Raw genomic sequence first — 288,358 nt, 5'->3', positions numbered from 1 at the left:
TGCTTTGTAAAATATATACGTTCCTTTAACTCAAACATTTTGTTTTATGTTGACAATGTTGTTATTGTGTCTTATTAAAGTCACTATGACATTCTTTGATGGGGCGAGGTAAGAAAATAGAGAACTGCACACTCAAAGTCCAAAGCTGTTAAGTTGTTTATTTGTTCTAGAGAGCAGAATAGTGTTTGGCGCAGCTATCCCCTGAATTGTAGAGAACCGTTTAGCTTGAAAATAAAGACATCTGACAGAAACCAGGTGGGCACGGTTGCATCCTGTATTACCTGCTGCTTTTTGCGCTTCTGTTCAATGGCTAATTTCACGCTCAACATGCATGCCCTTGAATTGGACCAAACTAAAATGTTGGCATTCAGGTTTTGATACATGAGAGAATAGAATGTCTGGGATTATAGCAAATAGAGAACAGGGGGGATGCCGAGTGGGAGAGACGGACAGAGCTTGCAAATTGTGTAAGCATATCTACAGAAGTAAATATGCAGGGCCCTGGTTTACTGGCATATACAAGCGGCGCTGCAACAAAACATTACTTCCTTCTCTTAAAATGCACTTTGTCAGTCTGTTTGGTGGATATGGGCTTAGCCATTTCTTTTTTATATTGCAAGTCTGTTACGGTCTCCTTTGTTTAAGACAGAGTAGCACTCTCTGTACCAAAAATCAGGGAGGATGCCTTTGTGATTCTTCTTGGATGTAACTTTCAGGTCAAATCATGTTTTTACACATTTTATATTATGAGTATGTTGTTCTCAGCATTAATTACCCTTCCACATACGGTGGCTTTTGCTAAATTGGACAAGACAGTGGTGAAAGTGCCAAATGAAATGTCTTGTTTTGCTAAATCACATTTAGGAGAATCTCTACGTCTTTGTCCTTGAAGTAATTGCTTCCTTTTACAACAGGAAATAGAGTGCTAAATGTAGCTTTCTCTTGCCTTTTATAAGCATATTGGGAGTAACCATGGTGAAATGGGGTACTTTTTTTTTGTAAATGAGCATGTTTGTGCTTTAGCAGATGTGGAGCAGGTGGGATTTACTATTGTTCATGGCAGACAGTCATGTTTATGCGTGTGTGATGAATACCATTGTATTGTTATTACTGGCAGCACATATTTGCAAATTGATCCGTGCATACTTACGCTTTCCAGACATGAACATCACGTGTATCTTGTTGTTCAACCCAGGATTACACGGGTCGGTATTTTTTTCATATAAACTAAATAAATACGAGACGGGGCTATCAGAAGCAGCCACACCATTACACCCACCTGCCCTCAGCAGCCTCATCCTCACGGAGCACGAGGTGAGACGTACACTGAAGGCAGTGAACCCGAGGAAAGCAGCGGGGCCGGACGGAGTCTTGGGACGGGTGCTGAGAGACTGCGCTGACCAGCTGGCGGGGATCTTCACCAAGATCTTCAACCAGTCCCTGTCCCAGGCCATCGTCCCATCCTGCCTGAAAACATCCACAATCATCCCGGTGCCGAAAAAAGAACAACATCGGCTGTCTAAATGACTACCGTCCAGTGGCACTCACCTCCACCCCCGCTAAAGTTTCTGAGAAGTTGGTCCGTCCCCACATCGTCTCATCCCTCCTTCCCGGTCTGGACCCCCACCAGTTCGCCTACAGGGCCAACAGATCCACGGAGGACGCCATCACCACAGCTCTCCACTCTACCCTGTCTCACCTGGAGAGTAGGGGGAGCTTCAGCTCGTCATTTAATACCATCCTCCCTGACAGACTGGTGACCAGGCTATCAGTCCTGGGAGTATCCCATTCCTTGTGTCTATGGATTAAGGACTTCCTGTCTGATCGCCCCCAGAGAGTGAGGATAGGCACCCACACCTCCACGTCCCTCAGTCTCAGCACAGGGTCACCACAGGGCTGCGTGCTGAGCCCCCTACTATACGCCCTCTACACCTATGATCTCGTCCCCGCCCACACCAGCAACTCCATCATAAAGTTTGCTGATGATACCACCGTGGTGGGCTGCATCTCAGGGGGTGACGAGACCGCGTACATGGAAGAGGTGGAGCAACTGCTAGCGGTGTGCAAAGTAAACAACCTGCAGCTGAACAAGCTGAAAACCCAGGAAATGATCATTGACTTTAGGAGGAAGAAGACCGACATGCAGCCCCTGTACATTGATGGAGGCTGTGTGGAGAGAGTCTCAGTGATCAAATTCCTGGGCGTTCACCTGGCGGAGGACCTGTCCTGGAGAACCAACACCACGGCAACCGTCAAGAAGGCACAGCAGAGACTCTACTTCCTGAGAATACTCAGGAATTACCACCTCAGACAGGACCTGCTTGTGTCCTTCTATCGCTGCGCCGTGGAAAGCATCCTCACCTACTGCATATGCGTGTGGTTCCTCAGCTGCACAGCCGCAGAGAGGGGTGCACTCCAAAGGGTCATCAACAGATTCAAATTCAGTTTTTTTCCCAGGGCCATATGTGCACTAAACGCTGCTAATATTTAAATGATATAAGCCTTCCGTGCAATACGAGGGGAATCGTGCAATTTAATTTATTATTATTGTACATATTCCATATCCTGTCTATTTAAGTCCCATTTCTTGTTGTTATAGTGTCTTGTTCTTGTTATAGTGTCTTGTTGTTGCGTGTTGGCACCTTGAGTTCATTGTTATTGCGTTGTACCTGTACAATGACAAATTAAAGATCTATCTATCTATAAATGTTTTGTTTCCTAAAAAAATTGCAACCACAGTCCTGTTAGGGGAAGACTGCAAATTCTAGAGGTTCCTTTATTCATTGTAAAATATGCAGTATTTTCCTTGGCTGGATTATCTGCTTCACTCAGCTGATAATTTGGTGATCAAGCTCAAACTGAATACTTTTTTATAAAAACACACGATTGCAAATAAATGTAGGCTTGAAGTCTTTGTTATCAAAGCGATAAAAGAGTAGAACACTTTGTTCCTCCCTGAACAAAGAGGATATTTAAGCCCATTATCTGTCATCTACAGCTGACTCTAAACTGCATGAAAGCCTGTCACTTTAAATGAATGAACACTCAAGCAACCTTTAGGTTACAGGAAAGATCCTCCAATTAAAAATGTAATGACGCAGAGCCATTACACACAATAGCATCAGGGGTTATTCACTGTCAGTGTTACTGATGTTGTTGGATGGTTAATAACGGCTTAACATGTATGTGGAATACTTGCATTGATAATTGTCAATCCTTATCTGTGTGGCCCTTAATTGCAGCCCGATACAAATCCATACATCTAGCAGGTTTAATGATGTCGAAAAACCATGTTTCACAATATTATCTTGATTAAAGTTTCCAATAGTTGGTTCATGTTTATATAAAAACCGTTTTGATATTAATTGGTGATTAATATTGCAAAGATTTCACTTCTCACATAATGAATAACTACATGGATTGAGAAAGAGCCTGTGGCGCTGTCTTCTTCTCTTTCCCTTCTCAATGCGGTTGCATAATGCGCAAAGCTAAACAACCCCCCCATAATTACCCTTGCGCTCTCTCGTTTTTTTTCTTCTTTGATGTTTAAAATTAGAGTTGAAAGCAAGGTCAGTGTTTTTTATAACATGTTCATCAGAGATGTATTATTTTTGAGGAATAAAAAAAACAAGCCAAATAAAAGATAATTAGTTGGAAAGGAAATTCAGTTTTCTGGTTGGGTGAATACTGCCAAACTGTGGATGAATAAAGCCACCTGTATACAGTAGCAGGTTATATTTGGCTATACACGGAAATTAATTTCACTTTTGGGAGTGTATGAGAACATTTAAATCAAAATAGAATAAATAAGGAAACAAAAACATAAAGTCAGAGAGTACATAGGAAGTGTGCAGCATTGATTTGTACAGAATGTGATGTTCAAAATGTGGTATAGTAAAACACATGTGTGAAGAATGACGTGAATCTCCATTGAATTCATCCATCCTGTAGTTGCAGAGGTAAAGTGCTCTCAAGGAGATGACCTTTCCAACATTGTACCTTGAAGGTTGACCTATTACTAATATCACAATTCACTCTTTACTTGTCCCCACATTCTTGACAGCTGGACATCGGGCGCTATATGGCTCTGATTGATTTCTTTCAGCTTCTCTCCTTTTCCACTTCCCTCTCCATCTTACAGCTCCCCTCACATCCTATTCATAGAGGTGGCAGGGTTATCAGAATGTGAGCAGTTGTTTCTTCCCCGAATCATTTTTATATGCTTGGAAGGTTTAATCCTCCAGTCACATATCCTAACTAACCAATCAACTTTCCCACCCTTTCCCTTGCCACTTTGGTTGTTTTTCACGTGGAAAAAAGGCAATTTGATTCTTTGTCACCTCAATCGAGTGTCTACGCCCCTCCCGCTCAATCTTCCCGTATCTTGAAAAGACATCTTCATTTTGGCACGGTCATTTGACTACAGCAATAACTCTGTATGACTTCATTTAAAATGCTGTTTGGCACGATTGTGAAAGTCTTGTCAGATGGTATTAGAGAGATGGGTTACTGTGGAGAGAGAGAGAGAGAGAGAGAGAGAGAGAGAGAGAGAGAGAGAGAGAGAGAGAGAGAGAGAGAGAGAGAGAGAGAGAGGCCTTGCTGGAGAAACAATCTGAAAGAGACCAACGCTGATATATTGTTTCTTAGAAAACAATCGATATAGAGACACGGGGCTGCTTTATTTCAATTCAAGACGACAACTCAGATCAGATTTTGATAGCATATGAATTCCCACATGATGCCGCTCTCACACATGTGTTCACAACCTGGGAAATGTTAAAGGCAATCGGTATGAATTTTCCATATTGGTTTTTGTTAGTTTCACAGTCAGCTTGGTGAACACAATAACCTTTTCTTTCATTAAATCCAGATAAGACTGTAAAGCAGCTGTATAAAAGCACAATAATCTACTTTGCCAGACTGCAAGAAAAGGACGATGGTTGTAATAAAGGGGGTGGAATGATATAGTTAAGTATCACAAAATTAAGTTTGTGATACTGTTCTGTTCTCAAAAATGATATAGATTTTTAGACAGATAGTGGCTCAGATTGCAAGACGTTGTGCTATGTTTTAAATCCACAACATACTGTATACTATCAGTCTAATTATTGCCCATAGACAGCCCATAGCAAGGCTACAGTGCAGTCTCAATTGAACAGCCACTGAGTAACTTTTAATGGAGCAGTTGGCGTTTAAGTGCCCTCTTTATGGCCAAATTGACAACAGTTGTTGAGAGTTGGCAGAATCTGTCCCTTTATACACTAGCTTTTTACAACAAATGGTGCTGCTGTTGACACTTGAAAGCAGGTAGTCTTTAGGCTTTAATTGCTTGCCTCCCAACTGTGCTTTTTATAACAGAATTATTTGGATGGAGGAATAGATATAAATGCATATACTGTTATTTTAGTCATGGCAATTAAGGTTTAATGCACTACCTTGGTTGTGCAGGTCGAGGCCACAGACTCTGAGGCAATTGTTTTATTCAAACATTGACATTTAACAAATATTTCTACCTCCTGATTTAACACCTTAATTGAAATGCAAATGCAATATAAAGTTGACATGCACTGGAAACAGCCTCGGGCACCGAAATGAAAAAGGCAAGAGAGCCAGAAACAGCATGCTCTGGAAAGGAGTTGTTTGAACTTCTTTCATTTTTAAGAAAGACCTCTAAATGATTACATCCCAATTTGAATAACAAACATTGAACACAAACTCTATATTTTGATGTACATAACAAAAACAAAATAGTGTATGTGTATACTGTAGGTAAAGGTCCAGTAAATAATATTGTCGTTAAAGTCTTCATTGTTGGACCTCCTCTTTTGGTTGTACAAGCATTAAACAAATACTAAAATGAAACATGGTTGTGTTTAATGTTCTCCTCTGGGTTAGTTTAGCACAATGACAGGTTCACATTGCATTAAGGGGAAAGGAACATGATTTAGCAAGTTTTTCTTTTCTTTTTAAAGAGACAGAGAGTGGAAATAACTGCATGTTGTTAAAGTGTTTGACCTCTGACACAAAAATATAAACAAGCTAGAAGATCTCTGAGTGGACCCTCAAAAAGGGTGAAGTCCTTCGAGCAAGGACGCTGGTCAAAGTGCTTTTTCTCAAGGTGTTTGCATGCAACTGTATACACTCTCTCCTCTTGAACAAATGTCCCTTACGATCAGAAAGAGACAATTTACTGACAAAGGTTTTAACTGTATAACCGTTTAAAAGAACACTAATCTGTTTAAAGGTAACCTATCATGCAAAATGCACTTTTGTACGTCTTTTATAAATGAATATGTGTCCCCGGTGTTCCAGGGAACTCACCAAGTGTCAGAAAACACAACCCTCTCTATTTTCCCCCATATCCAAATCTCTTAAAAAGGGGCTGCAACGGATCTGATACAGACTGATCCAGATTTGAACACTTCTATGACGTCACAGAAGTGGCGCTACGGCTATTGGGCCAACTCCACCAATCAGGAGGAGACAGCCACGGACATTGCCGTTCGAAAGCGCTGGAGACGCTGTAGTACATATGCCAGGCCTGTAGATGGTGCTGTTCTCACAGAATCAGCCCATGCAAAGACAGTGTTAAATTGAGCAAAATGAAGAATGGCTAAAATGCACGATCTGTTTGGTATTTTGAAAAATAAAAAGTATAAATATGCCTTATATAGGTATGGTCCTACACTATATTATTCAAATATAGCATGATAGGTCCACTTTAAACAATGACATTGTTTTTGATGTCACAGAGCAAATTTAGGCTTACAACAGGATGGAGCCAAACCAAGAACATTAGTAGGTTCATGTGTAAGATTAAACATTGGACGTATTTATGCTGGGAGTGATGGGGTTAAATTAAAAGACACACAACCCTTAGTGTTTCCTGTCCAGACAAATGTAGACCTGATAAAAAAACTGCTTATCAAGTTAAAAGTTGCTCTTCAACATTTGCCCGCATTATGGATGCTCCAACATTTATCATATTCAAAAGTCATTCATCATTATTTGTATTTCTGACTACTTATCTGTTAATGTGAACCTTATTCAAACCACTTCACCCACAGTTTGTGGAAACAGTGATGTATGCCCTCTACATCCTGTATGATTGATTGCATCTTTGCTGCTGACTCGCTTTAAAACAGTGTATTCACCACAGTTGAAATTTCCCCCTCCCTCTCGCTCTCTAGGTTTGTTGTGTTGGAGTGAGAGCAGTAGGATTTTGGGGTTGATAGTGTTTAACAAGCAGGATGATCATTAAACACTCTGTCTAGATGAGAAAGCTCTGTGTTGCTTTGAACACAAGTGTCACATAAACACACATTAAAAGTTTCTTCATTTCACCTCCATATATTAAAGCTTGTTCTTAAGGTCTGTGTCTGAACTCAGAATCAGAGCCAAGCCTCTGGTGGGTCCCCATATGACAAGAGAAGCAATCTGTTTCCATGAGCTTAGGTCCTGTGGCAGCGAATAAATTGCTTATTTGGATCCTGGGTTGAAAAGTTTGCTGTAAGTACTTCTGGGTCGATAGCAGCAAGGAAACAAAGGTTCTCCAAAGCTTTTATAAACTCTTCCTTTTACTAAGATCATAGAGTTCAGCTTGTTTACATGTGATGTCTTTTAAAGGTCCCATGTCATGCTTTTCCGGTTATTACCCGTCCCCTTGTGTGTTATGAAGGTTTGTATGCATGTAAACGGTCTGCAAAGTCACAAACCCTCAAAGTACACCCTGTAGGGAGTAAAACTCTAACACAGAAAAGACCTGTCTATGCTGCCCCAGAACGCCTCGTTGGAGATTTCTCTTTTTCTTCCTGGGTACAGTGACGTGCCCATACCCAAATGGACCAATCCGTGGAGCTGTTACGTTACGTCCGCGGAGCCGTCACACACACACACTCAATCTTTTCTCAGCTGCAGCTCCGGCGATTTCTCCTCCCTGAGACGGCGGGACGCAGCAAGGCTGGGAGTCGGGTTGTGAGCACACACACAAACTCCCAGCCAGGCTGCGGTTGTGTGTGTGTGTTCGGGCTGGGATTCGCTTTGTCTCACTGTCTCGCAGACGGCCACTGTGCTCATAGGGAGGGGGGGGGGGGGGGGGGCAGGAGCTCCAACAAGCCGTTTAGGACAGAGAGTGAATACACATACTTTACAGAGATGCTGTTAGAGAAACCAATGTGATTTTGGAAAATTGCACAATATAAATCTATTCTAGTAGACCTCAACAATGGAATTATGATCAGTAGAAATGGCCAAGACATGGGACCTTTAAGCCAATACTTGCTGTGAATGGGAGCTGTGTGGCGCAGTGGATAGAGCCTTGGTGTTGGGATCAGAGGGTCACAGGTTCAAACCCCACTGCATGTCAGCATGTCGTTGTGTCCCTGGGCAAGACGCTTCAACCCAAATTGCTCCTGTGGGGATTGTCCACAGTATTGAGTCTAACAAGTGACATATAATGAAATGAATACACATTAATAAATGTCACGGGAAAAAAGCAGCTGGCTTGGTTATTCGAAAATATGTTTTAAAGAAAGATGAGTACAACTCTATTGATTTTTAAGGGGGAAAATGTCAGTTAACTACTTGGAAAAAATAAGAACTTTCTGTGAGCTAAGTTTAGATGTCTAGTGGGATATAACAAACTTTGCCCTTCTCAATATAATGTAATATGAAACAGAATAAGATAAGAAAGAACATTATTGATCCAACAACTACTGTAACACGAGCTCAAGAGTAAGGGCAGCAAAATAAAACATGGTTTTATGATAAATAAAGATCATACAGGATAAAAAACCAAGACAGAAAATATAACACATATAGCTGTATTCATATATACTCAATATACATATTCTATTTGACAGATGAAACGGATAATTGCACAGTATTGAAAAACAGGATTAATAAATTGCACAGTATATTACATACTATAAAAAGTAGCAACGTTATTAACCCTGATGTCATTTCTCTTGTGTGTCCAGTTCCAGCAGACATCTACAAAGTGTCAGAAGACATCACGGTGAACGAGGGCAGTAACTTGACGCTCAGCTGTTTGGCCAGCGGCCGGCCGGACCCTGCAATCAACTGGCGACTGCTCAACCCCTCAGGTGAGAATTGTTATTTTTTATCATTTTTGTGATTCTTAAAGGTCACTCATTATGCAAAATCCACTTTGTCATGTATGTTTTATAAACATGTGTCTACTCTGTGTAAAGAGATTCTGAAAATTTCAGGAAAAAAGATTCGCTCTCTTTTTGTCCTGATCCATTTATATTAAAACTTGTCTGAAAATGAGCTGATCAGATTCTGGCCACTTTATGATGTCATAACGATGTTTTGGCTTGTGTAACCATTAGCCAATCACCAACCAAGGTAACCCCCCCCCCCCCCACCTTATCACCTGAATCTCCTCCTAGAGCACCATCACGCGCTTTCACACCGGAGTACTTTTACCCGTACTTTTCCCGTTTAATTCCGTTAGTGCCTGGAATTTTGCGTTCATACCAAAAAGAGAACTTAGTTCAGAGAACCTTTACCCCCTTTTTAGTGCCTGTTATAGAGGTGGTACTATCCTGGGGAGAAAAAAGTACCAATTTCTGATTGGCTGGGTGAATTGCAAACCACGCCCCGTAAAAAGACAAGTCTTTTGAAGCCGCCATTGAATTTGCTGGCATTAGCATTATTAGCATTAGCATTAGCATTAGCCCCACGCACCAACAGAGAGAGAATAACTTATGGCAACACAAAAAAAATGGGAGAGGTGGAGATGAGGAGGTGTCGGCATTCTGGCGATTTACTCGGAAGCTGGGAGTCCCAGCAGCTTCTACTGAAGCCAGTCCCCAACTCCGGGGACTTCCGGCCAGGAACTTTGGGTGGCACTATACGGCGTGAAGTTGTTTGCGGCCTGCCAGTAAACCCAAAGCAGAAGAAGTAGAAGTGACGTCAGCGGCTTCATTTGCGTAATCTTCCCTCTGGGAACTTATTCCGGTGTGAACGCGATCGGCTCTTAGTTCCATGGGGGTACTAAGTGCTGGGAACTAAGAGCTGGGAACTAAGTACGGCAAAGTACTTGGTGTGAAAGCGGCTATTGTGTTTATTTTAACCAAATATATAGCAGAGTGAGTGACTCCTTTTTTTCATCAAAAGTAACTAACACAGAATCAGCCCTTTTGAAACAGGGCTGAAACAGAGGGGATTATGGGATGCTAATGCACAAACTGTTTGGTATTTAGAGCCAAACACTTCAGAGACATGTTTTGTATATCTGAGACCTATAATATATTGATGAAAAACAGTATTATAGGGGTCCTTTAATGTCTGGGTAATGGTGTGACAGTGTTTTTAATCATCTACCTTAAGTATGTGGTAGATATTGTATTTTTTGAAGCACCCCTTACTCTCTCTTAAAACATTAGCTCTGGGGCCTGCTGCTAAAGAGGAAAGATTTATTTATTTATTTATTTTTATTAATTTGCCTGCTGGTTTCTTATTTGTTTCCATCCTTACGATTATTATAACTATACGTTTGCATTAGCAAGGCTGTGTTTATCTAACCATGGGGTGAGTCTCCTACATTCGCTTCATGTGATAACCATGTTGCTGTTTGTAGATGCTATCAAAGTGTGTACAGGCTGCGTGTCGGTCCGTACATCTCTCTGTATATGTGTGTTCAGATAAGGGTGATACTGTTGCTTTGGGATTTAATCCAATTTCAGTGAAAAGAATAACCCTCCCACTATAGTATGATGGATGGAGATGTTCATGTCCACAACATCTCCATTTGATATACATTTTTCGCTGATTGAAAACCATTCTAGTCGCATGTCTTCATCAATTACTGCATCAGTTTGTCAACCCTCCAGACATCTTTCATCAAATCCGTTACCTGTACCTGGAAGCTGAATAACTTGGGCGGGTGTATTTGCTTCTTTTGTCTGTTTGCATTAAGGAGAGTGTTCTGTTCAGCTTCATCCTGGGAGCCATATAGATCAGACTGGCTGCGTAGTGGGGTGAAAACAAAAAAGCTCCCCATATTGGTCTCCCAGTGAAGCTGAAATCAAACCCTCGAAGTTCAGATGCCTCACTGTAGGTTAAGCTCATTTGCAGGTTTCAACAGCTTGAAGTACTGTTCCAAGAATATGGATGGAGATGTGGATAGAGAGGGAAGGAAAAAGCAATATCGATATTAGATTGTTCAAGCTGCAATGTACTGGGCCTTACTAAATACTGTACACCTGGAGTTATATTCAATTTCTTCAATAAGGTAACTTCCTATTCAATAGTCCTTTCCCTATGTTTTGTTGAGGACGTAGTGGGCAGACTACCACCGACATGTCTTTGTTTTTTACTGAAACAGTGTGACATAAGAACAATCCTGTCAGCCTCCTGGCAGGATTGAATGCGGTAAATCTACAAAGGCACATCCCCCACACTATTTGCAAATTTGAGCACTGTTATTATTTTTGTTTTTGTTTAGCGAGGGACTGCTGAGAGAGATAATAATGTCTGGCAACCTGTGGTCTCACTCCTTCGCCGGCCTGGGCGGTAACGCTGCTTTGCTGAGCTAGGGAGTCTCTTAAAGTCCATGTAATGTCCAAAATAAATGTTATTCTGTGTTAATAAACTCGCTTCATCACTTTCCACTGTTTCATTTGACATATCAACATCAATGATTCTTTCCATAAATACCCCCCAAATAACATGAAATGTGTGCCACTTTCCCGTGTTATTCCGCTCCGGTAGCGAAAAGCTTGCCAGCCATTAACCCAGCTGTGTGACGTCACACGTGGCAAACACCAGCCTCGTCTGGATTGTTTGTTTTGTATCCTTCCGCTATTTTCGCTCAACGTGTAACCGGACCTCGCTAAACTTTTTTTATCTAACAATTCATGATGGGGAAGCGATGTGTAGTTGTGAGCTGTGAATGTTTCCTGATTGCTATAAACATTGATCATGGGTGCTGGAAGATTGTGCACAAAACTCGGGTCAGAATTAAGTTACTACAGGTGTTATGCCAGCTTGAGCTAAATGTCACCAGAGTACAGTGAACTTGCCTAGTGACTGAAATATATAAAAGTTGAAGTGAAATAAGTAAGGCCAAAAATGAATTACGTCTGAATATCTTTATTATTTTTACCACTTTTAATTATTTGTGGGCTCGCACATATACCAAAAAGACTAATGTACACTGCAATAAAGATAAAATGTTACAAGTGAAAAATTAACAAAAGAACCCTTTTTTATTTATCAAACAGTAAATTAATACAATCTTACAAACTTGTGATTTGGAAAATGTTGATATATTTACATACACAAATAATATTGTAAATGATGTACTTTGTAAATTATTTACATCATGCGAAACCATTTTAACCAGTTCAGCTGCATGACTTATGTCAAATTACAGATTGACCATTGAAATCCCTGATAGCGGCCTCCCGGTTCAGGGTAAGTCTTCCGTATCTCGGTTACAGCACATGCAGGCAGCGGGACTCTGATTTTTGGGCCGAGTACACCCCAGCACCAACGTACAAACTGTCGATAAGCTGTATATCGATACTTCCTAATGAAAAAAAAGTATACAGATTATAAATATATTTGGAGAAAAATAAAATGTTATGTAGTACTATTATGTAGCAATGGTTACAAATTGGCTTATAACATGATATTTGTATTTTACTTGTACAAAATAAATATGAGGTTATACATGACTTCTTGACAAAATCATAGACCTCTTATATATTTCCTCACATGTGTAGTTGTTTCTTTTCTCAAGCATACATTGAACTTGCATACTCAGAAAACATAAAAGCCAAGCTGTTTTTGACTGCTTGAAAGAGTTTAATGGTATCTTTAAAAGTGTACCATATCTGTAGCGACTAAAAGTATTATATGAAAGCAAAGCTGCAATAGGCAGTTGGGTCAATCAATATTTACTTACTGGTGTAGTGGGCCATCAACTGCTCTGTGTTGTTGTTTGTATTGAAGATACGCTATTTTCAGTGTCCAAACACTGAGACAGCCTTCTCTAAAGCCTGGGTGGCTAATAATGCACCTTGGTTTCTCGTCGGTGTCTTCTATCTGGCAGAGTCCTGCACGGGTCTGATTTTCAAGACCCGCTCCCGCCCCGCACCCGTGACGTGCAGTACCGAACCCGCCCCGCTACCCGCACATATTGCCAATTAGTTCCGCAACCCGACCCGACCCGCCGGCACATGATCCGCAACCCGACCCGAACCCGCATATATATAAGCAGTGACAACGTGCAATTATTAACACACGCAGTTGCATATTTGGCTCAAAAAGCCTGGGATGTTGTTTATTTTCTCCATCTAGGTTGACACCAAAAGCCTCCCAGACGTTGGATTTCGCTCTTGAGGAAGAGTTATTGAAAATGCTGTATTCTCCGCTATAGAGAGCTTCACCTCAGCCATTTTGAATGTGGTGCGCTCAGCAGCAGATAGATGCACTGCAGAGTTTATGAATATACTCGGTACCGCGGAGGAGAGGTCTGAGGATTTAAACATTAAACTAAATTATTATTGTTTAAATATATTTATTATGCAACACCCGCAACCGGACCCGCATCATCTTTGTTTTACCCAGAAGCGAACCCGGAAAAAAGCGTTTGAAAAAATACCACCCGCAAATCACCTTTTTTGCGGGTCACCCATCGTTACCCGCGGATACCCGACCCGATGCAGGACTCTGCTATCTGGTCAGTAGGTTGCAAACTGTCTATTTGTTCCATCACCTGCCAGATCTCTCTGCAGCATACACATTCATCTGCAGTGGGCATGCTTTCACAGCATTGACATGTACACCTGAATATTGTACATAACATTAAAAAACAAAACAATATCTGCCGGACGTGTGAAGAACAGATGACAAATTAAGATCGACATTTAGTGCAGGTCAAATTAAATAAAACTGAATTTACCATTCAGTATTGCCGACTCGAGTCTCGCCGGCTGCGGAATCCGCTTCTCTTTCACAAGTTTCTGCCTCGTTGTTCGATTGCTGGGCAAGAGGCTCGTACTGATAAGGCAAGATGCCTTGAAGTGAAAGGCTAGCTGGTTCACTCTCTACTTCTGTAACTGAATCCAGATAACCCACCGAATCTGAGCTTGAATGATCGCTGTCGCTGTCGCTGACTGAAGTTATCGCGTTGCTTGCCATTTGGACTGATTTGATCAAATGGCAATGTTTGCCACGTGTGACGTCACCGCTCGTTCGGGAGTGATCGGGGGCGTACTCGGCAAACTTCGGAACCAACATCGGTTTTTAACGTCTATGTCATTTAATTATGACGAAACTTTAAACATTTTTATTTATTTTTATTCTGGTGATATCTAAACTACATGTTAAAAAACACCTGTGTTAGATGCATTACATGGCCTTTAAGTATTCACTGGGACTACAATAGCCACATTCACACCGCAGGACTTTCCCTGGTACTTTGGTTCTTTAGTTCCATTAATACCAATAATGTCGCGTTCACACCGCCGGGACTACTCAGTGCCGGGAACTCTTTTGGCCATTGCTAGAGAGGTGGTACGAACCTGGTGATAAAAGAGTGCCAATTTCTATTCTATTTCTATTGGCTGGGCGAATTGCAAACCACGCCCCGTTAGACTGATTCCGAACCAGCATTGCACTTACAGCATCCGACGAGTGGGTCAAATCCCTAGTTGGCTGCAATAACCCAGTTACAAAGCTGTATAACATGAGCACAAAGACAACAAGCTCAGTGAACTCCATCATGTCTGAGGTCGGAAAGTAAACAAACGCCTCATGTACAGCGGGTGGGCTTTATACCCCCTCCCCCGTGCAGTTCTTCTTCTCTCTTTTTTTTTGTACTCGCCGTGAAGTGGTTTTGCGGCCTGCCAGTAAACCCAGAGAAGAAGAAGACGAAGCGACGTCAGCGTAATCTTGCCTCAGGGAAAGTACTGCGTTGTGAATGCGATTGGCACTAGCCCCCTGGCGGATTCAGTGTCGTGGCACTAAAGTACGGCAAGTCCTGCGGTGTGAAAGCGGCTTATGAGTAACAAAAGGCTGGTCCATGTCAACATTTCAGCCTTTCTTCAGGAAGAAGGTATTTCTACAGTTAGGGGATCCACCTGAAGTCTCAATAAAGGCTAAAACTAACAGTTTGGCTATTTCCTAAAATGTCAGGATGCATAGTCCAGCAAAAGGCAACCCTTTATTAATTTGGAAATGTTTACAGTAATATGTTTCCTATCTATATTGGAAAAAAACATGTCTTATCTCGTCCTCTATAACAGTTGCAGAGACCCTCTCCAGAAATTCAATAATGAAGGCAGCACTGTTGTTTTTGTCTTGAAAAAGGTATAAAAAATAAGTATTTGAAAGTCTACTGAAATCCTATAGTGACGCTTTGCATTTCCCAGACCATGTACAAGCCCAACTAAGACTGCAAAGATGATTAATTTGTAATTAGATCTGACAGTATTTTCCTTATCTTTAAAGTAAGATCCGACAAGAATTATAAAAATGTTTTTATAATGAGGCCCCTGGCCTGATTCAAAATCCCAGTCTAGCCCTAAAGACAACCGCAAAGGTCTCACAGGCGATACACGTTTGTCTATTTAACTTTAATAAAATGTCATTGCCTTCACAGAAGAAAAAACACTTTTTGTTTTTGACACTTTTCACATTTTGACACTTTTCACATTTGGAAAAACCCCATAGGAAAGGTTAATTATTCGCAGCTATGAAAAGTTTAAAACCCCCTCTCATCATAGTGCTTTTTTTTATGCTGTACTGTTACGCTCATCTCCGATCTGTTATTGTGGACATTAACTTTAAAGTAAAGTAAGACCAACTTTTTCTTCACGGAAAAAAATAGTGAATTGCTTGATATGTTAATTAGATAACTTATTGTTTGTATTCAATTCTGCTAATTTAGAGCTACAAGTGCTCTGAGTAGTAGAAGCAATTGAGTATTTGATTGACAGCAATACAAATTGGGAACTTTCTCAATATCCAGTTCATTGCTCTATTTTTAGGAAAACAGCCAAAATGTGCTTCCAGCTTCTTAAATGATAATGTTTTCTGGATGTTCTAGTCTTCTATGATCATACTGAATATTTTAGTTTTTTCGGAATGTAAAACAAAACCAGTCATTTTGGCTCTCAGAAATTCTGATGGGAAATGTTAACCATTCAGTCAATGTGCAATGGTTTATTTATATTTTTAAAATGTTGTCAAACTAAAAAATAAGTTGCTTTAAATGTGCTTTAAAATAAACAGGCAAACCTTTAAAACAAATAACTGGCTAACCAAACTGACAATAACCACCCAGTCTTCAAACTGTAACAAGTCAGACCACGTATATAGAAAGGTTTTCCCTGTAATACTTATTTTCCTAGGGGCTCTGAAGTAGAACCTGAAGCAATCTTATACAATTTATATGTGACAAATGATACCCCCAACTTTTAAATAGAAGTTTTCAGCTATCTGTCTAAATCTGTATTCCATCCTAGGATTTATTATGAGATAGTTAATAGTAGGGTTTCTCTTGGTGTCAACGTTGATTACAGCTGTCATCTGTTTCTACGGGGCCATCCAAGCTGAACCGACTCCTTCTTAGCTCCGTGCAATCTTATTTGTCTGCTATTGTTTCCTCCATCCCTCGGTTATCACAACGCTAATTATATTATAACTGACGTGTTAGGATTTTTAATGACAAAGTGACATGTTGGATTGAATGAAAGAGACACAGAAAGAACATTTGCATTGCTGTGGATATGTATATTATGTATAATTAGAGTGCAGCAAAGATGCTGTTTGTGTCATTGAGACAAGAGGTCAGGCTGGTTATTGCTTACACATCACTGAGCTACATATGTACTTAAGGGATTGTGGGACTAAATTGAATTCATTTTTCCTAAGGTCTCATAATAAATTGCCAGAGTAGGTCTGAGGCAGAGGTTTTTGGACCTGCTGTGTCGAGACTGCAGAGAACCATCAGATGAAATTGCCTAATACTCTGACTTGGTAAATATTACAACCCTTTGAGCGTGATAAAAGATGACAATGAGCCGGGGATACTTCATTATGAGTTACACTGTGGACTCCTGCAGGCTAAGCAAACAAGGTGCTCATTAAAGTGGTACATGCACCAGTTACCCCAAAGGGTTTTATTTGTTATTGGCTTACAGTGCCTAAGCAGATAACAAGCAAAGTGTTACAATTACCACAATCACAAACAGTCCGAATGAAATGTGATATTTGTTTTTATTGTCAAAAAAATAGCGGCAACCATGAATTTGAACAGTATCTATTATTTCCCTACCTCAAAGTGCTTTTTCCAAAATGATATTGATTTTGTACTTAATAATTATAAAGCGCATACAGGACAATAAAGCTTAGCAGCTGAGTGCAATTTTCCCCTTTTATTGGAAATTATCTAATTAATTTTTGCTATATTGTAGCAGAGTGAAAATGATGCCTAAACAGAAAAAAAGGTAAAAGCTTAGCTTTTTGTGATCATGGCCCTCAATGTGAAAAATAATGACTGGGCTATATCTCGAGTTTTTCTTTAATTGTTTTTAAACTGTCCTCTCCAAAAATAAACAACCATATCAGTTGTTAAAGCAAGTGACATGTGTTCACATGGAAGTGACAAAGCCCTCTAGTGGTTGTGGCAAATATGACACAGCAAAGAAGGAAGAGAGGGAACATTATTTTTGGATGATTCACAATTAAATGAGGCAACCGTTTTGTTCCCCATTTTTAACCAATATTGGTTCCTTTTAAACTAAAATGCTGTCGCCAAAAGGGGCATCGCATCAGGGAACACTAATATCTCTAAGTGGCAATCCATTATATATCAATACACTGTCCATTGATATACCAATCATTTCATTTCCATCTTTATTTCGAACAGATTTAAAAAAAACAAATAAAAAATAATAAATGTGAAAAACAGAATACCGTATTGTTAGAATACAGTATTTATCAATATTCATAATAATATTTATATGTTCAACAAAAATATTCATAATAATAATAATCAATAAGCATTATGGTTTTAATCTAGATTCCCCTTATCAGTGTCATTCATTACGAGATGACATGTTGCTATTAACTTCACACTTTCACCGTATGCATAGCATGTGTAAATACATCTACTGATATCTGCCCTATTCAATTACTAGTGAAAATCAGAACAAACAAAATCACCACATTCATGTCTCATTAAATGGCTACCTCATTAAATAGGATCCTTTGACAACCCTTGAAAGTAGCGAAGGAGACTTTGAAGATGTGAGGCAGCGACAGTCATTACAGATTGTGTTCGCAGAGGCAGTGAGAGACTGTTCTACCTGTGTGAGAGAGTTGGCAACGCTTTGAGCACATTATCCAGTGTGCCTTTAATCAAAACACTGTTTGTCCACCTTCTGTATGGGCACTGCTGTGAATGTTGACTGTAAAGCTCATATTGCATGGACTTGTGAGGCAAATGATCAATAGAGCATGCCGGGCAAAGACGAGGGGAGAGGTGAAGGGATATTCAGCGGGATGGGGAGAAGAAAATAGATCAAATATAACTGTAAAAAAAATGCAGATTGTGAGCGTGAAAGAACATAATGGTAAAGTATGTGTGCACAAAACCTCTAGTGACTGTGCGACATGTATGTGCAAACTGCAAGCGTGTTGATGTTGATCTCTTTAGCTGGCTGATTCCCAGCTTGAGACCACTTCAGTTTTTTTGAAGTGGAGCGTTTAGGTGGTGGGAGGTTGGGAGAATTGTAGCGCCCCATCGTGCATGATGAGGGGGGGAAACAGAGCCGCTGGTCAAACAAGGGAACACTGTCAGTCAGACCACCAAAATAGCGTTCAGACAAGTATGAAAAATACATGGCTGCCTCTGGTTTTTCATGACACATTGAGTAACCATGCAGGGCTAAAAACAGGGGAAGAACTGCCCTCAGGGAAGGGAGCAGAGAGAGGAAAAGAAAAAAGTGAAATGACAGCAGAGGCAGGTAGGAGAGGAGAGAAAGAACAGAACAGTGTTTAAGCATGCAAATGGACAGTTTCATTGGATGTTCAATCATTCTTATCATTCATTTTTGAAACTCCAGCAGTTAATTAATGTTCAATTATGCATTCAAGATCCTTTCACCTCTCTGGTGTAATAGGCTTTGGCAGTCATTTAGCATTGCACGAAGGGGAACAGTAGCGAACCCGAGATCCACTCAAGCAAAGACACACACATCTGGACTTCTGAGGAGCCTGCTATAAAATTATTAGGACGCTAATAATTGAAATGTTAGGCAGACAATGTCCTTGTATTTATGAAGCAGCACACTGGTGGCTGAATGGACACACTGATGCAAATTGTGTACTAAACTTTCTCAACACCTATTACCTATAAGAACAGAAGTCATGTTTACTGTCACAGTGTCCTTGAGCCTGAACACCCTGAAGGTGTTCTGGATAATAGCTTCAGCCAACTGTAAATGGCAGGCTATGAATCCATCACAACGGCTTCATTGCAACAAAGACATCTGTCCAAACGAATTGATTTGGAACGCAGCCGACACTCCTGTGCTATATGATCCGGCTGAATATTGAACTCATAACCCTTTTATAATAGTGCTTGGCATGGCAGCCATTAAGAGGTTTGATGCTGAGTGCCCTTAACATCACTCTTCGGCTCTGTGACGTCCCTTACTCCAAGTCCGAGCTTGAGAAAGTCTTTCCAGCACTGTCTGGAAAACTCTCTCACTGTTCCTCTCTGCCACTCTTTGTCCATCCATCTTCAGCTGTCACTTTCCTTCTTCCTCTCCCCCATTTTCACTCTCATTGTCTCCTCCTCTTTCCATCATCCTCCCATCTCTTCCTTCGGCAGAGTATGACAGTCACTTCAATTGTCCTTCTGCACCTCATCTCGCTGTCTAGGGGGAGGCAGGTAGCTAAAAAGTACAATATGTCCCCACACACACATATATATTTGACCCCCAGGAGGTAGTGGAGCCAGAAAGAGTGCAGATACATAGGGGCCTCAGTACTGATACTCCAGTGCAGTAGCAGTGTGTGAGAAGATTAGGCTGGAGCTATCACACACATGTACACACACACATATACACAAATCATTGAGTGCAAGCTTGACAGCGAGTAGCTGACAAGCCTGCTGATTATGGGAAGGAAGTGTAAGGTAGTGACAGGGCCTTCTCAGAGCAACACAGGTCAACCTACGTGTCTCCAGCTGTGTGCATGTGTGCATGTGTGCATGTGTGTGTGTGTGTGTGTGTGTGTGTGTGTGTGTGTGTGTGTGTGTGTGTGTGTGTGTGTGTGTGTGTGTGTGTGTGTGTGTGTGTGTGTGTGTGTGTGTGTGTGTGTGTGTGTGTGTGTGTGTGTGTGTGTGTGTGTGTGTGTGTGTGGGTGTGTATTCACAATCACTTGATTACCAGCACATTGGGAAACAGGAGAAGACAGCTGCTCATCCGTCTCTCAGCAGGTCTCAGATCTGCTGACTGTCACTGTTCCCTCGTTTGTTTACAATCAGCATCATCAGCAGCTGCTCTGAAATCAGTCCACTGTCACACCGTGCACAGAGCATCATGAGCACAGCTTTCCCTGTGTCTGCCCAGACTCATTAGGTGCAGCCACCGCTGGGCTGGCTGAACGCTGGAGCCCACACTTGTTTAAAGCCAGAACTGTACAGAAACTCAGCACTTTTTTGTTCAGTCCGTAAGCTCTTTTTCTGGGCCCCGCGTCACAGCCCTTCAGGGAGGCAGTAGCCTGAAAGAGAAGTCTACTCTTGATTTGACACTTTATGTATTGAGGTATTAAATAATTTGGTCGTATACTGAGCAGCTCCATTGTACTGACAGGTGACAGAGAATAAATGAGTAGATAGATTTAACAAACGCTTATAAACAAAGTTTAAATATGCTATGGTCTCATTAGAGCTTAACCTAAGAGATCACAGTGAGATTGATGTGTTAGACTGCAAATATATGCCATATTCCAGTAGTGTTGTACAATCTACTCAAATAAAGCATGTCTTAAGCTGTTCTGAAAGCTCCTGATGAAAAGGCTTTGACACATCTCATTAGAATATAAAAAGTATAATAGAAAGAAACTACATTAATGCAAATTGCTAATTGCCATGACATTTGGCTTACAACACATTTTTTTCTCGTTTCATTTTAAACATATGTGTGTGGGAGCTTTAACCCATGGAGTGTAACAAGAGGATCTTGTTAAGTTAAATGTCTCATCTGTCAGTTAGAGTGCAGAAAAATGGAGATATCTTTTTACAAGTAGCAAGCGAAGTAGAGGTGATTATGCAGGTGATACATTCAGTAACTATATTAAAATGATAGTGTCATGGTCGTATGGAGTGATGAGTGCACATGACGAGCGTCGAGCCTTGGCCCTACTGGCCTCACATTTCTTCAATCATATTCAAACACCAAACACACACACACACACACTAAGATCTTCTATCTGTATGCGCACTGTCTGACAACATTAATCCCAAATGCCTTACAGTTCAAGGCCTACAAAATGATACGTTTATTCCATGAAGATCGCATGAATAATGCTATTAGTTTGTCTTTGCATGCACACATGTGTTGGTGTGTGATTGACAGAGAAAGTAATGGAGAAAAACAGGGAATAAGAGGTAAACAGGGATAGTCTATGACCGACCTTGTTATCATTGCTTAACACAAAGCCTCTTCTCCCATGGCAAACACAAGCCCATTGAATCCATCCAGACAGTAATGAGAAGTCTTTGCACAACAATAGGCTGGATCTGTTTATCAGCCAAGTGGACAACCAAACCCCTTCATGGGAATTCAATCACTAAACCCTATTCTGTTTTTATCGGCAATTAATCTTCTTTGAAGGCCTCAGACTCAGATTGGACAAACAATGATATACAGCGCCGCACAATGTGTGGCCACACTGGGAGAAACCACACAGAAGTAGCCTCAAAGAACAACAAAGGCATGTGTGTAGTCGAACAAGAAAAAGTACATCGTGGGAAAATGAGATAGAGAGAGGACTGACAGCGTTGAGAAAAACAGACGGCTGCACTGCTCCACTGTGCGTATCATTTCTTCGGCTCAAGAAGCGGCAAATAAACAGCCTTCTTGTTTTTGGCTCCAACACCTGTGTTATTTCTGCATCGACAGCAGCAGTGGCGGCAAATGGCTTGTGAATAGAAGTGGAAGTTCTCCTTATGTCCTCAGACTACCGACAAAAAATATTGTTAATGTGGGATTCCTTTTCAGATAAAGAGAATTGCTGCCAAGTGTAATAAGACCTTGCAATGGAGCCAATAAAAGAGCACATTAACCTGAGTAGTCTCACAAGGATACTGTTGGTGCTTTCATAACACAGTATTCATGACATTTTGGGTTGTAAAGGGATTTAATGATTATTGTTGCAAAATGAATGTGTCATTTATAATATATTCCTGACACATTGTAATAACATGCATTTTAACTTTGAGTCTGGCATTCCTTTAAAGAGGCCCTGTTATTCATGTTGGGGTTTTTCCCTCCTCCCCCCCTTTCCCGAAGAGCCTCAATTGGACTCCTTTGTTTACTTACGTAACATAGTGACATCACTATGTTAAACTCACGCCTCTTTTAGCTATAGCTCCAACACATTGTACATGACAGGCTATACATCTATAAGCGATGGACCAATCATAACGGTGCCGGCCAGTTAACCAATCGGAGCAGACTGGTCAGAGAGTGAAAATAGGTGCTGCTTTTTGGCAGTATGAGAGAAATAAAGACCTTTTAGAACTTTAAAGCATGGAAATTTAGAGTAAAGGCATAAAATACAAATATGAACCTGAAAAGGGCACATATTATGCTCTTTTTCAGTTGAATTCTTTTTTTATACTTTCTTTCTCACAAAGTTCCGTCTGCTCTAATTGGCTAGGTAGTTTTCAAGACTTAAGTTGAGATTCCCGAGGCGATGTAACATACGTATGTGCCAGACTGTAAGAACGGGAGCCTAATTGGAATTGCTTTGTTAATTCTGATTTGCAAAAGTATCTCCCAAAGCATTAGAAAAGTGAGGTGTTCCTTATATATTACCCTTAAGATATCTACTGTTTTCTGAGCCCTGTAGATGGTTTTTGGTTTGGGAACACACAGAATCATGAGTGGGTTTACAAGTATATAAATCAATAATATTGATTTTCTAAGCTCAGCCATCTTTCCATTCTCTCCATATCTCCAGGAGGAATTTGTTTATGAATATAGTTACTCTGAGTATTTTAACATAAAAAAGTTTGATTGTGTTAAATTGAAGCCCAAAAATGCAGCGGGTCCACCAGACCCACAAACACTGGCTGAGTAACAAAAATATGAACACCACACAAGGCTGTAAATAGATGTTGACCCATTATTTAACCCAGTGTTTGTGGGTCTGGTGGACCCGCTGCATTTTTGGGCTTCAATTTAACACAATCAAACTTTTTTATGTTAAAATACTCAACAGATGTTTACTTCATCTCAATTACAAGCAATATAAACAGCATACATGGTTAATATGTGCCTTTTACATTTGTTAGATCACATTAATGAATAAAAGTGCTACTTGTGTTTTTGCCCGCTGACCGGCTGGTCCTGTGGCTTGTCTTTAGCTGATGCTCAATCTCATCCTCTTCTTCAAAGTCACTGTCAGACTCAGAATTCTCAGAAATGTGAACCTCACATTCTGAAGCCTCTTCCTCTTCCTTTACATCATCATCTGGTTCTCTCTCTTCCAGAATCATTTGCAAGGCCCTCTGAGCAGAGAATCTTTTGGCCATCTTGATCAGTTAGGATAAGGACCCAAACTGGCGAAGTTTTAATTTATTGTGTCCTGCCAGTCTATGGGCCTGCCCCAAATTTGCAGCTGGGGTAGAGTGTGAAACAAATAAAGATTGGTTCCCGCAAAACATAATGCGGGAAGGTGAGAGCAGACAGGTGTGGGTGCTTGACTTTATCAACAATGTTGCAACCATGTGCGGGAATGGCAGGGGCAGAAACACAAAAGTCTCACACACACACACACACACACACACACACACACACACACACACACACACACACACACACACACACACACACACACACACACAGAAGGCCCAGACAGGTGCATAGGAACCGAACACCCTGTATGTAAATGTGTAGGGGGGTGTACAGTGGGTGGTCATTGAAAATGTGTTCTGATACATGTTCTTCACAGAAAATGAGCCAAGGCCATTGAGTGTGGGTTTGAAAAAATAATTTATCATATCATTTTTCTTTAGCTAATTAATGAAAACGGATCCCAAAGACCCGAATACCATACAATTGTTAGATAAAGCCAATACCAACTATCCAAACAAATACATACAGACTCAAACTCAAACACACACACACACACACACACACACACACACACACACACATACACACACACACACACACACACACACACACACACACACACACACACACACACACACACAAAGTTAAAGGTGCTGGGTGTGCTGGGTGTGTCCACGCATACAGACACCGGTAAACATACTGTCACACTCAAAGAAAAATAAATGTCGCAGGGTCTTTAATGCTACTAAACTCTGAAGTTTCTCAAATCAACTGCTTAACATAAATTAACATTTGCAAAATAAATGTAATGTTTTGCACTGTGGAAAAGTGATGCTGATGAATGATGCATGAGGATATGCAAATGAGCGCCATCCAGTTGGCAGCTGAAGTTGCTGTTTTTAGATTCACATCCCTCTGCACCTCCCTCTCTCTCTCTTTCTCATAGTTGTTCTCTGGGGGTTGGGGGCGTTTGTGCAAGCTCGGACCCAAACAATGTGTGTTGGTACTTCCATCCCATTTGTGTCCCTCACTCCTATAGTGTATTTTTAATTTACATGGAAAACTTGTTGTTCACACAATCGTACAATTGCCAGTGCAATGCAAATCACTATCCAGAAGGCATTTGTAGAAGTGTACTTCTTCCAGGCCCCTTAACTTTTCCCAACTTGCTTACAAAAGCTTGCTCATGCATATCCCAAAGGCCGTAGGGCTTTCAACACTGCAGTATAATCTTTTGGAAAAGACTGCAATTATATGCACTGTCTTTCCATCATGGAAAGTGCCAGGCTGCTTGGCAAATCAGTGAATGGCACTTTGGGTGTGTTGGTGTCCAAGAAGGTGTGAAAGGTGCGTTAAAAGGGAATTATTTTCATTTATTCATTTTTTTGTATTGACATGCCGCCAATGCCCATGTGCTATTCACTATATTTCTTTTATAGACTTTGTTTTCTTGTTTTGCAACTCCTTTTACGAGCTTTCAAATGTGAATGAAAACAGAGACAAGCTGGCTGACGTGCTTCATTTAGCTGAAAACAGCTGTAATGTAGCTTAGTGTATAATTTGTTCGCAAATGTTTTCCTGTAAGTCATACTTTTCCATTTATTTTTCCATTCACAGCATTTCAATCACAAACATTGAAGGTATAACTTTTCAACACAAAAACAATTACTTTTTTTATAACAAAAAATCCCCTGTAATCATAGCAAAGGTTATTTCGTTTATGCGGTTTTGTGGTTTTGGTAAACATTTGTCTGAATACCTCCATTCTAAAAAGGAGATATTCAGCCAAAATGTGGATACCTCTTGAAATAAAAATATCACAGGCACAAAATTGGAACAAATGATGACTCTTCATTGCCTAAGGATAGCTGCATCCCAGTGGTGGCACACAGTGAAGCATTCATACTCAGAGGGAAGAGCTTGTATCCATATTTTTTCATGGGGTCGCTTTGTCTAATAAAACTCCACAGAGGTCCAGAACCATTTCTGCGGCCACAAATGTCTTTCTATCCCAGTAAATGTTTTTCATTTAGATTAGAAAATCCACGTTCTGCCAACTATTCCCTCTGAGCACCTCATTCGGAAACCCATTGATGCTTCTGACAGTTGCCCCCCTCCCCACACTCCTACAAATATACATGAACAAAAAATACATGCAACATATAATCAAAAAGTGTGCCACAAACATACTTCTGTTTGGCAGGGACTCGAACTCTGATCTGCATGCAGGTGATGACTTTAATGTGGTCCCAGAGGATGAAACCTGCTGACTTTTAATTTGTCTAAGATTGTTTAGTAACAAAGTACATTCAAAATGTGTATCAGCTGTACTTTATGTTTAATGTTAAACATGAAAACTGAGAAAGCTTGCACAGGTGATATCTGCTCAACATCTTCAACTCAGACATTCAATGTGTCTAAAGAAATGACACTCACTCCTTGTCCGTCCCTTACTTAATCTACTATTTCCTTTCTGTCTCCCACTCTCCCTCTCTTTCCAGATTGCCATATAATTGTGATGATAAAGTAAACTGTAATGCCAGGATATATGGAACTTTTCTAACACATTTTGAACTAGTCACCCTGCTTTCAGTTCTTCCTGAATTCCTTTAAATTAATTGTGTCTTCATCCCAGTTCATGCATGCACATGTCATACTACTCACCATAGAGACATTGTGTCTCCTCACACATACAATCACACATAATAACGTGATCACTCTAATAAATTCCCTCGAGACTAGATTAACCAATCTATCGTCATTACGCTTCATTTAACAGATAACGTGAAGCACACACTTCAAGTGCAGGAAGCTGTGGGCACAGACAAAGATGCATGAAATGTAATTAATTGTTTCTTTAGACAATACATTATGTTCCATTTATCCTTTATAATTGAGCTGCTCTCTAAACACACCAGGTGAGATTACTGACAGTTAATTGCTTTGAGTTTCCTCTCATCTCTCATTTGAATTCTCCTCTCTTCTCTCTTCTCTATTCTTTGATCTTCGCCGTCACCTAATTTTCTCTCTCTATGTATTCTGCGAAAAAAAACAAGAGGAGATTGAGCTTCAATAGAATTTCCATGGCAACAGATTTTCTATCATATCACTTTACTCTGGCAGTTTGTCCAGGGAGAGCTGGATATGATCTTCTTTAGACTTTGATCATGATCCCACTGATCATCCAATCAAAGTGAAATAATACTGTATGAGCTGACCTCTATCTCCATTATGCACTTGATTTGGATCATTAAGGTTTTCTCTTTCTTTTTCAAACGCCGGACTCAGGTCTGTAGGTAGTTTGGCTTTGATACAGGATAGAAACCCTGTATCAAAGCCAGGCTGATGTTTTGTTGCTACTTGCAGTTTTTGTGGGCTTTACGGCTTGGAACGGCACTGTTTTTTAAATATTTTTGTCTTCATAATAGCCCAGCTTTTATTTGACTCACCTCCTGCTGTATGTCAGAGTCTCTGAAGTTGGTGGTTCATTTCTCAGGTCGCGGCGCTTGGGTTTCACAAAGCTTGCAGCCTTCTCTCAGAACATGAACTTGCACATAATTGAGACTACTGACATTTAATGTTGTTTCAAACCCTGAGTTTTTCCCCTTTCAGCCCAGAGATCCGCCAGGGTTCCATATTTTTTAGATTAAGGGAAGAAACAGTTTATTTTATTGATAGTTATTACATTTGCTTTGTCCTAGGGCAGCAGTTCTCAAACTATGGTCTGCGGACCACTGGTCCGCGAGGGTACTGCAGGTGGACCACCTCACATGCAAACTGTAAAAATAAGTACATATATAAACGTAGTGTTAAAACGCAGATATTTGTTATTGTTAATTATGGACAACACTTCATTTCACCAATGGTTACCCATGGTTACGTGTGCGCGTGAAAAACCATAAACATGGATTGGTGGCTAGCATCAGGTTCTCTGAAGAGAAAAGAGGTTAACCTTACCGTTAATAAAGATAATGAGAGTGAGTCGGAGGCATCTACAAGCCAGATTCCGCAGAAAAAAAGAAAGAAAGGGAAGATTGAGAGAAAATACAATGGGAACTACTTGTAACTGGGATTTACCTACACAGGCACTGAAGATGAGCATTTGCCAGTATGCGTTCTCTGCTGCGAGACACTGGCTAACGAGAGCCTAAAACCAGCTAATCTTCGCCGTCAATCTTGGAATCTGGCACTACGTTTATATATGTACTTATTTTTACGGTTTGCATATGAGGTGGTCCGCGAAAATCTTTGATAATAAAAAGTGGTCCGCAGTGGGGGGCATGTGGCGCAGTGGATAGAGCCTTGGTGTTGAGATCAGGGGGTCACAGGTTCAAACTCCACTGCAGTCAGCATGTCGTTGTGTCCCTGGGTAAGACACTTCACCCCAAATTGCTCCTGTGGGGATTGCCCACAGTATTGAGTATGTGAGTCGCTTTGGATAAAAGCGTCTCACAAGTGACATGTAATAAACCAAAAGTTTGAGAACCCCTGCCCGAGGGGACTCCCTCCTACATTCAGGGCAGATCATTGTATCTTTCATAGAAATATCATGATATTTGCACTGTTGGCATTTACTGGATACAAGTAAATGATTCCATATTATGTAATTACAATTTTCATCAGGTCAAAATGTACGTAGGATGTTTGATTGTATTGTGTGCATTATTGTATTGTGTATCAACGCGTGGTATTATCATATACAGCATTCATTATAACAAAGATTTCCAATAATGTCACACATCTACCAAATAAATGATGTGTCGTATTACAAATAATGATATCTCAAGGTCTTTCCACCATAGCTTTCAGTTGCATCAAAGAGATTAGGTGGAATAAATATAATAAATATGGCAGCAACTAAAAATAATGCTATTTTCCAGTCCTGGCTCACTCATATATCTTTAATAGTCGTTGCAGGTATTTCCTAATGAGACACCCGGACGCTGTGTTCTTTACATGGCTAATTAGCTGGATTGCTCATTAAAGAATTAGTCTGATAGTCTCTGTGTTTTTTTTTCCATTAAGTTCAGATGATTTGTCTGACATTTGCAGATACCTCTGTTAATTGAAACTCTCAGATAAACAACTTTTAAAAGTCAGCTTAACAAATTGTTGAATATTAAATGGGCTCTCAGTTTTGGAGCTATTGAAGTCATTCAGTCTCAGTCCCAGCATGACCTGACTATGAGTTTGAATTAATGTGGGTAATATGAGTATGGAAGGACGATGTAGTTCAAATTGCTGCCTTTTTTTATTTAGCCCTTAATTAAAAGAAAGACTCAATGGGCTTAAAAGCTTCAGACATTTTCAAACCGACTGCTTTGTTGAACAGCGTCTGATTGTATGCCTAGTTTAAAAGGCGTAAAAATAGAAAAGCATATATTCTTATTTGTCATTTCCTGAATGCAATTAAATGAATGATCAGTTTCTATAGCAGAAGGAGTGATATTAAACATACATCTGTCAAAATATAAAACATCTGAAAGATAAATGTGAACAACTAATTCTTAATAAACATAGAATACAGCAGAGTATTCTCATGTATACTGCTTAGTGATTTGAATTAGGAAATGTTGCTGTGCGCTGCTATTTCAAGTAATAGATAATGGTGGTTAAGAGTCAGTGGGATAAATATAAGGACATTTTTGTCCATTTGTCTTTATCCCACTTCCTTTCCTTTCCTCTCTCCTTTTTACCAACTGTTTTCCTTTTCCTTTTGTCTCTCTCTAACCCTTCTTCTCTTCTCTTCCCAACCCTCTGCAGCAGAGCCATTGGATGGAGAAGAATACCTGGACATTATAGGTATCATGCGAAACCAAGCGGGTCGTTATGAATGCAAGGCCAGCAATGACGTTGCCACACCTGATGTCAAATACGTCAATGTGGTTGTCAACTGTAAGTAACCGCACACACTGCATCGATTTCTGTTGGCAATACCGAACAATGATTATTATGCTCTCCACGTTTCATGTCAGAATTTTCACAAGATCATAAAGTTAACAGATAAAACCATATTGAGGTCAAAGCTGGATTTATTCAATGAAAAGATGGGGAGTAGAGTGTGGCGGAGAGGTGATGGCTCTATCTTGAAAGTTTTGGAGCGCCCTTCACTCTTCTCAAGATGAATGTAAGTTGAAGGGAAAAGATCTCCAGCTTTGATTGCAACTGCCGTGTTCATGGTGATTCTCACATACCTTCATCATTCAAGAGACACTTAGCCTTTCAAAACAAGATCACCTAACTGCATCGTGTCAGGGGTCCATGTTAGATCTGACGGGTGTAATGCATGCGTTGGATTGATAAACACCTTATGAGATACAAACCAATATATAGAATTTTCTTTGATCCGAACAAATCACGTCTGCCTTGCTGCCCAATTTGTTCCTGAAAAAATTATATATTGTAGATGTATATAAATATTTCATATTTCATCCTAAATGTAAAACAGATATATATCCACATCGACTTATTTATGGTTGTTCTTTTTTAGTGTTTATATAAATCATCAACAATTATGATAATTATAGCAGTAATGTTAATTATATAACATTCTAAAATTGTAACTTTACATTAAAATATCGTTGATAAACATTCTAGATTGTAATGTTATTTAATAAAGTGAGATTTGCACTGTTGGCATCTAACAGGCATCTGAAGTAGATTTTTTTATCATGATTTTAAGACCTATGACATGAAAATACAAAATAAAAATGTGCAGGCAGATTTAACTTTTCCAACTTTTCTATGGGCTCTGATGAGGAGAGAAAATAAACTAATGACAAAATGTGCCGTTACAACTGTTTGACTGGGACTTTTAATTAAATCTGCAGGAATTGAAGGAAACAGAAAATGCTGTAATCACGTCTCATTGAAATGCATTTTAGAAGAAGGAAACGTCCTAGCTCCTCGAATACTGTGGGAGTTTTACAAGGGAAGATATTACGTTTCTAGGGAGCTGTGAATAACTTTGATTAAAGTTTAAACACCCAGATGACATGAATCCAAAAGTGAGGGCACAGTGAGTTGCTGTTGAGTGTTGTCTCTTTGAGATCCGCTGGCAAGAAAACTGATCAGTTAACAGATCATCAACGCTTAAAGAACTGTGTCATATTAATCTTATTTACAACACAACAGCTCCAGTGTATTTACTGGAAATGTAAATGGTGAGAAGGTACAGAAAATGGAAGTTGATGTGGGAACATGATGTTGATTTTGGTTTTAAAATGAAACCCAACTTTGTGTGGCTCTGCAGACCCTCCAACAATAAAGAAAACCCAGAGCTCAGAGACTCCAGTGGGTCGTATGGGGACGCTGCAATGTGACGCCACGGCTGTGCCCACGCCAGAATTCGAATGGTACAGAGACGAAAAAAGGTAAAACTTTACACACCTTCGAACACCCCACATCAATGTAATCATTATGTACACAGAGCTGCATGCATGATACATGGTCGTATCTAAATACTTTATTTAACAGTGTGGGACTTTTCAAGATCTGATTAGCATGAAAACAAAAACACACAGCATTTTTCTTTGGTGAAAGCGAGGCTTGTAGTGAACCAATTTAAATGTCAACATCATTCTATGGCCATTACATTGAGCGATAAACATGCTTTCGTTACAGATAAAAAAATTAGGCTAAATAACCAGAATGTTAGGCATGACCATGACGTAAGAGGATGCTGTGAGCACAATGAATGGCTTTCTAAATCAAAAACTGTATTCAGCATTGTTCCCTTTGCAAGTATTTGGTGATTAATGTACTGTCTAGTATAAAACTTACATTACCTGGGTCCAGATGTAAACTAAACGTTGAATAGAGTACTTTTCTCCTCATCTCCCAAATGATGTCATCACTTTATAATATGTATATACTGTATGTGCCAGGCATGCTCCGTATCATTCTACTCGGTTGTTTTTAATGGATGGCTTTGATCCCTTTGGCAAATCTGTCTTCCCAATGGTCCCTTTGTCACATCCCAATGATAATTTGATGAGATCATCTGTGTGGTTTGATAATGAATAATCACCCACTTAATCACTCGCTACGCTGTTATTCCATCGCTAATTAAACATAACTGCATGAGACAGCAGTGGAATCTGTGATTCTGTTTCTGAGAAGAGAATTATATGAACATTTTCACGAGATTTTGATACTGGAGTCACTGAAAATCGCCATAACCCTTTTCTCGTTCCACAAGTAATTCAACCGAATTGGAAATCAGCCTCCCCTCGTTGTCTCCTGATATATCACAAATGGTGTGCCGAGACACAGTTGTTCATTGGGAAGTGGAGCATTTAAGTGCCATGCATGTGTCTGGAACACTCTTGAAGACTGAAATGAGATTTAGAGGCATTGATAACCCAGCCCCTCCATTTCATCCCTTATCATTTTGTAAACCAAAATAATGTATCCTCTGCAGCAAACTCGCCACCTGAGTCAGGTGTGAACAGAGGTGCATGAATAGGAAATAACAGCCAATGATAAGGAAATTGCCCATGAGAGCATCATGATCTGCAATTTCACTCCTCAACTTACTTCAGCAAGTGAAAGTCTCCTGAAGATCAGGGGGAGAATATTGGAGGCATGTCAGCAGTGTGATCACAGATACAGGTCTCTAAAGTAATGGGCCTATCACACCACTGCTTGCAAAGAAAGATTTATTGTCGTTGAATTATTTTTGCATTATCTGTTGTTTCCAACTGCCATCTATCTCAGTTGTTTTTTCCCCTTGAGGATTTTGGCTATGCGCCTGTTTACAGCTCGCCCTTCTTCTGCTGCTCCAGTGGAAAGTGTTATTGCACTTTCTCCTTGGATGATGCTGTTAATGCAGCATAATAATATCATTTATCCTTGCTTGGCTAGTTAATTTCATAGTCTCTTCCCGAGAATCGAAGCTAATGCATTGCAGCGTGTTGTATCTTATTTACCTGACTGTTGAGGTCTTGCTCCTGCGATGTGTTCCCTTTTAATCAGTTTAACCTCATCAACACACAGGTTATCAATGGACACCCTGACAACTGCATGGGTTATCACACATGTAGGCAGTGAAGGAATCTAAACAATTTACCGTTTTCTTCTCGCCGTGCTCACACATGAGAAGTGAGGACACAGGGAATTTCTTTAGAGCTGATGTATTTGGATGTTCCCCTCTTTCATTATTTCAGCACGCACATTGTACTTTGATGATTTCTATATTTGTCTACAGGCTTCCTGATTAGCTTTGGTACCATGTTGAATTAATCCTTCTTTTATCCCTTTCTTTAATAGCAAAACAAACTAGACTGTCATGTTGCTTTTAATTACCCATACCCTTCAGATGCAGGATTTCCCTCTGCACAGTGTCATTGTGTCAATCCCCCATTATGTATTTTGTTTTTTTCATGTTGGCAAGTATATTAGTATTAAAACTGTTCTACACACCAAGTAGAGTAGAGTTCATTTTAAATGTATAGTGTGACAATTAGGGCTTCTTGATTATGGCAAAAATCATAATCTCGATTATTTAGGTCAATAATTGATATCACGATTATTAAAAACGATTATCCATTTAGTTTGAAAACATCAATTCATTGGAAAAAAGTTGATTAACCTGAACTTTAAGTATAATTCAACTGAAAAACAAAAACAAAACAAAAATCATTTAAAAAAAAAAAATTAATAATAATAATAAAAAAATATTTGTTTAATTTCGATTACATTGTTTTCGTAATCGTTGCAAGCCATAATCGTAATTGCGGTTAAAATACGATTAATTGATCAGCCCTAGTGACAACCCTACACATTTGAAATCAAACCCTACATCGAGACTTTCCTCTTGGTTGTTGCTTCAAACAATTTACACATCAGCTCTCTTGGAGTGAAGCACACGTTTTTTTGCTCTAGTAATCTAGTGCCAAGTTTGAAAGGCATCGCTATCACCTGCCCAAACAAACCAAACTGAAGGAGTAAACAATCCAGAGCTCAAACAAAATGCTTGGCAGCAATTGAACACATCCTGGGCTGTACAGCTTGCTTCTCTCTCCGTCTCTGACAAGTGTTGAGTCACCAAACCTTCAGAATATCCATCCTCTGTCAGTATCAATATCCTCGTGACAACATGGACGTCCTCAGCTGATGAAGCGTAACTCATCCACTTAAAGATAAATGATTCATTGCTTCACAACATCTCCGGCTTCACCTTAATCTGAGAGTCTCCGTGGCGCTAGACACCCAATTAGCCGCAGTGGAAACTGATACATCATAATCTGAAAGAAGCTGGCCAAAAGTTCATAAAAGAAAAGTATCAATACCTGGCTGTCATGACCCTACCTGCTCAATTTGTCTCTTCTCACTGCTGGTCCATCAAGGAATTAAGATCAAACGGTAAATTACCTCCCCCTTCAATCTTCTTTCAAATGGTTCTGTACTGGTAAACCTAAAGAAGAAGCTACAAATCTGATGGATCCCAGAGGAAATAGTGTCCCGTTTCATTAAGTATGTTCCTAAATCTTTGGTATTGTGTTTGTAGAATGCTGCCCTTTCTATCTACTTAAGCATCTTTTGACGTAGGCTGCCCTTGCTCTTGGTGCAGCCATGTTTATAACATGAGAAAATCCGACGTGAGATGTTAGCTCACATGATAGACAGATATGTGTGTTGTTTTGTCAGCTGATACAGAGCTGTCACAGACACCAAACCACTTTCAATCATCTCTGGGCGACAAGTCTCAGCAGGAGCTTCTACTTGATTTCATTTATCATTGGCCTTGAATCATAACAGGCCTGTCACTTTCTGTGGCAGTGATAACCTACTTTAGATGCTCCCACACGCTACAGAATCAAATCTGTCCATCTTATGATTTGCTCTGGTCTCTCTTCTCTACCGGCCCTGCGAACAACAGCTCTGCGCACACACTGCCTCCTGCCAAATAGAGAGGTCAAATCATTTCAATCTAGGGTTTAATGTAAGTGACTCCGCGCATCAAGAAGTGATCACTGGAGATATCCACCAGAGCACTGCTGCCCTCTGCCTGCGAGGATAAACATCAACATCTATACAGTTATGATGAAAACATCACTCCAAAAAAGTTGGAAGTGCACGAGTCTGCCAATTTGAATAGGTAATGTGTTCCAGTCTATTGTGCCAGGTGAAGCTGGCAGGGACACAGGCATATTTCAGGATAAACATGATATCAAAGTGTGAGAGAAGTTGCCGGCTGCAGATATGTGTGTGCCAAACGCGTTAAAAGTTGAAATTGGGTCTCAGGAATGATGAGTTCAAAAAATAGAATCGAAAAAGAGACACTTTTATGGCCAGAGATCCATTTTCCTGTTATTTCCACTGCACTTCTCTGCTGCTGGGTATTTTAACTAGCAGCATGTGTGCAAAGAAAACCAAACAAGCCTGCAACCTTCACTGTGGAAACAGAGGAGTTTGACCTGTGCAGGGCGATTTATTCCCCGGCTGCTGCGTAACAATCATTCGCTGTAATCTTGAGTAAAAATAGGTGTTTGCTTTCAGCGCTGTGTGTGCTGTGTAATATCTGGATCTTTCAGCATGCTCTGCGGGCAGCCAGACCTTTTTAATAGTTCAGTCACCTCTCATGAAGACAGGCTGGAGAATATATCTGCAGCTGGCCTTATCGTGGGAGGGGCGATTGCCTTAAGATGAAGTGGAGACACTGCTGCTGCACTTGCCCTTCCTTAGCTCTCGCTGTGTTGCTCTCTCACACACACACACACACACACACACACACACACACACACACACACACACACACACACACACACACACACACACACACCGTCCCCAAGATGTCCCTATGGAAAGGACCTCAACACATTTATCAAGTCCAAACTCCCCACTGAGCCAAATTGTGCTGTGCCATGATGTGCATTTTGCTGTTTATGTTAATACTTCCTATCAGCCAAGCGTGTGTCAGCACAAACTTCCAGCTCCCCCGCTCCAATTCCGATTACTACATTATCCAGACTTAAGCAGGATTAAGTTGATGCGCCTTAAATGAACTTCACCTCCTTCATGATACGAAAGGCCTCAATCAGCCCAGTACAAGCAGAATCCATTAAATGCACCGTCTTATTAAAAGAGTTGTATTTGCCCATGATGGTGTAGGGAGCAGTTCATCAACGAGGTAAACCGTCTGAGTCAGCACATTCTATTGATTAATTTGTGCTGAAAGGGGTTCAAGGAGGACATCATTAATTGGCAGAAGTTTGGTGGTCATAAAGACTCTTAAAAGTGCATGAAAAGACTTCGGCAGCATACTAATCGTTCATCAAAACAGTGATCCTGTTTGTTTGATGGCAACAATAAACATTATAGAAATAAAACTGTTAATATCCACACCGACACGTTTCCCCGGTTACATTTTTGCAAACTCAATATTAAGAGAACATCTTTGCTAAACACATACAGTATTTGAAAGGTCGAGGATCAAATGTCAACAATTTAATGAAAGATGTTTCTCTGACAATCTCAACGCCTACTCTAAGATAGTTCAGTGACACTGCTATTGCAAAGTGATTGCTAGCACTAAAGTCAAACTACTCTTAATAATATAATTTCATATAAAATTGAAATTGTTACAAAAATAGATTTAATGTAAAAGGTCTTCTGTAAGCGTTGATGTAGCTATTTTAAACGTGTACTTCACAGTATTGTCGGAAACTGTGAGATTAAAATGTAATAAACTACATCAGGTTTACAATAAAAAATTATAATAAATGTGTTGACACAATGAAAGTGTCATTAACTGATTTGAACAGATTCAAATAAATATATTTAATGTGTGCGTACGGTGTAAGACCCCAGTCAGAAAACAGCTGAACCATGTCAGCCAGGTCATACAAAGTGCTTTGTTGCTGAAGGGCTAATTCCCCATCGTTAGGTGGAACCAAACATGAACACATAGCAGGAAGTCAATGAAGTTTCATTGAAGGAGTTACTGAAGCAGTAGATGAATTAGGTGAGTGAATGGCTGGAGAACGGCAGGAAGCGGCGGGGGGGTGGAGAGAGGCAGGTCAGGGCAGCAGAAGAGGAAGCAGAGGGAACGAGATGGCAAGCAGGCAGGCGAGAGAAGAGGACTCCTGAAGCAAAGGAACAAGCGAGCATTATGTGAGGTAACAAAAACACAACATTCTGCAAGTAAGGTTAGAGAAAGGTTAGAGTAGGGTTAGAAAGGTTAGGCCGTGGGTTGTTAGCTGATTGTAGCCATGTGCTCCGTCAAGGTTAATAGTGTTGACAGAAGTTTGGCGGGCATTAAGACTCCTGAAATGACATGAAAACATACACCAGCATAATAATCTTTCCTACGGGATAACAATGATCCTGCTTTTGGCTTCACTTTTTAGACCTGGAGGTTGCTGCTTTGAAGAGAACACAAGGGACAGACACTGCAGTGGCTGTGACATCTCGTTTATTTTTAAGCCAGCAGGATTTTTGTTCTAAATTCAAAGTGTGTATTCAAAGTGTGTATTCAAAGTAGAAAAAATATCTGCATATTTTATTGGTTAATTAAGCTCTAATGAAGTCTCACGGCTCCTTCCCTTGCACAGACACTGCAGACTCTAATATTTTGTCCAAAATGTCACCAACTCCCATCTGGCCTTAAGTCCTCTGATTTTCATTAATTTGTAATTTACTTGAAATGTCCTCACTGCTGTTTGTCTCTCCCCTCCAGGCTGTCCAATGCCCAAGGCATTAATATCCAGATTCTTGGCACGACTACTATTCTCATGATTGCCAACGTCACTGAAGAGGATTATGGGAACTATACCTGTGTGGCCTCGAATCGGCTGGGCGTCCAGAATGCCAGTCTCTTCCTCTATAGTGAGTATAAATACTAATGTGAATTGATATAGCCTAAAACCTGAATACAAAAAAGGAGATTCTTGTTTCTTTAGTGGTAAATACATTTACAAATTCAATCATGGCACATCCTGGAATTGTATAATTAGCCTATTGAGCAGAAATAAACACAACTGCAGTATAATCTCTTCACCAAACCAAATGTTAATCATTGTGGGTTTCAAGGTGAGATTGAATAACTTTAAAATGTAAATTATATTAACTTCCCCATTAAATTATTGAAAATCAGCAGGGAGAAAAACTCACCTTGGTTTTCGGTACTTTTATTCAAGCTTCTCTGCATGAGCTGAACAATTGGAAGCGTGTATGAGCCAAAATGTAAATAATTCTGCATAGTAATTTTTCGGCACTTGGCAAACAGGGTAAGCTGAGAGGGAATGTGACATTTACTTTGGGTCAAAGTAAGGCAACGTCCAAAGAATATAAGCAAACTCGAAGTAGTAAATACTCAGACAAACCAAATCTATGTTCCCCAAAATGGTTCACAAAGGTTTTTGTATATCTTCATAACTGTTGGTTCAGCTGGAAAATAACTCAAAATGAACCTTTGCTTTGCGGAGTGGAGAAAACGTTCCACTAGAGGGTCTTTATATTGTTCCATAGTCGCTAATGTTAGTGTGCTATTGTATTAGTTTAAATCAAAATGTCAATAGATAAAAGAACAAAAGTACAAATGCAGATTTAACTGCTGTAATCAGGTACATTTTAGAAATATTTATGAAGCATTGCAGTTGCTTTTTGCCCTTTGGATGGCTCTGCTGGATATTGGAATATGTTCACCAGTCAGCCAGTAGCTCTATTGTTGCTGGGAGTTTATCCGAGCTATTCTGATTGAAATCAGTACTAAATGAATTACTATGTTGGAGGAGCTCAGACTAAACAATTGATGCCAAAAAATCTCAATAGAGCTAGAGAGTCAAGTGATTATCCTTCATGATTTGGCACCAAGACCTGACCATTATAAAACGGTATTTTCCATGCTGTTTTTTGAAATGCAGAACTATTTGTTCAACACACCTTGAACACATATTTCAGGTTTTTGCTCCACAGGATCAAGCTTTGAGGCATGTTTGAGTTCTGGCTACATCGCCCAATCAGGGCTGTTGCAGCAGGTGTTTCACCAGCAAAGCTCTGGTTTGAGTTAGTTGGACATGTTTTCCTCTTCATTTGTCACACTAACGGCTGCAGCATAAACATTCTGGAAACATCGCCATATATTTCATGTGGCTTGTGGCTTGAAAGCAGAGAAACTATGAAATATACGTTTTCCTGCAGCATCTGCAATACCTGCTGCTGTTTTATAATCTTCTGATGGCTACTGCACTCCGCTAAGCCGCTGTGTCCCAGCCCTCAGAGGCAGGCCAGATGACACAGAGCTTTTAAATCCAAAACATCTGCTGCGACATAACTGATTGGCTTTTGACCAGGAGTGCAACATGCTGAAAGGGTGGCTTTAAGGATCAGTTCAACCACAGTTTGACTTTCAACAATGCAATTTGAAATGTTATATTCAAAGAAAGACTAATAGAAAGACATACAATTTGATATAATTGACAATAGACAACCTTGAATAAAAAGGGAGCACTGCAAATAAAGATATCAAACTCAAATAACCAAACAAACCACGCACATAATGTGCTTTGTGTTTTTGGAGCATGCTTCCTCATTTGCCAATCTTTTGTCTCTTCGTATGTGTTTTTCTAAGTGGGAGTGTGTTGAGCTTTTATGGCCACCTTAAACGTTCCCTCCGCCTCTTCTGCTCTGCTGTCTGTGGCATAAGTTGGGCTTCAGTGATTTTTACAGCAAAGGAGGCAATAGCACACAATGACCACAAGATGTCACCAAACACCTCTCAAAGTAGTGAGAGGTCCTCAGTAGTCCCTGGGTCAGAAGAAGTGCACATTTGAATATGTATGTATGTACTTTATTAAAGCATCAGAATCATTAATTTGGGTGTGATATTACTCAGTTGTTTGACTCCAAAAGTAGTTTCTGGGAGTCTCTTCTACAGTGCCCTCAAAAATATCTATATGTAAAAACTCTATAGATATCCATTCAAATAAGCTTTATCGGCATAACCATTTTGCAAACACAGTATTGCCAAAGCACATTGAACAAGGTAATGAAACAGTAACAATCATATTAACTATATTATGTCATTTAAAGTGAAGGAAAAGAAAGAATACAACTTACCTGATGGATATTATCGACCCAATATCAATTATGATGGCAATAGAAACAAGATCAATGTGATGATAACAGTATGTATGTATGTTAAATGATCTCTGTCTCTCTCTCTCTCTCTCGCTCGCTCTCTCTCTCTCTCTCTCTCTCTCTCTCTCTCTCTCTCTCTCTCTCTCTCTCTCTCTCTCTCTTTCTCTTCAGGACCCGGGACAGGTCGCGATATCAACGGCTCTGCCTCTGTATCTAAATCACTGTGGCTCCTGTTGGCCTGCTTCGCCTGCCTTTTCTTCAAGTGTTAATACCGCTACCCTCCTCTTCCTCTTGTGCCCCCTACTGGCCTTCCTTCGTCCTCTTCCTCCTCGTCTCCAACTCACCGACATCCTTATTGCTACCTTATTACCTACTTTTACGCCCCCTCCCCCCCCCCCCCCCCCCCCCAGACTGTTTGCATTATGATACAAAAACCTTACGTGCTCCCGAGCACTGCTTACAGATAAAACAAAAAACAATGGGTTATGAATAAAATGTTAGAAGAACAACAAAAAAAACGATGAAATGAAGGGCAGAACAAGCAAACAGTGCTCTTTTAAATAATTGCTTTGTTGTTTTTAAATAGTATGTCCTTTCTTTTCTGCTATATCTTGTCTTTAGGGTCTGGCCAGGTTTGAGATTAGTTTTTTTTTTTTCAAGCAGAGGCACCCGCTCACAGGGATGCTAACAATCATTTGTCTCGAGAAGTACTGAAGACAAAAGGTATATTCCTCCTTAGTCCCATAGATGAATTATGTTAACTTAAATTGTAGATTTAACCGAGTGTTTAACCAGTGCATTAATGAACAACATGCAAAGTACCTGCCAAATATCCATAAACTATATAGATTTGAAACTAACACATACAGAATCTAAAAGAGAATACTGCAGCTGATTCTGTTCTGGCGTTAGAGCTTGAGATTAAAGTCTGTATGCGTAGAAATAGACAGAGCATCAGCCTGTTGACCCCCCCCAATGACGTTGTTTCTAGACGCAGCTGTCACTTGGGTCGAGGATGCAGTGAATAGAATTGTCTTGATCCTACTGAGCTAAACAATGTGAGGTACAAAACGGAGGAAACTCGTTTATAATAGTAACCTACATCTTCATTCAGTGTTTTTTGCAACTCCTCGCCTTTATTCCAAAAGTATTTCTCTTGTCTTTTGCAGCAAGAAAAGAAACACAGTAGGTTATAATGATGCGTACTGTACATAGTACAATTTTGTATTTCTCTATGATAGACAACTTAGTGCACCACTGTAACAATAGAACAAAAAAACAACATTGTTTTTTGACCGCCAACCTTCTTCTGCAGTTTCTCTCAGCTCCTCAGCAGGCTGCATGCTGTACCACACACAATGATTTCGTTTAGCTTACAAGTTTTAGGATCATTCTTCTATACTGCTGAGATTTGGATAGTAATGTATGACACCAATGAATGACTTACGTTTTCGTTTTTCTCTTTCAAAGAAGTATGCGTGTTTTAATATGAAATGATACAGAAAAAATGCATAATATATTGATATTGAGATTATTTTTTCTGTCTTTACCTCATTCATTTTAGTTGTGTATATATATATATACTTGAATCCAATGTCCTTATATTATATGAAAAGGCTAATTCTATGTGTCCATGTTTCTGAATAGGGAAGCAGTTTGTTGAGGATAAATAACTTCTAGGCAACCCTGTTCTTTCATGTGAACTGAAGCCAATTATAAAAAGATCAGGTTTTTTTTTTTTAAAAGCATAAAAAGAAGATAGTTTTGTGCAGTTATTATTGTACCTACCTTGAGATGAAACAAGTGCTGGCTAAAAGGAAATGGATCACCAAGTATTGAGAATCAGAAAACAAATGCTTATCAAGCTCAATGGCCACCAAGGTCACTGTGATGATGGGCATCTTTAACAAAATAACAACATTATATCACATGTCCTACAATACGTTTTGTCATCACACCTCGCCACTGACTTTATTTCTTAATGAACACAAATTGATAAATGTATCAATATTTTATAAAAGAAGAAGACCTTTCAAGCAGTGTGATTATTTTAGGGGAGACAAGAAAAAGCTGAAAATGGCGCACTATTAGCTGCCTTCTTTTTGCCATTTATTTTTGCCCTACTGCGAGGTGACATGAAGCTTATGAACTCCAGCTCCTCTCCGCTCTTCTAACAACCAAGCCGAGATAGCACTAGTACTGTAAAACACACATGTAATTAATGTCATTCTTGTCATACATTAAAGAAATTGTCCCCATTGTTTTTGATTGTAAATGCTTCTGAAGCCATGGCTGTGTGACTGTGTAGTGTTGGTAATGCCATCTGATCCAGTCTGATTTTCATGTGGGCTGAACAGAAACTGATAAAGGCCACATCTCAAATCAAAGTTGAAGCATTTATAAGTATAACAAAATGTCTTCACCTCTATCAGTCAAAACACAAACAATCTTACAATCAGATGTGTCAGTCTAGGAAGTGATTAGAAAGCTGTTTTTTTTCTGTCATCATCCGACATGTTTTTTTTATTGATTTTCTATGACTGAACAACTCTGGTGTTTCCACTTTTAAGTGGATTCACTTTTCTACTACAGTGGTATTTCTGCAGACTCTTACTACTTGTTGACTTGAGGATGCAAGTTTGTCAGCCACAGCTTTGTCTTAACTGAAGTAAGAAGTGGATGATCTGGAAGCTGTGGTGAAAATAGATTATCATGATCAGCTTGCACGAGAGTGGTCTGTGCTACATGTCTATATCTGTCTTGCTATGTGTCATATAAAGACAAACCTCAGGGCAGAGCAAGGATGGCCTTTGGCAGAATCTCAGACAAACTGAAATGTGATTATTTTTGATGGATGAGAGCCTGACAGACTACCAGAGCAAGGTCAAGTTTCTTAAAATTATGCTTGGCATTTATTTTTAACCTGCTTGGAATTCATGATGGGACGAGAAATCTTATTTTAAAAGACGAAACAGCATATTAACAGTCATTTTTAAAACGTTTTCCCCATTCAGGTGATTTTCAAGTGTGTCCAATGCAGGTTAAAAGCAGCCAATAAGCACTAACTGATACTAAGACCAAGCATGTAAAAGCCATGAAGCTCTGTCTTATCCGTAAATCAGAAAGGAAAAAGTAATAATTATCTTCTGTTGCTCGTAGAAACCAACAGCCAGCCTATGGACACAGCACCAACCCCATGTAGACAGACCTGGATATCTACTGAAGATACAGCTATACTTTACTATTGAGCATTGCCTCTAAACATTGCCTTCGCTTCACTGTACAAAACTGGCTTGTGTTTGTGCGCGTGTGTGCTATGATTCTGATTCTGGTTAATATTATAAACTTACTAAATGAGGCATGAGATACATGACGAGTGTGCTCAACAGCTAACGCTCTACTTTCCGTTGAGCTATGGTTACAGTAGTGACCTTCTATTATAATTTATATTTTATTTTATTATCCTCCTCTGTGTTTATATACAGTGTGATGTTTCTACACCAGAATGTTGTACAATCAGCAAATCCATCAGATGGTGTTTATACAACCTAGCATTTAAAGATTTAAAAAGCCAATGTCACTATTACATTTGTACCTCCCTTCTCCCCTGTCGTGGGAAATGAAGATTCAATCATGGATTATGACACACCAATGTCCCATTTGTTTTGTTGTTTCCGTTTTACCTTACTTTATTATGGCATAAGGTGATTGCAGTGAGTTTCTTAAAAAAAAGACATGTAATAAAAGGTATAATTATGAGAAAAATGTTCATAACACAAAATAAAGTTGTTTGAATTTAATGTTCTGTATTTGAATGTGACTTGACATGTCGGGGCAAGTAACCTTTTTTTGGGAGATAGCTTGAGACACCCAGAATCTTAACGGTACAATTGTGTTTATCACCATGTAACATGCAAATAAAATAATATATGTATTATGGTATTCTCTCTTGAAGACATTTTATCCTCAGAAAGTGTGAGAATTGAGACGCAGCTCGTCAGCAAGAGGTTTTCCACTTTCAGTTTGTTGTGCAATAGATGAACGGTAAGAGGAATGCACTACAAAAACTTGAAATCTTGTCTAATATCTAGTCAGAATATGTCGTTACACTTTCTATAAGACATAATAACTTCAGCGGTAACACTGCAGTGAGATATCGGGTCTTGTTTTTAGACAATGCATTATCTTGCTAAGTCAATGAATCTTATTTTGAGCTGGATCTCAGATGAAGCACATCTTTGTTTACATATTTGTTAGATATTAACCAACTAAAATCAGAAAACAGAAAACTTTTGCGGTTTATATTGTAACACAATATTTCCTGATTCGGGTCAAATATAGTTCAAAATAAGTTCTCCCAGCTAATTAAAGGATCTGATGTATCTAAATATCCCATCTTATTTCAAGAAATCTTACCAAGCAAACTTTCACTTGTTCTATTGGCCGATTTTTGTACTTATTTCAAGTAAAAACTGCTTGTTTTAATTATTGTTTAACTTATTTTTGGAACAGCATTTTTTCCAGTGTGCTATCAACACCATTATAGACTTAAAGTAATGTCAACATGGCACAGGCTCTTTATATACGTCACTGCGTAGTGTTCTGTAATGAAGCTCAGCGCAACTTCTTTCAGGAAGACTGGATATATCTATGGTATATATATATTCACTCCGCAGCTGCATATAATCAGCTCATCACGGGCGTTGTCTATAACCTATTACATTCACCTCATTCTTATTCACAGCTCTGTTGCATTTAAATGTGATATAGAAATAAAATGGATTGGATTGGATTCTCCAGCAGCCAATCACCGTGCTGCAGCCAAACTTCAAAATGGTTCTCCTCTCTCCTGCAGTCAGCTGTGATTCCAGGTTTTCATGCTGCCGCCCTCCTCCTCCCCATCCACCTCCTTTCATCACATCCAGAGCCAGGAGAGTTAATCCAAAGAACTCATCACACCTCCTCTTCATCCCATCTCCTCATCAAATCCAGATCTTCAGCATCATCACCAGTGTCTAGACCCCGGGGTTTATGCTCACGGCTGCATTTCCGCCTTTAGATATAAGATTTCAGGATCGGGGTCTAATCGCCAAAGACTTAACATTTATCAAATGACATGTGTCAATAAAATGTTCTTTAAACAAAATGAAGTCTCTCCTGATTGAAATGGGAGCTGCTGCAGTAAAATGTTTCACCACGAGATGTCAGGACAAACCAAATGATGCCATTGCTGTCTTTTGGGATTTGGCACAATGAGAAGAAAAATGAGAAATGAGAAGAAAAATCACATTATTCTAGATCATCATTAGCCTTTTCTCTGGGTTTAGAGATGAGGATTGAAAAATCTATCCTGGAGCACACATTTTCTAGGATTAACCCCCACACTTTGAGAAAAACTCATTAGTTCAATGAGGTTATTGGTTGAAAAATATTTGATAACTATCACTGTTTTAGGCCATAAATACTATGTGTAAAAAAATTACAATTTTTCTGGCATTATATACAATGACTTGCTTTAATGCAAAAAAGCATACTGTACTGTGATTTTTTTTTTCACTTACTTTGAAATTTGTATTACTTTTTTTATGCCATACTAAACTATAACTTTGTTTTGACACACTATCCTATAACTACTTTTATGACATACTATACTACGCCATTATTTAGTTGTTCTCATTTATAATACTCCGTTCGATGTCTCACTATGGGATGCGCATCAACGCGTATGCAAACAGAAGCATCAATCTCATTACGCCAATCCTGATTGGTTGGTGATCTTGACATCTACGTCAGGGAATCCACCCACCCTATAAGTAGCTTGCGCTACGACGCAGCGTCATTCAAACACCTCTTCTCGCTTCAGAGCACATCTCGAATTATCAGTAGCCGGGCTAGCTTAACGGTCCACAGACTGAACCCAAAGCTTACATTCGGTCGACGGGCGCTAGCCGGTTACTTTTTTGCTTTGCAAGAAGACTGAACAATATTAACATACCAGTTAATATTGTAATCTGCCTCGCCGTTTCTTTCTTTCGAAATTACGGTAAGGTTAGATTTTTTCTTCAAGCTAGTAACATACCTGTTGCTAGATTTTCTTCCCTCCACAACAACACCACGGTAGTGTTAAATATGTTCTTTATTCTCACGTCCAGGAGAGAAGCTTTAAAATGAGACTAAATGGAGTCTCTGAAAAGATTCAAATGGGATACTTTAATTAAAAAAGGCGCGGTAGTGTTACAGACAGAATATTGTTCCGGCAGAAAACAGCTGTGATCTGGCTCTCCTGAGCAAGAAGAGAAGAGAATGGATCTCTCCTCCGGCGCTGTTATATATCCTCTGCTGGCTCCTCCCCGCCAGCCGGCTCACCTCGTCTCCAATGTCCGTTATTGCATTTAAACAGAGGATAGGTTCTTTTCACATTCAATATATGCTTAACACGCCGTTTCTCCTCATATTCTCTTTCATCACTTTTCATTTAACACATTCTAAACGCTGTAATCAATACTCTAAACAATACTTCTAGGCTCGTTTGGTTTCCGGTCATTCCGGATGTTGTCACATGCTACTCTCGTCTGTAAACAATAATGTATTCAAATAAACTGTACTTTCATTTAATATTCAACATGGTAGTATCTCGACATCTATCGTTGTAGTGTTAAATCAGTAGGTTTCGGTTTTCACCACTCCATGTCATTTCGCTTCTCAATTCACCTCTTTAGGAATTCGTATATTAGCCACATGCTAAATGCTAACCGTAGATGAAGGATTTTCAGAATAAAAGCTTAACTGCTTGTGCACAAGAATTTCTGGTTTTTCAGTATAAAAGAGCGTTTAAACTGACGGTATGTTTAAGCTACAATACCATCAAAACATTGATTTTAATTTCTAACAGTAGCGAGGACGTTCTCTTTTCTCTCTCACACCAGAGGAGACGGAGATAAAAACAAAAGGTATTAACACACCAGTTAATCCAGTTTCAATCCTCATCTCTAAACCTTTGAAGAATAAAATCTACGCCGTCGCTTTTTCCTTTCGGATTAACGACAAGGTTGGATTTTTTTCTCAGTAACGTACCTGTTACTAGCGTGTCCACTCCACGCCGACACCCCGGCGAGCAAAGATGGACCCTTCTCTCCCTCACACCAGAGGAGTCAGGGACTCGGAGGCTCTGCTATGCGGCTGCGGGTTTAAGATCTCAGGCACAGACTCACACCAGGTTTGCTCGTCCTGCCTCGGGCTGGAACACGCCCAGGAGGCTATCGATAACCCCGGCTCGTGCGGGCATTGTGCCCGCTTCACCATTAAGAGCCTCCGCCGATGGCTAGCACGCTAAGCTAGCTTGTCGGGACAGGACCCCCTCATGTCCGCTGATTCGCCGGCCGGCAATCAAGACATGGTGGCGTCCGCCGCAGAGATTGAGCCCTGCGCTGTGTCAGGTTGGGGCTCAATAACAGCGGCAGCCGCTGAACCGGAGCCCCGCGCCGTGTCAGGCTGGGGTCCGGTGGCGACAAGAGCCGCAAGAGCGGAGCCCCCAACTGGACCTCACGATGGTTCCACCCACGGAGGATGTCCTGGAGTTGGACTATATGGAGGAAGAAGAGGATGCCTCTGAGTTCCTCCTGTACGAGGATGAGCACGAGAATGACATCTTCGTTTCATCGGCTCAGGCTGCAAAGCCGGGAGCGATGTCCGCTCTCCCGGGCGAAAGCCCTGCCTAAGTATGGACTTGCAGGCCGTGTGTCAACGCGCTGCTTCCAGGCTGGACATAAAGTGGCCAAGGAGATGGCCTGAAGTGGCCAAGGAGACCTCCAGATCTCGCTACGAGGAGAAGCAATTGCCCCAAGCAGCGAGGACGAAGAGGCAGCTCCTTCCAGTCTTTCCTGAGATGCTGGACGAGGTGTCGGTCTCGTGGAGAGACCGCCCTTTCAGCAACAAGGCCCCAATCCAGGGTGCCTCCTCCCTGGACTGTGACGGTATGGAGAGCTCGGCCTGCTCCGCAGGCCGCCCATGGAACCGCTGGTGGCAGCCCACCTCCAACTGAGGCTGGCTTCGACACCGAGCAGGAACCCCACGCTACCGGCAAAGGCGGACCGTTTTCAGTCAGCGATGACCGAACGGGCCTATAAAGCCGCAGCTTTGTCCGCCAGGGCACTCAATGTCTCCTCGCTGCTGACCGCCTACCAGGCGGAGCTCTGCAAAGACTTTTCGAGCAAACCTGAGCCTGCCGTGTGGGACGAGATCGCAGCGATCCCGGACATTTGCCTCTGTTTGCAGCGCTGTGCAGTCCAAGCCACGGGCAAAGCACTGGGAATTATGGTGGTACAGGAGGGAGCCAGGTGGCTCAACCTGACGAACCTTCCAGACCGGGAAAAAGATGATGTTCTGGACATGCCTATTGTTACCGAGGGCATATTTGGCTCTGCTCTAGCTTCGATGCAGCTGAGATGCAAATCAAAAAAGAAGGAAGACAAGGCTCTACAGCTCTGTCTCCCCCGAAAGGTCCAGCCGCCACCTTCAACGGTCCCGCGGCAGGCCTTCACTCAAGCTGCCTCACGTCCTGCCCGGTTCAAGATACTGAAGCAGCAGAGACCACAGCCCGTCCCGGGTCCCCAGCCCAGGCACGAGGCGAGAATGAGCTGGCCAAGAAGATCTCCGGTTCCGGCAGCTGACCCAGGTTTTCAGCCACCAGGCGAGGAAGAAGAAGCGGGCGCACTGACAGCCTCCTCTCCTCGACGACGACGAGAGAGCTGGAAGTTCCCTGTTCCCCAGCTCCAGAACACGTTCCAGTGTTAGAAGCTCATGTGTTTTCGGGGTGCCATCATGCCCCCATCTTCCCGCCGCCTCGAGTGATGCCAGAACGTCATCCTCAAGTTTGCGCCATAAGGGAAATGGACTTAACATCAAAGACAGCAAGTTCCGCTGCCTGTTTAAGTCACACAAACACATGTCATCATTATTGTTTCCTAATAAATCATTTTCCACTGTCGTTTCCAGGCTTGAAGCCAAGGGCGCGGTCAATAAAAATGAAAATAAAAACAATAAACAGTCTGTCGTCTACCCCTCTTTTGAGAGCGTCTACGGTCTCTCTCAAAAGGCGGACATTAGACGGGATTGTGAAGGCACCACCGCCACGCGCATGTGCAGTGTCGGCCGGGGTTGTCAACCTGGGGTACCACCGTGTTCAGACAATAGAGGGCCCCTTAACACAACAAATAAACACACAGAGGGCAGACGACAGAGATATGACATCTCCGCTCGCTTTAAGAAGCGAAAAGTGGAAGATGCTCACAGATTCTGCTTGGGTTTTCAAGACAGTAACACAGGGCTACAGGCTCCAATTCGCTGTCACCCCCCCCCTCGCTTCTCGGGCATTCTGTATTCACAAGCCCGGGGAGAGTCGGCCCATATTCTAGAGCAAGGGTCGGCAACCCGCGGCCCTCGAGCCGCATGCGGCCCTTTAAGCCCTCTGCTCTGGCTCCCTTGAGCTTAGACAAAAATAAGAAGGAAATAAAATAAAAGTATTTGTAGGACTATTTATATTTTGTTGCATGGTTGAAAATGTTTCGTATCTTGTATTTTGAGGTGATACTGTGACACATAAATAAAAAACAAAACTGTTTTAATTAGGTCAACTAAAATATGCGTCACATCCTGCTATGGTCCCGCGCCAGCACCTTTTCCTGCGGGTGAATAACCTGACCCCGGCTCGATGAGTGAACTATGGATAAATCAAAGAAAAGTACCGGAGGAACACAGGATTTAATTCTGTGTGGACAGAGTTATATGCTTTCACAGCAAACGATGCTGGTTTACCGGTATGTTTGATATGTAGAGAGAAGTTGTCAAAGGTGCTGCAGCCTTTACGAGGAACAACACGGAAGAGGAAGACAGCTGACGATCTTCAGTCATAATTCAATGGGGTATGTAATTTATTTCAGAAAACACTTTTTGTTATATTCCATGGAAAGCTTCCTAACATCCCGATAGCAATGAATAGATTAAATGCTTTAACAATAAAAAACATACACAAATTAATCTCTGGAAGCCGTAGCGCTGTAAAAAGCACGACCAATCATCTGAGCCGGCCCGGCTAAAATAACTGGATGGCCTACCTGCCTGTCAGCCTTCCATCTGTGCACAAACTTATCTCGTGCCCGCATTGGTCATGTGCGCGTTCGTTTGTGTTGCAGGAGGGGCTCTGTAAGGAAGTCTGAAGGAAGAGGCAGATTTTTCCCGGTTGTGTATTTTCAAATTCTATCGCACTCGAGCTGGTTTCTCCATTCTTACCTACCCCACCGTTAACTCTTTTTAGGGTGCAGCTATATGTTTTATTTATTTCAAAGTGGGCACATTTTAATTATATATTTGTTTCCTTCAAATGTGCAGAGGACTCCCCAAGTGCTGTGTTTAATTTATTTTAAAGTAGGCCTGTGTATTATTTTTAATTCTCCTTATAGGAGTTCTTTGTTTCTTATTAGAGGTTAACAGTTTTATACTTAATAGTTTTATATAACATAATAAATAGCCTAATAAATGCAAAAAAATTGTAGTTTTTGTCTGATATAACAATAAATACAACTTTATTAGCTATCAAGCTATGAAATATGTTTTGCGGCTCCAGACAATTTTTTGGGGGGGAAAAAGAGCAAAATGGCTCTTTTGATCAAAAAGGTTGCAGACCCCTGTTCTAGAGCAAGAGATTTTCTCGCTACTAGAAAAAGAAGGCTATATCGATAATACCCGCCGAACAGAGTCAAATGCGGCTTTTATTCCAAGTATTTCCTCGTTCCCAAACGGGGAGGGAACGGAATTCGGCCAATACTAGATTTGAGAGCTCTGAACAAATATCTCAAAAGATACAAATTCAGAATGCTCACTCACACATCTCTGTTGCGTCTCGTGCGCCAGAACGACTGGTTCACATCAGTCGACCTGAAAGATGCGTATTTCCACATCCCAGTATATTACCCACACAGGAAATATCTGGGGTTCGCCTTTCAGGGTGTCTTTTACGAGTACAGGGTACTTCCCTTCGGTCTGTCTCCTTCCCTTCGGTCTGTCTCTCAGCCCGCGAGTGTTTGTACGGTGTCCGCGATAGCCCCGTTAAGACAACAGGGTATTCGCTTGGCAACTTATCTGGACGACTGGCTGCATCTCGCACAGTCGGAGCAAGAGGCTATTACGCAGACGAATGTCCTCGTAAAACACCTGCTCGATCTGGGTCTCGTAATAAACACAGAAAAAAGCATGTTGTCCCCAGCCCAGACTGTACTCTTCCTGGGCCTACACCTGAATTCGGTGCCCTTTAAAGCGCGCCTGTCAGCAGAAAGAGTGAAAGCCTTCAGAGCTTGCCTCGCTCATTTCCGGCTACTCAAATCTTCAGATCATGTCTGCGGTTACTGGGCCTCATGGCGTCAGCCATCCTGGTGGTACTGGGACGCTTACACATGAGGGAGTTTCAGCGCTGGGTAGCTGCCCTCAGACTGGACCCCGCGCGTCATGGCGCGCGGAGAGTGATGGTCACTATGAAATGCGTAATGGCACTGCGCCACTGGCTACACCCGACTATTCTAGTACGGGGCGTGCCTATGGGTGCTGTCCTATCGCGGAAGGTGGTCACCACAGACGCATGTCTGACGGGCTGGGGGGTATATACGAAGGTCGACCTGTGAGGGGTCTCTGGAGCAGAGACATCCAACGGTCACACATAAATTATCTGAAGAAAATGCTCACTGTCAGCTGTTCTTTTCAATGCACGATTTAAACGCACCGTTAGGCGTGGACGCGCTCGCGCACGTTTGGCCTCCGGTCCTTTTGTACGCGTTCCCAACCCTGGCTCTGATACCCCCAACTCTGGCCAGAGTGAGAGAACGCCACACACTGATCCTGATAGCTCCGCACTGGCCTGCAATGTACTGGCTGGCGGAGATATATTAGCTGCTGTGCGGGCAGCCGTGGCAGCTCCCACTACGCAGGGACATACTGTCTCAGGCGGGGGGGACGATCTTTCACCCACACCCAGAGCGCTTGGCACTATGGGCCTGGCCTGTGAGTGGTACAATCTGAATACAGTGGGGCTCCCTCAGAAGGTGATAAACACGATTCAGAGAGCAAGAGCTTCCTCCACTAGGTCTCTCTATGACTGTAAGTGGAGGGTGTTTGAGGAGTGGTGCCTTCAAAAAGGACACACCTCTTTTCAATGTCCTGTCGGGGTGATTTTATCATTTCTACAGGACCTAATTGATAAACACAGAGCTTTCTCTACGATCAAAGTGTAGCTGGCTGCTATTGCTGCATGCCATGTGGGCTTTGAGGGAAAGACGGCTAGCCAACATCCTTTGGTCTGCCGTTTTATGAAAGGGGCTCGCAGGCTCCTCCCTGTTTCCAGGTCACTGGTGCCCTTATGGGACTTGGCAGTGATTTTAGATGGGCTCACTCGACCTCCATTTGAACCCGTGGAAGAAGCTGACATGAAACATCTGTCACTGAAGACAGTGTTGTTACTGGCTCTGGCATCTGCCAAGCGAGTCAGTGACATCCATGCGCTCTCTGTACATCCTTCATGCACTCAGTTTGCCCCGGGGCAAACGAGAGTGTTGCTGAAGCCCAACCCTGGCTTTATACCTAAGGTGGTTGGCTCATGTACCCCCATTGACATTGTGGCATTTCCTCCACCGCTGTGTTCCTCTGAGGAACAGCGGCCAAATTTTCTGTGCCCAGTCCGTGCTTTACGCACCTATATGGACAGGTCAAAAGAGTTTCGTTGCAATGACCAACTCTTTATATCCTGGGCTAACCCTCAGAAGGGCAAGCCCGTTACCAGGCAACGGCTCTCCCACTGGATTATGGAAGCAATTGCTCTGGCTTATACGAGTCAGGGTTTGCAGGCACCAACAGGCCTGCATGCTCATTCTACTCGTGGACTGGCTACATCCTGGGCTTTGTTCAAGGGTGTTTCCATCCAAGAAATTTGTGCAGCAGCAAGCTGGTCCTCACCGCTCACTTTTGTTCGCTTTTACAGGCTAGATGTCTCTGCTCCAAGTGTGGCCCGCGCAGTGCTGGACCCCGTGTTGAGACAGGGTTCTACCTGTTATGTTCTGGTTGTTTTGGTGATTTTCGAGATAAGCATGTCTAGCAATACGGGAGTTTCAATATCCCATAGTGAGACATCGAACGGAGTGTTATGAATGAGAACTATAGGTTACTTACGTAACCCCAGTTCTCAGAGTAACATGAAGTGAGATGTCTCACCAGACGGCCCTTCTTGCTAAGACGAAGCGAGAAGAGGTGCTTATTTTGAATGACGCTGCGTCGTAGCGCAAGCTACTTATAGGGTGGGTGGATTCTCTGACGTAGACGTCAAGATCACCAGCCAATCAGGATTGGTGTAATGAGATTGATGCTTCTGTTTGCATATACATTGAGGCGCATCCCATAGTGAGACATCTCACTTCATGTTACTCTGAGAACTGGGGTTACGTAAGTAACCTATGGTTACTATGACTTCTTTATTTACTTTTTAATGTGACATTTAACATTTTAATGACACTGACTTTGACACTACTACACTGTAAACTAGTTTAGTTTATTAATTTACTATGGCAGCTAGATATTTCTCAAAGATACAACACACCATTCACCTTGACAACCATTAGTAGTTCTTCACAGTTCCATAAGGTTCTTCAAGCTTCTTCTCTGGGCTTACGTTGTGCAGTGGTGAGCATCACAAACACATCCTGTTGAAGGTGATTGGACAAACCTTTGAGAAAATATATAACTCTTCCTTCTTCATCAAATCAGTTTTATTAGTGTAAATGTCACACAAGTTCTCCTGAGTCTAAGGTTGGTAATCATGACCTTTAACTCCATGCTATTAGGAGTCACTTTAAACTTGAAAGTGCATGTGCTCTTGCATAAATCTTTGCAAAAAGACCTCTCTTTGATAATAAGACGAACAATTTGAAATCATCTAATTGAAAGTGCAGTAATATTTGGTTTTTGATCATGTATTTGAAATATTGCATCTAAAACATTTCAGAAACAACTTGTATTGGACCTTATAACATATATTTATATATATTAAAACAATGTGATGGTTAAAGGTCCCCTATTATACTCTTTTTCATCAATATATTATAGGTCATATACAAAACATGTCTCTGAAGTGTTTGGCTCGAAATACCAAACATCCCATAATCCCCTCTGTTTCAGTCCGGTTTCAAAAGGGCTGGTTCTGGATCTGTTACTTTAGATGAAAAATAAGGAGCCACTCCCCACGCCCCTCTGAGAGATATTTGGTTAAAAAGAACACAATGGTGCTCTAGGGGGAGATGCAGGTGATAAGGTATGGGGGGTGGGGGGGTTACCTTGGTTGGTTATTGGCTAATGGTTACACAATCCAACAAAACATTATGACATCATAAAGTGGCCAACATCTGATCAGCTCATTTTCAGACAGGATTATATATATATATGGATCATTTTTTCCTGAAACTTTCAGAATCTCTTAATGCAGAGGGGACACATATTTATGTATAAAAGACATGAAAAAGTGGATTTTTAATAATAAGTGACCTTTAAGTACTCTGCTAGACATCCTGTATTCTGCTCTCTGGTAGATAAGCCTTAGATTTGGCAGAATCAAGACACACCTGAATACAGGTGATTAGAAACCTGGATTATTATCCTAGGATAGCCAAGAAGCTTAAACCCAGGATAAGACTCAGAAGCAGAATATTGTGCTCGTTGCATGTCAGGTGTTGCCTCTGCTAATTAAATATGTCTAAAATAGTGGTAACTAATGTATAGCCAAATATTTGCTAATATTCATGATTGACTAGCTAAAGTCTCAAGACTTAAATTAAGTTTTAGTGCATGAAACCAAGTGTGATATGAGAAGATTTAAAGCACTCTGTAAAGTGTGTTGCAGATGTTCTTATAAAAATGTTGGCTTGAAAATGGATTAAACATGCCAGATAGTGAGTCAGTCTTGCCTCTAGATATATTCCACCCTCTGAAGTGACACAACATTTGAACATGGCTTTAAACAAACTCCACAGTTTATGATGGTAATTGGCACATTTGCTTTATTTTGAAAACAGACATTGAAACCATTTGTTTTTTTTTCATATTTTTTCTCACAAGTTTGAACTCCTTGATGAGGTTGAAACTGGACATTGCACTCACTGGAACATGGGAAAAGTATTTTTGTTTGCTCATTTGTTTGATATTTATTTTTACGTTTTTTTGCGTAACATCAGTGCAAGAGTATTTTTCCAATTCATATAAACTGTCATAACAACACCAAAGACATCAAAAAGAAGCTGCCACACCTCTTAAGTTTCTGTGACTGCGAAAAAGTTCCTCTCAGAGGGAGAGTTCCCATCATGCATCTGGTTCGATGGTTCATGCTACTGTTCTTACTTTTGGTTGGCAGAACACAATTTGTCATGTAAAAGTCAGTTACACCAGTACTATAGCTGACACCTATATTTTATTATATGCTTATATCATTTAAATGGCAACAGGTCCTTTACTGTAAATGTGAGTAGAAAGGGAGTCTGAAAAAGGGGTGTAAACCAAGCTTGAATGACTCAAGCAGAAGAGAGAGTGAGTAATATTCTTGTCCTATATGTGTTTTTTGGGAAAAGGATAAAGCTGCCCAACTGGAAATGTCACATATTTAATAACACATTCTATTCTCCATTTGATGTGTCAGTACATTACCTATTTGCTGTGTTCTCAATTCACTTGTACTGTCTTGAAAACTAGAGTTGCATTTTAAACCGGCTTGTTTTTGTGCGTGCATTTGCAGAATTACAGATCTTTTTTTGCAAAGTGTGTTTAAAGAAAGTGCATTGCAATGCATTTGAAATGTGTAAATATCCAGTTGGGAGCAATCGTTTTACCATTGATTCACTGACATTAGATAGTGAAAATCAAATCTGATCCTCCTCCTCTTCATCAACATCATCATCATCAAGTTAACAATCATTTTTTCATTATCAACAACATCATTCTCCTCTCCACCTTCTCATAAAATTAGCTTGAGCCAAAAAACGTAACGCTGGAAACTCCCCCAACATGAGAAAATCATTGCCACACAAAAAATGACAAACAAATAGAAACGGACTGCCTTCACATTGGGAAGGCAAAGAGCAACCTTTTTAGATTTTGTTTTTTGTGTTATTCTTCATATTCTTAATTCTGCTTTCTTAAGGTTTGCCTTAGTCATCCTTGGACTCGGTGCCCTCCGCCACTGCATCTGCCGGGGCGGCCTCCTCTGCTTTAGACTCCTCTGCAGCATCTGGTTGGAGGAAGGGAAGCAAAGGCAAAGCAAGAGGAAAGGGAGATTTTAGGGTGGAGAGAAGGGGACAATAGATGTGGGTTGGGGAGAAGAGAGAGAAGGTTAGATTAGCTTGTGGAGAGGAGGTTTTACATTACACAATGTCTGAGATTGGTTGGAATAATAAAGCTCTTCTGTATGCAGGTCTTCTGAGATGAATATTTCACATACAGTACCAGCTGCTACGTTTGATGTTTTCAATATTTCACCTCTAAAGGATCTCTGTATAAAAGAGCATACGGTAACTTAAAACCATTTTAAGAATGTGGATAAAAAATACTAAGAAGAAACTGTAATTCCATGTGGCACACAAAATGTAGACACTACTCAAACTGAGAGCATGTTTGACAGAGATATGCAACTTAATGTCTGAAATCCCACATTGCCTAAGTAAATACTAAAGGAAGAGAGTGCTCCTAATGGACCAGTGAAGCATTTGAACTGACATAACAATGCTAACAGAAGCATCTTTGGCTGTCACATCGAATACTGTGAGAGGCATAGTGTTTCGTTGTCACACAAATCCATTGGTGGGAGAGTACTGCTGAATAAGGATTCATGATACATTACTCAGCCATAAGTATTAGAGTGTTTTGACTGATACTGGCCCAATGCTCCTGTACCGAGTAATATTTTGAAGCTTCAAACATATTTTTATTGTTTGTCAACTGTGTACAAAATAATTTAAAAAAATGTCCTAACATGTTTATATTGTAATATCGTCATGAAATTCATGGGCTACAAAGGTTTTAGGACCTGTATTGTATTGTGTTGGACTAGTGCCCTGAGAGCAATGATCTCATACCATGGGCATCTCTCTTAATAGAATGAGGAGACATCAGAGAATGACATCATTGCATTGGAGATTGGGGTGATGGAGTGCCTGTGTGCGTGTGCGTGTGCGTGTGAGCGTGTGTGTGCGTGTGTGTGTGTGTGTGTGTGTGTGTGTGTGTGTGTGTGTGTGTGTGTGTGTGTGTGTGTGTGTGTGTGTGTGTGTGGGCAGGGCAGGGCAGGGCAGAGAGAAAGGAGTGAGGTAATCTTGTTTGTGTTAGCACTCACTAATGTGTGTGAGTGTGACTCAAGACAGTAAGATCATTCAGGTAAGAGGTGATTATCTTGTTAGTATGAAAGACTTAAGTGTGTGTTTTTTACAGTCACTGAACTGCGTGATGCAAATGCAATTTCACCCAATTCGGAGTGCCAAAGCAAATCAGTTCTGGTATTCTGACAATAGTGTCACCTCACCTCTAATTTTAATCTACACTCATGTTACAATTAGTTTGTATCAATATAAAGACAAGCTATTCAATATGAATATGAAGTACTGCAAGGCTTTGTCCTTGGTCATTTTCTTTGTCTTTGCTACCGCTAGTGGTCAGAACAGTAGAAAAGGAAGCAAATTATATCCAACTTTTCCCTCAAACTACTGTATTACAAAAACAGAGGTCCTCTAATTTAATATAAAAGAACAAAGAACAAAAGGTGCTCTTCACTGCACTTTAAACCACTGGCTGCTGCATATTCATTTCAAACATAGAAGCATGTAAATGCTTTTATTTAAAGTAGACTCATACAATATATTACTGTTTGATTGAGTTTTTACTATCTAAAAAATATATTTCAACACCACTGTTTTTTTTCCACTTTTATTGTTACAGGTACTATGTAACGAAATGGTTTCTCTGCATTTGACCCATCCTAGTGTTAGGAGCAGCGGGCTGCCATTATGAACGGCGCCCGGGGAGCAGTGTAGGGAACGGTGCCTTGCTCAGGGACACCTCGGTAGCACTTGGTCTAGCCGGGGCTTGAACTGGTGGCCTTCCAGTTGCCAAGCCAAGTCCCTATGTACTTTGCCACCACCGCCTTGTTCTTAGTTTCTGCACTTGATCCCACTTCGATCCCTGTGATAACAGTCTTCTTGCTGCTCGCTCAGCATACGAAAGACAAAAACATATTGGGAAGCTGCCTCTTCTGTTTTTGGATCCAAACTGAGGTATTTTCTCCATTTTTGAGGACTTGCTTTTTAAGCCTTGCTTTTACATAAACGTATTGTCTCTACAATTTGTATTTATTGAATAATTACACTACAGCTTAATCTAAGAAGTTCAAATGTTGATGGATGATGGTGGAGGCGGTCATGGACAACATCACTGATGTGTTTTATGTCCTTGGTATTAAATACTTCATGTTCCATGTAGTCCTTTTTTGACTGCTATTTCTATTGTCTGCATTTTGAGCTATATGTCCTGTATGAAAGTGATATATTATGCAGTGCACTATGGCACTGTGACATGCTATGACAGTTAACAACTTGGTCAGATGTAACTAAATAAAGGCACGCGGACTATCCTAGGTGAAGAATATGGATTATATCCTTCTTAAATAATTCACATCATCGCTCCACAAATCTAAACCAAGTGATTTAAATATTGAATATAAATGTTGTAAAGCAGACTGTGGCCAGCAGTGGATTCTTAATTAGCACTTCTTTGTCATGTAGTGTTTGTTTATGACAGGCTTCCCCAGTGCGGATCGTGACCAGTAGGCTTCATTAATCATTCATTGAAATCAGAGCACCTGTTATCCCGCTCTGCTCCATGCAGGGCAGCTATCCCATCGAGGTAGTAACTATGACAACCAGGAGACAGTGCTGCCTAGGTGACCTAGTTTCCATGTAGTTCTCCAGTTGTGTGTGTGTGTGTGTGTGTGTGTGTGTGTGTGTGTGTGTGTGTGTGTGTGTGTGTGTGTGTGTGTGTGTGTGTGTGTGTGTGTGTGTGTGTGTGTGTGTGTGTGTGTGTGTGTGTGTGTGTGTGTGTGTGTCCCTCCTTACATCCCCATCTACTCCAGACTGAGCATGCTCCATTAACTACCTGTCTGACCCAGTCTGAGAGTCCTTGGACCAGAAATATTAATGTCAAGATGTTGTTTTTATCAATCTTATAATGTAATTTCATGGCCTTCAAGTTTCTTTTTTGGGTATACACTTCCACTATGATCGGACGTCAAAGGCTGGATCACTTAACAAAGATATAAACTGGTATCAGAGGTGCAGAATGAGATTATTTAATTGGGTCATCCTTTTTCACCACTATTTATGTTTTACCTGAAATAAATGGCTGTAGGAGTCACGTCAATATCTTGGTCTTGGTAACGTTATGACTCATAAAATCCATGATGCTTTCTCAATAAGCACGGCCTTGCTTCTTAACAATAACTCTGATACAATCCTATAACTAGCCCATTGTATAACATAATTCTTATCTTAGCTTCATCCTTTCCAACCCTGCATTTCTCTCCCATTCGTCACCTCATCAGTATGGGGCTTCCATCTTGCAAAGGCTGAGATACAAGGCGGCCTAATCTAATATTGAGCTGTCTCTGTGTTAACCATGAATGCTGGGTCACTGCCAAAGATCTTTAAATTCTACAGACTCAACAAACAGTTATTTCCTGCAGTGCCTGCCAAGCAGACTACGGAAAGGCTTACCTATACCCCGTCGTCTGATCTTTTACAGTAAGTAATTGCTTCATGATTGGTGATTGTGTCTGGAAATATCTTTGTCTCTGAACTCGGTGGCCTCCAAACACGGACACACCTAAGTGTTTGATTCAGAGGTTGTGAGAACCTTATTGTTGGTCCAATGTTTTGCATGTTTTTTATTTTGTAATAAATCCTACAGTATGAATCAAAGTTTAAATAGTTTTTATAATCTGCATACCTTGTTTATCGTTTGTTTGGTTAGGCTCCTCCTTCTCAGCGATAGGGCTGACAGCAGCAGGCACATCGGCTTGTCTGGCCTCCTCCTTTTTCTCTTCACTTGGTTCCTCGTCCTTCTTCTCCTCAGCTGTGGTTGTGGTGGGGCTCTTGGCGGCCACCACTGAGGCCTCCACCTCTTTGGGCTTCTCCTCGACTTTCTCTTCTGCTTTTGGCTCCTCTTTCTGGGGCTCAGAGGGCGCTGTGGCAGCCGTAGTAGAGGGAACAGCAGCAGCTGGTGCCGCCGCGACAGGAGACGTGGCTGCTCCTACAGGAGAAGCAGCAGCAGCTGCAGGAGTAGATGGCTTCTCTGCCACTGGGCTTTTGGCATGGCTCGTCTCCTCCTTCTTGGCCTCCTCTCCTGCAGCTTCCTCCTCCTTAGCAGGTGCCTCCTCTCCCTCCACTTTCTTTTTCTCCTCTCCTCCCTCTGTCGCCTCCTCTGCAGCTGCAGGACTGTCTTCCTCCTTCTCTTCCTCTCCGTCTTTCATCTTTTTCCTAGTTATGTGTCCGCGGAAGCTAGCCTGTATTTTGGTGGCAGCCTTGTGGGCCTTGTCCTCGGGTTTATTGGTGGTGCCATCCTGTTCAATCTTCTGGTCCGCATCCTCGTTCTTCTCCACCTGCTAGCCAAGAGAAATAAAAACGGTAAACATCTACTCTAAGCCAGTCCACTGGAAACCAGGAAGAACATATATTAGATTGTAACACTAAAGATTTGCAGAGAATCAATCTACTGTTGGGTTTTTATCTTGAGATGATCATCCTTAAATATCATGCTGGCAAAGAAAGGTAGGACATGGCATGAGTGGAAGGGTCAGAAGTCAGATAGAGAAAAGGATATGCTGAGAGAGGGTTTATTAGTGAATGTACAAAGTGTTGTATTTAAAGTAATTACTGGAGAATTTTAGACTAGGAAAAGTTGGGGTAGGGTTTTAGGACTGGTTTAGAATCAAACTGGATGAGGAACAGGGTTAGGAATAGGAAAGTACACAATGTAATATTGAAAGTTGTTCCATGATATTACCTTCTGTTACTGGATCCATAGCTGTCCATCAAATAGTGGGTTGTGCTATGAGTCATATAAATCTAATGAAAAGAAATCAAATCAAATAAAGGAATGAATGATGAGCACTGAAAGTGGCAAACAAAATGAAACAGTACATTCAAAATGAATAAGAAAACAAATCAAAGTAAAATATTCTTTAGCAGAAGTCCAACCAATAAAAAGCTTAAAAGGTGCACTTTAAATGAATGTGATTAAGCAACATGAAGCAAATCAAACGTTTCAAAGGTCATGCGAGCAGAGCAGCGTCAGTCAGCAAAATGATAAAGATGTGAAAACTGTGAAATCAGTTTTTAAGTCCTCCCAGTTATCAAGTCTTTGTCAGGATCAAGTGATTTATTTGACTAAAGAATGGATCTACAGAACTTTATCATCTCATATACTGTAAAGATTAGATTTAGTGCCATTGTGAATCATGGGAGTAATGTGTGTGCGGGTCGATTGTCTGCACGTAATAAATTGGATACACTGGGATTTGGAGCGTGACAAATGACTCTAGGCATTCATTGTGGTTATTCAATCCAGGCACGAGCTTGATATTGTCCTCTTGATAATGGTTCTGAAATGGATTTAGTGAATAAATAAACTTACACGTAGAACCCTCTCCAAGGCATTCATTAATATCCCCTGTTTCACTTCTAATGATACCTTCAAAATTGTCTACAGCAAAATGTGAGCGTTCCAAATTGATGTTTTTTCTCCAAAATAATGAGCCAATCTCTATTCTCTAGGTACAGTAGCTTTCTGCGGCTTCGTCTCATGCTGCCAGGGAACGAGCTGCCTGCGAGAATCTCCTCAGCATTCACTGCCATACCCCTCCCAACCATCAAAGGTTACCTTGACAACCAGAGTGCTAACTCATCACGACGCTGTCTGCTGGTTGGTGCTATGAAAGGCTATATGTCACCCTGATTGGCAGTGCACCTGACCCCTCAGGGGAGCGTGCCAATAGGAACTCGTAAATCAAACGTAGCAATCAGGATGCTTAAGGAGGGGCCGTGTGTGTGATGCAGCAGCAGGGTGCGGTGCCGGTGGAGGGGGGACGGGGGGGTTGAGGGGTTATATGTGTCGATGCTGGCGTGACTGTGGCATCTTCTTTAAGGTTAGTGAATGTAAACGGAAATGGTTTTCAAGATGTGACTCAGTGGCTATATCCATCAGTCTATCTCCTGGTACCTACTGTCTCTAATAGCGTGATTATGTTGGATATGAGGTTGGACTTGGATAGCTGCCTGGGTGAGCAATCACATCTGTGTGACATGATTTAAGAGCCATAGGCCCTCAACCAACATGTCTTCTTCAGGATCAGTGTGTCAGTCCAATATTGGAGTAGAGAGGCCAAGGTGCAGCTGTGTTGGTATATTCACCTCCTCCACCCTCGTCCCCAGGGTTCAGGACGTAAATCCTGCCTTAGGCCTTCCTGCAATTCTTAATATACAACCTCTTCCTGAAGCAATTTTGCGCAATGTAGTATTAAAAAACAGCTTGGTACCGCTGGCTGCGAGAGGGATAGCAGAGGCTATAAACTGCGCCCTAAACATTTTTGATTTATGTTTAAAAGATGAACTGAAGCGGTTTACCTTACATTCACCTACTATGTGTTGAAATAAATGTTTGCAAGTGTCCTGCTATTGGAACAGATAGACAATGTGGAGACAAATCACTAGCGGCACACCCTCTGCTCTTGATATTATGCATGCAGGTCTCTGGTAACTGAGTGGGCTTTGACAATGTCTGATGTAATGGGTGCTTACAATTGCCGAAAGATTGACCCAGGCACTTAATTTTAAATATAATTACTTACTGGCTTCATACAGTGAGTCAGACACAAAGAAAGTGATGGATGAGGGTGTTTGGGAATATGGGAAATGACATCACTTTTGGAACAGAGGGTATGTCATCCACTTTAGAGATCTGGGTGTGTACGAGACTAAATGTAATAAAATACCAGCAGAGTGCCAGGTGATCTCATATCAGTGTAAGATCACGGGGGAAAAGATCACCATCCTGGATTAGCCAAAATCATAGCATGGTCATTTAAATTTGAATGCACCATGATTTTCTGACTGCTGTAGTCTTTCTTCGTTAAGCATAACATTCAGTATTTGGCCTGTCATATCACACTTATTATAATGTAAAGTGGTTAATGATTGAGTTAGTTGCTAAATTCAAATCTTGTATTATCTTAACAGAACATTATTGAAAATCTTTTCAGAATTCCTCATTAACTGTTCACTGAACCCTGGTCACGTACCCTCCTGCAGGCTCTTTTCCACTCGGTGTCTGTGCGGCACACATTTTCATTCATAAATACAGCGGCACCTCCCAAAGGTACTGCACACCACAAGGTACACTCATTTAAGTCTTCACAGCACAACTGTTTCAACTCTACCTTGAACAATTAGCAGTGAGGCAACATATTTGCATTATCAGGTTAATCAAATAAATTATTATAATTAGCCTGCAGAGTTTTTCTCTTGGAATATGGTCTTTCTGGTAACCATAGATACGCTTCATTAACCACTCAAAACTGTTTTATTACACAGCTAAAAGAGGAATGTTTGCAGTACAAAAGTGCTTTTTTGTTGCATGATTATGCAATACAGCAATTATAAGAGCTACAGTATGATGTAGCAACATTAATAGCTTGCTGTGGGACAGTCTGTAGGTGACAAATAATGAGTTGCATCTCCATGTTCGGAATTTAAATGTACATAGGCCTAACAAAACTCTTCTGTCTTTCCCGTCTTTAAAAGGTAAAAAATTCTGTTGACACAAAATGTTTAATACAATCTGATCTGACAGCTGAATGTGTTAATTTTAGCTTTATGTATCAGCTGCAGTGTGTGCGCTCGCTCTGTCTGTCTCTGTCCTTGGGTGGGCACCGGCTGTCGTGAGAACCACACCCGAGTCGATGGCCTTACCGACAAATCCATAACCACACACACACTCACACACACACACCATCCCCCAATGGTGACACACAGTAAAATTCCGCCACCTTCCCAATGCCTCATTGCCGGTGTCATTAGGGACTTATTTTCACGAGGGGGGAGGAGGCAAAGGGAGGGGAAACTGGGGAAGACACGATGGAGTGGTGTGGTTTATGCTGGTTGAATGACCTCAGAACCACATCACACGCTAATGCACACACCAGGCGAATATATATTCATGTTTTCGTGTTTGTTCTATTATCCATTCAAGAAAGAGACACGCTTTTCACCTCGCAGCTCTGCCTGCCATGTACTGAATGTTGGCAGCAAGAGGGGAGAGACATATTAAAGGTAATATTTGTATTTATAATGGGGAAGCTTTGCAAAGGCTCTTTTATCCCTAACCCAACAGGTGCAGCTTCTGAATCATATCACTATAAATGGTTATCTTTTAAGATTTATGTAAATTAATCCTGATATTTTAAGTAATAATATAAATTGTAATTGTCTGATTTTAATAAAATGTAAAACACCCAAAACCTTTGTCATAAAACCAGAATTTTCAGCAGTCAGTGATATATTAGCTAGCGGGTGGCACTCGAGTTCCTGCAATGACAACTCTCTCCTGAAAATCCCAGCATGATTTCAATGGATGTCTGCTTTTCTGCAGGAACACACTCCAGACACCAAAGGGCTAAGACTAGCTGCTGTCTGCAAATGCTGAATATCTCCCTCTCCTTCTTTCTCTCGCTGCCGTCTTTCACTCTCTCTCTCTCTCACTGAGCAAACTGCTACCCACTCATTCTTTCACACATCGACACACACACACACACACACACACACACACACACACACACACACACACACACACACACACACACACACACACACACACACACACACACACACACACACACACACACACACACACACACACACACACACACACACACACACACACACACACACACACACACACACACACACTCAGCGTAGCACCACACCCTTTTAGCCGGCTATCTCCTGCAGATGAGGAGAGGGGGGCTCAGGTGGTGACTGCCAGAGCCCCCGCTCACCATCTCTCTCTCCCTCTCTCTCTTCTTTGACGGTGACTTGATGAGCGTTGTTAAGATCTTTTACGATAGACCTGCAAAAGATGCTCCATGGCAACTAATAAGCGGCCATATGCCGGCGTCATTATGTCCTCTGGAGCAGCCTTTAATTCAATTACAATGACTCTGCCTGAACAAAGGCTCTACAAATGCCACTGATCTCATAGGGGATGGGGCAGTTGGGCTGAGGAGAGCTAGTGGGCAAGTGGGAGTAAGGGTTGGACATAGCGCTGAGGGAATATTAAAATATGGGCTGTGGCCGCTACCACGGCTGAAGCTAGGCTCTGGGAGAAAGGGATTGGAGTGCATGGGGAGAGAGAATGAGCAGAGAGAATCATATTTGAGATAGCAGACTTGGTCTTTATTATGGTCTAGAATTATTTAAGCGTAAGTCAAAAGAGGGGTCACGAGGGTTCGGTCCTAGTGCTAGAAAGAGGACTAGGGATGGATTTGGGGCGGAGTTGGAGAAAAGCAGATCTGGGTGGGATTTGAAGTAGTGGTTTACATTAGGAATGACAATTTTGGGGAGGTAGTAAGATCTGAGACAAGATGGGCCTCGAAGAACTTGATCCTTGATCTTCCCTGAGGAGAGGAGACGTAGCCTCTTCTGGGGTGTTGAATTCTGCTCTAAAACGGCATAAAACTAGACATAGCTAGCAGCAAGGGCTACTAAATCAAGCGCTAGTGGCCACTCCCATGGTGGAGATGTTACAACAGCACTTAACACTCCACAATGGCAGCACCCACAGCAATACTGCCACATTAAAAAAAAACTGAACCATGCTCTTTGCTCATCCATCCATGAAGATATCGGAGTGTGTCTCGATTAATGTATGCCTCTGCTCCTCAAAAGCAGAAGGCAGGAGGATAAGTGCTCGTAGGCCGGGAGGATATTTTCTCCTTTGAGGCGCACGCTCGATGCAGTGACATTGCTCTGTGGGAAAGCCGGTGCCTCACCCACATGGCTGCAGCGCGCCGGCTTCCTTTCTTCTGATCTTCCTCACCTTTGCGCTCGCTACCCTTCTCTAACATCATCCCCCGCTCTGTCACCACCACATTTCTTGACGGTTGTAGCTACCATCCAGCTCCCTCGTTGCCTTGCTGCTGTGCTGCATGCCTGCCTCTCCCCACCTTCCCCCATACCGTACAACCTCCCTCCCTGATTCGGATCCTTTTTTTTTTTTTCACTTCTGCTTCTTTACCCACCAGGTTTCCTTCGATCACCACCTCCCTTCCACCCCCCCTCCATGTGCACCAGCTACACTCCACCCTGCCGCTCGTTCTCTCCCTGCCAGACCTGCCTCTCTGCAGCCTGCTCCTCCTGCATGTCTTTCGACTGGCAAGCCTTGCTTCCTTTTCTCTCTCTCTCTTCCCTCCTTGCCAAAGCTTATATGACTCATCCCAGATAACATTTAAGAAGCAATCAAGTGGCATCAGCATCCACCGTGATATGAGTCCGATAAAATCAAAGAGATAATAGCAGGAAACCGGCGCTGAAGAAATAATAATTACAGCTACTGAATTACAGAGTGAGTACCTTCTTCTCCACTCACCTGCTTCCATGCAACACCTTCTTTTTTTAATATTCTCCTCTTCCACTGAGAATAGCCATGGATTATTATAAACTCCCAAACAGCAGCCTTTCACACCCTTTAAATGAGAGCACACTTCATAGTACCCTCAATTGACAACATCCACTTATACAGCTGGAGGGCTGTGATAATCCATTTAGACTCATTTATTCCCATTGTATCCCCCTGAGGCCACTGACATGATGGTGCTGCTCACTCAATCCGTACCCCACCCTTTTTTTCCTCTCTGTGGAAATGTACTTTCCTGTGTCACCCATTTCTGCTCAAAATAACAGAAGTACAAACGTTACATTTTAGGCATCAATTAGTACAGGCTGCTCTAATTAATATGAATGATCATTAAGAAAGGTATATTAGTTAGAGTTCCTGTAAAGCTCCTGAAGATATAAGCGAGCATTTCAGAGACGATACAGAATCTATCAAGTGCTTTTCAATTATCTTTCACTTTTGTCAAGTGCATGATCAATACAAGGGAATGCCGGGTTGCCCAAGATCGAGTTACAGTCTTGTGCCTCGCTCTTCAAGTACAGTGTGAGGTCTGGGAGGCATTGTAGCAACATCCATTCATGCGGGATAATCACATTAACTAGGCGTGTCTGGGCTCTGTGGATAGACTCCTATGAAGACAAGCTAGGCCAAAGCAAATTACACCAACATTTCCTATAATCCCTCCTCAAGCACACTGACTCCAAGCCAACAGTCACAAAGTTCAGAGTTGAGATTCATCATTTAGTCATTAAGAAACAGAAGGAAAATATTGATCAAAACAATTTGTAGCAGTTTTACCGGTTTGGTTCTTCTTATGCAGCACAGCATAGTTGTAGTTGTTGTATCCTCCCTTTTTTCTTCTCTGCTTCTTTCTTCCCTTTTCACTTCTTCTCTCTCGCCCTCTCTCTCGCTTTCGTGCACACACACTCTCTCTCTCTCTCTCTTTCTGGCTGTATTAACAGCTAAGTCGCCGAGTGCATTTACACATCCCAGTTTGCACACACACGCTCTTCAGTCGGTCTGCCTGGGCACACCTCTCTCTCTCTCTCTCTCTCTCTCTCTCTTACTCGCAGCCTGACAATGACTACAAGCCCACCCTTTAAACCCCTCCCTTCCCCTCTCCCTCCATCCCTCTCTCCTCCCCTCTTCCCTTCACACTATCCCCCCTCCTCTTCCTTTTTCTCCTCCTCCTCCTCTTCTTGCACAGTGATGAACCCCCCCACCTCTTTTAGATCAGCACTCCTCTCTTCTACATCTTCTCACCCTCCTCCTCTCTTTCAGCCTAGCTCTAGCAAAAGCTGCGGCCCCACCCTAAAAAGGCTCTGGCTCACTGACTGACTGGATACCTCCAATTCCTGCTCTGATGCATCCTTGTTTTAATGTCTTTATTTGTGTTTCTCCCAGCACTATGCCTTTGTTTCATCCCCTCCCATTTCTCACACATAAAAGAGGTGCCTTTTTTTTTCTGTAAAAAAAGAACAATAAGTCCCCTCCTCTTATTGCTGAGGCTCTCCAGACTACTGTGTGATACACTCTCTGGATCTCTGTGCAGTCTGTGTGCTCTGAGCCCAAATTGCCACCAACATGCCAGAAGCATGTTTTCTGGCTCAGCCGGCAGCATCTCTAGCCAGGAAGTACGTGTGAAAGAGAGCAGTGATGATTGCAAGGCGAATGCACGCACGCACACACAAAAACACTCACTCTGTGCTCTTAGGACACGTCACCCGCAACCCCCCGCATACCCAGCGCGCTCTGTTCTCATGGAAACACCAGCAGATAGACTAGAAGAGCAGAGGAGGAGTATGCGAGAGAGAGAAAGATAGAGAGGAGAGAGGAAGGGATGAAGGTAGGAGGAGAAGCATGAGGGCCGGGTGTGGCAGGCAAAGCAAACTGCCTCTCTTTCTGTCTTCCCCCTTTTTCTCCCTTTATGCCCACAGTGTAATTTAATGAGAGGGCATGCATAATCCCCACAGCTACATTTAAAACCATTACTGTACAGTGAGGCTTGGAGGCGCATGCTCATGCAAACACCCACACGCTGCATGTGTCTTTCATAATACACACTCACACACTCATTGTGGCGACAGAAAAGTCCCCCCACCCCCGCTCTGACACCGGCGAGCTACAGACACAATGAGGATGGAGGGAGGGGTGGAGAGCAGGAGCATAGACAGAGAGAGGGATGGATGGAGGGGAGAGGAAGGGGGCAGCGTCCTGAGGGGTTGTGCTCTGCTATTCTTCTCTCTTACAGGATTATTCCACATCAGGTTCACTGAGGGAGAAATCATTAACCTGCACCGCTGAGCCTTCCCGGTGGTCGCTGCTGCTGCTGCCACACAGGAACATCTAGCAGTGTTCCTTGGCTGTGCTTCATCATCACTATGTGTCATCATGTTCAATAGCAGACTGTATGACACAGAGGCTGTAATCATAAAGGGTTCTGCTGAGTATGCATAGTCTTTCTCAGCACTGCCCCGCTTTACTCCAGCTATGCACATTCATACAGCTGCCAGCTCACTGTCCCCCACCAGATCACTTTACTGGAATCAATAGCAGGAATAAGTGTCTGGCTCAAGTGGACCGACTGACTTGTTCCCAAGATTTGTCTCCGAATTACAAATAGGTGAAGAATTCAAAGGTAAAAGATGAATAAATGATGAGTGTGAACATTTTGTGAAACATATGGTATGGCTCAGTCACCTGATAAGAGCGGTAATTATAAGTTCATTAAATTGCTGATTAGCAGAATAAGAGACAATGACAAGAGTTTTAATAATCTGATTGATGTAGGTCTTGTTCTAAAAAAAAGCCATTAATTTACCTTTTGCTCTTTTTTGTGTAATTTTTATTCAGGGGAACAAGCAAATAAGTGACGTAGATAGTGAGTCACTGTATTCTGGTCCATTGATATAGAATCCATACTGGAGGAGCATTAGCTGTTCTTCTGAGTCATGTTTTCCCCCAAAACGTTCCTTTACTGTTTGTGACCCATCTTCATTTGATTATTTATTTTGTTTCAACAAATTATGTTTCTAATATAAAAAGGTTCTTGTCATTAACATTTAAACATCAAGGGGGAAATCACTTAAAATCAAATCCCCACACTGGAAACAAAAAGTCCTTTAAGAGAGAAATACAACAACGTGTGTGCAACAAATAATTGGGGTTGTCCAAAGGAAAAATAAAGCAAACACTTAAATCCCCCAGAGCAAAATCAAGCTGATGCCTGGGCGGTGGTAGCTAAAGAAACAGAGCGAGAGTGCGTGGGATGGTCTTTGAAAACAATCCATCTGCAAATGCAGCAGGTTGGCCAGCAACCTGACCCAGGCTAAAAGAGCTGCTCATCATCTCGCCACCTTAATATGCTAATCTATGTTCAGTTATGTGATTGCTGTGCAGCTGAGTCTGCTGCTGCACTGACCACAGGGATCAATAATGTCACACTGTCTTGTCATTATCGAGAAGCAGTCAGGAGGTATGTTCTAGCAACGCAATACTGTGGTTACAAATGCATGTATGTGATTAAAGTGTAGTTTATTAATAAACATTAATTCAATTCAATTATACGCACAAGTCGTTGTCACATCATCGGGTAAGGCCAGGTTTTTTGTTTCTGAGGATTTGTTCATCCCTTTGGAGAAGTGTTGGTTGTCCTACTTTGTGTAAACTATTTTAAAAGCATAGTGTTGCATAGCTGCACCAGCAACACAACTGTGCCTCCTCACAGTTGGCAAAAGAACAGCCTGTAGGATTAATACACTAATGCTCACATTGCTCATTTTGTTCTCCATTAGTTTAAGTGGTAAAGTATATAAGACAAGTCTATCTTGTATCAAGTCTCTCCTTGTGCACCTGTGTATCATGCTGTTGTTAGCTGCATTGAACTTCAACAATGCAGTGTGTCCTTTCAGATGACAGTGATTAAGCTCCTCATTTGCAGCGTGAAAGGTCACTGTATGAAAAACAATGAGATTAACATGCAATCTACAAACAGCAAATTATCTTGAAAAATGATGGGAAAAGCTAAATACAAAGTGTGCTATCCATCACCATTATATGATAGAAAGAACAACATGCTTTAGATCTGGAAAATATTGAATAGCTTAAATCTACATTCAAATCAAACATAGTGGCGTTGCATGCATCTTTCAATAATATCTCCCCCTTAAAAAGACTTCCCTACAAAATTGTATAAAATATTCATAAATGCATTCATGCATGTACTCCTGCCTAAAATAATGTTGAGAACAACAGCAAGTTGTTATTTATTTAATAAGAACGGTCAGCTCCCTAATGCTCACTGCTTTTTGTACAGCCATAAACAACTTTTAAAATCACTTTGGTTACTCACCACCTTTCCTTCCTCTCGCCCCTCCGTATGATCTGATACAGCAGAGGACAATGACCCAGGGGATGGAAATCAAAGGTTTTCCCATCTGCTGTCATGAAACAAAAGTGCACCAGGTGTCCAATCCTTCGCTGGGACGTGACTCCTGAATCTGACACAGCAGCACTCACAAAATGTTACACAGGTGTTCTTGAAGAGACAATACACTGACTCGGAGTAAAGTATGCTGGCTAAGAACTTTCCTCTTATATCTTTTTTTGAAAGAACATTATGGCATAAACAGAACATAATTAGAATCACAAACAGTGTAAGGTAAGTTGGTTTCATAATAGATTGTGTTTTTTTTATTTATAATCAACTAATACATAAATAAATAAGCTCAAACGTGTGATTTAAATGGCAATTTTCTCCAGTATGTTTTTAGAACTAGGGATTTTGTTTCGTTAGGGCGTTTTTGGCTCAAATCCCTTTTAAAAAAAAAAGCATTCCTGTAAAAGATGATCCATTTCACTGTGGAGTAAGTAAGACAAATTGGGAACTAGTGGGCTATGTAAGAAATTGGTTCATACTGGCAACCACTAATGTGTTGCCTTAAAAACAAGCAAACTCAATGACCAGTACAAAATCAACTTATGAAACTTGATGTCCTTTAATAGAAATATAACTTACCTAGGTATTATGCAGACGTTGACATCCTTTATCAGCAGACCTTAAATGGTCATTATTGCTGGGTCTGGCCTCCTCCTGCTGCAGTGTAATAGAGTTTGAGACGAGAGTGCACCAATATTTCCTGTAAACCAAGACTTCGGCCATAACAAATCCAGACAACTGAAATAAATGTGGATAAATGTGGCAACTCTACAGCAATTCACCAACAGTAGCATTTGATCATCCTCTCTGCTTAACAGAGAGATACTGTATACTAGGTTGATAAAGAAAAATGTTTCACAAAATGATGGCTTAATAAAAGGCTAAAATAAATGAAGTAGATTTCAGTTGGAATAGTAAATCTATAAATGTGACTCATGCTAATTGGCAGTGATGATATTAGGCTATCCTAATTTTTCCTTGGCTAACATGAGTAAGCTGTTGCCATGGTAGTTCAGATGAAGCAGGAATGATAATTGTTTCGCCATAGCAGTGTGTGAATTATTGAAACCTAGAGGGCATGAATGGAGCTGAATGAGAAATGGGAAAAATAAGAGACAGATTGAGGACTCAACATTTTCTGTATTTTTCATTGGCTTGTTTTTATTAGGTATTTTTATAACCCTCGAGTCCCACGACTTTGTGGATGAAACAGATGCTGCCGCAATTTGTGAGTGAAGCTCTGACACTCAATCCTGTCCTTAGAGTTTTTGAAGGAATATACAAGAAACATTCATGAATACTGCAACAGACAAAACAAAGAGAGAAGAGGAAAACACGATGGCCTTATGCTCTAAGCTTTACTAACAAAGTATGTTAGCAAACGGCGATACATATACTCCAATAATCAGATTATTATTAATTTGCTAGAAAAAAAAATAAAAATGTTTTTAAGTCATTTTCATCCCCTCACAAAGCCAGTTCCTAAAATATTTATTTTTAGGCGAATATTGTTTAAAAAAAAAAAATTGACAAAGCAAAGCGGTGCATCTAAAACAAAAACTGTTACATCATAATGACCACATCCAAACTCAGACGTCCCGTAAAATAAACTGAGAAGTACAGTGGCGGACTGGCCATTGAGAATACCGGGAGTTTTCCCGGTGGGTCGGTGCTGTTTGTGGGCCGGAGGGCCAACAAAACAAAACAAAAACAAAAATTCTACCGGCCCACATTTGTAAGTGTTCCGACCACTAACTTTGTTGTTGTTGATTTGCGTACCTAAATCGGGGTTCAGGGGGAGTGGCTGCACCCGTAGGATAGAAAAGGGGGTACTGACGTCTGACTCAGCGGTCGCGCGGCTGTGGAGAAGATCCTGTTGCCCACATTCTGTTACTGAGTTTAGGCTAGTTAGCTAGCTAGCTAGCAGGTTTATTGTTTTGGGCACAGTCACTTTTGCCTCCACTTGCTGTTCAAATGAATGTTGAAAGAAAAAGTAAATCTGTTTACAGTTCTGTTTCATATGGGTGATGAGAGATGTAGATTTAGTCCCTAAATTTGCTCTCAAAGTGCACCAGATTGATGCATTTAACTTCAACATTTCAAAAAAAAATCTTCCCGAGGGAGCTTGCCCCCGGACCCCCCTAAAGGAGGTGAGGTCCACCACCTGCCCACACCCCCTGACAAATTGTCCCACCCACATTGAGGATGCTTCCTACGCCCATGTTTTATTCCATGTGTCAAGTCAGGCAAATTGGGTCTAAATGTTATTGCATCTGATCTGTTAACATTAAAATCACTAAATATATGCTGTAACTTTTTTGCTCTAGGCGACTCAAGGGCTCAAGAAATGTGATTACTATGTGAATAATGGTCCAAAATAACATTAAATGCATAGGGTTTTTTGTTAAGTAACATACTTTCGTCGCCAGCCGGCCGATACATGCCGCGCATTAAATGGGCCTGTCTGTCAATTAATCCCCGGGACACTTTTTCCCCCCAGTCCGCCCCTGAGTACAGTGACAAACATTAACTGCTGTTTTGAAATTAGAATGTTGGACAGTAATGTACAGACACTGATAATATAGGAAATATACTGTATATACAATATACTGCATAAATATGATTAGATGGTCGCAGTTTACACAAATCAAACCATTTATTTTCTGTCCAAATATTAAAGATATATCAGAAATGTTCCACTACAGCTCAACAAAGACATTGACAGACGTCATACAGCTGCTCTGACGGACAATAAATTACAAAAATAAATGCATCTAGCTCCTTCACAATAAGAAAGTGACTCATATTAAGACATACAAATACACATAGTGCTCCCTTGTGTGTTTGTGTTTGCATAGACAGGGTCGGTTGGTATAGCTAATACCATAAGAAACAAATAATATGTCATCAAGACTACAAGCCCTACAATTAGAAAGTAAGACCTCTTGAATGGCCTTGAAAAATGTAGAAACTTGTAGGCAACAGGTCAATGAAATTAATGGCATCATGTCTAGTCTTAATGTGATGCTGGAGATGCATCGTTAAGACAAAAATACAAGTACTATTTCAAAGGGGTCACCACAAACAGTCACCAAACGACTGGGTAAGGATTTAACTGTGGCAAAGGAAATCCAGCATTTATTTCTCTTCAGTGTTTCCCATATGTAAGGCACCAGAAGGTTTAGATGTTACAGTAACATCGCCCAGCCTGCAGGGTTGTCTAGCACTGAGACTCAGCATAGCCTTCATCCGTAGGAGGCCTCTTTTTTAGCTCGTAATAGCCTTCTTCATCCTCCGAGTCCTGGACAGACCAGAAAAAACACAGACAGTCAGATGAAGCTTCACACAGACCCAGACAGAAAACAACTCCATTGGAAAGATCAATATTTCATAAACCCTCAAGTCCCGTAGACAGAACATGGAGGGCATGTAAAATTAAACATGAAATGGATCTTGCAGACATGTCTCATTTAGTTATTTATGGGTTGCAAGACAGTGTCGTATAGTGGAATGTTCTCTACTGTACCATCATATATAGGTCACAGCATGAGGCCTTCTTTTCTCTGGGTGGCGGGTGGACGCCATACTCCTCTCTGATGAATGCAGAATGGACAGCAAAGATGGTTAGTCATTACAATTATACAGTGGGGAACCGTCAGGGCCTTCAAGGTATTCAGAGAATACCCTGGAACACTCAGATAAAACAAACAAAAAAATCGATTTAATTATATAAATAAAATGTATATAAAATGAATAAATGAGAATCGTATCTGTGTTGTTCATCTATAATATTACAGTGTTACGTTTATTTGTTTGTCCTTCTCGGACCATGCACTACGCATTTCAGTGGTTTTGTGTTAGAAAAGAAAGCAACCAATCAGATCTTGTCCTTCAACCAAGGTATTCTACATCCTTGATCGAATGTCCTGGCCGTTGCACTGAATGAGAGCGTACGTTTGGACTGACAGTTTGATCAACCAATCATATATTGATTTGTAGCCAATGGGCGTATTCTTTCAGAGTTTCCTTCGGTTCCAGGGTACTCTAGAAGGCCCGGTAGTTAACTGGCTCGAGACAGAGGATCTATGAATACGACGAAGCAATTCATGCCGTTTTATTGTTTTTAACGTTGAAATGACAAGTGCAACAGGTGAAGATGAAGGTGTTGCGGAATTGTTGTGAGTACCCTTTTCAAGACGACAATTCAGTGAGAAGACGGACATTATAATGCCGCGGAGGGGGGGTCTGTGTGTCTACAGAAGGTCCAGTTGTGATAGACACGGTTCGCCACTGCATTTATAACACCTTTTTAAGAGTGTACTCTACATATGATCAAACGTATCAGATTACAGCTCATCGTTTATTTATTTAAATGTTTTTTACTCCGAAATGTTAGATATTTTCGGAATAGTGTCATCTAACTCTTGACAGGACAGACAGTACAATGATACTGCTTCATTTAAGGACATTTCACTATAAAAAGGGTCTTCTTATTGTACATTTGGGGACTCCCAAATAAAGAGAACAATGGTAAGGAGAAATGATTTTGGTGGTTCTGCAGACAAGACATAAAGCAAGGCCACAATTCACTAATTCGTACACACTAGATTGAACTACTATCCTTATTTTATTAAATAACTTCCCACGGTTTAGTTAATTTGTTTGCTCAAGGTGAGTGGATATGCAGAGAGCTCACCCTGCTGCAGTCTCTAAGTGGAGTGATCCAGGAGTGCGCTGTCAAGGCAATTACCCATGGCAGATCTGCTAGTTAAATATTGTGTAACCACCACAGTGTAAAATAGCTACAGAATCACCCTGGGCTTGCACACAAACATGTCATGTCTTTATGCCTTCTGCACATCAACAGGCGTGACATCAGTAACACGTCTCGGTCTATCTACTACTCTCTCGGGACCATATATGCCTGCCATTCTTTTACTGGTTGTCTCCACCTTAAAACACAAGGTAACAGATGCGCATGAGTAATTTTTTTTTAAACAATGCCGGCAAAAATGTACCCCGGAGCTCCACATTTCACATTTTAATACAGGTAGATGTGTGGCTGTAACGAGCCGGAGGGCCGGGTGGGAATGATCGTATTCCTCTCAGGAAAAGTGTATACAGGTTTCCAAAAGTGCGAGTGTGTCCTGACGAACCGTTATTTAGGATGGAGACAGCCTGGCAGGAATAGACAGTCATGAGAGAATCATAACAAGAGCGAGGGGTTTAAAGTAAGTATACACCTGTTGATGGATTTCAAATAATTAATCAACACAGCACTTTTATAAGCATATGGGGTTCTGTATTGTTTTTACAATACTCTGACGCTGGTCTCTCTATAGCTAATATCTGCTGTGTGTAATTGGGACCCGACAGCGCACAACATCAGTCAGAGACTGCAGCAGAGTGTGCCGTGCCATCTTTCTTTATTAACATGAATTGTGTGCGCATAAATTAACTAAAACATTGGAACGATTTCATTATTGCGATCCCTCAAATCACTATCTTGGATGCAGATATTAATAACAAACATGGAAATTATTTAATTCAGTTGAGGAAAGAAATTACATATCCTCCGCACAAATTAGTTTCTGGCATTTTTTTTCTGTCTGCTCCATAATCAATACACAATTAATAATTAATGTACAGAGAAAAATGATACAGCCTTTTATGTATTATCAAAAACAAAGACACTGGAGTTGTCCCTGAGTGTTTACATAATGTCCATGTCATGTTATGCAATCTGTTAAACATGTATGTACAGAGTAGCACATGCACGTCTTCCTGTATTCCCTCTGATTAAAGCTGCTATTTAAACTGACTGCAAACCGTTGGGGGAGCAACACTTCTACAAAACAAAAACTGTAGAACCCTAACGTAACCCTAACCCTGTTTTCTACAACCAAAATCCAACCGTTAACTTAAAAGGAAATGATTGTTTAACCTTCATTAAATTAGCAATTCAGCAGCATATTTATAACCATGAAATCCTGCAGTAACCATCATTACCCCCAGGGGACCCACAGCAGTGATTGGTTAAATAAATCCACTCACCCCTCTGTGACCTCTATGGGCGATCTGTAGGCCTTCGATTGGTTGTGCTTTTTCTTGGGACACAGCATCCGAGCAATCAGAATGAGGGTGACGATGATGGAGGGGAGGAGGACAAAAGTAAGGAGGACCGCAACATCAGAGAAGCGAATGCTGGCCGCTGTGGAGGAGGAGGGGAGGTCTTTAGAAACGCATTAACAAGTTGTTTGCATGACCACACATACACGTGACGTCATGCAAAACCCACTTAGAAAAGCAGTATTGTAAAGACATGCACTGCCCATGTACACCATATATAGCACATAGAATGAAGTAGTTCTACATGTGTCCCTCTGCACTTATAAGTAGTACCAAACTAAAACTATCATCAGTTTAAAATTCTCCTGATATGAATAGGTTAGCATTTGGGGAAAAATGGGTTTTCCCTTTTTTGGAGGGAGTTTGATGAGAATGTTGGGACCACTCTCACGTCGGTTAATTGTAGCTGAAGTCAGCATCTTATTAGCATAGCTTAGCATAAACAGTGAAACCAGAGGGCACCTCTAAAGCCCATTAGATATTGGGCTTTATCCTGAATGTTAAGTTGTACAAAAACAAACGATTGCTTCAAACAATCCATGTGGTCATGTATCTTTGAATAGCTTAATGGTTCTGAGTGTAATTATAGCCACAATTTGAGGTGGAAAACAGCAAGATCAGTCGATAATAGTCAGGAACTTAGATCTGTTGAATTCAGTCCCTCCACTATAACATCCCTGACTCTAACAATCTCCAGTCTGTTGACAGCAGAGGCTAACATGCGTGAGCCAATATAGCTAACATCATGACAGCTAACACAAACACCAACGAGATGTTTGGATGAGGCTGCCATCTAAATACTATGTGCTGGGCAGTGGAAAATTAAACATCCTCTCCTCAGCCACATCTCTGCATATACACACTATATGATTTATGTGAGAAAAGTCAAATCCAGATGCCTGAGGTGAAGCAAGGATAAGCAGCAAAAAGGATTTAAAATTAAACATCTGAGAAGAGAAAAAGTTGATTACACATGGAAAAATCTAGATGGAGTCATAAGAGTCCATATTTTCTTAATGATATGTTACATGGATTTAATCAGTGTAATAGAAAAGCGTTAGGGAATAATTATCCTAGATATCCACCTGCCCTTTGACGTTTATGACCAACCCTGACGTCTGTTACCTCCCTTAAGGAAGGGGCTGCTTCAGCCATATGTTGTTGTTACCAGTTTATGATCGGGCAACTCTCGGTCACAAATGGTTTATTGTTGTGGGTACGCTGGAACACTTCCTTCTTGGTGCTTGTGGACTCCAAGGTGTGAAATCTTCGAGGCCATAAGTGTCAGACGCAAGTAATTCAGTGTTCCCAGCTGTTTAGTCTATCTCCTCAAATATGTTGATTACTCTCTGTGAACCAGTTAAATGGTATAACGAGAGAGAGGCTCTTCCGAATTGACGTGGCAACTCTACCGTGAAGTCAGAACCTCTGGCTCTGTGACATGTGATGTGAAGTCCTCCGGCCGAAGCTCCTAAATAAACCATCAGTGTTTGAAATCGAAGCTCCAGCTCTCCCCCTTTCTCCTTCCTGAGTCGGTGACTCCCACTGCATTGCTACACAGACGTTTCTCCCACAAAAAGTATTTTACTTATTTTAATATTATCCTTGTTTGATTCTTACTTTCGAATGTCTTTGCTAATCTTGAGAAAAGTCCTTATTAAGAAGATATGTAGCGATGTTGTTAGTTACAATCTATGTGCACCACCAGTAGGACCTTCATCTTTGAACTTTGATGATGAACTGAGAACTTCCTGATACTGCCTCCCTAACTTCCAGAATGCTCGCTTCATTATCGCTGAGCTTAACTTCCCCCTTTCTCCTCTCTGTGTTTAAATATGCAACGCAAACTCTATTGGAGGAAGTCTAACAGTACAAAGCTAAATATGCAGTTAAAGAATTCTGACATTGTGTGAAGAAATGGGCCCGTTATTTGTTTGTGTAAATGCACACTCTTACCTTTTGGTGTTACAGTGAGTACTGTGTATGAAGTAGGAGACCCGTGGACATCAGGAGGGTTTCTAACGGAGCACGTGTAGGTCCCATTATCCTTTAACGTAGCGTTGATCAGAGAGATGGAGGCTTCCCCACGCGCTGGGGTTCCCTCCCACTGGATGCGTCCGCCAAACTGACCATCAGGCGGAAGAAACGCCCGTGAGGAGAAGTGGAAAAACTAGGGGGGGGGGGTCAAAGAAAAAAAAGTTTTATTGTGTGGTCAAATAGAGTGTGTTAAAAATGTAAGTCTATAATTTGCCAGGAGGAAAAAGAAAGAGAAGAGTTGTTTGGATAAGTACCATTAATTATTCATATTTTATCCATAGTCTCCTCTCATACATTAATAGCAGCCTCACCTGAATGGCTCATAAACCGTTACTCAAAGATCACTTATTTTCTCCAGCACATAATAAGGACCATCACTCATCAATCTAACTTATAATTTTCCCTCCTAAGGGAAAGTATCTGCAGCAACAGGTGGTTGGACAGATGGTGGAGGGGACATTTTCTTTCCGCAATATTGTTGATAGCAGAGTGAAGAGGGCTGCCTGTTCAGTCTTAGAAACGAGAATAATAATCCCATCAAGCATAAGACCGGGAAAATAATGTATGTGCACAAGTCTTGTTGAGATACAAATCTGAACTTGTGTGTGGCCTCTCCAAAACTGATTTACCTTTTAGTTTAACATTAACTACATATTCTGTTTACAACAGAAACGCCATCTTGTGGCAACGCCCACGTGAAGCTGACCCAGACCTCTCCACAACATGACATCCGGAGAGTGAGTGTGTGGGTGGAGAAGGGGGGATGATGAACATGTGGAAATGCTACAGTTTATGTTTGTCACCAAGTAAACTAAGAGAGAAGAGCTTTTGTGCAATAAGCTAATTGACGACGTTAGTCACCAGTAACCAGAGACTTGGACAGAAGAAATCTCAAAGTGAAAAGTATCGGCTCAAACAGGAAATTGACAAGTGATTTGGGGAAGGTGCAAGAGACAGAAGGGTTGATGGGGAATACATGCATCATTTGCATTTCGAACCATGCCGCTGCAGTGAACATGTGGATCCTTTAGAAAGATACGTTAGTTACCTCAAGCAGGTCCCACCTTTACGGATGGTAATTTGTTTATTTAAAAAGTGCCTTGAGGGGTCTAAAGACAGGAAAAGTGCCATCTAAAATGCAGTCAATGTACCATATGGACAATAAAATAGACTCTCACATTGAGTTGAAGGAAAGTAACGTAATGTGAGTGGCCAGTCATTACTCTACCCACTTTGTCTTGTCCATGCTTTTATCTTCAGTAGACTGGACTACTATAATGGTGTCTTTACATGTTTCACTAAAAAATCCATTAGAAAGCTTCAGCTGATTCAGAACGCTGCTGCTCGAGTCCTCACTAACACTAAGAAAGTGGATCACATCACTCCTGTTCTGAGGTCTTTACACTGGCTTCCTGTGTGTCAAATAATATATTTCAAAATACTGCTGCTGGTTTATAAAGCTTTGAATGGTTTAGGCCCAAAATACATTTCTGACCTCCTGCTAAATTATGAACCATCCAGATCTCTCAGGTCTTCAGGGACTGGTCAGCTTTCTGTCCCCAGAGTCAGAACTAAACATGGAGAAGCAGCGTTCATTTATTATGCTCCGAATATCTGGAACAAACTCCCAGAAACCTGCAGGTCCGCTGCAACTCTTACTACTTTTAAATCCAGGCTGAAGACTCTTCTTTTTGCCACTGCTTTTAATTGAACTATTCACATCTTAAACTGCACTGTAACTTTTATCCATGTATTTTTTTCTTTTAATGTTGATTTTATTATCTTTGCTTTTTAATGACTGATTTTAAATGCCATTTTGTTAATGTCTTTCATTTTTTGTAAAGCACTTGGAATTGCCTTGTGTTGAAAGGTGCTATATAAATAAACTTGCCTTGCCTTGCCTTGCCTTGCCTTGCCTTGCCTTGCCTTGCCTTGCCTTGCCTTGCCTTGCAGTGAGCTGGTTGACTGATAAGGAACATGAAGACTTTAAGAGGCTTTCAGATTATGTGCAGGATAAGATCAGAGCTACATAGCTTTCATCTGTGTTCTCAAAGCCCAGCAGAGAGCGAGTTATTGATTTCCTCTACGAACACTGCAGGGGCCGTATTCACAAAGGATCTTAGGGCTAAAAGTAGCTCCTAACTGGCGAATTTAGGAGAAACTCCTAAACATAATGGGCGTGTCAGTCTTACATTTAGGACTCCTAATTGTATTCACTAAGAGCAATTCACAAAGTATGTTAGGCCTAAAAGTAGCTCCTAAGTTTAGGAGAGCTTAAAAGTCCTCGAGAGGACTCCTAACTCAGTAAGACCTATTCACAAAGAATCTGAAAATGGCTGCGAGACGAAATGTTTTGGAGACAATGGAAGACTGTGAATTGATCAAGAGATATAGGCTAAATCGTGAGGGTATCAAACTTGTTGTGGAATTAGTGCGGGATGCAATAACATCCCCGACTAACAGGAATAACCCGATTAGTCCGGAAATAAAATGTTTGGCAACACTACGATATTTAGCAACAGGGAAAATGCAGCTTTGCAATGCCGACGATTTAGGAATATCGCAACCATTAGTCAGCCGTGCCATAAACCAAACCATCAACGCGCTCTCTAGACCACATATCATCCAACAGTTTATCCGGTTTCCTTTGGACAATCAACAACTACACAGGATCAAAGCCAACTGCATGGCAATTGCAGGTATGCCCGGTGCGGTCGGTGCTATTGACGGGACGCACATAAAAATAATTGCGCCCTCAAAAGATGAGGACGTGTTCGTCAATAGAAAGAAAGTACATTCCATCAACATCAGCAGATTGTTTCCATTCATCATTATAGGGGGGCTTTAACGGCGGTATGGGCTGTTATTGAAAGTGTTTAAGTGCTGGAAATATGCTCATTGGATAATAGTTTGCGGGGTGCTTTTAATTGCCTCCTTGATTTAATGCAATTTACGTATTTTTATTGTTTGCTCTCTCTCTTTAACGTGCACAACGTCATTATCGTGGTCTGCACAAACTTGTCATCATGCGTGTATTCTGCTAACTGCACTGTCCATAACTATTTGATAGGAATACATTTCTAGCCTAGGCTATTTCCTTGTTTTAGTGGGCTCGTTTGTGGGATGTTGCGGGTGAGTTTCACCGAGACCGCCTGCTCTGAACAACCAATCACCGCACTGACCGCTTCTAAACTCATGCACGAGAATCGACGTAATCCATAGCAACGGCGCGTCACTCTTAGTTCACTCTTAGTGATTTATCCTTAGTATGAGTAGGTCTCAGCGGCTTTGTGAATAACTTTTAAGAAAAAACTCCTACATAAAATGTTTTAGCGCGAGTTAGGAGCACTCCTAGCGGTAAGATAAAATGCTTTGTGAATACGGCCCCAGATGTTTTTGCATCCAGCCATTTCATGCAGCTCCTTTCAAATTAGGGGATGCAGACACAAAAAAAACATTCGGTTGGGCATCTTTCTGGTAAATAAAAGGACCCAAATTCTTCTTTAAATGCACAATGACGGTCACATTTGATTGGCCTTGAACCTCTTCCCAACTGCTTCAATGTCTACATCTATACATGGTAGTTCCTGGATATTGAATTGTGGGCAACATAATCACCAGGTTTTTGCTAAACTTGCTATGTTTCAACATTTCAAGACATCGCACATGAGGATATTTATTTTATATCTAAATAAACAGTAATATAAAGTACTTTGTGAGCTGAGCCTTTTGAGATTTTATTCAAATATTTGAAAAAAAATTCTCGGCCCAACTTTAAAAAAAAAGAATGTCTGACATGTTGCAATGAACACAATGTTATTTAGTATGTTCGTAATTAATATTACATGGCACTCTCAGGATGAATATCTATATCAACACCATTCCGAGTGATCGACTCCTCCTCAACAACTGCCAAGTTAATCACATTTTTCTACTCCCTATAAAAAGCGTTCCAAGTCTCGTGCAATTAACTGCAGCCAATATGAAATGCCAAAATCTGCTCAATATTGGCAAGTATTTCTAAATATCAAGAATGAGATCAACGATACAAACTTCCATAAAGTCCCCAATGTACAAGAAAGTTCCCTTTTGTATAGGTTGCTGGAATATTGTAACTCTATATATAATTATGTATTATACATAGTGTGCCTTAAACATAAGCGGAGCATACTGAGACAAAGAAATAGACAATTAAATTAAAGATAATGTAAATATAGACATCTAGGTTTGTATGTTATATACTGGGTATTGGCCTTGCTAAGCACCTTGAGATGAAGTTGTTTTTAAAAGTGTGCTATATAAATGAAATGTATTATTATTATTAATAAACTATCTGTACATTAAAATATGGAAGGAGGATGGAAATAATAATTATTTAATCCTGTAGAATCTGTGTTTGTATTATCAGGTCTCCACATAGGAATACAGTGTGTGAAGGATCTTAGTGTTAAAACCCTTTACAACTGTTTACCATGTAACGGTGCAGCCCTAAATCAAGATCATCCAACAAATGCATGCCTAGTTTGAAGAGGGTATTTTACAGCCTACTATCTAGGAACAATGTCAACATGGATAAGTGTGTATGGCCTTTTAATAAACTGAAGCAAAAAAGCAAACACAGAATCACCTTAACAATCACTGATAGCTTTATTGTTTTACGACAGAGTGTCTGTGAGCTGCATTTCTCTGACTGACTGACTGTAGACCTGGCTGATCATTTGATGACTTGGCAGAGCTCAGCCTACACAAAAGCAGATTGAAGTCACCTATTTCTCAACAGTGAGTTCAGTCTGGAAAACAAAGATCCTTTTAAGCCCATGACAGATGCGGCAACACAGCCAAGGATATTGGACTATTAAACTGAGCCCAATTATTCTACCAATCTATATGATGATTTGGACAGAAGCCTCCACTTACTTGACAGATCAAAAAGTAGCAGATCATCTTAACTGATATATTTGTAGCATTATTCAGCAGAATTCAACTCCTCTAATTACCATAAGCTTTCACAATTATTTGACTGAACATTCAACCTCTCTTCTCCAATCTACTAAATTAATTCTCATCAGGTCTGAGGTAATTATGCAAGTCACTGAAGCACTGCAGTTCAGATTGACAATAAAGCTTTGGCAGCAAAATTATATTTTCTGATGGCGCCTTTTACATGCTTATTCATGGTCTTTCCCAGTGTGATATACGATTGGGGACACACAGGCCAATCAAGCAGCCAAAAAGCCTAATGAAATTGGATGGAAAGTAAATGAAGGCCAAGGAATAGAAATGAAAAACTTCCAGACTTGGTTCCTTCTATGGGCCATGTCAGAAATAATGCCACACAATATTTATCTGTGATAAAGTGAACAGACTTGTTGGGCTTGGTCCAAGAAAATATGGGTTTGTATTACGTAGCAGTTGGCACAGCTTTTAACCAATACCTGTGCATCGTGCTGACTGCCAAACACAAACACACAACAACAACCTCTCAATGTGTACTATGTACTTTTTTCTTCTTCTCCCCCTCCTACACACTTTTAGGCCAGACAACAGCATCTTAATGACTAAACCAACAGCACTCCATATCAGCGGAGCCACAAAACATTAGCCTCCACTTAACTCTGAGTGCTCCTATAGGAAATGATGGCATATAGGGTTGCAGCTACCACACTATGGATTCCCATGGTCCAAATGCAATTACATAGAACCACACTGGATGGCAATCTTCAAGTTACAATGGAACTCCTTAAATTATGTGGTGGATTTTTAGTGGATTGGTCACAGGGTGCAGGGTTAGAGGACTGAGTGCAATTATGGGTTGAGATGGATACATCTGAAAGCATTTCGAACAAGACCACGAGACCAACACATAGGAAGTTGGAGGTATTATGGTAACTGACCAGCTGGGCTTTCACAGAGAGGCAGTTAAAAGAGACAAAGGCTGTGTGGAAAGATATGACTTGGACCTTGACAGTGATCTTGATAAATCAAACAAATTGGTACATACGGTATTTACATAGAAACCGAGACTAACCGGGGTTTTCTGGAGGATGCAGGTGGAGAAGGTCGCAAATCAATGTTGACTCAAACACAGCTGGTCAAGAATGCAAATTATGCAGTCAGATATTCAAACAAGTCATGTTTGTACAGAAAGCGCATTTTAAAGACACATACAAGTACAATGAACATGGTCTGTGATGATCAAATAGTATACATATCAGGTCAAACTGATAAGGGCTTTATATAGTAAACAAAAATGGTCAGAACTTTTTTGTTCACTGATACAAGTTTTAACAATCAATACCAACAATATGGTTAATCTCACTGTGCATTACTTCATGAAGCTTTTAAGTTACATGACAGTCTGTTGCATTACATGAAGAAATAAAAAAATGGGACATGATGAAAGTATTTTAAACGGAAATTCCATTTATCAAGGTTTTTTGGAAGAAAGTGGTATAATTGGTTTTCTTTTTAATACAATTTCCCTTTGTGCCTCAAGTTAAGGTTTTTAAAAACTGTACACGATCAGTTTCCCTTTATGTGTTTAATTCATCTAGTGTAATTTGCTGCCTTTTCTTTGCTGTTATGCAATCTAACAGAATGGAACCAGTTTTAATTGTTTTGCTTAAAAATGAACAAAACAATAGATTGACTATAATCATATTATCGAATTCCTAAAAAAAATTACTAATCGTTTCAGCTCTTTTTTAGACAGTATTGTATCCAGTATAGCCACAGAAAGAAAGAAACATATATAAATATTATAAAATTAAAATATACTCACTGTCAGTGGCGGCCCTCCACTCTGGGGCCTATAAGACCAGTCCACAGTCATCTTACTGGTGGGCCTACTGGTGGAGGTGAAAGTGCAGGACAACGTGACGGTATCCCCTTTAGATGCATGGAGCTCTGCTGGTGTACTCACTGAGATGGAGGAGACTAGAGAAGGGGCTGGAGGTGAAATGTCAGAAAAAGGAGAAGAAACATATGATGTTAGAGTGACACAGTGGACAAACATGACAACATTAAAAGAGAATATACTTTAAAATGGCCGATTCCGAGGATTCCAAAAAAATGAGAAGAAGGGGATTGGAAGCGCAAAAGACAGAGAAAGATGGAAACATTGTGTGTGACATTTACAAACTTACCATGGTCTAAATAGCTAATACAAATCCTGACAGCATCTACAACTATGCAGAAATTGTGGTGGCATAAAAGTGTCAGCGCAGCAAATTCCTCGTGATAGACACTGAACTGAAACAGATTCTCACCAGCCTCTCTTTTTGTATCTGTCAGATTTGCTACACATCTGTCTACATTGTTTAAATAAAGTTATACCCTGTGGCTGTATGCGTTTCATTGGCATCACATCATACAAAGGTTGAAAATAACCATGCAACAGTTCCAAAGTTTAAATGCCAACATTAAAGAAAAATAACAAAAAGCAGTTGCAATTACCTGCAGCCAAAGCAATGTCTGCAACAAATTATACTCTCAACTTTCTCCATGGACACAAAGCTAAATACTGACAGCTTCTTTTCAGGGAAAACTTGAAATGTTTTGCAATGCTGAGTCATTAATCAGTTGTTTTCATGGTTAAATGTTGGGTTCATTTGTATATTGCATAAAAACTCTAATACGGTGTTGAATCTGAACATGCCAGGATCGCTTTTCTAGTACAAATTCCCCAAAAATTTACGAAGTAATTCAATCATCCCCCTCTACCTCATAAATGGCAGCCTTTATGGCCGCAGTGCACATGTTGATGAATCAGTTATTTATGCCATGATCCACTAGTCCAGTTTAACATTTGGAAACACCGTGGTTAACAGCCATGCAAGCGGGTATGTTCGTATCTGCTGTGCTTAGAGCTAAATGTCAGCATATTGACATTGACAATGCTGACATGCTGATTTTTAGCAGATAATGTGTGTCACACCAATGGCAGCACTATGAGGAGATCATCACTTAAATGTATCATCATGGGAACTTCACAATGTGTAGCAAAGGTAATTGCAATTCATCCAAAACCACACTCAAACCCAGAACCGGTCACCCATATAGCGGGCATTAAAGGCCAAGCCAGTGGAGCATCATTTTGGTTCCCCTCTGAAATCAATGAATGTGTGTGTACTAAATAGAATGCCAATCTTCCCTAATAGGTATTACGCTTTTCACTGAATCAATGAAAACTGACCTGCCGTTGTAGCTGGAGAAACATTTGGTGAATCAACAAAGTAAATCAAATGTATTCTCTCTTCTAATATTATTATGTAGCAATGTCTACAGCAATCCATCCAACATTTATTGAGACATTTCAGTCTGGGCCAACTCATAATGCCATCTCTATAGCCACACTGCTAGCTGAATGAAAACAAATAACCATTAAAAAACCATCACTGTTCCTTTGGCCTTTATCAAGAAAACATCATGGAAAACCTGGCTTTATATCTGCATGGCAACACTCCATTTGTGACATTAATACACAGTTGTTTTGGGGCATAATACATAAAACAGGGCTATATTTGAAAGCATTTTGCCTTTTCTCCAAGGAGCATCTATCAGCTGATCTGTCTGATCTTAGACTGACACCACTGTTTACATCTGATACTGCAAACGCCTTGATAGGGACAAAGTTCATTTTATACTAAATAATCTGCAAGATATCAGGTTTTCAGCCTGATTGATCTACAAAGGGTTGGCCACAGGAACAAAGCTATCTCTTCATAAAAGTGAAAATCCAGCAGATTATCCTTCAAAGCTGAAAAATTCTGGAATCAAAGAGGAGATAGAATTCATCTCAAAATCAGTGATGGGATAGAAAGGTGGTAGCTCATCAGTATTTGTGATGATGATGATGGCACCTAGTTTCTGCAAGACGCCTGGACATTTAATCGAGAAAAAATGTAAAAAGTCGAAAGGAAGAGACAATGTTGTGATACACCCCTACAGTAGTTGTGGCCCTGGCAGGAAGAACTGGCAACATGAGTATTTCCTGAGCTGGCAGACACTGTGCTCTGGGCACACATGTAGCCAAAAGTACAAGTATATCAGATATCAGAAGACAAACCATAATGACACCACACTGCTGCGACATGCCTACATCCTGATAAAGTTACAGCAGCTTTTGCAGTATTTCTTCCATTTTTATTCCCTGAAAAACATGAGATAAGTTAGGAGTGACCTAACAACTATACCCAAAGTTTAGAACCATGTTTGTAATATAATTGGCACAAAGACAATGCACTTAACTTACTGCATACCAGTTGTCAGGATCCCTCTGAGCCTGGTTTTTACAATGGCCTGTTTCTGTATTTATAGTGGCAGCTATCCTAACATTTATAATTAAGATTTAAATTGGCAATTTGGATCCACTTCCCCCAGAAAAACAGACAAACGTTTATGACTTGACATTTGAGGAAGAGATCACTACTGCAACTTCATGTTAAGCTAATACAAACGACAAGTTCCTGGTAAATCAATCTGCTCTGTGTCCATTTAAAATTAACATGATTTAGCTTTGGGCTGTGTCTGATGTATTCATGAATCAAGCAGTGGAATTGCCATAACCACCTACAAATAAAGCGTTGGCAGGCTGTGTGTTGTTTGATAGTGTTTACGGAGCTGACGAGTTGTGTTAACTTAGGCCTTACAATTAAACGTGTAAGCAACTATTAATTGTGTTAAGGTTACAGGGTAGTCAAACAGTACAAATGCCTTATTTCGACAAATAAAACAGCTACTAGCAGAACAAACAGTAAGCCAAACGTAGATAAAAAGACAAGAGCTTCTCTGTGTTGTAACTAGTGTTCAAACACAGCGACATGAAAGCTGAGCCCTGGCCTGTTTACTCACCGTAAAAAACGACCAAATACAGCAACAAAATAACGTTCAGAGCGGTATTCCCTTGGCGAGGTCGACGCATTTTAATATGTGAAAACGGGCTCACTTGCATGACGATGAAAAAAAAGTCCAAGTTGCGTCAAACCCTCGGACAAATTCCGTCCATTATCTATCTTGGCGTGAGTCAGAGTCTCCGTCGCGGCTGCACACTACGAGCTCACGTACCTGACAAACAGGTGTATCAGGAAGTGAATAATCGGGAGTGAAACCACACCAAGCCTATTTTTATGCTTACTCTGAGGGAGGATACAAGTTGACATGTCGTAATACAATTTTCGAAGTGACTGACCAAGGTGTTGGTGAATAATCTTTCGACTACTTTAATACCCCATTGAAATAAAATACGCTTAAAGGGAACAGCCATAAATGTGTCAAATCAATGTGTGTAGAAATACGCTTCCTTTTTGAAAAAAAAGTTCTTATCTTAACCTATGTCACCTGACAAATATATAGTGAATATGATAAGTCCCAAAGGAGCAAGTGGGGCGGGGGGGGGGGGGGGGGGGTATAATACAAAATAACAACAAAAAAGTACTAACTCAGCCCTTCAGGAAATGTAAAGTCCCTACATGTAATTGGATTTTCGAGGAACTGTATATGTTTGATTTAAATGGGGTATTGGGGGTGGGGTTTATTAAAGTTGTGTGTGATTTTTGAAATAAAAAACTAAACTAATTCTGAAAATAATATTTGTGAGTTGGTTAGTTTGCATGGCCTGATGATCATGAGAATGAGAGCATTAGCATGGGACTGTAGATTAAACACAATCTTTGAAATGCATGCTGTCAACCCAAAAATGAAATCATATTGAAACCTGAACCATATTCTCTGCTCACATGTCAATTCTCTCTTATAACCCTTTGAGTTGAGGCCCGGTCTTCAGTCTTATCTCCCAGGCCAGCTATTCCATCAAGCCACCAAAGCTCTTATGGGACTCTCCTGCTATTTTTAGGCATATTACTCCTCTATCCCAGTCCAATCTCCTGTCTTTACTGTTGTGATTATCTCTAATGGGAGAAGTTATTTGTTTTTCTAGCCTTTGCCGGTTCAGTTTTACTCTGGTGTAATGCTTTATCTCTCAAATTCATGTTTATACAGAGTCCTTTTGAAGTTGAATTTGCCTTTTTTTGGTCTGGATTTGTACTTACATCTTTACTTCCCTATGGTCTGCCAGGAGTGTTTCCTCCATCCTGACAACTGAGAAGTTGTAGTTGTCTTGTGTAACCTAATTTAATTGCAGGGCACATCAGAGAATATAGGCTGAGGATCATCAGCTACTCTGCGCCCTCAAATGCACTGTGTAGGCCAGGGCTATTCAATTGGCGACCCGCAAATAATACTGTATTCTCTGAAAGAAATCTAATTGGATAGCAAAATAGTTTCACGTATTGTTGATGAGTATTAGAAAAATGCATAATGTTCATGGTAAACATTGCACCCTAACTTGATTACCAACACATTTCCAAAGGCTCTGCAATAAGGGAATGTGAAAGAAAAATGGGTTCTCACGAAATGGATATTAATAACTTTATGTGAATAACTGCCTGACTAACTTCTAGTTTACTGCAGACCATGTACATCATTACGGTGAGAAAGGGCACGAACAGATGGAAACAGGCATAATAAAGAGGAAATTATGGTCAAATCCATGTTTTATTACCTCTTACAGACATTCAGCAATTTCTTAATAGAAGGGTGAAGCAATGTGCAAAGCTTTGTTGCTTCATCCTCTTACCTGGCTGTACTTTGTGTTTATGTTCGGCAACATTTATTGCAATTCTCTTTGGATGCTGGGAATTTAAAGGGAGTTGGCACAGGCTAGCTCCTCCCTGCATCCATTCACACAGCACAGTGTGTGTAATGTATCTGTTAACAATATTATGTAACATTTCCCACACTCAGGAAGGGATACCACTTCCTTTTTTGAAAACATGCTGAGTCAAAGGACTTACCTTACACGGGAGTGTTCCGATTCTGCATTTAGCAGTGTTGTATTGTGTGTAACTATAGTATATAATCTGCTGGAGTTTGATAGAGACTACCCATCCCATATTGGAAGATAACATGTAATGCCTCTTACCTGGGTACTTTCACACGCCCACACACATTGTGTTATGTACTGTGTGTGTGAATACAGGGGCTCTCTGTCTGGTTACAGTAGAGATGTCTCAGTTTCAGCTGAAATCATCTCAGTCACAATGAAGGCTCACCCCACTTTATCTGGTCAACAATAGCCCTGTTCTTCTGTTGTCAACACTGGAGGGGACTAATACAGGTGATTTAAATTGTTGGGGCCAGAAGGTGAATATAAACATTATCCTTCAGCCAAATTGAATATGAGAGTATTTTTATTAATTTAAATACACACTTTGCACTGAATAGTTGATGAACAGTTGTATCTTCAACTCTCCAATACACAGGGGGTATTTTAAAGGTTTCACATACAAATACACTTTTCTCATGGCTGTCACAGACAAGTATGACAGCCTAACACTTGAGCCACTATCTATAGGAAGCCCTAATCTATTCAATACACTAGGGAAAATACCTTTAGATGTTATGGATCATGCGTATAGGTGTGTGTGTGTGAAGATGGGAGGACATCTGACAAGTCACAGTGTGACATTCCATCCTTTACTTACATGCTTGTAAGGTAATTAGTTTTGAAGCAACCTGTCATGCCAAGTCTGTGCGTTTCTGTGTGAGCAAACAAGTGAGTGTTTGTTAGTTTGTGTAAAGGTATTTAGTGCCTCTCCACAACACTGTGCCAGGTACAACCCATCCCAAGGTGTGGAATGCTGACTGAAAAGAGAGAGAGATTAAGCAAGACAGAAACTGAGTCTGAGAGGGAGTAAGAAAGACAGACTTCATTTCCTCATTAGTGAAGACTGCTCACAAGCTTTACTTCCTTTATCAAACAAACCCAGTATTAGTCTATTCTTTAAAAAAAATGATTAATGTGAGTTGCAGTAAAAAACTTGTTTGTGGTAGAGAATGGCTTATTAAGTGAGTCATGCACAAGGAATGGTTGAGAACACCTTGCCTAGAGCATGGTTCGCAAAGAACTGGTATTATCATTAGATTTAACAGCAAGATAGATGGATATTGATGCTAAAAAGTATGTCCAAATTAAAAGGTTTCAGGCCATTGTATAAGCAGAAGGAATGTGATGTGTTGGGAACAAGAGGTAATATCTGCCTGTTGTTCCAGATGATCGCTAAGCTGTGTCAAATGTTTATTTTCTCTTTATTTTCTACTTAGCCACCTATTCATTTTGGAAACCCCCAATGTTCTGTGTGCTGTACTGCATTCATCATGCAAAGATCTGAAGATTAGATTACTCTATTTCTAGGCAGTGCTTCACATTTATTTGTCACATAAGTATCAGTTTTCCATATACTGTATGTTACTGTGTCGTAATGTTTTTAAGCTTAAGAAACTTGAATAATCCCTCACAAAATAAGCCCTTCACATATGTATGTCCTCACACCACAATTGATTGCTAGGGTGCCACATTAATTTGAGGCCAATGTCTAGGCTCTGCCAGAGTAATTAACAGCCAATTTGTTGATACAAACAAGATTATATAGAGACCCTACTGTTGTTTTATCTGTTCAATATTAGTGGCCTTTCTCTAAGACAAAATGTAATTATTTAGCTTGGGTAAACAGACTTGGTTTTCCGCCCAGTCTGTCTCTCTTTTTTCAAACGTTAGTCAACCATGCTCTGTCCCTACTCTCTCTCACACTGACACACACACACACACACACACACACACACACACACACACACACACACACACACACACACACACACACACACACACACACACACACACACACACACACACACACACACACACACACACACACACACACACACACACACACACACACACTCACTCACTCACTCACTCACTCACTCACACACACACACACACACACACTTTAGGTCTGTCAGTCAGTAACTAAAGCTGCACCCACAGGAATAGACTTTGATCAATGCACACAAATAGACCCACACTCACACTCACACAAAGACATAGGCTAACATATTCATAGTCATGAACAATCCCAACCAACAAACAAGCAAACCCAGACTGCAGTCACAGAAGCATTTTGGACCTGAAACTAATTAAATGATTCAGTGCATTAGTGCTTACAGGTAAAAAAGGGAAGGGCTCTGCAGAAAGACCGACTATAAAACACTTACTGAATGCAGTGCATCAAAGATAATGCTGCATAATAAATGATGGATCATAAGATTCCTCTCTTACATAATGGATGAGTTATATCAAATCTATTCACGTTATGTGCGATTATTTGTCCCATGAGCCAGCTAGAGTCAGCCAGGATCACCTTTGAGTGGGAACATTTTACTTGACCCAATAAAAAATGTAAAGGCATTTTAATTAGAAAATCGTTTTTATATATAAAAGCTCTATAACACACATACAGTGACATTTAAACATTATAAAATACTTATGGCATTATCTAAAAATAATAAAAACATTGCTCAGTATAACAATATAACATTTTGTCATAAAAATAAAGAAATACAAGTGTTACTTTAATTTGTTAGTAGATGTGATGCATTCACAGATGTAAGGAGAAAAAACAGGCTCTCAAGGACACTTTGCAATCAAAGGGTTTTCAGATCTGACTGTGCACTCGCATAAACACCAAGAACAGGTGCTATGTTATCTGATCTTTCAGACCTGAAAGCAACATCACAGTTATGCTCTTTTATCCAAGTAGTCTAATAGGCCTACTGTTGGCAGATAAAACTACTTTTAACAAGTTATCTGGAACTGGCAGGTACGAGGATGGGTGTGGTTAACAGACTTTAATGAAAGACTTATTGTGTTTTGTGACTATTTTACATTGTCTTTTAAAGGGGCCATTGTGTAGGATACGGGGGGATTTATTATTAAGTATTTATAACCATGATTTTGATGGTGAAGAAGGAGAATGAGTGCTTCATATGTTGCACTGCCAGTTTTCAACAAACTAAACACTGACTCTAGAGAGGACCTTTTGCATTTTTACTTGTCCTAACAAGAACGTAGTTTTTCTGAAACGCTTGGAAACGGATTCGTGAGCAGAGGGGTATCAATTAGATGCAATCGACAACCTCGCCACTAGATGGCACTAAATTCTTCACACTGGTCTCCAAAGACTTAAAAGTCATATCCAAAAATAGTGTGCAAAATGGCACCTTCAAAAATGTAAAGGTCTTTATGTGACTCATTGTGGCAGAAAAACATCATTCTTACTTCCTCCAGTTGCATGCTGCAGCTTATTTTGCTAGTGACTTCCTAAACTTAGCACCAGCCATGAAAGAAACAACAGGGAGTCGTTTGCCTGTTTTCCCTTCAGGACAGTTGCCAAGCCAGCTTCATGATTTCTGGACTCTCTTAAAAGTGAAGCTACTCTACTTTGGATCCTCTTTCAAAGCTTTGATCTTTATCGCTCTAATTTCTTTGTTTTTATTCAGAAACTTTCAAACATAACTTTCTTTCCGTTTTCCTTCCATACTTGAACAACTGGCTCATTTTCGACTCAGCAGAAGCGCTCTCTCCATCTATTCTCCAATCAGCAGAACCATGGTACGTAATCCATGGGTGCCATCTGGACATCCAACCAGCGAGCCTCCTGGATAGTTGAAGTGTTTCTGTCGCACTGTTTTTCCCCACATCCTCAGTCGGAGTCGTCATCATCTTCCTCTTCGTCTGAGCTTGGGCCCTCGCTCTCTGAGGAGCTGGGGTCTTTGGTGCTGGCTTCTGAAATCATGCCATCTGAACTGTCAATCTCCATGGACGTCTCTGATAGGTAGAGGTGGATGGCCCTCCCTGGATGGCTGGTGCACAAACGCAGATACAGCGGAAATAGAGGGAGACATGCACCACATACACAGAGCAAGATATTAATTCATGCATGACACATCCATGAATTATTTATGGCAATGCATGTGCATAAGTCACAGAATGGGGACAGGACAAAGACAACACAAACACAGCACCAGGGACAATGGGTTAGGGGTCACACAGGGTTAGGTTGTTCTCATTTGGGAGAAAAGTCTGGATCTAAATCTTTGTTTACCCATCTGCATCTGATTGGGGTAAAACTATTTCCTTCCTTTGCCAAGTTTTTCAATGGAGGACTCGGTTTGAAGTCTGAACAGATCTGATCGACCAAGATGAGAGCAAAGTTGAACATTTTTCTTTGAGGAGCTTGGCATTTCAAGTCTGGTTGAATCCAGTGAGTTTCAAAACAGTAACACAGTTTTGAAAGTGATAGTTGGGATGCCTATTACAGAGAGATCTGAAAACCCAAGAGAAACAAAGAAGTCCCACATGCCCAGAACAAAATAGACAAATAGACTCATATCAGCTCATGTTTAAAACAGACACTTGTCCACAAGAGAGGTTTCTGCCCAATAAAAAACATTTGCCACTTAACAAAATAAAAAATTGATATTGGATTTAACTATGTTCTGGTAGGATTTGTTATAAAGGCACTTTGTGAAATGTCTGTTTCCAACAAGGGCTTTTCATTAGGTTTTGGTTATTTGATAGCACCATAATAATTTATCAGGGCAACACAACAGATCACAGAAAACAGAGCAATGTAACTTCAGTGAAACAGAACACAATGTATACCTGCATCCTTCTGTTGATTCAGAAAACCGCAGTCAAGTGGATCGGATTAACTGATACAAATCTTAGAAATGTATGACGTTTCAAAAGGTTTCTCAAAATCTTGTAATAAAAATTCAATTTCACTTGAGGTAAGAAAGCTGCATTGTTCCACATTGTTCCACAGTTTCTATTGTTTCTTGAAACAATATATCAAACATGCAGCTTGTAAGGCATAATATGTTGGGGTTTGAAATGTATTAGTAGGGAAGTTAACAGCAGGAATAGACCATTGTTCGACCTCTACATCATCAAAACATTTACTCTAAACAGGAAATGTGTTAGGAAGCCCATTTAGCTGAGCAGAAAAACATGATAAAGAATGTGTTTCTTTTCAGAAATGAAAGGCACATGGTGATATCATAAAAGCTACACAGGTCTGGCTAAAGCTCTGTATCTACAGTAGTGCTTCCTACACAAAGGCACATTCTCAATGTATCTCTGGTTTTTTTAAGCTGTTCATAAGCTAGTCCAGGTTTGGGATCCAAAGACTGGGGTTGCAGAGGAAGAAGGAAGTGAAACGTCCAGTAGGAAAAGAGCCCCGGGCCCTAAGAAGGAGCACCACACAACCTGATCCCCAGATTTAGATGGAGAGTGAGAGAGGAAGTGGATGATTCTTCTGTTCCTCTCTCTATCCCCTCATTCTCTCCCTCTGTCTTTCTCATGGTCTTACCACACAGTGGGGTCTTTTCTCACTTTACGAGGAGCCTCCTCATTCCCTTCCAGCTGTCTCAGTGATTTCTTCTTGCACCGCCTGCAGGACACAAAGATGATGAGGAGGATGACCACAGCCGCGATACCGCCCCCGATGGCTAACGCCAGAAGGAGAAGCTCGGAAAAAGACGCTGGGGGTGAGAAGGAATAACAGGAGTACAAACTGAGTCATTCTTGTTTGATAAGGCAGAAAGAAACAACACTGCATAAAGGTATTGTGCATTTGTAACGGTGTGTAAGCTGTTGCTAACCCAAAAGTGTATTTTCCTTTCAGACTTCATGTTGTGGCTCTTAGGATGGTGAGTCACTCTGTCTTTCAGTGGGCAGACATTCAAGAATTGTGACTTTGGTGACCACCTGACCTTAACTTTAGTTCCACCATGGGATACATTATGGTAAAAATATAAAAAAAGAATTGAAGGGATTGCCAATCAATTTTGTACAAACATTGAGGGTCCCCAGAGGATGAATCCTAGCCATGTTGCTCTCCCTGAGGTTTCTCCCATTTTCCCCTTTAAACTGTGGGGTTTTTTCTCTGGAAGTTTCTCCTTGTACGATGTGAGGGTCTAAGGACAGAGGGGGTTGGTTTCTCATACTGATATTCTGTACAAACTGTGCTGTTGTATTGGTTGTAAAGTGTCTTTATTGTAAAGTATTTTTATTGTATGTACAGCACTTTGGCTCGACCAAAAATCGTTTTAAAAATGTGTTATATAAATAAAACTTGATTTGATTTGATTTAATATCCCTTCAGGGCCGGCAACAGGTCAAAGTAGATTTTTGGTGCTTAATATACTTGTTTCTCCAAGTATCTATCCTACCGTATGAGGACAGGGGTTGTGAACAAAATGACTCATCAACTATTGGATGACTTGTAACCAAACGGTAAAAAGAGTCATGTCCCCCCCAGAGGATTGTTTGCAACAACTCTCCTGTCTTTTCCTATAGTGCCATCATCAGGTCAAAATAACAAAAGTCCCTTGAATTATTTGGTTCATGACTCACTATTAGTGAGATGATTACATTCCCTTTAGCCTCAGATGCACGTTGGGCTTAGCCCTAATTTGGAAACATAGCACTCTAAAACTCTGATCAATGGTGAACACGATATAACTGCTAAACATCAGCATGATATCACTGACATGTTGAGCATATTACAATGTCAATTTTAACATTTTCATTTAGCTCACAGCATCACTTGGCCTACACACTAGCTTCACAAAGTTGTTAGACTGTAGACTTTGTCTTGTTTCCATGTTGTGTCTGCATCAATATTGATACATAAGAAAGGACAATGTATAATATTGTTATCTAGTCAATAGTTATAAATCTCTGGGTATTGTGCTGTCGTCTCTTTTTTGGCTTAAATCCGTGAGAGCTGAAATGATGTTTTCAGACACATCATTATAATTATGTTTTTCATGTAAAAATGTTCTTTTCTGAAAAAAGTGCTGACCTGTGGCGACGACACGAAATTTAATCTCTCCGACCGTGCCGTGGACATCCGGCGGATTCTTAACCTGGCAGATGTAAGTACCATTGTAGGTGAACTTGACCTGTTGAAGTATGATGGAGGCGTCTCGGCCCATGACATCACCGGCCCAGCTGACATGCTTCCTGAAAATGCCCTCTAATGGAGGATATGGTTTCTGCTGGTAGTGGAACACCTACAAATGGAAATGGATTAGTAGAGAGACAGAGAGAGAAGGATGTAATCCCAGACCTGCTGTATCTTTTTTATATTTTCTCAATATTCATACACACATAGCACACACAGGCTGGCTTGGACGCTCTAGAGACTCGGATGACTCACAGATTCCTTTTTCAGTTAGCTGAGGGGGTGGATGTTCCCTGACACAACGACGAAAGTTCAATCTGACTTTTTCACACAAACACAAACATACATGCACTCACCGACTGTTCTCTGCCTGGTTTCAGGGGTCTGAAGCTCCAGGAGATGACAATGGAATTGGGGTTGATGGAGGCGCTACTCTGAAATGTGCATTTTAGACGGACATCCGTCCCGTTAACTGCCTCCACATCCCCAGATGTGTATACATGCATCCCGCTGACCTGCAGGACGCCTGCAACACACAAACATATGGCACAGCAGCAAAGTTTACTTCAGAAGCAGAATGCAGTGCGCACAGAGAAAATCAATACATAGATAAATGGTTTGTGAAAGAAACACATACAACAACAAAAAAACTCAACAGACTGAGAATAAATTCCCTCTCATCAGAAAATTCCTGCATACAATGAACCCAGCGACCCTACCTCTGCCTACGCAGTGCTGCTGCAAGAATATCACTGACTCTAAGTTGTCACTACAACTTAATCAGACACTGATATCTCACAGATTGGTCCGAATGTTGAAAGTGCAAAATTAGATCCTGGGGTGATTGAGTAAGTGAACTCCTTTCAAACACCTGCTCCATTACATCCTGAAAAATCCAAAATGATTTCATATCAGCAGACCACATCTGTGACATTTAATGAATAATGGCCACTTCACCTACACTACAGCAGCTGAGCCACGGCTGAAATTGAAGGTCTGCTGTATGTTATATGGATGTGGACTATATCAATCTTTACAGTGGACCTATAAGATGGAAAATGAATGGACTGGAAGAGTGGAGAGGCCTATTGGCAACGATTTGGCTCTTCCACATAATGATGGATGGAGCTCCCCGGGATGGAGTTAGTGCTGATACACACATACACTGCACCAGCATACACATGCACTGTCTAGGAAAGAGACATGCTTAATGCTTAGTTCCTGTCTGGGAACTAGTCACATCAGGAACTAGCCGCTCATGCGTCTATCTCCAGGAGATTGCAGGGTCTTGTTTATTTCGAGGTAAGTCTAACCTTTTTCTAAATCAATCCAGTGAGTTTATATATAAGTCCCTGTGGAAGCATCTGTGCAGGCTGTCTGGTTCCAAAATCACCTGGTCTATTTATAGAGAGAGCTCCATATACCTTTAATAATATGAGGAGCCATGTCTAGCCATATTAAAGTCTATGCCCACGCACACAGCAGAATATCTGTCTGCACAGCACAGGGTAGCCGAGACCTGTCTTAACGTCATTAGCTCATTCAAGGACCCTGCAGGACGAGCCAAACACCATCAGAGACACTTCAATCGGAAAGAAAAGCTGTATGTGGCCCCATGGATCACCTGAGTGCAAACATCATCCCAGATCTCAGTTTATTATACAAGATCATTCATTTTTTGCGGATGCAATTAGCAACATCATAAAGGGTTACGCTGTAGTCTGATTTAAAATAAGGGAGATGTGACCTCCAGCTGTCTAGCATACTTGCAGCAATTTCACAGTGATTAATATGATTAAGTTATATTTTAGGATTTTTTTATATTTTTAACACTTAAAGGTGGGGTAGGTAAGTTTGAGAACCGGCTCGAGATACATTTTTTTTTACATTCCATGGAATGCTCTTAACATCCCGATAGCAATATCTGAAGTGCTTTGACAAAAAATCCATTAAAAAAATGTCATCTGTGGAAGCCGTGGTACTGTAAAAAGCACGACCAATCATCTGAGCTGGCCCGGCTAAAATAACTGGATGGCCTACCTGCCTGTCAGCCTTCCATCTGTGCACAAACTTATCTCGTGCCCTCATTGGTCATGTGTGCGTTGGTGTGTGTTGGAGGAGGGGCTCTGTAAGGAAGTTGCAGATTTTTTCCGGTTGTGTATTTTCAAATTCTAGCGCACTCGAGCTGGTTTCTCCAAAATTACATACCCCACTTTAAATGTGGATTTGGCTTAAAATGTGATTTTAGGTAGGTTGGCCCTATGATGAATGGTAGAATACTGTAAATCTCCAGGCATAGACATAAGAAGGAAGGTACATTGAGACCAGACTGTAGCTTGCATTAGAATCACAGGGACCGTTTATGCAGTAGCTAGCTTGGAAAATGTCAGCAGGAGCTTTGCACATGGAACAGCATGTTCTGTTCCTTATCAGGCTGGAGAGGGTTTCCTGATGGCTGGGATGAGAGAGTGTGACGACCAGACGGCCCCCGCACAGCACTAAAAGCCGACAGGCTTCTCTCTCATCGCCAGGCCAGCGCTCCAACAGCCTAATGTGTTTTAAATGTGCTCGATGAAACCTGCTGGGAGGAGTGAACAATACACTCAGCGTACACACAGTAAGGGATGTCCGTCTTTGTCCGTGTGTTTGTTCACCAGACATGTAGGCCTAATTGTGTTTTAATTGAAATATAAAGAAAAATACGAATGTAGAAAGGATTTATAAAAGAAAGCACACACATACATTAATAACAGTTTTAAATGCATAATAATGCTTTGATGTACAGACTTTAAAGGGAACACGCTTTCTCTGAACCTTTCTCTTTCTTCCTAAGCTACTGTACATGGCATAGTGTATGGAAATACTGCAGCCAGAGGATTAACCTGCCTGTGTCTAGAATAATCATTAGGCAGATAACACCAACGCTGACTGCATTAATACAGCCAGTAATAACCTCAGATAACGTACTGACTTTGGCAATCTTCTGACTTTTTATTTAGTACCACGAGGTTGACATACTGAACTTAATGACCAAAAAACAATGAAATTCCCATCATCTGTATCTCTTATTAGATATCACATCTTAAATGCTGAATTAAGACAGGGCACTTTTAATATACCTGCAAAAACAACTACATGTTGACATTAGCATTTTGGCGATAGTACCGCTCATAGAGCCACAAGCTATAGCTGAAGCTGGGTTAGATTAGAGGGCAGGAAACCTCTTCAAAAAACATTATTCGTCTTCAAAAAGATCAAATCCATCTATTTCTACCACCTTATTTCAGAGGGTATAGTGCACAGAAGATTAGCTGAGCAATAAAAAAAACGATGCTGAAATGATTCATCATTCTTCACAGAGAGGAACCTCATTTTCAAATGTCTTCTCTTAACCAATCTATTTACAGTACATGAATTTAAATAAGCGTCGCTAATCTCCTTTCAACAACAAAGGGGTAAAACGTTCTCGACTACGACGTCCTTTGATGCGAGCTGAGCTGATTAAGAATTAAGGTTAATTAGGTTTTTTTAAAGGCAGGATGCGTGTTAACAGAATGACAGAACACTTAGGGGTATGTACAGTGCCTCAATTACAGTACTAATGTCCCTAAGGCTAAAAGTACATGATCACTGTTTCATCGTTCATTAGCAAGCTCTAATTGCCGAGGAGGATGCTTGCATTTTACATGACTGAAGTGCACACTTTTACTCAGCTAGGGAAGTATAGAAGAGGGCTAAACACGCAGAAATGAAAGAGTGAGCCTAAGTGATGAACAAGAGCAGAGCGATTTAGTAGATGAAGGAGTAAGTGCTTTATGGAAGGAGCTAGAGGATAACAAGATGATGGAAAATGTATTTCTTTACATAATTGCAGTCTGTCCGAAGGAGATAAGATAACAGTTGTGGTTTATTGTTTGTCTATCCATTCTTCTAATCCAACATCTCTCTCAAAGTCAAAGTAGCTCACTTGTTTATATCTGAACATCCTGCCCAGCCAATGCTGACCCCACCCAGCATCCAGGGACACAGAGAGAGGGCATTCACGGCTTACTAAGACGGAGCTATGTAGGACGGAAGGGCCAAAGTGCAGACAAGTATATATCCCAATTATGTTTCAATTTCTATGTTGACATTGTCTGGCATGGCATCGCTTGTTTAGATATAAATTCCAGATGTTGTTATTTATGAACAGATATGGCATCAGTATAACTGGAAAATGTCGTAAAGTATTACCTCCCATTGTTATGCGTGTGTATCGTGTGTGTAGGTGTTTGTTTGTTTGTTTGTTTGTTTGTATGTTTGGCTTTTCTCATGGATCTCTCTGCTGTTGGCACAAGTCCACACACAAATGTTCCATTAGATTTACCGGTGTTGGCATTAGTCCATAATATCTGTCAATATGTCCAATATATCACAGTAAAATGAACTTGCCAAACCTGTAATGCAGGTGATTCCGCCTGTCAACACTACTTGGTACAATCTGCACGGGTCCAGTGGATGTCCGAAGCCAAAGAGGGCTCATACTTTCATCTACCGTATAATAATCAGCAGGACCCACTTGAGTGAGATTAGGTCTGCTTGGTTTGGCAATCATCCCAAGATTGTAAAAAAGCTTTCAAAAGAAAGAAATATCAAGTAGTCTTTGCCCTGCCCATATAATATTTCATCCAATGTCAAAGAGGGAAGGCAGGTTTACAACTGCATAACCTCTACCATGCTTTATGGTGTCTTTAGACTGACTCTTTCAGTGGGTTATAGACTCTACTGAATGCATGAGTAGTGAATGTAATGTTAATCAGAATGAACTGTGTAAAAAGCCCCACCCTTTTCTGTCACCTATTCTTATGATAATGGTGGCTTTGAATCTTGTTTGAATAGTGGTTCCTTGATTCAAAACAAAGGTAGACAAAAGCATGCTTTGCTAAAAGAAACTGTCACTAGCAAATGTTATTAATTGTTGCTAGGCAGCTACCTAATTAAGCTAGTGATAGCTCCCAAAGATACGTAGAACACTGTCGGCTAATTTCCTGTTTTATTCAAACCAAAACCCTGAACAAAGGTCTTAATCAGACAAATCATAACATGCAAAACGGCTAAGCTAACTGGTCCCAGGTAAACAATGCAACCTACCCGATTAATGACCGATTGTTGAAGAAGTAATACAGCAATGTTCTTATTTTGAGGTGTAAAGCTAGTTGGAACAATTGTGTATCATATAATGCAAACCAAAGGAAATAGTTTACCTTCTAACTTCAAAAGAAAATACTTTGACTACCATATCTTAAGTTTCTCAGGATTTTTAAACTGTGTTTTTGACCTTAAAAGTAGGAAGCTAGTTAGCCACTTAGCAGGGCATGTTAGACCAGATAAATGCACTAATGCAATCTTAAGAGTTTTGCCTTTGTTTTTCTTTTGCTTTAACTTTCTCATTGGATGAATTATTCTACTGAGTTAACTGTTGCCATAAGGTGCTTTTCAAAAAACGTAGCCTTTTCAGTGTGGTCTGGGTGTGTTTCACACTGTAGAGAGGCATGCTCGGTGCATTGAACTCTTCTCCTAACTGTTCAGCAAACATTCTCTGGTATTCTAAATATGTTCGTTGAATATCTGCATGAAAAACATGCTTGCCTTATTGCACAATCCAAATCTTTGTCAACTTATTTATATCTTGTGGGCTTCTTGATTTAGTTTCTCAATCATATGCAGATGTATAAACAAAGGGAACAAAGCAGTTTTTAGTCAACGGTTTATTCATATCCCGGATTAAACAGCGGCTTACATAATGATTTCCAGATACCTTGGAGATAACACACAGTAACCATTACTTTTAAGAGTTGTTTTCTTTCTTTATGCACTGTAGACCAGGTATTTCCATTGGCATAGAGGATGTTGAGTCTTCTTGGACTTTAAGAGAGGGTAGGAATGATTGGAAACATTAAGCAGTTGGCAAGACTCTCTGAATCAGGAAATTGGTTTCATTACATTATATCCTAGACGGTGTGTGTTTGTGCCTTTCCTCTCCTCATTATGGCTCAGAAAGAAAGGGACCACCGGAGGAAACCTGATTCCCTGTTACGCCGGTTTTGGAGGAAACACTTAGGACAGGAGCAAACACACAAAGATCTCAGTGGATTACAAAGAACCTCTTCTCTCCTTTGTGAGAGGTTTCACAAGCCCAGGTTAGTGCCTTTTTTATTCACAAGGCCTGTCTTTCATGCAGGGCTGGTCTGAGGGCTGGGAATAGCGGGTTCAGGTAACCGTGTGTCCGCAGAGGAGAGCGATACAAAGTTGAGGTAGAGTGCAAGTGTTGAGTGGTGTAATAAGAGGGAACCCCTGATATAAACACTGTGTCTAACATACTGTACATTTTCTCCATGCAGTTTTCCATTTATGTGACTCAGTCATAAACGTGCAGTCATGCCAACAAAAGCAAATACAATGTATGGCACGGTATGTTATCGTATACTTTGCTGCTTTCGCTCCGGGGTTGTTTTCATGGTTTTAAAGGAAATATCTTTGCAACAGCATAGGAACGCATTTGTACAATAATATGCTTGTGTCAACAGTTTAGGGCAGGGTCTTTTCCTGTTTCAAAATGACAGGTTCATACAGTAATGGTTTCCCCCACAAGAACTTGACTGGCCTGGCCTGGACCTCAACCACATGCTACACCTGAAACATGTTTTTTTCAGAATGACACTGAAACTGGCAACTATCACATACAGGTGTAATATTCAGACATCTACATTCCAGATCTTTTTGCGTATGATGAGAGCAAACACCTGCACATTCCGGAGCATGTGTACGACCTTTCTTTCTCTTCCTTTAAAACTAGTTTCAGTCCTAATCTGTAAGGTCACGTTTTTTTTCAATATATGATATTCTTTTTTTCAGTCCGAACAGACTTTCCTTAAAGGGGACCTATCATGCAAAATGCACTTTTGTACGTATTTTATACATGAACGGATCTGATACAGACTGATCCAGATTTGAAAATAGTGTGACGTCAGTGACGAGGAGCTCCGCCTATATGGGCAACTCTCCAACAATCAGGGGAATGAGAGGTTGCCGTGGCATGGTAACAGCATGGTAACAGCATGGTAACAGCATGGTAACAGCATGGTAACATGAGGCTCGTAACTCTGCCTCCTCCTTTGCAGGGGGGCGTGGTCAGCTGCAGCGCATGCAAAGACAGGGTGGAGGAGAGGAAAATAGAGCGAAATGAGGCATGGGTAAAATGCATGATCTTTTTGGTATTTTGAAAAAAAAAACGTATAAATATACCTGATATAGGTATGGCCCTACAATATATTATTCCAATATAGCATGATAGGTCTCCTTTAATGAAGGAGTTTGAAATTCTGCATATGGCGCTATACTTTATTTCACAGATGGAGACCATTCTTGCATAATCCAAATGAAGCTGAAGTATCACTTCCAGAAAGATGACACCCAACACATCTAAAAGCTTTCATTAATTCAAGGGGTATAATTTTTTGCTCATAAATAAAAAACGACCGGCATCTCTTTGTATGAAAATGACAAAAATGTGCACGGTTCATGCATGGACTTGTAAAATGAACCAAACTTCAAAAAATTACAAAGATGTGTCTGAATACACTCTCAAGGTCAGTCCAAACGTAGACCGAACATCAATCGCTTTTTCTGACTGTTTCTTCCTTTCCCTTTCCCCCCCCCTCCTGCTGCCTCCAGGCCAATTGTAATTCATCAGGTGGTGGCGTCCAGAGGAAATGTGTAACGGGTGAGTGAGGATAAGAGTTTAATCCATCAAACCTCTTCCACTCCCACCTCACAGCTGACTAGACAACTTCTCCCTGGGATTACAAACTCCTGGGGGGGGGGTCCAACGCGTACGCTTCTCGATTCAACACACCCACAGGCTTCTGTTGGAGAGACGAGTCCAACCCTCAAAAGACAACTTTAATTTCACATATTTACTACCAAGCTTGTCTAGCCGTGTGTTTAGTATCCTGCAGTGGAATGAGTCAGACTAAATCCAGTCCCAGTGTGACTCCATCTCTGCTCCTGAGCACATGAAGAAATTAGCAAAAGACAATATACAGTATATACATCAGAAACTACACCGTGGAGGGGGACTCTTTGCTTTCGGCTTTAAAGGGACAAACCATTAACTTTACAAAAAGGATCAGTCTACTTCTCATATAACATACTACTCTGCCCGTAGTAAACGTTGTGCTTCTTTCCCATATAGCTACTGTAAATAAGCAAAGACAGAAACTGACTGGACAATCCGTATTATTTTTATAAATATACAAAAGCTAGCCTTAACTCCCACCGAAACCAATAAAGCATTCTTGCATGTGTTAGTCTCACATTCTTTTTATAGAAATATATGAGTACGATTGTGACCAACCCCTTCCATCCTATTTTCCATCTGCCCTACCTCTTCTCTTCTTTACGTACACTCTCCTTAAGTCAGATAATTAGTGAGCAAACCGGATAAGTAGCTTCCTCTGCTATCCTTTCAATACAGAACCATTGTGTATAATTCAGGGTTATAAAATAACAATTGCTGGATACCCTGAAGTCAGTACGAAAGTCAGATCCTAAACAAGATATTTAATAACAATGTAACTTCCTACTCAAGGAAATGCTATCATTATGCAACATGATCTTCTCTTGTTACATTTTGCCGCTTTGGCAGAAGCCCCAGCCATTAATATTAAGAAGCTGATTCCGCAAAACCAGTCTTTTAAAATGTATCCTGAAGCAGAACACCTTACAGTTGTTAAGTCAACTGGTTAGGAGAAGAAGAAAAAATAATGTTCAAATGAGGATAGAGTGACATTAGTAATAATTATTTAGCTTTTGATTTTAAATTAGACATTTACAGCCTGTGTTTTGTTTGATCCATCCACCTTCACCCCTTGCCTGTAACAGAATTAAAATATATAATGTCTATTGATTTGATCTAATAATGACACTGATGTGTTTAGATAGGAGTTACTTGAAAACCCTGGTTCATCTCATATAGATACTAAAGGGTGCTTGTGCGACTTTAATGACTTGAAGGTTGATTGATTACGCCCTGGGAGTGAAAAAAGGTTGTGTCATGCTATCTCTGTATTCAATCAAAAGTTAATTGACTGATGGCAAAGGTTTCAAGAAGCCCTCGCCTTCCTGCAGTTCAGACGACTCAGAAAAACTGCTGATATTCCGTGGAAACTGTTGATTTATTACGTATTGCATAAATGTAATGGAGGTGTTCCTTCAGCTGGAAGATCTTCTTGTTTACGGTAGCTTTAAACAATCTTGAGAACGATTGCCAAGCCAACAGAGTGTGTAAGAATGTGACTAAACAGAACACCATGTTCACCAATGGGCAGTTTTTCCATTTGCACAAATTCAGATGAAGATGTGTCCACTAAAACGTTGAGTGGACCTGCAAACACTTGCCATTCAGTAAGAGATGTGTTTCAATCCCTGTTTACACTCGAAGCTGAGCACAGTTGTATGGTTTAAACATTACACAGGGAGAGCTTTGCCTTCACTGTCAAACACTTCACAGATGCACCCTAAGCCTGCTGTGTCAGGGATTGCACATTTTTGCTTAGGAACGTGTCATTGTCAACTCTACACACCCCAAGGCAATCCCATCAAACAGACACAAAGGCCAGACGTCCTCCAAGGTGTGTCAACACAGCAAAGCGCGTCAAAAACCTCAGACATGCTTTGTAGTGCTGGTCTTTAATGGTGGCGAGATTAAAGACACTGTGGCAGAGATCTAACTGTTATATCCCGGTAAACAGACACAAGAGGCTGCTCATCTACTGTAAACCTGACAGAGCTGAAGCAAAGCCTAAATAACCAGTGTTAGCACCTGGTGTGTATGTGCATGTGTGTTTGCTGAACCTGTAAATCAGGACAGGTCTGCACACGTCAGCCAGTGAGCTTTTCAGACTTCTTATTGAAGGAGGAAATCTTGGAGGAGAATAAAAGCAATTAAAGAAAAGCACTGAAACAACAAGGAGCGAGTTTATTTTTTTGACTTTTTGCCAAGTTTTCTAATTAGCCAGCTAAACATAGGTACTGACCTTGTCTTTTACATAGAGCTGAAAAATAACAACATGCAGATTCTGTTTATTGCTAGTGGCATTTTCCTGGGATTTTGCCAAGGAAGTATGTCAGTTGAAGGCTTATGCTTACAGGTCAAACACCACTTTTTCGTTATAAACATTTTAAAGGCAAACAAGAGAACAAGGTGAAGTTTAAAAAAGGGCACATACTACGCTGCTAAACTGTCAGTCAACACCACACAAAGCACAAACCAGTGTTTTCCTGGGGTCCTAACAGCAAAGATTGTCAACATGGAAATCGTGTGTTTCAGTACTTTTTTGGTGGGATTAGCTGTCCTGCTTTTATTCAAACTATTGTGGTGGTCGACTGTGATGTCCCTCCGCCTCCATGAGACTCAAAAGACACACACAATTCAGATTTGACACCTAATCCTGCAAATCTTATAAATACAGTATAAAAAGTCTGGTAATTATCATGTCTGCTCTAGAAAGAAATTTGATTCCGGTGTTGTGAAAATCAAAAACGTTGTTCGCAAAAGCAACTTGAAACAAATTATAGACAATAGGATTTTTCTAAACTCCTGCCAAAATACAAAATAAACAAAGGACTTGTGTGTTTATCTTTTAGAGCAATGTGGGATTTTAACCACAGCAGGATGAGATTGCAATTTTACACCTTAGATTTCTCAGGAAAACAAGATGAGTAAGACTGCTGGCTTGTTTTATCATGCCGTGCTGTTTTACCAACACAATAGCCAAAGGCAGACGTGATTGCAGCATAACAGATATGAGAAGTGAGATTCTGCCGAGCTGTAATCAGTTCCAACATGCTTTCCTCACATTCTGTATTTGATTAGCTATTCCTCTACATCCACACAGTATATTCAGACATCCTCTTGCTCTGTCTGTCAGCCTGGGACTGTTTTGACTGATCTGCAGGCACATGCTCCTTGTAAACATGAGCAGCTGGCTACTATAGTAAATCCCTACATGGTGCTTTGGCAGTGGATAGACATGATCAATCAATATAATCCACTTACCCTCGATGGACGCAGATTACTTCAAGGTTAAACAACCGGGTCTTCTGAATGAATTGCCACTGATAAGCCAGTTGGTGACATTAAAACTGTTTCCATTAGCTTTGCCATTAGAGCATTAAGCTGTGAGCAGCTAAACCAATCGGGCATAGTGTGTATTTTCCATGGGTAGGTGTATTGTAAATTATGATTTAAATGGCGTTTCCTGTACCCCTTGTGCGGGAAGCAGGTGGACTTATCTGCGTCCAGCGGGCCACTTTACAGTATCTGTGAACGTAAGCGGATGCACATTAATAGGCAGGAAAGGATTGAGGTAGCAGAAAACCTAAACACAATGCAGCCAGGATTTGATGCCGGTAAATACTGTAAAGTCATTATGTCGCCAGAAACGACCCCCCGCTGATTGCTGTTTTATAGCTTTAAGAAATTCTTCAAAAACCCACACGGTTCCACTGTGCCACCGTGCCAAGCCCTCCACTTCCCAATGACGCACGACGGGCGCGCGGAGATGGAGGTAAAGGGTCCCCGCGGACAGACAATCAGGGTTTTCTCTTTTACTTTGAAACTTGATTGTTCAGTGAGTCTCTAAACGGCCATCCTGTTACGTCTAAAGATCACTCTTGGGATGTGAAAAAAACACAAGCAAACTTTTGGAAAACCCGGATGCCCAAAAAAAACAAGCCAAACAGATAAGTTCGTTTCATAGAAAATATGTAGTTCTTCCAGTTCTGCCAATAAACTATACATAAACCTGGATAAGTCACACTAGATTGTATTATCAATATAAATATAGTGTGGAACAACAACCCCTCGGTTAACACACTCACACTTAACCGGGGTCTCACCTGAAGCTGCGAGTCCAGACAGGACGGTGAGCCAACAGAGCCCTTTTACGCACATTGGATGGACGGCAGGCTGTCCGATGACAACGAGACCGTAAGTCAATAAACCCACGGAGGCTCCTCCGCCGACTCAATGCCTGGAAACCCGGTGGATAAGTCTGTGGATCCCCTTAAGAGAGGGATAACAACGTGTAGTTACACAGTGTCCTCTCCTCCACCTATTCTCTCCAAAGACGCGTCCCAACTCGCCGCTGTGCTCATACATCTAATTTCAGCACCCTCCCACCACATTTTAGGGCGGAGTAACAAAGTCATTCACTTTCCTCTCTACCATCTTATCTCTCTCTCTCGCTCTCTCTCGCTCTCTCTGACACACACACACGCACGCGCGCACACACACACACACACACACACACACACACACACACACACACACACACACACACGTTATACTTAAGACCCGCACATTCTTGACTGTCACCAAACCTGTTCTGCTGCTGCGTAAAAGCCATAACGTTCCATACCACATCTGTTGCGTTAACACATCCGTATTATAGAGAATTTTAAACATCCAATGTATCATCTTATATTATGTAAGTAAGACATTTGAGGCATTGAATTCCTCTTGAGATAATAATGTCATATAATATAACATATTATAACTTAAATGTGTAGGATGATTGGGACGTTAGCTCTCCTCAACTCCTGGATCACATTGAACTCATTACAATTATTATCTAATCGTCAAATTCAATTAAAAAGTCAGTTAATTAAATCTATTGAATTTGTCAGAGATACAATATGGTTACAGGGAAATTCAACTTAAGCAGTTGTAAAAAAAAAAAGATGAAATAACACAGTGAGGGCTTTGTCCACGTGTAAAACAAAAGAAAGAAGACTGGTTGGACTGCCTTCACTGTGAAACAAACAGGGATAACTTCATTTCAGAAGTTATTCTCCCTCCTGGAAACTAGCGGAAAGTTGGACAGAAGTTTTAATACCAACTGGCTTGTTATTTTTTTTAACCACATGGGGGCAGAGCTGCACTTTGATGTCTGTGATTTTACCCTGAAGCCTGTCAAGAAGATCAGAACCATGGTACTCAGTTCTTAACGGCAAGTGACTGTAGATTAACAGTGCATACAATTGCAATAAAGTACATTTATTGTTAAGTTAACCACACGTTTTTGATAGTCAAACTAAAAAAGTATCAAATGTTTAATACCACAATTGTGACCTGCAGATATTTGAAATTTTTTAACTGCTACATATCAACTTTATAATTTGCAAATAGGGTCATGAAGTTTGATATAAAATACAAATTAAAATCTGAGATAAAACCAAGAGTATTGTATATTATTTAACAGTTAGTAATTGGCATTAAAAAATAAATAAAGTCTGACTGTATACATTACTCAGTAAAGCTCGATTAAGAGACAATCAGAAATAAAAAATATAGTTTATTTCCATACAACATGCTCATTAAGTTTGACTTCATTTTGAAGTCTCAAAATGAATTAATCTTGAAAAAACACTTCCTGTGTGTGTGTGTGTGTGTGTGTGTGTGTGTGTGTGTGTGTGCGTGCGCGCGCGTGTGTGTGTGTGTGTGTGTGTGTGTGTGTGTGTGTGTGTGTGTGTGTGTGTGTGTGTGTGTGTGTGTGTGTGTGTGTGTGTGTGTGTGTGTGCGTGCATGCATGTGTGTGTCTGTGAGAGAGCGAGAGCGAGAGGGAGAGATAGAGAGACAGCGACAGAACAAGTAGAAGACGGAGGGTGAACAACCAAGTCTACTTTTTTATAATCTTTTTGGTCTTATTGCATGAGAATCTTGATGTTTCTTATATATTGTAGCGGATACGTCAACAAATCTGACCTATAGAGCAGAAACTCTAGAAACAATCCAAAAAAACAGGTTGTGTGAAGAAGATGAGCAGCATGTGTGTTCGGGCCGCGCTTGCAGTCCTCCTCCTGTTCATAGCTACCGTTGAGGCTGGTGAAGGTAAATATCAGTTGTAAATTATATTTTATTTTATTTTACTTAATATTTCAAAGTTAAAAAGTTTAAATATATTAGTCTGCATTTCGGAATAACAGACATTCTGACAATAAATATGACGGTTAAGAGCAACTTCTGCAATTTCCTGTATTTCCTTAACTGCTGCTACTTTCCTTTGTTTTACATCCTACTTCTTTCTTTCTGATGATTTGATTGACTTGTGCTGTTGTGTATTATGCTCCTTCGTTTGTCCTTTTCTTGTGGGCTGTTATTTAGGACATTTCAAGCTTTTTATAAAACATTAGCAGGATTGAATGCACACTAAAATAAAAATTCTTCATATTTATATAATGTGAGTTGAGTAGAAACCAGCCTCAGCTCTCTGATAATAATCATTTCACCCTGAAAAAAAATGAGGAAGAAGGGTCCGGATGAAATGAAAGAAAAACTAAAGCAAGTGCACTGAAGTCAACTTAACATCTGTGTCTGTGTTTTTAAGGAGGAGTAACATTCTGGGGAGAAGAATTCACAATGACCTGTCCGGAAGAAGGGAAGTTTTTTAAGGAAGAAAAAGAAATAGCTGACATAAAGCATAAGCATACACTCAAGTATGAGGACAAAGGCTTATACCACTGTAAATACGGAGAAGATCTTGGAAATAAATATTATTTCTACGTGAGGGGAAAGAGTGAGTGAAACAAAATAAAAAACAAAAATGTCTCATGATGTGCCATCTGTGTTAGTTGTCCTTAATGCTGCTCTTTGTCCTCTAGCTTGTACAAACTGCTTTGAGGTGGACGCGAATCTGTTTGGGCTGGCCATTGCTGCAGACGTGGTGGGGACGTTAATTGTGATGATCATTATCTACAGGTGCACCAAGAAGAAAAGCTCAGCTGGACCCCCTCAAACTTCCAAAGGTAAGAACCCACCCAAGCATGTTTCATTACTTCAGTTAATGGTTAGTTGATGTCCCTCGGACTCAAGCTTTAATCATGCATCTGAGTGTTGATTTTTCAGTAAGACCTATCTGCACTGAGAAATAGGATTAAAGACTATACATGCAGCTACAATGCAAATCTTATTTCAGTTATTATAAGCATAGTGTAAAATCTGGTGTCGGTTTCCTTCACTTCCTCATAAAGCATACTTTGTCTGTAAGCATGCACAATCGACTATAGAGAATTCATTTTAGGTGTGTACTGGGTCTGATAACACAATAATTTAAAATATATTTATTTCTGTCCTCCTCGTATAGCACCTGCTCGTAAAGGAGGCCGGGCTCCAGCTGTCCCATCTCCTGACTATGAGGTACGTTTTGTATTTGCACTCGATTTTGAGATGCATTTTACTTGTGCATTTAACATTTGCGTCTTCTCTAGAAGGACAACAAATTATCACAGCCAAAGTCTTGAATGTTTTAATAATACATAAAAATATGACGTCAGACAGTGTCCAGTGCCATTGCAAAAGAAACATTTAAAAATAAATTAGAGCTTATTTTACAGAGCATTATTTTGAATCCTTTCATTTTGAAAAATATTAAAGAATAGTTCACAGGGTGCTATGGGTGGTTAGCGTAGCTTAGCATAAAGAGTCAGAGCAGGAGATCAACTAGCCTACCAGCACCTGTAAAGCTAACAGAATATTTCCTTTGTTTAATCTGTACAAAAATGAAGTCTAAAAACGCAACAATGGAGCTTTTATAATAGTCCAGGAAGTCAGAATTCAGGCCAAGAAATGATCCAGCAGGTAACCCTTCGGAACATCGTAAGTGAATATACTGAACAAAATTGAAAATGTATTTATTTTTAGTTTACTATTGTCCCTGGAAGCCATGTGTTACTATGGTTATCAGATTTCTTCTGCATTGTGACCCTACCATCCTAAATCAAAAGTGTTTTACACATTATCAGGGAATATCATGACCCTGTGATCGAGCTAACGCTGGTTATGTTGTGCTTTGCAGCCTCTGAATATTCAAACTCGCTCCCAGGACCCTTACTCTGTGGTGAACCGGATGGGATAGAGACAGGTCACCGGACTGTGGCAGGTTGAAGCAGATATTCACAAAAGACATGCATGAACATCTGTCATGCTACGGAAGCCGGCAAACGCTGGTTATCGCTCTCCTGGATTCAAGCGGTCGCTGAACTCAAATCATAGCCAAATATATTCCCACTTACTCCCAGTATCGCATAGCCAGTCACTGTAATATGTCCAAGTGTTCTGCCCCATCATGATACAGGTGAAAATAATGTAACTTGTTGTGTTCACAGTTTGTAAAAAGGTAGGCAGAAAAGTACGTCCTGGTATGTCTTTCTTTATATATGTTGCCTTATAGGATCAATTACCAACCAAAAATGTAAAATAAAAATGAATTTATTAAATAATAATAGGATATTACCGAAATGTAAACACAAAAAGAGTTTAACAAAAGTTTTCGATGCTACTCTTCCATGTATTTATTGTCATAATAATCCATGAACTCTTCTAACTGTCTTGTTGTCACCAAGTGTGACTATTGAGAGTGCATGAGTAAAACGTGAGCATCAACCTTGTACACTTTGTAAATATTACTAAATCAATCAAACGTAATACTACTGAAAAGTCCTCACGTCTATCCCCTTCGTCTAAAGAATGAAGGGTCACTTGAGTAAATGTTTTGGATTTTGGTTATAAATGTAATCTTTAAAGAAAGCGAGCAACAACAATTCCAATCGTGTCTAAGGTGCGGAAGCAGAAATCTAAAGACAAAATAAAACCAAAACGATTTGCTTGGTTAGGCGGCTTCAGAGGTTAGCGTGTAAACAGGTTTGATTTTTAAATATGCATTATACTGTATACCTAGTTTTTAAATGCTTATGTTAATTAAATGATATGTTAAAGCATTGAGGTGGTAATGCTGCACTGGACTGCCTTGTATTCAGATGTGTTTCAAATATTCCGACCCCTCTTGATTTTTAAAAGGAAGGACAAAGAATACAAACAAAATCAAACTAAATAATAACCATAGAAGTGTGTACTGGGTTGCATTATTTAGATACAGGTCCACCTCATAAAGAAGCCCCTGAGTGTAAATATATGTCTTTATATTGTAGGCCTACTTATCTTTTAATATAAACATATTATTTACAATACTGTAAAATACAACAACAACAAATATGTCTTTTCAAATATAGAGATAGAAATATACGTTGTTCTTGTATATAATCTATGTTTATGCAATTATATGTTCTGACTAGCAAATAATGTCACACATGTAAAACGTTGGTGCACAAACTCATTTTGCTCATCTATTCTGCTTCTTTTTTTTGTAATGTCCCTGCTACTGTAATTATACTGTACTGTGTCACTAATAAATAAATCACACCCAACTATGTTCTCATTTCCTTCTGTGCAAATGTTTAAAAATTATTTCTCTGATGCTTCTTCAGAAATGACTACATCCGATTCACGAAACGGTCTAAAAACCGCAGCTCATATCCGTAGCCCTCCCACATGCACACCATCACTATCGATATGTTTTCATGGCTAGAGTCTCTCTCATGTGAGTGACATACCTGACTGTCTTCGGAAACATCTTAAATATGTCTGAAACTTGTCTCAATGCATAAACAGGATTTTCAAACCAATATCGCACATAATGGAAATGTTGTGTCACGATTTGGCCTTTTTCCCGGCAGTGACTGAGCAAATGAAACTCGGAAATATGATGTATGATTTCTAATTAATGCAAACGACTACTGATTTGGTACGCTTATTATACACCATGCTGCTCTGAGGTATGGTGTTTAGTGGAAACACTCCCACACTCACTGCTCAGTTATCTTCAATCTAACATCAGCTGTGTGTTTGTGTGAGAGAGAAACAAAGAAATGGGGGTTGTCGTTGCACCTCTATGTTGCTGCTTTAGTTCAGTCAAACCGCTCCCACACACAGACCTACATCTGCTCCACAGCCACGTACGAACATACACAAGTGTGCACGTGTGTTTGAAAGTGTGTGCACATGCATTGAGTCTGAAGTTGTGTGTGTGGTGGGGGGGATTGCGTTTCTGAACAGAGCTGTCTGAACTTTGTTGTTTGATCTCTCGCCTCTTCCTCAGATAGAAAGAAGCTGCAGTATGTAGCTTTGTTACAGCAGTGTCAAGAACAAGGCAGAAAACTCAGAGCAGCGATCAAAGAATTTAAGCTATAAGACTATCTGACATGGAGGGGAGCTTCCTCTTGATCAGATAGTCTCTGCTCCTCTTCCTCTATAACCTTTTTGTCTCATACCCGCTCTTCTCTTTACTCTTGTTCTGTAATTTTTTCCATCTCTCAATGTCAAAACATATACTCTCCTTTTCATATAGTTTCTGCTACAGACAGAAATAGACCTTTGAAGACTCTCAACCTTACAGGATAGTTATGAAACACTAGTGTTGTAGCACTTTTTAAAGGTCTTGGTCTTGTCTCGGAATCAACTGCATTTGTACTCGGTCTTGTCTCGTTCTCGGACCTGTAGGACTGGAGATTTTATGTCAAGACAGGTCAAGAGCACGGCTGTGGCTAGGGATGTGATTGGGTGTAAAACGCCCTGTTTCAAATGCCACCAATAACGTGACTAAACTGACTTACTTTAAAGCACTCAAGAGACTCCAAATCTTTGCGCTCATGCGCCGCAATGTTTGTAAACATGGGACTGGTCTATAACGGTTGTTACCCCCTCACCTCTCCCCACCCTGTTCCCACACACTCAAACAGTCTTTTTATGATGATGTCGGGATATTTTAGATCAAATTGACCATGGTATCTTCCACATTTTATTGTAAGTGTATCGTGTAGTGTTGGATTCACACTAGTCTGGTTCCGGTCTTGATTCGGTCTCGCCCAGCCTTGGCCTTGATTTGGTCTTGGCCTCTTAAAGTCTTGGTCTTGTCTTGGTCTTGCTAAATGACGATCTTGGTCTTGACTTGGTCTTGACTTGGTCTTGACCTCTCAAAGTCTTGGTCTTGACCTCTCAAAGTCTTGGTCTTGACCTCTTAAAGTCTTGGTCTTGTCTTGGTCTTGCTAAACGACGGTCTTGGTCTTGACTTGGTCTTGACTTGGTCTTGACCTCTTAAAGTCTTGGTCTTGACCTCTTAAAGTCTTGGTCTTGTCTTGGTCTTGCTAAATGACGGTCTTGGTCTTGACTTGGTCTTGACTTGGTCTTGACCTCTCAAAGTCTTGGTCTTGACCTCTCAAAGTCTTGATATTGACCTCTTAAAGTCTTGGTCTTCTCTTGGTCTTGCTAAACAACGGTCTTGGTCTTGACTTGGTCTTGACCTCTCAAAGTCTTGGTCTTGACCTCTTAAAGTCTTGGTCTTGTCTTGGTCTTGGTAAACTCCGGTCTTGGTCATGACTTGGTCTCAGTTCAGTTGGTTTTGACTACTACACTATGAAACAAAATATCAGTAGCAAGTGGTGCATGAAGTATTCCAATCTTTAAGTAAAAGAACCAAATAAACCAACAAAAAATACAGACATTAAAAGTAAGAAAGACACAAATGAAAGCTTCTTATTTACAAGTACAGATTATCGTCAAAATGTACTTAAAGTTATCATCCATAAGATTTTTGATTTGCGGACACCTGTGCTTACAGCTGGCAACAGTGAGACTGCAGGAAAATGGCGGACTCCACCACTGAAAAAGCAGCAATGAAAAATTGTAAAACTGGGTTGGACTTCTTGGAAATGTTGAGGATTTTAACTTTAAATTATCAAAAATAAAAATGAAAACAATTTGGAGGAAATATATATCACAATATTAGATGAATACTGGTGCATTTTACTGTAGCTGATCAAGGCTGAGTTTGAATACTGTCATAGGCAGTTTGTTGTTGCAGTATAATGCTTTTCAAAAACTTTTCTTCAAATCTTTTAATTGTTGAAACATTGGATGATTAGACATATTTGAGCTGTGTACAATATTTTTAAAAACTGTCTTACGGGTTTTAGAGGGGAAATGTCTTTTTGTGGAGGTGTGAACAGCTTTCTTGACACCAGAAACGTGACAAGGTGTTACTTGTAAGTAGACTTTTGTATAAGAGGCCCACAAACCAAACATGGTGGGAGCCATGGTGTTAAACAGTGTGGTAAAATGTCAATCTCAAAAGCGACAAGTCACACTTGACAAATAAACATAGGGTATTCAAAAGCTTGGTGTTAACGTCTGTGCTTTTTTGGCGAAATAAATATTGTACGTAACTGAACCTGTATCATGGTACAAGAGCTTACATGAGTCAACCCTTGTGTGGTGTTCATATTTTTGTTACTCAGCCAGTGTTCGTGGGTCTGGTTAAAATACTCAACAGATGTTTACTTAATATTTGCCTTTTACATTTGTTACATGTAAACATTACATTAATGAATTAAATTGCTACTTGTTTTTTTGCCCGCTGACTGGCTGGTCCTGTGGCTCGTCTTTTCTTTGTAACTAGCTGATGCTCAATCTCATCCTCTTCTTCAAAGTCACTGTCAGACTCAGAAGTCTCAGAAATGTGATCTTCACATTCTGAAACCTCTTCATCATCATCAAATGGTTCTCTCTCTTCCAGAATCATTTGCAAGGCCCTCTGAGCAGAGAATCTGTTGGCCATCTTGATCAGCTGTGATAAGGACCCAAACTGGCGAAGCTTTATTTATTGTGTCTTGCCCCAAATTTGCAGCTGGGGTAGAGTGTGAAAAAAATAGAGATTGGTTCCCGCAAGGCATAATGCAGGAATGTGAGAGCAGACAGGTGTGGGTGCTTTAGTTTATCATCAATGTTGCAACCTTGTGCGGGAATGGCAGGGGCAGAAACACAAAAGTCTCACACACTAACACACACACACACACACACACACACACACACACACACACACACACACACACACACACACACACACACACACACACACACACACACACACACACACACACACACACACACACACACACACTCTCACACACACACACACAGGTGCACAGGACCGACAATTTCCACACTTTTGTTAGCCCGAACACCCTGTATGTAATGTAAATGTGTAGGGGGTGGTGGGGTACAGTGGGTGGTCATTGAAAATGTGTTCTGATATATGTTCTTCACAGAAAATGAGCCAAGGCCATTGAGTGTGGGTTTGAAAAAATAATTTATCATATCATTTTTCTTTAGCTAATTAATGAAAACGGATCCCACAGACCCGAATACCATACAAGGGTTAAAGGGGACCTATTGTCTCCATGCTTTATGTTCAAAAAGGTCTTTATTTTTCTCATAGTGCCGGTACTGCAGCACCTCTTTTCCCCCTCTTTCTCAGAGCCCAGTCGGCTCTGATTGGTTAACATTGATTAGGGATGTCACTTTATTACAGAATTAAACATAGGTGTCCAATCGAGGTGTTACATGCAGGGGGCAGTATGTGGGAGAGAAACCCCCTCAGGAGGGACCTTTAAGATTGTAACCTTTGTAGACCATTTACATGCACAAAAACCTACAACACAGTACAAGAAAGGGAATGCCCCCAAAAGCATAATAAGGCCTCTTTACTTTGTTACTTTCTAACACTTTTGACTGCCAACATGACAAGACCACACTTTTCTTCTTAATTTTTATTTATTTTGCAATGTCAATTTTGTTTCAATTAACATTTTCAAGCCGCAAGTAAAGCAAAAATTACAAACTATTTCAATTAAAATCTTATCAAAATATGAAGAGAGTCTGATAAACACTTGACTAAGACATACAGTGCCATTCAGGTCTATAAAGAGCAATATCTTACAGGCGTAGTTAATATAAATGTTGAGTGGAAAGCTATAGCAGCATCATTCAGAGCAAATTACATGAGGGTAATACTTTTCTCTTCTGCAGATGTAAGCTTTTAATGGAGGGGGGGGGGGGGGTTGACCACAGCCCCTTCTATCTTCTTCGGTTCAGCTGATCATACTCGTCTTTCTGGTGAGGTTTCAGACCCTGAGGAAGTAACGGCAGAGTAAAGCATGAGAAGACAAAGACAAAGGTGTCTTTCACCATTTCCTTCAATAACATGTTAATTGACATCATTGCACATTTCAGATTACCTGGTAAAGATCATGGGACGGCCCCCCTCTGGCAGCATTTGGAACAAGATGCTGTCTGTCAGAGCCTGGGGATGAATGTATTGATACTATTAATATAAACAATTATCAAGTGACAAACAGATGTTCATCTAAATCATATCTAAGTTTTGTAATAAGGTGTATTTGTGTCATTTAACAAACTGATATTTTTTGTCATGTAAAGTCAATATACTGCTATCTGTTTGTACCGTTATTGAAGTTATTCATTTGTAAATTCAGGACATTTAGCTTGACAGACAGACAGACAGACAAACAGACAAACAGACAGACAGACAGACAGACAGACAGAAACACACACACACACACACACACACACACACACACACAGACAGACAGACAGACAGACAGACAGACAGACAGACAGACAGACAGACAGACAGACAGACAGACAGACAGACAGACAGACAGACAGACAGACAGACAGACAGACAGACAGACAGACAGACAGACAGACAGACAGACAGACAGACACACACACACACAGACAGACAGACAGACAGACAGACAGACAGACAGACAGACAGTTTACTTTTTTTCTTGACAGAGGTAGTTGGAACAATCTGAGTCTTAGATGCAATGATATAGACTGCCACTCCTATCACGATCGTAGTCACCACGTCTCCAATAGCTAATCCCGTTATTGTGCCCATGTCAAACTCCACGCAGTTGTCACAGGCTGGGCAAACACACAAACAGAAAGAAAAAAAAGATACATTGAAGAGTGATTACTGTCAAGAAATACTGCAAAAACACAGCTGAAGCAGCCATACAAGTAGAAAAGAGGACAGAAAACGTACAAAATGTGATGAAGTACTTACTCCGAAATTTCACATAGATTTTTTCATCACAGACATACTCTCCGGTGTGCTGATCCTTGTATACCAAAGTATTTCCTACTTCGTGGTTATTTTTTGTTAGATTAAAGGTGGCATCACAGGAAATCTTAATCCCATCAGAGAGACTTTCGACTTTTATCTCACCGGCTGTTTAGGAAAAACTGATTTTAATATAATTTTACACATTATGATGCAACCTTATTTAAGTAGGTTTCTTATCTTCATTACAACTGACAGGGGCTGTGGGAGACATTTGGAAAAACACATGAGGTAATTAACTAAATAAAATTGTACTTTTTTAATCTAAAATCTAAATCTGAAAAGTTGCCTACCTGTCAGCGTGCAAAGCAGCAGCAAACATGCAGGTACAACTAAATGACTTTTCATTGTGTGTTCCTCTGAGTTCTGCTGATGACAAAAGGAAATAGTTAGATGTGAGTGAGAGAAAGCATGCAACAGAAAACAGGAACTGCGCCATTTTCTGATCTCCATCATCCATTTTATTCAAATTATTGTAACAAATAACTGATGATAAAAAACAACATATAGGGTGCTACCGCAAGAGATTATTTTTGTTAATCTATAATACAAATGTTGACTTGGCTTAAGTTAATATGACCCAACTACATTGTAAAATGTTTTCCCTATAACATAGACATAGCCTGAAATGAGTTGAAACATACATTATTAGAAATATTAGAAAGCAAATAAATACAGGACATTTGAAAAGAAAAGGTACAGACCTTGAAATAAAGTTGTGCCGTGTCCCTGCTGCCGAAGCATCCAGTTTCTGTCTGTCGAAGTGTGTGTGTGTGTGTGTGTGTGTGTGTGTGTGTGTGTGTGTGTGTGTGTGTGTGTGTGTGTGTGTGTGTGTGTGTGTCAGTGTGTGTAGGAAGTGAGTTTGATTGGTTTATTTTCCGTCTCAGACTTTGTTGACTTCTACATCTGTAGGACTCCATGTCTCTATGAGTTCCAGCATATGCCACAGCATACATTTACTCAAGTACTTCTACCAGGGTTGGAAATAAACAAGTAATGCTTAACCCACCAGCTTAAGAAATTAAGAAGTATACATTATCTATTTTGTTTAGCAGGAGAAAAACAAAAAGTTAGTATTTCTTCTACTCCACCAGAATTCAGAGGGAACATTGTCGTGTTTATACAATAAAAAATGTTTGACATCTGCAATTACTAGTCAATTTACAAACTACAATTTTTATTTAGTTATAAAGATTTATTTTTATCATAAAATGTATAATATAAAAGAATAAACTACTCAAAAAACAATATAGCCTATGGCAAGCTTTAAAAAAGCTCAGAATTGACTAACTGCAACAAAAAACTGCTACCTATATATTATTGCACCAATCTCAATAATCGTATAATATTATATAAAATGATCGGACATGAGACATTTATTAATCATTTTCTGTTATTTGCTTAGACTCACAACCGTGTACTTGTGTCACTCAAGTAGTGCACGACTTTTACTTTACAACCTAAACTTTTACAGCAACTTTCAGTCAAAAATAATGATCTGAATATTGAGTTCATTTCAATTCATTCATTTAAACCATTTTCTATGTTTGGGGAATTTAAAGTTATCACAATTATGGAAACTTGTGATTAATTAAAAAATGTAAGCATCTTCTCAAAGCGGCTTCGACAAGACATCCTGAGTGAGGAGAATAAAGTCACTACCAGCCATATATAAACTGAAATGACAGATCAGTAAACTCTGCTTGCTTCTGGCTTTTGAAGGTTTGTGGAGCAGCTGCATCTGGTAAAACCAAGATACAAACACAAACATGTGTGTTCAGATAAATATTTGAAATCCCTGTTTTTTGTCTGCATGAGACAGACTACGTTCCCTGTTCAGCACAGAAGAAGCAGCAGAGAGAGCAAAGAGATGCTCCCACAACACAACGCTGCTTCCTGTCAGAAGCAAAGCCACAACAACCTGACCTAGAGCAAACACCTGGCGTGCACACACACACACACACACGCACACACACACATGCACACACACACACACACACAAACACACACACACGCACACAAAAAGACATGCATTATTCTTTCTCTTGCACCTGCGAAAGCAACGTGTAATTTTCGTTCTTAACCGAATGCAACCATGCTTTCATTATCACACAACACACACTCATTTCTAGCTCCATATCAAAAACACACATCCCCCTCATCACAAGTCCTCCATGTTTTCCCGCTTGTAAAGCACCTTAGAGCGCCCCCTGGTGAGCCTCAGCAAAACGCCAAGCCTAGCATTTACTTCATACAATATCTTTATTAGACGTCCTCTTTTATACACATATACATATGCATACAAATATACAGTACAGTACATGAAATGTTACATGTCCATATACAAATACATTCTCTATAAATATGTTCCATCTTATTTAGAGATTATTGGTCAGTTTGTAAAATCTCACATACAATATATTATCTCAGGACATTATGGTGTTAGCACAGAACAATTAATGCGTTCAGGGGGGAGGAGGACAGCATGTGGTTACAGGAGGAAACATGTTGAAACATACAGGATATGTATAATTGTATGTAGATTCTAAACTTTGCAATGTTAAGACAACACATCAGAAGGGTAGGGACCAGAGCTCTCGGTTCAGAGAGATTACAACAACATCCAGTTTAGTTTTGTGAAGTTATTAGATAAACTTGAGTAACAGTGTTGGTACGGTATGTGATACACAAAGATAGTTTCTGATGATTGGTTGAAGGACTGGCAGTTGCTATGGGTTTCCTCTTGGACAGCTGCATCGTTAGACGTAGTTATGCATGCATGTAAAGTATTTGTGCGTCTCTGTGTGTGTGTGTGTGTGTGTGTGTGTGTGTGTGTGTGTGTGTGTGTGTGTGTGTGTGTGTGAGGTCAGTCAGAGCCAGATCTCCTCACTGCTTGTGCTGTTCACCTTATAGATGTAGCCCACCATCGGATATCTTGCAAAACCTGGAAATCATGGAGAGAATGGGGAAAGCATTCAGAGTGAGCACAACAAAATAAAAACACTCACCGCTGTGTCTCCACGCAGAATGTGGAGTATTAATGATAAAAAAATGCAACAGCAGTGTTGAGCTGTATTTCCCTGACCTCTGGCGGCGTAGGCTAAAGACAGATCTTCCTCCTCCTCTTCCTCTTTCTTCTTCCCTCCCACACCGTTCTGCTGGGCGGCCTCTCGGGCTTCCATAAGTGCTGGAAGTAGGATGGAGGACACATCAAAATGCAAAAAGAGATACATCGCTGAGTTTGGAGGGATAGTTTTAGGGAAACACGTACTTACTGCAAGATAAATAAAAGGTTTGCTACTACTCTTCTTGGGATTAGTATCGATATCTTAATCTAACTCTGGGCAAGTAAGTGTAATTTACAAAATGTCAAACCATTTAGCAGTGACAGCTTTTATCCAGCCACTAGTGGAACCAAATGTATTCTTCCTCACACCTATATAATCCTCATGCGGTCATTTTAAAAACAAGACAATGTTGTTTGGACTTATTGCATCCTTTGAACATTGAATCTCATTTGTTGTTCCAGGTCACAATCAGATGCATAGCAGGCAACATAAGAATTGTTGAATACATGTTGAATTGAATGCTTGCCTGTAAACAATTTTTTTCTCATGTTTAGCTGAAATCCTATACAATTACTAAGAAACTCTATGAGCTATAACAACAATTTCCCCTATAAGAAAGCTCCATTTTGCCACATCCCTCATAAACAACATGTTTGTGTTGTTGTCTACTTTTTTTTTGCATGCATTGTAAGAGGATGAAGAACTAAGCAATGATTGTAAAGACACCTGGATTATGTGTATTAAGTAGTAGCTATTGATTGAGTGATGTTTTAATTGAGCTAGCTTTCAGACTATTGACCCTATTTTTCAGACTTGTGAGAAATAGACAAAAAACATAGCATAGTACCATCTCATGAGTTCACTGATTTGTTATTATTTGAACAGTAAAACAATTGTAATGTTTCTAAAAAGGTTTTGTCACATAATCCATATCCATGTTGTATTCTACATATACAGATACTTAAAGTGGACCTATCATGCTATATTTGAATAATATAGTGTAGGACCATACCTATATAAGGCATATTTATACTTTTTATTTTTCAAAATACCAAACAGATCATGCATTTTAGCCATTCCTCATTTCACTCAATTGAACACTGTCTTTGCATGGGCTGATTCTGTGAGAACAGCACCACCTACAGGCCTGGCATATGTACTACAGCGTCTCCAGCGCTTTCCAACGGCAATGTCCGTGGCTGTCTCCTCCTGATTGGTGGAGTTGGCCCAATAGCCGTAGCGCCACTTCTGTGACGTCACAGAAGTGTTCAAATCTGAATCAGTCTGTATCAGATCCGTTGCAGCCCCTTTTTAAGAGATTTGGGTATGGAGGAAAATAGAGAGGGTTGTGTTTTCTGACACTTGGTGAGTTCCCTGGAACACCGGGGACACATATTCATGTTTAAAAGACGTACAAAAGTGCATTTTGCATGATAGGTCACCTTTAAATATATTAGTTGTTCCTGATGAGGATGAAGTTTTAACTTACAAAGCAGTAAATATGTACCTTTTCTCAAAGTGTTGAGGTCGTTGAGCTGCATGTTGGAAGGCAGAGACATGTTCTCTCTGGGGATGTTGGTCTTAACTTCTTTCTCTACCTTCAGATTGGCAGACTCACTGTGGCGGAAATATGAAGGAGAGATATACAACTTGGATTAGACGTGATATTGTTCTACAGGATGGACATCAAATATTTATTAGAGCACAAATATGCTTTCATGTGTGTTTTCCTTCCAAATACACTGATGACGCTGACAAAGTAATCATGAGATGAGATGGGAGGATAAGTGTGTAACTTATGGTAAACTATGCTAACCCCTCACTGGCTGTAGTTTCATATTTAGTGTACAGGCCATAGACTAGACATGGGACTCGAGTCGTTGATCTGAAGCAAGTCACAAGTCATTTTCTTCTTTTGCAGGTCATTAGTTGAGGCGAGTCAAATCAAAAGTAAAGGCACTTCCCCCTAAATAAAAAATGTTAGAGGAACATCCAGCCACTTATTTCATCTTTTTCTTTATGGAAGAAAAGCCAAATGCCAAACCACATATTTTGTTTTAATTAAAATTAAGTTGGATTTAAATGGGGGTCAAAAAGAGACAGTGTCTGCAATTACATATCTATTTAGTGGTTTTCCATCCAGTTGGCTTGCTTTGCTCTCCATTCTTATACTTTGATGTTGGTTCACTTCACACACATATCCAATGACAGATTACTTTATTTACCTTTTCTTGGTCATCAAAATCTCCACTGGCTCATCTGTAACACAATACAAGGAAACGCATCATCAGCAACGGACAATGCTCCAGTCACACATTTGTCGACCTCTACAAAAACAAAAACAATCTGATCTTACCAAAGGATTTGCTCTTGTTTTTTTGCATAAGGCAGAGAACAATCAGACTGAGGATGAGGAGCGCCATGAAGGCCATGGCTCCCCCCGTCACTATTCCCAGCATGGGCACCTCCACACGAGACTGCAGGAACTCTGGAGAAAGAAGGAAAGAGCCTTACTGGAATAGTTTGACATTTTGGGGACTATGGGGGGTTATTTGTTCTCTTACAAAGAATATAAATGAAGCTATAGCTAAGGAAACAGTTAGCTTAGGCAAGGCAAGTTTTTTTATATAGCACCTTTCAACACAAGGCAATTCAAAGTGCTTTACAAAAATAATAATAAAACATGAATAACAAAAGGTACATGAATTAAAGTTGCAGTGCAGTGTGAGATACACACATCTGACATGTTTAGGTCTGGCTCTCAATCGTTGCTAACTTTTTAGCAGAAATAGTTTTATTCAACCTCACTTTCTTTCTACTTTCTTTTTTAACTTATCCTTTAGTTATTTCAAGTGTTTCATGCTAAACAAACCTCCCTTTTCAAAAAGGTTAATCTGCAACCCAATATTCCAAATATTCTATGGATCCTGGCCATATTTGTGTAGTATATCAAATGAATTTGCTCCCAGACATTCATGTGGCTTGCTAGTTTGAGACCCCATCTGTAACCCCAATACCCGTAGGGGACTTTAACCATAGCATAGCATAAGACCTTGGTTTCCTTTCCCTTTCCTTTGACTTCACTGACCTGCCAGAGTGAGGTTGCTCTGCACGGTTCCCACACTGTTGCTGACGTTCAGCGAGATATTCCCTGATAGGCTCCCGAGTGAGACCTTCAGCGTGTGATTGGTCAGCCAGGGGTAGCTTCTGGAGTCCAGGATGAGGAAGTCGGAGGTGTTAGCCACCAGCTGGCCTGACTGGTCCATGAAGGTGATGGTGGCAGGCGGGTTGGACCGTACCAAGGCGAAGAGGACCAGGGAGAGCCCGGGGTCTGAGTTCTCACTGTGGGCGTTCAGTCTGAGGATCTCTGGCTGAACTGGGAGATGAAGGTAACAGTAACAACTTTATTCAGCGCATCATCAGAAATGATCTTACAACAATATTTCCCACAGACTCACACTGGACATTGAGTGTGACCGTGGCGTTGTAGCTCTCTCCTGTCGTGGGGTTCGATGCGACACACACCAGCTCTCGGTCCCACTTCTTGGCCCGCAGAGAGAAGGTGCTGTTGAGATGGGTCCTCCGTCTCATGACCTTAGAATCCTCCTGCAGCTTCATCACCAGGCGCCTACGGGTGGGGGGTCGCTCCTTCTGCTGCTCCCCGTTCAGGTACCAGGTGAGCAGAGGAGGGGCTCGGGGATCCCAGCCGTCTGATTGGCAGTTGAACCAGTGAGTCATGTTTTCATGCAGGGTAACAGCCGCCTGGTGCTGCCCGTCAATTTTGAGGGCAGGCTCAATTTTACCTGCGAGAACCAGATCGGTGTTGGATATTTGGATAAAATAGAAAGGTGTTGGAAAAACATGACACATTTACACATTTAAACTTTTATCTGGCCTGATTGGAAAGGGTGTAAAAAGTAATGTATGACTTCATACTGTACTTATAGCAAAAGATTGCTCTGACAAATAGGACAAGTTAAAGGAATAGGTTGAAATGTTGGTAAAATATACTTATTACTGGAAAAGTGTTACATGGACATATTGATACCACACCCAGATCTGAAGGTTAAATATTAAGTTACAACCAGTGTTAGCTTGGCTTGGCTCAAAGTCTTGAAGTATGGGTAAACAGCTGACATGGGTTTGCCTGAATGGAATATTGCATCTAGATTACATACTGTTTCACTTTTCATCTACACAAAAAGTAAAAGAGAAAAACATTTACCGGGGGGTTATCCAGAACAGAGCCAAACTAACTGTTTTCATCTCAATGACCAAACACGATCACCACTCAAATAAGTATCCTTGAGTAATTGTTGGTTGAATTCCAATAAAGTAAACATGCCATCATGTCAGTAAAAGCCTTACCTGTCCATGATAAGGCCAGTGTGTGAAGGAACACGACAGCAGAGCCTGATGCCCACCTTCTCACACACTTCATTCTGGCCCAACGGAGCAGCACACACGCACACACAACTACCTGCAAGGAGGAGAAAGAACATGAGGGCCATTACTTGTCCATATTGGGGTTCCATCGATTATCCTGAATGACCACTCAGAGACGAATATCTCAAAACATAAAAACTATCTACATGGCGTAGTTCCACTGAGGGTGCATGAGGATAAAGGTGTTGGTTTGTGATTTGTGTGTATACCATTTAAAGACAAATAAGTTGGTTATACTTCTTTTAATGCAATGCAATAAAGACACAAAAACATTACACAAGACCTTTCACACAATACCTGTGATATTCCTCTCACTTTTCAATAATTCACTGCCTGGTTAGCTCTGTTTTGCATGCTGGCCTCATCATCACTACAAAACAAATCATCCACAGCCCTGCTTGGGTCGACATTGATTGCAGTGAATGCAGGGAATGAGTAATATGCTTGCTTGCAATCTGGGTCATGTGATATGTGCATTTCAGACGATAGCAGGAACTGAGCCATTAATAAATACATAAATAATCCTTCACGTATGGAGACAACCAAGAATACCCTTTTTCATTATTAAAAAGGTGTTGGAGGTCTTTAACCTCAGGTTAAGGGAGCTGAGATTGCAATGATAATCAATGCATGGGGCTAAACATTACATAGTAGATCTCTACATACTGCACTTGTAAGGCTGCATGCAGGCATTTCATGCAGATGTGCACACTTCAATGCCCTTTACAAAACAAACACAGTATTACCTCAGCCTTTTGTGCAGACGCTGTTGTGATTCAGCCTGCTGGAGCTCCATGTCAGCGGAGGAGGAGAGGAGGGAGAGGGAAGGATGGTGATAACAGCGAAGAGATGAGAGGCAGTCTTTCCTGACTCAGTAGCTTTCCCATTTGCGTACACTCTTACACTCTTACAAACACACGCACACACACACACATACACACACAAGGCTCGATGCAGGGCACAACAGCTCCAGTTGCAGCGTTCACTAGCTGGCAGAGGCTTTCTGACGTAGGCAGTCAGGAAGAGAAAGTGGGAAGGGAGGAGGGGAGGAGAGAGAAGGAGCAAGGAACTTAGGAGATGGAAAGAAGGAGGGAGGGAACGAAAGCAGGGAGAAAGGGAAAGAAGCAGAGGATGAAGAGAGAGAGGCACAGAGGAGAGTGGGCACTGAGTTGGGAGGGAAAAAGAGACGATGTGGGAGAGGAGAGGATGTACAAGCTAGAAGACAAGAGGAGAAGCTCTGTCCAAAACATCAATCTGTAATGATTTACAACACAACATGATGGTGGATTGAGGACAGTTAAGTTTAAAGGGATAAACATTAGTCCCTGTCATCAGGCATGGTAAAGTAACCCCTGATATCCAAAAGCAGACACTTACAGCTCACAGTGTCTGAGATCCATTACTTCCGACTGAAAGCCCTCTGCAGTGCAGCTGCACAGACATGAGCAGCAGCATGCAGAGCACTGCAGCCAAAAGCCAGACAAAAGAAACAAGGTTATTCAGCTTGTCCTGTGGGCCACAGCAAAATTCAGGTATACGTTTCTCTTCAGAAAATAGTCATTTTAGTTTTATCCAATGCCGTCAACAAAAAACTGCTGTACTCCCCTGAAGAAACTCTGTTCTTAAAGGAGCACTTTACCCACAATATAACCATTTGTTTTAAATCACTCACCCCGTGTGACCTTGAATTATTGAAGAAAGGCTTGTTTTTCTTGCATGCTTCCACGGGGGAAAGAGAATCCTAAAAAGTCTTGATGAATTGAAGCAATTGGGGACGAACAGCAAAACGATATGAAGAGAACAGTTTGTAAAGTCTCACAATACTCTGCAGATTAATTCAAGTCTTGTTTCCAGTCGTATATTCATTACTTTCAAACGCATGCATTTTCAATATAACTTTTGCATGAATTTGCATAAAGAGACTCGCATTTGTGCAGGTGTTCTACCAGGCAAGAAAAACAGGATTTTCCTCAAGAATTCAACAACACACAGGGTCATTGAAAAGGGCATTTTGTGAGTAAATCATTGAATTAAGTGGTTTGAAATCAGGTTTCGATAAGAAGGTTTTGCATCTAGCAAGTAGTAGCTTATGTGTAATTGTTCTATGATTTCAATCATTAATTGATGAAGCAGCATGAATGGGCGTTTCTTTGACTATTTATAAGCAAATATGGGCGTTACGTGAAGCCCGCAAAAGCTGCACAGCATTTCGAGTCGATTGTGATTTATAAAGGGAAATCGGCGTAGGAATTCGTGCCGTACGCACTTTCCTCGCCGGTACGCAATGTTTGGTGAATCGGAAAATATCTATACCTATTTTTTGGATTTCTACTACGTAAGCAACCTTCCCACGTGAATCCTACGCACGGCGTTATAAATGAGGCCCCTGATCTCAATGGGAATGGTTAGCGTATCACGCAAAATCGTACGTCTGCGTATCTATTGCACGCATTTCCAATGTGTAAAGTCGTGTCATTTGTACGCAGACTGAAGAGAGTGGGTTGCATTTGAGAGTTAATGCACAATGTAAACAGATACGCTGCTGTCAGGACTGGTTGGTGCCTGACAAACTACGTGGCGTGGGGAAAAAATTAGGGGAAGCCAATAAAGTCCTTTCTTTTGGGGGGGGGGGGGGGGGGGTGGTCAATGTAATAACGTAACAAGATGAGTGCGCCCGGTATCATTTTACACACATTTGTATCATACAGATGCAGGACTTACACACGCCTGTTATCTGACCGACAGGTCCGCACGCACTCTACAGCCGAAACTCTTAATAAGCATTCATTCACAAACTAAATCAGGAGACCTTTAACGTTTTACGCCCGGTTCGCTCCTTTGTTCCTCGCTGTACACAGCTCCAGTTTGGGCACGCATTGGCCTGTCATCAGATTGTATTTGTTGTTGCTGCTGCAGCGGAAGTTTAGTACAATTATTTTTGATTAAATACTCCAAATCTCCATACTCCATAATTGCACTTGCTTCAGTTGCTTGCTACTTTCTAACGGCGGTGAGAGTGGTGCAGTGACGCTATCTATCTTCTATCGATTAGATGTATGATTCGAAAATTATAAAAGTAGGGTAGACATGTGGATATTATCCGACTGAACAAAACGTGCATTTACCTAACAGGTTCGTTTTCCACTGACCTTTTTTCGAGCTATTTTCCAAAATCCTATGGAGAAATCCCATTGCTATTTTGTCGAGGGAAACCGTGCACAGCTTACTTCCGCTTTTCGGGACGCGTCACTGCACCACTAAATTGATGCGATTTGATTGGATTGTGAGGCAAGGGAAGCCAGCCGCCGCTGGCTTCCCTTGGCATGGCCCTGATCAATCATAGGTTGTCAGGGGCATGACGTGAGCCTCATCTGATTGGTCAATCCCTCCATTTTTTTCACCAAGGGAAGCAAATTTCGGCTGGCCTCCTCTCGCAACAGAGAGTGCAATCTACTGTTTCACCATAACATCTAGAGTGGCGCTGTTTCACTCTTTGTCAAATACTCAATGAGAATGGGGGAGAGACGGGCCGGCAGCAACACACATAACAAAGAATTTACGAAACTAAACGAAGTGTTTTTATTTATTTATTAAAATTATAACTACAATCCGAAAAAACAGGGGAAGCCTGGCTTCCCTTGGCCTCCAGGAGAAAACGCCCCTGGACAAACAGGTAACTCCTGCTGCATGTAGCCTATCATTTTCGCTAGGATAAAACTCAAAACATTTGCTACGAAGAATGTAGGCCTACTCACACTTCAGAGGAGCAGTCACAGCAAAAAGAAGCACACATGATCTACATTCATGTTTAAAGGGTTATGTTTACATTATTATCAGAATCAGTAGGTTTATTGCCAGGTAGGTTCACACATACGAGGAATTTGACTTGATGTCATGGTGCAGACATACAATATAAAACAAAAAATCTTTAAGGACACCGTAATACAATAGTTAAATAGCAATACAATAAAGCAGTATGAACATTGTGTGCATTAATGTAATGCAGAGACTACGCGTTGTGGCGGAGGTAAAGTGTCAGTGGGGGGGCCGGGCCTTGTTTAAGAAGCCGGTTGCGGAGGGGAAGAAACTGTTCAGGTGGCGAGAGGTTTTTTGTCCTGGAGCGCAGCCTCCTGCCAGAGGGGAGGGGGGTGAACAGTTTGTGTCCAGGTTGGGAGGGGTCGGCCACTATCTTCCCTGCCCGCCTCAGGGTTCTGGAGGCGTGCAGGTCGTGGAGGGATGGCAGCCGATCACGTTCTCCGCAGAGCGGATGACACGCTGCAGCCTGCCCTTATCCTTGGCTGTGGCTGCAGTGTACCAGATGGTGATGGAGGAGGTGAGGATGGACTCGATGATGGAAGTGTAGAAGTTCACCATCATTGTCTTTGGCAGGTTGAATTTCTTCAGCTGCCTCAGGAAGAACATCATCGGCTGTGCTTTTTTGATGAGGGAGCAGATGTTCTGCTCCCATTTGAGGTCCTGGGCGATGATGGTGCCCAGAAAGCGGAAAGCCTCCACAGCAGTTACTGGGGAGTCACCTTATACAATCTATGGGAGTCACACAGAGTGATGGGGGCGGCTGGGACTGCGTTCTTCCTTTAGTCCACAACCATCTCCACTGTCTTGAGAGCATTGAGCTCCAGGTGGTTGTCCTTACACCAGGTCACCAGATGGTCCATCTCCCAACTGTAGGCAGACTCGTCCCCACCAGAGATGAGTCCGATGAGGGGGTCGTTTGCGAACTTCAGGAGCTTGGCAGACTGGTGACTGGAGGTGCAGCTGTTTGTGTACAGGGAAAAAAGCATAGGGGAAAGAACGCAGCCTTGAGGGGAACCGATATTTTAGCCATTTCCATTTGGTATACAATAAACATGTTGCTGTGATGGAAAATAGTAGGACACCACAAGGAGCTGCCTAAAGTTTTACAACATTTAAAAGAGCGAACAATAAATTGATAAACCTGAAAAGAAAATGTCAGAGTATGTTAGTTGCGAGTCTAGCACACAAATCAATGGCTGTTTCAAAAGGTGTATAAACAGAAGCAAAGCGTTAAAATCGATTAGAAATAAAAACATGACAGGCCTAATACAGTCGTAGTAACTTTTGAAACCGCCCTATAAGCGTTTTTACAAATTACAATCTGTGCCGACTCCTTGTCTGTAGCCGTTTACACAAAGACACAAGTCATGACATTTTTAAATTATTTCTTTATTTATATATATTTATTTATCCATCCATCTCAGTTTGGTTGATATTCTTTTTAATCATTGTTGTTGCACTTTAGTATTTTTGTACTCAACAGAAATTAACATAAAAAACTAAAACGACAAAAATAAAAAGGGACAAAATGAACCGATAGAAAGAAAAAAAAACAATGAACCTAAGAAACAGGAGTAGAGCAGAGCTGGCTTGCTGAGGCTGGGGTGGAGAGAAAAGACGCAGGGGAAGGGGAGGAAGAGTTAAGACAGAAGAAAAAGTGGGGGGGGGGGGAGGGTCAGAGTCATCAGGCAGAAGATAGATGTGTGTGGAGCATTATTACCCCTCTGTCGTCTGCAGTACTTTCCATTCACGCCGTCCCTTCCTGTGTGCCTCTGCTCTTTCCCTTCCCTACTCCGATCTGAAACAACAGCTCTGCTCACAATAGACAACGCAGAGCCTTTGGTCTTACATGTAGAGTTTCTATCCTGCCGTGGGACAAGAGACATGCGAAGTCTTCCATTTCAGACATTTCCTCTCCAACCCTCTCTTCCAGCTCAAACAATGAAAACAGGAGGATGATCTTAAAGAGAAACTAGGGAAAACCCAGATGGAAAGGAAACGGCCTTCTTCTGTCCAATGAGCCACGTTAGAAAAAGAGTTTATTTCAATGTTAACTTCTGTACGCACTCACTTAATAGAGGTTCTGGTTTACCGCTATAGCTAATTCAGTCTGCTCTGAAGGGGAGCGATTGTTGGTAAACAGGAAGTGACAGCGTGCAAATGAAGAGCACAGTCGCTGCATGACACCGTCTACAGCTCTCAGATGTATATAGCATTATGAAAAGTCAACCGTGCAGCCAGCTATTGTGAAACCTGGCCAGTATGAATACGTACAAGTGGAGCTTTATTCTTTGCCCCACAGTCTCTTGCTGGCCCAATATAGACTCAGTATATAGGAGGATAAATAGAAGTCAAACAATAAAATTAAATTTAAAAAAAGGGAGAGGTTCAATCTTCTGCTGTGGTCCCCAGTGTGCTGTAGCCTCTATCTGTGTTCCTCTGCTGTGTCCAAGTCCAAATCAAGCTATTCCTTCCTATGGTCACCGCCGGAAATGTTTCCCGTGTAATGTTTGAAAGGTGTGTCAAGATGTATCCATCTACAGCGAGATCCATAAACTGTTCATGAAACGCAGTCATCAGTTCCTCCCATCTTCCCTTCCAGGGCCGAGACGAGTCAAATAGCTAAAAAAAAAAAAAAAAAAAAGGAGGGAGAGAAGGTCGAGTGATAGTAGTTGTAGTTTCCTCCGCCGAAGTAACGAGGTGAGCCGTGTCCGTAAGGCGTCGTCCAATCAGAAGCCAATGTAATAAAAGATGGCCGGAGGATCACAGAAGATGGGTAGGGCAGCGAGAAAGAGAAGAGGGGTTGTCCATCTCCACTCGGGATGTTTAGGATGATATGTTAGCTATATTACAAGTTATTTCCTTGATTTTTTTTGTTTCTTTTTATTTTTTGAGTGTCAAGTCTCTGTAGCACCCGAACCAACCCAGACCAAAACCTGACCCTGTATAGCCTGCCACAACTACCCCGTTAACAGAAAACAGGCCCAACATCAACAAGAATGACAGTCACAACAACATCGATTGAAATGATACTTTAAAAGCAACACAAAATAATTACTCTCCTCTTATTCAAGTGTCTCGATATAATAATATTAAAACAAATAAGAACAATCTTTTTTACGACACAGAAAGATCACAAGGTCTCTCCGTCCTCTTTTGGCTAAAAATCTCAAAATTCGTTAAAACAAAAAAAGAAAACATTTTTGAAGACATCCAAAAATACAAATGATAAACAATACCAATATAAAAAAAAGCCTCCCCGACATCTAAAAACAAAAAGAAAATTATTTGATACAGAAGTTGCAATAGCTTTCTATACATGGCGTCACTGTACAAGGAAAGGAGCAAATGTCTGGTAAAACTACCCACAATGCAATACACTGTCACTGACATGGGCAAGGAGGATGGAGCAAAGGGCAACCAAAGGTGGGGGAAGTCAGGAGGATTTGAAAAGCGGGGAAACAGGATGACAGAGCGAAGAGGGGGTGGGGGGGGGGCAGACAGAGAGAGGATAGCTTGAACCGAAAGTGCAGAATTACTTAAGTAATCAAAGAACAATGTTGTCTTCCTTGCAACACAGAACTGTTTTCCTTTAATAATAATAATATTCATTATGATAAAAACCTCTTTTACAGAAATAACAATAAGAGTAACAATATTGACCATAATGCCTACATGGACATTAGCCATAGAAATGAAGTTTAAAGGAAAATAAGAAAAAAAAATGAATGCCAGAACAATAAAGGAAAAAAACAATGAGTGCTGGTTTGTCCTGTGCGATGTCACCGAGCTCAGTCTTTGGAGAGAGCCCGACCTAAAGTCGAAAAAAAAAGGGGAGGGGGGGGGTCATCGCCGCCACCGCCGCTGAGACTTCAGCCTGCTCAGGAATGATCTGCTGCGGGACAGCAGGAGGTGGGGGGGGGGGGAGGTGGGGGGGGAGAGCAGACTGAACCTCACCTTTCCCCTCCGCTTCCATCTTCTTCTCAGTCATGCACACACTCACACACATACATACATACATACATACATACACTCACACTATGTGAATACTTTGGGTTTGTGGCAGCAGTGTGTATGGTTCTTTGTGTTGTTTGACTCTTTAAACTATAACTGTATCAATGTGTTGGCCAATGAGGCACATAATGAAGTATGCCAACAGTAAATAGAAGATAAAGGGTGAAAGGGGAGGATTAGGTCCTGGCGGCAGGTGGATGAGGGTGGTGGTGAAGGTCTGTAAGGGGGAGGAGGTGAGGGGGGGGGATGAGTTGAAATAGGGAGGAGTGGAACCCCGATCTGCCCATGATGGGATGTGAAAAGAGGAGACAACCTGCGACAATGGATGCTGGATGTCTGTGCAGAAAATGCTGGCACTTTGACCGACTAATCCCTGGCCCCACCTGTGACCCTCACCCCCACTAATGTCTACACCCACCCACACACACTCCCCCTTCTCTTGCGCGGACTGCCCTCCCGAGGATTGATGGAGACAGACAGATGGACGTAGAGCGCCCCTGTTTGGGCAGAGAACGGTGGTTTGGCGTGATGCTGCTCAACTCAAGTCAACACAACTCAGGATGGCTGATATGGACCGCTGTACACAGGATACACCCCTTCCTAGAGAAAGAGAGGGACATAAGAACAGATCAGCAGCTTTTACAAAATCAAATGAAGGTCATTTTCAAGCATTTTCAAGCTTTTCAGCCCCTGTGTGGCAAATAATATATCTACTCACAGTTCAGTAATGATCACATCATATCTGATTTTCACATTGTATCAGTAGTGGTATGAGTTTTAAAAGTTTGATACGTGAGAGCAGGGTGAAACATCAAAGGCCACCAAGGGCTTTGAACTTAGTATTATGACCTGTATCTGCATTTCCAAAGCTGGCAAGTAAATGTCTTCACAAAGGAAAATGACGAGTTTCTGTTTTTGCTGGGATTCAGTGTTTTAAAATATAACATTAAAACTACTATAATTAATACTTTTCAAAGATCAAAAATGTGTTAGTTAATGATTTGGACGTTTCCTGTGTGGTTACAAATAATTGATAGTGTCAAGTAGTGCCGAAAGGAACCTGTACGAAAGACTTTAGCTGTTATTCTGCTCACTAAGTCTGAATGCAGAGAAACAGCCACAAAGTGACAGCAATTTATATGGGACTGTTTGTAGCCTGTATGTATGTATGTATGTATGTATGTATGTATGTATGTATGTATGTATGTATGTGTGTATGTGTGTATGTGTGTATGTGTGTATGTGTGTATGTGTGTATGTGTGTATGTGTGTGTACCTGTGCTAGACCCCAGCCTGCTCCATGCTGTACTGCAGGTCGGGGGGCTTGTAGCTGAGGAGCATGTCACTGGTGCAGGAGGAGGGGTAGCAGGCTGCCGCAAGGAGCTCCTCTTCCACATTACACTCTGCATGAGAAGAAACATATATTTTACAAATAAGGAGTATACAGGCTGTATTTTGAGGTGGAGGAAAGCACGTCTCCTACTGACCCGACTCTTCCCGCTGGCGCAGTTGCTGGCTTCCTGTCAGAGACGTCTGGCTAAGGATGTCCGACATTCGAGCAGAGCTTAGCGCCTTACCGGCCAACAGGCTCATCCCTGACATAGGCTCCACCTGATCCTGGACAGAAAGTGAAAAACAGGTCAATTCAATTAAATGTTACCAATACTTAACAAGCAGCTTCTGGGAGCTAGGATGACATGGAACCTTTGTTGAAGGATTAGGTATGTTTACAGCAGGGGTGGGGAACCTCTGGCCCCCGGGCCGTATACGGACCGCGAGACCATTTGGATACGGCCCTCGAGGTAATTTATAAACACACGCAAAAAATAAAGAAATTAAAGAAATCTAGACCGCAAAACAATTAAACAAGCGAGAGCCTGTTTTTCTTGGCCCTCGCACAACACGAGCCTAACGTGGTATATGTCTCGTCTGACAGGGGTGTAGAGCTGATTGAGAGCACCGGACCGCCGCTCCGGCACTTCAGAAATGTCAGTACCCATAAGGAGCTGTACACATGCCGCAGTTTCTGCGTGGCTGTGTCTTTAGTTGAAAGCCCAGTGGCGATCTGTTCATCTGTCATACAGTCAATAACTTTGTTTTTATTAGCATCTGGTTAGCTAGCTATGCTAACGAATATAAGAAGCTTTTTCTCCAACCAGTGAGGTAAAGGCACATCTTTATATGATCATTATGGTTATAAAAAAATAAGAGAATAAAGTAAACAGGTATACAATACTAATATGACAGTAAAAAAAAAAGTTGTTATTAATAAACAAAAATACCGTTTGCAAGTGGAGTGATTTGTAAAATATCCATAAAGAAAATCTGCTTCCAGTTCTGTTTCATATGGGTGTTGAGAGATGTATCCATAGATCTCCTAATGTTGCTCTCAAAGTGCACCAGATTGATGCTTTTAACTTCAATATTAAAAAAAAAAAAGTATCATATTATCACACATGTCTTTTGTCAACGCTGCAGGCTTACATGCACAATATCTCATTTTCCGACCACAAGTAATCTGTCAATCAAAACAAGTACAAAAGACAATCTTGAAGTAGCATGGGATCGTAGAATTAGCTTTCCTCGCCACTGTTGCCATCAGCCTTTTCTTCTATGGTTAAAAATAAAGAAGATTCAAAAAGGATATTATAAAATTGTGGCTTGAAACGAGATGAAAAAACGATTTATGACGGTTTCTGGAAGGTGATTCCACAACATTACAGGCGACCACATGAAACAGAAAGCTACCTTGATGAGAAATAAACATTTCTGTCGGATGTAAAGCTGTTTGAAACCTTTGTGATAATGTAAGAACACAACTCGAAAATATAAAAAGTATAACATATAACAAATATAACGTAGGTCTAGACAATTTTATTGCAGCTGTTTCACTCACATAGGCATCGTCACAGGTCTGGATGGTGTGGTGGCGCTGCAGCTGTCCACGGGACCTGTAGGTGTCAGGCTGGGGAGCCCGCGAATAACCAACACCATTATGGTCAGGCACCTCCATGGCCTGCCCCTGGGGCCTGCACTCCACATGTTCAGATTCTGAGAAAAGAGAAAGACACTGATTATACCATGTAATGATTTTTCATTTCGGCGAACAAAAGGTTATTCAGTGTAGACTCCAAGTGGTTGTTTTGACACCTAGTTTCTTGACTTATCACTGAAGAGCCCAAACATGTTTAGTTTTATATAATATCAAATAGAGAATCTCTATATTTGAGAGGCTGACAATTTTGGCATGAAAAACAACTGAGGATTCATTAATTATCAGTTACTTTTCTGTTGGTCCACGTAACGAATGAAAAGTCATTGCTGCAGCTTTAGAGGTCAAACACTGGACTATTCTGTGTTCATAACAAAAAAGTATTTTTGCTCACCTACTTACTCTGATAATACCATTGTGTGATTCTTACTTTCTAATGTTTATCTCTATTAACTGGCTTTCACGTCTTTGCTCGACTTGTTAAAAGTCCTTATTAAGAAGATTTTATGCGATGTTGTTAGTTACAATCTATGAGCACCACCAGTCGGACCTTCATCTTCTGTTGAACTGAGAACTTCCTGATACTGTCTCCCTAACTTCCAGAATGCTCCGTTCCTTATCGCCAAGCTTGACCCCCCCTTTTCTCCTCCCTGTGTTTAAATATGCAACGTGAACTCTATTCTGTCTTCTACTCGGTAGACAGTATGCTCTAAGTACGAACTGAACTTTCTTGTAAAAAATAAAATATGATAAAGACACTTGAATGGTTACATTTCGACATTTGACAAATTCAAAATGCCCAAAACATGTCTTACCTCTAGTTGCTGGAGCGTTCCTTATGTATCCACCCTGGCTGTGTGTAGGGGAGGTGTAGGGGGGGGTGCCTCCTTGGGGCGGCCCCAGGAGCTCATGACCGTCTCCTGCCTTGGCCAGCAGGCCCTCGTGTGGGTGGTGGTAGCTCGCCGGCACCTCGTCCTCCTCCATGCTCTCGGAGTGGGGTAAGCTGGGGCAGGGTGCCTGGGCCGGGTGCTGCTGCGGCTGAACCTCTGGGGGTCGAATCTGGAGCAGGTGGTGGTAGTGTTGGCCCCCAGGGGCCCCCTGCGGTGCCTGCGGCTCCAAGGTCTCACCCTGGCTTAGCTGGCGGAGAAGCAGCATCTCGCCGTACTCTTGAGGGGACCCGCTGGGTGGGCTGGGGGCCGCTTGGCACGGCCGGGGGCTGTGCCTCTTCAGCAGGGCAGCCATGTCCTGGGGGGGGAGCCTGGGGTCGCAGTGGCCTGTTAGAGAGTGGCGGGGGGACAGAAGGCCCTGCAGGGTGGGAGTGATGTGCTGTTGGGGGGGGCGGTAGTCCAAAGGAGTCGGGGAGAGCAGGGCCTGCTGGAGTATCGAGGGGGGGCCGTAACCGCCGGCCCCAACTCCCCCGTAATCCTCCAGGCCGGGGACTGTGAGGGAGGTGCCCTGCAGGTAGTGGCCGTAGGCGGCCCCCCGGGACATGGCGTCGCCAGAGAAGAGGTGGGGGTTAAACTGCGCCTGGTCATAGGCCGATGTGAAGCGGCCAAGGCTGCGACTGTAGAGGAAAAGGCCGAGGACAATTAGCTGAAACATCAACAACCCTCTTTATAAAGTGCAAGTAGGCATTTCTTTATTGGCTTTTAGCTTTCACTAATCAACAGGAAGCCGTCATTAAAGCATGGCACAGCCGAGCAAACACTTGAGCTCAATTTCTGGTGAAAGTATTCGCTGAGAGTTCTAAAGACTTTTTCAAGAAAAGGGCACATTTAGATTCATCAAGGTATTAAAGTTTGTGTTTATTTGCTCTCAGTGAAGACAGTCCTGGTTTAAGGGGACTTCTGAAAACCAGGGGCTACAGGATGACTAATCTCATACCTACTGTTGAGACTGCTGCTACATATACTTAAAAAAGACTGACACCTGAAAACTCACCTAGCTACACTTAGGTGGAGAATTTGTTGAGGATGTCATCTCAGCAAAGAGGATTGGGGGATTTACATACATGATTTGAATACTGGTAACAAATAAAGTCTGGAACCTCTCACATACAACATCTGGTATGGGCAACAGTATTATTGGCTGAAATGTCCAAATACAATTTGTAGAAAGACAGAGGATAAAGGAAAAATAAAAAACAGAAACAGTGAGAAACACATAATGATGAACATAAAAGACAACAAAGAGCATGGAGGTGTCCTAAGAGGGCTGAAGTCAGAGAGAGAAATGAAACAAAAGATAAAACAAAACCAAAAACGGAAGAAGACGACAGAAACAGTCCATTGGTAATGTTGGGAGGCTTTGGCCCGCCATCGGGGGGACGTGCTGACAGGATGGGCGGGGTCACCTGTGCATCTCGGCGTTGTCTGCGCTAAGCTGCTTCCCGAGGACTCTGTGCCCAGGCGTGGTCAGAAAGCCGCCCTGTCTCTGTGCTACACCTCCCAGCTCCACCTCCTGAACCTGAATGGTCACCTGTAGAAACAGTCGATATTCGTTATTGATCAGAGATACATGTAGACCCTCACTTTTTTGCTTTAAAAAAAATAAAAAGTTAATATCAGCAAAGAGGAAATGTGATGGGCTTTTTGCAGTGACCTGCTGTTGCTGAGGTACACCCTGTGCCAATGGGACGGTGGGGCGGGCAGAGGCTGCTTGTTGATTGGTTGGTATAGAGACTCGAGACATGCCTGTGGGGGGCGGGCTGCCACTCTGGGCCTGGTACATCGCTGGGGAACCGTGCTGGTACTGCACTTGTGACGGACATACTAGGAGAGGAGGAGAGGAGAGGGGTCATGATCTGTGGCATCATCATACAAATACTCTTTGATTTCTTGAAATTAAATAAAACGTTTAAAATGAAGTTCAGAAAATCGACCCTGAGGAAGTTCAAAGTCTAACATACATTCATTCATGAACCTTTGCCTATTTTTCTTCATTTAGATCCCATCATTTGGTGTTTTTCCAGCAAGAAAAGCTGCTTGGAAGAGTGCTACCTGCATTTATATTACCGCTTTTTAATTAGTTTTTAGGCTTGATACCGATAGGCTATCTCAGTAATTGTTCCGTTAGACTACATTAATCAAATCAGTTGTTATATCAACATATTAATCACAGTTTATTGTGCACTTGTTGAATGATGTGTTTACTCACCTGGTGCCCTTGGTCAAAACATATTCATTGCGTCAGCATAAACTAGGCCTTCCAGTACATTAGTCTTTACACAGTGTCGGGAATGAACGCATGTCATTTGTCCGTGTTTGTTAACAGATGACAAGGCCAGTGAGAAATTAAGAGCCTGAATTAGACCCCCAGTGTATCCATTTCATTCCATTTCATTTAAAATAGTACTGACCAAACAGTCAAAAGGGGAGTTTGATAACCAGTCTTCTATTTCTATAATCTTTCAGAAGATTGAGACCAAAGGAAGATGGATCTATACATCTCTCGTCACAACATCAGTTGTTTAGAAGCCTTTCCATCACACTCCTGCAATGGAATTACTAACCATGCCCTTGCATCATGCCTGCAGAGCCGGGCGGAGGGCTCTGGTCGGGCTGTCTGAAGAGGTGGTTGCTGGGATGTGTTGGCGGAGGGCTGGAGGGCTGGATATGCAACCTGAGGGAGGAGAGCACAGAGGAGGAGAGGAGAGAGAGAGAGAAAGAGAGAGAGAGATACCACAATGATGTAACACTTCAGTCGATAGCACTGCACCATGGCATCAAGTTCATTGTTCACCACTCAATAGCTGATGAGTAATGTGTGTGTGTGTGTGTGTGTGTGTGTGTGTGTGTGTGTGTGTGTGTGTGTGTGTGTGTGTGTGTGTGTGTGTGTGTGTGTGTGTGTGTGTGTGTGTGTGTGTGTGTGTGTGTGTGTGTGTGTGTACCTCTGGAGCTGGTGGGTTAGATGACTGGGCTGGCTCTCTCCATGGCCTAAAGACAGACCCTGCAGGTAGAGAAACATTTTAATTTGGCGCTGAAATAAATGTAATTATTTCAAGAACCTATTAAAGTTTCATCAAAATATGAGATGAACTCATTACCCCAAAGAGTGAACTTTCCAAAAAGTGTTTTGTGATGGTGGTTATATAAATGTGTTGGTGCCGTTAGATTGCTGTTGTACCTCCCTTCGTAAGGGCAGCAAGCGGGAGAGCAAACTGTTTTTTAGCTGCAGTGAAACTGTTGTTTGTTATTGTGAGTGTTTGTAAGTCTGAACACACTTATTCTACAGGTGGTTTTATATTATTAACAATGTTAGTGTTTCCTGTTTTATTATCTGCTACTGAATTTGAACGTTGACATTATGAACCAAGCTTAAAGGCTTTTAAACTCAGTACAGCCCGATTACATTTGACTGAAACCTTCAGTATTTGATGTTTTCTGACATTTTATAAACAATTAATCTAGAAAACAAATTGCAGATTTAGTTCTAATAAAATGGTTTTAATGCTGGCCTGTTCATTTTACCCCAAGCAAGTTCTGCACTGTCAGCACACAAACAACCAAAATCTCAATTTTCCGTCACAAGAGCAGATCGTATCACGACCAATTGAGCTGATTTTAAATCCAACCTGTTGTCTATTGTAGCATTGCTTGAAAATAACGAGTCTCCTTCCCTCATGTTATTATGCCCCTCTTTCACCTCTTAAGGTACCCTCCAAGAGTCCAATACTCCTGCGTGACAGATTATAACCGATCGCAAACATCACAATGCTTCTGGAAAGCACCGTGCACAGAGTTTGGTTACGGCCTGGAATGACGACGTTATGACTCGTCAGCGTCTCACACCTGGATTTGCTGGTGGAGGATTTGTTGCTCGTGCTGGTAGAGGATATGCTGTTGCTGGGTGTGCTCCAGGAGTCGCTCATCCTGCTGAGCAGCATACATTTTCTGCAGCTGCTCACACTCCTATTGGAAACAAAGACAGGATTCCCAAATATTACATTCATGTGCCAAAGGGGAAGTGACTCTAACAGAGGGTAAAGTGTTGGATGTAGAACAGAAGCCAAAACTTTAAGAAAATGATCCATCAATGGCTGCAATTAACTATTTGTCAGATCACCAGGGAGAGTTGTTTGACAAAAACAACTTCATATTTAACTTGTCTGGCAGAAATACAAATGTGTAATATCTATGTAACCTTCGTTCACAAATTCTAAAACATATTTGTAAGAAATGGCGCATCTTTAAGAAATTGCATACAAATACTTAACAGCTTCTTTGCAAATATTGAATATGAATATTTAAAATCAGTTAATGGTGTTTAGCGCTCTAAGGAAATGCATTTTAAAACCACTTTAAATGTCTTAGTGGGAGTTTAAAAAATGGTGTCATCTGGCTGGCTTTAATATTAAAGAAAGTCGAAAGGCTGGAAGAACACAGGTTAACTTCTACAATAAAGCTAATTATTGTTTGATGATACTTCTTATATATTTTGTAAATACTAAAAGTAACTGTATTTCAAAAAGTCCAAACTCTTGAAAACAACCGTCCTGCTGCAACACGTTTGATGTAGTCTGAGGTTGTATACTCGGCCCTGCACTTGTTGATTTCCAGTCAACAAATCCCTTTACCCGGGTCTATAGTAGGTCATGTGTGAGTTAACCTCTCCGTATTAACCCTCTTAGCACGTAAGAGAAATCACATAATCCCAACAGGCGAGAGCACGCCTAAAATTAAGCGCCCACTGAGAACATGATGATTATCCTCCCGCCCCAACCTCCTACCGGGGTGAGGTAATCCCATTGAAGTGTCACTGCGGATGATGTGATGTCTCGAGAGGTAGCTTGAGGTTAGCATTACCTAGGTAACGCTGTATGTACTGACTCTGGATTTACAGTAAGTCTAATTGTGTCAGAGTTGTATCCCTGTCATTATCATCTGTCAACACTTTTGCCTTTTCTGGAACTCCAGACATTTGACCCTTTGTGAAAGTAAAATGTAAGTGGTAGTGTTTCAACACCATCTTTTTGCAAAGCATTTAAAGTGCTGATTACATGTATTTTTATTTATTTATTTAATGGCACCCGTTACTGTACAGTTAGTGTATTGAAATGTGTGACATTTGCCAAGTGAAAGCAGGAAATATGTCATTTGTGACCTTGTTGTAGAACTGATTAGTCAACTGATCAATTAAAATAAATAAATATACATGTCCATATAGAAATGGCCAAACAAAATGTTAGTCTCAAATGTAGGTTGTTGTCTGATTTTTTACTGTTTTATATATTATTTCTTGTTTATACATCAGGATAAACCCCATGAGATCAACCACCAGTCGACTTCAGTGGTTCCTAACAATCCCATTAAATTAAACTGAATATTTTGGGGTTTGGGAATGAAGAAACTGAACATTTAAAAACATTATTGATCTTTGAGGAACTGGGTTGGACATTTTGTTTACTGTTTTTCTGAAATGAGTTTATTTATGATGTGAATAATCTTTAGTTGCTACCCTAGCCTGTTAGCTTGTCAAAACTACCCAGAGCTAGCTCCATGCTCTGCCTGTTTTACTGAGCGACTCATTTATCACCTGCACAGTTATCCTGTTTCACCTTGCACTTTTGTTAACCCCTGGTCTAATCTTATTGTACCCTTATCAAGCCACTCAAAAGGATAAGCAAGACTTTATCCCTCTTGCTTAAACATTAGAAAATCCTAAAGACTTGATCTGACCTCCAGGAAAAGCACGTTGGATCCTTCTCATTAAGCTAACAGAAGCTTCCCTGCGTCCTCTTTCCACCTTTGACCTGGAACTCATAATAACTCACTATAGTGAAGAATAGGTCAGATAAATGATTGGCCATGTTTTATGGCATCCCACAAAACAGCAGTTTGGTGTCCGTTTGTTTTCATTTACAATCAAGTTTAAATTCATTTGGCTTTTTGGTCAATCGAAAGATGATGATGATGATTAGGGGTTTTCAAATTGTGTTTAAAAGTACTGTTGATGCTCTTAACAAGGTCATGGTAAAATGGCCTGCTGACCTAGGTAGATTAATGGAGACTTAAAAGCTGCCTTGGCCTAATTAAAAGCCCTAATGTGATCATTCGTACCACAATCAGCTAAGCGGCAAGTAATAAGTAAGTGACGTCAACCACCAAGGATTTCTCCTTTAGCCGCCTCCGACCTCGCATCTCTCTCAGATCCTGGCTGGTAGGAGCGAGGACACGAGGACGAGTTTGTGAGTCAAGAGAGAAGGAAAAGCTTCCAATGAGTCAGATATGACTGATGGCACTGAGCTTACTTGGGATAATACTTATGTCCTTTGTTTAGTAGAAATTAGTTATTCAAAACTTAAAAAAGGAAAACAAGTTCAAACGTAAAAGACTATTTAAAAATCATGATCTCCTTACTGTAGCTTTCTTCTTTACACTGAAATGGTAGCTGAGCCCAGAAAAGGATCATTAGGTAGCAACAGTCATCCTATAGGGGGGGGGGGGGGGGGGGGGCATCTAGTCCATTACTGTTCTTGCACCGACTGCTGTATCACTGAACTCGGCTCAAAAAGCAGATCTGCAATACCAGGGATCTTCCGTTTGTATCCCCAAGAAACCTTTCTTTAGGGCCACATTTGCTACGTCATTGTTTGCAAGCATGTAGTACCCCTCCCTTTGTGAGTCTCTGAAATGGCAGGGGGGGTTGCAGCAAACAGACAACAAACCAGAGGGGAACTTTTGAAACTTCGGCACAATGTGAAATCATTCTTTTACCGTATTGATCATTAACTCTATGGACCTTTCCACAGAAATGTTTTCCTATTTTCCCTTACACACTCCGGCAAGAGAAGTAGATGATATTCTTGGATATCAAAGTGTCTCTATTATGCGGTTTGGGGTATTCCCTTTCCTTTGTTTACTTCCATAGTGACATCCCTATGTAACACTCGCACTTCTATTAGCTGCAGAACAGGCGGTATGGGAAAAGAAATACCTTTTTGAACATTAAAGCATGTAAAAAATATGGTAGAGGCATAAAATACAATTATGAGCATAATGTGTTCTCTTGGAGTAAGGGTGATGTACCTGTTTGAGTTGCTTAATGATGCTGCTGTTCTCTAGATGAGCCTTGAAGGCTTGGATGGTGGCTGCGCCGTCAGAAAAGCGCCTGACAGGGGAGAAGCGCTCCATGGGGAGATGAAGGGTGTTACAGTCCTTATAGCTTGATCTAAGGAGGGATCCACATGGGGAAGACACAAACACGTCCACACAAAAACAAACACCCACATGAAGACGCAGCATGACAGATGACAGACACATTGACACACACATTCAAGCGTACAGACACAGAAACACACAGATAAGAAACTTGAGCTCTTCATGTCTGCACAAAATATTACAAGTTCATATGTCAGCCTGTGATTTATTGAGTGTAGAAAAATGGATATGTCAAACAAATCCAGCTACATCCTTTAAATGATTTCATCCATCCTGCCAGGACCATGACAGGGAAGAAGACAGGTTATGGAGCAAAGTTGTAACTTCAAAATGTCTCATATTTACACCTTTGAGCGGACACGTTGTTTACTGAAGTTCATCTACAACCAGAGTTCCCGTTAGCCGCTAATTACCGGACTATGACCGGTAAAATATGCTGAAGACCGGCAAATCTAAATCTCTCCGGTCAAAGTGTCCGGTCGTAATAATTTCCCCTCAGCGCAATACCGCATCAGTTGCGCCACTTATGTGACAGACAAGAAGAGTATGTGACAGACAAGAATAGTCAATTCTAATGTCTAACACTTAATGTGGAGAAAGAGATGTCCTGTGTGGGTTGATTGTGCGTTGATCTGTTGGTAATGCCTCAGGGTTCCGGTGGGCATGTAAACAAATGCATAATGCTGCACTATACTTTGTGGCCTCACCCGGTTGCATAGCGACACTTATTGTTTAGGTGTCTTTTAATAAGCAGGTAGTCATATCATTAGCTAGAACTAGCTGGATCTGATCGATATGGACATAAACGCGAGTGAAGTCTAATCTGACGGGAGAGAGAGATCAGCTGCTGCTGCTGACGAGTCGACATGCAGCTCTGCATGATCACATGCAGCGGTGAGCGGAACAAAACACACACTTCAGGTTAGAATATCACACGTAGCTATTTTAATTACCTCTCAAACTACCGTAACTAGTTATAGATATGTTTAGTTTTACTGTCGGGTCACTCATTACTGGATCCGCGAGCAGCATGATACTGACAGGCTGTCAGGAGAGGGAGAGAGCGCTCCGTTTATTATTCCCATGTTATTATAAGTTACTGTTCACTTTTGAATGGTGTAGTTAATCTACTATAATTAGTTTGTTTAATATCGAATCATATCAATTTGTTTTAAAGCTCAATAAATAACAAAGACCTTTGACCGACACTTTTCTCATTTTGTCCGGAAGATTTCAACTTTAACGGACATTTTGACCGGCAAAAAGATATTCTAACTGGAACTCTGTCTACAACAATGAGAATTTAGGACGTTAAAGGAAAGCTTCTTGAGAGTTCTGTTTCTACTTAAGAGCTCTTTACTAAGCACTAACCAGAGGAACATCTGTCACCAGTGGCAAGATGAGGACATAATCTACTTTCCATAGCATAGAGCACATAAACAAACACTACAATGAGTTGGCATGCAGATGTTGAGCAGATCACAGCATCTGTTTGCTAAAACGTTTTCCATGAAAAAAGATTCCACTCCTAGCTTTACACCGGTATTGTAGCTCAACAGAGCGTGTGATTTCCTTCAACAATTCAGCACGCCTTGTCCAACAGGTTCTGCTTATCACTGCCTCCAAATACTAAAGGACACCTAGTATCTCAAAACACTTTTTTAAACGGAGTTGGAGAAGGATGATACTTAGGGGGGTCAACAGCTAGAATTGGACAACACCGAGAACACTAAATGTGGCTGCTACAGGAGGGAGAATAAATAGAAGTCAAGATTTAGCATTTGGCAGGTTGTTCGTACAAGAACAACCTGCTAAATCTGATCCGGTCACATACCTGATTTTCCCAGGTTAATGAGGAAATAAGGGTTCTTCTAAATGCACTGGTGATGTGGAGATATGTCTGTCATGTGCCACACCCTCCAATCTCATACACCACAAAAACATATTTTTCCTCCTTAGAAGGTGTGAAACCTTCTCACATGGTGAGAGAATATTCTCACCAATGTGTGTGTGAGATCAGCTGTAAGTGCAAGTGAGAGAGAGTGTGTGTGTGTGTGTGTATGTGTATGTGTATGTGTGTGTGTGTGTGTGTGTGTGTGTGTGTGTGTGTGTGTGTGTGTGTGTGTGTGTGTGTGTGTGTGTGTGTGTGTGTGTGTGTGTGTGTGTGTGTGTGTGTGTGTGTGTGTGTGTGTGTGTGTGTGTGTGTGTGTGTGTGTGTGTGTGTGTGTGTGTGTGTGTGTGTGTGTGTGTGTGTGTGTGAGAGAGAGAGAGAGAGAGAAAAAAAGATAGAGTCAGGCTTACTATGCCACTCATTAAATGTGTGTGTGTGAGTTTTTGTGCATATACGGCTCGGAGCGGGTGTGTCCCCTCACCGGGTGTGTGTGTCGAGGGCCCAGCCCCCCCTCTGGCGGGGGCCCTGGGGCCGCTGTGACTCTGCCGAGGGCTCGCCATGCGATGTGCTCATGAGCGCGTGCGTCGTGTGCCGCTTGGAGCGGTTCGCCAGGTACCTGGGCCGCAGGGAGGGGGGAGGACGGGGGTGAGGGTGGGAGACAGGAAGCAGTGCTGGTCAGCTCTCTGTCCTCATTGGCTAATGGAGACGGGGGGATAGGCCCGCCCCTTCCCATCTCTGCCAATGGGTGCCATCATTCATATCATCTTAGCCAATCAGAAAAAAACATTTAATGCAATTACATCATAGATGGATGTTATAGCTTATGGGTATCCCACACCCACACCCCCCAGCTTCCAATTTAGGATTGGACTGGATGTCTTCTTTTTGTTATCATTCATTTTGCAAGCTTCAGGGTTAGCAAAGCTGTGTGCGAAAGAGTGAGAAAGGTTGGAGAATAATTTGGCACTTGTTGAAATGAAAGAGATAAAGAAGCTTTTGGCCAAAAGGTTTGAAAGATAGTAGGGCTGGATTTGGTGGCAGAGTCAGTTTGAAACTGTGGCAGAAGGCACTTGCGCGATGGAGAAAGGAGGAGAGATGGGGTAAGCACCACAGCAGAGTGGCCACCTCCCGTGGGAAAAAGCAGAGCAGCCTGGAGGCACTCACTCCCAGCAACCCAGGACACCAGCACAGTCTACAGAAGGTGCTGTCTGAAGAGGAGCAGCTGGAAACTGGACTTCTTAATCAAGATCACAACTCCATTCACCAAGCCTGTGTTTTACCCTGTCCTGATTTCAACTCAAACTACGTCAAGGCTCTCAATTGGAATGACTTTTCTGACCTCTGGCTATAAACCCCCACTGTGTGGTTCCGTTATGTTTTGGGTAAACCCAGAGTTTTGCACTTCTATGTTCAAAAAGTAATTCTCAAATCAACAAACCCCCCCGACCCCCCCCCCACACTTCTAATATTTCCTGACTGTGATTGTCGTACAAAAAAAGGAATACCGTCCTGCGTGCGAGTAGTCAATATTTAAGGCTGATGAAAAAACTAAGAATGCAGTGATGTATTCCTGTATTTAAAATCAATAGATTATAATAAATGTGAGATAAAGTCTCAAAAGAATAAATGTTCACCTAAATAATAATAGCCTCAGATTATCCAGTTTAGACAGCACCCCTGTACAGAATTCCCCACCACCAAAAGCCGCGGGTTACCTCTGCACGGCCTCTTGGTCAGGCTCTCCATCCGAACCCTCCTCATCCACCGGAGCTACAGCAGGGATAGGGTGCTGGAGGAGGCAAAGAGTTTACAGTCAAAACTTCCAACCGTTTTATGTGAGGGGATATTATAAAAGAAATTCAAGATCCTCACCGGACTGGCGACAAGCGGTGAGGGCCCCCGGGGCCTCTTGAGGAGCTGAGCATGAAGTTGAATGTTGGCCCCGCCGTCGGAAGCTCTTCGACCCAGAGGCCCCATGCCGTTGAGCAGCTGCAGGGTGGGGGGCTGCAGCAGAGACTGCTCCTGGAGGGTCGGCAGAAACAAGTAACTTATTATTCTGAGAGGTCTTCTAATAACGGATGCTTCGATTAACCAAAACAATAATCGATCAGGAGATTGGCGTTATCGCTTTGTAGTTGACAGTGGAGGCAGGAATGGGGACAAACTAGTACAGCACACCTGTAGGTTAACACTCGTACCTGCAGCTGAGAGCAATAAACATGTTTATGTTTGTAGTCCCGCCTCCCAGTTCACATTGTCATGCAGGATCTACACACGTGGTTGCTAAGGCGTACTACTAACAGTCGGTTGGTGGCATGTTCCTAATTTAGGGAGCTAACGGTTAACCTTTGGGTTGTATTGCATTACAGTAGGATAAATTACCTGTGGACGAAGTTTAATTATATCATGTTGTGTTCAAATAATATAACATTTGATTTTTGATAAAGCAATTCAATAAATACTGTTTGAAAACATGTAAAATATGAATTAGAGTGGGAATTTATACATGTGTTCCTGTGTATTATGTACTTCCCAACACAAGTGTATTGAACATAATTGCAATACTAGTCCAATATATTTTTAAAGCAACTATTAAATATATAAAATAATAAATTACAATACAATATTAAAAAAATGTGGATCCTTTGAATAGTGTGTTCTTAAAAACAGTAACTGCAGATAACAAAACAAAGTAAAAGGTTAACAATGACTTTGGGAAGTTTAAACTATTTTTCAGGATGGTTCCAGGACAATAATAAAAATGTAAATTCTACAGCCTTGTTTAACATCTGCTTTAACAAAACAAAAAAACAAAAAGTGTATTAAGTAACTAGGCTCATCGACAAGTTACTACTGTCACAAATGTACAACATTCTACTACGACTGTACCTTGTACTCCAGCTGCTGGGTGGGCTGCAGGCTCTGTGTGGGCATGAGAGTGTGCATTTGGCTCATTTGAGGGGCCAGTGGGGGGAAGGGGGGCTGAGGCACTGCCCCACGTGGGAACCCTGGTGGCAGTTGCTGGAGGTCCTCCTGCATCTCTGTCCTGTGGGTGGAGAAGGGAGGATGTCAGGAAGGAACCCACACTCTACTAGAACTGCCCACTGAATATTGAATAAACTCAAAAAAAACTAAACTAACCTGACAAAAAAAAAACAGCATACACCATCTTTTGATAAGGGCGTTAAATAAATAAACTAAGATAATATGACAATACATGGAAGTCCTGAAAGATATAGACTAACTTTCACCGAAAAGTTGTTATGGAAAAAAAAATGTAAGGAAATAATGGCCGAGATTTTAGAGTAATCAGATGAAATTACAGACGAGCTGTAGAATATAAAATACATTTTGTGATATTGTAGCATTAGGTTATGCATCACTGATGGTAGATCTGAGGGTTGTGTTTAACCTTTGGTCTGGTACTCCCACAGTGTGCCGCCTCATCGAAAGGTAGCGCGCCATGGCCTCAGGAGACGGCTCCTCCCCTTCATCGCTGTCCAGTGCCATGTTGCCATCCGGCTAAACAATAAATAGACACATATTTATTATTATGAATGCCCTTTAGTTTCTGTGTTGCATGCTTGGGAACATGTGTGGCAATATTATAGATCATATACATTTGGTATGTTTTTCAAATTCACGGGATGTTGGATATTATCAGACACCAAAGTGTATTTAGTGAATTTTTAACAGTGATCGTTTTCAAAGAAATGTTATTTGTTCAACTGCTTGAATCTGCTCAAATGTAATTATGTGGGAAACACTGCCATTCAGAAAATACATGCTTAAAAGTTCATTTCTCCTATTCAAATCCCTGCTGCAATGCAGTAATCTGACGCATTCTTGTGTTTCACAGCATTTGTGAGTCAGCTTGGAAGCCGTGTGTGTTCTGTTTGAGTGTGTGTGCATGTGTAATTATGTGTATCGCAGATGGATCCAAAGCTACACTGACAGTAGTAAACTGTAGTAGTAAACTGAAAACACCGGACAGCCAGTGATTACATAAAACAGAGTTTGTTATACAAGCTACGAACATGTTGTAAACAGTCTTGATGACCGTCGCTGCCAAGGTGATGTCAACGTGCAGCGTTGACTCACCTCAACAATCTGGTTCTCTGGGTTGATGAGCTGGACGTGGGGAACGGTCATGCTAACGGGATTACCCTGTGGATCCGTCTGTTGGGCACAAACACAGACACACACGCAAGAAGGGTTACGATTAGACTCATTTTCTGGCAAAGCGATCCCACTTGTGCCACGGGATTGGCAGATGTGGGTTAAAGCAATCACCTCTACTCAGAGCACATCCTGAAGAACCCTTAAACAACACTACTCTTCTTCAAGCGGTCACAATCAACTGTTGATTGTATGACACTGAAGGAGATCTTGATAAAATTGCATTATTTCCACAAATCAGTTCATACGTATTATTACATTTCATTGTGTCCACAGAAAAAACATACTATTAATCAGATAATTAAACAGTGTCTTAAGATCAACTGTCCCACTGCTTCTAAAAACCTTTTTCTACAAATGTATACTTACTAGCCACTAGATCAAAGCGGACCAATTACTGACCTAGGAATGTTGAAAATATATCGTTACGTCATGCTAACACAGTAAACAATGAATTACCTGTACAGCGTTTAGAGGATAGCTAATGGAGCGTGGTGTGGGCGGGGCCACGCGCAGGGTCTTGTGTTTCTTGAGGCGGTCCGCCAGCAAACTGTAGATGGCACTGTAGTGATCGTATGCGTCCGTTTGTAGGGACTGGAGAGGAAGAGGCAGGATAAATACAAGCGGTAAGATGATTTTTTAAATAGGGCTCTAATGCTGTTATGCTAAATTGTGATGGTCTGGTGCATGTAGCCAGATGATAAGAAACACTTCCTCATGCACTTCTGTAGCGAGCTCACAAAGAACTGTGACTCCTACGCAGCGTTTACTGTGACTTCTGTGTCCTGTTACAGTAATCCTTTACACAGCAAGTAGTTTTCATTGATTTGTGCAGATCAACTTCGTATTTGTTCCCAACCTGAAGTGTGCGCTCTCGGTCCAGGCCCATCTCACACATGGCTATCAGCACCTGCTCATTGATGAGCTCCGTGTCTCTCTCCGTCTTCACCTGCTCACACTCTGCTATCAACTGGAAAAAAGAGAAGACAAATTCCATTGAGGTTTTCACAGTTCAAGGCACCTAATCCATAAAAATGCACTTAAAGAAGTAGTTTGAGATTACGACATAGATTTCAGGTGGTTACTGTTAAGAACTATGAGAAAGTCGGGAAGAAATAGTATGCCGTTTTTTTGGCATACAAGCAAATTCATTAAGCATAATCGAAATCAACCCGTTTTATTAAAAAGGAGATGGTCCCAAATGTATGCATTGAGTTAGTTATACATTTTAAATTATCTGATTTTCAACATATTCACTTATCAGTAACTAATTCAACCTTGCCATCTCCAATATCAAATTATTTGGCAAGACTTTTTTTTTTTTTTTTTTTTTTTTTTTAACACATTCATTAGAAAATGCAGATCGGAGATGAGTCATCTTTGCAAGAATGACACAAACACACTAAATAATCAAATTTTACACTTTTTGCAAAAAATACCATGTGCAGTCAAAGAGAAATCCACAACCTCAGAACAAGGTAAAAAATGAGTCCGATTTGATTTGCTTTATGATGATCATATAATGTCCCTATAGATATCCACTGCTGAACACTTGTAGCGGGGGCTCACCCTGTCGAAGTCTGGGTCTGGGTCTCCTAGTCTCATCCACTTGTTCTTACAGATCTGCTCCATGGTCAACCGCCTGCTGGGCTCCAGCACTAACATGTGTCTGATCAAGTACTCACAGTCTGCAATAAAACACAACCATACATGAAATGACACCGTTTGAAACATAAAATAAATCAAAGCAACTTGACTCTTTGAAAACATGCAAAATGACACTGAAGATTACCAGTGACAGTTTGTCATTTGTGTGGTTTATAGAGAAAAGAGGGGGGAAATCTAACTTTTCTTGTTTTTGGTATTTTTGTTTTATGTTCAAGAAGTTGATGTATGTGGAATGACATCCTACCTGTAGACATGAAGAAGGGGATGCGGAATTTGCCACTGAGAACACGTGCCCGCAAATTTTGTAGAGTGCTGCCGTCGAAAGGCAGGGCGCCGCACACCAACACATATAACACCACCCCTAAGCTCTATAGATAGGAAAGACAGCGGGAAACAAACCATGAGTTCATCATTTTTTAATAGACTTAGACAAACAATTACTGCTATAATAAATAAATAGACAAGATAGCTGAAATTGTATACTTTAACTTAAGACAGAACACTTTCAAGACGTCACATTCATTGAGACCATTTGTTTTTGTCTTTAAAGGTGGGGTAGGTCATTTTGGAGAAACCAGCTCGAGTGCGATAGAATTTGAAAATACTGCCACTTCCTTACAGAGCCCCTCCTCCAACAAACACATGACCAATGAGGGCGCAAGATAAGTTTGTGCACAGATGGAAGGCTGACAGGCAGGTAGGCCATCCAGTTATTTTAGCCGGGCCGGCTCAGATGATTGGTCGTGCTTTTTACAGAACTACGGCTTCCACAGATGACATTTTTTTATGGATTTGTTGTCAAAGCACATCAGATATTCATTGCTATCGGGATGTTAAGAGCATTTCATGGAATATAACAAAAAGTGTATCTCGAGCCGGTTTCTCAAACTTACCTACCCCACCTTTAAGCCAATGAACTACACCATGCAGCTCAACAGGGCCTTCTACATACCTAAAAGCCTACTCACCCATATATCTACTTTGGGTCCGTCATACTCCTTGCCCTCAAAGAGTTCTGGTGCAGCGTAGGGAGGGCTGCCGCACCACGTCTTCAACAGCTGTCCTCGAGAAAACAGGTTACTGAAGCCAAAATCTGACAGGGGGAGAGGAGAGGTAGGTTCATTCAATCAGAGCGCTTTGCCCGACCGAGTAAATGCAATCAAGTCGAGAAATGTCTCCAGAAGCACATGTTGATACTTGCTAATGCCCAAACAAACAAGACAGCTTAAGACACCTGAATTAATTTCCTCACTCATACATTTTGAAGTGCAAACACACACACCTGCGATTTTGATGTTGAGGTTGTGGTCCAGCAGGAGATTCTCTGCCTTCAGGTCTCTGTGGACGATGCTGCGGCAGTGGCAGAAATGGACAGCTGCCACAATCTGTTTGAACTTCTTCCTGGCGTCTTTTTCAGCCATTCGCCCATGAGCCACAAGATGGTCTGTACACGCAAACAGTGTACAGTTTAGAGACTTATCTTTGAGTATACAGGAAGTAAAGAATGTGATTCTGTTCCGATTTGGCCAAATCAATTACAACATTGGATCGTCAAGGAGAAATGTAGAAGGGATTTCATTGTTATTACTTAAGAAAGCTGAGGAATAGGACATAGCATAAGTGTTACAGAAAGGCATACGACTACAAATAACGGAAGCTAATATTGGCAAAACATAAAAACAAGCGTTACAAGAGTGGGGAAGCATTGCCAACGTATAAATGTGAAAAGTAAACCCTCTTATAACGAAAATGTTTAACTGGATTTAGATTTTCACTGGGTAAACTTGCAAGACAATTTAAAGACCTTGAAGTCCTGTAAGACAATTTTGAAAAATCCGTTTTTAAAATATGCATAATCTTTGTTATGACAGTGTACCAACAGAGCGGAGGGAAAGGGGAGGATGAGGACGATCTAGATCAAGGTAACTGTGGGGAACTCCCTTACCGAAAATCTCTCCACCGCTAGCATACTCTGTTACCAGATAGATCATCCTCTCCGTCTCCATCACCTAGAGAGATATAAACAAATGATAACAACCAGGACCCACAGACCCTGACAGGGATGGGCGGTTTCACCTATTACACAACACAATGAGTAAGCACAGTTTGGCATACACTGGGGAAGATTTAAATAGCCTTTAACTCAGTGCAGTTTTCAGTCAGCGTATCTGTGAGGGTTTTAACATTACACTTTGTGGCAGAGCGACTCCATTATGTTTTAACTGCCAGGGGCCGTTTCAGACAGGATGCCATAAAAGACAGGCTTGTAACAAGTTTATTCGGTGTAAATGTGAAAAATCATGTTCACAGCTTAAACATAGAAACAGTATTTTTTTCTTTTAGGTTTACAAATAAATCGCTGGAATTGCCAACAACTTGATAAAGTTAACCCATAAAAAACGGTTGGTTACTTCAGATCGTGCTAAATCAACACAATGTATTTGTGTCCTTTTCCTATTGAACCATGGCTCTCAGGCGTGACATGTGAGCTGAGAGCATCTGTGGGTGAGTGCGGCTGTGTACCTGGTAGAGGCGGATGATGTGGGGGTGCTTCAGCAACTTCATGATTTGCACCTCTCTGAAAATCTTTTTCAGGTTCTCATCGTCCAGCTGGGTCTTATCCACTATTTTTATAGCCACCTGGAGACAGAGAGACAAGAAAGGGGATGCAGGGAGAGATAGGGATGAATGATGAGAGAAGGACAGAGGGGGAAGTGGTGAAGAGAGATGGTGAGATAAAGGAGGGAACAGTGAGGGAAAGAGGTAGCATGGAAGCAAAAAGAGAGTGGAAGAGAGGTGGGAGACAAAACAAGAAAGATGTTGTTGATCAGCTCTTGTGTGTTCAAATACAACTTAATCCATTCACGTCAGACAGCGATTATGGGGGATTGGTCGCAGTGCCCTTGCAATATTGCTATGATGACATAATCATAGAAGGGCAATGTGCCAAGAAAATAACCACTAAAAAGAGCTGAAGGGAGGGTGAGTCAGACAGACTCAATTTAACATGACAACGCGTTATGCCACTAACTAACATGTAAAAACATAGAAACAGAGTTAAAAACGCAAGATGTTGACAATTCATGAAACTGTGTGTTGTTAACCAATGTGCTTGTTTGGGTAACCTGACCGGAACCCTGACCTTCAACTGCGAGCACGTCTGTTGCATAACAGCCAATCCCTGCACAATGGCTCCGGCAGAGTGGACAGTGATGCCGTGTGACAGGAGCTTTGCGCTGCCACTTAGGGAAATGGGTAGATGACTTTAATGACTCAATCAAGCAAAGCTAATGGGTCGGCCCCAAAACACATCTTTGTCCAAAAATAGACGAGCGGGTACAGTGCGAGGCCGTGTGAAAAAAAGAAAACTATGCGTCCTGTGTTTTCACACACACACACACACACACACACACACACACACACACACACACACACACACACACACACACACACACACACACACACACACACACACACACACACACACACACACACACACACACACACACACACACACACACACACACACACACACACACACACACACACACACACACACACACACACACACACACACACACACACACACACACACACACACACACACACACACACACATACACACACACACCTTTCCAATTATGTTGAGTGCCATCCTGAGCTCTCCCTTTCCTGGTAACAGGCATGAAGAAGGTCAACTGAAGCCCGACAAGGGGTGACTTCCTGTTGCAGGCAGGAAAGGGATGTGAAGGAGAGCAAAGAGGGGCCTCCTGGGATAGCACAAATCCACATCTTACAGTGGCATTGATCCAGATCAGAACGTGTCTGTGTGTAGCTTCCCTTCAAGGGCATTGTACACTTGGAGAAAACATGTCTTATGGTAGTTTCACGGTAGTATTCATTCAAAAATATAGTTCTCCATCATGCAGGTTTCCATATCATTTTAATGGACTATTGGCCAGTCTTATGAAGTGATTAACCCACCAACACTTTAAAACATTTTTTTTTGACAAATTGGTAAAACAAGTCATACATGAAGTCCCTGACCATCACAAAAAATACAGAAGAATTAGGGATAAAAACAACTCTTGCCATGTGTGTTTGAGCATGTATCTGATTGGAATGTGTGTTTATGTGGTATTTTAAGCTCTAGGAATCTAATCTTGGCTTTGGCAGTCATCCAGTTTTGTTGATATAATCGCACCCTCTGTATCTTCTGGAGGGTAACAACAGGACATCTGGATCACACACTTTGACACCCAAATGTAGTCCGCCATCTGCACACACACTGCTCATTTTAAGGACAATTAGTCCTTCTGAAACTTGGAAAGGACAATTGTACAGAAGCTAATGCAATGTCTTGATTCAAATACTTTCCTTAGTACACTGCCATGTCGTACACTGAAAACTTGCAACATGAGATTCGTAACCCTCTAAAGAACTACAAATGTTGTCACCAAGCTAGAGGAATGCAGATGCTAAGTGGTAAGCTGTTTTCCACAAACAACCATGTGACCAGTGGACATCTCAAAGGTTGGGTTTCCAGCTTTAGCGCCTCCAGCCAAGGTACAGTAAATATATTGTGACTGAGAGCTTGTACTTTAGCACTCTCAGGGTGTTCAGTCTGCTTCCATGACTCTGGAATTTTCCATCAAAACACACACACACACACACACACACACACACACACACACACACACACACACACACACACACACACACACACACACACACACACACACACACACACACACACACACACACACACACACACACACACACACACACACACACACACACACACACACACACACACACACACACACACACACACACACACACACACACACACACACACACACACACACACACACACACACACACACACACACACACACACACACAGACAGAAGTGTCACATAGCCCCAAAGATCACAAGACAGTGACCTCAACACAGCACCATCTCACAGCAGCTGGTGGGCAGCGGAGGAGTCTTCACACTTTACTGTACCTTACACAACTCACACTCAGTTCTTGCTTCACAGCACAGCTGAAAAGGATCATTTCCAATAAAATATCTACTTCATACAAACTACTCGATATTTGTAAAAAGTCAATATAAATACACACTATTTCAGTATAGACACTCTTTTACAAGTAGTCCTTCATTCTAAAATGTACTTCTGTAAGCTTACAAAAGATTAAAAAACCGGATACCAAGTACTATAGTGCCGTAAAAGTATTAATTCTGCTCAATTTCAAATCTATTTCAGAATAAAACAATTTATTTTAGTATTGTATTACACAAATATATCAAAGAAATAGATTACATACATATTAATGCTTTAATGTGTTCCATTACATTAATGTTTCAAGCTGGCAGAAAAGGGGCTTTTTTATTTGAATAGACTGTATTTTTACAAAGAAACCTATCAAGCTTTAAACCTCACTTAAGGTAGTCAAGCGGCACATTTTTTCTCACGCATCCCCGCTTGATGTGTACTGATCAGATCACCTGTTTTGAGAACTTTAACACATGAAAAACAACAGCTTGTTGTTAGGAGTTTATACAGATATGTCCTCCTGTTGAACCAAATAGAAGAAAGCACTGGCTGGCCAAGATATACAGTGCTACCACAACACATGTGCTGACCAGAGCAACAATGTATTTGTGAGAAAATGTAATTGCGCTACACACGTGCCCCCTATGAGGACGTGTGTGATAGGGAAGTCGGTACCACTTTACAATAAGACTACCCTTATACATGCTTCATTAGGTTATGAATTAGGTTGTAAACACTTTATTAATCATTAAGAACCATTTATAAACCAGTTCTAACATACGTCAACACAGGCTCCCTATTTGGCAAGATGACTAAGCCTTATATTGGCTTCTTACGAGAATCAACTCAGTGAGCAACAGATACCAAGGATGCTGGCTGATGAAGGAGACGAAGTAAGCCAAGTAGACAATATAAGGCTTAGCAGTACAGATACATGTGGGCTTACGATTTGGCAAGCAACCGCTCACAGTTGCCCTGTTTATCACATGTCTTATAAGCTTATTACATTATATGTCATTTGTTAGAAGCTTTTATCCACAGGAACACTTTGGGGTGAAGTGTCTTGCTCAGGGACACAACGACATGCTGACTGCAGTGGGACTCGAATTTGCTACCCCCTGATTCGAAGTCCAGCGTTCTATCCACTGAGCCACAGCCGCCCATTATTCTTGATTTTCACAAGTGTTCACAACATAATTAATAAATGAAAAACAAAACTATTCGTAAACCCTTTATAAGGTTAGTCTTATTGTAAAGTGGTACCGGGAAATCTTATTGTCACCAAAGAGTTAAATAGTGTAAAAAAAACATGATGCTACTTTCCAACTGTTTACATAGCAAACATCTGGCCTTTTCAATTTACGACTGAACCTAAGCCATTTGCTCGAGCACATCACATTCCCATGATTCTTGTTAGCAATCTTTCTCTCTGAAAAATAAATGTTTACATCTACTAAAATAACTATCACTCTAGTGGCCAAATTCACAAGATGGGAATTCTTTGATACATTTCTGACTGACTCCGGTCGAACCGGCAATTAGTAGAGGATAATGAAGTCCATTTCAAATGAACATCTTATTTAGACCCATGCACTGATAAAGGTTTTTTAAAAGAGTTTTAATGAAAAAGCGATAATGTCTAAAACTATACAGCATTAAAGTTAAAGATGTTATACATGATGTTCACAAAGCATTTGACAAATAAAGTATTTAGAGATCCATGACTCAGCTATAATGAAGAAAAGCAAATAACTGGGTCTATGCGGGAACGTCTACCGTAGGAAGCTGTGCATTTTGCTTGATCATCTGTGTTCACTCACCTATTACGTCTGAGGTTAACCTTCATCAACAAGTGACATAGATTACAACACCTGTAATGCCCAGGCTTAACCCGCCTCATCATGGAGATGTGTGTTTGGGCGAGCTGCTTAAGCTACCAGAGCTAAAGCTAAGCTACAATGAAGCTTCCCCCTGAGTAATGTAGCAATCTAAGCTAAAGCAAAATGACAAAAGAAGTGTAACTCCAAAGCTTTTTTTTCTTATAAATTCAACCAATATAACTTCAAGTCAATGCTGATAATAAAAAAAAACACATTATATAAAATCAAACAAATCATCATAATTGATATTGTTTATTGTGGTATCAATGAATACTTCATTTTTAACAGCAATGCAAAATCATTCGCTGTACGGCAAATAAATTATTTCAACCTACCTGAAGAAACTTGACATATTCAATTAAGTATTATAGCTTCAAAAGAAAACACTACCGGTTGACTGCACGGTCCACATTCCCCTCGTGGTTGATTGGTGTTTACAAAGAGGAACCCAGCCCAAGTCCAGTTTTGCAGTAGAAACATATCCGTATACGGGTCAGTGTTTCCCACACAAACCTTTCTTATTGGTCTGATAAAACCATACCATCCATGTTCAAATAACTATTGGTGGCATGAGTAACTACGGGACGGCGGGGGGGTGTGACCTCTCGACACGCTGCTGCCCTCTGTTCAACCGAGACTGGATCACGGGATAGGAGATGGACTGCTGTAAGTGATGCATGCCATGGCACCCAGGATGTTTTACTGTAACGTCCTGGGTGCTGCTTTTTATTTTGTTATCTTGTAAGTCATTTGAGATAAGTAGACAATAAATGTAAAATATTAATCATTTTTCATTGTTGTGCTGCCCATAGTGGTACAGTATGTTTCAATCGGAGATACTAGGGAAGTGCGTCGGACATCTCCTTTTTTTAGTATAGAAATGTTAAAAAATCTTCCTGCCAGATGTTTTAGGGTTCACAAACATAACACATAAATAGAACATAGCTATGCCTCTTAATATCCATAAATGTCAGTGTAGTGAGTGTACTGTGATTTATTTGTGCTGCATAAGTCAATAACAAACCAGTCTGGGTATTTAATCCCCTAGCAGTTTCAATTGATTCTCCAGAAAATGTACCATATATCACAATATATAATGTTGCGTATACCTTAATAGAGGATTGTATCTATATGACCAACTCTCAGTACACAGGCCAGTAATGAACACCATGGTGGAAGCAGCAGCATCGAGCGAAGACCTTAGCTCTTGTCCATCACAGCTGTGGTTTCTAGTTGGAGGAATAGGAACCGGCAGAGCTACAACCTTCTTCACTAATCAATCAACTCAATGTCAAACCCAAAGCACACCTGGCTAATTTGGTTCCATCCAGCTTACAGTGACATAAAACACAGCATAATAACGTAATTAAAACACGCTTTTTTCATGACATACAATGAGCTCAACCAATTGCAAGCCATTTCCATTCCGAAGTGGTGGCTGAGTGCTGGAACCACCATCATCTCTATGGAAACCAGTAGGACTTCAATGGAGCGACCTTTCTCCAACTAGGAGCCTTGGCAACTCACAGTCGTCTCTGACAACAAACAGCTCTGTGGATGATGATGATGATGATGATGACACAAAGTTGTGATTTTAAAGTGCCACAGTGTGTGCTGCCATGTACTTGTCAGTATGTGGCATGCAGAAACACACAAACACACACACTGCTGGCATCAGTCTGGGGCAGAAACAGGAACGGGATAGGATCGTACTGATGAAGCATACACTGTCCTCCCTCATGTCATGTACCGGAGGACACACACAGTCTGAGCTGTGTTCTTTTGAAGCCGACTGGCTGCAGATAAACACTACTTTGAATGCAGCAGGATATGACCAGAGGGCAAGGAGATCAGTCAAGAAGGAAAAAAAACAGGAATTGTCATATTATTCACCCAAACCAAATCACATTTGAATGTGTGCCTTTGGGAAACAGAGAGGGGATGCCTCATTTTAGAGAGCTGTGCGCGAGTGACTAAGGGAGTGAGTGGAATAGTTACACAGTACATTAGGCATGTTACCTAACGTTACCTTCCTGCATGGCCTCTTCCTCCTGCTCATCCTTCCCTTGCATTTGAAACACTATAGAGCAAAGAGGAGAAGACAGGAACAAGAGGAAAGGAAAAAAGCGGCTTCCCCACAGACAGACAGGTCAGGACATGTCACATAGTGCCATCTTTTGCCAATACCACTCGCCTTGATGAGGGCACAACAAAACAGAGGGCTTTTTCTAAGTGTCTCCGATCCTCAGTCAGGTCACACAAGGGCACGGACCAAACCTCAATACCTCAATCTATTTCACACAAGTTTGCACATACGCAAACATTGCACTTTCGGGGGGGAATTCAACTGTGACTATTGCCCACAGGAAAAGATTGTTAATAAAATAACAACGCAAGTATGATACGTTGTTGGTAAACAGGTACAGCACTGAAGACAAAAAGCAGGGCTGATGGCTGACTACGTGACGAACGATACGTTACATGCAAATATTCATGGTATTGATGGAGCCTATTATGACAGAATAAGGCTACGAAATGTACTGGTGACTGCTTAATGTAGACTAGACGAGACACGATCACAGGGTATTTTATTTCATATTATGTGGAAATAAATCCTTCTCAGTTTTAGCACGCAATCAGATTAATTCAGGAATCTTTAAATAAAACTTCAGGTTCTGGTGATTTAAAATGTTATGCTTAGACATTCAACAAATGAATGTCAAATTATTAGTCAGTAGACAAATGTGTTTGTTTATTTCTGCCCTGCAGCTGAGTATTGCTACAAAAATCTGCAACAATAGACCTGTGCTTGTGTCGCCATCACTGAATATTAGCACTCAGCATTTACCTAGAGGCCAGCAGGACCAAAGTTGTATTACACCTGACTAATAACTATTTCTGCTATATCACATCCAGAGCATTGATCAAACATTTAATTGAGAAACCAATAAAGTGTGCAGAGAGAAACAGAATTCCATTCAATAGCCAATGGTGGCCTAGAATGGATGCAAACGAGCCATCTGTAATGGAATGTTGCCAGGATGTGAAATATCATTTCAAGTAAAGTGCATTGAAACAAAAAGGCAACTACAGACCTGATAAATAGCCTAACAAATTGTGGTGAAGGGCGAACAGTTCTATATCGTCAGTCAACTGGAAAATAATGCTTGTAAACATATGCTTTCAACAAGCTGTATGTGATACCTAATACACAACATGTGTACACAATGAACATTCTTGAACATGCTTTCAAGGACATTTTATCATGACTTCGAGTGGTGGACATGAACAACACTGGCTTTGACCAATTTGCATCAAAGAATGGAGACAGACTTGAATACAAATGGTATTGTTTTTCAATCTAAATAGTGTTGATGTGTACTATGCAAGCCACATTTGAAACACGTGTTTTAGAGTTTATTTAGTTCACAGTGTAACCAAGAAAACTTCAAGTGTTTATCTTTGTATGAGTGTATCAATCAAAATGTTTTGACTTCTATCTCGCTATCTGGCCTTTGTCTGGAAGAGATTAACTTTCACTATTACAGCATCCACATGCAGCTTACTCACCAACCACCATCGAAAGTGTGTGTTTTGTGACTGTCTGTGTTAACAAACATACACACAAATTAGCAAATAATATAAATAATCGTGTCCACTGCTGTGTGACACTGCAGGATATCAACAGCCCTATCTAACGATGGAGAGAGTTGTTAGGCTACCTTTGACTTGTCAGCATTTCTCAATGGATCATTATAAAACCTAGGCCATAAAACAAGGCTCAGAGGAACATTTTATCTGATGACTGATCATCATATCGATATTCTTCATGGTATCCACAGGCATCTAAAACTACACAATCCTCCAATATTCATGAGCAACTGGGGTGCTGGTTGGTGAAAAACCATAATCTGACTGCTCTGTCTGTGATCCCCATCAGTAGTCGACAAACAAGGACTCTCTTTCATTCTTTCTGTACGTGTTCCACGGTCATTTTGTCCTCTGCCCATCTCTCACACTCAGTCACACAGACAGCCAGCCCGACACAGACAGACACACACACACATACAGGCAAGCATAAACAGGCTTACACATAAGAAAAGCGTCATAAACAGCTCATCAATCTTTCACCCTATAACACAGCTACTGTCTTTGTATAGCTTTAATGGCAAACAGAAAACACTGTGCTCACACCTACAAGTCTGTAAATTACATTACAGTCATATCAACACAGCTATAGTCCTTCAGATACATATCCTGCAGCATTGAAAAAAAAACACTACCCTGACCCAAGGGTATTTTGGCTTTATGAAACTAAATGGAAGGTTATCTGAGATGTGGAGCAAAACACACAAATGACTGTCTCTGTCTGTGTGTGTGTGTGTGTGTGTGTGTGTGTGTGTGTGTGTGTGTGTGTGTGTGTGTGTGTGTGTGTGTGTGTGTGTGTGTGTGTGTGTGTGTGTGTGTGTGTGTGTGTGTGTGTGTGTGTGTGTGTGTGTGTGTGTGTGTGTGTGTGTGTGTGTGTGTGTGTGTGTGTGTGTGTGTGTGTGTATGTCAACAAGGGCATAGATGTAAAGCTGCACACTTGTGGGCTTGTGACACACATACAAATAATGTTGCAGGAGTACTTTGTAAGCTTAGGCTCAGCCACCCTTCGTTTGTTTTGTGTTTAACCAAGTCTCCATTATAGGGGAATTGCATATTGATCACAATCTTCATATCATCATCTCATGTCACTACCTTAAACATATGGTCATAAGTAGAACAGATGTATGTCTGATTCTGCGGTTGTCAAATGCACTTTATTACACCATCATGAAGGCCAAGAAGACATAGATGTTATCTAAAGTGTTAAGAGACGACATACAGGCAAATAGAGCCTTTAAACATTGAGGAACCTAATCCAAAAGGTCAACAGAAAAGATAAACACTACTTAGTTAAGCAACTTCTTCCACTTGTAAGGTCCCACATTTCCCCTATCTATAATAAAGGTCAAAATATAATGTTAACAGTCCCTTTTAAAAGCATGGGTACAATTCTAAGTTTAATGATCAGGCTTATACAATTGTAGCACTAGATCGACTTGGAGAAAACCTCAATGTAACCCACCTACTCATTAATGATAGTGCTTTGCGTGAATATGTAACTTGTTGATAATAGAGTCTGCAATTGATTACGCCAATCATCCAGTATACTGCTAACAGTCGCTCACTTGATGCAAAAGCATCTACGTACACTCAAAGTGTGTGGTGGCAGTTTTCAAACCAAAAATGTTGCCATGTCAATGTTTTCTTGTCCGAAAGGCCTCATAAAATGGCATCCAGTTAGTTATTGTGATATTTTAATAACATACAAAGTGGTGCACAAACTGGTTTAATTACACCGTGAAATAACGGTTGTATTATTAAGTTGTAAGAAAAGCGAAATGATAAAAGCGAATTGTAAAACTTAAAACAGCTACAGTGTCTGCATCTGCTTCAAACAGTTGAGTGGTACTTTTACGTTGAATTTCGTGAAGAGTCATAATACTTGAAAAACTACGTCCATCAACTTTAGCAGCTCTTTACTTTAGTTACGTAGCAAGATCAAGCTAACTTTTTAAACGTGTGTGTTGGCAAGCCTTAAATATATCTGCATCTAGCCAAACAGCTAATTAGCTAGTAAGCTAAGCTAGCTCCTAACGTACAGTCGGAACATTTCTGTCTCCTCTTCTCATCTTCGTCAATACCCTTCTCTCCGTCCTCTACACATACATTAACCCCAGGCCTTTTGAGCTTTGCGTAAAACACACTACTACCTAATATATGTAAAACGAGATATATCCTATGCCAATAGCGCTTGTATCCAGTAGTTAGAAGTGATGCCCCGTGTCGGATGGACCCCCCCAACAAGCAGCGGTGTCACCAAAGCTGTGTCTCCAGAGCCTAAAGGCCCCAGCGTCATCCCGACTACATGGTCGAAAAGACCGAAAATGAAATAATGACAACGCGTATATGTTCCTAGATAAAGCTCGGACATCAATGTTCTTACCTTTGCTTTGGTAATTATGTGTGTGGCTAGTTTAACAACCGCGAAATTTCCCTTGCCGATGGTCCGCTCGATTTCGTAGTGGCCCACTCGGGCTGGGGGGGGCCTGGTGGCCGAAGTGTGGCCGGGATTGGTGATGCACCCGGGGGCCGTGCTGGTGCGACCGGAGTGGCTGATACCGGAGGGTGGCTGGGCTCTGTTCTGGGAGCCCATGCCTGCGTGGGTCGGTCGGGCAGAGTGCGTAATCCCGGCCGCAGCGGACCCAGCAGCACCTCCGCTTGACACGGCCGCCATCTTCTCGCCTCTCTGCGGGAACAACAAGCAGCCTTGCGCAGCGCGCATCACGGGCACGCCCCCGCCCTGCGTCATTTTACGTGGAACGCTCCTCCGCAGCGCCCTCTCTAGGTTGTAACCGTGGCAACGATCAGCGTAACAAATGACTTCATCCACAGCAACGTATTGTGGTTGCCTTGGCGACAAAGAAGTGCGCATTATCACTTTGGTTCCCATGATTCAGTGATTCTTTGCAAACTGCTGCACTGTGTATGATGATCAGTAAGGCTTAAAAGGAGTACAGCACTCTAACGTTGAAATGACAGATACACATAATAAGGTTCAGGAAAACAGACAACATGAATATTTCTAGAAATGAATAGTTCTTCACACGTTCAAGCAGTTTGACAGACAAATTATGGCCATTCGGTGTTCGTGAACAACCTGCTATTATGAGTCAAAGCTACGTATTCCTATTTGATCAAATGCTTTTTACATCTAACACTCATGAACAGTTCACATAGTGTTATTAACCCTTTGACACCAAACATACATTTTACTAGTAGCCTATATTTGCCTATTTCATAGTTTAAAATAAATTATATCACTATCACTTATATGAATATGGGTATGCCTACAGCCAAGTGTGTCAGGAGCATTTATGGTCACTTAAAAACGTGAATAGACCAGAATGTATTTTTGTTTATTCTCAGCAGACTCTGTTGAACCTGCAGATATGAAAGGCTTTGTCTTTGCTCACAATTAAAGGCAACAATTCTTAGTTTAATACATATTCTTTTTGATTTATACACTCTCGCTTAAACACTGGGGGGGGGTCTTGGGGACCATCACATAGGCCTAACTGTTTTAGTATAGGCCTATTCATTATTTTGTCCATGCTTTCAGGTTGAATTGTCCATATGAGTGTAAACTATATTATTAAAGTCGTCTCATGTAGCGTCATTATTTTTGTTTGTGTGTAATTTATTCTACAGACATATTTTTATATACATATCGTTTTTGATAGCTTCTATACAATGTGCCAACCAGTGACACAAAATTAATACTACGAGACGCATTGAACAAACATCTTTTTGGATTTCTGCAATTTAAATATGAGGGGAGATTGTTTGTATTTTATTCTATTCTACAGCCTTCTGACATGGTTGTAGACAGCACCACTGCATGGTAGAAAAGAGTTCCTGCATCATGTTACCCTAAACTGGATAAGACAATATAAGAGCAGAACTGGCAGCTGCCCTGCTTCCCAGGGCCCTAAACAGAATCGTGTTCAATGTAGGTGAATAGGTTTGAGATAATCGCATAAACTGACTTGTTGATTGTGTTTAGCTGAATGACGTATCTAAAAAACAGGGCCTGCATCGCCACCATTAACAATTTCGAAGAAATATGATTTATGATTACGCAGACCCAGACACAAAAAGACTAAAACATAAATAATAGGAGTACTTGGTTGTTTATAGATATGCAAAATAGTATAAGGCTGCCATTAGGCCGCCTGTAGAAGACTTTGTGGAGGCAACTGGGTGCAAAAAGATCACAGGGAGGAGGATCAATGATACCTGACAGCTCATTATGACAAAATATGGATGTAGCCAAAAATGCAAATAATGATCAGAAGCTAGAGGGGATTTTGCTCTCTTATATAACATCACATCCCATTTGCTAATATGTATGTTATATGTTCCTTATCATAAAGGTTAGCAAATATGTGGTAATAACATTTTATTGATCAAAATAGTAGAACAAATAGAACAATGGCTCTTTATTTATATTATGAAAAAGGCATAAGGTGTGGACTCTAACTTTATCCAAACTCTTTATTTCTAATTATTTCATATCTAATAATGTTAGCTTGTCTGGGTTTAGAACTCATACAAATATTTAATAATTTAAAAAAAAAGGTTAATTTCAGACATGTAGGCCTACTAAAAAAAGCTGTTCACTATATACTGTATGTAAATAGTTGTATTGCATGAACTGATATGTTGATTTGGTATAAATTAGCTGAATTGTGTATTTAAAAGTGAGTGGAGAGCTTGTAATGTTAATTAAATTAAGATGAGAAGTCTTGACAAATATATAATAATATAAATAGTACAAATGCATTTCATACATTTGTAGGCCTACAGAAAAAAGCTGTTCACCACGGTTGTAGATAGTTGCCTAAACTGATAGGTTGATTTGGAATAAATTGAATTATGTATCTGGAAACAGGACTTGCATTGCCTAAATTAACTATTTTTAAGAAACATGGTTTAGGATTAGGCCTACTAAAAAATCAGTTCTAGAAGACAGAGACATTACGTCATGACGTCGCACCGTTTGTTTACTGTCTGAGCGTGGAGGGGGGCGCTAATGTCTCCGATTTTTCATATCATAAACATGCAAAATCTATTCACTCTCCGTCCGAGAAATACTTTCACAATGCCGCAGCGCCGCAAACACATGCCGTGACAACCGCTGGTATTGGAAAGACTTGAACACTTTAACATTTTTCGGTCCGCGAAGCTGGAACTAAAACTCCGATCAAAACATGGAGCTGCCTTACCGACGTCCTGCCCATCAGTGCTAACGTTAGCACTGCGAGCTAACAGCTGGTCAGTCTCTCAGATAAAGAGGAATTGAGTATCATTTTCATCAATCGTGTTGTGTTGGGACCTGTTCTTGGTCGCACAGCAGAGAGCTTCGATTATTTGCAAATAGGACAAGCCGTTAATCTGTATCTAAAGGTAAACACGTAGCTTTCTCTTTAGCTTTGCAGCTGTTATTGTCTGTTATAGCAGTGCCAAAGTAAAGCTAGCTAACTATCCTTATATTTGTTGATGAATGGGGTGGAGCGGTTAGTACTATTGCCACGCAGGCTCGAATCACGTTTCAGTTTAGGAAGACGGTGTCCGACAAAATGGTGTTAAGGAGTTGCTGGAAGTCTCGACATAAAAACAGCTGTGGACCTGCTGGTTGGATCCGACCAGCCCTGCTCTGGTTCTGTGTGAGCCAGTGTGTTTGCGGCATTGGGGCGGTTGAGGAGAGTACAAATGTGGTCCAGAAAGAGGCCGAGTTTGATGTGACATACAATGACACTGTAACAAATCAGAACCAGACCATCTATGCTTTTAATCACACTATCTCCAGGAACAAGGTGAGTTTACATCGCCAAACTGTTACATTTGTTTATAGCTTAATATGACGCAATTGAATAATATGTTTGTTTTCTATTTCTCTGGGTGTCAGACGGAGGGAGTTCGTGTGACTGTGGACGTGTTGTCACGAGGTTCTGATAGTCCCATATTGTTTGTGGTACGACAGAAGCAAGCTGTGCTGTCCTTTCAAATCCCTCTAATTTTAAGAGGCTTGTGAGTATTTTAACTTTACATGCCCTAGTTGTGACACATCTGGAATCATAACATCTGATGTAGACTTTGTTTTTGGTCATTCACTTCTGAAGTCCTAACAATCCAACAACATTTACAGTTTATTACCTGATTACCAGCATAATGCCTTATTGGCTTCTGCTTGCCATAGCAACATCCTAGCTATTACCCTAAATCCTCTGAGGTTTTAGTCAATTATATTCTGTGAATTGTAGAGCCGGGCTAATATTTGCTTAATAGGATAATTAACAATAATAGTTTGTTGTCCTTATACAACACATGGTTGTGCAATGAATCAGTACTGTCCACTCTACTTCATAGACCAAATACGTTTTCCAAACCATTAGGGCATACACGACTTCCTCTTTGGTAAATTGAACAACTACACACTTAAATGTGTTTAGATGTGAAAACGTTTCTATAGAAAATTAGAAAAGAAAGGGAACTAACCAGTCGTAGGTTGTGATAGAGCTGTATGTTGTAATATTTTTGAAACAATACTTACACCGACAAAAATCAATTATGGAAGTCTCCACCCCAATGAATAGGCTTGTGTCTGTTTAACTAGGCTTTTATGTATGTTCTTGTAATTGACTGCAGACACTCAGATGATACTGAGAGCAATAGCCCAAGGTTTCTCCTAGGGAGTGTATGGCGTCCTGTTGCTGCTTTCACTAGACAGTAAAGCGATATGACTTCTGGTCATGAGATAGAGCTAATGTTCTTGTCTGTTGTCAAGAGCTGTGATTAATAACCATATAAGTGAAGGAAATCTGTAAATGCTAACAGTGCTTTATCTTTGGATATATGTTGGAGAAGGATGTGTTTTAGATCCAGGGTCAAATGTATCCCAAGAAATGCTGCATTTTTAGGAATATTGCTTATTTAGATATCATAGTTGTATGTGGACATTTGATAGAATCCAAATGATTTCTTTCTTTGATGGAGTAAGCAAGCACTAAGACTCACCAGTTGTCAATGTGGGGACTAAACAAAACACCTCAAATATGCTCCAGAGTTTTCTCATTGGTTATAAGGCACACAGCCTTTTTCATAACAGGTTAGAAGTTCAGCTGTTTATTAGCTATTGGCTCACAGCCCATCTGCGATGTGTCTCCCACACTCCAAGGTACTTTGTGTGGTTGTGCAACACCAGAATAACCTCACTGCAGTCTTGCCTGTGCAGTCTCATGGCCATGCATGTTTTAGCAGGTGACTAAAAAAACTTGGTGTTTCACTTCCTCCTTTTAAGATCCTCAAGTGTGAAGATTTCTGAGGAGCCCTGTTTACTGTAAATGAGCCACTCTCAAAGTCATCAGTATTTCTTTCTTCTGTTTCATGTAGTTTCTGTTACATGTTCTTTTTTAAATATTCCCACTTCAATTTGATCTATGCTGTTTGCATTTGCAAACATTTTTCTAGAGCTGGGTATTGATTTAATTGTGCTCAAAGCTAATTCAATATGCATTATTTAGTTACTGTTGGTCATCTGATTCCTAAACAACAATCCTTGGTAATGTCGTATGCTGCTATTATATTAAGTAATCTAATAAAATAATTTCCATCCTCAGTTACCAAGTGCATTTTCTTGCTTTGGTTTTTATAATACATTCATCCATTACTTATTTCAAAGTACTTTTCCATGCATGTGTAGATACTTGTTAACCCTCTGGAGTCTAAGGGTATTTTCTTGATTTTTAGATGTCTCCTTAAATCAACTTTTGTGTTACATATCAAAATGTTCAGGACAATCTCTAGACTTGACAGAAATGCATGTCACTCACCGTAGAGCACTATGTGATGAGATAATTAGCTCTAAAGCTGAACATTTGACATCCGATTTTTGGAAATCTTCAAAACTCTTGTGAAAACATAGATTTACTCATGTCATCCAATTCAAACCTGTTGAATGGTAACTTGAGTTTATTTTTGTTCTATCTCTCTCCAGATATCAGAGAAAGTATCCCTACAATCATGTGGGCCGGACATTGTGCCAGCCTCCGACCCGGGCCTCCTCGGAGAACCAGTTCTTCTTTGTGGACGTGTCCACCCTGTCCAGCCAGGGAACAAACTACCAGCTCAGGGTCAGCCGTGTTGAAAGCTTCACCCTGCAGTGAGTGACATCTGAGAGAATCACACAAACACACGGTGTAGCAGCTACCTGCATTCTCAGCTTCATGAATGTTACTTTAAGCTAGGATTTAAAGTCACAAACAGGTCTGTTACTGGTATGTCTAACATGTTTTCTTAACCTTGATTACAGGACGGACACGAAATTCAGCTTCACCGCGTCACCCTCCCAACCTCAGGTATTACAGCTCAATACCAAAGCTTTGTGTTGTTATTAGAGATCCGATACCGACTGCATATATGCGTCCAGTATTGGTGACAATGGAAAAACCGAGTACATTTATTAAGGTATTTCTTTGTTATATATTGTTTTACAAAGTAAGTAATACAATGTTAAAGTCAAGCCTGATTCTGCGTCACACATAAAAAAATATTCCTTTCACTTCCCAACAGTGATACATACAGTTTATTATTAAACCCTGGTACTTTTTATCGGCCGATACACAGAGCCCAAGTCAAGATATTGGAGTTAAAACCCCGTTGTGTTTCTTAGTATGGCACGTGCTACTCTACAAACTGAACATTTCTTCACTGATATCTAGGTTGCAAACAGGGAGAGTGTGTGGGTTAGGGTACCAATGACGAGAAACCTGAGAGAAGATTAGATTAGATTAGAATCTTTAATGACCACACAGCCAAGCTAGTGGAATTCGTGTTCAGTGCAGTTTATTACAGCTTGTTCCATACAATTGAATTCAACATACAATAAACAGACAATAAAAAGTACAAACACAGCACAGGGCAAATACATACATCATGACATATATACATAAAGTTCAAGGTGTGATTGATTGTGATTGTTCATTGGGGTTATTTAGAGTCCATTTAGTGTCCGTATTGCAAAGGGGAAGAAGCTGTTTTTGAAGCGGGCGGTTTTGGTGGACAGTGACCTGTAGCGCCTCCCTAAGGGCAGAAGTTGGAAGGCATGGTGAGCTGGGTGGGAGGGGTCAGAAATGGTTTTCTTTGCCCTTGTGACAGTTCGTTGGTGGTGAAGTGATTCGAGTGATGGAAGGGGACTGCAGGTGACTTTTTATGCTTTATTGACGATATGTTGAAGTTTATTCCGAGAGAGGTTGTCTGAACTGCTGTACCAGACTGTGATGGATGATGCGAGGATGCTTTGGATGATGGCTGTGTAGAACTGGATTAGGAGATGTTTCCTCACTCTGTATTTCTTGAGCTGCCGCAGAAAGATGTGCCAAGAAATTTGAGTGATTCTGTGGTGGAAATGAGTTTGCCGGAGATAGATAGAGGTGATTTGGGCTGTGGCTTTCGCCTGAAGTCGATGATTATTTCTTGGGTTTTTTGCTGTGTTAAGTAGGAGGTTATTTTCTGAGCACCAGGTGACTGCTTGATGGATCTGAGTGAGGTATTGTGTTTCATTATTATTTGAGATGAGTCCTGTTATTGTTGTGTCATCTGCGTATTTATATATGTTGACTGTGGAGTGCTGAGATGTGAGTTGATTTGTGTAGAGTGAGAATAACCAGGGGGATAGGACACAGCCTTGTGGAGCTCCTATACTGAGGTGCAGAGGGAGAGATGTGGAGTTGTTTATTTTGACCCGTTGTTGTCTGTTCCAGAGGAAGCTGTGGATCCAGTGACAGATGCAGGGGTCAGTGTTCATAACCATTAGTTTTATTGAAGAGTTTTTCCGGGTTGATGGTGTTGAAAGCGGAGCTGAAGTCCAGGAACAAGATGCGGGCGTAGGTGTTGGGGGATTCCAGGTGTTGTAGAGTGTGATGGATTGCCAGGTTGACAGCGTCATCCACGGATCTGTTGGTTCTGTAAGCAAATTGATATGGGTCCATGAGGGGGGAGGTGCTGGTTTTTAGGTGCCTGAGAATGATGCGCTCAAATGATTTCATCGCCACAGATGTGAGGGCTATGGGTCTGTAGTCATTGAGGCAGGATATTTTATTAGACTTGGGTACAGCGATGAAAGTGGATTTAGGAAAGCTTAATTAGGAATAAAGGGAATTTCACATTTTACACAATTCTTAAGCATGTTTTGACTTCATTTTTTTCATCCTTTGGACTAACACGTTCTGCTTTTACCTGAAAAGAGGAACAAACTAGTTTTTCATTATGACCTTTTGTAGCACCTCTCCCTTGAATCATAACCCTTTAATCCATCAGGTTGGTAATTGTTGTACCAGTACTTCAGTTTATTTATCTATGTTCCATCACATTTTTTGTCTATCCCAACCTCTTTCAAGCATTATAAAGATAGTGAGGAAAAGCTAGGAAACATAAAAAAGGGGTTGATCGTTACTTCATATTCATATTTTTCCCTATTCTTTCTTTTGCCCATTCTCTCAGTACTTCAAGTATGTCTTCCCAGACGGGGTGGACACTGTGATCGTCAAGGTCAACTCGGACATGACCTTTCCCTGCTCCGTTATGTCCATCCAGGACATCCAGGTACACTCTCCCCCTCCCTACATCATCCCCTCAAACCAGACTTCTGATGTCCTCAAATGCCCCCTGCGTTGTAGACAGCATGCAGTACCACCATTTGGCCACATGAGGGCAAAATGAAGTTCATGACAATGTCGTTGCATTACCGAGCCCACACTGTCAATTTCATGATGTTCTGAGAAGTAATATTTTAATCACCTTTGTTGTTAATGGTTGATATAATATTGTTATTTTTATGCAATCCTGTTCATCTTATCTTTGAAGTCTTTGTGTTTCATATTCCATGCTTGTCTTTCTTCTTGTCTCTTTCTTATTAGTGTCCAGTCTATGACCTTGACAACAATGTGGCCTTCATTGGGATGTACCAGACTATGACCAAAAAAGGCGCCATCACAGTGCAGGTAGGGTCTGACACACAGTCGCTCACATGGTCAAAGCTTGTGTGTCAAAGCATACAGCTCTTCCATTACAACATATATCATATATATATTCTGTCCTTCTCTGTCATTTAGAGAAAAGATTTCCCCAGCAACAGCTTCTATGTGGTGGTAGTGGTAAAAACAGAGGACGAGGCGTGTGGCGGTCCGCTGCGATTCTACCCTCTCCGTCCTGATGAGCTCATCGACGCCGGCAACCGCAGCAAGCTCATCGATGTGGTTGTCACCCCTGCTATCAACTGTAAGTCACATGTTCACAAATATATACTGTTCAGAGGGAGGAATAATCCACATTGATTTCTTGTAAACCACAGAGCTTTTTGGAATTATTTGGAGGAAAATGAATTTGTTAAATGCCCACAGTTAAGAAGCTTCCATACGGGTTCAGGTTCGCCATTAGCTTTATAATTGTGCCATTGCAGTAAAAGGTTGTTTTCGGTATATCAGCACAATATACAATGCAACTGGGGGAAAGTTATGATATTTTGAAGGATGATTTTCATTAAACCCAGGTCTCCCAAAAGTAATAAACGAGCATTCTGTTCTCTAGAAATTGAATTAATAGAGAAATAAATAATGCAAAACAACGAGTGTTGCTTTTATGCATGCTGCATGTTATATAATGTATGTCTCCCCCAATTGTAAGCTGTAATGATGATATATAATTTCATTCTGCAGTGCAGGCGAGCTCCTGCAGTGTTATCATGTTAATATGCTAACAGTATGTCTCTCTCCACACAGCGGAGGTGTATGTGAGGGGCATGCTGTTCATTCTGGGCATCTTCCTCTCCTTCTATCTGCTCGTATTGCTCATGACCTGTGTGGAGAACAAGCGGTAAGATTCAGCACTTTTCTCTGACACTAAATCAACAGTTAGTTGCAAACACTTCATACACCCAGGCTTGTTTCACTGCTGAGATCATTTGCATTTGTATATTTGAATAATTGAATCCTTTGCAGTGATACATAAACTTCCCATGTACCTCGCCTTCAATTGTCATTACAGCAGATGAAGCCACAGAGACTGGAGTATTTACCTTAAGTGTTTTGGTTTTTCTGGATATATTTTGTTTAAAAATCGTTAAGCCCTTTGTAAAAGAACATTACTTTACAAGTTCACAATGTATACATGTTGTTATTCTGGTCCTAGTTCAACCCAGGTGAGTGGGTGTCTAAGAAGAAAGTAGATTTATACAACTGCACCACAAGAGGAGCACTCCACTGAATACAAATGATTTTAATTTCTTTTCCTCTCTTTTTCTGCAGAATGAAGAAAAGAGAGGCGTTTCAGATTGCTGCCGACATGTCGCCCGCGGAAACAGGTAACCCAGCAACTAGCTACGATGGATCGGCCCATTAGGGGCTCGTAAGAGGGTGTGTGGAGTGTACCATGTTCTTAAAGTTGTGAACGTGTACTGGAGAGAAGGTGCCATATTCAATGTTAGATTACCCCTAACAGACAGTATAGTAGTACATTAACTGTTTTAATGTAGAGTTAAACATTTCTGTGTAATGAATGTGTGTCTTTCGCTCTCTCTCCCTCATGCTTATGTGTGGTTCAGCCTCTCTGCTTGGGAAGAACGGAGATGGTATAACGACACTGTTACTCCTGCCTGGCACTTAAAACTGTCTGTAGAGGCTCTGCCTGCATTAGCTCACATACTATAACTCTCCTGCCATATAAACAGTGTTCATTGACTAACAATAAAGAGATGTGATTGACTATAGAGCTCTAGAGGTTGTGTCGTAACATAAAAATGATAGTACTTCAAGTAAATGAAGCTTTTATGGCTTGCAGATACAGATACACATGACTCACTTTTATTAGGTTTTCCTGTATTTCTCACACATTCTACTATTTCTCCCAGCTATACTGTTTGTTTACTGAACATCAGAATATGAACATCAGTATATGACATTATAGTCAACAATACGAACAACACAATGGACAAACTAAAGGATGAAATAGAAGTTATCAAGATCAAAAATACAGTAGTTAATTACTGAGATTAATATATTCTCCTCTGTGGTTCTTTAGCCCAACTCTACCTCTCAGTGTGTATCTGTGTCTGCTCACTGCAGTGTATGCTAACATGAGACTTTTTTTTAAACTATTCACTTTCATTGCAGCAGTCACCACTCTTTGCAACAAATTCTGCAGCATTCCCCACTCACATTGTCTTCCTAATACTGTCAAATGTAGGCATTTAGAGTCTGAAATAATTGGAGCCCTGCATGTGTTTTTGCATCCCTCACCTCTCTGTGTTCATGTACTAATAACGTAGTGTTTTAGTGTGTAGCCTTAAAGGTCCCATGTCATGCTTTTCCGGTTATTACCCGTCCCCTTGTGTGTTATGAAGGTTTTTCTGCATTTTAAACGGTGTGCAGAGTCAAAACCCTTAAAGTACACCCTGTAGCGAGTAAAACTCTAACACAGAAAATACCTCCCCAAAACGCCTCGTTGGTGAAACGAAAAGAAAGCACGAAAGCACGTACCCGGAACTAAATGGGCCAATCCGTGGAGCCGTTATGTTACGTCCGCGGAGCCGTTACGTTAAGCCCTGGCTGATTGGTCCAAATTGACCCATCCACACACACACACTCAGTGCAGGCAGCTCTGCTGATTTCTCCTCCCTGGCTGCAGGCTGATAACAGACAGTTGGGATCGCGGCAAAATTCTCTCTGCAGACCCATTCTCACAGCGTTTATCAACCTATAAACCTTTTTCTTAATCAATATCAAGCCACACTTATTGTTTTTATTTCGGCTGTGACTTTGTGTGTGTCCAGGTTGAGTTTGGCTGTGTTTGGCTGTGTATCGCTAAACAAGGAAATCACACCTCCACGAAGCTCAGCGCGATTCACAACTTACCGACCAATCAGAGCACACTGGGCTCACAGGGAGGGGGGGAGAAAGTGAATACTGCTGAATACACGTACTTTACAGAGATGCTGTATGCGAAACCAATGTGAGTTTGGAAAATTGCACAGTATTTTTCTATTTTAGTAGACCTCAACAATGGAATTATGATCAGTGGAAATGGCCATGACATGGGAGCTTTAAGATACTAACAAGTATTGGTTGAAGTGGTGCTCATTGTGTGCACCGATACTTTTAAATGTGTTTCTAAATGTGTGCGTGCTTATCTCCACAGGCCAAACTCCAGCCTCAGCGTATGAATATGGATCGTTTGGTGAGTTTCGGAGATTTCTTTACGTCTTTCTTTAACAGTAGCTTTTATGAATAATATTAATAATGAAAAATCCTTCTGTTTTTTTCTCCAGCTGACAACGTTAGCACTCTCAGTTCAGAGGCCATCACTGACAGCGCCACATCCACTGACAACAACTATGGATACATAGGTATGGACACACACAGTTCCTCTGTCCCACCCCTCACTTTGCAGTATGTCTCCACAGCCTGGCTTGCAGTTAGCTTTTTATGAGCTTCTTCTGGTCCCTCACCTGTCTTCTGTGTGTCTTTGTTCATCAGGACAGAAGCCTTTCAAACGTCGCACAATCCTCTATCACCTTCACCACATAGCCATCCGCATCGGTGACACACTGCCGCAAAATCGTTTTAATAGTTGCACCAAACCAATCAGCGCCGTTTGAATCAAACATCAATGAGACTCAAATGTCGATGCCTGGAGGTGGCAAATTCCTAATCTGATTCAAATGAAATAAACAGCAACATCTTTTTTGATACTAGGTGGATCAGAGTACCAACAATCATTGCAATGCAAATACTTTTTAAGAGGTGTGATGTGTTGAAACACCTTTTGCATCCTTAAAAAAGGACAACTTTGAATCCATGTAATTCACCAGATTGTCCCACCAATGAAACGAGAGGCTTGTTTCTCTTTTTCTTCCATGAACTCCCTTTCTCTCTCCATCAGAGCGATCGCTGGACGCCGTTGGACGAAGCAGGCACGAGTCTCTGAGCTCTGTGGAGGAGGACGACTATGACACGCTGGAAGATATCAAGTCAGACAAAAACATTGTCCGCACCAAGGTTTGCCCAGTCCCTCCATCTCAATGCACATTGCTTGGTTTTGTCACAATGTTTAAATATCACTTCTCCTTTCCGTTGCTAATTCCACGAGTAATGACGTGTAATAATATCCCCTCCTGAATACAGAAATATCTATGTGTGTCTGACCTGTCCCGCAAAGACAAGAGGATTCTGAGCAAGAAATACCAAATCTACTTCTGGTGAGGATCTTGGTTAGAATACAATTGAATGAAGTACAATGATACACTTGTGAAGATTTCTAAATCCTCCCAATTCAGAGGAAGTTCTTATAATGATCTCTTTTCCCTTCAGGAACATTGCTACTATTGCTGTGTTCTATGCACTGCCAGTCGTCCAGCTGGTCATCACCTACCAGACGGTACACTGATGAGACATGGACGATCTGTGAAATAAAATATGATAAATAAAGATGGAAGGTAAACTGACTCTCTTTCTTTCTTCAGGTGGTGAATGTAACAGGAAACCAGGACATCTGCTACTACAACTTCCTGTGTGCCCACCCTCTGGGAGCTCTGAGGTGCGTTTGGATGCCAAATGTATTATCGTAACCACAGTATGGCTAGAAGGTTACATATCGGTGTTTAAACCCTTGTCACACACCATTTTTCATACACAGTGCGTTCAACAACATCCTCAGTAACCTCGGTTACGTGCTGCTGGGATTCCTCTTCCTCCTTATCATCCTCAAAAAAGATATCGTCCACAATCGGGCCCTGTTCCGCAACGATTTGAACGCGCTGGTGAGTAACACGGACAGAAGTTAACACACTGAGACACTTAGAATCATGTGTGTGTCACCCAGCAAAGAGGGTTTTTTAGCTCTGTTTCCAAAGTAAATACACATTTTTTGTGATTAAAAACAGTATCTTAGCTAAATTAGCACAATTTTGTAACTTATTGCTTCAATAAATAAGAAGTAATGAAGGGAGTATACAGGCACAATGTCAAATGTTCTATTTATTGAACTTCATTGCTCAATTATAACCCAATGTTCCTTTCTCCCACCCAAAAGGAGTGTGGTATCCCAAAGCACTATGGTCTGTATTATGCCATGGGAACGGCTCTGATGATGGAGGGTCTGCTCAGCGCATGCTACCACGTCTGTCCCAACTACACCAACTTCCAGTTCGGTAAGACTGCATGGGTCCTCTTTTTGACTACACACAGACCACAATCCTTTTTCTGAGATCACCTGCAGCCATTGTTGATCCAACGGAATAACATTTGTGCAGATTGTCCTCTATATTAGTTTCAGAGGTTTACCATTCCACGCTAAAGTCACTTTTATGGAAAATTGCAGTTTAGTTTCCCGATGCCCTTCTGTGCAAATAATCTGGGTCTTTCAATGTTTATACGACAAAAATATGTTTTGTTGACATCTTTTTCTTCATTTCCTGCAGACACCTCCTTCATGTACATGATTGCTGGGCTGTGTGTGTTAAAGTTGTATCAGAAGAGACACCCAGACATTAACGCAAGTGCTTACACTGCATACGCCTGCCTGGCCGGGGTCATCTTCTTCTCTGTGCTGGGAGTGGTAAGCACGCACGCACGCACGCACGCACGCACGCACGCACGCACGCACGCACGCACGCACGCACGCACACACACACACACACACACACATACATACATACATACATACATACATACATACATACATACATACATACATACATACATACATACATACATACATACATACATACATACATACATACATAGAGATCTTTTATTAGAGATGTGTCCGTTGTTTGTGTATGTTCTTAGTGTCAGGATGGATCCCTTGTCTTTTTCTCTGCAAACAAAATCTACCTATGTGTACAAATAAAGAACCTGAACACACACACACACACACACACACACACACACACACACACACACACACACACACACACACACACACACACACACACACACACACACACACACACACACACACACACACACACACACACACACACACACACACACACACACACACCATGTAGTAGACAAGTAACATTTTGTATGTGTTTGATACTCTGTTTTCAGGTATTTGGGAAAGGAAACACGGTCTTCTGGATTGTTTTCTCTGTGATCCACATCCTGGCCACCATGCTCCTCAGCACACAGCTCTACTACATGGGCCGATGGAGGCTGGGTAAGGAACAACTGAAACTATAGACAAAACAAATGAGCTAAACCAGCTCTTTTTAGCCAAAAAGAACAGATGAATGTTGTATTGTAATTACAATGAATGCTTTTATCTGTTCCTGATCAAATGCGTAGCAGCACGATTTAACTGTACAGACAAAACAATATTAGCTTTTTAATTTTTTTTATGTATGCATAGGAATAATCATAAATCATTGAAAAGTGTTATTTTGACTGATTAACTGTGAAGGTGCTTTGGATTCGAGCCTAACACTCTGGACTAGTGTTTGACTGCAGTTCACACTTGTCTGTATATTGTTGCGGCAGACTCTGGGATCATGCGCAGGATGTTGAACATCCTCTACACAGATTGCATCAGACAGTGCAGTGGACCCATGTACATTGTGAGTAATGACCTGAAGCAGCTGCAACAACATGTTTGAAAGCAATAATTCACCCACGAGATAACCTTCAAACTAAATTACTCACTTCCTTCAATGGATTTGTGTGTAAAGATTTTTGCTGTTCTTAACCAGGACCCCATTTACTTTTAAGTTATCAAAACTTGTAAGTAACAGGCTGAGAAATTGATATACAAATGGTCATTTTGTTGATGAAGATATTCCTTTAAACACATATTACTCTGAGCTTACAATTAATCACAGTATTTAAAATATTATTTAGTTTATACTAAAGATGTGGTTGGGTCCTCGAATGATGATTTTTGGATCAGATTGTGTCATTCAAATGCTTCTACATGTATTCAGTCATTTGTCTACCTCTAATTCATCTCTCCTCTGTCTGACAGGACCGTATGGTTCTGCTCGTACTGGGAAACATAATCAACTGGTCTCTGTAAGTGATATTTTAACCTAACACTAACCAGACAATTGAAATGTAAATATAGGTCACAGGATTAAATCATCTGTCTCACTTCCTTTCTGCAGCGCTGCTTTTGGACTCCTAGAGAGACCCAACGACTTTGCCTCCTACCTGTTGGCCATCGCCATCTGCAACCTGCTGCTCTACTTTGCCTTTTACATCATTATGAAGGTGTGTCATTGCATATTTCCATGTTTTTAATTAGAATAACGTTTTTTTTGTTGTATTTCTGACGTTTTTCTGTGTATGTGTTTCAGTTGAGGAGCGGTGAGAGGATCGGATGTCTGGCGTTGGTGTGTATTCTGTTCACAGCCGTGGTGTGGGGCTTCGCGCTGTTTTTCTTCTTCCAGGGTCTCAGCACCTGGCAGGTCAGACACACACACACACACACACACACACACACACACACACACACACACACACACACACACACACACACACACACACACACACACACACACACACACACACACACACACACACACACACACACACACACACACACACACACACACACACACACACACACACACACACACACACACACACACACACACATTCAGAGTTACACAGAAGCAGCATTAGCCCCTTGCACCTAGTTGACTAAAGTTTTAGCCTGTGAGAGCACACATTGGCTCTGTATTTCTTAAAGGTCCCCTATTATTCTGTTTTTCATCAATATATTAAAGGTCTCAGACATATACAAAACATGTCTCTGAAGTGTTTGGCTCCAAACACCAAACAGATCATTGTAGAATCCCATAATCCCCTCTGTTTCAGCCCTGTTTCAAAAGTGCTGATTCTGGCCGTTTCTCAATGTCGAGTCCACATCCTGCAGAGCCACTATTTCAAGTATACTACGTCATAGAGTGGCGCAGAATGCTGGCCATTTAACATGCATTTCAACAGTCCTTCGGCGCCACTCGATGAGGTAGTATACTTGAAATAGTTGCTCTGCAGCAGTTTTACTCGCGATTGAGAAACGGCCTCTGTGTCTGCAGCTGTTACGACCCGCCCCCTACTCCGTGGTAGTGGCTCGCAGCATAAAAGAAAACACACAAAAAAACCAGTACTTGATAGTGATCATTTATTTGAGGTACAGCCGTTTACTCACACAAGCCATCCGGCAAACGAACGAGGTCTGGAGGACTGGACAAAAGAAACAAAAAGAAGGAGGGGGCCCGAGCCAGCCACACCACGGGCCGTAGGACCCAGAGCTTCCCTCCCCTAACCGGAAATCAAACAAAAACCCTATGGGAAACAAAATAAAGGCTACACATCAAAACATCAGCTGCAGTGGGGTCTATAGCTCAAAAGCAGCAGAGAGATCATCAAAAGAACAGTGTCTTCCGGGATTAGGATAGGCGAGGTGCACCAGCAGGGAGACAGAAAATACAACAAGGAGGGGAGCACGTAACGGTAGCTTTAAATGCAAATGAACCCCCTCCCCATGCCACTCTGAGAGATATTTGGTTAAAAAGAACACAATGGTGCTCTAGGAGGAGATTCAGGTGATGAGGTGGGGGGGGGGGGGGGTTTACCTTGGTTGCTGATTTGCTAATGGTTACACAAGCGAAAAAAACGTTATGACATCACAAAGTGGCCGAAATCTGATCAGCTCATTTTCAGGCAGGTTTTTATAGAAATGGATCAGGACAAAAAGAGAGAGAATCTTTTTTCATGAAACTTTCAGAATCTCTTTACAAAGAGGGGGGGACATGTTTCTGTAGAAAAGACATGAAAAAGTGAATTTTGCACTCTCGCGGGAATATCTCCGCAATGGAGCGAGGTTAAGTTTCACTCTCAATTGCATGATATAGCCCAGCGCAACACCTTCGTCACACATGTTGCCACTTGTTTGTACCATTTTCAGGCGATTTGTAATCTGTTCTAGAAAAACGATGTGTTTTTTGATATTTGTGGAGTTTGGTGGTCCGCGAGTGTTTTTTTTATTGGTTGTGGTTTATTGGTGTGTTTTCCTCTCCGAACACAGAAAACTCCAGCGGAGTCTCGCGAACACAACCGGGACTGCATCCTGCTTTCATTCTTTGATGACCACGACATTTGGCACTTCCTCTCCTCCATCGCCATGTTCGGATCCTTCCTGGTACGATCATGTTCATTTTTTGTGTATGTGTGTGTCACATAGATATCTGTCTTTGTTCTGGACACTCATTAAAAGCATATGTAAATAACATATTATTTATATTAATGTATGTGCACTTGAATAAACTTTAATATATTGTTGCTATATGGGAACTGGCAAACAGTACAATTATGCGGCCAATTCACCAACAATGGAATAAAGTTGCCTCATTAGAAATGTTTATCTTCCCTTTCTCAGGGTTCTATCACAAAAGATGTTGCGCCCATGATTTACCAGTACAAACACATCCATAAAGAGTTTCAGCTATTTGTGAATTTCGCCTTTTTTGAATCCCATAATTTGGAAAAGGAGGTAGAGGAAAAAAAACCAGCTGCCCAATCCTTTGTGACCCACCCTTGTGTATACTAACCCCTCACATCTTTTTTTCCCTGCTAGGTCCTTCTGACTATGGACGACGACCTCGACACCGTCCAGAGAGACAAGATCCTCGCCTTCTAGACGTGTCAGATCTTCTGAGCTCAGCTCTTCCTCTCTGCCTTATCGCCACTCGTCTCGCTCCGTTCTCAGCTCCTTCATGTTCTTCAAAAAAAGCACAGCCAGTAGCCGGTTTTTCCCAGGCTGCACGGCGGGCATCTCTCTGCCTGCAGGCCTCAGCCAATCAGCCGGTCAGAGAGGGGGCAGTAGCTCCACCCTCCCTCCGTTTGTATGGACACTTGTATGTGCCAATAAAAAGACTGGGTCGACGTCAAGTGATGCTGAAGTGTTTTGTCCTCTCGCTGCCATCATCAATATAACTGTTGTGATCAGTGTTTACTTCCTGCTGTTGATGAAAATGTAAACACCCGCTCAAAGAAACTATCAGAATTAACTTATTTTATACTGCATTACATTTGACTCACAAGTCAGCAATGTATTTTGAAATCACTGTTTTTATGCTGTGTGTGTGTGTATGCCTGTGTGTGTATGCCTGTGTGTGTGTGTGTGTGTGTGTGTATGCCTGTGTGTGTATGCCTGCCTGTGTGTATACCTGTGTGTGTATGCCTGCCTGTGTGTATGCCTGTGTGTGTATGCCTGTGTGTGTATGCCTGTGTGTGTGTGTGTGTGTGTGTGTGTGTGTATGCATGCCTGTGTGTGTATGCCTGCCTGTGTGTATGCCTGTGTGTGTGTGTATGCCTGTGTGTGTGTGTGTATGCCTGTGTGTGTATGCCTGCCTGTGTGTGTATGCCTGCCTGTGTGTATGCCTGCCTGTGTGTATGCCTGCCTGTGTGTACTCCTGTGTGTATGCCTGTGTGTATGCCTGCCTGTGTGTGTATGTGTATGCCTGTGTGTGTGTGTGTGTATGCATGTGTGTGTGAGAAAATGAGTTTTGTCTAGTCTGTCAGTGGCCTTTTGATGTTCTAATCATGTAAGTCGCATACTGTGCTCTGATTGGTCAGATCCTCCAGCTACCCGTCCTTCTCATTGGAGAATATCAATATAATGATGATGATGATTGTATTTCCTTCTTGACTGCCCTCAAGTCTGGATGCGATGTTATTTTTTACTCTGCACTGTATGATAAACAGATTAAATGTCTAATGTTGCAATGAGCGGTTATTGAATAAAAGTCTCATTTTCAGGATCGTTTTCTGGCTCCTTCCTGAACGTTCAGTTAGCGACTCCTGAACCAGATGTTCTGTCATCTACAAACCTGATAAAATGGTAGGAACTCAGAAAGTGATCTGCCATTGAAGTGGTATTATAACCATTTTATTCAGCAATGTTGTCATTACTATGTTATTTGTTTATGGCAAGAATATCGAGTAATGAAAGTGCCAGCTTTGCTATTCACCAAATTGTATTGACTTTCAGAACATTTACTACTACTGTGTAAAACTGGAATACACTGTAATACAGGCTATAGCCTAACACAGTATCGTGCTGCTAACAAATAAAGTAACGTTAGAAGTGCAAAATAGATATTAACTTGTGTATTTATTCTTATTTATACATTTCCCATCTATTCACCTTTATTTTTGTATCATTTATTTTGTACAAACTACTGATAATTGTGTATATAACTGACTGTTTTGCACTCTGGTTAGACCCTCCTTAATTTCGTTACACTGTGCTTGCATTTTGTATTGACAATAAAGTAATCTAATCTAATCTAGATATTAACTTAAGTCACTGTTTGATGAGGTGTCATTGTTTTTCTACAAACAAACTGAAGACAAAATGTAGCACTGCCTAATATAAAAAATACAATTTAAAATACATATAACAAATATGTTGTAATGTTTGAGAAGACCCAAAATGTACAATCTTAGCAGACATTTTATACTAGAATATTTTTGTTGCAAAACTGATATCAATATTTACAGTTAATCACTATAACAGGAAGTAAGAGAAACTAGCAGACAACAGAGGTTGTCAGGATTTGATTATAACGGAAAGAACACAAACAAAAATATATATAAAAGTAGATTTATTAAAATATTTTATACAAAAATACAGTATTATCAACACATAAATACGCACAAAGGATATATTTCTATCTTACATTCATACAGAAAGCAACAAATGTAAAATAAAAGTGGATTGGCTTCTGACATACTAAAACAACCATATCTAAAATAATTAGTTAAAACATACACTTAGAACTTAGAAGTCATTTTCAAAGGAGTGTCATAAATACAAATGTAACCTGACATGAAATGAATATTGACCTGTGTGCAGCTAAAAGCTCTACTTTGTAGTGGGGGTTCACAACATGGAGATAAACTGGATGGTGTTTGGGATGGTCTCAGTAAAACAAGTATAAATAGTTCAGTAAATGATTCCTTGTCATGGTCTAGACATTAAAGTAAACGTAACCATTTAAAAACAGTTTGGCCCAGGTCTGGCATGGAGCTGTAATCTGTAAACGTGGCATTGGAAGTGCTTTAAGCCGTATATCATGTGGAGGATAAAGGTCCTCAGTCCTCTGTGACATATTTCTCCCTGAATTCTCCGCCGCACTCACCCCGCGTGTAAACGTCACAAAGCTGAGCTGTCAGTTAGTAACGCTCCAAAGTCCTCAGGACAGTCACAGTGCAACAGCACTGACCTGTGTGTCATGTCCTCAGTAATGATACACTCTGATCTGGTTGTTATCGTCAAGGCCCAGCTGCACCAGGCTGCTCTTTGTGGAAGGAGCCCGATAGCGAGTGAACAGAGGTCTGGAAGAATCAGTTAAAGACCACGTTCGACAAGAGTGTGTATGTCAATAACGTGAAGTCGTAAAAGGTTATTAAACAAGTCCAAAATACATCAATAAACATTGATATGAAAAGAACATTTGGTTAAAAGACATGGAGATGTTAGAGACACTTAGCAACAGTCCTCTAAATTGCTCAACGCACACGTACCAATGGTGACCTTTAAACCAGATGGTGTGTTTGCTTATGGTTTGCACCAATATATATGTTTTTAAATAAACAAAAGGTTTGCAAGTCTGATGTCATGCAAAAAAGAGGAATTAATGCTTGATGGATGATTTGTTTCGATTTGTGCTAATAGCAAAAAGATACATAACAAATAAACTAAAAGGGTAGGGAAATAGCAAAGAAAGTAAAGAATATGTAAAAAGAGAGAGTTAAACAAATATAATACATTTTATCAAAACCTGATTTGCTTTTTTTCACTAAATACCAGGATGTTACTGCCTTTTGTAAGTTCCAAACTCCATTGTAAGGGATTTATAAATTGAAGTGGTATAAACACACAGCATGTCAGACTATACTGTATGTCGTATTGAGATCAGGTTGTAATTTGACACTGGGTTGTGCGCTCTTTAATTAAACAACAATACTGATATGATGTATGTGTGTGTGAGTGTGTGTGATAAAAGGATACATGCTGGTGTCTTTCTTGCGCATCTCCAGCCACCTCTTGTTTCCGTCGATCAGGCCCTGCAGCCGCTGGCCGTCCACCTCCACAGACTTCTGCACAGACCGCAGGCTCCGACCATGGTCGCTTCACACACAGACACACAGTGTTAGGATTGTTGTAGGTACATTAAAGACAGTGAGGATGTGTATATAACCTATAGCCTGATTGAAAGGCACAGTGTAGCAGGTCACCTAGCAGGAGTGTATGATGGGTACGCAGAGGCAGCTCCCATGGTGCTGGAGGCGAGTGGATCCATAGCTGCTCCTGGAGAACAGAAACAACTATTCAGGACCAACCACAACTTACACATACAATAAGTCTGATAAACCTTTGCTTCAACACATTTGTCCACTCCGAAGATATCAAAGCGGTTTACACACAAGACTGAACTGACTTTGTTTGTTCAATAATCATCACACAACATTTCAAACATGCAACCAAATGAACATTTCCATCAAACAACACACCATGTGTTCAAATGGATATATTGTTTCAGTCACTCATTTCACAAAGGATATCAAAATAAAGCTATCAATTTGAACAGGTTAGTCCCTAGTTTGTGCTATATGCCTGTGTCATTTGTCAATACAAATAGCATGTGTCAAAACAGGCACATTAGTTGTATGCATAAACAGTGGAGGATTTGACTAGACATACAAAAACAACCACTTTGAATTCATTGTATTGTTATGGGCTGGTCTTTTCTTTCCTTTTACTATCCTGATGTGCATTTGACCTCTTTGATCATATAGCACGTGTGCAAACTCTGCAAACATTATGCAAAGCAGTTTCTCATGGGTGCTTTCTATCAACTGTTAATATGTTTCGTTCTTTCTTTCAAAGTTGATCTTATGAGTTATAGGTCTTTATATGAGATCAGTGAAAACTGTTTTGAAAAAAGGTGTAAAACCAATGAAAATGTATTAAATGATGTTCAAGAAAACACTTCTACTTTTCAAGAAAGTGATAATGAAGATCAAACGACCCAAGATTTATGAAACGTGTCTTAGAAAAAGCAAGTAAAGCTTCATGTGGCATGGAGCAGAATGAGGCGTCTGCTGGCGTACCGGGGAATATCTGGCTCCACCGGCTGTTGATGAGGTCATCAGAGGCCCTCAGCCCACTGCTGACGGGGGTGCTGAAGAAAGACGTGGCTGGGGAGGAGCCCTGGGAGGCCCAGCTCCAGGGCGTCGATGGAGGGGGGACCGAGGAGCTGTGGCCGAGGGGGTGCATCTGGGGGAACACGGGGGCAGAGGTGGAGGGGGGAGCTGGGGATGAGTGAGATTGAGACAGAGAGAAGTGTGTATAGGGAGGGGCGATCTGCCTCTCTGCGAGTGAACCCAGTGCACCCAGCACGCTGTTGAGCTGGCCTGAGATCTGCTGCAGGGATTCTGCTAACTCCTGCACTTTGTCCGGGACATTAGGATGACCTTCTGATAAGAGAGTCAGGGAGAGAGAGACAGAGAGAAACAGTGTACGTGAAATGATATTCTGATATATCAGTCATTACAGAGAATAATGTCTGGGGAACATTTGGGAAACCTTTGTAGCGTGACTGATTCTGCTGATCGGGAAGAATCCTGAGACCCTCCTATCAACTTAATTGTGACATTTAGCTAGAAGGAATCCGAAAATGGAAGTGACCTCAGGCATCACAGAAGGGGGTACTGTCACGGTGTGTTACCTGGTCTGTCCGGGGGGTCCAACGTGCTGCTGAGGTCAGAGTCAGTCACATCAAAGGTCACCTTCCTCTCTCCTGCCAGCCGAGACAGATCCTCAAACAGCGGCTAAACAGAGAAGGCAACACGACAAAGCGCAGTTAATAATAAGTATTATATGCCTTGGATTTATTCTTAAAAAAGCACAAAAGTACACAAAGTCTATCAAAATGCCTATTCTGTGAAGAAATTAGGTTTAACTGTAATAAGCTTTGGTACAAAAGGTATTGCAGACATCTCTGTATAATTTATTTCAAGCTAACTCCGATGTGCAAAAGCTACTTTAACTAGCAGCGGAATAAATTCAAGATAAAACAAAAGTATTCTACTTCTATATTTTATTAATGTTTATAGATTCCTTATAAGCTGTAATTGTTAACCTCAGCTGCGACTACACAGGTGTACAGGTTCACCTCTTGGAGTCGACTGCAGTGAAAACATACAAGCTCTAAACTGAAACATCTCTTTATCTGAGTGTTGTCTCACACCTCTTCAGCCAGAGAGCCCTCCAGCTGCTGGAGCTGCTCCTCTTTCCTCCGCAGCAGAGAGTTCCCCCTCTGAACCGTCCGCTGCAGCTCCAGAACATTCCTGCTCTCCTGACAGGACAGAGAAGAGGGAGCTGCACTTAGCACTTATTCTAAATCAACTCCGTCTCAGCCCTCATTACACTAAGTATTATTCAGTACCTGCTGTAGGTTTCTTATCATCTCCTCAGTCACCCCTCTTCCCTGGTTGGGGTCCTGGGAGGAGCCGTTGTGGGCCGCCCGCAGAGCTGCCTGTCTCTCCATCAGCCGGCTGCTCTCCCTATCCAGGAACTGTTTGGTTTTTTGGATGGATTCGCCATGTGAGGAGATGTAGCGTCGAACACTGGACACAAAGGGATGAAAGATGAGGCACACTTGTACCCAGGGGCGGACTGGGACTAAAAATAAGCCCGGGACTCACGACCGGCCCACTTCGGTACCGCTAGTCAATTCCGCTAGTAAATTGTCAACGGGGGGGGGATGGCCAGTCCACCATTGCTTGTACCCATGGACTTCCTTTTTAACTAGGATTTTCTGGTCAACAGTGAATAGTCAGGATAAATTATTTTGCTGGATGATATTTTGTCCCATAAATAATTGTTGTGTCAGCATTAATGTCATTTTAAGACCATCTTACGCCACTATAAAATTAATCTTGATAGCCTAATTATGCAAGTATATTCAAAGAGCAATGACATCTGAATTTCTTAAGAGTATTGTGATTTTTGCCCTCAATAAATGTAACACTATAAAATGTAAACACACCTAAAAACAATAAAATGATGAAATATGCCAATATACTGTCAATACCCAACACATCTGTGAATGCACCAATCACAAAGTGACTCAAAACACATGTTTAAAAAAATATTTTAACATATTGCTCGATGTTCTCTTCTTCCATTTAAACAGTTTTATTACTTCTCTATTTTGTGTAATTCAACAGTTGCGTAATGTGTCTTTGAGAAGTTTGAAAGCCCTCTTTTTTATATGTTATTGGTATAAGTAGGAGTTGTCATAGCATAATTATTTAATAAGTGAATCACTATTTGTTACTGTGGCACTAAAATCACACATATTTAAAAATATCAATATTATGGTCCATCAGCAACCATGACAACATATGTACCCCCTTGAATACAAAAAAAGCCAAAAATGTGTATTATCTTTGTATTCAACGTGTCCTTACTCGTCCACGCTGCTGGTGCTGTCGGGGACAGGGGAGAGGGGGGGGTCATCCAGGTCTTCTACATGCAGCGGGGAGTCTCTCCTGTCACTGGGGGGCGCTGTGACCTCAGATCTCTCTGCCTTCTTCTTGTCCCGTTTAGCCTCTGCTCTCGGGTAGGCACTCACTCCTTCGCCTGCCTCCAGCTCACTGATTGGACAAAAAGAATCTAAATCATTGCATTCTCCTCAGATAAATAACCCCATAGGTGGAAACACACAGGATGTTGGGGTTTCCTGCATCTGATTTAAAGGTCCCCTATTATACTGTTTTTCATCAGTATATTATAGGTCTCAGATATATAAAGAACATGTCTCTGAAATGTTTGGCCTCGAAATACCAAACAGATCATTGCAGCATCCCATAATCCCCTCTGTTTCAGACCTGTTTCAAAAGTGCTGATTCTCTGTCTGTTACTTTAGATGAAAATAAGGAGCCCCTCCCCACGCCCCTCTGAGAGATATTTGGTTAAAAAGAACACAGTGGTGCTCTAGGAGGAGATAAGGTGATAAGGTGTGGGGGGGGTTACCTTGGTTCCTGATGGCTAATTGTTACACATGCCAAAAAATCGTTATGACATCATAAAGTGGCCAAAATCTGATCAGCTCATTTTCAGAAAGGTTTTTATAGAAATGGATCAGGACAAAAAGTGAGCCAATCTTTTTTCCTGAAACTTCCAGAGTCTCTTTACACAGAGGGGACACATGTCTATGTGTAAAAGATGTGAGAAAGTGGATTTTGCATAATAGGTGACCTTTAAACTGTACCTGGCCCTGCGAGTGAGACGGTCGCATCTCTCCTGCAGCAGCGCCACCTTGCTCTCCAGTCGCCCCTTGTCCTCCTTGCTCCTCCGGCTCTCCTCCCTGGCTCTCTCCCCCTCCTCCCTCAGCCTCTCCTCCCCCTGCTTGGCCTCACTCTTCTCCTCCCTGGCTCTCTGGAGGAGTTCTCTGGCGTGATGCCTCTCCTCTCTCATCCTCTCCAGCTCCTCCGTCAGCTGCTCTCTCTCCTGCATCAGCCGGGGTAAGGTCTGGACACACACGCACACACACACACACACACACACACACACACACACACACACACACACACACACACACACACACACACACACACACACACACACACACACACACACACACACACACACACACACACACACACACACACACACACACACACACACACACACACACACACACACACACACACACACACACACACACACACACACACACACACACACGTGGGGAGAGATGGTTGAGTGTTTTAATATTGTTCTTTTTATTAGGAAAGCGTTGGATGTCTTACCTCTATCTGCCTGTCCACTTCCTCTTCTTCCTCCCCAAGTTTCCTCCTCCTCCTCTTCAGATCTGCTGCCTACAAAGAGACAGAAACCATAACACCATTAGGTGTTGGGTTAGTGTATTAATGATGAATAGTACTTGCAGTATGAGGTAAAGACCTTGTTCTGCAGCATGGCCTCCTGGCTCTTCAGCTCTTTGGCTCTCAGCTCCATCTTATCTGTCAGATCCTCCAGTTCTGACTCCTAAAAGAAGAATGAACACAATTCATTTCTAGAATATAGTGTTGATGACGCTTCACTTTGCTCTACCTCAAATGTGTGTATCTGTCTGGTCTCACCTTGCGCGAGTGTGTCAGCTGTGTCTTCTGAATCTGTGTGTTGAGCTGCAAGCGGAGTTTCTCCAGTTGGACAGCATGCGAGGCCTGGAGCTGCTCTCGGTCTTCCTGCAGTGAAGAAAGTAAGCGCGTCCTCTGCGCCGTCTCCTGGAACACAAACGCAACATTTTGTAATTGCAATAAAAAGCACTTCACTGTTGTATGTCTTTGACAAGTTGCAGTTTACACCCATGTCTGTCCAAAATGGCATCACTTCATTATTTTATGTGAAACGGTCATAATTAGCATTTCATTTCTTGTTCAAAACCGTGTTTTGTGAGGTAATAGACACCTGAGGCCTGTTCTACGAATCCAGTTCAACAGACCCTGGATATGTTTGAGATACCCGGCTTACCTAACCCAAAACAAACGCGCTCTCGCTAAGCGGTCCTACGACACTGGTTATCAACTCGGTAACTCAAGCCAGGGTCTCTCTGTCCGGCTGAGTGCGCGTTCACATGAAAGGGGCGGGGTTAGCAACATTTGATTGTTTGAATGCGTACATTAATGTGTTGCTTAAAATAATACTTCTGCATACAGTATGTGACACTGTGAGTGTTGCACGGCCAGATACGGCTCAAGAAGCTGACTCAGATAAGGAAATATATGATACATTATGATGTGATATGATTTGATAATGGGACTGTTGTGGATATTTTAAACTTGTCAATACTGTAAAGATGTACAATGAGAGTAATCAATAATAAACTGGTGAAAGCAAACAGAGTTGTCTTGTTGGTTCTTAATTTGAAGCGCTTCAAAGGTACATGTCTCACAGAGTACACAGTAGTCTGCAGGAGGTAAATGTGTGTGTGTGTTTTATAGAGGACTGTTGCTGTGCAGTGAAGAAAAGAGATAAGACTCTCTCCTGACTGTTATCTTACAATGCTCTCATAGGGAGAGCTGCATTCTTCAGGTACGACCTTGGCAGGAAGCTACCGTGTGATACAACAGGTCGAGTTGACCCAAACAGTTTCTCAGCATAATGTCATCCTTTGGTTTTACCATATAAAGTAATATAAGAAATTGCCACTACAGGACACATCGAAGTCTGCACTCACAGTGCCGCAGGCTGTAGGTAATGTTACTCTGATCCGGTTACTTATGTTGTGGCAGATATTTAAGTAAGCTTTCTTAACGCTAATGTTATAATAGTCAGATTGCTCTGAACATGATATTCTATACATTTTCACGTTCACATAGTCAGTTGATTTTTGCCGGCCGTCTTTCGTGCAACGGCACTTTTCTGTATTTCCTTTCTTCTGTAATATGACTGGATAGCTTTAAACTCTGCACACTGAGCTCTGATTGGTCAGCAGGCAGTGCTTTCACTGAGTTGATCTCTTATCCTGGAACCTAACCTGCGCCGTTCAGCATAAGTTACCATGGAGATCTAGCCCGGTAAGAAGTGAACCAGCGTCGCTAAGCGAAAATCCGGCTTCGTAGTACAGGCCTCTGTCCTTTGGAGGACATTTGTGCCAAATGTACAGTATAAGAAAACCCTTCACGTATTGTTGGGATATTTGGTTTCCAAACATGGACGTACGTACGGACAATCTGAAAATAAAAGGTCTCTGGACGCAGCTGTTCCTTGCATTGAGGCAAACAAACTTTAAAAAATGACAAATTGTGGATCTTATTTATTGTATTTTAGAGCCTGAAGATCTTTGTTGATGCTGGAAACAAAAATATGTTACACTTCTTTAAACACTCATTTCAACATATTCTACTGTTTTGACCCATGCAAGAGCAGTGAACTGTGAACCCTCTCTCACCTCATCCATGTATTTCTCTCGGATGCTGTTCATCTCTCTCCTGTGGTCCTCCCTCAGTTGCTCCAGCTTCCTCTCGTGATCACGCTGCACTTCCTCCCGCACTTCCTGGAGAACATCACCTAGCTAGAGAATGAAAGACAGAAATGGTCCATTTACACCAGAAATAGATGTTTATCTGTGTCAATGTACCAGAACCAATGAACCAGAGCCGGCCCGACCCATTAAGCGACATAAGCGGAGGGCCCCCTAGCACCGTCGCCTTGATAAATATGTTTAATTAATGTTGTTAATATGCCTAGATTGCCTACTCTCAAAGTCATGTATTATATTATTGAGTCAATCATATAATACATTAACCGTGCTTTACCTGAACCTCATCATGACACTAGAGAGGACGGCAGGATTGTAATTTCCCGTGTTCAGTGAATGCAACAGAGGCAAGACACCAGACCAATCACCAGAGAGTTGAATGGAAATAAACATCTGTCTTAATGGCTGACAGGTAGCCTACCTATCCTGTGAGCTGTGACAATGTGTAAAATAAACTGTCAGTCTCAGACTCAGAGTTTTTGAAGATGGACATAAGAACATTTGTTCTTAAAAAAGACGACAATTCTCAAGTGGTGGCTCACACAACAACCCCAGAGCCAGCACTTGAGCCAGGAGAAATTACAGCTACGTTGACGTTACTTTGAATAGCGGGGGTAAGCTAAACCGCTAGCAAGTAGCAATAGCTAGCCAGATATATTAAATAAACACTTTGTCATACAACCTAAATGTAAAGTGTTTTAGCGTTACCTGGTGATTTCAAAGAAAGCTCTCTGGGAAATGTTGACTTACTGTTCGACATGAAGCTCGAAGCTACCTTACAGTACACAGTTGATCCTGAGTCCTGTCAGTTAAAGTGTTTCATAGTTAGCTTAGGTAAGCATCAACCTAGCACTGAAATATATGGATGTTATGTGACAGTATTTCTGAGAAAAAGTCAGCTGAAATGGTGGCATGCCACTGCTTTACGTATCGACAGCATGTTTGAATGTATTTGCAGCAGTAAATGTGGCCGTGTGGCCACTGACGTTGCCATAACAACACCTGAATGTAAATGTGCAACCTCTTTTTGTGACAGATTTTTGCATGAAATTATAATTCTTCTGAATGATATTCCTATTGACAGCTAGTTTTTATGTGAACATTATGAGATGGACAGCCAGAGAGAATAAATGAAAAACAGTTTTGAAATACTATATGACAAAACAAGAATACAGTTTAAAAGGGGAGTGATTTGTAAAATATCCATAAAGAAAAATCTGTTTACAGTTCTGTTTCATATGGGTGTTGAGAGATGTATCCATAGATCCCTTAATTTTTCTCTGAAAGTGCAGCAGATTGATGCTTTTAACTTCAATATTTAAAACAAAAATCTTCCAGAGGGAGCATGACCCCAATCCCCCCTTAGATGAGGTGAGGACCCCCCTAGAGGATGTTAGGTCCACGGTGTTTACATGCTTATTTACATAATATGTGTGCTTATGCTAACATCATTAGACAAAAGTTGGTTCCGTGTTGTGTGAAGTGAGAACGAGCTAGAGTTAGGGGGAGGGAGTGAGAGCTCGCTTAGGGCCCCCAAAAGTCTAGGGCCGGCCCTGAATGGAACAAATGTAATTCTGAGGGTGTGTGTGTCTTCCCACCTCTCGGTGGTACTCTGCCAGTTGCAGTTCAGGACGTGGACTCATGAACTCCCTCCTCCGCTCTGTGATTTTAACCTTTATAAAGACAAAGTAGTGTAAACACAGATTCAGACACACATGTGGATAGATCATTAATCTGCCCAATGCCAATGTGTACCAAAAGCACAACTTGACCAACGGCACCGTATTAACCAATAACCCGATCTCTGTTTGCACACAACAACTAAAAGAACATCAAGTCAAACTCATGTGTAATGAAGAGGGTGAGTAACTTGCCAACAGATTTTGAAGCTTGAAACTCAGGAATGTTGCGTCAACATCAACACTGATCAGTGGCACGTTTTCCCTTTAATAACAGTGACTTTATTTGAATGTAGTTTCAAACAGATGCTTGTCAACCTGTCTGTATATCTCTGTGGCTCCTGGTACTTGTGTTCAGCTTTAGCTTCACTTTGTGAGGCATCAGATATCTCTCATTAGTCATTGAGCGAAGTAGTCTCAAGGCAGGTGCAACAACAAACATTTGAATGGCTACATAATATTGAAATCAGAAAGGATCTGGCCACAAGCGTGCCAGCATCATCCTCATTTACCTCGTGTTTCAGAGAGGTCAGTTTCTCCTCCCTCTCTCCCTGGAGTCTCCTTTTCTCCGCCTGCAGCTCCTCTTCAGACTCTTCCTGGAGACGTTCGATGTCCCGCCTCCTCTGCGCCTCCAGTCTGTCACGCTCCGCTCCTCGCTCCTCCTCCAGAGCGATGCGTAACTCCTTCAGCATGGCCGCGCTCTCCTCCCTGGGCTCAGGAAACACATCAGTGTTCCATTAAATAGATGGAATACAAACTGAAGCAGGAATTGTCAAATGGTTTCATGTCTGAGTATAAAATAAGTAATTATTATATGACACTTGGCAGTCATCGGCTATCCTTGTTTTCAAAGTTTGATAACAAGACATTGGATTCTAAAGGATAGAAAAGGTTTTATTTGTCATATGCACAAAAGTCACAGCATTGTTGTTGTTGTTGTTGTTGCTGTTGTTGGCAATTAAATGTCTCAGGCTCCTCAACAATGCTACATACAATCTACTTAAATGATACAATAGTGCGATAGACATAATAGTTGAAGTAAGATAGAATGATTTCAACAAAATATACAAATAAGTACTGTACAGTAGACTAAATACTGTGTACGGTAGGGCTGCTCGATTACGGCAAAAATCATAATCTCGATTATTTGGGTCAGTAATTGTAATTGCGATTATTAAATGCGATTATTCATTGACTTTGAAAACATCCATTTATTGGAGAAAAAAAATGTGAACAGTATGTTTTTAACATTTGATTCCCCTGAACTTTAAGTATAATTCAACTGAAAAACCCACAATTTTTTTTTTATAAAAACAAAAAGTAATAATAATGATAAAAAAATAATCGTTTTATTTCGATTACGTTGTTTTCGTAATCGTTGCAAGCCATAATCGTAATTGTGATTAAAATAGGATGAATTGAGCAGCCCTAGTGTACGGTAGTCATAAATAGGTTTGAGGATATGTGGAGTAACAGAAGACAAATGAACAGACAGTGGAGACATCAAGCCTCCCGGTGGTTTCTGCACAGAAGTGTTTCTGTTTCTTTCTGACCTGAGTTTGCGTTGCTGTCTCTCCCTCTCCTCCTTGGCCGACTCTCTGATCTCCTCCGGCGTCCTCTCAGACTCCTGCTTCAGCGTGGCCTCCTCCTCTCTCCTCTTGGACAGGAGGCGCTGCCGCAGAGCACTGGGGGAAAACAAGCATTTATGAGAAAATAAATGATTGGACAGCTTTGTTTTAGTTCCATGTCGGTCAGTTTAGGCGGCAACGTGTGATTTACTCTCCATGCGTACCTTAGTCTCTCCTCACTCTCCTCCTTCAGCTTCCTCTCCTCCTCCTCCTCTTCTCTCCTCAGCTCCTCCTGGAGGAGAAGCATTCTCTTCTCCTTCTCCTTCGTCACCTCTATGTCAGCATTAGTCCTCTCCCTCTCCTCCTTCCTCTCTTTCAGGCTCCTTTCCTCTCTCCTTCTCTCCTCCTCCTCCTCTTCTCTCCTCAGCTCCTCCTTCAGCTTCCTCTCCTCCTCCTCCTCTTCTCTCCTCAGCTCCTCCTGGAGGAGAAGCATTCTCTTCTCCCTCTCCTCCCCCACCTCTACATCACCCTTAGTCCTCTCCCTCTCCTCCTTCCTCTCTTCCAGGCTCCTTTCCTCTCTCCTTCTCTCCTCCTCCTCGTCTCTCCTCAGCTCCTCCTGAAGGAGAAGCATTCTCTTCTCCTTCTCCTTCGTCACCTCTATGTCAGCCTCAGTCCTCTCCCTCTCCTCCTTCCTCTCTTTCAGGCTCCTTTCCTCTCTCCTTCTCTCCTCCTCTTCTCTCCTCAGCTCCTCCTTCTCCTTCGTCACCTCTATGTCAGCCTTAGTCCTCTCCCTCTCTTCCTTCCTCTCTTTCAGGCTCCTTTCCTCTCTCCTTCTCTCCTCCTCCTCCTCATTCTCCCTGTCCTTCTTCTCTCTGTCCCTTCTGACTCTCCAGCTTAGCTCCTCTTCCCTTGGGCTCTTTTGGATTTTGAAGAAGGCTTCATCATCGTCTTGTTGGGTGTTGGGGGTGCGGGACAGCCGGCCTCTGGAGGTTTCCGGCCTTTGTATGACCAAAGAGGTGCCGAGGCTTTCCGTTTTTGGATGGAGCCCGACGCCTTGCTCCGAAAGAGAAGAATTTGAGAGGGAGGCGCTTGACTGGTGGAGAACGAATCGGTCCACTTTAGACGCTGAACGGTTGTCCTTGCTATAATCCTGCAAAATCCTGAAGAGGGAGAAAAGTATTACTCTTATAGCAAAGCAAAGAAAAGTTGTACCATTGGCCATAAGAGTTTATATGCAGCCCTGCACATAACTTTTTTTGCCCTGGTTCTCAAAGGAGCACCTGGAGATGTTGCTAGGTGCGCATCCCCTGTATCACGAATGTCAACGGGGGGGGGGTGCTAGTGGAGTATGAAGCCCTCTGTATCACGAATGATTGTCCCTTTTGAAGCAGTTGTTGATATACATTCATTAGTTGGGACTTGTGTGCCAAGAATGTGTGGCACAATAATGACAATAGAGTGGCCAAGTCCCTCCCCTTCCGGTAGACCTCCATGGGACCTTATTTCGGAAAAACTATGTATTGAAGTCAATGGAGAGAGAAAGATTATATTTCGATCCCGTTTGAATTGTGCCACGAATTACACATATGATGTTTGTCAATTTAAAAGATAATTTTTCAAGTCAAAAAAATAAAAATGTGTCGTAAAACTGTGAAGTAACACATTTGTTTGTGTGAAACGCTCGATGAACTACATTTCCCATCTCACACCACACACCAAGACGGCCGTCACGTTGGCACATTTCACTTCTTTCTTTCAGAATGAGGTGAAAAGTATTAAAAGAGGTGAAAATCACTCCAAGTCTGGGCACGTTGAGAGCTGTACATACACACAAGGGGAGTTAGTCGGTTCCGTAAGAGCCAGCATGCGGGACCGGGACTCTGGGATTTGTAGTCTTTCTAATTGCATATTTTTCATAGTCTTATATTTCAACTGTTTTACGACAAACTGTGACTTTTTTGACATGGAAATTATTGTTTAAGATTGACAAACATCATATGTGTAATTCGTGGCACAATTCAAACGGGATCGAAAGATACGTTTTCTCTCTCCATTGACTTCAATATATAATTTTTTCCGAAATAAGGTCCCATGGGGGTCACCGGAAAGGGAGGGACTTCGCCTCTCTATTGAGATTTTAGGGGAAATCGAAAAATTGATCAAATCATGAATTTCCAATTTTTGGTGAAACACTATAAAAAACCTGATAAGGACAATACCCCTTTACGAGATGATGCAATTAAAGTTAAGCACGGACTCTTATTTCCAGAAGTTACCAAAGAAAAACAACCAACCTCTTTGCAACCTCTGCCTTCTTTGTCTTTGTTCCTCCTTCTTTCTTCTCTTCCTCTTTTGTCTCCTCCCTCTCCAGAGGACTCACAGTGCCGGACAGGTCCAGCATCTTTTCGGAAAGCTTAAGGATTCAAAGCAGTTTGACAATTAACACCCTAACCAATGAATGAATGAATGGTGCAGAATGGGTGGTGACAGCATGACCTGAGTACCTTGACATCTATGGAGGATGAAGCCTCCTCAATGTTCTCACTGGCTTCAGACTCCTACCATAACACACACACACACAGACACACGCACACACACACAAAGTTATGAATGAACAATGGCAAACTAAATTTCAGAAGCAACACTAAGCATCAAAGAATGCTGAGATTTCCAAATGACAAACACGTCACAAAAAGGCGAAAGCAACAGCATACATGCAAACACAAACAACAAGGCTGCCAAATCAGACGGTCCAGTGTTTGTAAGCGAAACAAGCAGACTCTGAACATTGGGGGAGGCCAAGGAAGAAAGTGGTCTGGTGAAAAAGCTGAAAATAAAAGACCAATCTAAAAGCAAAAGGAAAGTCTGTACTGCCAAATATAAAGGGTCAGCACTTTCCAATCCAGTCCTCAGGGGCTCAAATGCAGCGTCCTTTTACCAAATGATGTCCCAGTGTGTGAGCGATGAGCCCCTAAGGCGGTGGATTCTGGGAGCTACATGCGCCTTCTTGCAGAGATCAGGCAGGATCAGGGTTGGGGTCAGGAAGTGAAATGTGTGTGTGGTTTGGCTGGGGGAAGCACACAGAACACCGAACCCTACCTCTGCAGGAGTGAGGGACCTTTTTGTCCCATTGTCCGTCTCGCCACTGAGAGTTTTTCTCTTTTGGTCAAGCGCTTTAGGATCACTCAGAGCCGTTCCGGTCTCAAACACCTCCACGACTTCCTCCTCACTCTCCGATGCAGTTTGGGGCTTTTGGACCTCTGATACGTCCTCTTCCTCCCCCTTTTCCTCCCCCTCTGTCTCTCCTCCTGCGCTCTGTCCCCATCTCTCTATTACCTCGTCGCTCTCTGTCACTTCCCTCTGGCTCAGGGAGCATCTCTCCAAAGCTTCCTCGTTCTCACCCTCCTCCTCCTCCTCCTCCTTCTCCCTTTCCCCATCTATCTCCTCCTCGTTCTCCTCCTGCCCTTCTTCGATATCTACGCTTTTCTCAAGCTCACCCCCTTCTTTCTCCTCCTTTTCACTTCCAACATCTTGACCACTTTTGGAAGATTTCTCCAAATCTTCATCGTTACCGTCCTCAAATTCATATTTATCTTCTTCTTCTGCTTGCACCTCTTCCTTCACCACTTCTTTCTCTTTATGTAAACTCTCCCCTTCAGCACAACAGCCCTTATCACGTTCCCTTTCCTCTCTTTCATTGCTCTCCTGCTGTTTACTGTGTTCAATGTTTTCGGACTCTTCATCACCGCCTTCGCAGCATTCCACTTCTATCTCGTCGCTCTCTTCCTCATCCAACTCCTTCTTGCTTTCTATAGACCTTTTACTTCCTCCCTGCTCATCCTGCATCTCATCCACTTCTTCTTTGACTTTTTCCTCGTCCCTATCTTCCTCACCTCTTCTCTCCTCCGTCCCTCCCTCCCCTGCTTCATCCTCTCCCTTTTCTACCTGAACATCCTCCTTCTCCTCCTCCTCCTCCTCCTCCACCACCTCAGTTAACTCTTTTTCTATTTCCTGTTCAGGACGGGCCACCTCCTCGCTGACGTGGTTTCTGCTGCCCCTCAGTGAGGACAGGTGGAGGTGGCGGCCCCTCAGAGACTCCTTGGTGGAGGGGAAGAGGAAGAACAGTCCGTCCGTCCCAGACAGAGGCACAAAGGAAGGCGTGCAGAGACACAAGGGAGAGAAAGGGTGGAGGAGGGCACGTAAGGGCAGGAGGCAGACAACAAAAATTGTAACCCCAAATTGAAAGACTGTAGGGGGGGGAGGGTGGTCTTATTATTATTGCATGCAAACTGGCGGATCGGCAAAATGAGCCCTGTTAGACAACCAACACATGGATTATTAAAAAAGACAGATGCACAAATAAACCCATGCAGGTAGACACAGAAAACCATACACATGTTGTTGTTCTGGGTCTCTATAATGCTCAAACACACACACACACACACACACACACACACACACACACACACACACACACACACACACACACACACACACACACACACACACACACACACACACACACACACACACACACACACACACACACACACACACACACACACACACACACACACACACACACACACACACACAGGAGCAGGAGCAGGTTTGTCTGATATATGTGATTCCCTTATTTGAGCTTTTCAGAAAGTCATAATGTGCTGATGAAAACACAAAAACATCTACTTTAGTTTGGCTAAATCATCTAGAGGTTGAGTCATTTTTAGAAAAATAAATAAATGCAATACTACGAATTATTATACGTAATATATAGACTGTGAAATATCTATGGACTAGGACAGACTTTACTTGACATCTTATGGCAGTAGTGGGGAGTGATACTGCTTATACACAAATCTAAGGGAAATTATAGTGTTCATAGTGTTGTTGGCGATAACTCCTGACTAAGTTTCAGACAGCAAAGCAGTAACAGTGACAGTAGGAGGACAGCAGGACAAAGAGGAAGACACAGTGACAGCCGTGGCCGTAGGACAGATCCCAGCAGCACAGCAGCTACAGGAACACACCGGGTCACGGCCCAGAGGTGAGAGGTTCAAAGGTCAAAGAGGTCACACGAGACAAAGAGAAGCAATAACAGATGCTTTACAATCACAATTACATGAGACAATCATAATGAAAATGTCCACTATGGAAGTAACTATCACACAGAGAAGGTGTGAAAACAATAGGCGCTTTCACACCGGAGTACTTTTCCCGGTACTTTTCCCTTTTAGTTCCGATAGTTCCTGGGATTTTGCGTTCACACCAAAAAGAGAACTTAGTTCATGAGAACTTTTCCCCCCTTTTCAGTGCCTGCTAGAGAGGTGGTACTTTCCTGGGGAGAAGAAAGTTCCAATTTCTGATTGGCTGGGCGAATATCAAACCACGGCCCGTAAAACTCGAAAACGTTTTGTGAAGCCACCATTTTATTTGCTGGAATTAGCATTATTAGCATTAGCCCCGCGCACCAACGGAGAGAGAATAACTTATGGGAACACAAAATAAAACATGGGAGCGGTGGAGATGAGGAGGTGTCGGTGTTCTGGCGATTTACTCGGAAGGCTTCAGTAGAAGCTGCTGGGAGTCCCAGCAGCTTCTACTGAAGCCAGTCCCCGACTCCGGGGACTTCCGGCCGGGGACTTCGGGTGGCAGTATGCGCCGTGAAGTTGTTTGCGGCCTACCAGTAAACCCAAAGCAAAAGAAGAAGAAGTGAAGTCAGCGGCATCATTTCATGCTTCATTTGCGTAATCTTCCCTCAGGGACTTATTCCGGTGTGAACGCGATCTGCTCTTTAGTTCCATGGGGGAAGTGCTGGGAACTAAGTACGGCAAAGTATTTGGTGTGAAAGCGGCTAATGAGAACTAGCATCTACATCCTGCATTATAAACGTCTTAAAGTACCGCGATCAATGGATGCATTTTTACTGGAACTGCATGTTTTGGAATTAATTGGGATTATTTTTGAGTGTGATATGATTTGCAATATTTGAGGGATATATTTTAAGATTTATTCATATTATCAATGAAAAATGTATTAAAAAGATCATGGTTGGATCTGTACAAAACAAGGATCATTTATTAAGCCTCTTGAATACCAGGACTTCTCAGCAGCACAAAAATACTTATTGCATATTATATTTGATAAAATACTTAAACTGGATGGACTCATTTCCCATTGCAAGAAGACAAATATGCCGTTCTTTTTTTCCACCTGAGACTACTGCAGAGTCATTTGTCCCAGGATTGAGTTGTGGGTCAGTGGGTTTTGTTTCCGGTGGGAAAGTGGGTTGTGTGTGTATGCTGTATTTTTTTGTACCTGTTGGGAGGGTGGTTCAGGACTGTGGTCTCCTGATAGAGCCAAGTCCTGCAACTCTGGCTCTGTCCTCTCCTCAGCTGGAGCTCCGCCACTGGCTTCACTGTCCTAGAGCACAAACACACACACACACACACACACACACACACACACACACACACACACACACACACACACACACACACACACACACACACACACACACACACACACACACACACACACACACACACACACACACACACACACACACACACACACACACACACACACACACACACACCAAACACTTTAACTTTACAGAGGAAGTGATAAACCATTATACAAGAAAAAACAGATTAATACTAAAAAACACTCTCCTATTCGACATGGAATCGAGCTAAATGAAATGTTCTTGATGGAAGAGAAAAGGCACCATGTTATTTCTTTAGAAGGAAATAATCAGACAGAATATATCAACGGCTGTTTTCATTTTTGTTATTCCATTATGTTAAGGAAAAGAAATAGAGTGGAATCAGTGCTGTACAAAGCAAATCAATGTGTCTACCTCATACTGGAGGCCTCCTCCGAGTGCGTCCAGGTCCAGGTGAAGGTTCTTCAATAACCGGTCTGAACCATGAGGACTTGGCTGAAAAAGATCACAATGTGTTTAAAAAGGGAAATAGAGCATACATAAAACAGCCAGTACCTGCTTGGTCTTGGATTGGAGAAGTGAGAATCAGAGGGGTGACCTTTGACTTACTTTACAGGAGACAGAAATCTGAAATGTAGAATACCTTGTCCTTACTTTCTTTATTAACTCCGGTCTTTAAAAAGTAAAACATCATAATCATTTGGATCACAAGAAGCTCAAAGTAGGATATTTCGACATTTTTTTTCTTTTTCTAAAGTGCACTTTTGCACCCTAATAGTTCTGTTTGTTCAGGGCCTTTGGTTTTGCTAAAGTAAATGAATAACTATGGATTGGTAAAGAATTGAAAATGGTCCTTTAGCATCAGCATAGGCTCATCAAGAGCTTTCTTCATTTATATATATAAAAACAATTCTCACACAAAATGTCACTGACACCCTCTGGTTTTAACCCTTAAACTTGTCTTTAGGTTGTACTGCACCTCGTTTTCTGAGATTTTCTCATCCTCATTGTCATCATCATCTTCATCATCATCAAAGCCAGGCAGAGTGAGGGACACTCGCTCCTCCTTCCTGTTTCCCAAAACACTCGAGGCTCCACTGCCCCGAAGGCTCTGACAGAGAAAGACAAAGAGTTTACTAACAGAGTCAAGTGTAATGGTTTGGGAGTAGGCATTATGTATGTAAATAACATTATCAACATTTCATTTTAGGGTTCATCATTGTCTTATGAGCAAATTGATATTATCGCCATTATATTCCATACCATTATATATTATACATTATATTATTATTGCATCACAGAAAGGTCACACATCCTTTCAAGGGAAACATCTATATCAATCTTAAATAATGCTATTATAAAGAATAAGGCTTTCTCGCATTAAGGCCAAATAAATAATCGTGTGAGTGTATTCTGTCTTACGTGATGAATTCTCATTTTTTTTTATTAAAAAGGTGAATAATACAGTCCGTTTATAGACCTGGGATCTTACCCCAAGCGATGTCTTTAGCGGCTCCAGTCCCCCGGAGCTCCCGAGGGTGCGCCGGAGAGCGGGAGCAGGGCCAGACAGGGGGGCCGGGCCGGGGGCGTCCAGACCTCTGAGAGGAGCCAGGCTGCCCAGAGGGGACGGTAGGCGTCCCAGAGAGGAACTCAGCGCCTGTGGGACAAAAAGACACCGTAAGAGAACTGAGCAACCTGACCTAACATTTTTCAATCGCTAAAGACACTTAATGAATACTGAATTCCATTGAGAATCCTCACTGTATTTGGTTGGGCATTTTAAAAACAGCTTTTCATGGTTCGATGTTAATGATAATGTTTTACACAGTGTACACAAACGCATCATTACAGAGAATTTAGCAACGCCAATCAATTCAAACAGAAAATGTTGATGGTTGTCTTTGGTCATCTTTTTGCCTATTTACTCATTTAAATAGCTTACGAGGTGTGAGGGTGAGGTGAGGTGGATTAAAGGACAAAACAACAAAAACAAAAAGAAATCTGTGGGAAAATATCACTCACTCCAGGAGTCTTGAGCGGCTCCTTCTTTTTTTTCTCTTTCTTCTCCTTCTTTTCTTTCTTCTTCTTCTTGTCCTTCTTCGCGCCTCCACCTCCTGTGGCGGTCGTGAGCTGGGCGCGCTCGCGCTCCTGGGCCACCAGGCGGCGGTAGTGCTCGTCGCAGGGGTGGTCCCACGTGGACTGTCCCGAGGAGAAGTTGAAATAGTAGATGTCCCCCGTCACGTCCTGGCTGTGGGAGAGAATTGGGGGGTCACTAAGGCAGGATAGAAATAAGAAATACTGGGAAGATGGGTATGGATAGATCCCTGAAACTAAACGCTGCACCATTTAATCAAACTCTTTCTGACAGATTTGTCAGGCCATAAAGAATTAAAGCTGATTTCTTTTTTAATGACTGACACGCAAACTAATCATGTTGGTTGACTCAATAGTTAGTAGTTTACAAACATCAAATGATATCATCTTCATCAGCCTCTCAGTTGAGGGGAGAAAGGGTTGGACAGGTATTTGATTTGCTCGAGCGATAGGGCCAATATATAATATTATACAGAAAAATATATGATGTTTGCTGGTCCATCAATCCAATACAAACCCTTTAACCTATATGTTAAACTGGTTTGATCTAGGACCTACTTGATATGGATGTGTAGTGGAGTGAGTCCAATGTTAGGCATTTAACTGCAGCTGACAAAAGATAGTTATTTAGCATTTCCCCCTTCAGGTTTCAAAAACACCTTCAAAGAATCAGTGGTCAAGGAGACAAACTTGATATTGGCTAAACACACTACAACCAATCAAACTCGCTGATGGGAATGCTTGTATCTGACGCTTGTATCTGACGCCTCACTTAGGACACCAAGACTGTTCACAACCACTTTCTGGACTGTGAGCCGTAGGGTCGCCGGTTCAAGTCCCCGAATCAACCTAAATATGGAGTGTGGACTTCTACTTGGAGAGGTCCCAGTTCACCTCAAGCGCCCTGCCGTGGTGCCCTTGAGCAAGGCGCCGGTCAACCCCCCCCCCCCCACTCCCATTGCTCCCCGGGCGCTGTACAATACCTGCCCACTAGACTCCTGGTACTAGGATGGGTTAAATGCAGAGAACAAATGTCTGTGTGCTCTGCATGTGTGACCATTAAAGAGGGTTTCATCCCTCCAATTCTAACTCTAATTTAGATTAAGAGTAACACTACAGGCTCCGCACCAGATATGATGTCTGAATATGGTTGTTTTAATAATGTAATAATGTTTTCATGCTGCTCTGGCCCTACTATCCAGTAACTCTCCCCTCTCTCACCAAGGCTTCCACTCGGGGGGGAGAGGGGCGACAATGCCTTCCCTGGCCAGCCACAGGAGCTCCGACTCCCTTTCAGGATCAATGCCAATCTCTCTTGCGTACTCATGGATCTCTGATGAGAGAGAGAGGAGAAAGAGTGATATGAGACAAAATGAATGTAAAAGTTGATATTATAGAGCATTTAGTAGGTTTAACAGCTCATTAAAGCAAGTCATTATCTTAACTTTTATTTTATACGTGAAACTATTTAATATTGTTGTTTTTAACTTTTTCTCATTCAAAGTCCCTCCACAATGTCGTATAAGTTTTATGATTGCTTGTCTATTATTTGTAATTTTATCTTGTAATGCACTTTGTAACTATTTTTTTTTTTTTTTTACGAGGGGATGAAACTCAAAATGTAGATATTGAATAAATAAGTAGTGTGAAAAAAGTAGCAATAGACAGCATATCTTTCATTTTGTTGTAGGCAGGAAGTGTCTCTTTAATCAATAATCAACATCAATAATCAGTGTAAAACCTTCCTGGGTACTTGTTGTTTGGTATATATGATCTTCGCCCTTTTCCTGTTTTATTGTAGCACAGTATCTGTGGTAAAGCTAATCTAGACAGAGTGAGTCAATCATTATGACATCTTAAAGGACATGCATCCCCGAGATAGTACCCTCACCACTGTGTACCTTGTTCAGAAGGTGTATAATTATCATCATAGTCCTCTTCAAGGATCAGCTGGTCTCCGATGAGAGCAGCTGCAGTCATGGCTACTGCAGAGAAATACACAACAGGGTGAATGGTACAGGAAAAGGGAGACATACTGTACATAATACTGTGGCTATAAAGGCTCAGATCATCATTGTGCTGTTCAAAAGACGCCCTGCGACAATATTCTGTCTTTCTATTATGCTTTGCTATCAAGATTAGCACATTTATTCATTCATGATCAGAATCAGAATTCCTTTATTCGTCCCACATAGTGGAAATGTATGTTGGTACAGCAAAGTATATATAGAGACGAAGAAAAAACAACACTATTATATAAAAAGGCATGCACATAGTATTTTAAATAGAAAAATATACAATTTACAAAAGGACACATTCAAGTGGACAGTAACTAGCAGCAGTATTTATAAAATAAAATAAGTTTAGCACTGTAAAATGAAGTGTGGTGTATACAATTTGTAAAATGATTATTGACCATAGTTCCGTAAGATTCATGTTGCAGTAATGGATGGACTAACTAGAAGTAGCATTAATAATATTAGCAATGAATCTAGCAAGCTATATTGTTCTACAAAGAAAGGCAGGGATTAGTATTAAGTCCTAAGCCTGTGATAAACAATAGTCAGACACATTCGCATCTCTATAAACAAAACAACATCGAGGTGAAATCATTTTAAGGACAGTAATGCGGGGGAAATTCGATAAGCTAATTAAGCATCTCAGCTAACTTCAACTAGCTAACATTAGCTCATCCAGCTAAGTAGTTAGAGAAAAGCTTTTTCATCAAAGGTGATTTACCTTCCAAACTTTTTAATCGGTTTCTTATGAGCCTCTGTGGCAATAGCGACTTGTTTTCAGTTGTTTAACGAAGACATTGTGAACGCATAGGGGCATAAGATGCTAAAGTTACAGCACTAACAACAACATCTCCAAGGACGCTTCCCCCGCTTCCTGTTGACGATGGAGGCACGTCTCTGACTGGCTGAGCCACATGAGGCGTTCAAGTGCCCTCGTAAATGCATTGTTCGTCAACATAGTGACCGTTTTAAGCTTTCTTAACTTTTTGGATAAGCAATTAAATGTGTTCAGAATCAGAATCAGAATACCTTTATTATTCCCGCAGAGGGGGAATGTACGTTGTTACAGCAGAAAAAGAGCCAAACATAGCTTAATGTTATATATGTTACATATGTTACATGCATACAAAAGTATTACAGTTATATTATAATAAATTAAAAAGTTAAACAATTTACAAAATACACATGCTGTAACAGTTCTTGGGATTTAGTAGCCAGGTATATATTGCAGTTATTAACGGTATATACATAGCTATTGCTATTTGTGCAATATATATAGCACAAATAGCACAGAAGTGACTTTAATTAAACTTGACTTGAGGGAAAAGACCACATGACTGTTAAAATAACTTTCCAATATGAGCACAAAATTCAGATGTAACATTTAGTCAAGTCAATATTACATGAATACATGATTGAATACATAGCCTATGAATGCGCGTACTATTTTGCATTGCACCTGAAAGCATCAATTGCTGTACAATGTTTTATCAATACAGTCACTACATTTCAAATTTATTTATCTTTTAGCTTTTCTCAAAGGTTTTTAAGTTCTCTTAGCGTCATGGCTACTGTATTCATCCTCCTTTTATTTCTTGTGGTTTAGGACTGAAGAAGCACCTTTATGCTGAGCAGTACTGTCATCTTGTTCTTTTGATAGGGGAAGTATGCTTTAGTCATCTTTGCCTTAAATAAGCATGTATAACTTGTTATTGAAATATCGTAAAATAGTTTTGAATGCAGCAGCTAGTTTTGTTGTCATGTCTCCCTCAGGAGGCACATTGAAGTAAAGATGAAGCATTTACTGTTTTGTTTAGAAACCACGGCCATTTTCTTAAACTATCACTGAAAATATCAGAGTTTAGTTGACATGTGAGCTCCATAGAGATGTAGCTAATCCGTTTGGAGAAGAGAGTTTTTCTTAAAATGCAAATATAAAACCGAATTATCACAACAGCGTCATAATTGTGACTTGAAATTCAAATATCCTTTTAAAATGTGTGTAAAACAGCTCAGTGGGAGTGAGATTATTTTTACAAAGCGAAAAGGTGATCTGTTTTGCATGTGTCTTTACTTGGAAGGATCCCTGCGGTGTGGCAAAAGGGCACCTTCTGTCCTAAAGCCCCTCATGCACAGCTGGGGGCTGCATTAACACTGTGTTGCTAAATAATGCCTTTGTCCCATCCCGGAGCCAGGGAGTGATATCAGATTGTTGTCACATCTTCTCATGCAATCTATTGTTGTCTGCTCACCTATATTTTGCAAATAAAAATAAATAAATAGTATGACCGTCCTAGTCTCTTTACCCAGAAAGAGAGCAGGCGAGGGGAGGACAGATGCAACATGAATGATTCTAGTGACAAGTATGTCTCTAGTCAACCTCTCTGACATAGAAGCTGGGGTGCTTCACTACATTTAGTAAATACAAGTAATTCTCAGGGCTAATGTAACGCCAATCATACAGCAAGTTGTTTCACCTTTGTAACAACTTATTTTTGTATTGTTAAATCTACACTTATAAATTATAAGAAATATTGCAAACATCGTTGCAAAATATAATTATTGCTAAATGTATTGTTGTGGAACACCACCTTTTAAAAAGCAGCTTGTGTTTATGTTTTTTTAATTCATTAAGTGATTGGCAGGATTTTTTTATTTTTATTTTCAATTATCCTCATGCCAAACATTTATATTATCTCCCCTCTAACATATTGGGTTCTTTTAGACATGCTTCCTTCTGGTAAAAAGTATTACAAAAATAAAAAGAACAAATTAAAAACAGATACAAATAATGATTAATACGAAATAGTGATCCAGAATCCTTGACATGCACGGGTTCAGTAAAGTGAAATCACTTCAACTATATTTGTCTTGAGTGGGCGTTCTGGTTCTGGTAAACGGGTGAATGGCCTCTACATCTTGGGCAATGGTAGCTCTCCCATTACAAACAGGCCTTGAAACTCAGATGTTCAACACCTACGCACCACACACAATATTACACAGTCCTAATGTGGGATTGCAGTGTGCATTTTTCTCTTAGCACTTCAAACATGTATCATGACCTAAAGTGTTTGTTTTAGTAGGCATGAAGTTAACCTTTTTAAATGTTAACATTTCAAATCATTGTTCTTTTGTTTAGGTAGTTACATCTCTATTTCAATTTGTATTCATTGTTCTTTTTCAATGCTCCTGGTTACATTACATTACATGTAATTTGTTAGACGCTTTTATCCAAAGCGACTTCCATACATTCAATACTGTGGACAATCCCCACAGAAGCAATTTGGGGTGAAGTGTCTTGCCCAGGGACACAACGACATGCTGACTGCAGTGGGACTCGAACTTGCTATCCCCTGATTCGAAGTACATCACACTATCCACTGAGCCACAGCCTCCAGTTATATTAAGAGTGGATAGTTATAAATTGAGAAAAGCAATGAAACCAAGTAATTGTGTTCAAATTCTTTCCCTCCTAATTATTGGGTTCCATTCGTTTTTCAAAAGTATTAAACAATGTATGTAATAGTCCTAAAACCTTTAAAATACTCAAACTAGTGCCTTTAGGATTTTAATTGTTAAAAAAATGCTTTGAACAGTTAAGCCTACTGAAAAAATACATGTGAAGATTAAGATGCCTTACGATAGCAATTTGTTTCTAGTAAAATATAAATCTGTACTATCTAGTATTAATATATAAGTATCTGTATCTCTACAGAATAATACATTTAGCGGGGAACAGGGCCTTTTCTGGCAGTTTTCTTTTTGAAGGAACATAATGCAGAATGTTTTTCAAACTGTAGTAATCATTACACTTTCAATTAATATGTTGATCATTTAAAGACTCTGCACCGAAAACAGATTATTATTGGATTTGTTGTTGCAAGAGCTTTCAGAGGTGTGTCACATGTTCCTATCACGTCAGCAGGGCCTAACGTTTAACTCTGCACTTTAACTACAGTGCATTATCTTAAAAAGCAGCAAATTGCCACACAGGATCATAAAGGCAGAAGATAATGTTCCCTATCAGAGCAACAACTCACTGTATGTTTGTTGGCAAATAAGTAGCCCAAGTTTGTCCTCATTACTGTCTGATAACGTGAGGGTTTGTCAGTATTTTTGATTGAATTAAACAATATCCCTTAGTGACTGTACTGGATACAGATGTACGGCACCTTATTCTTTTGTTCCTCTAATATTTAGGTTATCTGAGTTCAGGGTGGATTTTCTTGATGTCCCGCTGTACAACCCGCAGAGCGATACAACCTGCAGTGACACTCTGTAACCAGGTCTCCGGTCAAAAATATCTGTATTAAACCGACCTCAACAGATGTGACATTGCAAAACCACCTCAATACACTCAAGAAGACTTGGATATAGCTTTCTGAAATCCTGAAGAAGATGAGAGAGAGCTCCGCACTGTTGCTCGCAGCTGAGATAACCTCCCCTGCTGGTTTGAGAGCAGTGCTCCATCATGGAGGCAGCTGGAACAATGACATGACCTTTGAACCTCAGCCAGGGCCTGATCAAGTGATTTTCTGATTAAATATTTATCAGCTTCAGGCAATTACTCCACATCTGTCTGGTTGTTGATGGTCACTGTTAAACTGGTTGTTTATCAGCATCAAAGAAGTTCCCTTTTTTTAGTAAAGTGTCACAAAATCCTATCACATGTTAGAATATCATTTAGATTTATGTAACTGTTGCTATTGAGATCTTTGTGATAGTGACACAAACTAGTTGTCAGTGAAGAACTTTCTTTCTTTTTTTAATTTATTCTACTAAAATCATACAAAAACAAAAACGTATAATTCGTACACACAAATGAACAAAATTAGTAGAAGCGGGAGGGCTGAAGCATAGCTTATGGGGAGTAGCCCTCCCGTGCATCATCATTAGCATCAATATAATAATAATGGCATTTATTTCCTCAAAAACGTATAGAAATTAAGGAGTACAAAGAAACCAAGAAAACCAATGAAAACTGGAGAAAAAAAAAACAATAAATAAAACAAAAATTAGGGCAAGAAAAAAGCGAATACATATATAAGCAATACTGGGAATATCCAATACCTGTTAGCTGGAGTAATCTGCAAATATAATTGTTTTACTTTAGTTTTGAATTGTTGATGACTTGTAGTATTTGAAAGGTCTGGGTGAAGTCCATTCCACGTTCTAGCTCCGATTAACTTCCCTTAAGCAGTTTGCAACTGTCCTGAATCTTTAGGATCCCCAGGATCAACAGCTTTGCTTTCTTTTTGCCTGTTTAAATGTTAGTGACGCTCACCATAATAAAAATATGCTTAGTGGCTTGAGTATCAGGGAACATGCAACCTTAGCAGTTGTCTTGCCAGTTAAGTGTTCTTAGTTTGTATTGATAACAATTACAACCGCAGTTATCTAGAAGGCTCTGTGTGGATGCTGACGTATCAGTCTCAAAGGTTGTGGTTCTAGATAAGGTTAATTCTTCTGTCAAGGCCTATTTCACATTTGTTAAATGGTTTAGTCAGAAAACAAATGATAAAATACTGAATTATGCCCATCACTATTTCTCAAAGTCAGAGAAAGCACCTTCAGGTTTCTTGTGTACGCCCACCATTGGTTCAAAACCATTGTTTTTTTCTTGCTTGTCTGTTGCAGTTTGCCTGGCTGAATAAAGCACTCGTGAATTCAGATATAGCAATGAATGGTTATTTCCTTACATTTGACAAATTGATAACGACAATCTGAACCTTGAGGTGGCTTTAATAACTGTAATATATACCGGGCTGCTAACTCCTAAGAACTGCTACAGGATTTGATTTATTTTTGATCTGTATTTTTGAAAATTATGTAACTTTTTTAGTTTTTATCTTTTTTTTAGCATATTGTTTATTGTTTATTATATTATAACTTAGTACTTTTTTTAGCATATTGTTGTGTTGTTTGTTTATTATATTATAACTTAGTACTTTTTTTAGCATATTGTTGTGTTGTTTGTTTATTATATTATAACTTAGTACTTCTTTTAACGCATTTAAGATATGCAACACTAAGCTGTCTGCGGCTCTTTCCTGCTGTAACGCTGCACATTTCCCCTCTGTGGGACTAATAAAGGTATTCTGATTCTGATTCTGATTCTTGTATAGCTGATAGTGTTGTCACCCCTCTGTCATTGAAGCCTCATCCAGCTTTGCTTGTCTCTTGTCTATAAACATTGTGTTGTAGTCAGGGGGTGAGGGTCAAGATTGCCACCCCTGTGTCAAATGATAAATAACAAAGGCAAATGGAAGTAGAGAAAGACAAAGAGGGGTAAAGGTGATTTGGTCTATGCGTCAGACACGCATTGAAACCATCATAAATGTAATATAGAAATTTGTCTTGTGATTTACACTCATAAAAATTAAAAACCCTGACACAAATGTATGAAATTAGACCAAACAGCTGTTCAATGAATGCAGTAAAGGAATTGTGTTGAGACTCTGAAAGATAGTAGTTAACCTTTTGCTAACAATTTCATCCACCATGTAGGTTTACTTTTTGGTATTTTGAGGCAACAAATCAGCCAGAATAAAGATATTTTAATTGCATTCGTTATTTGGTTCTGTTAAAATAAGTTGTAAGTGTTGCTTCTGAGATCAAAAGCATTATCTCCAACTTCTACTGAATAGGATTGAAATGTTTGCTGCCTCGTTTTGCTTCATGTTGCACAATATATGAACTTTAAATGTTGCAATCGCTTTGAGCAAGTATTGACAGTGCAGGATTTTCCGAGTGAAGGTGTTCAGAGAAAAGCGTGCATTGATTATCCTAATGTAACTACAATACTGCATATTATGCAAGAAACACAGGGTCTTTTGGGTTACGTTGGTTATCACTAACAATCACGATGATTAACCTTGCACCCAATAACCCTGCACCTTTGGCCTTTTTGAAAAATGATTTCTTTAGCACAAAAATGAACAAGCATGACTAAAAATGCATACATTATGTCACGCTCTCTGTTTTAAGAGGAATTTGCACAATTGTATTTCTAAAATGGGTATGGTTCATCTCTTTCCTACTGCAAATTTCAAACGAATAGACTTTGACCTTTTAAGGGATTTAAGGGTTGTGTGACAGAATACATTATAGCACCTATGGTATATCCAATATATGTATTATTGGAGGTAACTTTGTATACTATGGTAATTTCTATTTCTCAAATTTCACAAAGCCATGGTGGCAAAGTCCACTGGTGATAGGACAACAAACAGCATGGCACTCACCAACCTTTGACCTATTAATCATCGCACTCACTTACCAGTCACAAACGTTGTTATCCGTCAAAATGAGATAAGTCTGCATGAGACATTTTTCTCAATTGATTGGTGCACTGTTACGTCGTATTGTATAGGTCTTGGTAAATGTATGTTTGCATGCATATTTTTCATTCACAATTAAAGGACTGCAGACTGAATGTGATTACATTTCAGAGTTGATAGCAGTGTTTCTGTTTGCTCTTGTTTGTTTCACTTGGCAGGCCTATGACAGCACTGGAACAGTCAATCATTTGGATGTGTTCTCTTATAAACTCTTCTGCAACAAATAGTATGCAAAAAAAACCTGTTGTATGAAGTTGTACTACACAAATGTAAACAAAAACAAAAAAATAGGATCATGTATAGTCCCCTGAGGGACACCTTTACATTCATTTTATTCTTGTTTCCTACATCAATGTTTTCAAACCCTGCCTTCCTGTCCCTTCACATTCTTTTCCAAATTAAACTACCTTCATGGCTCCGTCTTAACACTAGCTTGTTTATTTCAGCCTTTTATTATCCTACTCACAACAAGAGTGGCTTTGCAAGAGAACAAATGTGAAAGCTCTTTGTCAAGCAGAAACAAAAGCTTAGCTCGGAATTATCACCAGTAAAATGTCCTGTTGCCCTGAAAGGCTTAGTGCATTTAGAGGATAGCTGATGTTCCTGAGTAACATTTGTGCTTCAATAAAAGTTAAAGTACATTTATGATACTGATAATGTAAAGCCAATCTGTGACTCTGTGTGTCAGCGTGTGTGCTGAGTGATCTTCTCCCAGCAGGCGACCATTGAACTCTCTACTCAGTCCCCCTGCTGAGAGAGATGGCAGGGGGGTGAGGTCCACCTCCACGGAGACACACAAGCCTCACACCTCCACCCCAACCCCTCCTCCCCACACAGACCGATCCCTCATCCGAGCACTATAAAAAGTCTGCTCTGGCTCAAGTTATTCAGTCTCATCAAGAACTCCTCCAGGTAAGACAAACAGCCTCTGTGGCTCTTACTGGGCTGTAGAAGAGGTAGTCAGACTCGACTGCTGGGGAACTTTTTCTCATCTGCAAGCTTTCAGCAATCTGTGGGCTTTGACGAAAAAAAGATTCTCTGTATAAAGAGATGTTTTGGTTTTAAATCTTAAATAAGAGATTTTTAATTGAATTGATTGAAACTTTTGGATAGTGCTGTTTAGCTTGAAGTGATGGTAAACATTGTTGGTTTTAGCATTCTCATTTTAGGAAGAGAAGTATTCCTCAATTTGAGTGTGCCGGGATTTTGATAGTGTTTGAGCTCAATGACTGTTTTATTGTGAAGACTGGATTAGTTTACAAAATACTGCTAATCAGTTTAAACTCTCAAAATGTATAACCCTGCGTAGTCTACCCAGATTAAAGGTGCCTTTAATAGGCAGCCATATGCTTAGTGTGGACTCAGGGACCCGTGTGTGGCTCTTACAGTGTGTTTAAGCTTTCTTACTTTTAAGCCTTCTAATCTGGCCTTCCAATTGTTTTAATTGGGGAATTTAAAGCTTACTGAGTTTCCATCATTACATAGTTTTTGTTTGCTCCTTTGTATAATTTAAACATGTTGTATTGAAACACATTTTACATGTATAACTGTGAGTTTGACATGTTGCCTTTTTTTCCTACTCTAGACCACCATCATGAAATTCATTGCTCTCGCTCTCGCCCTTGTGCTGGCTGTCGGTGAGTTCTGAATTAATCTTTTTCCTACTAAAGGAAAAATATTTAACCTGCATGTAAAGTATTGCTTAACAAGTGTATTACGTTTACATTATATCTCAAATTATTAAAACTGAATATTTTACATATTAAAAACTGTATGTTTAGACTGCCATCTATTTCATCTCCCCACCCTAAATGTTCATCTCTTTTCTCCCCTTTCCTTCTCAGGCTCTCATGCCGCTTCCATGCAGGCTGATGCCCCATCCCAGCTGCAGCATATCCGTGCTGCCATGGATATGTACCTGGTTCAGGTGAAGGACAGTGCCAACAAAGCACTGGACCAGCTCGATGGCACCGAGTACAAGGATCTCAAGTAAGGCTATGTCACAGGTTCATTCCCATTCTCCCCAGTCACTTTTTTCCAGTCACCATTTACTCATGTATGTGTGTGTTTGACTTAAGCTAAGTTCCGCTCTCCCATCTCTGTTCCAGGGTCGGCATGGCTAGTCGCTTGGAAGACGTGTTCACTCAGATCAAGGCTCTGCAGGCTTCCGTGGGCCCAGTCACCGACGGTGTCGTAGGCACCCTCAGTGAGACCACCTCTGGCATCCGTGCCTCCATCATGGCTGATATTGATAGCCTGAAGACAGAACTGGAGCCCAAACGTCTTGCACTGAAAGAAGTCATCGACAGACACCTCGATGACTACCGAACAAGGATGGAGCCCATCGTCCAAGAGTATGCCGCCAAGCACAGCGCCGAAATGGAAAGCCTGAGGCTAAGGATGGAGCCCATTATTGCGGACATGCAATCCAAGATCACTTCAAACATTGAGGAGACCAAGACCGCCATGATGCCCATTGTGGATGCTGTGCGTACCAAGCTCTCTGAGCGTCTGGAGGAGCTGAAGGGCATTGCCGCTCCCTACGTCGAGGAATACAAGGATCAGATCAGCCAGGCCTACGCCAGTAGCCAGAGCATGGACACCCAGAAGCTCGTTGAACTGAAAACCAAGGTCGCACCTTTGATCGAGGAGGTCAAGACCAATCTCCAGGCCATCTTCGAGACCATCGTTGCTTCCTACAACAAGCAGTAAATCCTCCCTACCCCTTTCTGTAACTAACCTCACCTAACTTCAGGCCTAGATCCATTCCAAATTCCTCTCCATTCCTTCTTTCCTCAAATGTGCAGCCAGACCTCCAAAAATGAAGCCAATGCCTGATTGATGCAGTTCTTTGCAACAAACTGGCGGGACTCTTGCTCTTTCCATCCTATGCAAACACCTTAGTGCGCACATGCTCAAGCACACACAGACCAACACATACACAAACACATACATACTCAGCACCAACATGCTTAGTCTTCATTGCCAACTGCTTACATTTTGTGTAGGAATTGTATGTGGTTAAACATCTGTGTAATGATGCTTGTCTGATGAAAACTGTGCTTCGACAAAATACAGCTCAATAAACATCTGACTGTTAAAAATACTTTGCTCTCTGACTCTTAACTTGAATCTTTCCGAAATGATTTTTCTGTATTTAAACAGATTCATGTTCATAATAATGTACAACACAATGCAGTGCACCACATAAAGCCAATTTAAGCATATAGTGAATTAAGCATTTAAATATATAATGCAGCCTTATAACAAAATCCTCTCAGGAATTTAGCAATACAACAGACTATGATATGACAAAGACAGCATTTTGTGAGGTCATCATTGATCACAAGGTCTATTTGAAAAATAAATATTGATACAATCAGTTCTACTTAAAAGAGACATCCAATAACATATGAGATATATTTGCCTGTGGTCCTGATAGCTGTGATTAATGAGCTGATCAGGGGGGGGGGGGGGGGGGTAAGTGGCCTATTGACTAACTTGTTGTGCTTTATTAGGGTCTAGATCCCTGAGGGTGGAGCCCTTCAACACTGTCCCATCATAGAGGCACATGATGGTATAAAATCAACACACCACTAAACCCTTATCTCAAATGTCAAAGCAGACCATTTTGATTCATTACAAATATATATTATATTGTTTATGTCCTACTTTGAGGCTATTTCATTAGTTAAGGTCTTCATAGTACACAATGCCTTGCATAACACACTGAAAAAAAGTAACCTCCGAACATCTTACAACCTTGACAGCAAGGTTGGCAAGGGATAGAGGTCCATGCCTGTCAACGTATCCCTGACACTGATATGTTGCATTTATAAATACACTAGAATTACCTTTAAACCAAGACAATTCCTGACTCTCTAACACTAATTAGTAAAGTGTTGAAACTCTGCTCCAAGAAAATAGGCTATGAATAATAAAAGCAGTTTGTTGCTGTCCTTACCTGTCCACACCCTTTAACACTGAGCTGATTAAGGTGTTATTAATGTCCTACTGGTCCGTCAAGATAACTTCCACTTAAGGCTTTAGGCCATTTGAGACAATAGGAAATACAAGCAGGGGATGCTCGAAAAAACGTTGTGTGTGTGCGCACTTTTGCGTATTCACACTGCTTGGGTCTGCAATGAATGCACGTGCAGCTGGGATTATTGCATGTCAGTGGCACTATGAGTATTGTAATGGATGAGGCAGGCATGGGGTCCCCAGTGAGAGTCTCTGGGTGTATAAAAACAGCTTTTTCCTGAACACAAACAGCCGCTCCTAACACTTGGATGTACATCTACCGCAGCACCGGACACTGGACTGGGAGGAAGAGTTTTGTCTTAATTTCCAAGTTAAGTTGTGTGTTTTCTTTTCTACTGGTCTTAAATTAATGACAGGAGCTGCTTCTGTTGGTCAGAAGTGGAAGAAAGACCTGGAGTGAACAACATTTTAAAGACAAAAACGACAATTTGTTCATATTATTCATCCTCTAAACCTTCAAACTATGGATGGTAAGTGTTCATTTTCATTTCAATTGAGTTATTTAGATTAACATAATGATCATTATACACAAAGTCTGAACCCAATGTGAGCAAATGTTCAGCACACATTTCTCCTCTCCTGATAGGTCCTCATCTGTCTCGGAGCTGTGAACTATCTCTGCACTGCTGTGCAGACGGGGGGTCACTATCGTGCACCAAGACTCCCCAAGTCAGTGGGGTCAGAGTTCAGCTGGAGATGCATGCGCTTTGGCAGCAGTTTGACCAGCTGGGCACAGAGATGATTGTTACTAAAGCTGGAAGGTGACAATAACACTTATATTCCTCACTTATCCATTGTTCCCTGTCTCTGCTCTCTCTTACAACAGTATGGTAATTTACATGTTCATAAACTGCAGGAGGATGTTTCCAACATTCCAGGTGCAAATCTCCGGGATGGATCCTACTGCTGAATATGTCCTGCTCATGGACTTCATCCCCGTTGATGATAAAAGATACAGGTCAGACGAACATACAGATTGAGAAATGAGAATTGTTTTGAGCTTGTTTATGTTTATTCAAGTCCATCATTGTTCATGTATAACCTTTATCTGTGCTATTTTCCACCCTGAAAGCACACCTCACCTTCCCATACAAATTTGAAACGTGTGTGTGTGTGTGTGTGTGTGTGTGTGTGTGTGTGTGTGTGTGTGTGTGTGTGTGTGTGTGTGTGTGTGTGTGTGTGTGTGTGTGTGTGTGTGCCAGATATGCTTTCCACAGCTCATCTTGGTTGGTGGCAGGGCGAGCGGATGTCATAGCCCCAAGCAGGATGCATTTCCACCCAGACTCACCTGCATGTGGCGCCCAGTGGATGAAGCAGACAGTTTCCTTCGACATTCTCAAGCTCACCAACAACCTGCTGGATTACAACGGACATGTCAGTCAATGTCTTTAATGTGACTCCCACATGTTTTTACCTAGACCTTGAGCAAAGATACAAAGTACATTGTTTTGATTTCCATTGCATCACAAACAAACCAATACTCTCTTTCGTCTATGTTTTTCTCCACCTTCCTCCCTGCCAGATGATACTGAACTCCATGCATCGCTATCAGCCGCGCTTCCATGTGGTGTATGTGGATCCAGCTCCCAACAGTCACTTAAATGCAAACAGGAACTTCTGCTCTTTTTCCTTCCCTGAGACACGCTTTATAGCAGTCACTGCCTATCAGAATCACCGGGTAAGAAATCTGGCATCAGTGGGATTTTAATTGTGATTTAACTAATATAACTAGCATTGGGAAATAATTAATTTTACCTTCTTTCTTTCAGATAACCCAGTTAAAAATAGCTAGCAACCCATTTGCTAAAGGCTTCAGGACTACAGACCTGCAGGACCGGTGAGTGTAATTCAATCATGTCTGTATAAGGTTTCCCTGATGAAGAAACACGTCAAACACTTCTCCGAAAAGGCCAGTTGACTAGATCAGAGTGTATCTTTATCGCTGTTATCAGTTGGAACATATTGATAAGGCAAAAGTCCCCATGATAGCTAATCTTTGACCTTTGTTTTTAAAGGGGGTTTAAACATAAAAGGTTATTGGCCATGTGTGGTAAAACTGAAAGGAACATGATGGTGGTTATATAGAGGTGTGTGTACAGGCATGTCTCTGTCTACAATGCGTGTATGACTATATACATTATCTATGTGTGTATGTGTGTTTTAATGTGTGCAGGGTGGGTTTTTCCGGACCCCTAGATGTGTGGTGTCCACCAGAGGGCAGAGCTGAGTCATTCACCACCAAACCCAGAGAGCAGAGAAGCTGGGGATCCAACACTTCAACCGGTGAATATCTCTCTGAATGTAACAGACATATTGGATGAAACAACTTAACATTATTCATCTTTTTCAGGACATTGTGTTTATTATAGTTTTGAACATAATATCACATTTGAATCCACAATTTAAACACAGGGATTGTTAAAAGGGTTCGCCCAAGCAAAATTACAAATGTTTTAATAAATGTATTGAAATGTATTTTTCTAATATATTTTTAACCAAATGTATTAAGAACCTATGAAACTTTAATTTATTATTTAGATAAAGTTGTCCTCTGGTTTTGAATTTTCTGTATTGGTTGGATTTATTTTCTGATTAGACATGACCGGTGCAGGGTTAAAGGATATATTCTTTAACAGATGCCCTCTAGTGAGTTTATCAAGAAGTGATGTGACGTTCAGCTGTATTCATCAACCTTACTGTTCAAGTTTTGTGATGCTGGAAGATTTAATAAATCTGTTCACTATTAATACACGATAGAAAAACTTTGCTGGATACTTACCTTTCAAACTGCATTCTCCTGCACCCTCAGGAAAGGAGGACCCGGCCCCGTTGATGGTGGAGCAGTGTGGACTATTCCACCACCTTAAAGACACTGTGGGACATAACATGGAGAGTAAGGACGGGGACAGTGTATTAGCACCCACTTCTTTCCCCTCTATGCCTTCCTATTGGGACTGTCTAGGACCATCTCAAGAGAGAGACGGTCTTTTGTAGGAAAAGAGAAGCGAAACTTATTGAGCTTTGAATTTAATTCAACTTACAGCTTGCTTCTTCAGCTGATATCAATGTTAATTTGTGTTGTATTATAAATGTATATACTTGTTTTCTGTCTCTCAAACATTTTATAGTCAACCTATGTATTAAGTCAAAACCACAATGACATGTCACCTGTTAGACACTTTTATCCAAAACAACTTACATAGATTCAATACTGTCGGCAATCCCCACAGGAGCAATTTTAGGTGAGAGGCAGTGGGAATGGAACCAGCGCTCCCTTTATCCGAAGATCACTCACTAGCCGACTGAGCCATATATTTACATTTCCTTTCAAATGTCTATGTCCCTGTCATGGTGGAATAAATGATCTGGAACAAGCTATTTTTATAAGAATGTTTAATTTTACATTATGCTCTTGTTTATCTTACTCTATTTTACATGTATATATATTTCTGCATTTACTTGGTCACTTGCAACATTCTCTGCAACATGTAGCTTATTGTATTCTATTTGACATTTATATATTTTACTTCTCTTGCAACATAATCTTACACTATTTTATTTTATTTCGTTAGAAAAAGTGGTGGGGACAATTTCTCTAGATTTAACATCAGCATAGTAGGAGATAAAATATGTTCCTCCCTTGGTGTTGAACCTTGAGCACTTTCATGAAAAGCCAGTGCATAAACCTCTGGACCACCAATGTGTTTTAAAAAAAATTAACAACACCCAATACAACTATAGGTCTTGCTATGGTGTGATTGGAGTGAATTTATACTTTTATGCACACAATGAGCACACAGGTTTGGAGGACAGAACATGAAATACGTTTTTAAAAAGTACCTTTTCAGGCTATGACTTCATCATTTCTGAACAACAGTCCATAATTTGGCTAAGAGGACGAGCTGTTGTCTTTGAGTCAGAAGGTGGTGGGTCCAAGCAGAGACAAATGACAACAAAGACATGCAGTTATCATGTTGATTTATCCTGTATTGTGCTATTTGAGGGGGACTGGTCAGAAGAAGTGAAATAAAATATTATAGCAACTCAAAGATATTGTTAAACACACATGCACAACGTTCAGAGCAATTGAAAGTAATTGTTATAAATGTTGTCGTATCTTGGTTGGTGGTTTTCAGCATGGCAAAGCGTAGGTGGTGTGACAATATTTTGTGTTTGCAGCTTTAAGAAAGAAGCAAACACAAGGTACAGGACTTTTTATTTTTTCATTTTTTGTAGAGATTTTTTTTCCTGGCCAGCCATAAGGTAACGAAAAAAAAGGTCATGTGATCGAGTCACCTCAAATTAATCCCTGCACATCTGCTTTATCGCTCAGTTAAACCAGGCAGTCAATATCCAGAGCTCTGTGAGATCGTGGGTTCGAATCCCGAGCCTGGTAGAAAATGTCAGCCTATTTATTAAAAAACAAATAAAACGTTTTTTTAAAGAATTGTATTAATGTCACATGTTATTTGTTTCATATAAATTTGATCAATACATGTTTTCACAACAGGTTTTAGAGGACATGTTATGTAAGCATTATAATTCTTAAATGGCTTGAATATTATCTTTAGCAACAATAAACAAGCTTCTGAAATGTCACATGTGTTAGCATCGCACAGGGACATAACCCTAACCCTATGATCTTGGACATGTTTTATATAACACAAAATCACATGACTTGGCCCAGACCCACCAGGGGTCGACAACCCCTAGCACACGTGCCAGCATTGGCACGCGGCACCGTAACCAGTGGCACACAAGGAATAAGTGGAATAAGTGTGCAAAAATATTTAAATTCTATTTTCGGATCCTGAACGAGACCGCCGCCAGCGCTTCTCCCCGTTACCTGTAGAAGGAAGCCATGCACGGCACGCAACGCAGCCCCGCTCTCTTTAACTCCAGGTGACTTTCTGCCGCTTTCCTCCGTGGTGAAGTGTTGATCGTTCACCACAGAGGAAAGCACTTCACAAATTGCAGTAGGTCTACCCATAAGGAGCTGTACAAATACCGCAGTTTTTGCGTGGCTGTGTCTTTAGTTGAAAGCCCAGTGGCGATCTGCTCATCTCTCATCGAAATAATATGCTACAAAGGGGCGGACTGGCCATCTGGAGAGACAGCAAGCGCATTTCGTAAATTCCGTTCGTTCCCATTGGCTAATCAGTTTTTGAGTGACAGCCCACTACACCACAGATCATACAGTGCAACTCATGCAGCAAACTCCGGATTCCACTCGGCCACGTTAGTGTTGGTGCCTCCTGGGGAGGTTTTCATGAAAATATCGGACTTATCTTATGGATTGCTGTGCATTATACTTGTGTTGTGTAGTTTATACTTTATTCCAACTTTAAATATTTTAATACCTGAACACACTGCTGCTGTTAAATAATTTCCTGCAGCTGCCTGCACTGTACAATCGCTGGAGGACTGGGCTGTCACTCAAAAACTGAGTAGCCAATGGGGACGCACCCCTGAAAGTCCCGCCCACCTGGGAGGTTTGTGTCAGAATCTCAAACAAAAAGTGAAGGAGCGCAAAAGAGAGTGCTGCAGCGAGAGCAAAAGTCGGATCATTGAGAAACAAGAAACAAGAACTGCAAACAAAAACCTATGTTAAAACAAAGAAAAAATACTTATAGTTTTCATGATTATACAAATGATTTGTTTGCATTTTTTTTTATTTTGCTTGACTCAGTTTTTTTTTCTTTTGAACTCATAGTTTTGCTTTATTCTGAGAAAGTGTTGCTTTATCTTTATGATACAAAACTAATCCCATAGTGGCAACTCCCGTTGAGCAGTGGCAGATGCCTCGGCAAGTTGTGGCATCGGTGGCATATGCCGGAAGGACTTGCCACATATGCCACGGAGTAGTGGCCTCTGTGGCAGATGCCGGAAGTACTTGCCACTGCCTGCAGATGCCACGAAATGAGCCAGGCCCTACTGGCCATCTGTGTGTTGAACTTTCCTGTCGGCTCCCAGAACGTAGTCGAGGAGGGCAGAAGCAACAAGCTTCAGGTTCAATAACCCACTTTAGCTTAAATGACTGGCAAGCTCTTCTTGGGAGGCCGTTGCATTTATTTAGCTGTTCTTCTGTTTCACAAAATACATCACAGCCCTCTGTTTTTCTGCTTTCTCGTTTCACTTCCAGAAACATTCACACTGTCGCTCTACCATCCACAAAACCACACCCCTCTCTCTCTCTCTTAAAGGGACAGCGATCTCATCTCACTCTGCATGACCTGTGCATGACCCTAATATCATAACATGTGTGTTCTTGAGAATCACAGAACGGACGGTCGTCCTTATTACTATGCCGTTTAAACCAATTATTGAAACGTGCTGGTTAAATTCGGCATCTTGTAAGTTGCGCTGACAAGTCCACTCCACACACTGCTTCCCCGCAGCTCCTCAACCCCCCCCCCCGTTGATAATTCTCGATCGTTGGCACGCTGATAACAATTTTTGTTTTTAATGGCACTTCATATCAAAATGGTTGCCGACCCCTGCACCAGACTGTTCAGTGTGTGTCACCTTAGGGAGTTCATGAGATAAAATAAAGGGATTATATTTCTGTGTTATTTTGAAAAGTCCTACAGGAAGTCGTGCGGTTTCACATTGTAACTTGACAGTTGTGCTGTTCTCAGATCTGGGGGATGTAGCGGGTGGATGGAGGTGAAAGACTAGAAGGCGGATAACTGAATGTCTCGGAAGGATGCGAATTATTGAAGCTCTCCGGATTGCCTGTCAACCAACAATGGTTTTGGTCGTTTGACATGAGAATGTGCGGCAACAACGACCTAGGCCTGCGGTTAGTAGATGCACTGAGCACGGAGCACGGAGCTTGACATTATCTGTGACACTGACCATTTGCCTTTCTTGACAAATAGTGAATTGATTTCCAACTATGTTACGTCGTCGAGGTGTTTTCCACACAATTAAACGGGAAGAAAACCGGAGGACATAAAGTGACCCTGTGATTTGTGGTGCAACTGCCATCATGGTTTTAGCCGTCGTTTTAGCATCATTGCCAGCTGATCTCTTCTGCCGTGCTGCTGCAGACTGGACGTCAAAGTGAGCGGAGCGTCAGAACCAAAACATACCGAAAATACATCTTTAACCGAGTTTCAGCATGGAGGGGTCGACGTTACAGCCTCGCTGTTTGACAGGTCTGTTTATGTGGACGACTTTGTGTCTGCTCAGCCACGTTCAATCCGCGCCGGACGCCTCGGGCCTGCCTCTCGCCATCCGCGTCCCACTGCGACAAGGCGCTCTCGCTGAGAAGCCATCGCCGCTGCCACCTGCCGCTGCGTACCGCGAGCACGGCAACGCGGCGAAGCGCAGTGCGCGCAGGCGGAGAGGAGCGGCAGCGAGCAGCATCACCTTCGTGGACATGATTGACAACCTGCGTGGGAAGTCTGGTCAAGGATACTACGTGGAGATGGCTGTTGGCTCTCCTCCGCAAAAGGTAAAGGTTTATTTACGTGACATGATAGATTATGTTGTCAAAGCTCCTTAAGGCACAGCCTGCAAACACTTTTTGGCCTTGACAGATCCATAATAACATCATAATTAAAATCAGGATACCTTATAAATCCCACAGGTGAGAAATGAACATTCTTACAGCAAAAGTAAACGGGGAAAATGTACATTAAGAGGCATTAATACAATATTAAAAACAGCAACCATTTTTTATTTGTTCTCAATTTTAATCTTTGGTCTCCTACTCCCATTCTTTCTCCATCAGTTGACTTTATACAATGCAACTGAATGGTAGGTGACATCAATCTGAATTTATAACACACCTTGACAACCAATTTTTTTTACATATGTCCCTGCAGGGACGTGCACAGGTACGGGCTAATGTTGCCCGGGCAACGGCCCGTTTGGCCTTTTAGGCTGACCTGCCCCTCTGGAGAGAGCGAGAGTCGGTCTTTATTTTTTCTGTTGTGGCCGAATCAACATGATAAGCCCACAATTAGTATTGTAGCGTCTCGCTGCGGGAAACACACTTTGTTAGCGCTGTTGTCTGCTGGTGCGTTAAGACCACCTCAGTGTCGGATTTTGGAAACTTGATTTTGAGTTGTCTCATCATGGCAGTTAGGGTATAAGGGACAAACCAGGGGACTTTACTTCCTCTTGATACCGTCGGTTATTTACAAAAAAACACCTAAATATAGCCTGTTGCTATTGTGCTTCTGTCTTTCTTTGTCTTTTCATCTGTAAACTCCCTCAATGGGGCCGCTCGCTCTCTTTTCTTGATTACCCTCTCACGGGTGAACAGTTCAATGTCCCACTTCATTCTAGGATTTCTGCCATGTCTCTACTTCAGTTTGACCATCTCTGTTATTAAGTTATGGAATATTAAATAAATAATTAATTACATACCTTACCGTTACTGCGCTCATAAAGAATGATAAGAATAAGTATAATGCGTATTGAACTGGTTTCATTAATTAGTGAGTTTATTTAAGGTAATTAGCCTAGTTAGAGGCCCTATTGTATCAGTATGTCTGGACTGCACAGCAGTTACAATGGTCAAACTACATTAGAACAGAATTGTCCCCATTTTGTCTTTAATAGTTACTAACATTAGATTTTTAATGAGATATGGACCGCAAAACAAAAGATTTCCCTGGTTTTTATTTTTAAAATCAATTCACCGAATGCAAGTAGTCGCCTTAGATTATTTTGTTATGAGATGTGAATTAATGTTCAATTTAGTGGAAGTTAATAATCATTTGGTTTATTTTACATTAAAAACAAGTTACAATTTTCAAAAAGGTCTTATGTTTTTTTCTGGGGGGAGGCCCTTTTTCCAGTTTAGAGCAATAGCTCCTCCAAATGTCTGTGCACGTCCCTGTGTCCCTGTATATCAATATTGTCGTACATTGCTGTAACAGGCAATTTTTTATGTAAGATATACATAGTTACTGTAAATAGGGAATGCAAAATACAAGTCGGTGGTAGAGGATGCGTTTGTCCAATGCACTATGCGATTTGCAATAATGTTGATGGCCCTGCAGTGACAGATGGTGTGTGTGTGTGTGTGTGTGTGTGTGTGTGTGTGTGTGTGTGTGTGTGTGTGTGTGTGTGTGTGTGTGTGTGTGTGTGTGTGTGTGTGTGTGTGTGTGTGTGTGTGTGTGTGTGTGTGTGTGTGTGTGTGTGTGTGTGTGTGTGTGTGTGTGTGTGTGTGTGTGTGTGTGTGTGTGTGTGTGTGTGTTAAAGTGAGAGAAAGAACTGACGGATACAGACAGATAATGGAACCATTAATTCTGCAGAGTGAGGAGTGCCAGCCAACTGCAGCTGTGGTGTACAGGCTGGCACCCAGAGGGTGAGGAACAGAGAGAAAGTGATGAGGTGGTAGAAGAGGAGAAGAAGGTGAAAGAGGGAGGAGGTGAAAAAATGAATGAACACAACAAGTGGAGGTGAACCTTCCATTGAGAGACACTCATGTTTCGGCATAGTGCTTGAGGCTGAGTTTGGTCAGCAAAGACGGACAAAGTGTTGTGTTGTTTGTGCTCTGGGATCCATCCCTTGCTCAGGGTATTCTCTGAACTGCTGTATCTTTGTTTGCTATGGATGTGTACCAAAGAGTGTATGGGCCAGAAGGTGTAATACAGGCAGAAATCACTACAGTGTCAATTGACTGGTGCAATGACATATTTTCTTAGGCTGACCCAGAATAAAGCATCACAGGGGCTCACTCGACAAAAAGCAATGGAATCTTTCCATTGGATTTCAGATTATTCCTGGTTGACACATGTTTATGATACCTACACGTTTTGTCAGCCTGTAAATGCAATTGCCAGAAGTAAAAAGCTAACATAACTTTAAACATACATCACAGTCGCTTGACTTCACGTTGCCATCGTTAAGCTAAAGGCCGACTCGTGTTTGGCGTGATGACGATGAAGTACTCTCATAGTCACTTGTTAGCAACTGTTGTTTTATGACAAAAAAAAAGCTTCACACACTCACCAGTGGGGTATTTAGTGACATATTTTATGTTGGTGAGTAAACATGAATATCGATTTAGCTTGTATTAACCAGAGACCTAATTTCAGGCATCTCACAAAAATAAATGCTAGCTCATTTGTGGGTTTCAGGACTCATTCCTGCAACACTCAATAGGAGCCATAGGTACCACCAGTTCCATGACCTCCGCCCTAGAGACAATTAAGTCAATATATGACCAAAAAAAACAGAAATCTCTTGCTTGAAAAATGTAGGTTTAGCAAACGAAACTGCACTAACTTCAGCAATAAAATGTGTTTGCTCATCATATGAAGCTGATTAATACATTTACGTTTCTAGGTTTCTAATACATACTGGAATTATTAAGGATCTCAGGAAAGCCACTCTTTTTTCATATGTCAAACTGAAGCATGACCTTAACTGTAGCAAAAACAGCAGTCTCCACTCCAGATCAACCAGCAGAAACGCACTAATCAGGTGTCAATGACCATATAATTCATTAAAATGAATAGTCAGGATATCCATGACGATAACAACACAGATACAAACCATTAGCAGGCCCTTAAAGGCATTAAGGCATCTTGAATCAAATTATCGGAATGTTTTTATGTCTATGAAAGAGCCTGCATCAAGGTAAACATACTTTTTTATAAATTGATGCATCAATCGTTGGGTAAATGATATTGAAATGAAATTATCGTAATTGCATAAGCTGTACAGGCCTTGTATAACCTTTGATATGGTTGGTAGATGCAAAATTGTTGAAACGATCTCAAATCATTTACAGTAACTTTCAGATACGATGTGTTCCGGTAAACACTAGATGATTTCTCCTCCGTAGTGAAGGCGGGAGGGCAGATATAATGGCAGGAAAAGACTGGCACTCTGCCAGGGACGACAGGAAGACAGAGAGAGAGACAGGGGAATACTTGAAGGCTCAGTGTGTCAGGATGGAGCCTTTAGTGTGTGTGAGGGAAACAGAATCAACCAAAGCAGTCAGCACATTTCTGGCAAAGAGAGGAAGACAGGGTGTGTTGAGCATTGTTACACTTTGACTGTAGAGGTGTTAGTAGAAACAGCATATGCAGGCTTGTGTGTGTGGTATCATTGAGATGTGTGTGTTTGTTAGACAGAGTCCATATTTATCCTGGGCTTTCAGGCCCAGCCCCTGAGACAGTAGCACTATCCTGGATATTTAAAGAGCCAATCCATTATTGAACGGCTTGCTGTGGCTGTATCTGACCGCCTGTCTGTTCATTTGTTATGGTGTTTCTGTAGCAAACTGTCTATCTATAGTCCCTTTGATTTATCAATCAGTATATTAGCAAAGTATGTCCTTACACGAATCACATGAGTACATGTTGAATACAACCATATAAATGTTGATGCATTGATTGAACTCAATTACAACTAGACAATTGGGAATGCATTAAAATGTATCACCAGATAAATGGTGTAAAGCAGCAGTACATAAAAAAAGAACAGAACGAAAAATCATTTGAAATAGGTAGCTTCAAATTGTAGGCATGGATAATTTCATGTGTAAACGATGATTAATGGCAGACTTTAAGGACATCATTTACCATTGTGATAAAACATGAGCAATCAACATGTTTTTTCAACAATTGGACGGTGTCAGTGTGAGAGTAACTATTTACAGCAGTTCTCTCCCTATTGCTTTTCTGGTAAACAACAAACGCATTATTTCATCAAATACAGAAGTTGCTTTGTCTCTATTTTCTCACAATTTCTACATTATAATATATAAACTTGAGTTTTTCTTCATCGCCATCTGCCATCGGGCTCCATTCACACATTCACTAACTGTTTTGACTGATGGCGCAAAATATGATACTCACAAAGAGATGCAGACAGGAGAGGAGGAGATGGGGGAGACAGGGAGTAGAAAAAGCAACCTGAGATGAGTGGGGGGTGAGAGTGGAGGCAGAGAGGGGACGGAGAAGGACATCTAGGGCAACAGGAAACAGCACAGGACACTACAAGGGAAGAGAAATGGATACCGAGAATGACAGATGAAAAATGAAAATCTGTGTGATGTGACGCTGACTACTTCCTGTGAAAGGAAGTAGTCAGCGTCATTAGCCTGTAGGACTGCCAATATATATAGGTAGAATATCAATAGTAAGATATCAATAGCAGACATTAAAAACCCCTCACAGAAATATATTTCCAAATGTCTGTCTCCAAGGTAGCCAAGATACTGATGATTAAATTTGCCCTTCAGAAATGGAACCTAATCAATTTCACATTGTCTGTTTTACAAACGTATTGATTTTTGTAAATAAACGCACACTGCATATATTTAATAAATGTCTGTATCTTTCTTCCCTCTCACTAGTTGAACATCCTGGTGGACACAGGAAGTAGTAACTTTGCTGTGGGGGCCGCTGCTCATCCCTTCCTGCGCAGATACTACCATCGTTCACTGTGAGTAGAGACACCAGGAATAAAATATACAGTCCTACGTCTTCCCCATTTATTAAAGGTCACCTAATATGCAAAATCCCCTTTTTCATGTATTTTATACATAAACATGTGTCCCCTATGTGTAAAGAGATTCTGAAAGTTTCAGGAAAAAATATTCGCTCTCTTTTCGTCCTGATCAATTTATATAAAAACCTGCCTGAGAATGAGCTGATCAGATTTTGGCCACTTTATGATGTCATAACGTTTCTTTGGCTTGTGTAACCATTAGCCAATCATCAACCAAGGTAACACCCACTCACCTGATCACCTGAATATCGTCTTAGAGCACCAATGTGGTTTTTTTTAACCAAATATCTCGCAGCACTTTCAGGTGATATTGTAGAGGAAAAACAAATAATTATTTCCACCTTTACACTGATTATGTTAACATGCGATTAACAAGGAGTCCACCTTGTTAATTGTATTGAACTGAATGGTCATTTAAAAATAAAACATGATATTCCCTCAAAACCAAACCCTCTTCTTTCCCCTCCACTGTACGCTAACTCCCTCTCATTTTTCTCCCACTCTGTTATCTCACTACTCATTGACAGCTCAGGGTCGTACCGTGATCAGGGCAGGAGTGTGTATGTTCCCTACACGCAGGGTCGCTGGGAGGGGGAGCTGGGAACGGACCTGGTCTCCGTCCCCCACGGCCCCAACGCCACGCTGCGCGCCAACATCGCTGCCATCACCCAGTCAGATCGCTTCTTCATCAACGGATCCAACTGGGAGGGAATCCTGGGACTGGCCTACGCCGACATAGCCCGGGTAAGAGCAGCGTATCCCTTGGTTCATGAAAATCTGAAAAATACCTCCCCATGAATGAGGTTTTTTTCAGCAGCACAGGTCCGACCATACACATCAGCACCTCGGTTGTCAAATCATTCAATTTCATCGCCTAGAAACCATGCTTTTATAGTCGATGAGTACTCTCTATTTTTACAACTGTAACTTACTGTATATATATTTGGACATTATATAAAGAAGAGAGTCAAAGTCAAAATGACTAGACTACATGTATTCCCTGATGACATAGAATGAAGACATTGGATGTGGGATATATTTTTAGATAACTCCAGTTCAACCTGACATTTGGAAGATGTGATAAGAAACACATTTGTGAATTAGGTTTGCTCCATTTTATCGACATGTAAAGCTGAAACTAAAAACAGTTTGGGCATTCAGAAATTAAGCCATCTCTCACACCCCCCCCTCTTTCTTTCTACAGCCTGACGAGACATTGGTGCCTTTCTTCGACTCTCTAGTTCGGCAGACTCGTGTTCCCAACCTCTTCTCTCTGCAGTTGTGTGGAGCAGGCTTTTCCCAAAACGACTCCCTGGGTAGCGCTACTGTTGGTGGCAGCATGGTGAGACACAAACTAACACACACAAATCATCTAATGTCGTATTGGGAGACCCGGCTGGATTTAACTTTTCCTTATGCTCTTAGATCATCGGAGTAGTGGACCCGTCCCTGTACGTGGGAGAGCTTTGGTACACTCCCATCCGCAGGGAGTGGTACTATGAGGTCATCATCGTGCGCATTGAGGTGAACGGACAGGATCTGAACATGGACTGTAAAGAGGTAAGATGTGGCGGATTGATAGACGACAGCAAAAACGAAAGTAAGAATGATTCAAATGTCAACAAAATGTAAGACATTGTTAATTGGTGACTGATCTTTTTTCTTTTACAGTACAACTATGATAAGAGCATCGTGGACAGCGGCACCACTAACCTTCGACTGCCTAGAAAAGTCTTCAAGGCTGCAGTCAAGGCTATTGAAGCAGCTTCTTCGGTCAGTCAATGCTATGGATAACCTTATTCATATCTACATGACTCTGCTTTGATTTCCTGGTCATTACTAATTTCTTGAGATGTCTCATGAAAGCAGACAATACAATAATAATAATAATAATTCATTTCATTTATAGAGCACTTTTCTAGAGTAAAAATCATAAAAACATAATTAAAACAGACTTAAAATATATAATACAAAACATGAATTACAGATTAAAAGCAGTTCTGAAGAAGTTTGTTTTGGGATTTGAACAAGGAAATGCTCAAGACTCACATTATATTTAATGGATATTTTTAAAGAATGCTCTCACTTTTTTATAGCATGGCTTTGGGCAGGACATCTTAGATTCATAATAAGATCTGATCAGATACACTTATTTAAAGAACTTAAGACATGTTAGTATCTCCCAGTTTTCCATTTCAAAGTTGTCGGATTAAAATATTTTTGCTTACATTTCTGCAAAACCTTGTTTGTTTTCGATCGAATGTCATACTTTTGTAGTCAAAATTGTAGAAGATATTAACGATTTATATGTATATGGAATGTTTTCCCCCACAAACCTTTGGCTTACCTCCAGTCTTATGTCCACATGAGCCTGATTTATAATAAGTGGTTTTGGGAAAATAAACGATTGACCTCTGGACCCTGTTTTTCAGACCGAGCAGTTTCCCTCTGGGTTCTGGCTGGGGGAGCAGCTGGTTTGTTGGCAGGCTGGTACTACACCCTGGCACATCTTCCCCGTCATCTCCCTCTACCTGATGAGTGAAAACCACAACCAGTCCTTCAGAATCTCCATCCTGCCGCAGGTATTACACTGTCTCTCTACTGAAGCTGAATCTTGTTGCATGTGTGGATAACATTTGTCCCATATGAAGTTATATTTCTCAAGTGAAATTATTTTTAAAATCATCAGAAGCTACTGTGTTTCATTTTACCTTGATTCATGATTGGAAACAAGTGCTGGATTCACCTTCTCGGCCTGTAAGGATAGTGACACTGCAGGCAACATTTGCCAAAATCTCTTTTTCGGCTCTTTGCGGGTGTGAATAGGATCTGTTCTTTTCCCACAGTGTAACGAGCACAAACTACAGGAAATCTGCTCTTCACAAATCTGTTAAAGGCAATTTTTCACATCATAAGTTGTCCTAAATCACATACAGGTTATGCCACTTTTACATAATTTTAGATTGACATTCATCACACCTCAGAACTGGTAGATGACATTGAAATGGAAATGTACCTTTTTTTTTTTATCGGCCTCCGTGTCTGCTTCTGTATGACAGCGTGATTCATGTCACTTCTTGTTCTTTTAGACATGTGGGTTTGTTCAGGATAGAAAACATTTCACCCATTATTCTGACATAGGCTGCACTTTTGAGCACTCAGGTTTTGGTATTTTTCAGAAAATTGAAATAATTGTACATAGCTTTGAGTCACGTACATCCTTTGTAATTACAAGGTCTATGATGATTACACTGACTGCCGGATAACTGAAATATATGTATGTTATTCCCCTCTGCACTCATTCAGGAAGTCTGTTCACAATCAGTCTTCTTATCCTTTATCCAGACTATTTTATGTAGTCTCAAAAGATGAAAGCATGGCAAGGTACCATGAGGAAAAATACAATGACCACATTTCAGAAAAAATTTCCTTTGAATGTATTTTCTAAAGCTTTTCAGAAAGCTCTGAAAAGTCATTAAGCGTTTTTCCTTCAAAGCTACTTGAAAAGACCTTGATGGTTGTGGAATAAAAAAGATGGACAGGGGGATTTAGAAGTGAGGTGCTTTAAATGTGTGGGAGGTCTGTGACATTGAAGCTGACAGCAGATTGAAACGCTCAAGATAAGTTTGGACTTTTCTTGCCTTCTCTTATATAGCAGGTTACACACCACATATTGAATGTACATTGAAGCTACGTATAAGAAAATTACAGACAAAGATGACAGAATATTTATGGCTGGAACTGTAATCACTCAGAGTTTAAAGAGTCTGAACATCATTATGTATTTATCTCATACATTTAATTAAAACAACATTTGATAAAGATACCTTATTTTATGATAAAGGATTCTGACTAAACCTTTTACTGAGAGGGGCATTTTCAAGATACAAAAAACACATGTCAGTGCTCTCTGGTGGACAAAATATGTAATGATAGCACATTTAGTTTCATTGTGGCATAAAGTGGGCCACAATGAAAGTACCCGACTTCTTTAGCCTTTTAGCACTTAATTTCAAGGTCCCAGACATAACAATGGCATAAATACCCGGAATTGGAAAAGATTGACATCCTTAATTTGTATTTTTCATTGTTGTTTATGTAGCAATACCTGCGGCCAGTGGAGGACGTGGCTTCCGCCGAGGAGGACTGTTACAAGTTTGCTGTGTCCCAGTCCAGCACTGGTACGGTGATGGGGGCTGTCATCATGGAAGGCTTCTATGTGGTGTTCGACCGAGAAAATAAACGTATCGGCTTTGCAGTCAGCACCTGCCATGGTGAGCTTTCTAAAAAATATATTGCAAAACAAATTTCTTCTCACAAACCATGAAAAGGTAGCACACCCAAACATGAAATTGGCCAAAAATAAGCTCCAACAAAGAGTGGGATTATATGGAATAGTACATTTTGAATTCCTTGGTTAAATCAGACAGTCAACCTAGTTATTTAAAATGTTGAAGGGATCCTATTGACTTTTTATTGTTATGTATTTATTCAATATTACTATTTTCTGTTATTATTATTATTTTAATTTCTTTTTGAAATGGTAGTTGGTATTTCATCATATTATGCATCTTTCTTCTATATCTTTTGTCTGTACTAAATAACAATGTAAGTACAAAAAATACTTACATTCCTTTTCTGTCATTCGTAGTGCATGATGAGTTTCGCACAGCCTCTGTGGAGGGCCCGTTCCACGGCGTCGACCTCAAGGACTGCGGCTACAACATCCCTCAGACGGACGAGTCCACTCTCATGACCATCGCCTACATCATGGCGGGCATCTGCGCTCTCTTCATGCTGCCGCTGTGTCTCATGGTGTGCCAGTGGCGCTTCGCCCGCTGCATCTACCCACACGGGGACTTTGCTGACGACATATCGCTCCTGAAGTAAAGGGCGAGAAGAAAGACGACAAACGGAGTCGTGCAGACCTACACTTGAAACGCAGGCAAGGGTGGATTGTGGGGTAAAAGATGAGCGTTGTTGTTACAGAATGCTGGTGCTTTTGAAACAGAACTTTGAAGAGGTTTTCAGGAATCTAATATGTAAAGTGTAGAAAAAGGCTGACATACAGTGATTGCACAGTGAACAGATCAATTGAGGATAACTAGAGCCATTACTAACTGGTGGAAAAAGTTGGTGTCGTCAGCATTAACTTTGCCTGTTTAAGCTACCTATGCAGAAGGGTGGGTAAAAGAAATAAAAAAAATCCTGGTAAAAATCTTTGTTTTAGTGTTTTAAAAAAAGACCACAGAGATGGATAGGATTTGTAATTTTGAGGCCTCTTAACATTTGAAGAGCTCAAAACTCGGTGGGTTTAGGTAAAATAAGGACAAAACAGATAATTTAACAAACATTGCTTAGTGTAGAAACACATCCTGGATATGAATACAAGATTGGAATCTAGACTTGTTTTGTTATGGTATGATTTGAAAATGTGAGTGTATGGTTATATGTGTGTGTATAGATCTGCTATTTGTGGCTTATGAGTGACTGAAAGTTGATGCGTGAGCATGCCTGTATGTGTGCACGGCTGCACTAAAGGGTATACACAAAGATTTATTAAAATGAAGATGATACTGAAAATTAAAATACTACTGCGTATGAATAGCTTCTATAAAATCACACTATTTTGCAATTGCCAGCAAATAATTTTGCACTGCAAACTAAGTAAGCATAAAAAGGTTCAGTTGATGAAATCAGATTGAAACAGCATTTATTTCATAATATCAGTTTTGCTTGGTGTGAATCTGAGACTACTGACAAAATAAGATGTCACGTTTTCCTCCTATATTGATAGTTTAAATGTATCTATTGTAAATAAAATGTATTGCATTCCAGATCTGTTATTCATGCAAACACACAGACACACACACAGTATACACATTGCTTATATTGCTGCTGCACCATCAGATGATTTGCACATGTAACAGCACATTATGTTAACAGAGCGAAACTTTGAAAGGGCTTCTTTCACAGACACAGAAACAACCTAACTCACATCTTTCAATGGGGACCATATATACTTTGACAAGGAAACCAGCCAAAAGTATGTTAAACACTTAAAACATTAAGTATGTATACAAGGGACTGTGTGTATTGTCTCTCAGCAAGCTGTACATTGATAAACTGTATATTTATCTGTCAGGCGCTGGCATCACTGTGGAATCAATAAAGTACTTATTGTAACTGTAACATGAAGTGTGTGATTTTCCTTTCCTCCCTCGAAACATCAACCATGAAAACTAGCTTAAAGACTTGTCATCTGTTGGAGTGAATGTTAGCATTTAATTGTTTAAAGTAAATGTAAAATTGTATTTTAGTACACCTATTTTATATTAATATATATTGATGTGAAATTTCAGCAGTTTTTGTAATGAAAAGATCATTTATTTCCAACAGCGTTCACGGGAGGCGTGTGGTGCAGTGGTGGGCTGTGCGTTGGTGTTCGGATCAGGGGGTCACAGGTTCAAATCCCACTGCAGTCAGCATGTCGTTGTGTCCCTGGGCAAGACAGTTCACCCCAAATTGCTCCTGTGGGGATTGCCCACAGTAAGTCGCTTTGGATAAAAGTGTCTAACAAGTGACATGTAATGTAATGTAATGTACTGTGACCCATTGACTCCTCATGTATACCAGATATAATAACTGGACTGTACAAATAGGACACATCTTATTGTTGGACTCTAATCCCCCCTTATTTTTAAAATTAATAAAGTTGTGCAAGTTAAAAAGTTTTCCATTTAAAAGTTGAGATTTGTCTTCAATACCTTCCAGGTCGTGTGCTATTGACTTGAATCAATACCAGAAAATACAGTGGACAAACAAAACATGCTTTATTTTATTTCACCTTCCATTTTACTTAAATATTTGTCTACAATTCAATAGATTTCCATTTAAAGTGTATTACCATTAACATATCCATGTTAAATAGAAGGAGGAATAGCAAGCGCCCCTAAAGAAATATAGCAGCAATTATTGGGCTACAATGGGTTGAAGAGGTCAGACCTGATAGGGTGATGATATGCACAGACTGCTTTGAAAAGCATACAGTCAACAATAACTGTTAGAGAAGATTTAATCATTTAACTTAACCATTGCTTACTGAGACTTCAGAGGAGGGGAATAGATGTGCAGTTATGCTGTGGGCCTGCACATGAGGGGGTTCAAGGGAATGAGCATGCTGATAAATTAGCAAAAGATGTGTTACAAAAGGAAATAGCAATACCAGTTTCACTTGGGAAAGGAGAAGGACAAGTAATAATTAAGAAGAAGGGTATGGAAATATGGCAGAAAAGGTGGGAGGAAGATCAGAAAGGGAGGAGATACCACAAGTTACAGAAATCAGTCATAATAAAGATCTATACGGAACAGACGGGAGGAGATCACCATCACTAGACTCAGATTGGATCATACAGGATTAAACGGCACAATGTTTGTAATGGGAAAAAGTGAAGTTGAAGAATGCAGGGGGTGTGGAGTGAAAGAAAATGTGGAACACATCATATGACACTGCAACATGTTCAAAACAGAGAGGGAAAAACTAAGAGACAGGGTCAGAGAGGCAGGAAGGGAGTGGAGCCTGATGGGGATACTGGGAACAGAAGGTGAGGGGATAAGAGCTATCAGGAAGGCCATTCTTAAGTATTTGAGTGAAACAGGATTGATTGGAAGAATCTAAAACAACGTAAATACAGTGGTATAATTCCACAAGTGGTGAAAGGAGGATATGGTGATACACACTCTTGTACAGTAAGTGGCGGTATGCACCTTAAAGTTGTTTGGAATCCGCCAAAAACTGAAGAAGAAGCGCCCCTGCCCTGGACACTTCCGGAAGCCTCACTCGAAGGCTGCTGCTAGCCGTTAGCTCTGTGTTACGTCACCTATTGGGATAACACTACTCACCATAGCTCACAACATTACGGCTACATTTCTCCGTGTTGTCACCAAAGGGCAGTGAACCAGCATGTTTGGAGCGGTGGTTGTTGGCATTGGCACAGCCGGTTGGGTGAGGATCAGAGACATGTTAGCTCCTCTGCCTGGCAGTCCTGCAGAGAAACTGAATGTCAGAGCTTTCATATCCAGGAGAAAGCTGGACTCTCAGCAGGGAGTGAGTCAGGTGACCGCTGAAGAGGCTGTGAGCAGAGAGGACATCCAGGTGGCGTTCATCTGCACTGAGAATATGTTGCATGAGGAAAACGTCAGAACTTTTCTGCAGGCAGGAAAACACGTGTGTGTGGAATATCCCATGACCATGAACTACAAAGCTGCTCTGGACCTCTGGAACCTGGCCCAGGAAAAAGGAGTTATTCTCCATGAGGAACACATTGAGCTGCTGACCGAAGACTTCAAAGAACTGAAGAGAGAGGTGGAGGGAAAGCTCCTGCAGGAAGGAACGCTTCATTTTACCGGTGGAGCTCTGAAGCCTGGATTTGGTTTCCCAGCATTTAGTGGCATTGCTCGCCTTACGTGGTTGGTGGAGTTGTTCGGTGAGCTGTCGGTAACTGCAGCAACTATGGAGGAAGACTCTGGCAGCAACTACTGCAAGATGACTGCAAAGCTGTTAACGTCTGAAGACAGACCTCTGATGTGGATTGAAGAGCGGGGGCCGGGCCTCCCTAGGGCCAAGAACATCAACTTTCAATTCGACTCTTGTACTCTGACCGAGGTTCCTCATGCACCCGGAGGGGCAGTAGGCCTCTTCATGCAGGACCTGATCCACTTCTCTGCCAAGCTGGCAGGCCAAGTGAGTCCCGGAGAGCTCCACATGGAGAAGATCAGGATCCTACACTGCCTGAGATTAGCCGATAATATACAACAATTGTGCAAAAGATAAATGTGGACTCTCCTTTTTGATCATGCAAAAACGTGTTATTGCAATACGATTTCTTTAATTAAATCAACATACCCTTAAATCTAAGTACTTAGTTGTGTTATTTCATCAAAACTCATGTACAATATTGAAGTTATTTACAGTTGACTTTTTTTTTTTTTTTTACAAGGTATATTTACTCCGTTGTAAATAAATGATGCATTTAGTAATGCAAAACTTGACACAAAAATGTATATTATCATAGCCGTGGGAACATGTTTCAAATGGGGGGTGCTGTGGGGATCACATCCTCTAGGGGGGTCAGGGGGGAAGATTTTTTTTCAACATTATAAAGTAAAATGCTTCAATCTGGTGCACTTTGAGCTGAATTGCCAGAGACTAGATCTAAGGGGTACAACTCTAAACACCCATATCGAAAAGATCGGTTTACATTTTAATAATCAAGTAAGTATGTGGACATAACCAATAACCTAACATAGCCAATAACAAGTAAATGTAACTTCTTTTATTTTTGTTGTTCGTTTATTTCTTATTTTACCAGTTAACATTTATTTATTTATGCATATTCTTTAATCTCTCCAGATTTAAACAATATTTCTGGTTTACTGTCCTATAGTAAGCACTGGAATGATTTCAAACCTGTTTTTATTTATCCCAATAATTATAAAGGTTGCCTTGGAAATATTTGTTTACATAAATTGTTAACAAACCGTTTGAGACCCCCTGAGATAACTTAGACTAAAGTGAACTATCTAAACACTCAGTCCTTTACCTCACTGAGCCTCTCAGTCTGTCTGGCTATCAGTCCTGTCCAGACAGCTGATATGTGTCCTGTGTGTGAGCTGCGGGCGCCTGATAAGCCAACATCCCCCACTTTCATCGTACAGGGCAAATGGAAACTGTAACCGGGGTGAAAAGGGTGTTATCTTTACTTAATTATGAATGTTGTTACATCAGGGCTGAAAATTCATTTTTTTGTATTATATTTCCATTTAATCTTGTGGACGTGCAGATTCCCTGTCCTCCATCAGGGGGTGCTGCAGCACCCTCAGCACCATTACTTCCCACGGCCCTGTATATTATAACATTATAACCAGGGGTGCACATAAGTGGTACGCAGGTACGCATGCGCGGCAACAATCTGAAATGCGTACCGTCACTTGTGTCACAAAGCGCATTTGCGTACCGATGTATATGTGAAGCTTTTCCAGAAGGCGGTTAGATCATCGGACGACGGAGTTGGTCTCCGTGTGCACAGACAGGGCTGCTGTTAACGTCGGCCTGTACAGCAGCACTGCGCTAAAACAGCTGATCACAACGTTCACACGCTCTGTGGTCACGAAGCTCTGCACTCTACTACTAACCCCCCCCCCCTTTGACATTCGCGATACAGAGGGCTTCATCATACTCCACTAGCACCCCAACCCGCTGACATTCGCGATACAGAGGGCTTCATGGGAACTTTGAGGGGAGCTGGAAGTTGGAGTACCAAACACTGACTCCAGGTACTCATCTGAGTACCTCACTGAGAAAGTTGTGTGCACCCCTGATTATAACAGTTCAGGAGTGTTCCTTATATCCTTTTTCTAACATGCAACATTTCAGAAGAAGACACGAGGGGAAGAAAACCTGCTTCAAAACGGAAAATAATTGAAATGACATTTAAGTTTAAGCATAATGTTTTGTCAATTTCCCATTTAAAATATTTTAATTAAAAAAAGGACAAAAACTGAGAGTGCATTGTAACGGCTGCTGCCTTCCTGGTCTTCTTAAGTGTGTTAACCTGTGTTATATGTAAATTAGCTGTGCGGTTGCCCTGACGTGATTGGCTGCCATCTCCTGGTCCGCCTCCCAAAGATTGTGATTGGAGCATGCCGGGCTCGACGCCCTCCAATCGCAGCGCACAGCCGGCGCACACCTGCTGGAGATGACTACAAAGCCTGTGACTGACGATCACTCCAGAAGCTCTGGCTGCGTCTCAGGTCGACTATTTTCATTTAATCGGTCCTCGGTATCACCGGTAGTTGATTTGTCTGCGCCATCTTGAGTAGCGTCCCATGGCTCTTATTTCTGCCGGAGGACCGAGGAGCGATAACCGAGGAACCACCAGACCATCCTCCGATTAAATCCTCAGATATTCGCTCCGCCCGCTTACTGTGTATCGCTCACTGATTGGACGACGCAGCGCATGCACTGATCTGATGCTTCTTGACATGAGAGCAGTACCCCAGCGGAGTGAAGAAAATACATGAACCTCACGAGAGACACTCCTCAGTCTATACTGTGTTTTGTTTAATTGAATGTATAATTGAGTTACAAATATGTGATATCTGAACAACAAAGTGGTCAAAAATAATTTTATTAATTTATTGGAAACACTTTCATGATCGCTTTTTACGTTTTACATTTTCATTTATTGTCATTTCCATTCAGTCAGTCATTAAGTGCTATTAAAATGTTAATGTGCTACATATCCAAACAAACAAAGTGTGCAATCCAATGAATGTTAATCTAACTGGGTTTTGATAGATAATATATCTCTTTTTCTTCTCTCAATAATCTTTTTATATTGTGCACTCTAATCAATAATAATCAAACTATTGTTCGTTTATACATTTTAAGAATGGCGTTTATCTTTTTTGAGAATGAGTTTTTATTTGATTTATTGGAGTCTACAACAGATGACACAAATGTTTGTGTCGGTAAATGTGTGACGGGGGTGTTTGTGAAAATAACGGGGCAGAGCTGCTGTCAGAGTAACAGCTGTGCGTCGTCATCACAAACGGACGTCGCTTCACGTGACGCTCCGGAGGAAAGGACGTCCCATTGCTCTTAAAACTCATTTCCCTGCTTCTCGTGGTTTCCTTGCGTCTCTCCATGCTTCCTTGGTGGGAGGGACTAGACGCAGGGAAACGACGCAAGTGAGGGACGCAAGGATTCCATTTAATCGACCTGAGATGCAGCCTCTGACATGTAGACAGACGCCTCTCGCTACTTGGTCCTTAGACAGATCTGTTAACTGTGGTCAAACTCGTGTGCCCATCTCCGTGTGATATTGTGTATTAGTAGTGTCTATAGTAGCTTAATTAGAGTGTAGAGTAGCTTAGTTAGTGTTTAGAGAATTTTGTGACTGTTGCCTTTAGTTTAGCTGTGTTTTTGTACAGAATCCTTTTGTTAGTTGTACACTTTTAAAGTGAGGTTTTGTTTCGTTCCTTATTTAGTGTATTAGTATTTATTTTCCCTGTATGCAATTAGACTCCTTTTTTTTTTTTTTTGAGTCCTCCTTTTGTTTGGTTATTTATCAACCTATGCCCTTTTGGCCTTTTTGTTTGTTCCAGGCTGCATGCCTGCCACTGCTATTTCAAATAAACCCTTTGTAATTATACCAATTCCAACTGGTGTGTGTTGTTGTCCTCTACCCCTAGAGGGGGACGTAACAGCATTGATGCTCAACATAAGATGTGTTTGTTTATATCCAAAAATATGGACTTTTTCCTTCTTCTTCAGTAAATACCACATTTTCTTCCATTAAATAAAAGTGTTTTACTGTTTGATAATCACTATAAATTGACGAATTTGAATACTTCAGACTTCTAGGAACTGTCTCAATGATAAGAACATCATTATAAACAAAAATAGGTCAAAAATTACAAATTTCTGTCATGAGTGGGAAACAATGCGTCTCACACAGAAACAGGAAGTGAAAAAATACCAGAAAATTGACAAAATGTTTAAGATTTTAGTATTTTTGGCAGTTGTTGACAAGAATTAAATAATTTCAGCTGCCTGAATAGATTGTCAGACACCTAAAGCGAGAGAGAGTGCGCACGAACAGACGCAAGTCAACTGAAATTTGGTAATTATGGAGTGGTGCAGGAATGAGCATTTTTCCAACTTCCTGTTCGCTCGTCTGGATGTTTTTTTTAAATGCGTTTGAAGGAAAGATTAGCCGCCTTTAGTTTAGCATTAGTAAATATGCTGTAGTTCCTTTGTAGTGTATATCCTGTTGAAGAAAAGCTTTACGTATCATAATGGTTGAGATGCAAGGAACCAGGGAGATGCCGGATGTTATTGTGGGATGTTTTAGCTGATGTAGGTGAAGGTGACGGACTGGATGGGCAGCCTGCACACGGGACACAGCTTGTTCCTTTTCTTCAGCTTCCTGTTCCTGGCGCACACGTAGCAGGACATCAGGGCTGAGGTCGAATAGTCCATTTAGCTTAGGAACCTTCCTAACGGAGTGAAATGACCCGGAAGTACCTCAGTGGCAGCCATGATAATTGCCGTTCGAATTCTCTAGAATATAGGAAAGGAGGTTTCAAACTTCCTTTATAACCTCCTTTAGCTTAGGAACCACTGGACCTCCCTCACCGAAAGGAGAGGAGAAAATGCTGCCCCACAATGCCTTGCGGCCGCAGCATTTGCCGTCACACAACAGTTGGTCGTTCACGGAAACAACCGATTATGACGAAGAAATTATATCATGGAAGTTACGGTGCTTATGAAGCATTTTAAAAACGTATGTGGTAACTTGCCAAAGTGCTTTGTTTTGAACGTTCATCAGTATTATAATCAAAAAGAGAAATATAAACGTTAGTTTTTACTGAAATGATCAAATAAAGTCAACATTTCACAGTCTTTACTGAGCTGTGTGGGGGTTGTTCAACTTTTAAAAGATGTTTGAATGGTGATATACACAGTGATAGATGTTAAGGACTAACGTTTATAATAAATACATTTGTATGGATTTTAAGATCTTTTCATAAAATCATACGTATTGGGATAATTTGTATTAATGTGGACGGGAGGGAGAGGGTGACGAGCATAAGTTTCACTTAAGAAAATGTGGTATTTACTAAAGAAGAAGGGGAAAAGTGCATATTTTTGGATATAAACAAACACATCTTATGTTGAGCATCAATGCTGTTACGTCCCCCCTCTAGGGGTAGAGGACAACAACACACACCAGTTGGAATTGGTATAATTATAAAGGGTTTATTGTAAATAGCAGGGTAAACAAAGTTGGATTCTCTAAAGTACCGCAGTCTCTTCTCCTAAATCCTTTTGAATTCTCCTATCCACTATTCCTTAACCCCGTGACGTTTCACTCAGAGGTCAAGGGATAGACGATAGGGATAGACGTTAGGAGCTGACTTTTGGATTATCCGACCGCAGCCCTGGTGTGTCGTGCGTCCGTGAACGATGCAGCCGTTCTTCGGACGTTACTGACAAAAAGTTTTGACTTTTGAATGAAGCTTGAAAACGAACATGTTAAATAAGCTTGTGCTGAAGCATTCTACGATGAATCAACACCTGGAAATTGTGTTCAATGACAAACTAATTGTACCAAAGCAATACTTTAAGGAGAATGAATGTAAGAGACAAGATGGTTAGCTGTTGAACATAATCTATTTTGAAATGTATTGTGGTCCCTGAGACTTACAAATTAAGATTTTTAAAATCAGGTTGGGGAATCAAATTCCATTTACACATGCTACTTATTGAAATTTCTTTTGCATGACCTTAATAAAGCCTTAACATTTGCAGTCCCAAAAAAAAAGACATATGAAAAAAACAGCCAAAAATATTTTAAACACACTAATGTGTACTGTACAAGGGACAGTGAGTATTGTCTCTCAGCAAGCTGTACATTGATAAACTGTATATTTATCTGTCAGGCGCTGGCATCACTGTGGAGGACAGTGATGCCAGCTTAATTAAAGACTGTCATCTGGTGGAGTGAATGTTACCATGTAATTGTTTAAAGTAAATGTAAAAGTATGGCACACCTGTTTTTTAAAATTTTATTTTAGTACACCTATTTTATATCAATATTGATACTGTCACTCCACGGAGTTCACTCCGTCACGGAGGGGGAGTGTGTAGGGGTAGGGTGTGGTTTGGGATTGGGCCGCCCTGTTCGCGGGGACGCGCAAAGGTGACGTCATCGCCTGTATTGAGCATTCGCCTACATTTCTAAGCCTTTCTCTCTCTTTTGAATGATATATTTCCCATCAGATTAAACAGCAAACGGCTGAATAAATAATCTGAGGACACAATCTTCGTATTGGAACAAAATTCCGTTTTTAAGTGTAGTCACTGTTATGTTCCTACAGAACAGACAATGAAAGGATAAGATGTCACTTGTCAGTATAGTCCTATTTCTTAAAACCTTCTCTGTTGTTTAAGTGTCTGATAGCCTACTTGTTAACCACGAATAGTAAGCAATTATATGATAGTAATGATATAACATAAGCCAATATGATAATGTCAGACACTGTTATTTTCAATCAAGCCTAAGATAATGTGTTCAAACTAGCTTCACTCGCTTTAATTGCTCCTTCGAATGTAATTTTCCTCTGTGGTTTCCTACTCAACACATTTTTGTATTGTAATGCCACTCATATTTTATTTTTTATTTTATTTTAAGGTGGCATTGAATGTTTTGAAAGGAGCCCTAAAATAAAGTGTATTGATCTTATATCTGTGCCTATATCACACTATTAATGTTCCTTATTTTAGACTAGGTTTTTCCTGGTGTCAATAGGGAAGATCTGCACTGTTCTCTACATAACATGTTCAGCAGAGCGGGTATTTCTCCTGCCAGATATGGCACCCCCCCTATAACTTTGTCCAGGACAGTCACACGGTCACCAAAATCACACTGGTGTTGCCTGATCCCCTCTAGTGTGTGCTCACAAAAGCATTTTACTCTGGGCCCAGCAGGTAAAAAACTAAAGAGGGGCTTCCATATCCGACAGAGCAGGTGTTGTAGCTGCCGGATTTGGAAGCCCCCCTATATCTTTGTCCAGGATAGTCACAACGTCACCAAAATCATACTGTTGTTTGCTGTTTCCCTCTAGTTTTTGCTCACAAAAGCATTTTTCTCTGGGCCCAGCGGGTAAAAAACTAAAGAGGGAAATATATATATAATAGAGGCAGGAAGGGAGTGGAGCCTGATGGGGATACTTGGAACAGAAGGTGAGGGGATAAGAGCTATCAGGAAGGCCATTTTTAAGTATTTGAGTGAAACAGGATTGATTGGAAGAATTTAAAACAACGTAAATATAGTGGTATAATTCCACAAGTGGTGATAGGATGATATGGTGATACACACTCTTGTACAGTAGGTGGCGGTATGCACCTTAAAGTTGTTTGCAATCTGCCAAAACTGAGAGAAGAAGAAGCGCCCCTGGACACTTCCGGGCGCCTCACTCGAAGGCTGCTGCTTATATATATATCTATGCTGCTGCTAGCCGCTAGCTCTGTGTTACGTCACCTATTGGGATAACACTACTCACCATAGCTCACAACATTACGGCTACATTTCTCCGTGTTGTCACCAAAGGGCAGTGAACCAGCATGTTTGGAGCGGTGGTTGTTGGCATTGGCACAGCCGGTTGGGTGAGGATCAGAGACATGTTAGCTCCTTTGCCTGGCAGTCCTGCAGAGAAACTGAATGTCAGAGCTTTCATATCCAGGAGAAAGCTGGACTCTCAGCAGGGAGTGAGTCAGGTGACCGCTGAAGAGGCTGTGAGCAGAGAGGACATCCAGGTGGCGTTCATCTGCACTGAGAATGTGTTGCATGAGGAAAACGTCAGAACTTTTCTGCAGGCAAGAAAACACGTGTGTGTGGAATATCCCATGACCATGAACTACAAAGCTGCTCTGGAGCTCTGGAACCTGGCCCAGGAAAAAGGAGTTATTCTCCATGAGGAACACATTGAGCTGCTGACCGAAGACTACAAAGAACTGAAGAGAGAGGTGGAGGGAAAGCTCCTGCAGGAAGGAACGCTTCATTTTACCGGTGGAGCTCTGAAGCCTGGATTTGGTTTCCCATCATTTAGTGGCATTGCTCGCCTTACGTGGTTGGTGGAGTTGTTCGGTGAGCTGTCGGTAACTGCAGCAACTATGGAGGAAGACTGTGGCAACAACTACAGCAAGATGACTGCAAAGCTGTTAACGTCTGACGACAGACCTCTGATGTGGATTGAAGAGCGGGGGCCGGGCCTCCCTTGGGCCAAGAACATCAACTTTCAATTCGACTCGTGTACTCTGACCGAGGTTCCTCCTGCACCCAGAGGGTCAGTAGGCCTCTTCATGCAGGACCTGATCCACTTCTCTGCCAAGCTGGCAGGCCAAGTGAGTCCCGGAGAGCTCCACAGGGAGAAGATCAGAATCCTACACTGCCTGAGATTAGCCGAGAATATACAACAATTGTGCAAAAGATAAATGGGGACTCTCCTATTTATGATCATGCTAAATCGTGTTATTACAATACGATTTCTCTAATTTAATCACCATACCCTTAAATGTAAGTATTACTTATTTGTGTTATTTAATCAAAACTCATGTATAATATTTAAGTTATTTACAGTTTATTTATTTTACCAGTAGATAACAATGTTGACTTTTGAATGAAGCTTGAATACAAACATGGTAAATAATCTTGTGCTGAAGTATTCTACGATGAATCAACACCTGGAAGTTGTGTTCAATGACAAACCAATGGTACCAAAGCAATATGTCGTGGCTTCCTTCCTTGTTTTTCCATCAAGCCACTAGACGCTTTAAACAGACAGTTCTAACTCGTTTCTTTCCTTAAATTACTCAGTTTGAAGTGTTGCTTGGCCTCCGATGGTTTAGAAGATGTTGCGATGTGTTTGCTCAAAATAAAAATAACTTTTGCACATGCAACAAAGAAAAATAGGCCTACAATATTCAAAAGAAATAGGCATAACTCAAATAAAACAAACAACTTAGGTATTCTTTCTTTCGTGATAATGCTTATAACTTCACAACTTAAATGGTACTTGTACGGTTTGTATGTACGAGTACGTTACGGTTAAAAACTGTTCCTCGACGGCGTCTCTCAACAGATTGCCCATCATCGTGGCGTTAGCACAGGCGCCGTGGGAATTGTAGTCCTTTATAGTGCGTTGACTACAGACGTCACAATTAGGTGGCCTTTCTTATCAAATCAAAAATACTGGCTCTAACACAATACTTTAAGGAGAATGAATGTAAGAGACAAGATGGTTAGCTGTTGAACATATCTATTTTGAAATGTATTGTGGTGGAGACTTACACATTAAGATTTTTTAATCAGGTTGGGGAATCAAATTCCACTTACACATGCTACTTATTGAAATGTCTTCTGCATGACCTTAATAAAGCCTTTACATTTGCAGTCAAAATGAAAGAAACCAGCCCAAAGTATGTTAAACACTTAAAGAACTAAGTATGTGTACAAGGGACTGTGTGTATTGTCTCTCAGCAAGCTGTACATAGATAAACTGTATATGTATCTGTCAGGCACTGGCATCATTGTGGAATCAATAAAGTACTTATTGTAACTGTAACATGAAGTGTGTGATTTTCCTTTCCTCCCTCGAAACATCAACTATGAAAACTAGCTTAAAGACTGTCATCTGGTGGAGTGAATGTTACAATTTAATTGTTTAAAGTAGATTTGAATATACGGCACACCTGTTTGTTTTTTTAATTGTATTTTAGTACACCTATTTTATATGAATATTGATATGAAATTTCAGCTGTTTTTGTAATGAAAAGATAATTTATTTTCAATAGCGTTCATGTATTGTGACCCATTGACTCCTCATGTATACCAGATATAATAACTGGACTGTACAAATAGGACACACATCTTATTGTTGGACTCTAATCCCCCCTTATTTTTGAAATTAAAAGTTGTGCAAGTTAAAAAGTTTTCCATTCAAAAGTTGATATTTTTCTTCAATACCTTCCAGGTTGTGAGCTATTGACTTGAATCAATACCAGAAAATAAAGTAGACAAATAAAACATGCTTTATTTCCTTGTATTTTATTCCACCTTCCATTTTACTTAAATATGTTTCTAAAATTCAATAGATTTCCATTTCAAGTTTATTTCCATTAAAATATCCATGTTAAATAGGATAAATAAATTCCCACAAAAAGAGGAGGGTCCTACTTAACCAGTGTAGTTACCGAATGCTCTATTGATGTGGCTCATGTTTTAAATTAAAGCACTGCTTATTGTTTACTTCATGGTATTTACTGTAGAAAGAAAAGAACAAGCACCAGAGTCTCTGGCTAGAGTTCTTCCAGCAGTTCTCCAATCAGCCAGTAGGGGAGCAGTTTGACAACAACTGCAAGGGATGAAAGAATCAGAAACGGGTTTATTGCCAGATAGGTTCACACATAAGAGGAATTTGACTTGAAGTCATGGTGCATACATAAAATATAAAACAAAGAATCTCCACACAAAACAAGAAATCTAATATAAAAAAAATAATCTTTAAGGACACTGTAATAAAATATAGTTAAATAGCAATAAAATAAAGCAGTAATTTACAGCGAAATGGAATGCAATAAGTTATAGAATAAAGGTAAAGGGATGATGCCATTACCTACTGTATGATTTTACATTGTCTAAAGTGACAATACACTTACAAATCGAAATGATTTTCACAATGTTATGAAAAGGGTGCATGTTACAGTTTAACAGCTTTACGAATAACACATCCCTTTTTTTCTATCAACCACAAGTACATGAAAACAACTGTTTATATGACTGTTTTATGACAGTGAGGCGAACAACTGGAAAACATTAAGACAAGTTGCTGTCTTACAAACAGCCTGAATGTAGGAAACATGCAGTTAATTCAGATTATTCATGAATATACCTAGTCATGTTAACTGTTGATAAACCATTTATCTGCAATGTAATGAGCAGCAGTCGGCAGTTCAGCCATACTGGACCATGGGGGGGGGTCGCTCCAAGGAGGCAGGGTGCTGAGTTTCTCCTCGGTGGCTGCGTTGATGGGCCAGCCCCAGGACTTAAAGAACGTGGACAGGTTCATCTCCACAGTCTGGGAGAAGGTCGCAGCATACAGGTTCATCTTTCCACTGTTGTCCTTTGGAGAGCTGATTTTGAAGTAGGCAGCAAACACTTTCTTAAAGGCATCCCAGCCAAGCTTATCTTGGAGCTGCATGGAAGGAGACACAGGTAAATTACATTTTCCCACCCCTTTAGTTTAGTGTTTATTGAGCATTAAAGCCTCACTGGGTCAAATGGGGCTTCAGACTTGCAGCTGTATTAAGGTTAAACACAAAGTGGTAGTTTGTACTGGTTTATGACTTTAATTATTTGTCCCATTGCTCACTTTTCGATGATTTGGAACAAGCCACAACTGGATAGCATATGCTAATTATTCCCAAGAAATAGAACTGATCACAGGATGCAAAAAAAATTGAGCCTATTGAACCATGAAGGTCTGCCGTGTTGGGTTTATTGCAAATTTGAGTTCAAGGCCTATAGCAGGATATTTGGTATAACATTGAAATTAATGACAGAACTCCAATTTGATTTTAATACTGCCACAACATATGGCGCTGCATGCCAGTAATACATGTCAAATTGGTAAGCCGTAATAGTCTTCTATTTTCTATAAGTCACTGGACACAAATAGTGGCACTTTAAGATTGAAATTATTATTGGATATGCACGTCAGACATAACAAAAGATCAAAATTAATAATTTTGGCTGAGTGCTCTGACTTCTCTTTAGACTGACTTTTGTTAAATAAAGATGAAATGATATCATTGTTAAACAAAAAATTAGCTAAAACCAACAGTTGAGTGTTATTACATTTGAAGACCAGGCTTTTCAAGCCATTGGTTTCAGTTGTTTTGTGAAAACATTGACTCTACCTTTCCCCTTTCGATCCCGAACACCTCTTCATGCACATACACTGACCACAGGTTGCATGTGCACTCTGTTGTGTTTGGTTTGAATTCCCAGCAGCCTCTCTGTTGGTTGTGTCCCAGTTCATGGATGGGCCCCCACAGGCCTTTCCCCCGAATATGAGTAGTGCTGACCAGCTGAGCTGCTGTGGCCTTTTGTGCCATGATAGGATAACCTGCGTGCATCAGACCTGGATTGAGAAAAACAAACTGTTATAGCAACTCCAATATATCCATAGGTGTGAACAAGAATGGTATTCTGTCTATCTGTCTGTATGTGATTTGGGGACCTGTCCATGGTGTACCCTGCCTCTAACCCATCATTAGTTGGGACAGGCTATATATTTCCTGGACTTTCAACAGGATGAAAAACAAATCCAAATACACTCACCATGGGAAATCTGCACATCTGTCACAAAGCGTTCTTTGTGAGGAAATGTGTGTGGTTTGGCCGCCAGATCAGCGATGCTCCTCATGATCTCATCCCACAGCGCTGCCAGCTCATCAGGGCGTTCCAGACTGCGAACAACATCTGATGGTACGGTTAGGATGATGTTTTCAAACTCCAACTCTGCCCAGGGAGACGGAGCTGTGCGCAGCAATGACTAATCAGCTGGTGTGGTCACGCCTGAAGAGAAAGAGGGGTGGATGTGTTTAAAACTGAGCAATGAATTACTTCAATATTGTGTTATGTACTTATATACATTTTAAATGGACACCTGTTAAACTGAAATCATTTTAGTTTCCCAGCACAGAAGTGATGTTTAATAAGAACTAATGAGATTGCATTAGTTGCAATCTCTCAGCAGCATAAAAATTGCGAATGCAACTGCAGATTTAAAAAAAAAGGTTTATAGGAGGGCTTCCTGCACTCCACAAGACCTCAGTCTCTACAGCAGATAAAGTCTCCACTGTCCCTTCTTGTATAGAGCAGCAGAGTTATCCAACCAGTCCCGTTTGTAGCTCCGGTAAACGCCTTTACTTTACATACCACAGTCACCTAAACCCATACCTGATTTATAATATGGGGCAGGCAAAGCCATCTGCACAGTGACCTCCAGCCCCTCCACTTGTGTTTTACGGGGAGCCAACAGGTAGATGATAGCGATTTTCAATTTGATAAGCAGGTCAGCACCGTAGTCAAGACCTGCTTTTTTTTTTTTAAATACGACTGGTATTTAACAAGTCGTTTTTATCTTTTAAATATCTAGAAAGGGTTATTAACGTCTTTGTAACCACGAGGCTGGATTACTGCAACGCTCTGTATGTGGGTATGGACCAGGCGTCAATTAAACGCCTGCAGCTAGTGCAGAACGCAGCTGCGCGTCTTCTGACTGGCCACAAAAAGCGTGACCACATCAGCCCAATTCTGGCCTCATTGCACTGGCTTTCAATCCGGTTTCGAATTGATTTAAGATCATTTTAATTGTTTTTAAAGCCCTAAATGGGCTGGCTCCGGCTTATATAGCAGAACTCCTCCATCGCTACACCCCAGCCAGAGCTTTAAGATCTGCTGACCAGCTGTTGCTGATAGTGCCCAAGACCAGGCTCAAATCCCGAGGTCACCGAGCCTTCGCAGCAGCTGGCCCCGCAGGCTCTGGAACACTCTGCCCCTCCATGTGAGGTCGGCCCAGACCGTAGGGGGTCTACGGAGTACGACTCCTGACATTTCCCTGTGTTTGATTTTTATATTTGCTGTTGTAATTTATTGTCTTCTGTTTGCTATCGCAGTAAAGTGATTTTATTGCAGGTACAGCACTTTGGCTCGACCAAGAATCGTTTTTAAAATGTGCTATATAAATAAAACCTGATTTGATTTGATTCAATATTGAAATCTGGATATTGGGGTTGGTGGGGTCTGTTGCCTCTGCAGGGGATACGCTGGGAAAGGGAGCAGGGAAATGTTGAGGGTAAGACCAGTCGCTTCTGGGGAGTATTCATTGGGGTGGATTGGACCTCAAATAGGGGCACACCATTACCACAAACACAATGAAACTCAATATTTTGTTCAGCACCTTCCAGCCTTTGTTGACCATCTCTTCAGGCATGGCAATGTAGGTCTTCATACCAGGAGAGAGATAGAGACCTGTACTGATCCACTCCTCGGCTGTAGACAAAAATACAAATACAGTAATAAGATCAGTCATATTTACATGGATAACGTTTGAAACACACATTTGCAACTGGACTTCTCAACAGTAAGGTCTGCAGATAAGTGCAATTTAGTCATAAAGACGTTACTGCCACATAAACTGCATGTACTGTATAAAAGTTTTACTCAAAAATAGCTCACATATTTGTCCTAATCAACAAGATCTTACCTGCTGTGTTAACATCAATCTTGATTGTTTGGTCATAGACAACCGGCATCAAGGGGTTATCCTTGATGAGGTACGGCAGGATAGCATCAGGGTTTGGGCAGACCTTATAAATCTCTGTCGCCACACTGAGGAGCAGGTGGTCTTTGGGAGTCTTCACTGGGCAGCTGTCACACACCTTGGAAGAAAATGGGGAATTATCAAAGATGTTTCTGTGACACATCGGACTGGTTGTTAGCTGTGTCATCTTCTATTTACATTTTTTATAAAGCTCTCATTTTGCCAGGACACCACTTGTGTATAGGAGGAGCATTCCTTGGCATTCATGTGCAAGAAGATGGAGCAGTCTCTGCCCAGCCGTTTGAAGTTGTTCTCCTCATGTTTGCTTTGTTTCTCCCCATGGGCTACATGGCCAGCGAAGCGGTGGAGAAGGTGGCGGAAGTGGTAGATGTCTTTAGGCTCAGGGGTCTTGTGTAAACCTCCTGTGATTGTTCCTCTCAACAGACTCAAGCCCATATGGTTCAGAATCTTGTTACCTAAAAGGAAAAACCCAACTTTATGTATTGTGTTTCATTTTTGATTATCAAAGGAACTTTCAGATTGAAGTTTAAGCAGGTCTATTACAGCTTATTACAGCGTACATGTTGTAATGTCCTCAGTGCCTGCCTGCCTGACTTCCTCACCAGCTGCAGTTCATATGATTCATTATACATGTATATGTACCTCCCCTTAGCCTAGAGCTCATGTCTTCTGCTGGCCAATACTTAGCCGAGTGATTGTTTGTTCATCAAGGTCCATTTATATGACCAAGATGGCCTAAACTCCAGTAGGGGTGTCAGGCACAGGTAAGCATGCAAGTCTTCAGTTTTTAGCAGTAGCCCATTTTATAAGCTTTTAAGAATTACCAATACATTATTATTATTATTATCTATAATCTGACTCCCATACTCCCTTATTCTATTACTCCCTAATGTATTAATGACTGCAATTGTGTTTCTAACGTAGCAATGTAGAATTCATTGTGTGGCATTTTAAAATGTGCAATTTTGAATTGTGCCTGATAAGTTATTGCCTAATACATTATCACACCAGCACAAGCATTTAGACAGTATCACCTGGAATATGTTTGACATGCATTATGATAAATGTCTGGTGCATAGCCATACATGGAAAATGAGTTAGTTAGTTTTGCCCAGGGTGTTTCTGTGCCCAGTGCCAGGCATGTCCACCAATCAGCAGGCCTCCTCCCTCTGCCACAAACTCTCGGATTTCCTTTGCATTTGTATCACTGTGCGCTGGGCCCACAAAAACACTCAGACCTTCCTTGAACTCTGTCTCCTTACACTTTAACCCTGACTTGCTGAGAAGACCGAGGGCACGTTTTGATGCTACTCCAACGACCCCCTGCCGGCCTCCATCCAGCCAATGAATGGCATTGTTCCAAAACGGAGCCAGTGTCTGTGTTGAGACAGTTATCACAAGACAGGAAGCAATTTGTTAATCACAAAAAACAATTTGATTCTGGTGGCTATAAGTTAATATGTAACCAAACAAGTAATCTTATATACAGTGTTTCCGAATTAGATCATACTTTCATTAAGATGATTTTACTACAAGAACAAATTCTATGTTGAATTTTCGCTTTTAACGGTAGAAAATAAACTCTACCTGTCGTCGCAGAAATCCTTCATGTGAAACCACAATGACTCGTCCCTGCCCATAGTACGATCCTGCCAGGAACGTCTGTCCATCCTTGGTGGTACCAATAGGAAAGGCAAGCGAGCCGTGGATCAGAATCTCAGAACTTGCTGATGAACCCTGGAGGTCAAACTCTGAAACCCCCGTGAGTAAAAACTCCAAGTCATCCTCAAAATCCTTACCGTTTCTGTTTTTGAAAGAGGACAAGGGAAACATAGATTGCCATGTGGGTAAGTCTATCAATCAACATTTTTAATAGGGCGATTTTGTTGCTCTATGAAAGTCTTGTGAAAACGCTAAGTATGGGTTATAGTGTATTTTTTTCCTTGCATTTATCTTTTTGAATTTTGCCATTTTGTTATAATTATCTGATATAATTATTATGATATTTTTATCGAAAGTGACATACAGTATGTCTAAAGTAAAATGGTTATAAACCTAATTTAATATATAGATTTTTTATGTTACATACAAGAATATCAGAATTTCAATATTAATCATAGCATCATAGACATTTGGGCAAAAGATTCAAATAAAAGGTTTCCCTTTCAAAGGTAGAACCTTTCTAAATGTTTCGGTGAAAGAGAATGAAATACTCTTACTGTAAGTCATCCATGAGGATGGGATCTGAGGGTAAACAGGCAGGATCTCTACCTTCCCATAATGCGCAGTAAAGTAGATCCCCGCCACAGCAGACACTTTATTCCCTGGGAAGTGTAGCAGTGTGTTCTCTTTTGGCTTGGTTGAAGCCCAGTGCCATGCCTGACCTGCTATCAGCACTCCTCCTCCAGCTTTCAGAAATGCCACCAGGTCTTTTGCGTCTGCTTCCACGCCGTAGGCATCTGTCACATAGACACCAACCTCCCTACTGTCACTAAAGGACCCAACAGCTTTAACTTTGAGGCCAGATTTGATGAGGTTATCAGCGACAGCCTTCATTTTATTGTTGACCCCCACAGTGAGGTTGTGAGATCCTTCTCCTCTCAGCCAGGTCACAGCGTTCTCTACCAGATCAGGAAAAGCGGTCAGGTAGCCCTCATGACCGAGGACCACAATACTTCCTCTGCCGTACCGAGAGGCTGCCATCAAGACCTGGCCTTGGCTGTTGATTGCTAAAGGAAAGGCATGGTCTCCATTCAGCACCAGGTCACAGGGAACACATTGAGGTCCAGCTCTTTCAAGCCTTACATCAGGGACAGGTAGGCCTCTTCATTTTTATTTTTGGTGGGCTGGTAGGACATGAGAAGGATCTGAAGGTTGACTGAAGAGGGAAAAAGAGCAGAAAAACAGTTCCACTTAGATGTATGTTGTGTCTATTGGTTGTCCTGCTTGAAAAGTGGAGAGAGAGAGAGAGATGACAATAAAAACTGTTCTACTTATGGCTAATGTGTTATACTTTTATAAAAAATCTAATTCCAACAACAAAATGTCAATCTTTACTGTGCCATCAAAGCCCAGGAGTTACACATCTTCTGACCCACAGCCTGGGACAACCCAGCCTCTTTGCTGTTTCACGGTCATCTCTCAGCAAGAGGTTGAGGGCATCGTTAGGAGGATGAAGCCCTCCACCTGTGTCCTGGATCCCCTTCCGTCAGCTCTGGTGAAATCGTACATCTGCACCCTGAGCCCCATGATCACTAAGATCGCAAACCTCTCTCTCCAGTCTGGCCATGTCCCCTCTGCCCTAAAAACCGCTGTCATCAAACCTAGTCTTAAAAAACCCTCCCTTGACCCGGGAGTCCTGGCCAACTATAGACCCATTTCCAACCTTCCATTTCTGTCAAAGGTGCTGGAAAAAATAGTTGCTGCTCAGCTCCAGGACCACCTAAACTCCAGCAACCTATTTGAGAAGTTCCAGTCTGGTTTCCGCTCAGGCCACAGCACAGAAACTGCCCTGGTCAGGGTCACCAACGACCTGCTGATGACGGCTGATGCTGGCTCTCCCTCTCTCCTCATCCTCCTTGATCTCACTGCAGCTTTCGACACCGTCGATCACGGCATCCTCCTCCATCGTCTGCACTCCACCATCGGACTCTCTGACTCTCCCCTTGACTGGTTCACATCATACCTCACCGGGAGAACAGAGTACGTCTCCTTGGGTGAGGCAGAGTCGGGTACCCACAACGTCACCTGTGGTGTCCCTCAAGGATCAGTTCTCGGCCCCACCCTTTTCACACTCTATATGCTCCCCCTTGGCTCTATCATCAGCCGACATGGAGTATCATTCCATTGTTACGCTGATGACACCCAATTGTACCTCAGGATCAACCCTACCTCCTCTGCAGCCCTGCCTTCACCCACACTCACTACCTGCCTGGAGGAGATACAGGCGTGGATGAAGCTAAACTTCCCTGAAACTCAACAGCTCCAAGACCGAAGCCATTATAGTTGGCACCCCACATCAGGTTCGGTCATCCACCATCACGACCATCACCTTCTCCGGCCAGGACATTACCCTCTCCTCAACAGTCACCAACTTGGGTGTGAAAATGGACGCCCATCAGACCTTTGAGGCCCACATTAAACAGCTGTGCAAAAACTCCTTCTATCACCTCAGGAACATCGCCAAACTCCGCCCCTCACTCACTCTGTTTGACGCGGAAAAGCTAGTCCACGCCTTTGTCTCCTCAAGGCTGGACTACTGCAATGCACTCCTCATCGGGATCCCTAAGAAAAGCATCCAGAGGCTCCAGAACATCCAGAACAGCGCTGCTAGGATCCTGATGAGGGTGCGCAAATATGATCATATCACCCCCATCCTGAAGTCACTACACTGGCTCCCCGTGGAATTGAGGATCGAATTCAAGGTCTCCGTCCTCCTCACACACCAGTGTATCTATGGAACAGCCCCTCCATACCTCAAGGAACTCCTCACCCCCCTTACCTCCGTGCGGACCACCCGCTCCAGCAACTCAAACCTCCTCAAACCCCCGAGGACTAAGCTCCGTACCATGGGAGACCGGGCCTTCTGCTCGGCTGCCCCCAGTCTGTGGAACGCTCTCCCCGACCACATGAGAGCATCACAGACCGTGGAGGTTTTTAAAAAAGGCCTCAAAACCCACCTCTTCAATAGAGCCTTTCCCTAGACCTTTTATTTATTTATTATCACCCTTTTATCTTATTTTATTCTTTTTACTTATTTATTTTTATTTATTGCTTTTTATTCTTTTTACGATGTTAGCACTTCGGGATTTGAATGCAAATATGAAGTGCTTTATAAATTAAAGCCATTATTATTATTATTATTATTATCTTCATTACAACCAAAAATATCCTAAAAATAACAACTGTTATTTATATTTTTTACCTGAAAGTCAAGTTGTCTTTCGTCTTGGATTATTAGATGGTTTTCCAAACAAGCAATTCACAGACTACACTATCTGACTGATAGAAGACTGAAGAATAAGTAAGAGTAAGAACAGGACTGAGCATAGCCTAAGGGGAATTTACAATAGGAGGGACTTCAGTGACCACAACCCACGTACAGGCTGTCACACACCTGTCTGTCAAGATTCTCAGTGTGTTAATGCTTCACCTTTTAGAGATGTTAATTTGGACAGAGATTCCCCCATGAAGTAACCTGTTTAAGAAACCTGCTCATCCTGTCTGTGAACATCTATATTTGTGGATGTTAAGAGGGCAGGACATAAAACTGGAAGTAACTATCCTTCCTTAACATTTCACTCTTACTGCATAACCAAATCATCTACAAAAAGTTGGTGAATCCAGATGTTTGTCCTTTGGGTTTTTGCTACATTGAGTGTTTGCTAATGTCTTCTTCCATCAGATGTGCAGAGGTGGGAGTACTCAGAACTTGTACTTGAAGATAGAAATACCATAGTTTGATCAGTTACAAGTAACATTTCTGCATTCAAAAGGTTGCTTGAGTAAAAGTACATAAGTATTAGCATACAAATATAAAAAAGCAACTCATTATGCAAATTGGTCAATTTCAGAATAATATATGATATGTTTTGATTATAAATATTGATGCATTAATCATGTGTTTATCACAGCTGGTAAAGGTGAAACTAGTTTTAATTCATTTGTATTCTGCAGGGTAGTTTAAAATAATGTTTAAATAAAACAAACCCTTTAACTTAGCTAAACATTATCCAACTAAGGAGGAAAGGGAGTATCACTTTATTTAAATATTTGTCACACATAATAAAGGACTCTTGGTTATCTTTGTTTTTTACATTTCGTCTAATAAAGTGGTAAGGGGAAATATTCAAACATTTGAAATGTATTGTTAGGCAGCTAATTACATGACTTGAATTAATTCAAAAGAGCCTGCTGTGACTGTAGTCAATTATCAATAAAATACAGAAGGCAATGGAACTTCAATTCATGTTTTAATTTTTTATTGAATATGTATTAGTAAAGAAACCCCATGCCCACACCCACTACCCACCCCTAAATGAGGTTATCAGCGACAGGTGTAATATTTCATCTTAAAATCTGTTTATTCCATATATATGTAGCCAACAGTAATATAACCACACACACTGTATCTCTTTATAATATCCTTATACTGTCTATAGTATACCATACTATCACTATACTGTCAATACCGTTTATACTGTACATATTCATCTGTTTATAGCCTATTTATAATTATTCATTAATGCATTCATATCATGTAGACCAGGGGTCTCAAACTCAAATACACAGTGGGCCAAAATAAAAAAATCGGTACTAGTCAAGGGCCGGAATGGTTCAATGTTTATTGAATGAACTTATTGCACATATTAAACCTGGAACTAACAAAGCTTAAATGATTGCCTATAAAAACAACTTTAAACATGAAATAATCAGTTGCATTCATTTCTTATGGCTCTATCTGCAGTTTTTCCGGAGTCATTTCTTATGATTACATTTTTCCACAGGCCAACAACAGCTTCAAAAAAACTCAGTGTGCTGCTCTGTGATGCTAGTTCAAGCCAGATACTTGGCATCTTGGGTGCAAGTTCATCAATGTTTGGGGTCAGGCTCTGAGCGGAGGGAACCCTCAGGATGGAGTGAAGGTGTGTGTGCAATATACCGGCGGGCCAGATCTAATAGTAATTAGAAATTATCCTGCGGGCCGGAATTAAATCCACTAAGGGCCTGATTTGGCCCCCGGGCCTTAAGTTTGACACATGTGGTGTAGACACTTGCACTGCTATTTTGCACTTCTGGTCAGATGCCCAACTCCGTTTCGTTACTAGCCTACCTGTACTATGTAATGACAATAAAGTTGAATCTGAATCTGATTAATAAAAGATCCCATGAGCATAAGAGTTTATTTAGGCTACCGAATGCTCCACTTTTTTAAAGAATTATATACGCAAGAACAGATTTGTACAAAAAGGTTGACCCAGCTTGTATTATGAATCAATTTGCCATCATATTGATTTGCATAACAAAAAAAATTATGTTGACAAGTCTCCATAGCAATTATCTTGTTGCATGCAAACAATTAAGATGACAATTGCCAGACTTGTTTGTTTTGTGTCATTTAATTGTATTTTTGTTGATGGTGAGAGATATGATGTGAGTTTACTGTCCCCTAGAGGCCGACTTGAAGAATTGAAGAAGTGAACATTGTTTTACATTTTACAACCATGTTTAAACTATTTTAAAATCTTCTTATCAGGCCTGTTTCACCCAAATAATTGAAAAGTTCATTTCTGGTAGCTCTCAACCCCTCGCCTTCGGTTCCACTGAGCTTCTCTGTTTCATACATCGCAATATGATATGCTCCACATTTTTTTCGCAGTTCTTACACTCTTGACTGTCTATTTTTACCTTACAGACATAGTGCCAGTTAATCCTGTGCCAATCCATCCTAATGTGAGTGGTTTGCATTTGAATGGGTAGACTACCTATGTACCCGCTATAATTTTGGACCAATCAGGAGGCACGCACGACGTTTGCGAAAGAACTCTATGACGTAATACGTTGATGTTATGACTTGTGTATTGCGGAAATGAGGTGATAAGCCTAATGTTACTCATGAATTTCGCGAGGAACGGATGAAAGACGGTTTCAGTGGAAAGGTAGGATAAAGATTTATGATCGTGATTGATTGATTCTGATTTGACCTGTGTTATTTCACTAAAGAACAGCTATATTAAGAGTGAGCCTCGGGACATTAGCTGACTTACTATGACAACAACAATGCCTCGGTTGAAATTGGAGTACCAGTCCAAGTTCTGACTTTTATTCTGTTGTTCTACTGATGTATTTATTTTATCATAGCTGTAATGTTACTATCATAGTCCCAGTCTTTTAAATGACTAACCCAGCTAGCTGTGCGATTAGCATACATGGCTTAATAGAAACTAAATAATCAGCAACATTGAGAGCTAGCTTTAGCCTACCAGACCGCAGGTGGTTCAACACATCCACATGCAACTCAAAAAGAGGCGGAATTTCAAATAATATACTGTCACTCTTTTAAAAAATAATCTGTTGCTAACACTTCCCTTTAACGTTACGTGTACATGATATGCACATATATGCTTTATAATGTGGTCAGAGCAGCTGGCTGATGTACGGTGTTTTGCACGAGGACAATCAGACAATTTGGGCGTTTGATCTGATGTGTCTTTATTTCTTATACAAGAAGAATTATTTGACTGACAACGTATGGGGTTAGTGTAACACAACAGGTGTCTGGAGGACAAATAATTATTGTGTCCATGTATAAACCGTCGTGTTATTGGGAGTGACATATTACCCGCACCTCCCTAACAGGTTAATCTGGACGCAATTATAGTTTTTTTCCCTTTTTTTGGCTGATCACTGATTGTAACTGCAGTTTACTTCATGTCGATGCCTGCATTTGCCACCTGTCCATGTCAAAACAAGTATACATGTTTCACTTCAATGCAGAGGCATTTTCCTCTAATTATTTAAATGTTCTAAATGAACAAGGCTAATAGATTAGCATTAATCTGTGAAAGCCTCTTCACATTAGCATGCGTAGGAACACTGATGTAACCACAGTGTTAATCGAATGTTGTGCAGCCGCAGCTCTTTGAACTGGCGTCCAGTTAGTGCGATGCTGTGAATTTAATAAGTGGCCTCTGAATGCAGCACACAGACGATAAGCAACCAGCCACACGTTCCCATCTGGCCTCAAAACTAACAAGAGACCTTCTTCACCCTCGTCTGTCTTTGTCTCCTTTCCAGGTTGCTGTTCAGCTGATGAGGGCTTGCCTGTTCAGCCCTGTGTGTCACCCTCCGTTGCCATGGCAACACCCTATTATCCCACATTCCTGGTCCTTCTTTTTGTTACCTCCATCACTCTCTTACTTCTGACTCTCCTGCCCTCTGTTTCCCCATCTACCTCCTCTCCCCCCTCCTCTCCCCCCTCTCCTTGGCCCTCACCCTCCTGCGGCCTGGGTCAGTCCTGGGCCGTCCGGCTCCACTCTGACCCAGATCATGAGGAAGAAGACGGTGAACTGAGCTCTGTGAACCTGGATGTGATAGCAAACAGGGTACGCTACAGCTCATAAACAATTACAGCCAACACTTGAGTCTTTTCTATATAGTGTTTGTGTGAATTCTCCCAAAAGTCAGGGATGATTAAGAACAGGGGTTTTGCTTTATGCTGAGTCCTCCCCATCTGTATCCTGTTTTCTGCAACAAACCCATTTATCTGCAGGGAATACTGAAGTTTGGTTAGGGAAAAACAAGGTGCTCGCTTTTAGAAATATTGTCCTAGTTTAATTTATCATCTCTGCATCCCAGGTAGCAGAGCAGGCTGGGCTGAAGAACCAGGGCCAGGTTGGACAGCTGAAAGGCCACTACCTGCTGTGTTCTGAAAAGCCTGGATCTGTAGCTAGTGTTTGGAGCAGGAGTGTCCGGCCTGGGGACATCCTGGCAGCCCACCCTCATGTCCTGTGGTACTCTCAGGAGCGAGTGCTGAGCCGCTCGAAGAGATCAATGGCCTTCAACGACCCCAACTACCCTAAACAGTGGCATCTGGTAAGAATCTAGGCTATTATTGTTCTTTGTAACAGTCTAGCTAACTGGTATTTATCTATACAAACAATGAAAATGATGTCCGCTGAAAGTGAAGTCACACTAGATGATATCAATTTGTCTCATGTCTGCATGTAATATTTGACTAATTTGTAACTTTTTGAACAATAAGTCTCTTTTGTAACTCCTCAATCAGTATACAAATTACTAAGTGAAGAGTGCAGGGACAGTACATCCTGTTGCACCTTCTATTACATTTCTTAACATACAGCATCCTGTATGTATAAAGGGCTAGGTAAGGTGGAAATATACACATGAGAGTTCACGTTACTGATCATTATCCAGGGTGATTTTATTCATTTTTCTTTTTCAACCATAAAGGTACTTTTGAGGTACAGAATCTCCTTCTCCATGGAGTCATAGTCAAGATAGGAACCATAACAAAAAAACATCAGACAACCAAAATATTTTAAGGAAATGAAAATACTCTGTTGTGATGCTTATGCTTATCTTTGCACCACCGCAAAGTAGACACGGGAAATACCTGTACTTATTGGAATTCAATCCTTCACTGTTTGCCGTCTTCTTGCTTCCCTTATTTGTTTTGGCAGCACAATTTCAGAAGTAAAGGCATGGATGTCAACGTGACAGGGGTGTGGGAGCGTAACATCACTGGCCAAGGAGTCACAGTGGTGGTGGTAGATGACGGGGTGGAGCACACCCACCAGGATATCCAGTCTAACTATGTAAGTGGAAACAAAAGGTTTTTCCACACTATGAACAATGGACCGCAAATATTTAATGTTAAATCTAAGTGAGCTGTGTGTCCTGCTGTCATGGCTGAATATGAAGCAATTTGGATGTTTGGAAGCATGACTGCAAGTGTCCTTTTTACCTCATGGTTACTTAAAGCAGAGCAGTACAGAGAATACATTTAAGCTAAACTAAATTCAATTATATTTCCTATTATAGTTCAGTGATTAACACAAATAATGTGTTGTGAGAGTTTCTCATTGTAGTAGCAGTTTTTTTTCTAACTGTGTCTACTGCACCAAGTCTGAATTGAATTGCAACCTTATCATTGCTGTGCAAACCAGACATTCAATAACAACTTCTCTACCCTCTTAGAGTCCTGAGGGCAGTTATGACTTGAATTCCGATGATCCCGACCCCATGCCTCACCCAGACCCCCACAGCGACAACCACCACGGGACGCGATGTGCCGGAGAGATCGCAGCCGTTCCCAACAACAGTTTCTGTGCTGTGGGGGTGGCCTACGGCAGCAAGGTGGCAGGTAAAGACTTTTTGGAATATTAAACTTGGTCTTCCTAATGTAAATAACCCAAGAAAGTGACAGAAGCTAAAACGTTGGGTTAGCAATTGCGTGGTAAAACATGTCTCCCTTGTTGTTTTTGTTCAGGAATCAGAGTCCTGGACGGCCCACTGACAGACAGCCTGGAGGCCATAGCCTTCAACAAGCACTACCAGATCAACGATATTTACAGCTGCAGGTAACAAACACCTCTCTTTTGAATCCCTGGTATTTATTTAATTAGGGAAGTTTCTTTTCTAACAGTAAACATTTAACAGTAAAATATCAGAAAAAATATCACATATTTGCCACTTATTCAACAAAGCTCTTACAGCCTTTGTTTGCTCTTAATTTGAGGTCTGTTATATTTAAGTGCTATGTTTTACTATGCCATCTTGCTTGGAATCTGATTGTGGCTCAATTCTCCTCTAGTTGGGGTCCAGATGATGATGGACACACTGTGGATGGACCCCATCCCCTGGGCAAGGTAAGAAAAAGGATGATTGTGTGGATGTTGTCCTGCAGGAGGCAGTGCACTGCAACTGATCATTTACAGCAGTAGAGTAGCCATGTAGAAAAACTCCAAAGTACAAACTTCCCTCTTCTTATCACAGCATGACCATTGTTTTCATCCTCAGGCGGCGCTGCAGCACGGGGTGATTGCAGGCAGACAAGGCTTCGGCAGCATCTTTGTGGTTGCTAGTGGCAACGGAGGTCAATACAACGACAACTGCAACTATGACGGCTACGCCAACTCCATCTACACCATCACTATCGGTAAGACGCAGAGGACGCTAAAGTGTGTATGTGTTTTGGATGTGGATATTTGGGCATCGGGCCATCAATAATTATTTTGTGTGTGTTTGTATTTTGTAGGTGCGGTTGATGAGCAAGGAAAAAAGCCCTTCTACGCTGAAGAGTGTGCATCCATGCTGGCTGTCACATTCAGCAGCGGGGGAAACAAGCTGAGGAGCATTGTAGGTCACACGCACACACACACACACACACACACACACACACACACACACACACACACACACACACACACACACACACACACACACACACACACACACACACACACACACACACACACACACACACACACACAGTCTGGCTTAAGAATCAACAGGGATGCAGGAAATCAATGAAGTAGGTGTCATGAAGTGATTTTTGGAGTTGGTCTAATAAAGGTTAATAAGGGTGTTTTCTGTTCGAATTCAACTTTAACAACTATACAAGGTTAACAACTATAAAATGCATTTACTTTATCCAAATTGGACAGAGTATACATTTATGTGAAATCTGGTGACCATGTTAATATATCGTTAAACAGAGGTTTGGTTGACCTAATATCTCAGGTTAGCATTTCCTTAAATGTTAAAAGGGTTTCTATTCATGACATTGTATTCCAAGTTAACATATAGTTACTTCTCTATGTGCTTCTGTGACACCTGAGAAGATACATGAACGTACACAGTAAAGTGCTGCTGTCAGTCACAGGAGTTTCATTTCCTCATATTAGTTTACGTAGAGAGTCACAGTGAAACTGCAACTTCCAGCTTCTCGTTCAAAAACCCTCGGACATTTGTAACAAAGCTAATGACTTCAAATACTATACTATATTTTGTTTATAATTTCCCTTTGTAAAAAACTTGAACCCAGCGGTTCACTGGTTTTTATGACTGTTATGACAAGTAACTCCCTCAAAGTCCATTATCATTTTTCCTATTTTAACAATGAAGCAATTGGTTGTATTTTTTCCATGAAGTCCGCAACATGACATGTACCCAGTTCAGTGTGGTCTGAAAACCTTCATTTTATTGATTGTGACAAATGTTTAAAAAGTCATGAGCAGCACCACATCAGGAAGACAAAATGCTATTTTTATCTGAAGCGATGACGAGGGATGATGGCTGGAGTAAAGGCCGGACGAAGCCACTTATTTTCTGTTGTTTGTGAGTGTTACCATCGCAACACAGTTTTGCCCTGGGTTGTCATTGCCTGGAAGAGAAGAGCTTAGCTAGGATGGACTCTCTCACGAGAAATCTGATCAATCAATGACCGCCAAGTGCTTACCACACTCTACCCACTAGTGTATTCATCTTAAGAAGCCATTTAGAGTCCAACAAGAACAGCTGCCTTCATGAATGAGCTTTATGTCAGTCTGTAAAGTCTGGGATTGTCATAAAATAGGAGTTTTCCATCCATGATCGGTATTGGAAATTGTCCTGATGGCAGCTTGTGCATTTTATTTTCAAAAAGGTCCCTGTCAGATTGATGCTGATCCATTGATGTTATTCTAGAGACTAATCCAGCAATCATCCTTGATTATGCTAGCGCTAAGAAAGAAAAACAAGGGATAACATATAATACATTAACAGAGAGAGATTTTAGTTTTTTTAGACACCCTGTAAATCAAGTTAAAGCCTCATGGGGATTACAATCTTCTTTCAAGAGTAATGGATTCACTAATTCAATATAAGGTCACATTTTGGAATTAAGAAAACAACGTCTAGCCTCCAGAGGCTTATATAGTCTCATCATATAGATAGCTCCACCTTCTGCATGACTGGGACAGCTGTTGGGAAAGGGCCACACGTCTCCTCATGTAAACACAGAAGGCTGAGAATTCTTCAACCTCACATCGCTGCGGTCCTAATGTGTGTACCAGAGGGTTGTGTACATAGAGGGCAGTGTACATGGAAGACATATGAGATGTCTATGGTCATGTACACCTTGCATATTGGTGAAATTACTGTCTACTAGATGCCCCACACATTGAGTCAAACCTGTAATCTCTTCTATTAATCCTTCCTTTCCTGTCTTTGTTCACTTCAACCACTATGTAACTCGTTTTTATTAGAGGTAGACCAAATACACCGGGTTGTTTAATGCCATTTCAAGATTAAATAATTAAGTTGTCTCTCAGAAACTGTCTTTAGTGCACTGAAACTTAATGACCTAGTGTAGACATAGATTAAGTTATTACATTATTTAAAAAAAAAATGCAGACAAACAGTTTTTAATGAATAAATAAACGATAATTTAAGTTGATGTTATTTCTCAATTGTTAGTATTTATTAAAAGGTTGTTACTTATCTGATGCAAAAAAGACATTTTTATATATCAGCCACCTTTTTCTTTTTTTCTTTTTTAATAACAGCATTTGTCATTGAAAAAAAACCATAACAGTCGACCACTAATTGTCCCTGTACTGCTCTTCATTTGTACATCAATGTGTTTCTTTCCCTTTACATCCTTTCATCTCTTTAAAGGCTAGACCTCCCTAGGGCTTTAAACCCCTCTCACACATGTTTTCCATGAACTGTACACAGACAGTGTTGACCTCTGGCCTCCTGCAGTAAATATACCGTTTTGTCAGGAGGGCTCTTTATGGCCCTGGCTCCTGATGAAGAGTTATCCTCAAGTTGTTAGTTTAGCTTGAGAACCTTTGTGCCTAAGCTTGTGTCGGATGTACCTTTTTCGAAAGGTTTGCATTCAATCAACGGTTAATGTATACTTACACATGAGAGTGGCAGTTTGTGTCGACTCCTGCCAGAGCTGTTGCCACCCTTGTAGTGTGTTTGTTCTCTGCATAACGCTCCATGGTCGTACTCAGCCCATCCGTCTTTCCACAGGTGACGTCAGACTGGTCCATGCTGCAGGGGACCGGCTGTACGGAGGGCCACACTGGCACGTCTGCTGCGGCCCCCCTGGCAGCAGGAATGGTGGCCCTCATGCTGCAGGTCCGTCCCTGTCTCAGCTGGAGGGACGTGCAGCACATCATCACCTACACCGCCACCATGGTGAGACTCAGGACATGTGTCACTGCATAAGATCTTACTGTATACCCAGCACGACAAAGCAGAAGCTTTCTGCAGGTTTGTTTTTTGCTCAACGCAACTGGGACCCAAACATGCTGCTCAGTGCTGCTATTGGTCAAAAACTGCAGGCCACCTGAACTCAATTAAAAAATAATAATAAAATGAGTATTTCTCTTGGTTTATGTTTTTCCTGAGTCATTGAATTTCCTGTAAAAGAAGAACATGTGATGATCACTTTTTTCAAACGATAGATTACTTCTTCAGATTGATTGATTGAATTACTTTTATTTTCAGGCCAATCCATTTATTGACTCACTGTTTTTCCCACAAACGTTGTGTGATGTGTGTGATGTGTGTTCTCTATATCTCCATCTGTTCTTACAGTGTGACAGCAGTGCAGACTGGAGGACGAACGGAGCTGGTTTCAACCACAGCCACCAGCACGGATTCGGTGTGCTCAATGCGTGGAGACTCGTCAACGCTGCTAAGGTATATAAGGACACACATCACCAGCTATTTTAGATTGGTTACTCAGCCATGGATCAATAATGTGTCCGGTGCTCCTAGAAGAAAAGCTTCCAAGATACTGGATCAAAGGAAAGGGGAACGTTCTTATCGGTTTATCGTTTGAGTACCGTGGTCTTTATGAAGACATAGACTTCACAAAGCATATTTATTTAGTTTTCTCTGTGTGTAGGCTTCCTTGTTTTCCCTTATTTCTATCTTGAATCGTAGCCTCTACAATAAAGGCTCTTCAATACCTCCTTCCTTGTTGTTACTTGCTCTTATATATTTTGGAGTGCCTGCATTGCATTCCTGTTTACCCTGATGTTAAAATTCCTTCCACACGTTGTCTCTCTTCTCTGTCTCAGGTATGGGAGTCAGTGCCGTTTCTTGTGTCCTATCAGAGCTCAGTAATAAAAGAAGAGCAGCGCATCCCAGCTTATCCCAGCGAGATGATCCTCACCTGGAAAGGTAACCCACCGCTCCTCTCTCCCTCCCTCCCTCTCTCCCTCTCTCCCCCGCCTGGTATTGGACAGCTGCCTGTTGAGTTTACACACTGCACCACAGCTGACTCCCTCCCTCCCTCCCTGCTCCTCACTCAGTCTGCCTCTCCTTATAAGGCAATGTTCTCTTGTTTGTTAGTTTCTGGTTCAACATTGAAATACTAGATGACGTTTTTTCCAGATTCTTCCTTTAAATAAAAAAAACATTTTCCTCATCTGTCACTGTATTTTACAATTCTCCTCAGTTCCTTTTTGCTCTTCTCTTGCTCTGATTCTGTTATATTCCACTGTCTGTGTATGTGTTCTGTCTCTAACTTCCTCACACACTTTTTCACACATGGTGACCTCATTCTAGCAAAAGCCCTTTCCTCTACCTCGTCCGTTTTCCTCTCCTCACTCGGTGTGTGTGTGTGTGTGTGTGTGTGTGTGTGTGTGTGTGTGTGTGTGTGTGTGTGTGTGTGTGTGTGTGTGTGTGTGTGTGTGTGTGTGTGTGTGTGTGTGTGTGTGTGTGTGTGTGTGTGTGTGTGTGTGTGTGTGTGTGTGTGTGTGTGTGTGTGTGTGTGTGTGTGTGTGTGTGTGTGTGTGTGTGTGTGTGTGTGTGTGTGTGTGTGTGTGTGTGTGTTCTACTGCAACAGGACTTTCTTAAAGACAAATTAGAGTTGCTGACAGTTGCAGAACGGACTCACAAAATGTGTCTGGGCTTAATTTAAAAAAGAAATGTCATCAAATCAAACTACTATAATAAACGTTTTTCCATTCGACCTCCTATTCAATCAGTCTTGTTCAAATCTCTGGCAGGCTGTTTGCCAGAGTTCAGCCTTCCTGTCATACTGCACTCAGCAGTGTTTGTTGTTGTAGTGCCTCTGAAGCCTTTCAAACTGCTGGACTTCCATGTGAACACAGTCGCTACAAAAGTGTGTTTTTGTGTGCATGTTTGCCCGTAGCGACTGGCTTTACCCTAATCATGAAACCAGTCGGATCCACAGTATTGGATTGGATTACTGTGGAATGCCTTTAGCTGACGTATAAAATGATTCAGCAGTTGAACTGTGCGCTCGGCTCATAGATAATCTTGACAGCAAATATTGAGTTTATTATCAAACAAAGAGAAAGAATGGGATGGAATTTGTTCTGAAAATGGGAATAACAGAGGACACAGTGTACCTCAGGGAGCACTACATTTCTCCTTTCTTGTCAAGAAAGTATGCTCAGAGCTTATAGTCACTTATAGATGTTATTAAAGCGGCCTGTCCTTCATAACAAATATTAATAATAGGGGCTGCTATTGCTCATGAAGCATTCATTCATTCCAAGCTGCTGCATTCAACATGTCAAAGCTCCCTTGGGAAAGGTGCTGAACCACAAATGGCATGGCAAATGATTTGTGAGCGTGCATTTCTATTGATCCTTATGAGCAGGGGGCTTCTTGTTTGGCAGCCTCTTCCTCTCTATGAATGTGAATACTGTAGTGGTTGTAAAGACTAGAAAAAGGATAATATAAATGCACTCCATTAAAGTAATTGCCTTGTTGATTCAAGCAGTGAACATCTAGTTGGCTATGAGACCCCCAGGCTTCAACATGCCATGCCTTTTATCCAACTCTAACTTCAAATCATTAGCAGCAGTAGAAGAACAAATATTTGCTCAATCCCTGCCCTCTTTTTTTCTTTGTTTGCCCCTCCACTTTACTCATTTCCCATCCACTGTACTCGCCCTCTCAGTGCCTCTCCTCCACTGGTCTCCATCTCCTGACCGTCCCTCCCCTCCCTCTTTCTCTACATCTGTCCCCTGACTCTCTGTCTTTCATTCCACACCTCTGCTGTTTACACTGCTCACCCCCCTGCCCCCCCCCCCCCCGCCCCGAGGACGCGTGCAGCCCTACATGGTCAGAGAGCAACACGGCTCATTAGCAGTCAGAGCCCGGGAAATACCAGACACCTACAGGGGCAGGGCGGGGGGTGGTGAGGACCACTGACAGATATTTTTAAGAACAGAATGTAAAGAATAAACATCAAGAGTCTGATGCCAATTTGCCACTTTTTTACCCAGAATGCAACAATGTTCAAACTGATTTATTTTGAGGAGATCATCCTCTAATATCAGTTAATCCATCCATCCATTTTCTGATTCTTATCTTGGATAATTGGAAAACAGAATAAATTGCAATCTGTGTGCCATTAAAATGTTTTCTAAAACAGGGTGATTGCATAATAATGTTTCTAAAGATTTTAAATATTATGTTAAAATAATATTGAACAGTAAAATGTACTCCCTCTCTCTCAGTCTCTGCTGCTGACCTGAAACACTCTGGAATGAAGACACTGGAACACGTGGCCGTTACCGTGACGTTAACCAACCCTTGCCGTGGCAACGTGGAAATCGTGTTGGTCTGCCCCAGCAATATGACGTCAGTCATCGGGGCACGCCGCGCCATCGACAGGTACAAACCCACACATTGATATCATTTGAGAACAGTAAAACTTCACTTGTTCAAAAGCTAAGAGAAATCTATGTCTTATTTTAAAGGGGACCTATCATGCAAAATGCACTTTTTCATTTCTTTAAACATGAATATGTGTCCCCCCCCGGTGTGTATTTTGAGCAAAACACTTAGATAGACATGTTTTAGGGCTGTATCCGAATATTCGTCCGTTGGAGTACTATTCAGGTTTCAATTTCGTTATTCGGATATTCGTTTTTTATTTATTGAAATCTCCAATGTCAACGTAAGAGCTTGTGCCTCTTCGGGGGGTGCTAACACTTATCCATACACGTTATCGTTTACTTTCTCCGTCTTTATATTGTATCCATAGCAACCACAACTTCCTGTCAACTGCTCTAACTCTCCTTCAAAATAAAAGCATGTCCATACAAAATAGAAAGCCAAGCCAAATTACACTTAAGACATATACAACTGCAACGAAAGTAACAAACACACTGGAATATCCTTTTCAATTTCAAAGAAAACAAATTGGGTTATATACATTAACAAATAGCTATAAAACAACAATACTGTAGAATAACAAAAAGAATGCCGTGAATAAACCAAAATACACGTTTCGAAGCCGTTCGCTGCTGATTACTACGCGCGCGGAACGAATATTCGCTGCTGATTACTACCGAATATCCGGAGCCCGAAAAATGGTATTCGGGGCAGCCCTAACATGTTTTTTATATATTTTTATATATCTGAGACCTATGCTATTGCCTAAAAATAGCATGATAGGTGACCTTTTAATAGGAGGATGAGATTTAGGTCTTATAGACACAAAGGGAAATCAGCAATGATCCCACATAACTGTACGTCAGATGTTAAAAGGATAGACTGGATCGTTACAAGGAAGTTTGTATGAGGTGCTCATCCATAGTCAGTGTATTACAATGTATTATACATTGCACAACAAAGGTGTAGCTGGATTTATCGCTGTCTCCTTTTGCTCGTTTTTTTGTGTTATTGTGGATCTTTGGTGAATACAAACTAACCCCATTAAAACACCTAAAGTCCCACAGCAACACAAACAAAACCCATTGAGGCAGAGGTAGACCAGATACTCAGTCTCATGTAAAGTACAATTACTGGGGTTTACTTTTTTAAATGAGTGTGACGGCTTCATCGCGAGCATAGCCTTCAGTTCATCACTGAAAAAGGGTTTTTCCTGACGGCTCAGGTGTAGAGGTGGAAATATACCTACCTCGTATAACCTCACAAAAATCTGAACTATCCCTTTAAACTATAATCTAATAAAGTTGTATATTTGTGTTTTTGTATACAGAGACTCTTCAGGCTACCAGGACTGGACCTTCTCTACTGTGCGCTGCTGGGGAGAGGAGGCTGAAGGCCAGTACATCATCAAGATATCTGACCACAGTAAGACACAGTCACACAACTGACATGTCCCCATTTCTGTCATTTTGTTTCATTGTGACCTCATGTACACCCCTGCCCACACTGACCCTTCTCTCTGCTTCTGTAGAGGAGCCATCCGTTGAGAAGTGTGCCTCTGTGGGGTTCTTGAAGCAGTGGCAGTTGACTCTGTATGGTTCCTCTATGACTTTCAGCGAGGTCAAGGAGAGGCAGAGGTAAGAACACGCTGCCATCTGGACATCTTCAGTTTTGTTGAATGCCTGTTTTTCCCTGGATTTGTGTTTTGTTTTTTATTCCCATTTGAAATTTTTATTTGCAAAATTCAGAAAGTTGTGTAACATTTGTTTTAATTTTATTTATATTGTTCTGTCTTTTTTTTTAAAAGTACTCTTGTAATGTATGTTGCATGTTTTTAATTTGATTGTATTTACTTGTTTAAAATGAAATTAGTTTTAGGTTGACTTATAAAATATGTCCAGGGACTACAGATGAAAAATATCTTCTTGGCTAACTCTGGCACACTCAATGTTAATTAGTGCGCTGTCCCTGTTAAATAAATAAAATACAAATAAATGATCTGCTTGTTGATTGGCTGTTCATTGATTGACAGGCTGGTGGAAGAGGCTATGAGTGGAAAGTTTCTGGACAGCAGCTTCTCTCTGCCCTGCCCTCCAGGCCTGGACATCCCTCCAGAAATCATCAGCCCCTTCACCTCCAACAGCCTCAAGGTAAACCGTTCACTTCTGACCATGTCTCTGTCTTTCTCTTTAATATGTATGTCTTCACAGAATAAAACCAATAGTTCTGATACTGGGAAATTAAAAAATGTTCATACTGACTCACTATGTCAGACATGTCAGGAATACGCCTCATTACATTAAAGGTCAATTCCAGGTTACTATGGAAAACATTATTTATTTTTCCTTTTTTGTGGATATTATTTCAAAGGAGCAGGTCTAGACCTCAGATGTGTATGCTATATAACCATAACCTCTCATTTGAAACCTTATACATCTGTGACATTGGGGGATAGACGCTGGCTGGCCAGAAGTTCTCCCTGCCAGTTACTTTGTGTTAAAAAACAAACAAATAATGCTCACCTTCATTTAGGATTTGGATGTGAAATTTGACATTGTGAGAGTAAAAGTGAATTAGGTAAACCCATGCATCTTTGAAGAAGTATTAAAGTGTTTTGCCAACCTTATAGCAAAGATGAAAATCAATCCAACCTTCAGTAATACTGTAGATCCCAGCTAAACCACACCAGAAAGGAATACTTGGGTCACATTCGCTCATCCATTTGACTTTCTAGTTCCCTCTTTTGTAACCGTTCTTTCTTTTTATCTTGAACCACATCTACACATGCATCCTTCAGTGATTTATGTGACCCAGCTTCAGTGATTTACGTTCTCGCTCCGTCTCTCTCTGCTTGTTTTCCTTTCCAGTTCCTGCTGTTGCTGGGCTGCTTTGCTCTCTTCTGGTCACTCTACTACACACTGGAGGTCACGCTGGCCCACATGAACCTCAGGGGCCTCCTCTGCCTGCGCAAAAGACGGGGCCAGGGCCACCGGGCCAGGGTGGGGCGCCGGGGGAAAGGAGTGGAGGAGGCATTGCCAGAGGAGGAGGAAGTTAAGGTGGAAGAGGAGCAGGACTCCGGGGTGGAGTTGCATGCAGTGTTTGCATCCGAGACCCAAGTGCCGCTTTTAAATGGAGACTGGCCGGCGACATAGCATTGAGCCAAACAATGGGGCTATATCCCGTCTCTCTCTCTTTGCTCATTGGACGTCTCAGGCTCTCACTATCTTCTCCAAATATATTCAGCCTCTAGTCAACTGTATCTGAGGTGCAGATGGAGTTGACTGAGAAGTGGACCTTTTGTCTGTATTCTCCAAACACGTGGCCTTTTATGAAAATCTTACTTTGTGGCAATGTGAGTATGTGTTGGGCAGTGGGTGTTCTTGTGCACCTGTCATAATAACTAATGTCCTCTAAAAGTAAAAATGAAATAAGGACAATCCTTTTTAAAGTGGGGATATTAAGCCGGTCCTGGGGTTACATTTCCCATCAGGATTAGGTTTGGGTTAGAGTCAGGCATGAACTGGAGAGGGACCCTATATGGTTTAAAGGGACCATTTACTTCCAAGTTAAACGAAACATTTTAAAAACTGAGAAAAGTCTTGATGATTTAAGTAAATCAGGGCCGCCTTTTATTAAAATTGCAAAACTGTATCAGATCATCTGTTTACACACTCTCATACAACGTTTAAGTTCAGTAAGCATACTCCAACCTCGTATTTAACCAGTACAGCTCACTACTTCTCAAACGCAGCCACTTTTTGAGACCTGTGGAAACACTCCGCTTAACAGTCTTCCCCTTGCACAGGCACACTACTCATTGTGCAAGTTGGAAGTGTCTTAAATGCCGCCCCCTTTTATTTTTTCATCAAGACCTTTCGCTCTACCAGAACTCAAGGTAACACAGGGTGAGTAATTGATATAGTATTATGAGGTTGAAGTGTTCCTTTAACGTGTCAGTACAATTGCATGTTTGCATGCGTGAAAGGGTAAATACAGAATGGTCTGTGTACATGTGTTCCCATGGAAGAACTGAGCTAAGATGGGTGGGATTTACTTCTAGTGGGGGTAATCAAACTAAGAGAAAGATGGTTGGTTTCAAAAAAATGTGGTGTGTGTGTGCACTGTGTGTGTGCACTGTGTGTGTGCACTGTGTGTATGTTGTGACATGGGCGATTGTGTGTGTGTTCTGTGACATGAGCGGGTGTGTTTGTTATGGTCTTCTCTGGAAAAGTTTCCTCAAATGTGAGGCTCCATGAGATTGCTGAGGAATTTTTAATTTTTTTCTGAGGTGTTATTTGATGTGTTTTATTTTTAAAGTCTTGGGTTATTATCTGCAGGTTATAACCAACTACTGATAAAAACTTGAAGTGGGATTTTCAAGTGTATAGGTATTTTTTTATAAAGTGTAATATATACACAATGTGTGCCTGCTGTACAGATATATATCAAGTGTGTTTAAGGATTTATACACATTGTTTTGTAAGAATGTATTAAAGAGTTCTAATTTTATAATGTAAGGAGTGTTTGGAGGGAAACTGGAAGCTGTGTTTTGCTGTGCAAGTCACAGGTGATCTGAATGATAATAAAAGACTTGATGGAAAATCCTCTGAGATTAATGTTTTTAACACAGGGAAAGACGTAGTAACACACTTTTTAGAATCAGTGATACTGATTATGATATAATATGGTTGTTTTTAGACGATTTTGTGTTTAACAAGACTGGTCTAAAATACATATAATGTAACATTTCCAAATTGCAATTCCTAAAACCACACTGCAAGCATGCCCTATATCTAAAACAAGTTCAAACTAAATTACGTTAAGGCTGTCTATGACCTTTTTAGAACTGAAATCCCCAAAGTGGCATAACCTTAAACTACCAGAATCAAAACTTTATTTTTTTCAAAAGTCTGTTTTAAAACTTAGGTAACATATCTGTATTATCAAGAGTTTTTGGTGGCTCTCGTTACTTCTGTCTGTGAAGAGATCTTTTCTTAGCTGAACATTTTGCACAGACACAAGTGGATTTTATTTAGCATTGGCCCAATACGAGCATGTAACTTATATTTTCGGACACACTTTTAATAAATGTAGCTTGGCTTTGAAATAATGGTAGTAAAAGAAAGATCCAGTGAGTGGAGACATGTTTCCTCAATATTCCCATTATGCATCGTTGTCAAATTGAATTACCCAGATTCACAAAGTCAATTCAGAAATGTATTTCAAAGTCATTATTTAATAAGACAATGTACAAAAATATCGGCGCTGATACAGCAGGCGTAGCATTGTGGTAAGTGGTAGGTAGGAACAATTAACAAGTAACAATATTGTAAATTATACCAAGTTAAGGTACGTCGTGGGTTGTGTCGTTATTCAATTTGGTAAGAATATCCCTTATGCAATCTACCTAAATACAGATGATTTCTTTGTGTTGGAATCCAGAACCAATGTTTCTAAAAATCTAATAGAATACTAAATAATAATAATTTCCAACATAGTTTTGAGGCTATCGGCGATGACACAGTTGTCAGTTATCTGTTATATCAGTGCTGATTTATATTAGAAAGGAAAGCCCAATGTTTGGCACATTGTCACTGTTTTGTTTTTACCACCAAGGCAATGCATCGGTCATTTTTCTGGTTACTATTTCCATTAAGACTGCTAAGGTAGTACTGTTCCTAACTGCAGTGGAAGGACAAAGCATGGTGAACTCTGTGTAAACTAAAGTGTCAAGACCAGGAAGTCGGGGGTATCTGTTAGAAGGAAGCTAAAATCTAAAGCAGAAAGAAATGTAAGGTTAAAGGGGAGTTGTAGTGGACCGGTTAAACTAAAAGGCTGTAAGAAGGTGTCAGGGGCTGAGGAGGTTACGGGTATCTGGCTCAGTGATTTTACATGATCTGCCGGGGTCTTCCATAGCTCATGCCTTCCTGACTGGCTCCCTGGTTGGACCCCATCTGTAGGCCAATCACGTTTTTGCCCGCCTTCATCTGGTCATCTGAGAAGTCTCGCTTGTTCTCCTGGGCTTTCCTGCAACACGTCATTGTAAATGTCTCGGAGTTAATACAGCTATACAGCTAATGGTAATTGGTGTTGGTTAGATAATGCATATGACACTCACTTGAAAAACCAGTTAGCCTCTCCTTTGTATGTGCCTTCTTCCTTAGTGATGGCCAAGCTGCCCAGAGCTGACAGAGTCCTCTGCACCGCCGCCAGGTCCTTACCTGTCCACACACACATAATGGATAGGATTAGTAACTCAGCAGGCAAATTATTATGTTTCCTTAAGTGCATTGTTGTATCAAAGTATTTTCTCTTCTTCCATGTCAGGAGAAATTAACACTAAATGAAATGTTGATTCAGCTTCTCACGACGTGTTTGTTTTTTCTTGTTGGCTTCCATGACAAACCCAGGATAAAAAAGACTGGGAAAATTCTCCAAAGGTTCATGTGAATGGGGTGCTCGTTAACAACAGCAAAACTGAATCAAAACATCTGTTTAAAAACTTCCAAACAACTTGTGAGGTATAATCAAATTCTCATGTGTTCAGTTTTGTGCTCACTAAGTCCAAACACTTGCATGTCTGCCAGATCCCCTGCTACTTAAATCACTTCCAAATATACAGTCTCACACGCGCAGTGTTAACTCGTTTTAAGCACATATGCATGTGTTTGAGAAATATTGATCATAGGACTGGATAAGTGAGACTTGGATTAGACTGCATAAGTTATTTATTTTGCTGACTGATATTTTTTGACAGTTTAATTTAATTGATCAATACTTTTCTCTGTTTCTTGATTCCTTGTTCAATGTGGAAGCATGCAAGTGAAACTAAGTCGTCTTCAATCATTTGAGATAACAAGGGGTGAGTAATTGATATAAAGAAGAATTTGAACCCAAGCCAAATCTTGTCGTCTGGCATTAAATGTTTTTCATTAACCGAGGAATTAAGACAATGAACCCCCTCTTACCTTCCCAAAGGTCCACGGTCTGGAACATATCAGTCTTGGTGACGCCATACTTCTCGGAAGCGTTGAGGAACTGGGAGATCTGCTCCATCTGTTTGAAGGCTGCGGGTGAGCTCGCAATCTTCTTCACTGGCTTGTCCGTGGTGAACAGAGAGTTAATCAGCTCACTAAGAACCTGAGGAGACCAGATAGAGTGACACAGGGTACAAAAAGAGGTCGACAAACAAGGGAAAGATAGGAAGGAGAGGCATTAAAGAAATGAACCATAAGAACAAACAAAAAACATCTAGGAAGCCGCTAAACCGTTGTGTTGCACTCACACATCCATCTTTCAGCCAGGTCTGGAAGCCAGTTTTGCCGGCCTCTGGCTTCCCCACCCCGGAGCCACACTGACGGCTGATCCACTCCACCAGGATCTGCTCCAGCTCAGTGTCGTACTTGCTGTCAATCTTATCCTGAACCTGCCGGCTCAGGCCGAAGGATGGACCTTTGTTAGCCATGCCGACTCCCTGAGAGAGCGTGAAAAAGAGGAAAGGTGGAGGGAGATCGGAGAGCAAGCCAGTGTGGAGGAGATGAAGAGATGAAGTAAAGAAGAGTCAAAGAAAAAATAAATATTATCTCTGGACATAGGATGAAAGTAAGTGTGAGGATCAGCATTTGGATTCACCTCCCATCATGACAACTAACGGCATCATACAGACAGATGTCGTGCACTTACTGTATTTCTGTGCGTCATTGCAGTTTTACTGTCTTTTAGTCCAAAAAGCTTTTGCAATATAAACAATAGCCAGCACTCACATAACATTTCAATAACATTGGAAGGTAGCCTGTAAGCACAAACATGCACAGATGTGCAAAATAATAATAATAGCCCTAACCCACACACAGATATCATTTTATAATGTATTGTATATTATACACTTATACATGACATGCATGTCAAAGCGTGTATTTAAGCATTTAATGCCCAGCACCTATTTTAATCACCGCTCCCAGAACGTTTGCATTTACAGCGTTTTGTCTCCTAATACACACCATTTAGCCCATCAGGACCTGTGTCTGAGGCAAAGTGGTGTACAATGGGAGCACTATGTCAGCCAGCTGATTTTGTTTTGCATATATTCTTATTTTTGCCTTCACAAACACACTCACATACCACGCACACACTCTCTCTAGCTCTCTCTTTGTCTCTGTTAACACAGTAATTATTGCGAGCACTTTTCTTTTGTCTTATGCTTCTGTAAGCCTTTGGCCAAAAGCCAAGTGTAGCAAAGCCCAATGAAAGTGCTGTCTGCACCACCCAACCTTTGTTGCCATCTTGATGTCAGGTCACTTCAACTTGTTCCTGAGGAGGTTAAAGTTCAAATGTTAAAGGTTAAACCCAGGCGCTGACTGGAAAACGCTCATCTTGGATGGATAAGAGTGAACCCTTGCTGAGTCTTTTCTGTTGGTGTCAGGATGTTCCAATCGGCCAAAACAGACTTTTCATTGAGAAAAGTAAAAAAAAAAGCCATCTGGGCCAAGACTGGACTGATGTAGGAAAAATATATTTAATTAAGAACTGTTCTCTCATATTGTGCCAACTGAAGAAAAATATGAATCATTGTTTTTGCTCAATGTCTTAATCATGCTGTTTATTCAGCATGCTGATATGTCACACCTGTCAGTATGATGGATTATATTGGCAAAGAAGTGCTCATTAACATGGATTAAAACAGGTTTGAGCAAAACAAGAGAAAGAGAAGAAACCTAAATAGTACTGTAATACTCAAATCTTTTCCTTCGTTAACCTAATTATGTATTATACTACTTTTCTTTCTTCTTTTCCATTTTACTTATTTCTTTCCTCTGTTGCTCGCTAAAACCCCCCCTTTCTTCCTACTCTCCATTTATTTATTATCCATTCATTTCCACTGACCTACGGCATATGAATCCCTAAATCTTCACAAGTCTTAACGTTTTGTTAGACCTGATGTTTTGCTGCTGAAACAACATGTGAACACAATGTGTACCTTTATATTGATATGCTTGATATAAACTAACACACTTTAATGTTGACAGAGGGGGAGCAACACAATCATTCATTTAAAGATGGGTTTATGTCCGCCAGCAGATGTATGTATACTTTTTTCAAAAACTGCAAATAGATATATTGCATGTGAGAGTTTGCATGCCAACGACATTAATGGATTCCTGCCCAGTGTTCGCTGAGCCTTACCACCAACCCTGTTTTAATATTCCTCACATTCCCTGTGGTGCTTTTCCAGGCCGCAAAAAACCAAACACACATGCTGCGCAACATGCTCACTTACACTCAACCGCTCAGAAGTTCAGATATATTATCTTCATCTGTCTGCCTTTAGCTCTGACTTGTACACACACACACACACACACACACACACACACACACACACACACACACACACACACACACACACACACACACACACACACATACACACACACACACACACACACACACACACACACACACACACACACACACACACACACACACACAGACACACACACACACACACACACACACACACACACACACTCACACACACACACACACACACACACACACACACACACACACACACACACACACTCTCATACCCCTTGCCTTTTCCCACTGACATGCGTCATTTTATAATCATTATTACAGAGTAATGTTTGTCTGGTATGCCGTTGACTTTTTTTCCATTGGCTTGTAGTTCCTGGCCTTATAAACTTCTCTCTGGACCACAATTGGGAATAACACACACTACACTCTTTGTAGGGAAAAAAAATAGAAGTTATGTTCACCACAATGTGCACTCAATGCCTTCTCGTGTCTTGAGAAGAGAAGGGAAGAAAATAAATGAGGAGAGAAGAGACGAGAAGATCGTATTTCCCCTATAACTTATGCCCTGTGTGCATTGTATGACAACCGTACAAACATCTCATCATATTTTAAGAGGTCAAGTCTGTGAGGGCCTCTATTTCTGGTATTCATGTGTATCTAGGGACCTGTTGTTATCCTTGGGACCCGGCCCAGGACCAATAACTCTGTCTGCTTAACAAGCTTCTGTGCTATCTGTCTGCTTCTCCTTGAACATTTAACTCACTGTTCACTTGGCCTTTCATATAATCCTACTCAAACTCAAACTGCTTTTTGGAATAGTCTACAGCCTGATCTAACAACTTTTCATACACTTTACACACCTATTAGTTCCTGCTAGAAGTCATACAAATATCCCTGCTGATGTTAATACTTCTTGTCATACAGCATCAACAGCAATCATTCTAAACAAATCTAACATTCCGTGCATAAAAAGAAAGTCTGTACGATCATAAAACCAATGCTGTGTTGTACTGTAGTACTTTTTGCAGTTTTAATCGATTGATACTTCTGATGTACCATTCTGAATTACGATAAAGTTAAAACCATGAATAATAACATTAAAAAAAGTGAAAAGACTATAAAAGCTAAATTAAGACAGCTGAAAATGCTTCCTTTTAAAGTGCTTTATTCCACAAACATGACTTCATCTCCTCCATCCTTCCATCCGTATATCTGTCTCAGCTGTGTTTCTGCTCTGTTTCTCTATCACCATGGTAAATCTGTCTAATGCCAGAACAGGAAACCAGTGTGAGGGCTGTGGCCACTGCGGCCGCCGGAGAGGACATGGCGTCATGCCGCCTCCCCTCCTCCACAGTTAACTAGCTAACCACCACATGATGAATTGGTAGAGGTCAGAGTTTGTTATTAAGCATCTGGATTCTTGGCTAAATGAAAAACAATGCAGCAGTACTAATGTATTTGCAGTCCTCTGGTTGAAGGATGCCCTTTCTGCAACTGACAAACTGAACATCCTTTTCTTACATGGCTATATAATGATTTCCTTTCCAGACTTTTATGAGCATTGAAAGCATTTTCTGAAATTGCTGACCCTTTATGATTCTGATTATTCTGACAGACTTTAGATCTGCTGTGTGTCTGAGCTGACTCTGAAGAGAGTGCTTTTAAGCAGATGTGGTTAGTTCCTGGTCGTTTAAACCATGATGTTCTGCTGTGTTTATGTGCTGCAACCTGATTGGCAGAGGAGATAGGGTTATCTGCTGCTTTGAAGCTAAACTGCCCCCCTGGCACGTCCTGCACGTTACTGCTGGCCTGGTTTGACTGGAATCACTGGGTGTGCTGCCATCCTTACCAGTAAGTCTTTATCCATACATGTCCCCATGAACGCAAAGTGAACGTTTGGAGTTTACATGTCTTGAGTTGAGATACGGTATTTCTGTGTGACTGATTCTAAAAGATGTAGTCAGTATAGATGCATCTCTGTGCTCAGTATGCAGTATGATTACCTCTCATGCCTTGTGGATTCACAGGCCTCCAAAGCCTGTGCATGGATGTGTGGGAGTATCATTTGCTTGTACAAATAAAAAGTATGTGCACTGCATGCAGAGATATGCATCACTGTCTGGCTCACCTCTCTGCTTCGCCTCCCCTCACATCCGAATCATATTTACGAGACATGGTGGCAATGACACAATCCTCTGTCACAATCAGGGTTTTTGTGTTATTGTGACAATAAGATGATTATTATGAAACTTAACAAGAGAACAGTACTGGATTGATCCTATGAAACCAACTCAATAAATACATTTGAGGAACTTGAGGACAATTCAAACAAAAATATTTTAAACAACTTTCACAAGCAAAATCTGCAGCATGAATTTCAAAGTGTAAGTATTTACACATTGATCTTTGGATGTTTACAATGCCCTTCTTTTTGAAATGATCTTACATATAAAACACAGAAGACAAAAGACACGCATATTTAGGATAAATAACGAGATAGTCCTCAAAACTACTGACTAGAAAATAGAGCGATGGCCTCGTCCCATTTGCCATCTTCTCAAACTAACTGTCCCAAATCCAGTTCAAGAGCTTTTTGGAGGAATACAATAAAAGTATACTCACTGTGTGAAGGAATAGGTCAGTTGTCTGCTGGCTACTAGTGCAGCTTGTTGGGACGAGTGAGGATGCTTGACTGAGTGTTTGTATATGCGTCGCAGGCACCTCCCTCTCAAAAATGACGGCTTAAAAGGAGCAGATGAGGAAAGATGACTTCACTAGTCTACCAAGAGAGAGAGGGAGGAGGGAGGGAGGGAGGAGGAGGTAGTGAACGTGAAGGAGAAATAGGAGGGAGTGAGGGTGAGGAAAAAAAGGAAACTTAATCCTTAAAAGGGCATGGCCTTTCAGCAGCTCCCTCTCTCTGTCTGGGCGTCTCTTCCCCTCACGTCTGGTTAAAAAGCCCAGCCTTATTTGGGTAGAGCTGTTCCATGTAGATCAGAGACAGCAGCCAGGCGTTGGTTTGGTCAGCAGGAATTCTCCAAATACTTTTGCCACATCCCTCCTCTGTCAAAGTTGCAGCAAGATGGTGAGGTGGAGGATTGAGGCTGATGGGAAGGGAGAAAGGGAGGAGTAGAGACGGAGAGAGAAGTACAAGGACTTT

General features: G+C 41.1%; 17 protein-coding genes, 1 long non-coding RNA gene and 1 pseudogene across 37 annotated transcripts in view; 9 read left to right on the top strand and 10 right to left on the bottom strand.

Moving 5' to 3' along the window:
• The window catches only part of lsamp (limbic system associated membrane protein), a 678,342-nt gene extending 634,465 nt beyond the window's left edge, over positions 1–43,877 (top strand). For 4 of the 5 annotated variants that reach the window (XM_079674361.1, XM_079674360.1, XM_079674362.1 and 1 more), the window contains 5 exons: positions 8,979–9,104; positions 29,616–29,747; positions 31,105–31,225; positions 37,534–37,682; positions 40,107–43,877. In XM_079674361.1, the coding sequence (XP_079530487.1) occupies positions 8,979–9,104; positions 29,616–29,747; positions 31,105–31,225; positions 37,534–37,682; positions 40,107–40,204 (626 nt within the window). In that variant the 3' untranslated portion in view covers positions 40,205–43,877. The remainder of the gene's footprint in view (positions 1–8,978; positions 9,105–29,615; positions 29,748–31,104; positions 31,226–37,533; positions 37,683–40,106) is intronic. The other variant, XM_079674359.1, reaches the window with a different exon arrangement.
• Positions 43,878–55,003: 11,126 nt separating this feature from the next.
• Positions 55,004–67,797, bottom strand: gap43 (growth associated protein 43). Of its 2 annotated transcripts, none has more exons than XM_079679710.1 (3): positions 67,518–67,797; positions 60,000–60,651; positions 55,004–56,241 (listed from the first exon to the last, which is right to left on the bottom strand). In XM_079679710.1, exons 1-3 carry the CDS (start codon positions 67,545–67,547, stop codon positions 56,162–56,164), a joined length of 762 nt encoding a protein of 253 aa, XP_079535836.1. In that variant the 5' UTR covers positions 67,548–67,797; the 3' UTR covers positions 55,004–56,161. The 2 variants fall into 2 exon arrangements, with proteins under 2 accessions (XP_079535836.1, XP_079535835.1); XM_079679709.1 differs by having other exon boundaries at positions 60,000–60,654; positions 67,518–67,795.
• A 5,997-nt stretch (positions 67,798–73,794) lies between these two features.
• On the bottom strand, positions 73,795–89,484 carry mpzl3 (myelin protein zero-like 3). Its single transcript, XM_079677113.1, has 6 exons — positions 89,176–89,484; positions 86,105–86,271; positions 79,243–79,456; positions 77,212–77,368; positions 74,684–74,750; positions 73,795–74,458 (listed from the first exon to the last, which is right to left on the bottom strand). Exons 1-6 carry the CDS (start codon positions 89,273–89,275, stop codon positions 74,378–74,380), a joined length of 786 nt encoding a protein of 261 aa, XP_079533239.1. The 5' UTR covers positions 89,276–89,484; the 3' UTR covers positions 73,795–74,377.
• Positions 89,485–93,628: 4,144 nt separating this feature from the next.
• LOC307036505 (myelin protein zero-like protein 2) lies at positions 93,629–110,385 on the bottom strand. The gene is made up of 5 exons (XM_079676883.1): positions 110,133–110,385; positions 98,549–98,718; positions 98,091–98,301; positions 96,594–96,765; positions 93,629–95,082 (listed from the first exon to the last, which is right to left on the bottom strand). The coding sequence occupies exons 1-5, from the start codon at positions 110,185–110,187 to the stop codon at positions 94,923–94,925; spliced, it is 768 nt and encodes a 255-aa protein (XP_079533009.1). The 5' UTR covers positions 110,188–110,385; the 3' UTR covers positions 93,629–94,922.
• Positions 110,386–111,836: 1,451 nt separating this feature from the next.
• On the top strand, positions 111,837–115,496 carry LOC307038018 (T-cell surface glycoprotein CD3 epsilon chain-like). Its single transcript, XM_079679308.1, has 5 exons — positions 111,837–112,125; positions 112,622–112,810; positions 112,896–113,039; positions 113,378–113,430; positions 114,089–115,496. Exons 1-5 carry the CDS (start codon positions 112,053–112,055, stop codon positions 114,146–114,148), a joined length of 519 nt encoding a protein of 172 aa, XP_079535434.1. The 5' UTR covers positions 111,837–112,052; the 3' UTR covers positions 114,149–115,496.
• Positions 115,497–119,717: 4,221 nt separating this feature from the next.
• LOC307036994 (T-cell surface glycoprotein CD3 gamma chain) lies at positions 119,718–121,891 on the bottom strand. The gene is made up of 7 exons (XM_079677691.1): positions 121,819–121,891; positions 121,408–121,483; positions 121,297–121,315; positions 121,058–121,224; positions 120,769–120,915; positions 120,201–120,265; positions 119,718–120,093 (listed from the first exon to the last, which is right to left on the bottom strand). The coding sequence occupies exons 2-7, from the start codon at positions 121,460–121,462 to the stop codon at positions 120,040–120,042; spliced, it is 507 nt and encodes a 168-aa protein (XP_079533817.1). The 5' UTR covers positions 121,463–121,483; positions 121,819–121,891; the 3' UTR covers positions 119,718–120,039.
• Positions 121,892–123,357: 1,466 nt separating this feature from the next.
• Positions 123,358–131,230, bottom strand: tmem25 (transmembrane protein 25). Its single transcript, XM_079677112.1, has 9 exons — positions 129,375–131,230; positions 128,551–128,662; positions 127,641–127,985; positions 127,271–127,558; positions 126,539–126,670; positions 126,408–126,441; positions 125,690–125,799; positions 124,200–124,301; positions 123,358–124,058 (listed from the first exon to the last, which is right to left on the bottom strand). The coding sequence occupies exons 2-9, from the start codon at positions 128,621–128,623 to the stop codon at positions 123,985–123,987; spliced, it is 1,158 nt and encodes a 385-aa protein (XP_079533238.1). The 5' UTR covers positions 128,624–128,662; positions 129,375–131,230; the 3' UTR covers positions 123,358–123,984.
• A 2,585-nt stretch (positions 131,231–133,815) lies between these two features.
• Positions 133,816–168,658, bottom strand: sik3 (SIK family kinase 3). 3 transcript variants are annotated; one of them, XM_079676880.1, is made up of 26 exons: positions 168,322–168,658; positions 157,871–157,987; positions 157,293–157,356; positions 156,630–156,791; positions 156,316–156,440; positions 155,592–155,715; positions 155,249–155,367; positions 154,539–154,649; positions 154,139–154,273; positions 153,602–153,679; positions 152,913–153,022; positions 152,390–152,546; positions 151,373–151,522; positions 151,216–151,289; positions 149,982–150,116; positions 147,478–147,619; positions 144,241–144,360; positions 143,340–143,398; positions 142,962–143,071; positions 142,052–142,221; positions 141,804–141,928; positions 140,266–141,014; positions 139,355–139,509; positions 137,946–138,075; positions 137,735–137,861; positions 133,816–137,058 (listed from the first exon to the last, which is right to left on the bottom strand). In XM_079676880.1, the coding sequence occupies exons 1-25, from the start codon at positions 168,610–168,612 to the stop codon at positions 137,740–137,742; spliced, it is 3,834 nt and encodes a 1,277-aa protein (XP_079533006.1). In that variant the 5' UTR covers positions 168,613–168,658; the 3' UTR covers positions 133,816–137,058; positions 137,735–137,739. The 3 variants fall into 3 exon arrangements, with proteins under 3 accessions (XP_079533006.1, XP_079533007.1, XP_079533008.1); XM_079676881.1 differs by having other exon boundaries at positions 137,946–138,069; XM_079676882.1 differs by lacking the exon at positions 149,982–150,116.
• Positions 168,659–170,948: 2,290 nt separating this feature from the next.
• Positions 170,949–187,116, top strand: sidt2 (SID1 transmembrane family, member 2). 4 transcript variants are annotated; one of them, XM_079674727.1, is made up of 27 exons: positions 170,949–171,754; positions 171,847–171,968; positions 173,935–174,099; positions 174,250–174,295; positions 176,439–176,540; positions 176,855–176,938; positions 177,050–177,215; positions 177,716–177,809; positions 178,241–178,296; positions 178,537–178,563; positions 180,129–180,167; positions 180,259–180,336; positions 180,467–180,529; positions 180,873–180,988; positions 181,115–181,188; positions 181,301–181,367; positions 181,453–181,526; positions 181,626–181,749; positions 182,022–182,139; positions 182,410–182,546; positions 183,044–183,152; positions 183,473–183,549; positions 183,954–184,000; positions 184,093–184,198; positions 184,285–184,395; positions 186,021–186,134; positions 186,570–187,116. In XM_079674727.1, exons 1-27 carry the CDS (start codon positions 171,518–171,520, stop codon positions 186,630–186,632), a joined length of 2,616 nt encoding a protein of 871 aa, XP_079530853.1. In that variant the 5' UTR covers positions 170,949–171,517; the 3' UTR covers positions 186,633–187,116. The 4 variants fall into 4 exon arrangements, with proteins under 4 accessions (XP_079530853.1, XP_079530854.1, XP_079530855.1 ...); XM_079674728.1 differs by lacking the exon at positions 178,537–178,563; XM_079674729.1 differs by lacking the exon at positions 180,467–180,529 and having other exon boundaries at positions 186,570–187,115.
• Positions 186,757–188,260, bottom strand: LOC307035433. Its single transcript, XR_013807106.1, has 3 exons — positions 187,360–188,260; positions 187,162–187,205; positions 186,757–187,131 (listed from the first exon to the last, which is right to left on the bottom strand). It is a non-coding gene; the product is annotated as an uncharacterized lncRNA (long non-coding RNA).
• A 326-nt stretch (positions 188,261–188,586) lies between these two features.
• Positions 188,587–211,746, bottom strand: cep164 (centrosomal protein 164). Of its 6 annotated transcripts, none has more exons than XM_079679631.1 (28): positions 211,584–211,746; positions 210,746–210,829; positions 210,066–210,177; positions 208,773–208,998; positions 208,243–208,407; positions 207,730–207,861; positions 207,165–207,245; positions 206,621–206,725; positions 203,402–204,400; positions 202,807–202,860; positions 202,597–202,715; positions 200,527–201,462; positions 200,288–200,419; positions 199,247–199,442; positions 198,654–198,728; positions 196,966–197,088; positions 195,155–195,298; positions 194,976–195,059; positions 194,822–194,890; positions 194,281–194,540; positions 193,478–193,663; positions 192,451–192,631; positions 192,253–192,360; positions 191,731–191,833; positions 191,114–191,479; positions 190,238–190,310; positions 190,011–190,130; positions 188,587–189,334 (listed from the first exon to the last, which is right to left on the bottom strand). In XM_079679631.1, the coding sequence occupies exons 2-28, from the start codon at positions 210,822–210,824 to the stop codon at positions 189,238–189,240; spliced, it is 5,325 nt and encodes a 1,774-aa protein (XP_079535757.1). In that variant the 5' UTR covers positions 210,825–210,829; positions 211,584–211,746; the 3' UTR covers positions 188,587–189,237. The 6 variants fall into 6 exon arrangements, with proteins under 6 accessions (XP_079535757.1, XP_079535759.1, XP_079535758.1 ...); XM_079679633.1 differs by having other exon boundaries at positions 191,114–191,476; XM_079679632.1 differs by having other exon boundaries at positions 210,746–210,826.
• Positions 211,747–219,016: 7,270 nt separating this feature from the next.
• LOC307037092 (uncharacterized protein) lies at positions 219,017–221,308 on the top strand. Its single transcript, XM_079677845.1, has 4 exons — positions 219,017–219,114; positions 219,788–219,839; positions 220,047–220,191; positions 220,311–221,308. Exons 2-4 carry the CDS (start codon positions 219,797–219,799, stop codon positions 220,912–220,914), a joined length of 792 nt encoding a protein of 263 aa, XP_079533971.1. The 5' UTR covers positions 219,017–219,114; positions 219,788–219,796; the 3' UTR covers positions 220,915–221,308.
• Positions 221,309–221,682: 374 nt separating this feature from the next.
• Positions 221,683–225,620, top strand: LOC307038017 (T-box transcription factor TBX1). Of its 3 annotated transcripts, XM_079679306.1 has the most exons (9): positions 221,683–222,716; positions 222,833–223,007; positions 223,103–223,204; positions 223,449–223,620; positions 223,769–223,924; positions 224,016–224,083; positions 224,420–224,529; positions 225,056–225,139; positions 225,477–225,620. In XM_079679306.1, the coding sequence occupies exons 1-9, from the start codon at positions 222,710–222,712 to the stop codon at positions 225,542–225,544; spliced, it is 942 nt and encodes a 313-aa protein (XP_079535432.1). In that variant the 5' UTR covers positions 221,683–222,709; the 3' UTR covers positions 225,545–225,620. The 3 variants fall into 3 exon arrangements, with proteins under 3 accessions (XP_079535432.1, XP_079535431.1, XP_079535433.1); XM_079679305.1 differs by having other exon boundaries at positions 225,056–225,620; XM_079679307.1 differs by lacking the exon at positions 221,683–222,716 and having other exon boundaries at positions 222,956–223,007; positions 223,125–223,204; positions 225,056–225,620.
• A 3,224-nt stretch (positions 225,621–228,844) lies between these two features.
• bace1 (beta-secretase 1) lies at positions 228,845–240,921 on the top strand. Its single transcript, XM_079677370.1, has 9 exons — positions 228,845–229,705; positions 234,575–234,663; positions 235,257–235,473; positions 235,934–236,071; positions 236,155–236,289; positions 236,401–236,502; positions 237,162–237,311; positions 238,832–239,003; positions 239,381–240,921. The coding sequence occupies exons 1-9, from the start codon at positions 229,370–229,372 to the stop codon at positions 239,617–239,619; spliced, it is 1,578 nt and encodes a 525-aa protein (XP_079533496.1). The 5' UTR covers positions 228,845–229,369; the 3' UTR covers positions 239,620–240,921.
• Positions 240,922–242,511: 1,590 nt separating this feature from the next.
• On the top strand, positions 242,512–243,646 carry LOC307038363 (biliverdin reductase A-like). The gene has a single exon (XM_079679756.1). It carries the CDS (start codon positions 242,693–242,695, stop codon positions 243,560–243,562), a length of 870 nt encoding a protein of 289 aa, XP_079535882.1. The 5' UTR covers positions 242,512–242,692; the 3' UTR covers positions 243,563–243,646.
• Positions 243,647–250,742: 7,096 nt separating this feature from the next.
• Positions 250,743–252,921, top strand: LOC307037664 (biliverdin reductase A-like). Its single transcript, XM_079678722.1, has one exon. It carries the CDS (start codon positions 250,922–250,924, stop codon positions 251,789–251,791), a length of 870 nt encoding a protein of 289 aa, XP_079534848.1. The 5' UTR covers positions 250,743–250,921; the 3' UTR covers positions 251,792–252,921.
• A 493-nt stretch (positions 252,922–253,414) lies between these two features.
• Positions 253,415–260,714, bottom strand: LOC307034944 (TRPM8 channel-associated factor homolog; annotated as a pseudogene). The gene is made up of 11 exons (XR_013810648.1): positions 259,926–260,714; positions 259,294–259,510; positions 258,792–259,083; positions 257,920–258,161; positions 257,629–257,803; positions 257,323–257,414; positions 257,173–257,188; positions 256,320–256,454; positions 255,699–255,935; positions 255,275–255,498; positions 253,415–254,550 (listed from the first exon to the last, which is right to left on the bottom strand). The product of XR_013810648.1 is annotated as a TRPM8 channel-associated factor homolog (transcript).
• A 4,514-nt stretch (positions 260,715–265,228) lies between these two features.
• On the top strand, positions 265,229–280,488 carry pcsk7 (proprotein convertase subtilisin/kexin type 7). Its single transcript, XM_079675925.1, has 17 exons — positions 265,229–265,364; positions 266,503–266,810; positions 267,064–267,300; positions 267,909–268,043; positions 268,426–268,591; positions 268,718–268,808; positions 269,042–269,096; positions 269,248–269,386; positions 269,486–269,586; positions 272,251–272,418; positions 272,821–272,925; positions 273,309–273,411; positions 275,727–275,883; positions 277,217–277,311; positions 277,418–277,523; positions 277,919–278,036; positions 278,754–280,488. Exons 2-17 carry the CDS (start codon positions 266,562–266,564, stop codon positions 279,036–279,038), a joined length of 2,310 nt encoding a protein of 769 aa, XP_079532051.1. The 5' UTR covers positions 265,229–265,364; positions 266,503–266,561; the 3' UTR covers positions 279,039–280,488.
• Positions 280,489–281,102: 614 nt separating this feature from the next.
• tagln (transgelin) lies at positions 281,103–287,977 on the bottom strand. 2 transcript variants are annotated; one of them, XM_079675927.1, is made up of 6 exons: positions 287,824–287,941; positions 284,157–284,196; positions 283,172–283,360; positions 282,855–283,026; positions 282,005–282,107; positions 281,103–281,913 (listed from the first exon to the last, which is right to left on the bottom strand). In XM_079675927.1, the coding sequence occupies exons 2-6, from the start codon at positions 284,166–284,168 to the stop codon at positions 281,775–281,777; spliced, it is 615 nt and encodes a 204-aa protein (XP_079532053.1). In that variant the 5' UTR covers positions 284,169–284,196; positions 287,824–287,941; the 3' UTR covers positions 281,103–281,774. The 2 variants fall into 2 exon arrangements, with proteins under 2 accessions (XP_079532053.1, XP_079532054.1); XM_079675928.1 differs by lacking the exon at positions 284,157–284,196 and having other exon boundaries at positions 287,824–287,977.
• Positions 287,978–288,358: the final 381 nt, after the last annotated feature.

The sequence above is a fragment of the Notothenia rossii genome (genome assembly GCF_949606895.1).
Source record: "Notothenia rossii genome assembly, chromosome: 4".
Taxonomy (NCBI): Eukaryota; Metazoa; Chordata; class Actinopteri; order Perciformes; family Nototheniidae; genus Notothenia; species Notothenia rossii.
This window is presented reverse-complemented; position numbering and strand designations above follow the sequence as displayed.

Bases quoted from the DNA above. Each gene is read 5' to 3' on its own strand.
- pcsk7 (XM_079675925.1), top strand. From the start codon at position 266,562: ATGGCAACACCCTATTATCCCACATTCCTGGTCCTTCTTTTTGTTACC. The intron at 268,592-268,717 runs GTAAAGACTTTT...GTTTTTGTTCAG, and splicing joins CTACGGCAGCAAGGTGGCAG to GAATCAGAGTCCTGGACGGC. The intron at 275,884-277,216 runs GTACAAACCCAC...TTTTGTATACAG, and splicing joins GCACGCCGCGCCATCGACAG to AGACTCTTCAGGCTACCAGG.
- LOC307037092 (XM_079677845.1), top strand. From the start codon at position 219,797: ATGAAATTCATTGCTCTCGCTCTCGCCCTTGTGCTGGCTGTCG. The intron at 219,840-220,046 runs GTGAGTTCTGAA...TTTCCTTCTCAG, and splicing joins CGCCCTTGTGCTGGCTGTCG to GCTCTCATGCCGCTTCCATG. The intron at 220,192-220,310 runs GTAAGGCTATGT...TCTCTGTTCCAG, and splicing joins ACCGAGTACAAGGATCTCAA to GGTCGGCATGGCTAGTCGCT.
- LOC307036505 (XM_079676883.1), bottom strand. From the start codon at position 110,187: ATGTGCGTAAAAGGGCTCTGTTGGCTCACCGTCCTGTCTGGACTCGCA. The intron at 98,719-110,132 runs GTGAGACCCCGG...TGTGTGTTGCAG, and splicing joins GTCTGGACTCGCAGCTTCAG to GCGTCCTGCAGGTCAGCGGG. The intron at 95,083-96,593 runs GTAAGACCATGA...TTTGTGCACCAG, and splicing joins AGAAAAGACCCCACTGTGTG to CCATCCAGGGAGGGCCATCC.
- sik3 (XM_079676880.1), bottom strand. From the start codon at position 168,612: ATGGCGGCCGTGTCAAGCGGAGGTGCTGCTGGGTCCGCTGCGGCCGGG. The intron at 154,650-155,248 runs GTGAGCCCCCGC...TCTTTTTTCCAG, and splicing joins CAGACCCAGACTTCGACAGG to TTGATAGCAGAGTGTGAGCA. The intron at 143,072-143,339 runs GTACACACACAC...CTCCTCCCTCAG, and splicing joins CTAACCCACCAGCTCCAGAG to GTTGCATATCCAGCCCTCCA.
- LOC307038018 (XM_079679308.1), top strand. From the start codon at position 112,053: ATGAGCAGCATGTGTGTTCGGGCCGCGCTTGCAGTCCTCCTCCTGTTC. The intron at 112,811-112,895 runs GTGAGTGAAACA...TTTGTCCTCTAG, and splicing joins TTTCTACGTGAGGGGAAAGA to CTTGTACAAACTGCTTTGAG. The intron at 113,431-114,088 runs GTACGTTTTGTA...TGTGCTTTGCAG, and splicing joins TCCCATCTCCTGACTATGAG to CCTCTGAATATTCAAACTCG.
- sidt2 (XM_079674727.1), top strand. From the start codon at position 171,518: ATGGTGTTAAGGAGTTGCTGGAAGTCTCGACATAAAAACAGCTGTGGA. The intron at 176,939-177,049 runs GTAGGGTCTGAC...TCTGTCATTTAG, and splicing joins AAGGCGCCATCACAGTGCAG to AGAAAAGATTTCCCCAGCAA. The intron at 181,368-181,452 runs GTACACTGATGA...TTCTTTCTTCAG, and splicing joins TGGTCATCACCTACCAGACG to GTGGTGAATGTAACAGGAAA.
- tmem25 (XM_079677112.1), bottom strand. From the start codon at position 128,623: ATGAAGTGTGTGAGAAGGTGGGCATCAGGCTCTGCTGTCGTGTTCCTT. The intron at 127,559-127,640 runs GTGAGTCTGTGG...TTCATCTCCCAG, and splicing joins GGTCACACTCAATGTCCAGT to TTCAGCCAGAGATCCTCAGA. The intron at 124,302-125,689 runs GTACATATTTAC...TCCTACTTCCAG, and splicing joins CCTCAACACTTTGAGAAAAG to CACTTATGGAAGCCCGAGAG.
- LOC307038363 (XM_079679756.1), top strand. From the start codon at position 242,693: ATGTTTGGAGCGGTGGTTGTTGGCATTGGCACAGCCGGTTGGGTGAGG.
- gap43 (XM_079679709.1), bottom strand. From the start codon at position 67,547: ATGCTGTGCTGCATAAGAAGAACCAAACCG. The intron at 60,655-67,517 runs GTAAAACTGCTA...TCTCTTGGCTAG, and splicing joins GCATAAGAAGAACCAAACCG to CAGGTGGAGAAGAACGAGGA. The intron at 56,242-59,999 runs GTATGCAGATTA...TCCTCCAACCAG, and splicing joins CCAAACAAACGATAAACAAG to ATGCTGCAGAGGAGTCTAAA.
- LOC307037664 (XM_079678722.1), top strand. From the start codon at position 250,922: ATGTTTGGAGCGGTGGTTGTTGGCATTGGCACAGCCGGTTGGGTGAGG.
- mpzl3 (XM_079677113.1), bottom strand. From the start codon at position 89,275: ATGCAAGTGAGCCCGTTTTCACATATTAAAATGCGTCGACCTCGCCAA. The intron at 79,457-86,104 runs GTGAGTATATTT...CCCCCCCCCTAG, and splicing joins GTGGAGGGCCGCCACTGACA to TTTTTCCACTTCTCCTCACG. The intron at 74,459-74,683 runs GTACAGTAGAGA...TGGTCTGTCCAG, and splicing joins GCTGTGACCTATATATGATG to GACTCGGAGGATGAAGAAGG.
- LOC307038017 (XM_079679305.1), top strand. The intron at 223,925-224,015 runs GTAAGAAATCTG...TCTTTCTTTCAG, and splicing joins CTGCCTATCAGAATCACCGG to ATAACCCAGTTAAAAATAGC. The intron at 224,084-224,419 runs GTGAGTGTAATT...TAATGTGTGCAG, and splicing joins ACTACAGACCTGCAGGACCG to GGTGGGTTTTTCCGGACCCC.
- cep164 (XM_079679631.1), bottom strand. From the start codon at position 210,824: ATGACTGCAGCTGCTCTCATCGGAGACCAGCTGATCCTTGAAGAGGAC. The intron at 207,862-208,242 runs GTAAGATCCCAG...TTTCTCTGTCAG, and splicing joins CGCTAAAGACATCGCTTGGG to AGCCTTCGGGGCAGTGGAGC. The intron at 202,716-202,806 runs GTACTCAGGTCA...TGAATCCTTAAG, and splicing joins CATCCTCCATAGATGTCAAG to CTTTCCGAAAAGATGCTGGA.
- tagln (XM_079675927.1), bottom strand. The intron at 283,027-283,171 runs GTGAGTGCAACA...TGGTCTCCTCAG, and splicing joins CCTGGCTGAAAGATGGATGT to GTTCTTAGTGAGCTGATTAA. The intron at 282,108-282,854 runs GTAAGAGGGGGT...GTGTGTGGACAG, and splicing joins GACCGTGGACCTTTGGGAAG to GTAAGGACCTGGCGGCGGTG.
- LOC307036994 (XM_079677691.1), bottom strand. From the start codon at position 121,462: ATGAAAAGTCATTTAGTTGTACCTGCATGTTTGCTGCTGCTTTGCACG. The intron at 120,916-121,057 runs GTAAGTACTTCA...GTGTTTGCCCAG, and splicing joins AATCTATGTGAAATTTCGGA to CCTGTGACAACTGCGTGGAG. The intron at 120,266-120,768 runs GTAAACTGTCTG...ATTCATCCCCAG, and splicing joins TACCTCTGTCAAGAAAAAAA to GCTCTGACAGACAGCATCTT.
- bace1 (XM_079677370.1), top strand. From the start codon at position 229,370: ATGGAGGGGTCGACGTTACAGCCTCGCTGTTTGACAGGTCTGTTTATG. The intron at 236,503-237,161 runs GTCAGTCAATGC...CCTGTTTTTCAG, and splicing joins CTATTGAAGCAGCTTCTTCG to ACCGAGCAGTTTCCCTCTGG. The intron at 239,004-239,380 runs GTGAGCTTTCTA...TGTCATTCGTAG, and splicing joins TGCAGTCAGCACCTGCCATG to TGCATGATGAGTTTCGCACA.